General features: G+C 46.3%; 1 protein-coding gene across 3 annotated transcripts; it reads right to left on the bottom strand.

The window, feature by feature from the left end:
• Nucleotides 1-44,383: 44,383 nt before the first annotated feature.
• Nucleotides 44,384-236,573, bottom strand: celf1 (cugbp, Elav-like family member 1). Of its 3 annotated transcripts, XM_080190570.1 has the most exons (15): nt 236,528-236,573; nt 233,592-233,654; nt 178,723-178,907; nt 163,347-163,429; nt 146,129-146,177; nt 145,484-145,618; nt 124,912-124,991; nt 123,698-123,859; nt 121,999-122,074; nt 120,661-120,789; nt 83,567-83,680; nt 81,068-81,253; nt 56,338-56,481; nt 54,072-54,238; nt 44,384-48,349 (listed from the first exon to the last, which is right to left on the bottom strand). In XM_080190570.1, the coding sequence occupies exons 3-14, from the start codon at nt 178,898-178,900 to the stop codon at nt 54,111-54,113; spliced, it is 1,464 nt and encodes a 487-aa protein (XP_080046696.1). In that variant the 5' UTR covers nt 178,901-178,907; nt 233,592-233,654; nt 236,528-236,573; the 3' UTR covers nt 44,384-48,349; nt 54,072-54,110. The 3 variants fall into 3 exon arrangements, with proteins under 3 accessions (XP_080046696.1, XP_080046694.1, XP_080046695.1); XM_080190568.1 differs by lacking the exons at nt 233,592-233,654; nt 236,528-236,573 and adding an exon at nt 204,875-204,945; XM_080190569.1 differs by lacking the exons at nt 233,592-233,654; nt 236,528-236,573 and adding an exon at nt 204,875-204,945 and having other exon boundaries at nt 121,999-122,062.
• Nucleotides 236,574-254,477: the final 17,904 nt, after the last annotated feature.

The raw sequence follows: 254,477 nt of genomic DNA, 5'->3' as shown, positions 1-254,477 counted from the left end.
AATAGGGTGGACAGTTTACTAGTGAACTTTTTCCTTGGATGGTGATGGCTAGCACAAGGGGACATGACTTTAAATTAACGGGTGATAGATATAGGACAGATGTTAGAGGTAGGTTCTTTACTCAGAGAGTAGTAAGGGCGTGGAATGCCCTGCCTGCAACAGTAGTGGACCTGCCAACATTAAGGGCATTTAATTGGTCATTGGATAAGCGTATGGATGATATTGGAATAGTGTAGGTTAGATGGGCTTTAGATTGGTTTCACAGGTCGGTGCAACATTGAGGGCCGAAGGGCCTGTGCTGCGCTGTAATGTTCTATATTATGTGTTCCAATGAGATCCTCTGCTGCCTGGCGGCAACAAGGCACACCAAGGTATATCCAGGTGACGGACAAGGACATGGTAGTGGAAGGTGTGCAGCAGCAGCCCGTACAGGAAACGCCTCAGCACGGTGGAAAAAGGCCATGAGATGGCACATACTGTGAGGTGCCTGACCCCGGTGGGCGGTGGGGAGGGTGTGGGTGTCTAGGTTTTGGGCCATTGTGACATTCCTGCTGAGCAGGGGCACGCTCAGGTGGGATCCCACAGTACGCTTACACCGCCTCAACATTGCGTGTGCACTTGGTGCCGAGCACGACTGTCCTAAGGTCTTGGATGGCTTTGGCCACACGTGAGACGGCCACCCCTGTGCACTCAGCCAACACGTGGGGACTCATCCAACCCATGCCTCCATCATCCAGCATGTTGCCGATAAGACTCATCAGGTACTTCCTTTAAGGTACCAACAAATTAGACAAAATGCATTAACCAAGGGACAAACTAAAAAGGGCAGCTCCCCAAAAGGAAGGGGAACAGCCCGAACCAACAATCAAAGCACAAAGGAAACTTAAAACACCAAATCAAAATGTGATGATTGGAGTTGATAATGCACCCCAGCACCTGCGGTGCCCAGCGGGTACGGAAGGCGTCGACTGCTCCCTCTCTAGGGACACCTGGCCACGAATATAGCCGTGGTAGAGGGGGCAGACAGTCAGGATGGATGACCCTGTCGATCACCCGCTGCCTGGACCTGCTGATGGCTCCAGGCCCAAGAGCAGGTTCATGAGGAGGTCGTCCTCCCGACTCTCCTCTCTCCACACCAGGTGCCTGTAGATTAGGACTGTGGGACTGAAATGCAAACAAAATATTAATAAAAGATATTTGAGGAAATGCAAAAAGATGTGCAATCTTCGACATAAAACGTAGGCATGGTCCACAGACTCCAAAATACCACAAAAAGGGCAAGCTTAGGAGCCTGAGAACCGGAAAAACCAATGGTTGTGCAGAATTGCTGCGTGCAGCAGCCTCCACCCCAGATCCCCAATATAGTTGGGGGAGATCCTTCAGTAGAGGAATCTCCACTGGGGACCTCTGCCGCCTGGTGGAAACAAGGCCCGCTAAGGTGTATCCATGTGGCGGGCGAGGATGCGGTAATGGAAAGTGTACAGCAGTAGTCTGTACAGGAAACGACTCCATGCGGTGGAAAAAGGCATGGAGGGCATTTCCATGAGGCGGTTCATGCTGTGGGGCATCTGACCAGGATGGGAGGGAGTCTGGGTTTTGAGGCAATGTGAAATACTATTGAACAGGGGCATGCTCAGGTAGGATCCCAATGCATGTCTATGCTGCCTTGAGATCGCATGTACACTTGGGGTCAAGCATAACCACCCTAAAGTCTTAAATGGCTTTAGCCATGCGGCAGACGGCCACCCCCATGCGCTCAGCAAGTACATGGGGACTCATCCAGCCCACTGCTTCGCCATGCAGCATGTCTCCGATAAGACACTTCTTTTAAGGCACCTACAAATCAGGCAAAATCAAATTAACTTAGGGACAAATCAAAAGGGACAGCTCCCCAAAAGGAGGAGGAACAGCCCGAACCAAAAATTGAAGCACAAGGCAAACTTAAAACATCAAATTAAAATATGATTATCGGAGTTGATAACGCACCCCAGCCCCTGTGGTGCTGAGCGGACATGGAAGGCATCAACTGCACCCATGGACACCACATGCTCCCTCTCTAGGTACACCTGGCCACGGATATAGCTGTGGAAAGTCAGAATGGACGGCTCCATTGATTGCCCGCTGCCTGGACCTGTTGGTGGCTCGCCTCGCCAGACCCAGGAACAGGTCCACGAGGAGGTCGACCTCCCGACCCACACCTCTCTGCACCAAGTGACCATAGATTAGGAGTGTGGGACTCAAGTGCAAACAAAACATTAATAAAGGGTTTTTCAGGAAACTGAAAAGGATGTGCAATCTAAGACATAGGATGTAGATATGGTCCATGGACTCCACAAGACCACAAAAAAGGCAAGCTTAGGAGCCTGTGAACCAGAAAAACCTATGGTTATATAGTACTACTGCATGCAGTACCCTCCACCGCAGGTCCCCAAGATAGTTGGGGGAGATCCCTCTGTAGAGAGATGTCCAATGGGAACCTCCGCCACTTGGCTTCAACAAGGCCCACCAATGTGTATCCAGGCGACAGGCAAGGATGCAGTAGTGGAAGGGGTGCAGCAGCAGCCCATACAGGAAATACCCCCACACGGTGGAAAAAGGCACGGAGGACATTTCCATGAGGCGGCTCATGCTGTGGGGCATCTGACCCAGGAGCGGTGGTCTAGATTTTGGGCCAATGTGAAATTCCATCCGGGTAGGGGCACGCTCGGGCAGGATCCCACTGCACACCTGCGCCGCCTCAAGACTGCGTGTGCACTTGGGGACGAGCATGACCGTCCTAAGATCTTGCACGACTCTGGCTGCACGCCAGACAGCCACCCCTGTGCGCTTAGCAAGCATGTGGGGGCTCATCCAGCCCGCACCTCTGCCATCTTTACTCTGCCAGATCCCCTGCAGAGGGATCTGGATAGGCTGAGCGAGTGGGCGAGGACCTGGCAGATGGAGTACAATGTTAGCAAGTGTGAGGTTATCCACTTTGGCAGGAATAATAGTAGGAGGGATTACTATTTAAAGGGCGAAAAGCTGCAACATGCTACGGTGCAGAGGGACCTGGGGGTCCTTGTGCATGAGTCGCAAAAACCCAGTCTGCAGGTACAGCAGGTGATCAAGAAGGCGAATGGAATGCTGGCCTTTATAGCGAGGGGGATAGAATATAAAAGCAGGGAGGTCTTGCTGCAACTGTACAGGGCACTGGTGAGGCCGCAGCTGGAGTACTGTGTGCAGTTTTGGTCGCCGCACTTGCGCAAGGATATTTTGGCCTTGGAGGGAGTGCAGAGGAGGTTCACTAGGCTGACACCAGAGATGAGGGGATTGGCCTATGAAGAGAGACTAAATAGACTGGGTCTGTACTTGGAGTTTAGAAGGATGAGGGGGGATCTTATAGAGATGTATAAGATAATGAAAGGGATGGATAGGGAAGAGGTAGCAAGATTCTTCCCACTTAGAAAAGAAAGCAGGACTAGAGGGCACAGCCTCAAGATAAGGGGGGTGCAGTTTAGATCGGAGTTGAGGAGGAACTTCTTCACTCAAAGGGTGGTGAATCTCTGGAATTCTCTGCCCGTTGAAGTGGTGGAGGCTACCTCGCTAAATATATTTAAGTCACAGGTAGATAGGTTTTTGACAGACGAGGGAATTAAGGGTTATGGGGAGAAAGCGGGAAAGTAGAACTGAGCCACTTCAGATCAGCCATCATCTTATTGAATGGCGGGGCAGGCTCGAAGGGCTAGATGGCCTACTCCTGCTCCTATTTCTTATGTTCTTATGTTCATCCAGCACATCCCCGATAAGACTCATCAGGTATCTCTTTTAAGGTACCAACATAATAAATTAACTCAAATTAACTAAGGGACAAATTAAAAGGGACAGCTCCCCAAAAGGAGGGGAAACAGCCCGAACAAAAAATAAAATTGAAAAGAAACTTTAAACATTAAATCATAAAGTGACTGTCGCGGTCGATAATACACTCCAGCCCCTATAGTGTTCAATGGGTGTGGAAGGTGTCAACTGAGCCCTTAGACATCACATGCTCCGTCTCCAGGGACACCTGGCCGTGAATGTAGCCGCGGTAGACTGTCAGGATGGACAATCACATCGATCACCCTCTGTCTGGACCTATGAATGGCACATCTCGCCAGGCCCAGGAGCAGGTTCACGAGGAGGTCATCATCCTGACCCGCCCCTCTCCGCACCAGGTGCCCATAGATCAGGAGTGTGGGACTGAAATACAAACAGAACATCAGTAAAAGGTTTTTGAGAAAAACAAGAAAGGAGTGCAACGTAAGACACAAAATGTAGACATAATATGGAAGGGGTGCAGCAGCAGCCCATAAAGGAAATGCCTCCATGTGCTGCATAAAGACACGAGGGACATTTCCATGAGGCAGCACATGCTGTGGGGCACCTGACCTAGGGTGGGGTGGGGGGGACGTGGCTAGGCTTTGAGCCAATGTGGAATTCCATCCGAGCAGGGGAATCCCGAAGTTGGGCGGGATCTCACCACACGCCTGCACCACCTCGAGACCGCGTGTGTACTCAGGGCTGTGCACGATTGTCGTAAGGTCTTGGATGGCTTTGGCCACACACCAGATGGCCACCCCCGCGCGCTGAGCCAGCACGTGGCAGCTCATCCAGCCTGCTTCTCCACCGTCCAGCACATCCCCGATAAGACTCATCAGGTACTTCATATTCGAGCAAGCAAACCTTATTAGCCTAGCTGAAGTCATCACAACTTTCCACACTCTGTGCACCTGGTTTCTCCTTAATGAGACAGGCTGCTGAGTGCTTTCGCTGCGTGTGCTGCAGTGCAAAGTTTCCAGTGGGGAGAAAAAACCCTACACTTTCAGCCACTCCTTGAAGTCTGGAGGCTTTGGGCCTGGAGGCTCAGGGCCTAGCTCCCAGCTGCAGGTGGGAGGACAGCATACAACAAGGAAAAAAAATCAAAGGACTGAGCTGTTGGACTGGTGCCCCAATTATCAAAGGTTTGAGCCTGCAAAGGAGGGGGGGGTGGTGGGGAGGAAGAATCTTTTTTTCCATCTACAGGGGTACAGGGTGAAGATATCCTGGACTTTTGCTGGACCCTGAGGGCTAAAGACTTAAAGTCCCCCCACCCACTGCTTCTGCCCCTAACACCGGCACCCCCCCTTCCTGACCCAGAGCACTAGACTACCTCAGTGCCCTGTCTCTTGTCCTCCCTCCTGCTCCTCCGTCCCTCTCTCTTCCTCTGAAACCAGGAGAGCACACCAGAGCCCATACCCACCCCACCTCCTTCATTCTCTCTCTGAACCCAACAACACCTGGGCAGAGAACTTCCTCTCCCCACCCCACCCTCCACCATACCCACACCCTCTCCCACTTTTCCCCCTCTCTGTGTCTCCCATAAAAACCAGAGAGGCCCCCCAACCACCCTTCTTGCATCCTCACAGAGAAAAATTACATCTGGACACTCTCAGCGTGAGGGTAGCACGATGAACATCATGGTGACTACGTCAGCATCATGGTGGCAGGTCCTTCCAGGCCCATGTAGGCCTGCCACCTTTCAGCCTAATCATGAAGAAACTTGGGGTCAAGTTTCTTGACTCCACAATAAAGTTGACATCACAATAAAGGTGTGTGTAAGGGCAATGGCTGGGGTTGTCGGCGCCTCAGCCATTGTTGTGGTCTCTAAAATGTACAGCAAGGCTGTATTTTTCCTGAAGGCTGTGCAGGCGGTTCACCTCGCCCTGGAAAAGGGGCTCATGGTGGGTGGGACTTTCCTGGAGATGGAGCCTCTGGAGGCCACAGCCAAGAGGATTATTTTATCCAATGTCCTGTCCTTTATCCCCATTGAACTCCTCCTCCCTCACCTCCATCTACTAGGAGAGATCAGGTCCGGGGTGACCCAATCCTGCTCAGCCTTTGAGAACAGACCTTCAGGTGTATATACTCCTTCCAGCACCAGGTGTTTATCTGCCTGTCCTAGGAGGAGTGCCTGGAAGAGGGTTGTAATGGCCCCTTTGAAGGAATAACATATTGGGTCCTCTGGTCCACAGATGGCATGCGGTGCTTGTAAGGAGGTGGGGTATGCCAGAAAGAACTGCCCTGCCTCCAAAGCTGCTGACCCCACCCCAAGGTGGCTGCAGCAGGCACTGCAGCCCTCCCCCCCCCAGATGAGGTACTGTTGTAGTGGAGAATTTCTTGTTTCCCAAGCTGTGATTGTAAAACTTAAACAAAGTTTGCTTTGCAAAAACAACTAGCTTTTATTGTCACAAAACTGCATGCAGTATTTGGCAGAGTCTTGGAGACAGAGAGCAGTCCCTACAACTGCTGATTCTATACCAAGACCGCACTGCTACAAGAATCAGTTCCTACTCCTGCTCCTATTTCTTATGTTCTTATGTTCTTATACCTTTTTCTTATCAGTGTACATGTTCAATTAGTAATACAAGCAGTAATACATCATCAATTGTATTAGGATCTGGTGACCTCCAAGACCTCTTTGTCTCATCAATAATATCATTATCTTGTCCTTTTGATAGAACAGAAGAAGGCCGATGACTACGTCATTTCTGACTTTATCTCGCCTCACTCATCCAGCCCTAAGTTATGTGGAGTCAGCCTTGACTTGACCTTCTCTGATGTTCGTCATGTCTTAGGTTATTCGGAGTCAGTTTTACAGGGGTCTGGCAATTTGGAATAGCGTGATCAGCTCTCCTTTATTTTATGCCAATTACTTGACCATTTTTTCCCATCATGCCACTGCTTCATTCGTATACTATCACAGTACCATCTGGCCCTCCGCAAGGGGAGGACATGGGGCAGCTGCTGCCACCTTGCTTACCGGCGGGGGGGAAGGGGAGCATCTGCGTGGCCAGAAGGCTATGAAAAAGGAAAAAAGGTGGGAATGGAACCTTGACTCCCACTACCACAGTCACCCCGGCAGCCAGCTCGGAGGTAAAAAGACACCTCTGGCTTCCCTCCCAGTCCATCAACCGGGCCCATTGACACCTCAGTATCCTGTGCTGCACCCAGCACTGCAAGTGTGCAAGTTCCTAGGTTCGGGCGTGGGGAATGCGCAGCATAAGCCAGCACAAGCAACACTTCCTGAGGAGGGGAAGGGAAAGCCCAAGGGGTGAGGTGAGAAGGAGAGGGGCAGAGTGCGACAGGCATCCCCTGCCAGCAGGATGCCCCTCAAGAAAAGGCGCTACACCTCAGAGAAGGGGGACCCAAAGATCATTGGGACTCCCCACACTCCCTCCCCTAGCGTTGAGGTGGTAATGCCCATGCCCCCTCCCCATTTATACCAACCTGTGCCTTCTCCCCACCCATTTTTGTGCCTTGCCCCAGAACAGGGGCAAAAAAAAGATGAAAAATGAAAAGTGTAGCTTGTTCAAGGAACAAATACTGCGTGTCCTTGATAAGTACGTCCCTGTCAGGCAGGGTGGAAATGGCCGAGTGACGGAGCCATGGTTCACAAAGGAGGTTGAATGCCTTGTCAAGAGGAAAAAGGAAGTGTATATAAGGACGAGAAAACAAGGTTCAGTTGGGTTGCTTGAGGGTTACAAAGTAGCTAGGAATGAGTTAAAGAAAGGACTTAGGAGACCTAGGAAGGGGCATGAGAAGTACTTGGCGGGTCGGATCAAGGAAAATCCCAAGGCTTTTTGCTCTTATATGAGAAATAAAAGAATGACCATGGTGAGGTTAGGGCCGGTCAAGGATAGTGGTGGGAACTTGTGCATGAAATCAGAAGAGATAGGTGAGGCGTTGAAGGAATACATTTTTATTCAGTTTTCACTAAGGAGGGGGGCCATGTTTTTGAGGATGAGATTGTGATATAGGCTGATAGGATGAAGGAGGTAGATGTTCTGATGGAAAATGTATTAGCAAATTTGAAAAACCTGAGGGTTGATAAGTCCCCTGGGCCAGATGGGATACATCCTAGGATACTTTGGGAGGCAAGGGATGAGATTGCAGAGCCTTTAGCTTTGATCTTTGGGTCTTCACTGTCCACGGGGATTGTGACAGAGGACTAGAGAGTGGCGAATGTTGTTCCTCTCTTCAAGAAAGGAAATAGGAATGACCCTGGAAATTATAGGCCAGTTAGTCTTTGGTCGTCGGTAAGTTAATAGAAAGGGTCCTGAAAGATAGGATTTATGACCATTTGGAAAGATGCAGCTTAATCTGGGATAGTCAGCACGATTCGTGAGGGGCAAGTCCTGCCTCACAAATTTGATTGAATTCTTTGGGGAGATAACTAAATGTGTAGATGAAGGTAAAGCAGTTGATGTCATATAAGGTGCAGCATGGTAGGTTCATGAAGAAAGTAAGGAGATGTGGGATAGAAGGAAATTTGGCGGATTGGATCAGTAACTGGCTATCTCATAGAAGACAGAGGGAAAAATTTAAGACTGATGGCTAGTTACCAGTGGTGTACCACAGGGGTCCTCTGCTATTTGTGATTTTTATCAATGACTTGGAAGAGGGGGCTGAAGGGTGGGTCAGTAAATTTGTTGATGACACCAAGATTGGTGGAGTAGTGGATGAGGTGAAGGGCTCTTGTAGGCTGCAAAGAGACATTGGTAGGATGCAGAGCTGGGCAGAAAAGTGGCAGATGGAGTTTAACCCTGATAAGTGTGAGGTGATCCATTTTGGTAGGACACACTTGAATGCGGATTACAGGGCAAGGTTCTGAGGAATGTGGAGGAACAGAGAGATCTTGAAGGTTGCCACTCAAGTGGATAGAGCTGTGAAGAAGGCTTATAGTATGTTAGCGTTAATTAACAGGGGGTTATAGAACATAGAACATAGAACATTACAGCGCAGAACAGGCCCTTCGGCCCACGATGTTGCGCCGACCAGTTACAAAACAATGACCCACTAACCTAAACCAATCCCTTCTCGTCCATAAACCTATCCACGGATCTCTTAAACGCCCCCAAACTAGGCGCATTTACAACTGCAGCAGGCAGGGCATTCCAATCCCTCACCGCCCTCTGGGTAAAGAACCTACCCCTGACATCCATCCTATAACTACCACCCCTTAATTTAAAGCCATGCCCCCTCGTGCTAGATTTCTCCATCAGAGGAAAAAGGCTATCACTATCCACCCTATCTAAACCTCTAATCATCTTATATGTTTCAATAAGATCCCCTCTTAGCCGCCTTCTTTCCAGCGAAAACAACCCCAAATCCCTCAGCCTCTCCTCATAGGACCTCCCCTCCATACCAGGCAACATCCTGGTAAACCTCCTCTGCACCCTCTCCAAAGCCTCCACATCCTTCCTATAATGTGGGGACCAGAACTGCACACAGTACTCCAAGTGCGGCCGCACCAGAGTTGTGTACAGTTGCAACATGACGCTGCGACTCCTAAATTCAATCCCCCTACCAATAAACGCCAAGACACCGTATGCCTTCTTAACAACCTTATCTACTTGACTCCCAACTTTCAGGGATCTATGTACACACACACCTAGATCCCTCTGCTCATCCACACTATTCAAAGTCCTCCCGTTAGCCCTATACTCGACACATCTGTTATTCCTACCAAAGTGAATTACCTCACACTTCTCCGCAACTATACCAGATGTTGGTATAGTTATGTCGCAACTATACCAGATGTTGGTGAGACCACATTTGGAATATTGTGTTCAGTTCTGGTCACCTCACTATAAGAACGATGTGGAAGCATTGGAGAGAGTGCAGAGGAGATCTGCCAGGATGCTGTCTGGTTTGGAGGATAGGTCTTATGAGGAAAGGCTGAAGGAGCTGGAACTTTTCTCTTTAGAGATGAGGAGGATGACAGGCGATTTAATAGGGGTTTATAAGATGGCAAGGGGGATAGATAGAGTGGACTATTTCCTCGGGTGGATGTAGTTACTAGGGGGCATAACTTTAAGGTCCATGGTGGGAGATATAGGAGGGATGTCCGAGGTAGATTCTTTTCTCAGAGAATGGTTGGGATATGGAATGCACTGCCTGCTGTGATAGTGGAGTCAGACACTTTAGGAACTTTCAAGCGGTTATTGGATAGGCACATGGAGCCCACCAGAATGATAGGGAGTGGGATAGCTTGATCTTGGGTTTGGACATAGCTCGGCACAACATCGAGGGCTAAAGAGCCTGTACTGTGCTGTACTGTTCTATGTTCTTTGAAATCCCCTAATAAGCTGAAGCTGTCTAGAAGCTGCAGGAATAGAACATAGAACATAGAACATTACAGCACAGAACAGGCCCTTCAGCCCACGATGTTGCGCCGACCAGTTACAAAAACAATGACCCACCAGCCTATACCAATCCCTTTTCGTCCATAAACCTACCCAGAGATCTCTTAAACGCCTCGAAACTAGACGCATTTACAACTGCAGCAGGCAGGGCATTCCATTCCCTCACCACCCGCTGGGTAAAGAACCTGCCCCTGACATCCGTCCTGTAGCTACCCCCCCTTAATTTAAAGCCATGCCCCCTCGTGCTAGCTTTCTCCATCCGAGGAAAAAGGCTATCACTATCCACCCTATCTAAACCTCTAATCATCTTATATGCTTCAATAAGATCCCCTCTTAGCCGCCTTCTTTCCAACGAAAACAACCCTAAATCCCTCAGTCTCTCCTCATAGGACCTCCCCACCATACCAGGCAACATCCTGGTAAACCTCCTCTGCACCCTCTCCAACGCCTCCACATCCTTCTTGTAATGCGGGGACCAGAACTGCACACAGTACTCCAAGTGCGGCTGCACTAGAGTAGTGTACAGTTGCAACATGACACTGCGACTCCTAAATTCAATCCCCCTACCAATAAACGCCAAGACACCGTACGCCTTCTTAACAACCTTATCTACTTGATTCCCAACTTTCAGGGATCTATGTACACATACACCTAGATCCCTCTGTTCATCCACACTATTCAAAGTCCTCCCGTTAGCCCTATACTCGACACATCTGTTGCTCCTACCAAAGTGAATTACCTCACACTTCTCCGCATTAAATTCCATCCGCCACCTCTCGGCCCAGCTCTGCAACCTATCTAAGTCTCCCTGCAGACTATGACACCCTTCCTCACAATCTACCACACCTCCAACTTTGGTGTCATCAGCAAATTTACTAATCCACCCAACTATACCCTCATCCAGATCATTAATAAAAATTACAAACAACAGTGGCCCCAAAACAGATCCCTGAGGCACACCACTCGTAACTGAACTCCATGATGAATATTTACCATCAACCACCACCCTCTGTCTCCTATCTGATAGCCAATTCCTGATCCAACTTCCTAGATTACCCATAATCCCATACATCTGCATTTTCTGCAGAAGCCTACCATGGTGAACCTTATCGAACGCCTTACTAAAATCCATATATACCACGTCAACTGCCTTGCCCCCATCCACCTCTTTGGTCACCTTCTCAAAAAACTCAATAAGGTTAGTAAGGCACGACCTACCCGCTACAAAACCATGCTGACTATTTCTAATCAATTCATTACTCTCCAAATAACTATAAATCCTATCCCTAATAATTTTTTCTAAAACCTTGCCCACAACAGAAGTAAGACTCACCGGTCTATAATTCCCAGGAAAGTCTCTGTTCCCCTTCTTAAACAATGGGACAACATTCGCTATCCTCCAATCCTCCGGGACTACACCAGAGACCAATGACGACCTGAAGATCAGAGCCAGAGGCTCTGCAATCACCTCTCTAGCCTCCCAGAGAATCCTAGGGTAGATCCCATCCGGACCAGGGGACTTATCTATTTTCAGCCCCTCAAGAATTTCCAGCACATCCCCCTTATCAACCGTAATACTGTCTATTTTACACCCCTGCAACCCAATGTCCTCCTCAGCTATATTCATGTCCCCCTGCGTGAACACCGAAGAGAAATATTGGTTCAATACTTCTCCAATCTCCTCCGGTTCCACACACAACTTCCCCCTGCTGTCTGTAACTGGCCCTAATCTTGCCCTGACCAACCTTCTGTTCTTGACATACTTATAGAACGCCTTAGGATTCTCCTTAATCCTATCAGCCAAAGTCTTCTCATGTCCTCTTTTAGCCCTTCTCAACTCACTCTTCAACTCCCTCCTAGCCAATCTAAAGCTTTCTAGTGCACTATCTGAGCCCTCCAATCTCATCCGAACATAAGCCTCCTTTTTTTTTTTAACCATCGACTCAACTCTTTTAGTGCACCACGGTTCCCTAGATCTATCAAATCCTCCATGCCTGACAGGGACATACCTATCAAGGACTCGCAGTAGCTGCTCCTTGAAAAAACTCCACATTTCGGACGTTCCCAGTCCCTGTAATCTCCTAGTCCAATCTATGCTTCCTAATTCACTCCTAATAGCCTCATAATTGCCCTTACCCCAGCTAAAACTACTGACCCGAGGTTCATGCCTATCCCTTCCCATCACTAAGGTGAACGTAACCGAATTGTGGTCACTATCACCAAAATGCACACCAACTTCCAAGTCTAGCACCTGGTCTGGCTCATTTCCCGGCACCAAATCCAATATAGCCTCACCTCTAGTTGGCTTATCTACATACTGAGTCAAAAAACCTTCCTGCACGCTTTGTACAAACACTGACCCCTCTAGCGAGCTAGAACTATAGCAATTACAATCAATATTCGTAAAGTTAAAGTCCCCCATAACAATTACCCTATTACTTTCACTCCTAACCAGGATTGTCTCCGCAATCCTTTCCTCAACCTCTCTAGAACTTTTAGGAGGTCTATAAAAGACTCCCAACAGGGTGACCTCTCCTCTCCTATTTCTAATCTCCGCCCATACTACCTCAACTGACAAGTCCTCATCAAACTTCCTCTCCGACACTGTGATACAGTCCTTGACTAGCAATGCTACCCCACCCTCCCTTCTACCTTCATCTCTACTCCGACTAAAGCATTTGTACCCCGGAACCTGCAACAACCATTCCTGACCCTGCTCTATCCATGTCTCTGAAATGGCCACAACATCAAAGTCCCAGGTACTGATCCACGCTGCAAGTTCATCCACTTTATTGCGAATACTCCTCGCATTAAAGTACACACATTTCAAACCCTGCTCCGCCCCACCCCCACTATGCCGTGCCTTGCATTCCCCAACTATGCCCCCCTCACTTTCACCCCCTTTCCTCACTATCCCTCCCCCCCTCCGAATCAGTTTAAACCTCCCTGCATCGCCTTTGCAAATTTACCCCCCAAGATATTGATTCCCCTCTGGTTCAGGTGTAGACCATCCCTCTTATAGAGGTCCCACCTTCCCCAGAATGAGCCCCAATTGCTCAAGTACCTGAACCCCTCCCTCCTGCACCATCCCCTCAGCCACGAGTTCAAACTTTCCCTCTCTCTATTCCTCTCTAAACTATCCCGTGGCACAGGCAAGAGTCCAGATATAACTACTCTTTCAGACTTTGCCTTTAGTTTCCACCCCAACTCCAGAAATCTTTGCTTAATATCCCCTTCCCTTAATCTCCCTATGCCATGTGTCCCCACATGAACTATAACTTGGGGTTGATCTCCCTCTCCCCTAAGAGTCCTGAATACTCTGTCCGATACATCCTGGACCCCAGCCCCTGGTAGGCAATACACCAGCCCTGAGTCCCTACCCTTACCTCCAACTCTCCTATCCGTCCCCATAACTATGGAGTCCCCAATCACGAGGCCCAATCTCTTACCCCTAACCACCTGAGGCTTGCCAATAGGCTCACCCCCAGAGACCTGCTCCCTTTGGCTATCCCCAGTTGATTTCTCCTCAACTGTAGCCTCCAGGACCGAAAACCTATTTTGGAGGGGAACAGCCCCAGGGGATTGTCCCCCCAACTGCTTCTTTCCCCTCTTCCTGGCAGTGACCCAAGACTTATTTCTAGGAGTGACTAACTCCTTATAACTCCTATCTATGTCCTCCTCCACTTCCCGAATTATGCGGAGCTCCTCTAATTCCACCTCCAGCTCCTTTACACGCTCCTCCAGAAACTGCAATCTATCACACTTCCTACAAGTAAAATCACCTGAAACACTGCCGGAGTCTCTCACTACATACATCCCACAGGAGATGCAGCTTACAGCCTGAACTGCCATCCCTGAATCAATTACCAGCAGAAAAATAAAAATATAAAAAAAACTTCCTACACACTTATAATTAGGTTAGAGGAGGTGGAAGGGTGGGATTCTCTACCAGTGTAGAGAATCGGGTATCCTCTCCGCACTAATTTGTAGGGTTAGGGGCACGAGAAAAAAAACTACAACTACCGGTAAGCGTCTTAGTGACGACTTCCGGTTTCTAACTAGTTTAAAAAAAACTGCCGAAACTCGCGACTTAGTACTAGAAATAAAAAGTTAAACGGTATAAACAGAAAAATTTACCTTGTTTTTGCCTCCTCACACGCCCGAAAATCGCTGCCTCTCGACTCTGCTCCACAGGACTGTGAATGGACACAGTCATTCACGCCACAAAGATGGCTGCTCGTAAACCGGCTCCCAAATATTTGGAGGCAGATTAGGAACACCTGGTATCATTGTTTGTTCCCTGACCAGGGCTCCAACCCAAGAGGTACATCTGCCATGGAATTGTGGGAGGAGGTGCAGAAATGGAGAATGCCAGGAAGCCTAACACCAACCTGATGAAGAAACACCAGTTCTAAAAGCTAGTGGTATTTGCTACAAATAAACCTGTTGGACTTTAACCTGGTGTTGTGAGACTTCTTATTGTGCTCTGTCAGACAGTGCCACAAAAAAAAATGAATGACAAGAATGAGTGAGCATTCCTCTTGGAACCGCACACAAGCTTGGCATGCATCTCCAACTCTGCCTAGACACCTGAAGGCTAGGCAACAAGCGACCCTTCCTCCAGGAACAGAATCAAACTCCTTCCCCTCACCCCTCAACTAGCACCCTTCAGTGGTGACTGCTTTCCCCAAAACTGTCAGCACAATGCGCGGAGGCACGGACATGCATCACGCACCATGCACTGCAATATGTTAATGCATGCTATCCACCTTATGTTCCCACAGGAAAAGAAAATTCACAACACAATGGGAGATGACAGACTGGTGGTGGTGTGCCTGACCTGCAGCAGCTGAGTAGCATGGACGAGTCTGCCATGGAGCTGGCAGTGGGTGATGGGCCACACCGAATGGTCACCGACAACCAGAGCAGCGTACAGCATGCAAGTGAGCAGAAGCACACTCTCAACCCCGGTCCTCCTGTAAATAAGTGAGATGCTGCATGGAATGTTTCGCCTCCCTCCCCCTAATGTGTGTTCCTTTTTCACTCTGGACCTGGAGGAACCTGGCCCTTTGGTGTTATCGCCACCCCCGCTGCTCTGGAGCAAACGGCCCAAGACCCCTGGATTAGGCAGGAGCTTAGGGATACAGACTGGGATAGGCTGTTGGAAGGCAAGACCATGTTAGGCATGTGGGAGTCTTTCAAGGGAAAACTGCAAAGGGTGCAGGAAAGGCATGTGCCAGTTAGGAGAAAGGATGGGAAAGGTAGGATTAGGGAACCGTGGATTACTAGAGATATAGAAGACCTGGTTAGGATGAAACGAGAGGCATATGTCAGGTCTAAGCAGCTGGGAACAGAGAGAGCGTTGGAGGAATACAGAGAGAGTAGGAGGGATCTCAAACAGGGAGTTAGGAGAGCAAAGAGGGGGCATGAGATGGCTTTGGCAGGTAGGGTTAAGGAGAATCCAAAGGCGTTTTACTCCTATCTTAAGAACAAAAGGGTGGCTAGGGGTAAAATCGGTCCTCTCAGGGACAGACGTAGGGAATTGTGCTTAGAAGCAGAGGGAATGGGGGAGATCCTGAATAAATACTTTGCGTCGGTATTCACGAAGGAGAGGGGCTTGATGTCTGGTACGGTCATTGAGGGAGCGGTAGACCAATTGAAAGATCTATCGATTACGAGGGAAGAGGTATTAGGGCTTTTAGATGGCATTAAAACTGATAAATCTCCGGGGCCCGATTGCATTTATCCTAGGCTGCTTAGAGAGGCGAGGGATGAGATTGCTGGGCCTCTGACACAAATCTTTGTCTCTTCTTTGGACACAGGTGAGGTCCCAGAGGACTGGAGGATAGCAAACGTGGTACCGTTGTTTAAAAAGGGTAGGAGGGATAACCCAGGTAACTATAGGCCGGTGAGCTTAACGTCAGTGGTAAGTAAGTTGATGGAGAGGATTCTTAGGGATAGGATGTATGCGCACTTAGAGCGTTGCAATCTGATTAAGGATACGCAGCATGGCTTTGTAAAGGGGAAGTCTTGCCTTACAAATCTGGTAGAATTCTTTGAGGAGGTGACAAAAACGGTCGACGAAGGACGAGCCGTTGATGTCGTCTACATGGATTTCAGTAAGGCGTTTGACAAAGTCCCTCATGGTAGGTTGGTACAGAAGATTAAAGCTCATGGGATATGTGGTCAGGTATCTAGATGGGTAGAGAACTGGCTTGCAAAGAGGAGTCAGAGAGTAGTAGTGGAGGGGTCTTTTTCTAGCTGGAGGTCTGTCACTAGTGGTGTGCCGCAGGGCTCAGTACTGGGACCTCTTCTCTTTGTAGTGTATATAAATGATTTGGAAGAGGGAGTAGGTGGTGTCATCAGCAAATCTGCTGATGACACCAAGATGGCTGGATTGGCGGGCAGTGAGGAGCAGTGTCTGGCAATACAGCGGGATATTGATAGGCTGGTTGATTGGGCAGATACATGGCAAATGGAGTTTAATCCGGATAAATGTGAGGTGATGTATTTTGGCCGGAATAATGTAGGGGGGAGTTATATGGTAAAGGGTAAGCCCGTAAGGAGTATAGAATCACAGCGAGACCTGGGGGTGCAAGTGCACAAGTCTTTGAAGGTGGCAATGCAAGTGGAGAGTGTGATGAAGAAAGCCTATGGTATGTTAACCTTTATAGGAAGGGGTATAGAATATAAGAGCTGGAGTCTAATGTTGCAGTTGTACAGAACGTTGGTTAGGCCGCATTTGGAGTACTGTGTCCAGTTCTGGTCGCCTTACTACCGGAAGGACGTGGAGACTCTGGAGAGAGTGCAGAGGAGGTTTACCAGGATGTTGCCTGGTATGGAAGGACTGGGGTATGAGGAAAGATTGAATAAATTGGGGCTCTTTTCCCTTGAAAGATGCCGACTGAGGGGGGATCTAATAGAGGTATATAAGATTATGAAGGGTATAGATAGAGTAAACAGAGGTAAGCTATTTCCTATGATAGAGACATGTAGGACAAGGGGCCATGGACTTAAGGTGAGGGGGGAGAGGTACAACACAGATATTAGAGGGAGGTTTTTCACACAGAGGGTAGTGGGGGTATGGAATGCTCTGCCAAGTAAGGTGGTGGAGGCAAACACACTAGAGTCATTTCAGAGTAACTTAGACAGGCACATGACTGGGTTGGAGATGGGTGGATATAGGAGATTGTTTTAAATAAGGATCATTAGCACTGGGGCGTCCCTGGTAATGTAAATGGGTATGGTATGATAATAATGTTTTTTCTCTTTTCATTCACAGGTTTTAAGTCGGTCCACCTCGTGTCCAACGAGGGGCATACACGCGATGGGTTGTACTGGGGCTGCTCTTGGTTGTTCGAGATTGGCCTAGTGCTTCATGTCGTTAGTGTGTGCCTAAACTGGACCAGATACTGGGCAAGATGACAGCTCAGTGACTTTCGCTGATTGCTGTGCAGACACATGGATTTGGGCCGGTGTCTGTGGGAGTTTGCGCATTCTCCCCGTGCTTGCGTGGGTTTTCTCCGGGTGCTCCGGTTTCCTCCCATACTGTTAGGCTGTTAGGCTGATTGGCAGGAATAAATTGTCCCTAAATCAGATTCCCTCAATCTGGATGGCCATAAAACATTAGACAGGGGTCGTGGGTGGAGAGGGGGACTGGTGGTGTTGAGATGGCGGCACGGGCTCGTTGGGCCGAAGGGCCTGTTTCCTGGGCTGATTTTGTTCTTTGTTCTTTGACACCTCAGAGGGAAGCACTGAGGAACCCTCCAAGGGCAGCACCACTAAAGCATCACTGGCACGTACCACGTAATCCACCAACACAAAGACGAGCATCACAGTGGGTACCTTGAGTGTTGAGACTTCTGGGTCATGATCTGGTGAGCACACCACAGACACTGATACACATTGCATGGAGGCGGGCACATCCCAGGGATTGGGCACACGGAGGTCTTCCGGAGGGCAGGATTCAGTTGTCCTGAAGCCAATTGCTAGGCCTCTGGGTTTGTTCCTCCCAAGGCTGGTGGAGTTACATCAGGAAACTTGGGGCATTGAGGAAGGGCTGTCAGCAATCATGCTGCGACTGCAAGGCTGTTTAGGGGAGTCAAACAGAGTGCTATTGCAGGAGGTGGTGCCAACACAGCATGAGACCCAGGTCAACACTGCAAGGGTGGCGACCGCAATGGGAAGTATGGCTCAGGGGTCTGCCCTCATGGGTGACAGGGTCCAGGCCACTACAGGCCACGGGCGACAGTGTTTCCGGCATCCAGGAGGTACAGTGTTTGATGACCATGGGTTTTGGGGGCATGTGGGAGACACTGCTGGCCATGGCTGGGACTCTTGCTGACATTCTGGAGATACAGCCCGCCGTGGCTGTGAGCCTTGACAACTTAGCCCAGGCTCAGACGGTTACTGCTGAGGGGCTCCAGAGCCTGGCTTGCTCACAGAATGCTGTAGCAGAGGGGCTTCAGAGCTTGGCAGAGTCCGAGGGCCAGGGCTGAAGAATCACACAATATGGGGCAGATGAATCTGGACCTCCAGGACTGGCAGGGCCAGGTGACGCCGGAGCTTCTGGAGCTCAGTCCAGCTACCCTGGTATCCCATGGAGTGCCCCCGGGGCCTTTAGGCACCCCAAGGGAGGAGGAAGGGCTTGAGCCCATGCCCAGGATCTTCCACCCACAAGATCCCGGACATCCAGAGACCTCCCAATTCTCCCCTTCCTCACACAAGGCATTTCCTAGTTCTTATGTTCTCAAATATTCCCTCTGATTATAACACACTGAAAATCCTCCCTCCGATTAAACACACTGAAAATCCTCCCTCCGATTAAACACCCTGAAAATACTCCCTCCGATTAAACACCCTGAAAATACTCCCTCCGATTAAACACCCTGAAAATACTCCCTCCGATCCCTGAAAATACTCCCTCCGATTAAACTCCCTGAAAATACTCCCTCCGATTAAACACCCTGAAAATACTCCCTCCGATTAAACACCCTGAAAATACTCCCTCCGATTAAACACCCTGAAAATACTCCCTCCGATTAAACACCCTGAAAATACTCCCTCCGATTAAACACCCTGAAAATACTCCCTCTGATTAAACATCCTGAAAATACTCCCTCCGATTAAACACACTGAAAATACTCCCTCCGATTAAACACACTGAAAATACTCCCTCCGATTAAACACACTGAAAATACTCCCTCTGGTTAAACACACTGAAAATACTCCTCTGATTAAACACCCAGAAAACATTCCCCCTGATTAAACACCCAGGACACAGATTTAAGGCGCTGGGGAGTAGGTACAGAGGAGATGTTGGGTTAAGTTTTTCACTCAGAGAGTGGTGGGTGCGTGGAATGAGCTGCCAGCAACAGTGGTGGAGGCGGATTCGATAGGGTCTTAAGAGACTTTTAGATAAGTACATGGAACTTAGTAAGATAGAGGGTTATAGGTAAGCCAAGTAATCTCTAAGGTAGGGACATGTTCAGCACAACTTCATGGGCCAAAGGGCCTGTACTGTGCTGTAGTTTTTCTATGTTTCTAAAATACTCCCCCTGATTAAACACCCAGAAAGTACTCCCCCTGATTAAACACCCTGAAAATACTCCCACTGACTAAAAACTGAAAACACTCTGTTCAATTAATTACCCTGAGAATATTCCCTCTCATAAACCACTGAAAAAATTCCACTGATAAAACATCCTGAAAATACACTCTCTTATTAAACACCCTGAAAATACTCCCCCGATTACACACCCAGAAAAATCTCCCTCTGATTAAACACAGAAAATACTCCCTTTGACTAAGCACCCTGAACATACTGTTTCTGATTAAACACCCTGAAAATACTCCCTCTGATTAAACACACTGAAAATACTCCCTCTGATGAAACGCCCTGAAAATACTCCCTCTGATTAAACACACTGAAAATACTCCCTCTGATGAAACGCCCTGAAAATACTCCCTCTGATTAAACACACTGAAAATACTCCCTCTGATTAAACACACTGAAAATACTCCCTCTGATGAAACGCCCTGAAAATACTGCCTCTGATTAAATGCCCTGAAAATACTGCCTCTGATTAAACGCCCTGAAAATACTGCCTCTGATTAAACACCCTGAAAATACTGCCTCTGACTAAACACCCTGAAAATACTGCCTCTGACTAAACACCCTGAAAATACTGCCTCTGTTTAAATACCCTGAAAGTACACTCTCTCATTAAACAAACCGAAAATACTCCCCCGATTAAACACCCAGAAAATACTCCCCCTGATTACACACCCAGAAAATACTCCCACTGACTAAAAACTGAAAACACTCCATTCAATTAATTACCCTGAGAATTCCCCCTCTGGTAAACCACTGAAAATAATCCCTCTGATAAAACACCCTGAAAATATACCGTCTCATTAAACACCCTGAAAATACTCCGTTAGATTACACATCCAGAAAACGCTCCCTCTGATTTAATACCCTGAAAAATCTCCCTCTGATTAAATACCCTGAATGTACTGCCTCCGATTAAATGCCCTGAAAATACTCCCTCTGATTAAACGCCTTGAAAATGCTCACTCTGATTAAACACACTGAAAATATTGCCTCTGATTAAAAACCCTGTTTAAATGCCCTGTAAATACACCCACACACTGAAAATACTCCCCCGATTAAACACCCAGAAAATACTCCCCCCGATTAAACACCCAGAAAATACTCCCCGATTAAATACCCAGAAAATACTCCCCCCGATTAAACACCCTGAAAATACTCCCCCCGATTAAATACCCTGAAAATACTCCCTCCGATTGAGCACACTGAAAATACTCCCTCTGAGTAAACATTCTGAAAATATTCCCTCTGAGTAAACACACTGAAAATACTCCCTCCGATTAAACATACTGAGAATACTCCCTCCGATTAAACACACTGAAAATACTCCCTCTGAGTAAACATTCTGAAAATATTCCCTCCGATTAAACACACTGAAAATACTCCCTTCAATTGAGCACACTGAAAATACTCCCTCTGAGTAAACATCCTGAAAATACTCCCTCTGAGTAAACATCCTGAAAATACTCCCTCTGAGTAAAATACCCCCACTAACTAAACACTGAAAACACTCTGTTCAATTAATTACCCCAAGAATATTCCCTCTGGTAAAACACTGAAAATAATCCCTCTGATAAAACACCCTCAAAATACTCCCCCTGATTAAACACCCAGAAAATATTCCCTCTGATTTAACATCCTGAAAGATCTCCCTCTGATTAAACACAGAAAATGTTCCCTCTGATTGAAAGCCCTGAAAATACTCTTCCGATTAAATGCCCTGGGGGACATTTTCAGGGTGTTTAAACAGAGGGAGTATTTTCTGGGTGTTTAATCAGGGCAAGTACTTTCTGGGTGTTTAATCAGGTGGAGTATTTTCAGAGCGTTTAATCGGAGGGAGTATTTTCAGGGTGTGTAATTAGGGGGAGTATTTTCTGGATGTGTAATCAGGGGGAGTATTTTATGGGTGTGTAATCGGGGAGTATTTTCTGGGTGCTTAATCAGGGGGAGCATTTTCTGGGTATTTAATCAGTGGGGTATTTTCTGGGTGCTTAATCAGGGGGAGTATTTTCTGGATGTTTAATTGGGGGAGTGTTTTCTGGGCATTTGATCAGAAGGAGTATTTTCTGTGTTTAATCAGAGGGAGATTTTTCAGGATGTTAAATCAGAGGGAACATTTTCTGGGTGTTTAATCAGGGGGAGTATTTTGAGGGTGTTTTATCAGAGGGATTATTTTCCGTGTTTTACCAGACGGCGTATTCTCAGGGTAAGTAATTGAATGGAGTGTCTTCAGTGTTTAGTCAGTGGGAGTATTTTCAGGATGTTTAATCAGAGGGAGTATTTTCAGGGCATTTAATCAGAGGGACTATTTTCAGTTTATTCAGAAGGCATATTTTCAGTGTGTTTAGTCAGAGGGCATATTTTCAGGGCGTTTAAACAGAGGGAGTATTTTCTGAGTGTTTAATTAAGGGGAGTATTTTCAGGGCGTTTAATTGGAAGGAGTATTTTCCTTGAAAATATGCCCTCTGGTTAAACACCCTGAAAATACTCCACCTGATTAAACACCCTGAAAATACTCCACCTGATTAAACACCCTGAAAATGCTCCCCCTGATTAAGCACTCTGAAAATACTCCCCCCAATTAAACACCCAGAAATTACTCCCCCGGATAGAACGCCCTGAAAATACTCACCCTGATTAAACACACTGAAAATACTCTTGCTGGTGAAACACCCTGAAAATATGTCCCCTGCTTAAACACCCTGAAAATACTCCCCCAATTAAACATCCAGAAAATACTCCCTCCAATTAAACACCATGAAAATACTGCCTCCAATTAAACACCATGAAAATACTCCCTCCAATTAAACACCATGAAAATACTCCCTCCAATTAAACACCATGAAAATACTCCCTCCCATTAAACACCATGAAAATACTCCCTGTGATTGAACACCCTGAAAATAGTGCCTCTGATTAAACAACCTGAAAATACTCTATCCGATTAAAACCCTGAAAATACTCCATCTGATTAAAACACACTGAAAACACTCTCTCTGATTAAAAACCTTGAAAATCCATCCCATGAATAAACACTGAAAATATTCACTGCGATTGAACACCCTGATAATACGCCCTCTGAATGAATAACCTGAAAATATTCCCTCTGATTAAACACCCTGAAAATACTCCTGCTGATTAAACACTCTGAAAATATTCCTTCCAATTAAACACCCTGAAAATATGCCCCCTGAATAAACAACCTGAAAACATTCTCTCCAATTAAACATCATGAAAATACTCCCTCTGATTAAAACAGACTGAAAATATTCCCCCTGTCTAAACACCCAGAAATGGGGAACCTGTGGATGAGGCGTATCTGGATTTCCAGAACGCATTTGACAAGGTGCCACACCAAAGACTGCTGCATAAGTTAAAGGTGCACAGTGTTACGGGTAATATATTGGCATGGATAGAAGATTGGTTAACTAACAGAAAGCGAAGAGTGGGGGTAAACGGGTGTTTTTCTGGTTGGCAATCAGTGACTGGTGGTGTGCCTCAGGGATCAGTGTTGGGACTGCAGTTGTTTACAATTTACATAGATGATTTGGAGTTGGGGACCAAGTGTAGTGTGTCCAAATTTGAAGATGACAGTAAGATGGGTGGAAGATCAAAGTGTGCAGAGGATGCTGAAAGTCTGCAAAGGGATATAGATAAGCTAAGTGAGTGGGCGAGGGTCTGGCAGATTGAGTACAACGTTGGTAAATGTGAGGTCATCCATTTTGTTGGGATTAACAGCAAAATGGACTGTTATTTAAATGGTAAAAAATTGTAGCATGCTGCTGTGCAGAGGGACCTGGGTGTACTTGTGCAGGAATCTCAAGGAGTTGGTTTGCAGGTGCAGCAGGTAATTAAGGCGGCAAATGGAACTCTGTCCTTCATTGCTAGAGGGATGGATTTTAAAAACAGTGAGATTATGTTGCAGCTGTATAAGGTGCTGGTGAGGCCACACCTGGAGTACAGTTTTGGTCTCCTTACTTGAGGAAGGATATTCAGGCACTGGAAGGGTGCAGAGGAGATTCATTAGGTTGATTCCGGAGTTGAGAGGATTGGCTTATGAGGAGAGACTGAGTAGACTGGAGCCTTCCTCATTGGAATTCAGAAGAATGAGGGGAGATCATAAAATATGAAGGGAATAGATAAGATAGAAGCAGGGAAGTTGTTCCACAGGCAGGTGAAAACTAGAAGTAGGGGGCATTGCTTCAAAATAAGGGGGAGCAGATTTGGGACTGAGTTGAGGAGGAACTTCTTCACACAAACAGTTGTGAATCTGTGGAATTCCCTGCCCAGTGAAGCAGTTGAGGCTACCTCACTGAATGTTTTTAAGGCAAGGATAGATAAATTTTTGAACAGTAAAGGAATTAAGAGTTATGGTGAGCAGACAGGTAAGTGGAACTGAATCCACAAAGATGGGCATGATCTTATTGAATGGTGCAGCAGGCTGGAGGGTTTGCTCGAGCCTGCTCCTGCTCCTAGTTCTTACATTCTAAAATACTCCATCTGATTAAAACACACTGAAAATACTCCCTCTGATTAAACACGGGCAGCACGGTAGCACAGTGGTTAGCACTGCTGCTTCACAGCTCCAGGGTGATGGGTTTGATTCCTGGCTTGGGTCACTGTTACATGCTCCCTGTTTTTTTGAATTCCCAGTCGTGCTTAGATTTGTCATAAAAACATGGGACTTGGGAGCTGTAGGAGACCCTTCAGCCCATCAAGTCTTCTGTATTATTCAATAAATCCATGGATGATCTGCTTGTGGTCTCAACTCCATTTTCCTGTCTGTCTCCCATAACACTTGATTCCCTTGTCCATGAAAAATCAAACCGGAATAAATTTAATGAACCAGTCTCCAGTGCTTTCTGGAGAAAATAATTAAACAGACTAATAATTCTCAGAGAGAAAAGAAGTCGCCTCATCTCAGTCTTTAAATAGAAGCCTCTTGTTACTAAACACTGTGGTCTCATTACAATTTCTCCCACAAGGGGAAACGTGCTTTCAGCATCTACTCTGTCAGGTCCTCTCAGGATCTGAAATGTTTCAACCTCTGCACCTCTCATTCTTTGAAACTCCAATAAGTATAGGCCCAAACTTTCTTTATAAGGTAAACTTATGCTCATCTCAAAAATGATACATCTCTGAATTGCTTCTAATACAATATCATTTTTCAAATAAGGACACCAAAGCTGTACACAGTATTCTAGATTGATCTCATCAAGACCCTGTACAGCTGCAGTAAAACTTCCCACTTTTACATTGCATTCCCCTTGCAGTAAACACCAACATTCCATGTGCCTCCCATGATGAGCTAGCTGATAGCATGAGTGGAGAGTTATAAGTATCAACGTAGTTCTAAAAATCTGATCTGCAATTAGTTTTTTTTGTATTCATTTATGGGATTTGGGCCTTGCTGGCTATGATTTATTGTCAATCCTTAAGTGCAGGTACATCCACAGTGCTGTTGGGGAGGATTTTGACCTCGCGACAGTGAAAGAATGGCAATATTTTTCTTTGTCAAGATAGTGAGTAACTTGGAGGGGACCTCCAGGTGGCGATGTTCCCAGATGTCTGCTATGTTTGTCCTTCTAGATGGTAGAAGTTGAGTGTTTGGAAGGTTCTGCCTAAAGAACTTTGAGTTCCTGCAGGGCCTCCTGATGGCCAGCCCCATGATGGCCAGTCTTGACCCCGATGGCCACCCTCACCACTAGTCTCCACCCCATTGATGCTGAGTTCCTCCTTGCCTCCCACCTCCGTATCAATCTAGCTCCATCCCCATATGCCCCTCCCACTGAGGCCTCACCCCCTTGGCATTGGCTGGCTGCCAGTGTGCCAGGTTGAGAGTGCCAGGATGCCAGGCCCAAGGGATACTGCCTACTCTGCCCACCACCTCGTGGGCTTCAATAGCCTCCAATCCTGCCAGCGAGGCCATCATGTCTCTGTTGCTGGGGACCATCTGTGACCCCCGCTGATGGGAACCTTCACCAGCGAGATTGAAGAACCAAGTGATCCTGGACAATAGCATCCAGAGCTCACCAAAAGGATTTAAATCAGGAAATTAATATTTACCCCATGGGGGCCTCTTAATGCTTGATGACCAGCCCCATAGGACTGCCCAAACACCCTGACCCTTCTAAGAGAGGGGCTCGTCCTGTATCCCCGGCCCCTAACGCTCACACCCAACTATACACCCCTTCATTGGATTCCATCCCATTCACAGCAGTGAAAGATCGAACACTCACCCCAACTCCTTCCACTATGCCCAACCAGAACCAACCTGAGGCTTGACTCCCCCTCCCCACCCACTCCCCTCTGTCTCCCCACCAACATTAAGGCTTGGGTGACAAGAGGCAAGTAACATTCATTCCACACAAGTGCCAGGCAATGACCATCACCAATGAGAGCGAGAATCTAACTCCTTCCTCATGACATTCAATGGCATTACCATCATTGAATCCCCCATTATCAACATCCTGGATGTTACCATTGATCAGAAACTGAACTGGGTTAGCTGTATAAATATTGTGGCTACAAGAGCAGGACAGAATGGGAATTCTGTGGTAACTCACATCCAGACTCCCCAAAGCCTGTCCACTATCCACAGGCACTAATGTACAAAATGTTCAGGAGGGTAGGTAATGTTAGTGATCTAGAGGAGTATACGACTTGTAGGAAGGAACTTAAGGAGGAAATTAGGAGAGCCAGAAAGGGTCACGAGAAGGCCTTGGCAGGTAAGATTAAGGAAAATCCCAAGGCATTCTACAAGTATGTGAAGAGTAAAAGAATGAGGTGTGAAGGAAGAGGACCTTTCAAACGTAAACAATGGGAAAGTTTGTATACAACCGGTAGAAATAGCAGAGGTACTCAATGAATACTTCAGTATTCGCGGTGGAAAAAGGATCTTGGTGGTTGTAGTGCAGGTTTGCGGTAGACTAAAAAGATTGAGTATGTTGACATTAAGAAAGAGGATGTGTTGGAGCTTTTGAAAAGCATCAAGATAGATAAGTCGCCGGGACCAGATGGGATGTACCCCAGGTTACTGTGGGAGGTGAGGGAAGAGATTGCAGAGCCTCTGGTGATGATCTTTGCGTCATCAATGAAGACAGGAGTGGTTCAGGAGGATTGTGGATGTGGTTCCTATATTCAAGAAAGGGAGGAGATAGCCCAGGAAATTATCGACCACTGAGTCTAACCTCAGTGGTTGGTAAGTTGATAGAGAAGATCCTGAGAGACAGGATTTATGAATATTTAGAGAGATATAGTATGATCAAAAATAGCACGGTTTTGTCAAAGGCAGATCGTGCCTTACGAGCCTGGTTGAGTTTTTTTGAAGATGTGACTAACCACATTGATGAAGAAAGAGTGGTAAGATGTGGTTTATATGGACCTCAGCAAGGCATTCAATAAGATCCCCCATACAAGGCTTATTGAGAAAGTGAGGGGGCATGGGATCCAAGGGGACATTGCTTTGTGGATCCAGAACTGGCTTGCCCACAGAGGCAGAGAGTGGTTGTAGATGGGTCTTTTTCTGCATGGAGGTCGGTCACTAGTGGAGTGCCCCAGGGATTCACCCTTGCTCTTTGTGATTTTTATAAATGATCTGGATGAGGAACTGGAGGGATGGGTTGGTCGTGTGCAGGTGTGGATAGTTTGGAGGGATGTCAGAAGTTGCAACGAAACATAGAAAGGATGCAAGACTGGGCGGAGAAATGGCAGATGGACTTCAACCCAGACAAGTATGTGGTGGTTCATTTTGGCAGGTCAAATGGGATGATGGAATATAATTTTAAGGGTAAGACTCTTAGCAGTGTGGAAGATCAGAAGGATCTTGGGGTCCGGGTTCATAGGACACTCAAATCAGCTTTGCAGGTAGAGGATGTGGTTAAGAAGGCATATGGTGTACTGGTCTTCATCAATTGAGGAACTGAGTTTAGGAATCAGGAGATAAAGCTGCAGCTGTATAAGACCCTGGTCAGACCCTACTTAGAGTACTGAGCTCATTTCTGGGCACCTCATTACAGGAAGGATGTGGAAGCCATAGAAAGGGTGCACAGGAGATTTCCAAGGATGTTGTCTGGATTAGGTGGCATGCCTTATGAGGATAGGTTGAGAGAGCTCGGTCTTTTCTCCTTAGAGAGACAAAGGATGAAAGGTGACCTGATAGAGTATGTAAGGTGTTGAGAGGTATTGATCGAGTGGATTCTCAGAGGCTTTTTCCCCGGGTTGAAATGGCTGCCACAAGAGGACACAGGTTTAGGGTGCTGGGGAGTAGGTACAGAGGAGATGTCAGGGGTAAGTTTTTCACTCAGAGGGTGGTGGGTGCGTGGATTCGGTTGCCAGCGGTAATGGTGGAGGCGGATTTGATAGGGTCTTTTAAGAGACTTTTGGATAAGTACATGGAACTTAATAAGATAGAGGGTTATAGATAAGCCTACTAGGTAGGGAAATGTTCCGCACAACTTGTGGGCCAAAGGGCCTGTTTGTGCTGTAATTTTTCTATGTTCTAAGTCCGGGGTATGATGAAATACTCTCCATTTGCCCGGATGAGTGCATCACCATTGACAGTCAAGAAACTCAACAGTATCCAGGACAAAGCAGCTTGCTTGACAAGCACCATCAACATTCACTCCCTCAACCACTGATACAAAGTGTACACCATCTACAAGGCACATTGCAATTACTTACTAAAAGTCCTTCAGTGTTGTGAAGTTAGTGTTTGTAAAATTATAAAAATTGTGAAACAGTTGTAAAAATGCTAAGAGATATAAAATTGTCTGTTTTTAAAGGTATTTTTTACTTACAATAAAACTAGAAAATGCAGGTGTGCAGTACAGACCAAGCATAGTGAAATACTCTTATCATGAGACTAGGCAGTAAATGCTGCCAAGACGACAGGTTGTTTTTGAATTTCAACCAATCAATTTAAAATGGCAGTTGAATAGCAGCTACCTATAAGATTTGAATTTTGATATTTCAATAATCTGTAAACCAATTCTATTATGGGGTTTTTCGTATGTCAATGGGGGTATAAAACCAATCCCAGCTCTAGAAAACTGCCAGAAAAACCATGTGCTGGCGACTGCCACAGTTCTCAACTGGAGAGACACGGACAGACAACTTTCTGCCAGTGTAACAGCAACATTTGTGTGTTAAGAGAAAGCCTCATTTCATCCCAAGAAGAACAGAATAGAAACACAGAAGGAAGATTTTGGGAAGATGACAAACCTGACTGCATTTTGACTGCAACTATAAAAATTCTATTTTCTTTTTGTTAATAAATGGGAATTGTAATTATCTAAACAGCATTCCATTAGAATACTGTTTTATTTGATTTATTAACAGTTTAGTTCACCTGTTCACTGCTAGTTAGAAGAGTGAAGTGTTACTTCTTTTGTTTAAAGAGAGAGATTCAGGGAGCTATTTTGATTTAACTACTAAAAATTACTGGAGGCAGATCATACCTTTTCTCACATACTCTTTAATAGATTGTGAAAGGGAGGTACTTCTCTCTTCGAATGGTTGAGTGTTAGTTCTCTGAAAGATCACCCTCCCATTCATAACAAAAGCACCTTCCAAATCCACAATTACCATCTAGAAGGACACGAGCAGCAGATAACTGGGAAAACGACCACCTGGTGGTTCCCCGAGTCACTCACTATCCTGACTTGGAAATGTATCATTGTTCCTTCACTGTCGTTGGGTCAAATCCTGAAATTCCCTGCCTAACAGCACTGTGATTGTACCTATGCCACAGGGACTCCAGCAGTTCAAGAAGGCAACTCACCACCATCTTATCAAGGGCAACTAGGGATGGACAATGGATGCTGACCTAGCCAGCGACGCCCATAACCCATGAAAGAATAAAACATAAATGGAAAGATTAGATGAGCATGGAATAAAGGCAGAGTGATTTAAATGAAAGGTTCTAACTTTAATGAGGATCTGGATAAACAGAAAGTCGGTGAATATCTTGCGTGTGTCCATCATAGAATTCTGCAGCAAAGATCCAATAAGGGGATTAGTAATGTATAATGAATCAGAGTTAGTGTCTGAACACTTGTCTAACCGATATCACGATATGTCATGTTTGAAAGGGAGAAACACAAAACAGCTACTAAGGTTGTAGATAAAGCTGACTTTATCAGACAGAGCTAATGTGTAAAATAATAGGCCATTAGTGGGAGACATTCACGAAGAAATAGGATACTGGGTTCATTAATAACCTAAGGAGCAAGATTTCTACTTGTCAAGACAGACAGTCAGGGACATAGAAGATGTTTGGAAGTTTGGAATTTGGTGAGACGGAGACGGACAACCAAAGAGATGAGAGAGAAACAACAGAAATCTAAAAAAAGGGGTGGCACAGTGGTTAGCACTGCTGCCTCAGAGCAACAAGGACTTGGGTTCAATTCTGATCTTGGGCGACTGTCTGTGTGGAGTTTGCACTTTCTCCCCATATCTGTGTGGGTTTCCTCTGGGTGTTCTGGTTTCCTCCCACAGTCCAAACACATGTAGGTTGGTGGTTTGGCCATGCTAAATTGTCCCTTAGTATCCAAAGATGTATTGGTTAAGTGGATTAGCCATTGTAAATGCGCAGGGTTACAGAAATAGGGTGGAGGTAGGGCCTGGGTGAAATGTTCTTTCTGAGTCAGTGCAGGCTCAATGGGCTAAATGGCCTCTTTCTTCACTGTAGAAATTCAGTGGTTTTATGTCCAAATTAATGTGAGAGGTATAAAGAGCAGCTAATTGTGACAGATCATACAGTAATGAGCTTTGATAAATACAAAATAGAAACTTGGAAGACATACTTGGTATCTATTTTACAGTTTATTTTGTAAAAGTGAATTGACTTGCTCCAAATGCTAAGAATTTGAACCAACTTGCTTCTCAAGCTTAAACAAACAACAATAAGTTTTTATAAGGGGGAAAACAGCACCTACCATCTCCGTCTCACCGAATTCCCACATTCCAAGTCAGTTTACTATGCACCGTGTCCACATTCTGCCAGATATCATGATCAGCTAATACAATTAGCTTTTAAAACATTCCTCAATGAGTCCTTGCACCCAAAAGAACCAGTTTATTGTTAAAGCCTCCATGCAAAGGAATGTAATCAGTGGCGATTAATTCTCACCAAGGGTGTGGTCACGCACTGGCTCCAGGACAATAATTTAAAACTAGTGTAAAAGATTATGGAAAATCAGATGTGGCAAAAACAGATTGCACTTAAAATTTGCAAACTTATGCTAAAGTTGTGAATGTGATTCCATTAAATTTATTCTGTGATAAAATTTGCAGTTTGCCGGAATAGGTTATGGTGGGGGAAATGTTTGAGAGTGGAGTGCTGCAAGAGAGAACGAAGCGTTGACAATCTATTGTCTGCACAATCCTTGGGTTTAAAAGCCTTTTTTTCAGACAGTCCCTAACTAAGAATGACCAAAACTCCACTGGGAAAGAGAGGTTGTAACCCTGGATTCCTGGCTGGGACATCGGTATGTGAATTCAGGTCCTGCTCAGTCCAAGACTGCAAAAAATACAAAGGGCCATGAATGAAGCCCAGTCCATCACACAAACCAGCCTCCCATCCATTGACTCAGTTATACTTCCCACTGTCTTGGAAAAGCAGCCAGCATTATCAAGTACCCCACGCACCCTGGACATACTCCTTTCTACCTTCTTCCATTGCGAAAAAGATCCAAAAGTCTGAGGACACGTACCAACCAACTCAAGAACAGCTTCTTCTCTGTTGCGATCAGACTTTTGAACGGACTTACCTTATAGTTAGTTGATCTTTCTCTACACCCTAGCCATGACTGCAACATTACATTCTGCACTCTTTCCTTCTCTACGTTTGATATGCTTTGTCTGTATAGTGCATAAGAAATATTTCTTTTCGCTGTGTACTAATACATGTGACAAAAATAAATCAAATCAACTTAAAAAGGTTACAAGGGAAATAGAAGCTGACTGGGGTAACATAAAGCTGAGGTCATATTTAAGCAAGGGTCAGTACACTCCAGACAGAAAACATGGTGTGATTAAGACAGCTAAGAATGAAAACAGAAAACTAAAGATTAGGTAACAGCAGGTATAGTAAAATTCAGTTATTGTCAGTGCTTCAGTTTTCACATAGCAGGCCTGTCATATATCTAACTGATTGCATGACTGCTTTAAGAGCTGATCACGCGATTTCATGGTGATATCATGAGGATGTTGTACAGGCTGCTGTTTTAGTTTTGATTTCAACTTTGGCCTTTCAACTCTAGGAGCTCTGGCTTTTACAATCTGTTGCTCTTAGGTTGAATCCGGGGGGGTGCAGTGATTCTCCTGAAAGTGCTAAATTGGCAAGAAAACTGGTTTAGGTCATGACTGTTTTTTCAGTGCAACTTCAGACCTGAATCTCCACACTCTCTGCAAGGCAGAGGTCATAATCGTGAATATCATTAAAAACCAAGGAGGCGGAACCTATTTGCACCAGAATCTGACAGCTCTGGAACTCTGCACACGCACAGTGGCCCCCAGTTGTCAGTCTCCCTGTTTGCTAGTCAGCTCAGGACCCTCACACTGCTGCCCCTCTAGACCCCACCCCCTCTACGGCCCGATAGGGGCCCCTACGACAATTCCCGGGTCAGCCCTGACACCCCTCCTGTTCCAGAGTGCCCCAATGTCCAGTCCACCACCTCAGCAGTGGTGATCCCCCTACCCCCTCCCCCAACCACAGCATATCCCCCTTGCTGACTGCCCCGACAGACCAACTCCATTCCTCCCCAGCCCGCCCCAATCGTTGGCCTCGATCTCCATGCAGAGTGGCAGTGGGACCCCCACTAATCACCTCTAGGCCCTGCCCTCTTGGCACTGCCCGATGTCCGATGGGCAGTGCTGAAGTGCTCCCTAGGCATGGGCACTTTGCCCTTGGGCAGTGCCAGGGACCCACCCCCGCCGCCTGACCCCCTGTGGAGGCCATTTTTCCCCTTCACTCTGGCAGGGTCTCTCGCTATTTCCCTGAACATGGGGAGCTACTCTAAACCCCGCTGGACTGAAGTACAAAAAAGCCCCCCCACCCCCACCAAAGGGTTCGGGCGGCAGGAGATGTTATCGGGTCCAAAAAGTTCTGTGCCAGGCCCAATAATATTTAAACTACATTTAAAATATATTTAAAACAGATTAAAATCACTTACCTCTCTTCCCGCCAGTTTCCAGCTCGGTCCTGACTGTGCCTGTTTCCTGTGTCTGGGAGACACACATGCATCGGGAACGCATGCGCGAATCGTGCAAAATGGCCAACACGGGATTCTCCAATCAAATCCGCCAGAAAATTTGCAGGTTATGATGGGAAAATTGCCCCTTAGGTATGCACGTCTTTCCTTTTTGTTAAAACCCGTAATATAGTTAGGACATTACAAAAGGAAAATTGGTGTTGAGTTGGGATTTGCTTCATTGAAAACATCAAGCAATGATCCTAAGTGAAAGGAAAAAATATTGTGGGTCCTTGCACTTAGAATGTTAGAATAACTTTGAATATTAGAAGGAAAATCAACACAGGATTAAAGTGCCAGTGCAGAAAGACCAAGAAAAACTCTGTGGTTTTAAAAAGGAGTGTTTCCCAATCAGTGAAGGGTAAGATTCCAGGCAGCATCTGACATATTTGAAAAGAAGGGATTCTTTGCTGTATAGTTGGGGCCATTTGAAAAAAATACATCAATTCAACAATCTCCAGGATAAAAAGGGGAGTACTGGGAAGATAGGAAAAACTGAGTAGTCTCAAGTTGCTAGTGCTTGCAAGAGAAGTGGTGGGTGAATTAGGATTCATTGGGCTTTGCAATGAAGAAAATTAATCATGAAGTTCCTATGCTGAGCATTTTCAGTACTTTGTACAAGCAAATAAAATTGCAAATGAGTTGCTTGTACTAGCTTTTCTCAGTAGATTGTAAAATCTTCAATTTGCTCTGGAGCCTGGTTCGTACAGAAAAGCCAGAAACCAAAATTTATGATGACTTGACAAAGATCCTTGAAGAATATTACTCTCCAAAGCCATTTGTAATTACAGAATGGTTCAATTTCCATTGAAGGAATCAAATGGAAAGCGAATGCAAAGGGACTAAGGCGTTTGTCCACAGAACTCTGAAGGCAGAAGGGCATGTTAATAGGGTGATAAAAAAGGCATATGGGACACTTGCTTTTATCAATTGAGGCATTATTACGAAAACAGGGAAGCCATGTTGGAGTTGTACAGAACTTTGGCAAGGCCAAAGTGTGCAGTAGTTTGGAGTAGTGTGCAGTTCTGGTTGGCCGTATTATCGGAAGGATGTGATTGCACTGGAGGGAGAGCAGAGAAGATTCACCAGGATGCTGCTTGGGATGAAATATTCAAGTTATGATGAGAAGTTGGATAGGCTTGGAATGTTTTTGTTAGAGTAGAGAAGACTGAGGGGCAACTTGTTTGAGGTGAACAAGATTGAGGGATAGGGACAGAATGGATAAGGAGCAGCTGTTCCCTAAATTGAAGGGTCAGTTACAAGGGGACATAGGTTCAAGGTGAGGGGCAGGAAGTTTAGAGGGGATGTGAGGAAAAACTTTTTTACTCAAAGGGTGTTGATGGTCTGGAATGCATTGCCAGGGAGGGTGGTAGAGCTGAGTTGCTTCACGTCCTTTAAAAAGTACCTGGGTGAGCACTTGGGATTAGGTGGGAGTTCAGGTTATTTCTCACGTGTTTGGCCTCTTCTCCACAGTACGGTTCTGTGATTCATTACTCAGTTTGTGGCAATCTTAAGAAATTTGGCACAGCATTGAGTTTGGTAAGTCTATGAGGATACTTTGAGATTGTCTAGTTTGTGGTCTCCAAAATGAAACTATCCAAAGATTGTTTACTGAACATGACTAAACTTCAAAGACAGCATCAAAAAGTCAGTTTCAATGGAACTAGCTGCTGAAGGGATTGCAAAATTTGGTGCAGGAATGATGATCCACAAGTTGGAAACTTCCTAAAATAAGTCAAAACAATATTTAGCATGTCACAGGTGGGCCAAAATGGGTCAGCAAATGAATGCTGGATGCTCTGGCAATGAATGCTCTGTCAATGCAAGAATTATTGGAAAATATTGGAAAACATTATAAAAATGTGTTGGTCTAGACCCTTATCAGTCAGAACACAGAGTGTAAAAATTGATAAGTCATGTTGCAGCTGTTAGGCCATATTTGGATTATTGTGTACAGTTCTGATCACTACATTATCAGAAGGATGTGGAGGCTTTACAGTGGGTACAGAAAAGGTTTGGCCAAGATATGGCTTGGTTTGGCAGATATTATCTATGAGGCAAGATTGGCAAACTTGGTTTGTTTTCACTTAAACGTTGGATCTGAGGGGCAACCTGATAGAAGTTTACAAAATTATATGAGGCATGGACAGACTGGATAGTTGGAGTCTTCTCAGAATGGAAATGTCAATAATTAGGGGAAATAGTTTTAAGATAAAAGGGGGAAGTTTAAAGGAGATGTGTGAGATAAGTTCTAAGTGCCTTGAATGTGCTGCCAGAGGAGGTGGTAGAAGTAGATACAATGGGAACATTTAAGAGGCGTCTTCACAGATGCATGAATAGGCAGGAAATAGAGGGATACAGACTGCGTAGAGACAAAATTAGTTTAGAAAGGTGTCATTTGTCAGCATAGACTTGGAAAGCCAAAGGGCCTGTTCCGGTGCTGTACTGTTCTTTGTTCTCGACCACTTCCCCTGAGAACATTCGGAGAAGAATCTGGGGACACAGACCAGAACTGTCTCACATCAAACAGGGGTACTTCACATTAACAATAAAGTAGTCATCATGGCCTGAAAGGAGAACTTAGACCTCTTACATATTGAATAAAGGCTCAAACTTTACACTGGAAGAGTTGTTATGGCTAAAATCTATAAGGAGATAATATAATTGTGTATTCCCTGGTTTCAGCAAGACTCTGCTATTAACCATACACTGGAAGGAGATATGTACAACTAGGATGACCTGGTCTAATTTTATTGGATGTTGTGACCCCTTGCTGTCACGCCATTGGCTGAAAGCCAAAGAACATATGTAGAAAGGAAGGGGGATAAAAACAAACATTTATAGAAACAAACTCCTCTTAAGACTCCACCAAACTAACTGTGACCTGGAACAATGCAAGAGGGCGTGAGAGATCCACCTTTGTGCTAAGAGGACCCTGAGTTCATCTGTCACCGTGACCTTAGTGAATTGAATCCGACAGCCCATTCGATTTCACCAGTCTGGATAACATCTATTTTTTAGGCAATTAACCTAGTCGGAGAAAGTTAATTTATTGCCTAAGAGTTGTTTCTTTAAGAACATAAGAAATAGGAGCAGGAGTAGGCCATCTAGCCCTTCGAGCCTGCCCCGCCATTCAATAAGATCATGGCTGATCTGTTGTGGCTCAGTTCCACTTTCCCGCCCTCTCCCCATAACCCTTAATCCCCTCTCTTATCAAGAACCCATCAACCCGCTTCTTAAAAATATTTAGCGAGGCAGCCTCCACCACTTCAACGGGCAGAGAATTCCAGAGATTCACCACCCTTTGAGTGAAGAAGTTCCTCCTCAACTCTGTTCTAAACCGCCTCCCCTTTATCTTGAGGCTGTGCCCCCTAGTCCTACTGTCTTTTTTGAGCGGGAAGAGTCTCTCCACCTCTATCCTATCCGTCCCATTCATCATCTTATACGTCTCAATGAGATCTCCCCTCATTCTTCTAAACTCTAACGAGTACAAGCCTAGTTTATTCAGCCTCTCCTCATAGCTCAATCCCCTCAACTCCGGTATCAGCCTAGTAAACCTCCTCTGCACTCCCTCCAGGGCCAAAATATCCTTGCGCAGGTGCGGCGCCCAAAACTGCACACAGTACTCCAGCTGCGGCCTCACCAATGCCCTATACAGCTGCAGCAAGACCTCCCTACTTTTATATTCAATCCCCCTCGCTATGAAGGCCAGCATCCCATTCGCCTTCCTGACCACCTGCTGCACCTGCAAGGTGGGTTTTTGCGACTCATGCACAAGGACCCCGAGGTCCCTCTGCACCGTCGCCTGCTGCAGTTTTTCGCCACGTAAGTAGTGTTTTTAGCAAAGCTAAGTTTCAACCACAGTCCTTTGTCTTCCTCAAAGTAAAAGCACTTAGAATCATAGAATCCTACAGTGCAGAAAGAGGCCATCGAGTCTGCATCAACCACAATCCCAACCAGGCCCTCCCCCCACATATTTTACCCGCTAATCCCTCAGGACGCTATGGGGCAATTTTTTTTAACATAGCCAATCAACCGTACCCGCACATCTTTGGACTGTGGAAGGAAACCAGAGCACCTGGAGGAAACGCACGCAGACACGAGAATGTGTAAACTCCACATAAACAGTGACCCGAGCCAGGAATTGTACCCAGCTCCCCGGAGCTGTGAAGCAGCAGTGCTAACCACTGTGCTACGGTGCCATCCACATTTACTTGGGTAAACGTTTTTTGAGTGATAAACTTGTCAAAATGTCTATACAGAATATTTCAGGCAACAGTGTCATTCATGTGCACAAATAAAAAATACAAGACCATTATCTCCTTTACACCTTTGGGAGCGGCCTAAAATGCCATGGCAACAACTGCAAGTAGATTTTGCTGGTCTGTTTAATTGTTACATCACGTTCTTAGTCGTAATTGATCCACACTCAGAATGGCTAGAAGTTATGAGATCTTCTACCATGAGAAGCTAATCTCCCTAACATTAAGGGGCAATTTAGCATGAATAATCCACCCAGTTGTTGCCAATTCAGAAGCATTTCTCCAAATCATCTCCAGAAGTACCAAATTCTTTAGTCCCCTGTGTTGTGAATACTATAATGGAAGACTTAGGAAAACTTAAGACTGTGGGTGGTGCAGCGGTTAGCACTGCTGCTTCACAGTGCCAAGAACCTAGGTTCGATTCCTGGCTTGGGTCACTGTTTGTGTGGAGTTTGCATGTTCTCCCCATGTCTGCATGGGTTTACTCTGGGTGCTCCAGTTTCCCCTCTGTCTGAAAGATGTGCTGGTTAGGTGTTTTGACCCGAACAGACACCACCAAAGTGTGGCAACTTGGGGAATTTTACAGTAATTTCATTGCAGAGTTAATGTAAGCTTTACTTGTGGCTAATAAATAAACTTTAACTTTACTCAGATGAAGCTCAGCTGCCTGATAAGTGTGTCTCTGTTGGTCTACCACATGAGAATGACGCAGAAATAGTTCCAAGGAGTGACTACTGAAGTTGCAAATCATACCGCTGGAGTCAAAGACAGCCAAATTCCAGAACGTGCAGAAAGGAATAGACATCCTCTTGATCGACTTTCTCATTGGCTGTGTATAATGATTGATGATGCAAAGTACTTGAGTATTATTAATCCTGTCACAATTTACGGCCACAGAAGAGGGAGGGATGTTACATATTTAATGATTGCACGATTGCTTTAAGAGCATGTCACATGATTTGATGGTGATGTCATTAGGATTTCATATAGGCTGGTGTTTTTGTTTGTTTGTACTCCAGATAAGCAAGAGTTCTAAAATAAATCTGTCGTTAATTTGAATCTACACCTACAAACCACATTTTTGTTGTTAAAACCCACAATTCTAACATAGTTAGGACATTCAAGGCCCTATCACGTACCTGGGTGAAGGTGACTGGTTGAATCAATGCACTCAGCACCATCATGAAGCAAGCAGAGGTTCTATAATATGCCTTTTCTGTGATAACCACATCATGGAAGATGGAATTGATAAAATTCTGTTGGAGGAAAATGAGTTCAACTCAACCAGAGGAAGACAGTGTTGAGAAGCACTTTGGGGTACATGTGCTGCTGTATGTTTGACGGAACTGCCAGTAAGTCTAGGAGATCTATATTTATTGTATCAGATATTTCAAGCATAATTTAGTTTCTATTGAATACAATTTGCTGTTAATTCATCATTACATTTATTTTTGATAGTTAAAGTTATAAAAAGTGAGATCTTTTCCATTTGTTTCTTCCATTGGGATTCTTTTAGTTTACTGGTATTCACAGGGTCCATAACACATCCAGGACAGAGCAACCTGCTTGACTGGCACCACAATCCACAACCTTAATCATCACTCTCTCCACCACTGATGCACAGTGGCAGCTGTGTGTATCAATGTAGCAACTCCCCAGGGCTCCTTCAACAGCACCTTCCAAACCCACAACTTCTACCATCTAGAAGAACAAGGGGTACAGGGGAAAACCATACCTCATATTACTTTGACTTGCTGAAGGCACTGGATACTGCAAAAGTTATGGGTACTGACGGTATTCCATCAACAGTACAGAATCATACTCTGGAACTTGCTGCGCCACTAGCCAAGCTATTTCAGTGCAACTACAACACTGGCATTGATCCATGAGGAAAACTGCCCAACTATGTCCTGTCCACAAGAAAAGGACAAATCAAACCCAGCCAATCACCTTCATTTTAATCTACTCTTGATCATCAGTAAAGTGATGGAAGAGATCATCAACAGCGCTGTCAAGCAGCACTTACTCAGCAATAACCTGCTCAGTTTCAGTCAAAAGTCTGACAACACCAGGTTTTAGTCCAACCTCCAGGGTCATTCAGCCCCCGACCTCACTACAGCCTTGGTTCAAACATGGACAAAATAGCTGAATGTCAGAGATGAGATGTGAATGACAGCCCTTGACATCACGGCAGCATTTGACCGAATATGATGTCAATGAACCCTAGCAAAACTGGGCTCAATGGGATTCAGGGGAATACGCTCCACTGGTTTGAGTCACGCCTAGCACAAAAGAAGATGGTTGTAGTGTTTGGAGGTTAATTATCTCAGCTCCAGGACATTAGTGCAGTTCCTCAGGGTAGTGGCCGAGGTCCACCCATCTTCAGCTACTTCATCAATGTCCTTCCTTTCATCATAAGGTCAAAAGTGGGGATGTTCGTTAAAGACTGCACATTGTTCAGCATCATTCATGTCTCCTCAGGTACCGAAGCAGTCCATATCCAAATGCAGTAAGACCTGGACAATATTGAGGCTTTGGCTGATAAATGACAAGTAACATGTGTGCCACATAAGTGTCTGACAATGACCACCAACAAAGGAGAACCTAACCATCTCCTCTTGATATTCACTGAATCCACCACTATCAAAATCCTGGGACTACCATTAACCTAAAACTGAACTGGACTAGTCATATAAATACCGTGACTACCAGAGCAAGTCAGAGGTTGGAAATCCTGCAGTGAGTAACTCACCGTCTAACTGCCCAAAGTCTGTCTACCAACTAGAAGGCACACGTCAGGAATGTGATGGAATACTCTCCACTTTCCTGGATGAGTGCAGCTCTAACAACACTCAAGATGCTTGACACTCCAGAACAAAGCTTCGCTGCTACCCCTTCCACAAATATTCACTTCTTCCACACTGACAAACGGGGCAGCCGTGGACATCATCCACAAGATGCACTGAAGGAACTCATCAATGTTCCTTAGACCTTTAAAATTCACATCCACTATCATCTGGGACAGGAGCAACAAATACCATCAGGAGTTACACACTATCCTGACTTGGAAATAAATCACTGTTCCTTCACTGTTGCTGGGTCAATTTCCTCCCTAACAGCTTGGTGGGTATATCTACACCATAAGCACTGCAGTAGTTCAAGAAGGCAGCTCACCACCATTTTCTCAAGGACAACTATGCTGGTCTAGCCAGTGATGCCCATATCCCATGAACAAATAAAAAATAAATGTAAAGATTAGACACGCGTGGAATAAAGGCAGACTGGTTTAAATTAGAGGTTTTAAGAGGCCTTGGCTTTGACACCTCCCTCTGTGATCCTGAATTTCCTAAATCACAGACCACAATCGGTAAGGATAGGCAACATGATCGTCGTCAATACCAGTGCCCCACAAGGCTGTGTTCTCAGCCCCCTACTGTACTTATGCACTTATGACTGTGCGGCCAAATGCCCTTCCAATTCAATTTTAAAGTTTGCTGACGACACCACAGTAGTGGGTTGGATCTCAAACAATGATGAGATACTACAGGAATAAGACAGAGAATCTGGTGAACTGATGTGGCAACAATAATCTCTCCCAAAATGTTAACAAAACGAAGGAGATTGTTGTCAACTTCAGGAAGCGTAAAGCCAACACGCCCCTGTCTACATCAATGGGACGAAGTAGAAAGGGTCGAGAGCTTCAAGTTTTTAGGTGTCCAGATCACCAACAACCTGTCCTGGTCCTCCTATGCCAACACAATGGTTAAGAAAGCCCACCAACACCTCTACTTTCTCAGAAGACTAAAGAAATTTGGCATGTCAGCTATGACTTTCACCAACTTTTACAGATGCACTATAAAAAGCCTTCTTTGTAGTTGTATTACAGCTTGGTACAGCTGCTCCTCTGCCCAAGACCACAAGGAACTACAAAAGGTCGTGAATATAGCCCAATCCATTATACAAACCAGCCTCCCATCCATTGACTCTGTCTACACTTCCCGCTGCCTTGGCAAAGCAGCCAGCAGAACTGAGGACCCCACACACCCAGGACATTCTCTCTGCCACCTTTTTCCTTTGGGAAAAAGATACAAAAGTCGGAGGTCATATACCAACTGCCTCAAGAACAGCTTCTTCCCTGCTGCTGTCAGACTTTTGAATGGACTTACCTTGCATTAAGCTGATCTTTCTCTACACCGTAGTTATGACGGTAGCACTACATTCTGCACGCTCTCGTTTCCTTCTCTATGAACGGTATGTTTTTGTCTGTATAGCATGCAAGAAACATTACTTTTCACTGGCGCACTAAAAAAGTTGATTCGCTGGTTAAAAGGAAAAAGGAGGCTTATGTCAGGATGAGACTTGAGAGCTCAGGTAGTGCACTGGAAAGCTTTAGATTGGCTAGGAGGGAGTTAAAGAGTGAGTTAAGAAGGGCTAAAAGAGGACATGAGAAGACTTTGGCTGATAGGATTAAGGAGAATCCTAAGGCGTTCTATAGATATGTTAAGAACAGAAGATTGGTTAGGGCAAGATTAGGGCCAGTTAGAGACAGCAGTGGGAAGTTATGTGTGGAACCGAAAGAGATTGGAGAGGCATTGAACCAATATTTCTCTTCAGTATTCATGCAGGGAGACATAAACGTATCTGTGGAGAACACTGGGTTACAGGGTTGTAAAGTGGATAGTATTGCAGTTGATAACGAGGATGTGCTAGATATTCTTGAGGGTTTGAAAACAGATAAGTCCCCTGGGCCGGACGGGATTTACCCTAGGATTCTCTGGGAGGCAAGAGAGGCGATTGCAGAGCCTCTGGCTCTGATCTTCAGGTCGTCGTTGGTCACAGGTATAGTGCCAGAAGATTGGAGGATAGAGAATGTTGTCCCATTGTTTAAGAAGGGGAACAGAGACTTCCCCAGGAATTATAGACCGGTGAGTCTTACTTCTGTTGTGGGCAAGGTTTTAGAAAAAATTATTAGGGATAGGATTTATAGTTATTTAGAGAGTAATGAATTGATTGGAGATAGTCAGCATGGTTTTGTGGAGGGTAGGTCGTGCCTTACTAACCTTATTGAGTTTTTTGAGAAAGTGACCAAAGAGGTGGATGGGGGTAAGGCAGTTGACGTGGTTTATATGGACTTTAGTAAGGCGTTTGATAAGGTTCACCATGGAAGGCTTCTGCAGAAAATGCAGATGTATGGGATTGAGGGTGATTTAGTTAATTGGATCAGGAATTGGCTAGCAGATAGGAGACAGAGGGTGGTTGTTGATGGTAAGTATTCGTCATGGAGTTCGGTGTGCCTCAGGGATCTGTTTTGGAGCCACTGCTGTTTGTAATTTTTATAAATGATCTGGATGAGGGTATAGTTGGGTGGATTAGTAAATTTGCTGATGACACCAAAGTCGGAGGTGTGGTAGATAGTGAGGAGGGGTGTCATAGTTTACACAGAGACTTGGACGAGTTGCAGATCTGGGCCGAGAGGTGGCGGATGGAGTTTAATGCAGAAAAGTGTGAGGTAATTCACTTTGGCAGGAATAACAGATGTGTAGAGTATAGGGCTAACGGGAGGACTCTGAATAGTGTTGATGAACAGAGGGATCTAGGTGTATGTGTACATAGATCCCTGGAAGTTGGGAATCAAGTAGATAAGGTTGTTAGGAAGGCATACGGTGTCTTGGCGTTTATTGGTAGGGGGATTGAATTTAGGAGCCGCAGCGTCATGTTGCAACTGTACAAAACTCTGGTGCGGCCGCACTTGGAGTATTGTGTGCAGTTCTGGTCCCCACATTATAGGAAGGATGTGGAGGCATTGGAGAGGGTGCAGAGGAGGTTTACCAGGATGTTGCCTGGTATGGAGGGGAGGTCCTATGAGGAGAGACTGAGGGATTTGAGGTTGTTTTCGTTAGAAAGAAGGTGGCTAAGAGGGGACCTTATTGAAACATACAAGATGATTAGAGGTTTAGATAGGGTGGACAGTGATAGCCTTTTTCCTCGGATGGAGAAAGCTAGCACGAGGGGGCATAGCTTTAAATTAAGGGGTGGTAGTTATAGGACGGATGTCAGAGGTAGGTTCTTTACCCAGAGGGTGGTGAGGGATTGGAATGCCCTGCCTGCTGCAGTTGTAGATGCGCCTAGTTTGGGGGTGTTTAAGAGATCCGTGGATAGGTTTATGGATGGAAAGGGATTGGTTTAGGTTAGAGGGTCATTGCTTTTTAATTGGTCGGCGCAACATCGTGGGCCGAAGGGCCTGTTCTGCACTGTAATGTTCTATGTTCTATGTATGCTAATACGTGACAATAATACATCAAATCAAATCAAATCTCATGAAGATATAAGGGGATTAGTAATGTATAATGAGCCAGATTTAGTGTCTGAACATTTGCCTAACCAGAATCACAATATATCATTGTGAAAGGGAGAAACACAAAAAAGCTGCTAAGATTGTAGATAAAGCTGACTCTAATGTAGGAGGCAGTGCTAATGTGTAAAGTACGTAGGAGGCATTCACAAAGAAATATGATACTGGGTGCTTTTGTAACCTAAGGGGCAAGAACACCACCACCTGAAGGTCCCCCTCCAAGCCACTCACCATCCTGACTTGGAAATATACCACTGTTCCTTCACTGTTGTTTGGTCAAAATCCTGAAACTCCATCCCGCACAGCACTGTAGGTGTGCCTACACCAAAGAGACTGCAGTGGTTCAAGAAGGCAGCTCACCGCCACCTTCATAATGACAAATAGGGATGGGTAGTAAGTGCTGGCCTAGCCAGCAACACCCACATCCTGTAAATGAATAAAAAATAAATCACCGTTATTTTATTTCACTGGGCCAAATCTGGAATTCTCTACCTAAAATTACTATGGGATTCATCCAGAGCACGATGATTCAATTATCATGCTCTTAATAACACGAGAGGAGAATATTAAATGCTGGTGACATCTAGATCCCAGAATGAATATAACAATCACAGACACATTCGTGAATGTAAAGTATCTGTATGCACTTCGTGCATGCACACACACACACACACACACATGCAGAAAAGAGGCAGATGGCAGAATCTTCTCAAACTGTTTAATAGTAAATACTAAACAAGGAAGGTACCACACACTCATACAAAATGACTGCAAATCTGTGCGTGCAGTTAAAACAGTTTAGTACCCTTTCAAGACAAAAATAGTAGGAAAAATCTGAAACAAATACCAGCTTTATTCAATCTAGCAACATTTTGCCATTCTTCTACACAAACTGTTGGCTCCAAAACAATTTAAGTGGTTTTTTTGGTTTTTTATTATTAATTCCATAATTTGTCTCAAGGTTACATCACAAAAGAAAATCGCACTAAATAATGACACTCTGCAAAAAAAGAAGCTTTTCCTTTTGTAATAAGAGAGCAAAATGGCATTTTACTTTAGTAGAGAGGTTTGGTCATTGTGGCAAACTTCTAGAAATCAGTAACGTTCACATTTGTTAATCGTTTTATAGTCCTTGTATAAAAGGCAAAGTTTTACAAAATCTATAGTTAAATACAATCAGTTTGTACCAATAAAAAGCCCACAGGATTCTGAATTGTTTGTTAACTCACAAAGCAGCAAGAGTTTGGAAAAAATCAGTCACTCAAGTATTTTGTGTTCATTTGTAATCTTTACATTATCAAAAGACAACAAGATGGCAATTAAACATCTGCTAAGTATTTTCCACAGGATTCTGGTGCAGGCAATACAGTTAGGGCCACTGAATGAGGATTGGCAATGATACTGGAGAGGGAACATAGCCAAAGAGTGTTTAAGGGGTGAGGCAACTACAGTGGTGCTACCACTCTCCTCCACACCTCGCAGCACCCTCATCACCTGTCAATCAGGAATCAAGTTTCCCTGGTGAAGGAGTACAGGCTGTCCAGGTTTGTTGTGTTGGGGGGGGGTTTAATTCTGAGCAATTATTTAATGAAGAGAGAACGGGAGCCATAATGAATGTACTTTGTGGGCACAACTGGAGTGTTATTATCTACTCTGGCTTGAGCTGATGTGAGACTGCCTGTCCTGTACAAGTTAGCAGGGTTAGTGAACTGAGGATTTGAACGGTAATACTGTTCCCCCATTCCAAGCACATTGGTGAGTGTGCCTGGTAGGCTCAAGCTCTACCGTACGGTTGTAAGACCCTGCAGGTGAGCTGGTGTGCATCCGGAATAAATCTCCCAACTAACTGGTTTAAAACAGGGTCAAAATTCAAGGAGAAAGGGCAGGCAAATCAATCATTGCCTCCTACGGAGAAATTAGGAGCTGGGAGATTTAATTTCTTTTTTAAGGGGCCATTTTATTTGAAAAGTATGATTAACAGGAATGGAGGGATTTCAGTTACTAAACTGGCAGATTAGGAGATTCAGGAATATGTATTGTGTTGGGAGAGTCAGATTTGTATGCATCAATAATATATTCAGTGCTTGGCACATCCTTGTCCATTTGTATCCTAATGTCTTAAAGAGGCAAGGCTATGAAGGGCTGCAGGAGATTTTGAAAAAACAGAGCAATCAGTGGGGCACAAGAAGGTCGGGTGGGAAGATATTAAGAGACTGCACCAGAGGTGTGCATATTGGAAGGTTTTAAGAGACAGGACCATTGGGGGGGGGGGGGAGCATGTTAAAGAGACAGAACTATGAGTGTGGAGGGAGGTTTAAGAGACAGGACTGTAGGTGCTTGGGGGGATGGTTAAGAGACAGTGTTGGGTTGGAGGTTTGCGAGTCACTACGGGTTGAAGAGGGTGGGCATTATGGGTTGAGAGGACATTCTGGGCTGAGGGGGAGGGGCATTCCAGAGTTAGGGGCAGCCGTTCCATGTCAAAGGCGGCAGCATTATGGGTTGAAGGGCTGGCGTTCCAGGTTGGAGGAAGCGTGCGTTCTGGGTCCAGGGGGACAGGGGACGTGTTGGAGGGTATTTTGGGTTGAGGATTCATTGTGTAGATTGTGAGGTGATGTTGGAAGTTGATGTTTGAGGTTGCACCAGTCATGAAGACATATCCGAATGGAGATTTTCCAAGAGAGGGAATGGATTGTCCACCCTCAGCAGCCAATGAGTTAGCAGAAATGTACCCAAACCCAACAGACACCAGCACTGTGCTTCTCCAGAATCCCAGCTGTGATTCACTTCATAAAGTATCCAGCTCTCGGAATATCTCCCTCCCATTCATTCCACATAGATTACACCAAACACCAAGTCATTTGACAACTAACCCCGAGGAAAACCAAACATTTCTAGATAGATGTAAACAGAAACACAGAAGCTCACTACACACACTGCATCAACATGTGTGTGTGGGATTGCTGCCAGTCTGTGGCTGGGTGGAAGCAGATGGAGGGGAAATGTTCAACAAGACCCACCTGCTTTGTGCATATTTGCAACACCAGAGTTCAAAAATATACTTTATTTAAACCTCCAACTCATTATTTTTGCACCTTATCAAACAGTAAACTTGAAGTCAGAAAGAGAGAAAAGCAGTACAAAGTGGAAAAGGCTGTAACATGCAAATAACACTTGGCACTAAATCGAGTTAATAAGTCACATCACATTTTGCTGAGAAATACAATACATGCAAGGGTATATTCACACCAAACTCGACAACATTAAACAAAAGACTTCCCATTTTTGTTTTGTTTCTTCAAACACTTACTGCTAAAGACAGAAAACCAAAGTGCCAAAAATAAACCCGATGGGAAATGGCCACCGCCTTGAAAGAAGTTATTCAAACTCATTTTTATTAACGTCACTCCAGTATCAGTGAGGGAGGGGACAGAGAAGGTGGGGAAGGAAGGAGGGGAGAGATAGGGTGGGGAAGGGGAGAGAGAGGGTGAGGAAGGAGGGGGGAGAGAGAGGGTGGGGGAGGGGAGAAGGAGGATGCAGGCCACGGGAAGCGCGGGTGGGTGGAGGGAAGAGGGAGAGCACGGGCGGGCGGAGGGAAGAGGGAGAGAGAGAGACAATGTGGGTGGACGTAGGGGAGAGCAGGCGGGCGGCCGGAGGGGAGAGTGAGAGCACGGGTGGGTGGAGGGAAGAGAGAGAGAGAGCGGGTGGGCAGAAGGGAGATAGAGAGAGAGAGCAGGCAGGCGGAGGGGAGAAAGGGAGCAGGTGGAGAAGAGAGAGAGAGAGCGTGGGTGGGCGGAGGTGGGAGAGAGACGGGCTGCGGGGAGAGCGAGCGCGCGCACGTGGGCCGAGGGGAGAGCGAGCGAGCGCGGGCCGCGGGGAGAGCGAGCGAGCGCAGGCCGCGGGGAGAGTGAGCGAGCGAGCGCGGGCCGCGGGGAGAGCAAGCAAGCTAGCGCGGGCCAAGGGGAGAGTGAACAAATGCACGGACTGGAAGCAAGGGGGATGGACCAGGGGAGAGAGGGGAGATGGACCAGGGGAGAGAGGGGAGATGGGCTGGCGAGGGGCTGGGGAAGAGATGGGGAGGGGAGGGCCAACATAGAGTGGGATATGCAGGTGGGTGATTGGGGAAGGTAATAATTGAACTGAAGAAAGATAAACCTTAGCTCTGGCAACCTGTGGAGGAGATGCACCTCAGCTTCATTTCCCTTGGAACAAAATATGGCAAACACTCCACACTGTTCTAAACATACTGCAACTTTAAAAAAAACGGAAACAAGATCACACACAAATCATTTTCTGCTTTTTTATCAACTGGTTGCTCAAGATATAAAGCCTCTGCTCATACTAGAAAGGGCGCTTCGCAAAAAGGAGTAGAAAGAAGTGTCAAAATGCTGCAATTTAGATAAGAAATTCTAGAAAAATAGACTCTTAAAGAAGATTTAAATGTTTAATGCAGCCTACCCCAGCAGTACTGAGTGGGGTTTAGGTGGGGCAAGGGACAGGGGAAGAGGCGAACAAAAGGTTTCTGAAATATATCAAATTTAATAAGATCAAAACAAGATCAAAGTTCAGTAGAGGTCAAGCATCAGAGAAGCTGAGAGACAACGAGGGGACGATGAACTTGGACGTCACAGCAACATGCTAGGCAGACGATGAACAAACGGGCACGAAGATATCTAGAAAAAAAAAACAAAACCAGAAAGGGAGAAGGACCAAGTTACACAAAGCCATAAAAAAGGAAGAAATAAAATAAAATTAAAATTAAGAACAAAACACAATGATACAGTGCATGGGGTCAATGCATAATTTGAAAAATGGGGACAGAAACAGCACATGCTAAACAGATGCAATACATACACATCACACACACCCACATTACACACACCCACATTACACACACACACACACACACACACACACACACACACACACACACACACACACACACACACACACACACACACACACAACTAGGATGCCAGACAACCCCAAGCCACCCAAAGGGGTAAGGGATTGGAAGATCAGGAATGGGCAGGGGCCCTCACCCTGTGTCCTTTTATTTACACTTTGCTGATTGCAATAAAGGAGATATTTTCTGTCAAAGGGAGGATGTCAGTAAGTGAACAGACAGACACAAACTGGGGACAGACTAGCACAGATACTGAGGATGAGAAAAATTCACTGAAAAGATTTGTACAGGTAAAGCAGCATTGAAAAAAAAATGTTCCCAGCTACAAATCATGTAACGAGAGATGAACAGTGGCCTGGAAGTAAAGTTGAGTCACCGCTTCATAAAGCTCTGGTTATTAACCACTCCAATAACACAGATGCAGGTCAATTTCAGTATATGTGACAGGAGGAAACATTTCAGTGCCTTCTACCATCTCAAAACCACCCTTTCTCAAGTGCAAGTTCCTGTAACATGGGGAACTCAGCTGGCAAATTGCACATTAATTAGTCTCGAGGGACTCTGCTCCTCTGCCAATCGTGCTGGCAAATCTTTTACATCTACCTGAGTGGGCAGACAATGCACCAATGTAACAACATTTGAAAAATGGCAACTCTGACAGTGCAACAATCCCTCAGTACTGACCCTCCGAAAGTGCAGCGTTCCTCAGTTTAGTTCAGTTGGCTGAATGGCTGGTTATTGATGCAGAGCGATGCCAGAAGTGCAGGATCAATTCCTGTACTAGTTGAGGTTATTCATGAAGGTCTGCCTTCTCAGCCCTTGCCTGAGGTGTGGTGATCTTCAGGTTAAATCATCCCCAATCAGCTCTGCCCTTTAAAGGGGAGAGCAGCCTATGGTCATCTAGGACTATGACAACTTCCAGACTCTCTCATTACTGATCCCTCTGGCAGTGCAGCACTTCCTTAGTACTGACCCTCTGGCAGTGCAGCACTCTATCAGTACAGACTCTGACAGTACAACACTCTCTCAGTACAGACTCTGAGACAGTGCAGCATTCCTTTTGTGTGTCCATCTGGATCATCTGCACAGATCTGTGGAGGGGCAGGAAGATGGTTTCTACCTTATGGATATTGGAGTCCTTCACAATGATCAGTTCCACATGCAGAGATCTGGCTCCCCAGTGCAAACTAGGATTCGATTCCACGGCACTTGGGGAGCAATAGTAGTGATTCAGCACATTGAATTTGGGGAATGGAGCAGGGGACAAAGAGGGAGGGAGAGATGGAGAAGCCAGTTTTTGCGTGCACTGAGGGTTCAGTTTGATGGGGAGGTGGGAGATGGGGCCAGGAGAGTGCAGAATCAATCTCTGCTGTTTCTCCAAGGGTTGAATTTAAATATTGATGGCTTGCTTTTGTGTCATGGCTCCCCTGCCCTGAACATGTTGTTCTCCCCACTGGCCACACTCTACAACACCCATCACATGGATAATTCCCGAGTTTGAAACCCACACTCATCATCTGAGTCCTGTTAAGACAACATTAAACAAAAAAATCAAACTTTTCAATGAGAGCATATCTGACACTGGCACTTGACACAGGCAATGGTTTGACTGAATTTTGCCATTTCTTTTTAAATTAAAGTTTCTGCTTCTCTTGAAACAGCTATTTAAAAAACAATAAGTTTCAAGTATTTGGATCAAAGAGCTTCAGCGGGACCCTGTTTCAGTAGTTCCACCTCAAACATTGCATATAACAGCCATGTAAGCCAATTGCCTACAAAACACTGATTTCCCCAGTAAAATATCTCAGATAATAAATAATCTCCAACACTTGGGAGCAGTAAAAAACCTCTATAAAAATAGAAAAGGTAGAACTGTAATTGTACATTCATTCCAATCTCATTTTGTGCATTTTTAAAACAAATTCTCATTCATCCCCTGGGGGATTTTTTCAGTTGAATGTGTGAAAACAAGAAAACATTTTGGCTGTTTAGTTTTAAAAATTCCATTGGTTCCAAAAAAAAATAACTGGAGAGAATAAAATTCCAGAGGAGTTTGATGTGACCCTCCAAACATCTGGAAGTAGATATTCAAGTTGAGTACGGTATATGCACAGCATGGGGTTTCTTTGGAGTTCGAGAGATTAAGTGGGAGCTCAATGGCAGTGCCCAACCCTGTGAGGACTGATGTAGTGTCAGATATAACATAGGAAAGCAGAGAAGGGGATAATGAGGGGAAGGGATGTGGGGGAAGAGATAAGAGAGAGGGGGGGGGAGAGATGAGAGAGGGAGGGAAATGGGGGAGAGGTGTGGGAGAGGGAAAGAGTGAGAAAAAGGCAGAGGCAAGATGAAAGAGGGTGAGGGAGAGGAGAAATGGTTGGAGAGATGGAGAGGTGAAAGGAGGGAGAGAGGGGAGGAGGGGGGAGACGAGGGAGGCGGGAGAGGGGGGAAAAGGCGGGGGGGGGAAAAGGCGGGAGGGGGGAAAAGGCGGGAGGGGGGAAAAGGCGGGAGGGGGGAAAAGGCGGGAGGGGGGAAAAGGCGGGAGGGGGGAAAAGGCGGGAGGGGGGAAAAGGCGGGAGGGGGGAAAAGGCGGGAGGGGGGAAAAGGCGGGAGGGGGGAAAGAAGGCGGGGGGGAGAAGGCGGGGGGGAGAAGGCGGGGGGGAAAGGCGGGAGAGACGGGGGGGCGGGAGAGACGGGGGGGGCGGGAGAGACGGGGGGGGCGGGAGAGACGGGGGGGGGCGGGAGAGACGGGGGGGCGGGAGAGACGGGGGGGGCGGGAGAGACGGGGGGGGCGGGAGAGACGGGGGGGGCGGGAGAGACGGGGGGGGCGGGAGAGACGGGGGGGGCGGGAGAGACGGGGGGGGCGGGAGAGACGGGGGGGGCGGGAGAGACGGGGGGGCGGGAGAGACGGGGGGGGCGGGAGAGACGGGGGGGGCGGGAGAGACGGGGGGGCGGGAGAGACGGGGGGGCGGGAGAGACGGGGGGGCGGGAGAGACGGGGGGGCGGGAGAGACGGGGGGGCGGGAGAGACGGGGGGGCGGGAGAGACGGGGGGGCGGGAGCGACGGGGGGGCGGGAGAGACGGGGGGGGCGGGAGAGACGGGGGGGGGCGGGAGAGACGGGGGGGGCGGGAGAGACGGGGGGGGCGGGAGAGACGGGGGGGCGGGAGAGACGGGGGGGCGGGAGAGACGGGGGGGCGGGAGAGACGGGGGGGCGGGAGAGACGGGGGGGCGGGAGAGACGGGGGGGCGGGAGAGACGGGGGGGCGGCAGGGACGGAGGGGCGGGAGAGACGGGAGGGGCGGGAGAGACGGGAGGGGCGGGAGAGACGGGGGGGGGGCGGGAGAGACGGGGGGGGGGCGGGAGAGACGGGGGGGCGGGAGAGACGGGGGGGCGGAGGGGACGTGGGAGAGACGGGTGGGCGGGAGAGACGGGGGGGCGGGAGAGACGGGGGGGCGGGAGAGACGGGGGGGGCGGGAGAGACGGGGGGGCGGGAGAGACGGGGGGGGGCGGGAGAGACGGGGGGGGCGGGAGAGACGGGGGGGGCGGGAGAGACGGGGGGGGCGGGAGAGACGGGGGGCGGGAGAGACGGGGGGGCGGGAGAGACGGGGGGGCGGGAGAGACGGGGGGGCGGGAGAGACGGGGGGGCGGGAGAGACGGGGGGGCGGGAGAGACGGGGGGGCGGGAGAGACGGGGGGGCGGGAGAGACGGGGGGGCGGGAGAGACGGGGGGGGCGGGAGAGACGGGGGGGCGGGAGAGACGGGGGGGCGGGAGAGACGGGGGGGCGGGAGAGACGGGGGGGCGGCAGGGACGGAGGGGCGGGAGAGACGGGGGGGGCGGGAGAGACGGGAGGGGCGGGAGAGACGGGAGGGGCGGGAGAGACGGGGGGGGCGGGAGAGACGGGGGGGCGGGAGAGACGGGGGGGCGGAGGGGACGTGGGAGAGACGGGTGGGCGGGAGAGACAGGGGGGGCGGGAGAGACGGGGGGGGCGGGAGAGACGGGGGGGGCGGGAGAGACGGGGGGGGCGGGAGAGACGGGGGGGGCGGGAGAGACGGGGGGGGCGGGAGAGACGGGGGGGGCGGGAGAGACGGGGGGGGCGGGAGAGACGGGGGGGGCGGGAGAGACGGGGGGGGCGGGAGAGACGGGGGGGCGGGAGAGACGGGGGGGCGGGAGAGACGGGGGGGCGGGAGAGACGGGGGGGCGGGAGAGACGGGGGGGGCGGCAGAGACGGGGGGGGCGGGAGAGACGGGGGGGCGGGAGAGACGGGGGGGCGGGAGAGACGGGGGGGCGGGAGAGACGGGGGGGGCGGGAGAGACGGGGGAGAGACAGGGGGGCGGGGGGGACGTGGGAGAGACAGGGGGAGCGGGGGGGACGTGTGGGGGAAAACGTGGGGGGGGGGTCGGAGAGGGGAGAAGGTGGGAGGGGGGGAAGGCCGGACAGGGAGGAGGCGATGGGAGAGGGGGGAAGGCGGGGCGGAGGAACGCGGGGAGGGGCGGAGGAAGGCGGGGAGGGGCGGAGGGAGGCGGGGAGGGGCGGAGGGAGGCGGGGAGGGGGTGGAGGCAGGGAGGGGGTGGAGGCGGGGAAGGGGGGGAGGGGGGAAAAGGCGAGAGGGGGGAAGGCGAGAGAAGGGGGGAAGGAGGCGAGAGGGCAAGCTTGGGGGGGGCGGTGGTGACAGGGAGGGGGTGGTGACAGGGAAGGGGTGGTGACAGGGAAGGGGTGGTGACAGGGAAGGGGTGGTGACAGGGAAGGGGTGGGGCAAAGGGGTGAGGGGTAGACGTGTGGTGGGAGAGGGGAGAGAGAGAGAGACGAGAGGTGCAGGAGAGAGAGGAGAGGGCGTTGAGGTGGGGGAGGATGGTGAATGCAGGCGAGAGGGAGGGGAGAAGATGAGAACAAAATGGTGGAGGAAAGCAAAGCAGAAAACAGAACTGAAATTGAGGGAAAGGAAGATGGAGAAGTGTGAGGTGATGGCATTGGCATTATGTTCTGGAACTACAACTGTCTATATTGTCCAGTTCCTTATGGCTACTCCATTCCTTCACCACCTCAGTTAATACTGCAATGGTATAGCATTTTATAGTATGGCAAATATGGCAAGAGACAACTCAAATCGAAAGTCCTTCAGTCCTCAAAGGGCGGCTATGCAGTAAGAACTTTGACAGATGCCTCTGAACGGCAGTGATTCTCTCCATTAACACAATTGGCCGTCTAAACGCACAGCAAACTCCAAATTCTAAGTGATATGGCAGCTAAAATCTCTGAAGAAAAATACCTTTAGACTACCCTTGTACAAAGCATTGGTACGTGTGTGTGTATATAAAACTTCACAACAGGAAATCATACTATTAATTTTGTCAATAAAAACAAGTGAAACACACGCACACACACACACACAGAAAGACTGAGAGTGCTGAAAATGGCCCCATCATGTTGGGGTTACCCAAGGAGTTTGACGACCACGCTCTCTTGTAATTGGTTCCACAGCTGAGTCCAACTTACCAGTGAATATGTTTAACTCAAGTTTATTTTGACTAAAGCTCAGTATGGTTTGCTGTCATTCTTTGATCGCTTGAGTTGTACTTTCAGGCGTTTCATGCCAATCTGAAAGCCATTCATTGCTTGTATGGCAGCCTGTGAGGAGACTGGATTGTCATAGCTTACAAACCCTGCAATCAAAAACACAGCAGCAGAGTCAATAGGAGAGACTCAAACAAACTTGGCATTCAAACAGCCAATCCTAGCCAGAAGTGAGGTTGTTCAAGTGGAGCAAATTCAGACACAGAAGAGAGCTTTTCACATTGCCCATTTAGGAAAGACCTCTCCCTTTCTGAGAAAAACATTCACTTTCTCTACACATGCTGTCTGACTTACAGAACATATTTACTCCCATTAAACTGTGCAAGGGAATAGCACATGTCTGGGTAGAGTCCACGGCCCAAGAAAGGAGTGTGAAATGTGTGAAAAGTTTACAATAATACATCATGAAAAGACTGCATGGACTGTGGAGAGAACAAATGTATGAATAGAATCCATGAAAAAGCAAAGTTTAACAGGGCTGTTGAAAGGAAATCATTGGTTGGGTGGTGTCTGTAGGACACTATAGGACTGTAGAAAGAGGCAAAGTACATGACGAGGAAGAGTGTACAGGAGCTGGTAAGGTGGTGACATTGTCAATACAGAATCTTTGACAGAGCGGAGCCTCCAACAGCTCAGCATATCCCCAGTACTGACCCTCTGACAGTGCAGCACTCCCTCAGTACTACCCCTGAGATGGCAGCATTCCCTCAGCATTGACCCTGGCAGTGCAGCACTCTCGCAGCACTGATCCTTAGACTGTGCAGTGCACCAGCAGTACTGACCATCTGACAGTGCAGCACTCCCTCAGTACTGGGCCTCTGACAGCGCAGCACTCAGTCAGCCAAGTAAATGCCAAGTAAACAGCCAAGTAAATACAATGGCTTCACCTGTAGGTCAGAGTCTAGGAATCTTGCACAGAGTAACTCATGTTTTAATGCCTGTCACCATTTATAAGGCACATCATCAGCACAATGCAGCTGTAATGAGCACCTTGACAAAATGCATAGCAGGAAGTCTTCTGCCAAAGTACGTTTGAAATGTCGGACTTATGAAAAGCTGTAAAGTGTTGTTACGAAATGAAAGGTTGATCCCCTCTCTGAGAACTATCACTCAACCACTCAGAGAAGTACCTCACTCTCTGTTAGTGTGAGAGAAGGGGTAATATCTGCGCTTCATCACTCTCAAAATTTCACCCAGGTTTGTTGGCTTCTGGAATCTTCTGTCTTCTTTGCTGACTTCTTCTGTCTTCACTATTTTCTGTTGGTACCTTTGCAATTGAGATGAGGTTTTCTTTTAAGTCATAGATGTGGCTATGATGCTGGCACAGACAGTTGCTGGCTGTCTTTCTCTCTCAAACTGTGATCTGTGGCAAAGGCTGGCTGGCAGAGGCAATTGGTTCTGTGGAGTTGGGAGCAGTAGCTCTTATACCCCCGATGACATACCAAAATCCCCACAATAGGATTGGTTTACAGGTTATCAAAACAACAAATTCAAATCTGATAGGCTGTTGTCATTCAATGCCTAGTTTAAACTGATTGGGTAAACTTCAAAAACAGCCTGTTGGCTTGGCAGTACTACTGCCTAGCCTCTCGATACAATGTTTCACTCTGTATTTTGCAACTGCATCTCTTTTAACACCCTAAGCATAGCAAAAAATTGCAATTTTAAAGAGATCTTGCAATTTTACAACTCTTAGCATTTTAGAATTTTTTAAATGATTTTACAAACACTAACTTCATAACAGTTATGCTCTTGAAGAGCATGGAAGTTGAGCATAAGCTCCAACAGCCCTTTGGGAGTGTTTCGATAGTTGGAGAGAAGTGCAGGCTCTATACCAAAGCAAAGATAAAGTGAAAAAAGATTACAGTCAGCCTGTACTAATGGGGACGCGCCCCAGATCTGCCTGTTGGAATTCTGCTGCTGGGCACCAATCTGTGGGCAAACAGTTTTTGAAGCATTTCCACTTCTTTGACAACCCAACCATGATAAAATGAGCACTGAATCAGCCAACTGGCTTGAGAGCGGAATGTAGCACTGCAGCCACACACACATCGTTCCCCCTAGGGGCTAGAGTAGGGGGCTGGTCAGGACTTTAACGCTCTCAATCCAAAAGCAAGCTCACAACATTCAACACCGAGACTAAACATTACGACAGGCTGACTGACACCATTACAAGTCACATACCTACCAAAACATTTGCTTAGGTTTGTCTGTTTGTCAATGAAAACCTTGGCAGAAACGACATTTCCGAAAGGCATAAACATCTGGAGCAGGTCCTGATCTCCAAACTCCTGGGGCAAGTGATATATGAACAGATTTCCTCCCTCTGGTCCTAAGGCAGAGAAAGAGAGGGAGACAGCGGGGGAAGGAGCGACCGGGGCAGGGAGAGGGGTGGGGGTGGGGAGCGAGACGGGGAGAGGGGCGGGCAGGGGAGAGGCCGAGGGAGAAGGTGACAGACAGGGAGAGCAGCGGCGGGGGCGGGGCATGCAGAGCGGCGGGGGAGGCAGGGGGAGCGTGGGAGGTGGATGGAGAGCGCGGGAGGCGGATGGGAGAGGATTGGGGAGAATGGGAGTTAGGTTGGAGGATGGGTAGAGCAGAAGGGGGGGAGTGAGATGGGGATGGGGAGAGCAACAAGTGGAAAAAACATTATTTGCTGAAGTTAAGCTGACTGCAGTCACACAGCACAGGATTTATCAGTGAACAACTTGATGAAGAATAGCAAGGTGGGTGTGATTTCCACACTCTCAGATCACACCCTCTATTGTTTATCATAAAAACTGTCACAATAATGCTCAACATTAAATGCTTCATACATTTGCCCTGCCCCAGACCCAGCATGTACCAAACAACCTGGCAGACTCCACTTGGACTGAACTCCAGCTCAAGCCCCACTCATACTGAATCTCACTTGTAATAAATCCTGTTTGTCATTAACCTCTTAGAACATAAGAAATAGGAGCAGGAGTAGGCCATCTAGCCCTTCGAGCCTGCCCCGCCATTCAGTAAGATCATGGCTGATCTGAAGTGGATCAGTTCCACTTTCCCGCTTTCTCCCCACAACCCTTAATTCCCTTGTCTATCAGAAACCTATCTACCTGTGACTTAAATTTATTCAGTGAGGTAGCCTCCACCACTTCAATGGGCAGAGAATTCCAGAGGCTCACCACCCTTTGAGTGAAGAAGTTCCTCCTCAACTCCGATCAAAACTGCACCCCCCCCCTTTATTTTGAGGCTGTGCCCTCTAGTTCTGCTATCCTTTCTAAGTGGGAAGAATCTCTCTACCTCTACCCTTTCTATCCCTTTCATTATCTTATATGTCTCTATAAGATCCCCCCTCATCCTTCTAAACTCCAAGAGTACAGACCCAGTCTATTCAATCTCTCCTCATAAGCTAACCCCCTCATCTCCGGTATCAGCCTAGTGCACTCCCTCCAAGGCCAATATATCCTTCCGCAAATGCGGTGACCAAAACTGCACACAGTACTCCAGCTGCGGTCTCACCAGTACCCTGTACAGTTGCAGCAAGACCTCCCTGCTTTTATACTCTAAACCCTCGCTATAAAGGCCAACATTCCATTCGCCTTCTTGATCGATTCCTGGTCCTCTGTGGCAATAAGAGGTCATCCCTGAATAACATTACACTTGATTTTAAGATTCACAGAGGCAGTCCCGTCTACTTTGAGATTGGCCTGGTGGTTGAAGCCATTTCTCAACAAGTTCCTACAAAGCTGAACACTGATCAGATAATGAAGAAATCATAGAGGGGAAAGGAGGATGGTAGAGATACATGTCTCCGGGCATAAAACAGAAAACTTACAAACTATACCAAAAATAGTAATAGTATCAAGATAGATAAGTCGCCGGGACCGGATGGGATGCACCCCAGGCCACTGCGGGAGGCAAGGGAAGTGACCGCAGAGCCCCGGCGATGACCCTTGCACCGTCGATGGAGACAGGAGCGGCTCCGGAGGACCGCGGACGTGGCTCCCACCCTCAAGAAAGGGAACAGGGACAGCCTGGGAAATCACCGACCAGCGAGTCCGACCCCAGTGGTCGGCAAGCCGATGGACAGGACTCCGAGCGACAGGATCCATGACCATCCAGAGAGGTCCAGAACCATCAGGAATAGTCAGCACGGCTCCGCCAAGGGCAGGCCGCGCCCCACGAGCCTAGCCGAGTTCCCCGAAAATATGACCGAACACATTGACGAAGGAAGAGCGGCGGACGCGGCCCACACGGACCCCAGCAAGGCATTCCACAAGGTCCCCCATGCAAAACCCCTTGAGAAGGTGACAGGACACGGGATCCAAGGAGCCCTGGCCCCGTGGATCCAGAACTGGCCCGCCCGCAGAAGGCAGAGAGCGGCCGCGGATGGGCCCCTCCCCGCACGGACGTCGGCCACCAGCGGAGTGCCCCAGGACCCCCGCCGCTTGCCATCTCCACAAATGACCTGGATGAGGAAGCGGAGGGACGAGCTAGCAAGTTCACCGACGACACGAAGGTCGGTGGTGCTGTGGACAGTCCGGAGGGATGTCACGCTGCAACTTCTGACATCCCTCCGGACTCTCTTACCGAACCCCGCTCGTGATTAATCCCATACCAAATCCTGTTGTGATTAACTCCGTACTGAACCCCGCTCGTGATTAACCCCGTACTGAACCGTGCTCGTGATTAATCCCGTACTGAACTCAGCTCGTGATTAACTCTGTACCAAACCCCGCTTATGATTAACTCCATACCAAAGCCCGCTCATAATTAACCCCGTACCAAACCCTGCTCATAATTAATCCCGCACTGACCCCCACTCGTATCGAACCCACTTGTGATTAACCCATACTGAACCCCGCACACGATAACCCTGTGCAGAATGCCACTCGTGATTACCCCGAACTGAAAGCCACTCATGATTAACCCCGTGCCAAACCCCACTTGTCATTAATCTTAAACCCTGCAAGTGATTAACCCCGTACCAAACCCTGCTTATGATTAACCATGCACCAAATCCCACTCATGATTAATCCTGTAACAAACACTGCTCATGATTAATCCCATACCAAACCCTGCTTGTCATTAACTGTATACCAAGCTTGTCTCATAATTAACCCCACTCGGGATTAACCCTGTACCAAACCCCGCTCGTGATTAACACCGTGCAGAATCCTGTTTGTCATTAACCCTACAGGGAAACACGCTCGTCATTAACCCCGTACTGAATACCACTCATGATTAACTCCATATTGAAAGCCACTTGTGATTAACCCTGTGCCAATCCCCGCTTGTGATTAACCCCACGCCGAACCCCGCTCATCATTAATCCTGAACGGAACGCTGCTCCTCATTAACCCTGTACTGAACCCTGTCCCTCATTAACCCCGTAACGAACCCCACACATGATTAACTCCATAATGAACACTGCTCATCATTAACTCCATAACGAACACTGAACATAGAACATAACAGCGCAGAACAGGCCCTTCGGCCCACGATGTTGTGCCGACCAATTAAAAAGCAATGACCCTCTAACCTAAACCAATCCCTTTCCATCCATAAACCTATCCACGGATCTCTTAAACGCCCCCAAACTAGGCGCATTTACAACTGCAGCAGGCAGGGCATTCCAATCCCTCACCACCCTCTGGGTAAAGAACCTACCTCTGACATCCGTCCTATGACTACCACCCCTTAATTTAAAGCTATGCCCCCTCGTGCTAGCTTTCTCCATCCGAGGAAAAAGGCTATCACTGTCCACCCTATCTAAACCTCTAATCATCTTGTATGTTTCAATAAGGTCCCCTCTTAGCCGCCTTCTTTCTAACGAAAACAACCTCAAATCCCTCAGTCTCTCCTCATAGGACCTCCCCTCCATACCAGGCAACATCCTGGTAAACCTCCTCTGCACCCTCTCCAATGCCTTCACATCCTTCCTATAATGTGGGGACCAGAACTGCACACAATACTCCAAGTGTGGCCACACCAGAGTTTTGTACAGTTGCAACATGACGCTGCGGCTCCTAAATTCAATCCCCCTACCAATAAACACCAAGACACCGTATGCCTTCCTAACAACCTTATCTACTTGATTCCCAACTTTCAGGGATCTATGTACACATACACCTAGATCCCTCTGTTCATCAACACTATTCAGAGTCCTACCGTTAGCCCTATACTCTACACATCTGTTATTCCTGCCAAAGTGAATTACCTCACACTTTTCTGCATTAAACTCCATCCGCAGATGTATGACACCCCTCCTCACTATCTACCACACCTCCGACTTTGGTGTCATCAGCAAATTTACTAATCCACCCAACTATACCCTCATCCAGATCATTTATAAAAATTACAAACAGCAGTGGCTCCAAAACAGATCCCTGAGGCACACCACTTGTAACCGAACTCCATGACGAATACTTACCATCAACCACCACCCTCTGTCTCCTATCTGCTAGCCAATTCCTGATCCAATTAACTAAATCACCCTCAATCCCATACATCTGCATTTTCTGCAGAAGCCTCCCATGGTGAACCTTATCAAACACCTTACTAAAGTCCATATATACCACGTCAACTGCCTTACTCCCATCCACCTCTTTGGTCACTTTCTCAAAAAACTCAATAAGGTTAGTAAGGCACGACCTACCCTCCACAAAACCATGCTGACTATCTCCCATCAATTCATTACTCTCTAAATAACTATAAATCCTATCCCTAATAATTTTTTCTAAAACCTTGCCCACAACAGAAGTAAGACTCACCGGTCTATAATTCCCAGGGAAGTCTCTGTTCCCCTTCTTAAACAATGGGACAACATTCGCTATCCTCCAATCATCTGGCACTATACCTGTGACCAACGACGACCTGAAGATCAGAGCCAGAGGCTCTGCAATCGCCTCTCTTGCCTCCCAGAGAATCCTAGGGTAAATCCCGTCTGGCCCAGGGGACTTATCTATTTTCAAACCCTCAAGAATATCTAGCACATCCTCCTTATCAACTGCAATACTATCCAGTTTACAACCCTGTAACCCAGTGTTCTCCACAGCTACATTTATATCTCCCTGAGTGAATACTGAAGAGAAATATTGGTTCAATGCCTCTCCAATCTCTTTCGGTTCCACACATAACTTCCCACTGCTGTCTCTAACTGGCCCTAATCTTGCCCTAACCAATCTTCTGTTCTTAACATTTCTATAGAACGCCTTAGGATTCTCCTTAATCCTATCAGCCAAAGTCTTCTCATGTCCTCTTTTAGCCCTTCTTAACTCACTCTTTAACTCCCTCCTAGCCAATCTAAAGCTTTCCAGTGCACTACCTGAGCCCTCAAGTCTCATCCTGACAAAAGCCTCCTTTTTCCTTTTAACCTGCGAATCAACTTTTTTAGTGCACCACAGTTCCCTAGCTCGACCAATTCCTCCTTGCCTGACAGGGACATACATATCAAGGACTCGCAGTAGCTGCTCCTTGAAAAAACTCCACATTTCGGACGTTCCCAGACCCTGTAGTCTCCTAGTCCAACCTATGCTTCCTAATTCTCTCCTAATAGCCTCATAATTACCCTTCCCCCAGCTAAAACTACTGACCCGAGGTTCATGCCTATCCCTTTCCATCACTAAGGTGAACGTAACCGAATTGTGGTCACTATCACCAAAATGCACACCAACTTCCTGGTCTGGCTCATTTCCCAGCACCAAATCCAAAATAGCCTCACCTCTAGTTGGCCTATCTACATACTGAGTCAAAAAACCTTCCTGCACGCCTTGTGCAAAAACTGACCCCTCTAATGAGCTAGAGCTATAGCTATTCCAATCAATATTAGTAAAGTTAAAGTCCCCCATAACAATTACCCTATTATTTTCACTCCTATCCAGGATCGTCTCCACAATCCTTTCCTCAACCTCTCTAGAACTTTTAGGAGGTCTATAAAAGACTCCCAACAGGGTGACCTCTCCTCTCCTATTTCTAATCTCAGCCCATACTACCGCAACAGACAAGTCCTCATCAAACTTCCTCTCTGACACTGTGATACAATCCTTGACTAATAATGCTACCCCTCCCCCCCTTCTACCTCCTTCTCTACTCCGACTGAAGCATTTGAACCCTGGAACCTGCAACAACCATTCCTGTCCCTGCTCTATCCATGTCTCTGAAATGGCCACAACATCAAAGTTCCAGGTACTGATCCACGCTGCAAGTTCATCCACTTTATTGCGAATACTCCTCGCATTAAAGTATACGCATTTCAAACCCTGCTCTGCTCCACCCCCATGATGCCGTGCATTGCAGTCCCCATCTATGCCCCCCTCACTTTCATCCCTGCTACTCAGGATCCCACCCCCCTCTCTGAATCAGTTTAAACCCCCCTGCATAGCCTTTGCAAATTTTCCCCCCAAGATATTGGTTCCCCTCTGATTCAGGTGTAGACCATCACTCTTGTAGAGGTCCCACCTTCCCCAGAATGAGCCCCAGTTGCTCAAGAACCTGAACCCCTCCCTCCTGCACCATCCCCTCAGCCACGAATTCAAACTTTCCCTCTCTCTGTTCCGCTCTAAACTATCCCGTGGCGCAGGCAAGAGTCCCGAGATAACCACTCTGTCTGACTTGGCCTTAAGTTTCCACCCCAGCTCCATAAATTTCTGCTTAATATCCCCTTCCCTTAACCTCCCTATGTCATGCGTCCCCACATGAACTATGACTTGGGGCTGATTTCCCTCTCCCTTAAGAGTCCTGAACACCCTCTCTGAAACATCCCGGACCCCAGCCCCTGGGAGGCAACACACCAGCCCTGAGTCCCTACCATTACTTCTGACTCTCCTATCTGTCCCCCTAACTGTGCAGTCCCCAATCACCAGGCCCAATCTTTTACATCCCCTAACCACCTGAGCCTTCACAACAGGCTCACCTCCAGAGACCTGCTCCCTTTGGCTATCTCCAGTTGATTCCTCCTCAACTGTAGCCTCCAGGACAGAAAACCTATTTTGGAGGGGAACAGCCCTAGGGGATTGTCCCCCCAATTGCTTCTTTCCCCTCTTCCTAGCAGTTACCCAAGACTCATTTTTAGGAGTGACTATCTCCTTGTAACTCCGATCAATGTCCGCCTCAGCCTCCCGAATTATCCGGAGTTCCTCCAATTCCAACTCCAGCTCCTTAACACGCTCCTCCAGAAGCTGCAATCGTACACACTTCCTGCAGGTAAAATCAGCAGAAATACTACTGGTGTCCCTCACCACATACATACCGCAGGAGGTGCAGCTTACTGCCTGAACTGCCATCCCTGAAACAATTTCCAGCAGGAAAAAAAAACTTCCCACACACTTATTATTAGGTTAGAGGAGGGGGGAGGGTGGGATTCTCTACCAGTGTAGAGGATCGGGTATCCTCTCTGTGCCAATTTATAGGGTCAGAGACCCGAAAAAAAAACTACAAATACCGGTAAGCGTCCTAGTGACGACTTCCGGTTTCTAACTAATTTAAAAAAAGAAAAAAAACCCACCACTACTCGCAACTTTAACTGGAAATAAGAAGTTAAAAATTTAAACAAGAAAATTTACCTCACTCACCCAAAAATCGCTGCCTCTCGGTGCTGCTCCACAGGAACAATGAGGCCGATACTCGGAGGTAAGTGCTTATAAAGTAAGGAAAAAAAAACTACAAATACCGGTAAGCGTCCCAGTGACGACTTCCGCTTTCTAACTAATTTAAAAAAGGGAATTAAGGGTTATGGGGCAAAAGCGGGAAAGTGGAACTGATCCACATCAGATCAGCCATGATCTTACTGAATGGCGGGGCAGGCTCGAAGGGCTAGATGGCTTACTCCTCCTATTTCTTGAGTTCTTATGAATGGTTTTCGGTATGGGGTTAATCATGAGCGGGGTTCGGTGCGGGGCTAATGATGTGCGGAGTTTGACACTGAGTTAACTGTGTACCAAACTCCTCTCATAATTAGCCCGTACAGAATCCCACTCATCATTAACCCCGTAGCGAACCCTGCTCGTCATTAACCCTGTACCAAACCCTGCTCACGATTAACCCCATACCACACCCCGCATGTGAGTAACCTCGTAACGAACCCTGCCCGTGATAGCTCCATATCGAACCCCACCCATCATTAACTCCGTACTGAACCCACTCGTGATTAACCCCATACTGAACCCTGCTCGTCATTAACCCGTACATAACTCCGCCCATACCAAACCTCGCACATCATTAACCCTGTACTGAACTCCAATCATGATTAACCCTGTACCAAACCCCGCTCGTGATTAGCCTGGTACTGAATCCTGTTCATGATTAACCCTGTACCGAGCCCTGCTCGTGATTATCCCAGTATCAAACCCTGCTCGTCATTAACCCTGGACCAAACCCCACACGTGATTAATCACTTAACAAACCCCGCTCATAGTTAACCCCGTACCAGACAGCGCTCGTGATAAACTCCTGTAACAAACCCCACTTGTCATTAACCCGTACCGCATCCAGTGGTTGATTAACCCACTACCGAAATCAGCTTGTACCAAACCCCACTCGTGATTAACTTCATACCGAACTCTGCACGTCATTAACCCTGTACTGAACCCCACTTGTGATTAACTCAGTGTCAAACTCCGCACATCATTAGCCCCGCACCGAACCCCGCTCATGATTAACCCCATACCGAAAACCATTCATAAGAACTCAAGAAATAGGAGGAGTAGGCCATCTAGTCCTTCGAGCCTGCCCCGCCATTCAATAAGATCATGGCTGATCTGATGTGGACCAGTTCCACTTTCCCGCTTTTGCCCCATAACTCTTAATTCCCTTGTCTATCAGAAATCTATCTACCCATGACTTAAACGTATTCAACGAGGTAGCCTCCAACACTTCAATGGACAGAGAGTCCCAGAGATTCACCACCCTTTGAGTGAAGAAGTTCCTCCTCAACTCCGTTCTAAACTGCCCCCCCTCCTTATTTTGATGCTGTGCCCTCTAGTTCTGGTTTCCTTTCTAAGTGGAAAGAACCACTCTACCTCTACCCTATCTAGCCCCTTCATTATCTTACATGTCTCTATAAGATCCCCCCTCAGCCTTCTAAACTCCGAGTATAGGCCCAGTCTATTTAATCTCTCCTCATAAGCTAACCCCCTCATCTCTGGTATCAGCCTGGTGAACCTTCGCTGTACTCCCTCTAAGGCCAATATATCCTTTCGCAAATAAGGGGACCAAAACTGCACACAGTACTCCAGTTGCGGTCTCACCAGTGCCTTGTACAGTTGCAGCAAGACCTCCCTGCTTCTATATTCTATCCCCCTCGCTATAAAGGCCAACATTCCATTCGCCTTCTTAATCACCTGCTGCATCTGCAGACTGAGTTTTTGCGATTCGTGCACAAGGACCCCCAGGTCCCTCTGCACAGTAGCATGCTGCAACTTTTCACCATTTAAATAATATTCCACTCTACTATTATTTCTACCAAAGTGGATAACCTCACATTTGCTAACATTATACTCCATGTGCCAGGTCCTTGCCCACTCACTCAGCCTGTCCAGATCTCTCTGCAGACTTTCCGTGTCCTCCACGCAATTCGCTTTTCCACTCATCTTCGTGTCATCAGCAAATTTTGTTAACCTACACTCAGCCCCCTCCTCCAGATTGTCTATGTCTTGAGACCCCAGCACCGATCCCTGCGGCACGCCACTAGTCACTAACTGCCAACCAGAAAAGCACCCATTGATTCCAACTCTGCTTCCTGTTAGATAGCCAATCCTCAATCCATGCTAATACTTTACCCCCAACTCCATGTACCCTAACCTTTTGCAGCAACCTTTTCGAACGCTTCTGGAAATCTAAAAACGCCACATCTACCGGTTCCCCTCTGTCTACTGCACTAGTCACATCTTCATAAAAATCCAGTAAATTCGTTAAACACGACTTCCCCTTCATGAATCCGTGCTGCATCTGTTTGATTGAACCGTTCTTTTCTAGGTGTCCTGCTATTTCTTCTTTAATGATGGATTCTAGCATTTCTCCAACTACGGACGTTAAGCTAACCAGCCTGTAGTTACCCACCTTTTGTCTGCTACCTTTTTTAAACAGTGGCGTAACAGTAGCTGTTTTCCAATCTGCCGGCTCTTCCCCAGAGTCCAGTGAATTTTGATAAATAATTACTAACACATCTGCTATTACTTCTGCCATTTCTTTCAGAACCCTGGGATGCATTCCATCCGGTCCCAGGGACTTGTCTACCTTCAGTCCCGTTAGTCTACCAAGCACTACCTCTCTAGTAACAGTGACTGTATTAAGGACCTCATCTCCTACCAACCCTCTATCTTTAATATTTGGTAAGCTATTTGTGTCCTCCTCCGTGAAGACCGACACAAAAAACTTATTTAAAGTCTCAGCCATTTCCTCATTTCCCACCAATAAATCCCCCCTCTCGTCGTCCAAGGGTCCAACATTCACTCTAGCCAGTCTCCTCTTCTTTATATATTTGTAAAAACTTTTACTATCATTTTTTATATTTACAGCTAGTTTAGTTTCATATTTTATCTTTCCCTTCTTCATCACTTTCTTAGTCATTCTTTGTTGTTTTTTAAATCTTTCCCAATCTTCTAATTCCCCACTATTTTTAGCCGCTCTGTATGCATCGGTTTTTAACTTAATACTCTCCTTTAATACTCTCCTCTACTTTCCTTCGATATCCACGGCTGGTTATCCCTTTTCTTACAGTCCTTCTTTATCACTGGAATATATTTCTGCTGAGTACTGAAAAAGATCTCCTTAAAAATCCTGCACTGTTCCTCAACTGTCCTACCAACCAGTCTGCACCCCCAATCTACATTAGCCAATTCCACCGTCATCTTATCGTACTCCCCTCTATTCGAGCAGGGGACACTGGTTTGGGATTAACTCGAAATTAATCCCGTGCCAAACCCCACTCGCAATTAACCATGTACTGAACGCTGCTGGTCATTAACTCCGTACCAAACCCCGCTCACGATTAACCCTATACTGCTCATGATTAGCCCTGTAACAAACCCCACACGTGATTAACCCTGCACCCAACACCACTCATCATTAATCAGTACTGAACCCCGCTTGTCATTAACCCCGGACTAAACCCCACACGTGATTAACCCCGTACTGAACCCCACTCGTGATTAACCCTCTGCCGAACCACATTTGTGATTAACCCTGTGCCTGACAGCGCTCGTGATTAACTCCCATAACAAACCCCACTCGTTATTAACCTGTATGGCAAACAGTGTTTGATTAACCCTATACCAAAATCCGCTCGTACCAAACCCCACTCGTGATTAACCCCATACCGAACACCGTTCGTGGTTAACCTTATACCGAGTCCCACTGTTAATTAACCCCGCACTGAACTCCACTCATACGAACCCTGCACGTAATTAACCCCATACTGAACTCCATTCGGGCTTAACCCCATACTGAATCCTGCTCGTCATTAACCCCATTCCGAACCCACTCTTGATTAACCCTGTGCCAAACCCCTCTCCGCGTTAACCCAGTACTAAACCCCGCATGTGATTAACTCTGCATCATACTGTGCTCGTGATTAATCCCTTCCCAAAACCCCCTGTACTGAAAGCCACTCGTGATTAAACCCATGCTGAACTCTTTTCGTGAATAACACAGTACCGAACCCTGCTTGTGATTAGCCCCGTACCGAACCCTGCTTATGATTACACCCGTACCGAACCCAGTTCATGATTAATCCTATAACGAACACCGCTCGTCAATAACACTGTAACCAAACCCTGCTTGTCATTAACTATGTACCAAACTCCTATTGTAATTAACCCTGTATGGAATCCCACCTCGTCATTAACCCCATACTAAACTCTGTTCGTAATTAACCCTGTACCGGATCCTGCATCGGCATTAACCCCATACCTAACGCTACTCGTGATCAAACCCATACCGAACACTGCTCATGATTAACCCCATGCCGAACAGCGCTCATGGTTAACCTTGTACTGAATTCCACTGTTTATTAAACCCTTACTGAACGCTGCTCGTACTGAACCCTGCACGTCAATAACCCCGTATCGAACCCCGCTCGTGCTTAACCCATACAGAACTCCACTCGTGATTAACACCGTACCAAACCTCACTCATGATTAACCCCATACCTAACCTTGCCCATGATTAACCCTGTTCCGACCCTAGCTCATGGCTAACCCCGTAACGAACACCGCTGGTCATTAACCCTGTACCAAACCCCGCTCGTCACTAACTGTGTACCAAACAGCTCTTGTAATTAACCCCGTACAGAATCCCACTTGTCATTAATCCCACAGCGACCCCACTCGTCATTAACCCCATACTGAAACCTGTTCGTTATTAACCCTGTACCGAACTTCCCTCATACCGAACCTCGCTCATGGTTAACCCCGTACAGAATATTGCTCATCATTAACCCCGTAGTGAAACACACTTGTCATTAACCCCGTACTGAACACCACTCATGACTAACTCTGTACCGAAAGCCACTTGTGACTAACTTTGTGCCGAAAGCTACTCATGATTAATCCCATGCCAAATCCGGCTCGTGATTAACCCTGTACTGAACCCCGCTCGTCATTATTCCTGGACCGAACACTGCTTGTCATTAACTCTGTACCAAACCCCGTTCATGATTATTCCCGTAACAAATGCCATTCCCCTGTACCGAAGGTGCGAAAGTAACAGGGTAGTTGTTATGGGGGACTTTAACTTTACAAATATCGATTGGAAAAGCTATAGTTCAAGCACATTAGAGGGGTCAGTTTTTGTCCAATGTGTGCAGGAAGGTTTCATGACAGTATATAGATAGGCCAACAAGAGGTGAGGCTACATTGGATTTGGTACTGGGTAATGAACCAGACCAGGTGTTAGACTTGAAGATAGGTGAGCACTTTGGTGATAGTGACCACAATTCGGTTACGTTTACCTTAGTGATGGAAAGGGATAGGCATATACCAAAGGGCAGAAGTTATAGCTGGGGGAAGGTAATTATGAGGCTATTAGGCGAGATTTAGGATACATAGGGTGGAGTAGGAAATTGCAGGGGCTGGGAACATCTGAAACGTGGAGCTTATCCAAGGAGTAGCTATTGCAAGTCCTTGATAAATATGTACCTGTCAGGCAGGGAGGAAGTGGTCGAGCGAGGGAACCATGGTGTACTAAGGAAGTTGAATCTCTGGTGAAGAGGAAGAAGGAGGCTTATGTAAAGATGAGACGTGAAGGCTCAGTTAGAGCACTGGAGAGTTATAAATTAGCCAGGAAGGAGCTAAAGAGAGAGTTAAGAAGAGCTAGAAGAGGACATAGAAGACTTTGGTGGATAGGATCAAGGAGAACCCTAAAGCTTTCTACAGGTATGTCAAGAATAAAAGATTGGTTAGAGCAAGATTAGGGCCAGTCAGACACAGCAGTGGGAAGTTGTGAGTGGAGCCTGAAGAGATAGGAGAGGCACTGAATGAGTATTTTTCGTCAGTATTCACACAGGAAAAAGTTAGTGTAGTCAAGGACAATACTGTGATACCAGGTAGTAGACTAGATGGGATTGAGGTACATAAGGAGGAGGTGTTGGCAATTCTTGAGGGTGTGAAAACAGATAAGTCCCTGGGCCGGATAGGATTTACCCTAGGATTCTCTGGGAGGCTAGGGAGGAGATTGCAGAGTCTTTGGCTTTGATCTTCATGTCGTCATTGACTGCAGGTATAGTGCCGGAAGACTGGAGGATAGCAAACGTTGTCCCCTTGTTCAACAAGGGGAGTAGAGACCATCCTGGGAATTATAGACCGGTGAGCCTTACTTCTGTTGTGGGCAAAGTTTTGGAAAATTATAAGGGATAGGATTTATAATCATCTAGAGGGAAATAAATTGATTAGGGATAGTCAACACGGTTTTGTGAAGGGTAGGTCGTGCCTCACAAACCTTATCGAGTTTTTTGAAAAGGTGACCAAAGAGGTGGATAAGGGTAAGGCAGTTGACGTGGTGTATATGGATTTTAGCAAAGTGTTTGATAAGGTTCCCCATGGTAGGCTACTGCAGAAAATGCAGATGCATGGGATTGAGGGTGAATTAGCAGTTTGGATCAGGAATTGGCTAGCTGATAGAAGACAGAGGGTGGTGGTTGATGGGAAATATTCAACCTGGAGTTCAGTTACTAGTGGTGTACCTCAGGGATCTGTTTTGGGGCCACTGCTGTTTGTCATTTTTATAAATGACCTAGATGAGGGTGTAGAAGGATGGATTAGTAAACTTGCTGACGACACCAAAGTTGGAGGAGTTGTAGACAGTGAGGCTGGATGTTACAGTTTGCAGAGGGACATAGATAAGCTGCAGAGCTGGGCCGAGAGGTGGCAGATGGAGTTTAATACAGTAAAGTGTGAGGTGATTCACTTTGGTAAGAATAACAGGAGTACAGAATATAGAGCTAATGGAAGGACTCTTAGTAGTGTTGATGAGCAGAGAGATCTCGGGGTACATGTGCACAGCTCCCTGAAAGTTGGCACCCAGATTGATAAGGTTGTTAAGAAGGTGTATGGTGTGTTAGCTTTTATTGGTAGAGGGATTGAATTTCGGAGCCGTGAGGTCATGTTACAACTGTACAAAACTCTGGTGCGGCCGCACTTGGAGTATTGCGTACAGTTCTGGTTGCCGCATTATAAGAAAGATGTGGAGGCTTTGGAAAGGGTGCAGAGGAGGTTTACCAGGATGTTGCCTGGTATGGTGGGAAGGTCTTATGCGGAAAGGCTGAGGGACTTGAGGTTATTTTCATTGGAGAGAAGAAGGTTACGAGGTGACCTGATTGAGGCATACAAGATGATCAAAGGATTGGATAGGGTGGACAGTGAGAGTCTTTTACCTCAGATGGTGATGGCTAACACAAGGGGACATAGCTTTAAATTAAGGGGTGGTAATTATAGGACGGATGTCAGAGGTAGGTTCTTTTCTCAGTGGATAGTAAGGTCGTGGAATGCCCTGCCTGCAGCAGTAGTGGACTCACCAACTTTAAGGGCGTTCAAATGGTCAGTGGATAGGCATATGGATAACATTGGAATAGTTTAGGTTAGAGGGTCATTAGATTGGTTCCACTGGTCGGCGCAACATCGAGGGCCGAAGGGCCTGTACTGCGCTGTAATGTTCTATGAATCCTGTTTGTACCAAACTCCTTTTATGGGATATTTTACCCCATACCGAATCCCACTTGTCATTAACCCCATAGCGAACCCGCTCATCATCAACCCTGTATAGAATCCTGCTCGTCATTACACCCATTACAATCCCTCACGTCATTAACCCAGTACCGAAACTCGCTTGTCATTAACCCTGTACTGAACTCCCCTAATACCAAACCCTGCTCGCGATTAACCCCGTACCGATGCCCGCATGTGACTAACCCCGTTCCAACCCCGCTTTGTGATTAATCCTGTTCTAAACCCACTTCTGATTATGCCCGTAGCGAACTCTACATCGTCATTAATCCCATACCGAATGCCACCCGTGATTAACCCCAAACCAAACCTTGCATCGTCATTAACCCCATACCGAACACTACTAGTGATTAACACTGTACTGAACGCTGTGGTACGTGGTACCATGGTTAACCTTGTACCAAATCCCACTATTAATTAACCCTGCAAACTCCCCTCATACCGAACCCAGCACGTCATTAACCCCATACCTAACCCTGCTTGTGCTTAACCCCATACCAAACCCCGTTCATGATTAATCCTGTACCAAACCCCGCTCGTGATTAACCCTGTTCCGAACCCCGCTCCTCATTAATCCCATTTGGTTTGGGGTTAATCACGAGTGGCATTCGGTATGGGGTTAATGACGATGTGGGGTTCGCTACGGGCATAATCAAAAGTGGGTTTAGAACAGGATTAATCACAAAGAGGGGTTGGAACGGGGTTAATCACATGTGGGCATCGGTACGGGGTTAATCGCGAGCGGGATTTGGTGTGATGGGAGTTCAGTACAGGGTTAATCCCGTACCAAATCCCACATGTGATTAACCCGTACCGAACCCTGTTTGTGATTAACCTGGATCCAAACCTCCTTGTGATTAACCCTGTACTGGAACCCACTTGTGATTAATCCTGTACCCGACAACACTCGTGATTAACCCTGTATCGAACTCTGCTTGACATTAACCTCATACTGAACCCTGCTCATGATTAACCCCGTACCAAACTCCGCTCATCATTAACCCTGCTTGTGATTAATCCTGTATCCGACAACACTCATGATTAACCCATACCGGAACACTGCTCGTGATTAACCCCATACCGACTCTGCTTGTGATTAACCCTGTATCGGACAATGCTTGTTATTAACTCCATACTGAACCCTGCTTGTGATTAACCCGCTCATCATTAATCCTGTACTGAATGCCCTCACAATTAACCTTGTACCGAACTCCACTCCTCATTAACCCCGTATCAAACCCTGCTCGTCATTAACCCTATACTGAACCCCACTCGTCATTAACAAGGTACCTAACAGCACTCGTCATTAACCAGGTACCAAACCCCGCTCGTCATTAACCCCACATCGAACCCCGCTCGTCATTAACCCCACATCGAACCCCGCTCGTCATTAACCCCACATCGAACCCCGCTCGTCATTAACCCCACATCGAACCCCGCTCGTCATTAACCCCACATCGAACCCCGCTCGTCATTAACCCCACATCGAACCCCGCTCGTCATTAACCCCACATCGAACCCCGCTCGTCATTAACCCCACATCGAACCCCACTCGTCATTAACCCCATATCGAACCCCACTGGTCATTAACCCCATATCGAACCCCACTCGTCATTAACCCTGTACCAAACCCAAACCCCGCTAGTCATTAACCCCATACAGAAATTCGCTTGTCATTAATCCTGTACCGAACCCTTCTTGTGATTAACCCAGTACCAAGCTCTGCTCATGATTAACCCTGTACCGAACTTCGCTCGTGATTAACCCTGTACTGAATCCTGTGCCTCATTAACCCCGTACCGAACTCTGCTCCACATTAACCCTGTAGTGATCTCCGTTTGTGATTAACCCCGTACCTCATTAACCCCATACTAAACCCACTTGTGATTAACCCCGTAGCGAACCCCGCTCAAGATTAATCCCATAACAAATGCCGCTAGTATCAAACCCTGCACGTCATTAAACCTGTACTGAATCTCGCTCGTCATTAACCCTGCACTGAACTACGCTCATCATTAATCAAATACTGAACGCCGCTCATGATTGACCCCGTACTGAACCATGCTTATCATTAATCCTATACCAAACCGCGGTCCTGATTAGCCTGTACCGAACTCCGCACGTCATTAACCCCATCCAAGCCCCGCTAATCATTAGCACCTGTACCAAACCCAGCTCGTGATTAACCTGTACTGAACTCCGCATGTCATTAACCCAGTACCAAACTCTGCACGTCATTAAGCCCATCCAAACCCCACTCCTCATTAACCCCGTACTGAACCTCATTCGTGATTATCCCATACTGAACCCTGCATGTCATTAACCCTTCAGAGAATCCAACTTGTTATTAACCCCACATAGAATCCCACTCGTGATTAACCCCGTAGCGAAGACCGGTCATGATTAATCCCATACAGAATCCCACTCGTTATTAGCCCCAGACTGAACTTCGCTCGTGATTAACCCCGTATCGAACACTGTTCGTGATTTACCCCATGCCGAACTCCGCATCTCATTAACCTTGTACCAAACCCCGCTTGTCATTATAAGAACATAAGAAATAGGAGCAGGAGTAGGCCATCTAGCCCTTCGAGCCTGCCCCGCCATTCAATAAGATCATGGCTGATCTGAAGTGGATCAGTTCCACTTTCCCGCTTTCTCCTCATAACCCTTAATTCCCCTATCAGAAATCGATCCACCCGTGACTTAAATATATTTAGCGAGGTAGTCTCCACCACTTCAACGGGCAGAGAATTCCAGAGATTCACCACCCTTTAAGTGAAGAAGTTCCTCCTCAACTCTGATCTAAACTGCACCCCCCTTATCTTGAGGCTGTGCCCTCTAGTCCTGCCATCCTTTCTAAGCAGGAAGAATCTCTTTACCTCTACCCTATCTATCCCCTTCATTATCTTATACGTCTCCATAAGATCCCCCCTCAGCCTTCTAAACTCCAACGAGTACAGACCCAGTCTATTTAAAACAAAGAACAAAGAACAACACAGCACGGGAAACAGGCCCTTCGGCCCAACGAGCCCGCGCCGCCGTCCCATTGTCTCAGTGACCTATTCATGATTTTAGTCTACGCCTAATGTGCGAGGATCAGGGAGGTCCAATATAGGGACAATTTGTTGCCCAATCAATCAGCCTAAAAGCGCATCTTTGGGATGTGGGAGGAAACCGGAGCACCCGGAGGAAACCCACGCAACCACGGGGAGAACGCGCAAACTCCCACAGACACAGGCCCAAATCCATGTGTCCACACAGCAACAGAGATAGTCTCTGAGCTGTCATGTTGCCCTCGAGATGGTCCAGTTTAAGCACACTAACGACATGAAGCAATAGGCAACTCCCGAAGCAACATCCAAGAGCAGCCCACTACAACCTGCCGCATGCATGCCCCTTGCTGGTCAACAAGGTGGACTTAAAATGCCTGTGGAGACAAAAAATTCATTATTAAACAGGCAAAGACTGTAACATCCCTGAGGCAAAAACGGAATCCCAAGCCTACAATGTTTAGTAAGGCCTGCTATATCCCCCTATATGTAGACCGCTCATGTGGCTGTCTAAGTGACTCTTAAACAACCCTAGCGTGCCTGCTTCCACCACCTTACTCGGCAGTGCATTCCACACCCCCACTACCCTTTGCGTGAAAAACTGCCCTCTAATATTTGTCTTATACCTAGCCCCCCTCACCCTAAGCCCGTGACCCCTCGTTCTATCCATTTCTAATAGCGGAAAAAGCTTACCACCATTTACTCTATCTATCCCCTTCATAATCTTATAAACCTCTATTAGATCCCCCCTCAGCCGACGTCTCTCAAGGGAAAACAGCCCAAGTTCGTTCAATCTTTCCTCGTAAGACAGCCCTTCCATACCAGGCAGCATCCTGGTAAATCTCCTCTGCACTCTCTCCAGGATCTCTACATCCTTCCGGTAGTACAGCGACCAGAACTGGACGCAGTACTCCAAGTGAGGCCTAACCAACGTTCTATACAACTGCAACATCAACGGCTTAATCTCTCTTCATAGGCTAACCCCCTCATCTCCGGTATCAGCCTAGTGAACCTCCTCTGCACTCCCTCCAAGGCCAATATATCCTTCCGCAAGTGTGGCGACCAAAACTGCACACAGTACTCCAGCTGCAGCCTCACCAGTGCCCTGTACAGTTGCAGCAAGACCTCCCTACTTTTATATTCTATCCCCCTCGCTATAAAAGCCAACATTCCATTCGCCTTCTTGATCACCTTCTACAACTGCAGACTGGGTTTTTGCGACTTGTGCACAAGGACCCCCAGGTCCCTCTGCACCGTTGCATGCTGCAGCTTTTCGCCTTTTAAATAATAATCCCTCCTACTATTATTTCTGCCAAAGTGGATAACCTCACACTTGCTAACATTATACTCCATCTGCCAGGTCCTCACCCACTCGCTCAGTCTATCCAGATGTCTCTGCAGATTTTCCACATCCTCCACGCAATTTGCTTTTCCACTCATCTTGGTGTCATCAGCAAATTTTGTTACCCTATACTCAGCCCCCTCCTCCAGATCATCTATATAAATGGTAAACAGTTGAGGCCCCAGCACTGATCCCTGCGGCACTCCACTAGTCACAAACCGCCAACCAGAATAGCACCCATTGATACCAACTCTCTGCTTCCTATTAGACAGCCAATCCACTATCCACACTAACACCTTACCCCCAACTCTGTGCACCCTAACCTTCTGTAGCAACCTTTACTGAGGCACCTTATCAAACACCTTTTGGAAATCTAAAAACACCACATCCACCAGTTCCCCTCTGTCTACCACACCAGTCACATCCTCATAGAAATCCAATAAATTTGTCAAACACGGCTTCTCCTTAACGAATCTCCGAACTAAACCCCGCTCACCATTAACCCTGTACTGAGCTCTGCTTGTCATTAACCCATACCAAACCCTGTTCATCATTAACCCCATACCAAACCCTGCTTGTCATTAACCCATACCAAACCCCGCTCGTCATTAACCCCGTATCAAACCCCACTCATCATTAACCCCATACCAAATGCCGCTCCTCATTAACTCCGTACTGAACCTCGCTCGTGCTTAACCCCAAACTGAACCCGCATGTCATTAACCCTGTAGGCAATCCAACTTGTGATTAACCCCATACAGAATCCCACTTGTGATTAACCCTGTGGCAAACCCTGCTCATCCCAAATCCTGCTCGTCATTAACCATGTACTGAATCTTGGTCGTGATTATCCCTGTACTGAATCACGCTCGTGATTAGGCCCGTACTGAACCCTGCACGTGATTAACTACATACCGAAACCCGCTTGTCTACCCCATGCTGAACTCCGCTCGTGATTAACTCCATACTGAACTCTGCAAGCCATTAACCCCCTACCAAGCCCCGCTCATCATTAACCCCGTTCCAAACCCCGCTCGTCATTAACCCCGTTCCAAACCCTGCTCGTCATTAACCCCGTTCCAAACCCCGCTCGTCATTAACCCCGTTCCAAACCCCGCTCGTCATTAACCCCGTTCCAAACCCCGCTCGTCATTAATCTCATCCCAAACCCCACTCGTCATTAACCCTGTTCCGAACCCAGCTCATCATTAACCCCGTACCAAACCCTACTCGTCATTAACCCCGTACCAAAGCCTGCTCGTGATCAACCCCAAACTGAACTCTGCTCGTGATTAACTTTGTACCGAACCGCACACCTCATTAACCCCACACCGAGCACCACTCGGGATTAACCCCATTCCAAACCCCCTTGTGATTAACCTGGTACCAAATACTGCTCACGATTAACCCCGTCCGAACACCCCATGTCTTTAACCCATATTGAACCCCGCTTGTGATTAACCCCGTACTGAATCCTACACCTCATTGTCCATGGACGGAAACCCGCTAGTGATTAACCCCGTACCGAACTCCACTTGTGATTAACCCCGGATTGAACCCCACTCATGATTAACCCCACACCACATTAACTCCTGTAGCCAAACAGGCCAACTAAAATGGCGTTTTGTAAAGCACTCTGGGATAACTGGGCAAGAAACTAAACCGACAGGCTGCAGTTTAAAGACAGAGACAAACAGGCTACAACCCTGATGAGTGAATACACAGGATATGGGCCATCTCCAGGATGAAAGAGACTTTCTGATCACACTGGGTTGTGTGCCAGACGTAAAGGCACCGTGAATCCTTATTTAGGAGGAAGGTATGTGACCTATGTGCCTACAACACCTACAGGCATGGCCACCGGGGACACACCCAGAGATCGGTGTGGTAGCACCTGATTGGACTCTTATCGATCAGGGTGATCAAGTCCTGATCGATTGATTGGCAATGGCCAAAAAAAGGGCGTGAAGCCAAATGGGGTATAAAGGATGCTGCACAACCAGGAATCGCTCTCTCTCTTTGATCCCACGAACGAGCTACAACAATGGTGAACATCGCCAGCAAGAGGAGAGCCACCACACCCGAGAAGGAAGAAAGAGAGACTACAGCCAGAATGCCAGACCAGAGCAAAGGACCAAACTACACAGACAACTACCAAGACCAGCACACAGATAAAGGCCAGTATCTGTTTGGGTATTTGTCAGTCACACACAATTAAGTCAAGGTCTTGTATTGTACTTGAATTCTAGTATTTTCTGTAAGATAACTTATTGTTGGTCGGGTGGGTGATTATTGATTGTGTGGGTTTAAATAAATATTGTTTGTACTAATAAGACGTCTACTCAAAGTTATTTGTCCACCGTATAAGGGTTAAAACAGGCTGATTTTTACAACACTCCATACTGAACTCCGCTCATGATCAATCCCATACCGAACCCCGCTCTTCATTAACCCTGTACCAAACCCAGCTCATTATTAACCTCATATCAAATCCCGCTCGTCATTAACCTGTACCAAAACTGCTAGTCATTACCTCCATACCGAACGCCGCACATCATTAACCAGTACCAAACGCTGCACATCATTAACCCTGTACCAAACCCCGCTCATCATTAACCCTGTATTGAACCCTGCTCGTCATTAATGCCGTACAAAACCTCACTCATGTTTAATCCCGTACTGAACCCCACATATCGTTAAAGCTGTACCGACCCTGCATGTCATTAACCCCGCACTGAACCTCGCTCATGATTAGCCCCATACCAGACCCCACACATCATTAACCCTACAGAGAATACCACTTGTGATTAACCTCATAGCGAACCCAGCTCGTGATTAATGCAGTACCAAAACTCACTACTGATTAACCCCATATAGAATCCCACTCGTTATTAACCCCGTATTGAACATTGCACCTCATTGAACCCGTACTGAGCCCTGCACCAAACTGCGCTCGTGATTAATCCCTTATGGAACTCCGCACGTCATTACCATTGTACCAAACCCCGCTCGTCATTAACCCCATATCGAACCTCGCTCGTCATTAACCCCGTACCAAACCCATTCATGAATAACCCCGTATTGAATCCCGCTCATCATTAACCCCGTAGCGAACCCCGCGTGTCATTAACCCCATACTGAAGCTCGCTCACGATTAACCCCGTATCGAACCCTATAAGTCATTAGCTCCGTACTGAACCCCGCACGTCATTAACCCCGTACCGAACCCGCACATCATTAACCCTGTACTGAACCTCGCTCATGATTAACTCCATAGTGAACCCCGCATGTCATTAACCTATAGAGAATCCAACTCGTGATTAACCCCAAACAGAATCCCTCTTATGATTAATACCATATTGAATCCCTCTCGTGATTAACCCCACAGCAAACCCAGCTCGTGATTAACTCCACAGCAAACCCGGCTCGTGATTAACTCCACAGCAAACCCGGCTCGTGATTAACTCCACAGCAAACCCGGCTCGTGATTAACTCCACAGCAAACCCGGCTCGTGATTAACCCCATACCGAACCCTGTTCATGATTAACCCCGTACCGAACTCCACATCTCATTAGCCCCGTAACAAATCCCAGTCTTTATTAACTCTGTACCAAACCCCACTTGTCATTAACCTTGTACCAAACGCTGCTTGTCATTACCCCTGTACCAAACTCTGCTCGTCATTAACCCTGAAGAATCTTGCACATCATTAACCCCGTACTGAACCTCGCTTATCATTAACCCCATAGCGAACACCACACATCATTAATGCCCTACCCAACCCCGCATGTCATTAATGCCATACTGAACCCCGCACGTCATCAACCCTGTACTGAAAACCGCTCCTCATTAACTCCATACTGAACCTCGCTCGTGATTAACTCCGTACCGAACCTCGCATGTCATTCACCCTGTAGAGAATTCAACTTGTGATTAACCCCATACAGAATTCCACTCGTGATTAACCCCGCAGTGAACCCCGCTCGTGACAAACCCAGTACCGAAACATGTTCCTGATTAACCCCATACAGAATCCCACTCATTATTAACCCCGTACTGAACACTGCTCGTGATTAACCATGTAATGAACCCTGCTGGTGATTAACCCCGGAGTGACCCCTACTCGTGATTAATCCTGTAGCAAACCCCTGTCGTGACTAACCTTGTACAGGACGCCGCACGTGATTGACCCTGTACCGAACTCCGCTTGTACTGAAATCTGCACATCATTAAACTCGTACCGAACCCTGCTCATGATTAACTCTGTATGGAATCCCGCTTGTGATTCACCCTGTACCGAACCCCGCATGTCCTTAACCCCACCCCGAATCCAGCCTGTCATTAACCCGCGTATTGAACCTTGCTCGTGATTAATCTGTACCGAACTCCACATGTCATTAACCCTATACTGAACCTCGCTCATGATTAACCCCATACCAAACCATGCACGTCATTAACGCCGTACCGAATCCTGCATATCATTAACCCCGTACTGAACCCCACACGTCATTAACCCTATAGGGAATCCAACTCGTGATTAACCCCATACAGAATCTCACTCGTGATTAATGCAGTACCGAAACTCGCTCGTGATTAACCCCACACAGAATCCCACTCGTTATTAATCCTGTACTGAACTCCGCTTTGTGTTCAAACCCGCACCGAACTCCGTTTGTGATTAGCCCTGTATCAAACTCTGCATCACATTAGCCCCGTACCAAACCCCACTCATCATTAACCTCGCACCAAACCCTGCTTGTCAGTAACCTCGTACCAAACTCCGCTAATCATTAACTCTGGTCCAAACCCCGCACATCATTAACCCCGTACTGAACCCCACACATCATTAACGCTGTACCAAACCCCACTTGTCATTAACCTGTACTGAATTCTGCATATCATTAACCCTGTACCAAACCCATTCCGTACATCATTAACCTCGGACTGAACCCTGCACGTCATTAATGCCATACCGAACCTCGCTCGTGTTTAACCCTGTACCGAGCCCCGCATGTTATTAACCCCATACTGAACCCTGCTCGTGATCAACCCTGTACAGAATCCCACTCATTATTAACCCTGTACCGAACTCCGCTCGCAATCAACCCTGTACTGAACCCCGCAAGTGATTAACCCTGAACCGAACCCCACTCTTGATTAACCCGAACCAAATCCCACTTATGATTAACCCTGTACCAAACCCCACTTGTATTGAACCCTGCTCTTGATTAACCCCGTGCTGAACCCTGGTCACACTGATCCCCAGTCCAGAGCTTTATGGTCATTGAGCTGGAGCTCAGAGGGCTGATGCTGTTCATTCTTACCTTCTTTCTGACTTCCTGCTGCACTCAGACTCTGCTGGTTAAGAAGACTCTGGTTATAGAGGGAGGGGAGTGCTGCAGCTGCATATTGCTGAATCCCCGAGTATGCCTGTGTCAGAGCATCCATTGCACTGCCTGTACCATTCGATAGACCCCCACTCCCCAGGCCTCCATTTAAAGCTGCCATACCTGGGGACAGATTTGACCAAAGTCACATTTCATATCAACATTCAGTATTCACTACACAAGCCAATAAGTAAAATGAGCAGACATTACCAAACCTACATCTAGGTGAAAGCCTAAAGTCAACTCAACAGCTCCTATACAACAGCCAACTTTAAGGGAGTTCAAATGGTCAGCGGATAGGCATATGGATAACATTGGAACAGGTTAGGTTAGAGGGTCATTAGATTGGTTCCACTGGTTGGCGCAACATCGAGGGCCGAAGGGCCTGTACTGCGCTGTAATGTTCTATGTTCTATATGCTCAGCAGACTAGAGACAGACTCCACTCCCCAAACCCTCCCCCCCGACTCTCCTGCCCCCCCCCAATTTCCTTAAATCACTTCCACTCCCCTCCCCAACCTCCCTGCACTCCCCTCCCCAACCCTCTTGACTCAAACTATCCCCAACCTGCCTCCTGTCCCCTCCCCAAATTTGCCAGTACCAACCCCCTCGACTCAAACTATCCTCTACTCCCTAACCCCCTCCACTCCCCCCAACCTTCCACACTCCCCTCTCCAATCTGCCCTCCTGTACCCCTAAACATCCCCTCCTGCAACCCCCCTCCCCACTCCCTCAACTCCACCCCCACATCACACCTCCTTCCACTCCCCTCCCCCAATCCCTCTCCATTCCCCTCACTCAACAAACCCTGCTGTTCCTCCTCCCCCACCACCCATTACCCCCTCCTCCTCACCAGCCTGGGGCTGATTTGCACCATCAGCTCTCCAAAATGGAGCCTGCCAGACTGCTCCTTAGCCTAATCCAGCCCGAAGAACCATCACTAATCCCCTCCACTCCCAGTCTGGAGCCTGACTGGCCAGTCCAGAACCCAAACAAGATGTAATATATTCTGTAATAATTCATACTTATTTTTTTCCTCATTTCCTTTGACAGAAAACATTATGAATTTGGTCTGTTCTGCTGCACAAGGACCTCCATTTTGAAGTGTTATGTGATGCTGATTAGGGATAGTCAGCATGGCTTTCTGACTGGAAAATCAGGTCTCACAAATTTGATTGAATTTTTTGAATGGGTAACTAAGAAGGTAGATGAGGGCAGTACAGTTGATGTTATCTACATGGACTTTAGCAAGGCCTTTGACAAGGTACTGCATAGTAAGTTGTTACATAAGGTTAAATCTTGCGGGATCCAAGGTGAGGTAGCTAAATGGATACATAATTGGCTTGACGGCAAGAGGGTTGTTTCTCAAACTGAAGACCTGTGACCAGAGGTGTGCTTCAGGGATCGGTGCTCGGTCCACTGTTATTTGTTATTTATATTAATGATTTTGGATGAGAATATAGGAGGCATGGCTAGTAAGTTTGAAGATGACACCAAGATTGGTGGCTTAGTGGACAGTGAAGAAGGTTATCTGATTGCAACGGGATCTTGATCAATTGGGCCAGTGGGCTGACGATAAATGTGAGGTGATGCAGGGCAGGACTTAAGCAATTAATGGTAGGGTGTTGGGGAGAGATCTAGGGGTACAGGTTCATAGCTCCTTGAAAGTGGAATCACAGGTGGACAGAATGGTGGTGAAGGCATCCAGCACACTTGGTTTCATTGGTCAGAACATTGAATACAAGAATTGGGATGTCTTGTTAAAGTTGTACAAGACATTGGTAAGGCCACACTTGGAAGAGTGTGTACAGTTCTGGTTACCCTATTGTAGAAAGGATATTATTAAACTAGAAAGAATGCAGAAGTGATTTACTAGGATGCTACAGGGACTTGATGGTTTGAGTTATAAGTCGAAGCTGGATAGACTGAGACTTTTTCCTCTGGAACATAGTAGACTGAGGCGTGATCTTATAGACATCTATGAAATAATGAGGGGCATAGATCAGCGAGATAGTCAATATTTTTTCCCAAAGGTAGGGGAATCTAAAACTAAAGGGCATAAGTTTAAGGTAAGGGGGGAGAGATACAAAAGGATCCAGAGGGGCAATTTTTTTCACACAGAGGGTGGAGAATGTTTGGAACAAGCTGCCAGAGATAGTAGTAGAGGTGGGTTCAATTTTGTCTTTTAAAGAGCGTTTAGGCACTTACATGGCTAAGATGGGTATGGAGGGATATGGGCCAAATGCAGGCAATTGGGACTAGCTTTGGGGTTTCAAAACAAAAAGCGGCATGGACAAGTTTGGCCAAAGAGCCTGCTTCCATGCTATAAACCTCTATGACTATGCTGATCAAATGCTAAATACAAATGCATGTTGTTTCTGCTATGATTGCTAACTCAGACCGTTTCTGAACATTATAATAACAGAGCGCCCCTCACCTGCTAAAGAGCTGACGTTGAGGCCGCCTGATGCCCCTGCCAATGTCTGCAGTGCTCCCAGCGATGCCATTGGATTCACTGAGGAGGAGTTTGTTTGGCTGCTGCTTGAAGAACCTGCATTGGAAGAAAGTGATAACCAAGTAGCACACTGACCTGTTTTGAATTATCCCAACACGCTATTCAAATGTGAGTAAAGTAACCTGTAAATATCAATGACCACACACACCAACAACAAACGGAATGTGTGTGGAGCGGGGGGAACAGGATTAGGAAACAGATGTAATTCAGTACTTACATTATACCAGGATCTAACAGTAAGGAAGCTGGGAATGGAAAACAAACACATTGCTGGAGAGTGTAACTACAGCGTGACATACTGCCCTGAGCCAGCTCCATTATAAGTCTCAACATAAGAAAATTTATAATCGGAGAATTTAGCCCAAGTATGACAAGGTGTGCATGCAAATAAGGTTTTAAACGTTATAACAAAATAATCTGTGCAGTGATATTTTATGCACAATTTTCACATAATCTGAACATTACCTAAATGCATAGAGAGAGCTGAAATTCAGGCAATGTGTCGGTGCACATAATGCAGATTACTGGCTGTGGTCAATGTGTAGATACTTGGTGTCCTATCATACCTGGAGGAACTGCAGATTGTGCTCTTTGGTGCTCTTCCACTAAGTGGAACTGGCTCTTTGTCACCGCACCTGTGATAGGTTAATGTCTTCAAGTGACCGCTGGTTACGGTCAATGCTTTGATCCTCCTGGTCTGAGCTGGTTCACACACAGAGGGGGCTTGGCATGTTGTCACTCAATCACACAATCAAAGAATCAATTAGAGAAGGGTATGGTAAGGCACCAGTCACAAGTGTAGGAATCAGCAAGAGAGAAAGGATAAGAGGCGTTAGATCACCAGAGGTTGAGTGCAGACACTATCTCTGCACCCAGTGGGATACATGAACAGGGAAATAGAAGAGCTGATTTGACCCTGTTTGATTAAAGTAGCATTAATGGACAGCAAAGAACAGGATGGGTAATAAATGAACAGGGTAGGACAGAATTAAAAGGGATTTATTTGATGGATAACAAGAATGATGATGGTGATTAAAAAGACATTTAATGGGACTCTAAGAAAAAAATACACATTTTAGATGGTAGCTACAGATGTAGGAACAAAGCTTTTTTAAAGAAGAATAAGATCGGCATTAATGGACAATAACCATTAGCCAACAACATTTGGGACAATTCTGATATAGGAAAAATGCGCTGTTAGCAAGTTACCTCAAAAATTATGCCATTTAAGTCAAAGAACGAGTAACCAAAATAGATTACTGCCTGGAATCAAATAGAAAGGTTTGATTTCTGTTTCAAAGATGTTATGAAGCATACTAAATCGGATTAAGTAACGAGGGAAAACGACAGAAACTGAAAGTTAAATAGCAAATGGGAATTGGGATATTGAATGCAATTCAATTAATTGGAATATTTTGATTTGACACTGAAGTATAATTTAGTGAAAGGGAAGTATAGATGGGCTAGTAAATTGATAGCTTTCTCTTGGTGTTTTTTAAGAGAACAGAATTTGATACTCTGAACCAAGGCATCTGGATCATATGTGGAGAGATGAGCAAAGACTTCAAAATCTTTTGATAAAATTGCCTGAGGGTCAAGAAGGTGTTGGCATGATATTGAAACACTGCATATGTGCGCAGATGAATTACGTACAAAGTAATGCAGGAAACCAGTCCAAATAGATCCATTCAAGGATTTGGAAGTGCTTGCATTAATACATTTAAGAATAGGTATCAGACATGTACACTACCTGACAAACAACATGGCATGAAATGGTAAATGGGACCAAAATGATTGAAACACTGACACATGCTCCATTGAGAAACAAATTTCAAGACAACTGGGACAAAAATTAAGTACCTGTCAAGAAGAGGAGCAAAATGATAATGAAAGAATAAATAATTCAGATGGGAACAATTAATGACCTAGTAGCAAATAAACCGAGTGAGGAATATGCATAAGATGATAAAGATAAATGAAGAACAAAGAACAACAAAGAAAAGTACAGCACAGGTACAGGCCCTTTGGACCTCCAAACCTACGGCGATCATGATGCCCGCCTAAACAAAAGCCATATGCATTTATGGAATCTATATCCTTCTTATTCGTATATTTGTCGCTATTGTACTTGCTCCCATCACCTCCCCAGGCAGTGCGTTCCAGGCATTCACCATCCTCTGTGTAAAAAAACCTTGCCTTTAAACTTCTCTGACGCACCTTAACTCTATGTCCCCTAGTACTTGACTTTTCTACCCCAGAAAAGAGCATCTGACTATTCTGTCTGTCCATGCCACTCAATTTTGTAAACCTCTATCAGGTCACACTATAACCTCTGTCATTCCAGTGAGAACAAACAGAGTTTATGCAACCTTTTCTCATAGCAAATACCCTCCAGATCAGGCAACATCCTGATAAATCTCTTCTGTACCCTCTCCAAAGCATCCACATCCTTCTGGTAGTGTGGCGACCAGAATTGTACACAATATTCTAAATGAGGCCTGACTAAGGATCTGTACAACTGCAGCATGACCTGCAAATCTTTATACTCAATGGCCCGACTGATTGAAGGCAAACATGCTGTATGCTTTCTTGACCACTTTATCCACTCGTGTTGCCACTTTCAATGATTAGTGGACATGTACGCCCAGATCTCTGTCTGTTAATACTCCTAAAGGTTCTATCATTTACTGTAGGATAGAACTGGAGGATATTTTAAGTCCATGCATGATGTTATTTGGAATGATATTCAGAGATATTTAATCAGTAAGGGAATCAGAGGTTATTTGGATAAAGAGAGGCTAAAGAGTTGAGGATTATCGTATCAGATCAGTCATGGTCTCATCAAACACTCGAGCTGACTTGATGGGCCAAATGGCCTACTTCTGCTCCCACACCTTTTTCGAGGGAATTCTAAGGTTAGATCTTCAAAAGAGGAGAGTGAAAACTTGGAATCCTTCATTAGGGACACAGACTCTTAATGAGTCTGGATACTGAAATCTGGGTGGGTGTCTGACAGATCTGTGGGATCTGTCTTGGTCACACCTGCCATGTATTTTGCAGTGTAGTGTGTTTGACCGGTTTGCCTGTTAATTCACACGCACTTCATGTTAATCCTGAAAGTTAGAGTGCAAGATAGATAGATATTGTAAACGTAGAAGAGGGAGGAATAAGAGAAGAACTCCTAATAGCAAAGTGCAGGGAGCAATTTTTTAAATCCCAAGTTGATATGATCCTTAATCGAATTCCTAAATTTTTGTTATGATCTGGTTCGAGACCTTTTGTTTGAAGTAGACAAATGTTTTTGGGATCCCAGGTACTTAGGAAGAGAATAAAGCCACAAGTTTTCACAAGCTTTGAACAAAATAGGCTTTACTATATTATTATATATATTTATTATTTATTATATATTCAAGATAGATAGATATTGTAAATCCAGGATGAGAAAGTGGAGGGATGGGTTGGTAAGTTTGCTGACGACACGAAGGTTGGTGATGTTGTGGATAGTCTGGAGGGATGTCAGAAGTTGCAGTGTGACATAGATAGGATGCAAGGCTGGGCGGAGAAGTGGCAGATGGACTTCAATCCTGATAAATGTGTAGTGGTCCATTTTGGCAGGTCAAATGGGATGAAGGAGTATAATATCAAGGGTAAGACTCTTAGCAGAGTAGAGGATCAGAAGGACCTTGGGGTCTGGGTCCACAGAGCTCTTAAATCGGCCTTGCAGGTAGAGGATGTGGTTAAGAAGGCATATGGTGTACTGGCTTTCATCAATCGAGCGACTGAGTTTAGGGGTCGGAAGATAATGCTGCAGCTTTATAAGACCCTAGTCAGACCCTCTTGGAGTACTGTGCTTAGTTCTGGTTGCCTCATTACAGGAGGGATGTAGAAGCTATTGAAAGGGTGCAGAGGAGATTTACAAGGATGTTGCCTGGATTGGGTGGCATGCCTTATGAGGATAGGTTGAGGGAGCTCGGTCTTTTCTCCTTAGAGAGACGAAGGATGAGAGATGACCTGATTGAAGTGTATAAGATGTTGAGGTATAGATTGGGTGGATTCTCAGAGGCTTTTTCCCAGGGCTGAAATGGTTGCTACGAGAAGACACAGGTTTAAGGTGCTGGGGAGTAGGTACAGAGGAGATATCAGGGGTGAGTTTTTCACTCAGACGATAGTGGGTGAGTGGAATCGGCTGCCGTCAGTGGTGGTGGAGGCAAATTCAATAGGGTCTTTTAAGAGACTTCTGGATGAGTACATGGGACTTAATAGGATTGAGGGCTATAGGTAAGCCTAGTAGGTAGGGATATCATCGGTGCAACTTGTGGGCCGAAGGGCCTGTTTGTGCTGTAGTTTTTCTAATGTTCTATGTTCTAAATCGTTTTACTTTTGTGTAGTAAAGCCCATTTTGTTCAAAGCTTGTGAAAACTTGTGTCTTTATTCTTTTTCTAAGTACCTGGGATCCCAAAAACATTTGTCTATTTCAAACAAAAGGTCTCGAACCAGATCACAACAAAAATTTAGGAGTTCGGTCAAGGATTATATCAACTTGGGATTTAAAAAATTGCTCCCTGCACATTGCTGTTAGGAGTTCTTCTCTTACTCCTCCTTCTTCTAGCAGCTTGTCCTACTTTACATAATGGACCTTCATTTGCCTATTATCTCTATTCCCAAGAGGAAGTCCTATCAGCCACTGATGTTTGGAAGCAACTTGTCTTAGCATGCAATTTTAATTGAATGGTCAAGTACTTCAACACCAGTCAGATTTCTTTAAGCCACTAAAACCTTAGGCACCTATAGGAAACCTATACAGTTGCACCAACAGTCAGCAAAAAGAATCAAGCAACTAACACGCTTCCTTTAAATTGTGCTGGGAGTCCTGCATGCTGTTAACATGTGTTCAGCTGTATGAGGTTAAGGATGAGAAGAGTTTGAGAACGGCAGCATTGGCTTCAAATCAAATTGCACCAATCATTCTGTTCTGCAGGTTGCTGAGGATGAGAGGTATGAACATACAAACGCTTTACAGATATGGTGTCCACTGCACTTCTCATGCACCAAGCTTTGTGGGGCCATTTCTGAACATTAGGAGGACTGACAGCTCCCAAAAATGGATGCAAAACAACTCAATTGTTTTGAACATTCGCTAACCTGTAGCTTAACACCACTTTGATTCATAGATCTGGTCGCATCCATATCTAATAAAAATCTGTCAATCTCGGTCTTGAAAACTTCAATTGACTCAAAATCCATTCCCTCTAAAGGAGAGTTAACCGTTCCATATGTAGCCTCTATTCAAGTTAAATCGCCATATGTAGAAGCTAGGTTTCATTTCTAGTTCTCAAAAACCAGTGACACAATAGTTAAGAAAGTCCACCAAACCCTCTATTGTCTCAGAAGACTAAGGAATTTTGGCATGTCAGCTACAGCTCTCACCAACTTTTACAGATGCACCGTAGAAAGCATTCTTTCTGGCTGTATCACAGCTCCTGCTCTGCCCAAGACCACAAGGAACTACAAAAGGTTGTGAATGTAGTTCAATCTGTCACGCAGACCTGCCTCCTATCCATTGACTCTGTCTACACTTCCCGTTGCCTCAGCAAAGCAGCCAGCATAATTAAGGACCCCACTCATCCCGGACATTCTCTCTTCCATCTTCTTCTGTCAGGAAAAAGATACAAAAGTCTGAGGTTGTGTACCAACCGACTCAAGAACAGCTTCTTTCCTGCTACCATCTGGACTTCTGAATGGACCTACCTTGCATTAAGTTGACCTTTCTCTACACCTTAACTATGACTGTAACATTACATTCTGCACTCTCTTGCTTCCTGCTCGATGAACGGTATGCTTTGTCTGTATAGCATGCAAGAAATACTTTTCATGTATGCTAATACATGTGACAATAATAAATCAAATCAAATCAAATTTGCTCAATTAAATGAAGCCCTTGGCTAGTATACAATCTGACATACATTTATATAGGAGAACCAGAAGGGGTCATGAGAAGGCCTTAGCAGGCAGGATTAAGGAAAACCCCAAGGCATTCTACGAGTATGTGAAGAGCAAGAGGATAAGACGTGAAAGAGTAGGACCTATAAAGTGTGACAGTGGGAAGGTTTGTATAGAACCGGAAGAAATAGCAGAGGTGCTTAATGAATACTTTACTTCAGTATTCACTATGGAAAAGGATCTTGGTGGTTGTAGTGCAGACTTACAGCAGACTGAAAAGCTTCAGTAAGTTAACATTAAGAAAGATGATGTGTTGGAGCTTTTGAAAAGCATCAAGTTAGATAAGTCACCAGGACCAGACTGGATGTACCCCAGGTTACTGTGGGAGATGAGGGAGGAGATTGCCGAGCCTCTGGCGATGATCTTTGCATCATCAATGGAGACGGGAGATGTTCCAGAGGATTGCAGATGTTGTTCCTTCATTCAAGAAAGGGAGTAGAGATAGCCCTGGAAATTATAGACTAGTGAGTCTAACCTCAGTGGTTGGTAAGTTGATGGAGAAGATCCTGAGAGACAGGATTTATGAACATTTGGAGAGGTATAATATGATTAAGAATATTCAGCAAGGCTTTGTCAAAGGCAGATCATGCCTTACGACCCTGATTGAATTTTTTGAAGATGTGACTAAACGTTTTGATGAAAGAAGAGCAGTAGATGTAGTATACATGGACTTCAGCAAGGCATTTGATAAGGTGCCCCATGCAAGGCTTATTGAGAAAGGGAGGGGGCATGGGGTCCAAGGGGACATTGCTTTGTGGATCCAGAACTGGCTTGCCCACAGAAGGCAAAGAGTGGTTATAGATGGGTCATATTCTGCATGGACGTTGGTCACCAGTGGAGTGCCCCAGGGATCTGTTCTGGGACCCTTACTCTTTGTGATTTTTATAAATGACCTGGATGAGGAAGTGGAGGGATGGGTTGGTAAGTTTGCCGATGACACAAAGGTTGGAGGTGTTGTGGATGGTATGGAGGATGTCAGAAGTTCCAGCGAGAAACTGATAGGATGCAACACTGGGTGGAGAAGTGGCAGATGGAATTCAACCCAGATAAGTGTGAAGTGGTTCATTTTGGCAGGTCAAATAGGATGGCAGAATATATTAATGGTAAGACTCTTGGCAACGTGGAAGATCAGAAGGATCTTGGGGTCTGAGTTCATAGGACGCTCAAAGCAGCTGCACAGGTTGAAGCTGTGGTTAAGAAGGGATATGGTGCACTGGCCTTCACTAATTGAGGAATTGAGTTTAGGAGTCGAGAGATAACGTCGCAGCTATATAGGACCCTGGTCAGATCCCACTTGGAGTACTGTGCTCAGTTCTGGTTGCCTCATTACAGGAAGGACGTGGAAGCCATAGAAAGGGTGCAGAGGAGATTTACAAGGATTTGCCTGGATTGGGGAGCGTGCCTTATGAGGATAGGTTGAGTGAGCTTGGCCTTTTCTCCTTGGAGAGACGAAGGATGAGGGGTGACCTGATACAGGTGTATAAGATGTCGAGAGGTATTGGTCGAGTGGATAGTCAGAGGCTTTTTCCCAGGGCTGAAATGGTTGCCACAAGAGGACACAGGTTTAAGGTTTAAGGGATATGTGGTCAGGTATTTAGGTGGGTAGAGAACTGGCTTGCAAAGGGGAGTCAGAGAGTAGTAGTGGAGGGGTCTTTTTCTAGCTGGAGGTCTGTCACTAGTGGTGTGCCGCAAGGCTCAGTACTGGGACCTCTTCTCTTTGTAGTGTATATAAATGATTTGGAAGAGGGAGTAGGTGGTGTCATCAGCAAATCTGCTGATGACACCAAGATGGCTGGATTGGTGGGCAGTGAGCAGCAGTGTCTGGCAATACAGCGGGATATTGATAGGCTGGTTGATTGGGCAGATACATGGCAAATGGAGTTTAATCTGGATAAATGTGAGGTGATGCATTTTGGCCGGAATAATGTAGGGGGGAGTTATATGGTAAAGGGTAAGCCCGTAAAGAGTATAGAATCGCAGCGAGACCTGGGGGTGCAAGTGCACAAGTCTTTGAAGGTGGCAGTGCAAGTGGAGAGTGTGGTGAAGAAAGCCTATGGTATGTTAGCCTTTATAGGAAGGGGTATAGAATATAAGAGCTGGAGTCTAATGTTGCAGTTGTACAGAACGTTGGTTAGGCCGCATTTGGAGGACTGTGTCCAGTTCTGGTCGCCTTACTACTGGAAGGACGTGGAGAGTGCAGAGGAGGTTTACCAGGATGTTGCCTGGTATGGAAGGACTGGGGTATGAGGAAAGATTGAAGAAATTGGGGCTCTTTTCCCTTGAAAGATGCCGACTGAGGGGGGATCTAATAGAGGTATATAAGATTATGAAGGGTATAGATAGAGTAAACTGAGGTAAGCTATTTCCTATGAGAGAGACACGTAGGACAAGGGGCCATTGACTTAAGATGAGGGGGGAGAGGTACAACACAGATATTAGAGGGAGGTTTTTCACACAGAGGGTAGTGGGGGTATGGAATGCTCTGCCAAGTAAGGTGGTGGAGGCAAACACACTAGAGTCATTTAAGAGTAACTTAGACAGGCACATGACTGGGTTGGAGATGGGTGGATATAGGAGATTGTTTTAAATAAGGGTCATTAGCATTGGGGCGTCCCTGGTAATGTAAATGATGGTAATGGTAGGATAATAATATTTTTCTCTTTTCATTCACAGGTTTTAAGTCGGTCCACCTCGTGTCCAACGAGGGGCGTACACGCGATGGGTCGTACTGGGGCTGCTCTTGGTTGTTCGAGATTGGCCCAGTGCTTCATGTCGTTAGTGTGTGTTTAAACTGGACAAGATACTGGGCAAGACGACAGCTCAGTGACTATCACTGATTGCTGTGCAGACACATGGATTTGGGCCGGTGTCTGTAAGAGTTTGCACATTCTCCCCGTGCTTGAATGGGTTTTCTCCGGGTGCTCCGGTTTCCTCCCACACCTCAAAGATGTGCTGTTAGGCTGATTGGCAGGAATAAATTGTCCCTAAATCAGTTTCCCTCAATCTGGATGGCCATAAAACATTAGACAGGGGTCATGGGTGGAGAGGGGGACTGGTGGTGTTGAGATGGCGGCGCGGGCTCGTTGGGCCGAAGGGCCTGTTTCCCGGGCTGATTTTGTTCTTTGCTGAGGAGTGGGCACACAGGAGATGTCAGGGGTAAGTTTTTCACTGAGAGAGTGATGGGTGCGTGAAATGGGCTGCCAGCAACAGTGGTGGAGGCGGATTCGATAGGGTTTTTTAAGAGACTTTTAGATAAGTACATGGAACTTAGTAAGACAGAGGGTTATAGGTAAGCCAAGTAATCTCTAAGTAGGGACATGTTCGGCACAACTTTGTGGGCCGAAGGGACTGTATTGTGCTGTAGTTTCTCTATGTTTCTATTATTACCTTTCGTTCCAACCACTGTGAAGGGATCTTCCTATCCATACTGCAGATAAAGGTTGCTGCATTGGTGACAAGGCAAAGCAAACAGAATCTTTATCTAACCATCAAAGAGAAGCTGATGCAGAACGAATCAGGAGAAATGAAGAAGTTCTCTTTTTACATGAAATTTTCAAAGTGAAAATGGGAGGGAAACAGAAACTTTCATCTGGTCCTCCTGCTAAAGAAAAATTCTTAGGGATAGGATGTATAAGCATTTGGAGCGTTGTGATCTGATTAGGGATATGCAGCATGGCTTTGTTAAGGGGAGGTCTTGCCTTACGAATCTGGTTAGAATTTTTTGAGGAGGTAACAAAAACGGTTGACGAAGGACAAGCCATTGATGTCGTCTATATGGATTTCAGTAAGGCGTTTGACAAAGTCCCTCATGGTAGGTTGGTTGAAAAGGTTAGGGCTCATGGGATACAGGGACAGGTATCTAGATGGATTGAAAATTGTAGATGCGTCTAGTTTGGGGGCGTTTAAGAGATCTCTGGATAGGTTTATGGACGAAAAGGGATTGGTATAGGCTAGTGGGTCATTGTTTTTGTAACTGGTCGGCGCAACATCGTGGGCCGAAGGGCCTGTTCTGCGCTGTAATGTTCTATGTTCTATGTTCTAAAACTGGCTAGGTAACAGGAGACAGAGAGTAGTAGTGGAAGGGTCCTTTTCTAGCTGGAGGTCTGTCACCAGTGGTGTGCCGCAGGGCTCAGTACTGGGGCCTCTTCTATTCGTACTGTATATAAATGACTTGGAAGAGGGCATACGTAGTGTGATCAGCAAATTTGCAGATGACACAAAGATGGCAGGATTGGCAGATAGTGAGGAGTGTCAGGTGACACAGCAGGCTATAGATAGGCTGGTATATTGGGCAGATAAATGGAAGATGGAATTTAATCCTGATAAATGCGAGGTGATGCATTTTGGAAGGAATAATGTAGAGAGGAGTTACATGATAAAGGATGGACTTATTAAGAGCATAGAAATGCAGAGGGACCTGGGAGTGCAAGTGCACAAGTCTCTGAAGGTGGCAACACAGGTGGAGAAGGTTGCGAAGGAAGCTTATGGTATGCTAGCCTTTATAGGAAGGGGTATAGAATACAAGAGCTGGCGTCTAATGCTACAGTTGTACAGAACATTGGTTAGACCGCATTTGGAGCACTGCATCCAGTTCTGGTCACCTTACTACTGGAAGGACGTGGAAACCCTGGAGAGAGTGCAGAGGAGGTTTACTAGGATGCTGCCTGGTATGGAAGGACTGGGTTATGAGGAAAGATTGGGTAAACTGGGGCTCTGTTCCTTAGAAAGACGGAGATTAAGGGGGGATCTGATAGAGGTGTATAAAATAATGAAGGGTATAGATAAACAGTGGCAGGCTTTTTCCTAGATTGAAGGCAAATATCATGAGGGGCCACAGGCTTAAGGTGAGGGGGGAGAGGTATAATTTGGATGCTAGAGAGAGGTTTTTCACACAGAGGATCGTGGGGGTATGGAATGCACTGCTAAGTAAGGTGGTGGAGGCAGGCATGCTGGACTTGTTTAAGGTTTACGTAGATAGACACATGATCGAAATAGGGATGGAGGGTTATAGGAGACTGTTTTAAGTAAGGATCAGAGCCTTGGGACGTTCCTGGAAATCAACTGTTACATGTGTTGATGTTTTTCTCTTTTACTCTGCAGGTGCATCGGTCCACCTTGTTGTCTAACGGTGGGTCGTGCGTGGGCTGCTCTTGGATGTTTCGAGAGTGGCCTAGTACTTCGCATCGTTTGTGTATGCTTAAAACTGGACCAGCAGATGGGCACCACAGCAGCTCAGTGACTATCACTGTTAGCTGTGCAGATACATGGATTTGGGAGTGTCTGTGGGAGTTTGTGCATTCTCCCTGTGGTTGCATGGGTCTCCTCCAGGTGCTCCGGTTTCCTCCCACACCTTGAAGATGTGCTCTTAGGCTAACTGGTGTAACAAACTGTCCCTAAATTATTCTCCCCTTAATCTGGTTTCTAATGGGGGGTACCAAAAGCATAGACATGGGTCAAGGATGGAGGAGGAAAAACACATTGTTAAGATGGCGGCATGGGCTCGTTGGGCCGAGGGGCCTGTTTCCCGTGCTGTGTTGTGTGTTGTTGTTCTTTCTTTGTTTCTACTAGAAAACCTGCAAACTAATGTTGTCCAGAAAAATCACTACACCCTGGCACCAAAATTTTATGAAGTCCTCGTAATTATGTTTGGGAAGTGGAGACCAACACAGTTCAAGTGGCTTCCTGTGCTGGCGGTTTTGAACTTCTTATGTCTGCAGAGAAAACATCTATCTCAAAGCTTAACATATTCCCATTGACACAGGACCACACAAAAAACCCTGCCTGAAATCCCAAAGTCCCGACTGGAACACATTCTACACCTACAAACTCCCCATCAGTCAATGGCAAATCTGCAGACTGAAAACTTCACCAACCTCAACCTAATAACTAACTCAAGTGGTGAAGTCCCAAGTTTCAACCTTCCACAGAAAATCTGGACAATCCTCAACTGCTTGAGGACAGTCCAGGGAGGATGTGCCCACTTGCACCACAAGTGAAACATGACGGCAACTCAAATTGCAACTGTGGCCATCCAAGTCAGACCATTGTCCTTGTACTGAGCCCTGCCCTGAGAGTTCCTTTTCTGGTGGCATCTGACCTATTCACACTGTATCAGCTGAAGCCACTGAATGGACTGCCTGCCTTGATTATACAAAGAAAAAGGTTGCATTAAACTGACCAGTTTATGCAACATTTATTTGCAGGGTTCAGATCTTTTGGTGTCAATCATTTTTAACAATTATGTCAGTGTTCCAAAGGGATTTCAAAATGATAAGTTGGAACCAAACCCTGTTTGTAACTTGATAAAGACAACTGAACAGTTAAGCAAATCCCACGCAGAACCATCAAAGACATGGTATCCTACTGCATTACCAACATACTATTGCAGACCTCAGGATTCTCTCTCACAAATGCCCCATTCCAAATAAAAAACAACTTCATGGTTTTAGTTTCCCTTTACTTGGTTTAACTGGTGCTCAATATTAATTTTTAAGTCAGAACTGTGGCTCAGTGGAAGCACTCTCTCATCTGAAGTCAAAAGTCCCATTCCAAGACTTGAGCAATGAAATCAAGGTTGACACTGCACTGAGGGAGTGCTGCAGTGTCAGAGATGCACCCTTCTGGATGAAACACTGACTCCCCAGTGTACTGGCCTAAATTTATCCCTCAATCAACATCATAAAAACAGATGACCTGTACATTATCGCAGTGCTGTTTGCATGAGCACACACTGGCTGCTGAATTTCATAGCTGACAATAGTTTTTTTCCCCACTACTTTAAAAGTAATTTACTGGCTGTAAAGACCTGCTCCATCTTATCACAGTTTTGGGTGGAAAACAGAATAAAGCGTCTTCCACCGTATTGGTGGTGACATATAATTCTGGTAAAATTGTTCGCCCAAAATGTTTCTCGTGTGCTTCAAATCCACTAACAGTCCACTCGCCTACTTGTCAACAGGATCATGTGCACAAGGCAGATCCACTGGATTCATTTCTCCCAATTCTACAATACACGTGTCGTCACTCCAAGGTCTTGTTCAGACTCCTTTTCATGTCAGTGCTTCAGTATTCTGAGCGTTCCTTTTGGGAGCTGCTAGAGAGTTTTGTCCAGACAACTTCCAGCTGTCAAACAATACTGACAGTGCCAGTCAGGTACACCGCTCTGAGCAAATCCTTCCAGGCACAATCTTTTCCATGTCAGAGAGACAGGAATAGACAGAGAGAGGGAGGCGGAGGGAGAGGGAGGCGGAGGCGGAGGGAGGCGGAGGGAGGGGGAGGCGGAGGGAGGGGGAGGCGGAGAGAGAGACAGCGAGGGAGACAGGTGTCAGGGGACAAGGGACAGAGACACGGGGCGGAGGTGAGGAGAGAGGGGGAGGGGGCGGAGAGAGGGGGAGGGGGCGGAGGGAGGGGGAGGGGAGTGAGTGAGGAGAGGGGGAGTGTGGGGGGGGAGGAGAGAGGGGGAGTGGGGGAGGAGAGGGGGGAGTGGGGGAGGAGAGGGGGAGGGGGGAGGAGAGAGGGGGAGGGGGGAGGAGAGAGGGGGGGGAGGGGTGGTAGAGGGAGGGGGGGAGGAGAGAAGGGGGGGAGGGGTGGTAGAGGGAGGGGGGAGGAGAGAGGGGGAGGCGGTGAGGGGGGAGGGGGTGTGGGGGGGAGGAGAGAGGGGGAGGGGGTGTGGGCGGAGGAGAGAGGGGGAGGGGGTGTGGGCGGAGAGAGGGGGAGGAGGTGTGTGGGGAGGAGAAAGGGGGATGGGGTGTGGGGGCAGGAGAGAGGGGGTGTGGGAGGAGAGGGGGGTTCGTGGGAGGAGGAGGGGGGGTCATGGGAGGAGGAGAGAGGGGGGGTCATGGGAGGAGGAGAGAGGGGGGTCATGGGAGGTGGAGACAGGGGGGTTGTGGGGGGGGTGCGGGAGAAGGGGGGGGTCGGGAGAAGGGGGGGTCGGGTGGGCGGGACAAGGGGGGGCTGGGGGGGGGTGCGGGAGAAGGGGGGGTGCAGGAGAAGGGGGGCGGGAGAAGGGGGGCCAGGGGGAGGCGGTGCAGGAGGGGGAAGGGTGGCGGGAGGGGGTGGCGGGGGAGGGGGGCCGGAGAGGGGGAGGGGGGGCTGGAGAGGGGGAGGGTTGGGTGGGAGAGGGGGGGCAGCAGAGGGGGGCGGGAGAGGTGGTGAGGGGGGCGGAAGAGGTGGTGAGGGGTGGAGACGGTGGCGGGGGGAGAGGGGAGAGTGCACGGGGAGGCGGGGCCTGAGAGACACTCAGTGCGAGGAAGAGAGGGAGAGAGAACAGAGAGAGAAAAAGAGCAAGACAGAGATACAGAGAGAGCCAGACAGGGTTAGGGATAGAGCCAGACAGAGAGAGAGAAATCTGCAGGGAGAGAGGGAGTGACCCTCAGGGGGAGGGGGAGAGAGAGAGAGACCACCAGTGAGAGAGAGACCACCAGCGAGAGAGAGACCCCCAGAGAGAAAGAGACCCTCAGAGAGAGAGAGACCCCCAGAGAGAGAGACAGACCCCCAGAGAGAGAGACAGAGACCCCCAGAGAGATCTCCAGAGAGAGAGAGAGATACACACACACACACACAGAGAGACACACGCACAGAGAGAGAGACACACGCACAGAGAGAGAGACACGCACAGAGAGAGACACACGCACAGAGAAAGAGGCAGAGAGAGAGTGAGAGAAGGGGAGACAGACAGTAAAATACGACATGATCATTTCTGATTGGCGCAAGTGTTTGCTTTCAGAACAGGAACGTCAGGAATTGGAACAGGAGACAGGATCCTGAACCTTCACAAAGCCATCAAAGTAGCTCAACATTGGGATTGTTAAGTTCAGAAAACACTCACAGGGGGAGATGCTCAAGGTCTAAACTATGGCAGATGCTGAGGGGGCAAGCAGCTCACCCGATGACATCATTGAGCCTGAAGTGTGAACGGAAAGTGGCTCAAAGAAGGCAAACCGGGTCATGACAAGGAATTCTGGAGTGAACTGCGTGTTACAAATGCAGGGGTTACATCCAGTGTGAGAAAGAAGGCACAGAGATGACATGAGGCATGAATTGCAGAGCCAATAGTTGCCCATCATACAATTCCTGGAGAAATGACTGACCTTCGCCCCCATCTGGTTGATTCATGACAAAGCTAGATCCCATGGGAGTGACAGCATGGATGAGAGGCTGAGAAGGTAATCTCAAGCAAATGCTGGGTATCATCCCAACCCTTCCCATTTTCCTAGATCAGTAATGCATGAAGAAAATGCTCAATTAAATCTGATCAGGTGATTGCTTAGTAAGCAGCCACTGTGATATGGGTAGTTGACAAAATGACAATTCTCAAGCAGGGAAATGTGTATGAACATATAAATTAGGAGTAGGCCACTTGACCCCTCAAGCCTGTTCCGCCATTCAATAAGGTCATGGCTGATCTGACTGGAACTTAACCCAACATTCCTAATTACCCCAATAACCTTTTAGAACATAGAACATTACAGCGCAGAACAGGCCCTTCGGCCTACGATGTTGCGCCGACCAGTTAAAAAACAATGACCCTCTAACCTAAACCAATCCCTTTTCATCCATAAACCTATCCACGGATCTCTTAAACACCCCCAAACTAGGCGCATTTACAACTGCAGCAGGCAGGGCATTCCAATCCCTCACCACCCTCTGGGTAAAGAACCTACCCCTGACATCCGTCCTATAACTACCACCCCTTAATTTAAAGCCATGCCCCCTTGTGCTAGCTTTCTCCATCAGAGGAAAAAGGCTATCACTATCCACCCTATCCAAACCTCTAATCATCTTATATGTTTCAATAAGATCCCCTCTTAGCCGCCTTCTTTCCAGCGAAAACAACCCCAAATCCCTCAGTCTCTCCTCATAGGACCTCCCCTCCATACCAGGCAACATCCTGGTAAACCTCCTCTGCACCCTCTCCAAAGCCTCCACATCCTTCCTATAATGTGGGGACCAGAACTGCACACAATACTCCAAGTGCGGCCGCACCAGAGTTGTGTACAGTTGCAACATGACGCTGCGACTCCTAAATTCAATCCCCCTACCAATAAACGCCAAGACACCGTATGCCTTCTTAACAACCTCTCTTTTTAACCAAGAATTTCTCTACCTCTGCCTTAAAAACGTTTATGCCTTTTTAGGAAGAGAATTCCAAAGACTCATGATTCCCTTAAAGAAGAAAATTCTCATCTCTGTCTTAAATGAGCAACCTCTTATTTTTAGTCAGTAACCCCAGGTCTACATTCTCCTAGACAAGGGATCTTCCTCTCCACATCCACCCTATCAAAATTGCTCTTATATGTTTCAATTAAGTCAGCTCTTACACTTCTAAACTCCAGTGGATATCAACTTAACTCTCCAAACTTTCCTCATATGACAACATGCCATTCCTGGTGTTTGCCTAATAAACCTTCGCTGAACTGCTTCCAATGCATTTACATCTTTCCTTAAATAGGAGGTAGTGGGGGAAGTGACTAAGACTTCAGTTTCAGACTTTGGAGTGGGCCAATACAATAATGGGTTAATGGTTAAATCTTTGACACCATGATGATATTAATGAATCAAGATGATCAAGAGGCTCCGAGATGCAGAATAACCTGTGTCCTATGTCCAGTTTATCATTGTAGAAATAAAGTCTCATCAGGGTTTGATAAGACAACATGCATGGCAACAGTAAGACCTCACAATGAGATGATGACAGGAAAATGTCCTTGCTGTAGTGGGAATATAGTGAAGGTTTAACAGGCTGGTTTGTGGAATGGCAGCTCTGTCATATGAGGAGAGGCTAAGTCGGTTAGGATTATATTCACTGGAGTTTAGAAGCGTGAGAGGGGATCTTATAGAAATTTATAAAATTCTAACAGGATTAGACAGGATAGATTCAGAAAGAATGTTTCCAATTGTGGAGGAGTCCAGAACTAGGGGTCCTAATTTGAAGATAAGGGGTAAATATATTAGAACTTAGAGGAAATTTCTTTACCCAGAGGATGGTGCATGTGTGGAATTCACTACCACCGAATGTAATTGAGGCCAAAATATTGTCTGATTTCAAGAAGAAATTAGATATAGCTCTTGGGCTAATGAGATCAAGAGATATGGGAGTAAGTGGGGATCAAGATATTGAATTTGATGATCAGCCATGATCAAGATGAATGGCAGAGCAGGCTCCAAGGGCTTCTAGTTTCTTTGTTTCTCCAGACTTGTTCCAGGGATAGCAGTCTTATCAAAAGAGATTGGGGAAAATGGGCCTGCTCTCAAAGAATGGGAGGTTATCTCATTGGAACCGATAAAATACTTGAAGGGATAGATAGGGTAACTGCAGGTAAGCTGTTTCCCTTCACTAGGGAGTGTGGAACCAGGAGACACAATTTCATAATGAGGGGAAACCACTTACGACCGAGATGAAGAGAAGTCTGCTTACACAGAGGGCAGTGAATCTTTGGAATTCTCTAACCCAGAGGGCTATGGAAGTTCAATCATTGAGTTTGTTTTAAGTAGAGATTGATAGATTTCTAAATGTTAATGACATCCACTTTGGTAGGAAGAATGGTAGGAAGGACTATTACTTACGTGGTGAAAAACTGCAGCAGGCGACGGTGCAGAGGAACCTCGGGGTCCTTGTGCATGAGTCGCAAAAACCCAGCCTGCAGGTGCAGCAGGTGGTCAGGAAGGCGAATGGGATGCTGGCCTTCATAGCGAGGGGGATTGAATATAAAAGTAGGGAGGTCTTGCTGCAGCTGTATAGGGCATTGGTGAGGCCGCAGCTGGAGTACTGTGTGCAGTTTTGGGCGCCGCACCTGCGCAAAGATATTTTGGCCTTGGAGGGAGTGCAGAGGAGGTTTACTAGGCTGATACCGGAGTTGAGGGGGTTGAGCTATGAGGAGAGGCTGAATAAACTAGGCTTGTACTCGTTAGAGTTTAGAAGAATGAGGGGAGATCTCATTGAGACGTATAAGATGATGAATGGGATGGATAGGATAGAGGTGGAGAGACTCTTCCCGCTCAAAAAAGACAGTAGGACTAGGGGGCACAGCCTCAAGATAAAGGGGGGGGCGGTTTAGAACGGAGTTGAGGAGGAACTTCTTCACTCAAAGGGTGGTGAATCTCTGGAATTCTCTGCCCGTTGGAGTGGTGGAGGCTGCCTCGCTAAATATTTTTAAGACGCGGGTTGATGGGTTTTTGATAAGAGAGGGGATTAAGGGTTATGGGGAGAGGGTGGGAATGTGGAACTGAGCCACGACAGATCAGCCATGATCTTATTGAATGGCGGGGCAGGCTCGAAGGGCTAGATGGCCTACTCCTGCTCCTATTTCTTATGTTCTTATAAAGGGATATGGGAATAGTGTGGGGAGGGAGGCATGAAGTGAATGATTAGCCATGATTGTATTGCCACTGCATTAGTAAAAGAGTAATTAGTAAAATCATAGTTGATTGTCATAAAAACCGAATTGGTTGACGAGTGTCCCTTCGAGAAGGAAATCAGCCATCCGTATCTGGCCTGGTCTACATGTGACCACAACAAAGTGGCTAACTCTTACAAATGCTTTCTGAAAAGGCCAAGCAAGCCTTTCAGTTGAAAGGCAATTAGGGATGGGCAGTAATCCCTAATTATGACCCAATCTTAGGTAAAAAAACACAGGCTTGATGGACTGAATGGTTTATTCATAAGAACATAAGAAATAGGAGCAGGAGTAGGCCATCTAGCCCTTCGAGCCTGCCCCGCCATTCAGTAAGATCATGGCTGATCTGAAGTGGATCAGTTCCACTTACCCGCTTTCTCCCCATAACCCTTAATTCCCTTGTCTATCAGAAACCTATCTACCCATGACTTAAATTTATTCAGCGAGGTAGCCTCCACCACTTCAATGGGCAGAGAATTCCAGAGACTCACCACCGTTTGAGTGAAGAAGTTCCTCCTCAACTCCGATCTAAACTGCACCCCCCCCCCCTTTATTTTGAGGCTGTGCCCTCTAGTTCTGCTATCCTTTCTAAGTGGGAAGAATCTCTCTACCTCTACCCTATCTACCCCTTTTATTATATGTCTCTATAAGATCCCCCCTCAGCCTTCTAAACTCCAAGAGTACAGACCCAGTCTATTCAATCTCTCCTCATAAGCTAACCCCCTCATCTCCGGTATCAGCCTAGTGAACCTTCTCTGCACTCCCTCCAAGGCCAATATATCCTTCCGCAAATGCGGTGACCAAAACTGCACACAGTACTCCAGCTGCGGTCTCACCAGTACCCTGTACAGTTGCAGCAAGACCTCCCTGCTTTTATACTCTAAACCCTCGCTATAAAGGCCAACATTCCACTCGCCTTCTTGATCAATTCCTGGTCCTCTGTGGCAATAAGAGGTCATCCCTGAATAACATTACACTTGATTTTAAGATTCACAGAGGCAGTCCCGTCTACTTTGAGATTGGCCTGGTGGTTGAAGCCATTTCTCAACAAGTTTCTACAAAGCTGAACATTGATCAGATAATGAAGAAATCATAGAGGGGAAAGGAGGATGGTAGAGATACATGTCTCCAGGTATAAAACAGAAAACTTACAAACTATACCAAAAATAGTAATAGTAACAAGATAGATAAGTCACCGGGACCGGATGGGATGTACCCCAGGTTACTGTGGGAGGTGAGGGAAGTGATTGCAGAGCCCCAGCGATGATTTTTGCATCGTTGATGGAGACAGGAGCGGTTCCGGAGGATTGAAGGATTGCGGATGTGGTTCCTATTTTCAAGAAAGGGAACAGGGATAGCCTGGGAAATTAACGACCAGTGAGTCTGACCTCAACTTTACTACAGGAAGGATGTGGAAGCTATTGAGAGGGTACAGAGGAGATTGGGAGGCATGCCTTATGAAGATAGGTTGAGGGAGCTAGATCTATTCTCCCTGGAGAGACGAAGGTTGAGAGGCAACCTGATAGAGGTTTATAAAATGTTGAGAGGAATAGATAGGGTGGATTCTCGGAGGCTTTTTCCCAAAGCTGAAATGGTCGCTACGAGAGGACACAGCTTTAAGGTGCTGGGAAGCAAGTACAGAGGAGATGTTAGGGGTAAGTTTTTCAATCAGAGGGTGGTGAGTGAGTGGAATCGGCCGCCGTTGGTGGTGGTAGATGGCAAACTCGTTGGGATCTTTTAAAAGACTTCTGGATGTGTACGTGGGATTTAACGGGATTGGGAGTTACAGATAGTTCTATGGCCTGGTAGGTATGGATATGATCAGCGCAACTTGTGGGTCGAAGGGCCTGTTTGTGCTGCAGTGTTCTATGTTCTATAAACCAAAGTCAGTGAGGAACTTGAAGTAATCACCAGTAGAAAAAGATAAAAGAAACAAGTGGGACTGAAAGCTAACAAATATCCTACAGAACATTCTCTGGTTAGGAAATGGACTCAGTTATTCAGTGCCTTAAGTCTGTTTTACCACTCAATGAGATCTTGACTGATCTGCAACCTAAGTCACCACCTACCCACATCCCTTAATAGGCAAGAACTTCCGAGGAGTAGCAATCATAGTCGGATTACCACGATATTAATGTATGGCTAATGTCTGATCCTATTTATTATTTAAGTGCTGAAGAACATCATTTGGGTTTGCACTTCAGCAAGATGCTTGGCTCCTAGCCAAGCTGTTCCAGTACAGTTGTAACACTGGCATCTACCCGACAATGTAAAAATTACCCTGGTATGTTCTGTCCACAAGAACCAGTACAAATCTAACACAGCCAATTATCACCCCAATATTCTACTCTTGATCATCAGCGAGTGATGGAACATGTTGTCAACAGTGCTATCAAGTGGCACTTACTCAGCAATAACCTGCCCATGAATGCTCAGTTTGGGTTCCACCAGGATCACTCAACTCCTGGCCTCATTACAACTCAAACATGGACGAAAGGGCAGAACTGAAGTCAAAGTGACTGTCCTTGATATCAAGGCTGAGTATGGCTTCAAGGAGCCCTAGCAAAACTGAAGTCAATGGAAATCGGGGAAAACCTCTGCTGGTTGGAGTCATATCTGGCACAAAGGAAGCTGGTTGTGCTGGTCAGAGGTCAATCATAGAATCCCCAAAGTGCAGAAGGAGACCATTCTGCCTGTCAAGTCTACACCGACAACAATCTCACTCAGGCTCTATCTCTGTAACCCCATTTATCTACCCTGCTAATCCCCCTGACACTAAGGGTCAATTTAGCATGGTCAATCCACCTAACCTGCACATCTTTGGACTGTGGGAGGAAGCCGGAGCAAACATCAGGCTTGGGTTGACAGGTGGCAAGTAACATTCACGCCAAAAAAGACCACCCTAACAAGAGAGGATCCAACATTCTCCCCTTGACAGACAATAGCATTACCATCGCTGAATACCTCAGCATTGATATCCTAGGGTTACTATTGACCAGAATCTGAACTGGAGTAGTCATATAAATATCATGGCTACCATGGCAGGTTGGAGACTGGTAATTCTGTAGTAAGTAATTCATGTCCAGCTTCCCCAAAGCCTGTCCACCATCTAGAAGGCACAGGTTAGGAGTGCAATGGAATACTGCCCTTTTGCTTGAATAAGTGCAGCTTCAAGACTCAAGGAACTCAACACCAGCCAGGACAAAGCAGCCCCACTTGATTAACACCCAATCCACCACCTTAAACATTCACTGGCAGCAGTGTGTGTCACCTACAAGATGTACTACATCTTCACAAAAGACACAAATCAAATGCCAGAAATAGTGGGAAAATGCAAGATTTAATGAGATGGAAGAACTGAGGGAGATCAGTATTAGTAGAGAAATGGTGCTGGGAAAATTGATGGGATTAATGGTGGATAAATCCCCAGGGCCTGATAATCTACACCCCAGAGTACTTAAGGAAGTAGCTCCAGAAATAGTATGGAGATGCTGGCATTGGACTGGGGTAGGCACAGTAAGAACTCTCACAACACCATGTTAAAGTCCAACAGGTTTATTAGGTAGCACAAGCTTTCAGAGCGCCGCGCCTTCATCAGGTGAGTGAAGAGTTGGGTTCACAAACAGGGCATCTTTGGACACAAACTCAATTACAAGATAATGGTTGGAATGCAAGTCTTAACAGGTAATCAAATCTTTACAGGTGCAGACAATGTGAGTGGAGAGAGAGTTGAGCACAGGTTAAAGTGGTGTGAATTGTCTCAAGCCAGGATAGTTAGTGAGATTTTGCAAGCCCAGGCAAGTTGTGGGGGGTTACACAAGGTGTGACATGAACCCAAGATCCTGCGTATAGAACTTGGCAATCAATTTCTGCTCGGTGATTGTGCATTGTCATGTGTCTTGAATGCCACTCTGGAGAACGCTTACCCGAAGATCAGAGGCTGAATGCCCTTGACTGCTAAAGTGATCCCAACAGGAAGGGAACACTCCTGCTCGGTGATTGTCGAGTGGTGTCCATTCATCCATTGTCGTAGAGTCTGCACTCTTCCACTCACATTGTCTGCATCTGTGAAGACTTGATCACCTATTAAGATTCACACTTCAACCATTATCTTGTAATTGAGTTTGTGTCTGTATAAGCCCTATTTATGAACCCAACGCTTCACTCACCTGATAAAGCACTCCAAAAACTCGTGCTAACAAATAAACCTGTTGGGACTTTAACCTGGTGTTACGAGACTTCTTACTGCTCTTACTTCAAAAGTAGTGAATGCATTGGTTGTCATCTTCCACGGATTCTACAGACTCTGGAATAGTCCCTGCAGATTGAAGGGTAGCGAATGTCACTCCAATATTCAAAAAGGGAGATAGAGAGAAAACAGGGAATAAGAGACCAGTAAGCTTAACATCAGTAGTGAGGAAAATTCTCAAATCTATTATCAAGAACTTTATAGCAGAGCATTTAGAAAGCAGTGGCAGGATCAGATAGAGTCAGCATGGATTTACGAAGGGGAAATCACATTTGACAACTCTGTTGGAATTCTTTGAAGATGTAACTTGTAGAGTTGACAAGGGGAACTAGTCAATGTGGAATACTTGGACTCTCAGAAAGCATTTGACAAAGTCCCGCACAAAAGATTATCGTGCAAGATTAAAACATATGGGATTGTGGGAATTTTATTGAGATGGATAGAAAACTGGTTGGCAGAGATGAAACAAAAGAGTAGGAGTTAATGGGTGCTTTTCAAATTGGCAGGAATCGATGCTGAGACCCCAGCTATTCACAATATATATTAATGATTTGGATGAGGGAACAGAAGTAACATCTCAAAGTTTGCAGATGATACCAAGTTGGGTGGGAGGATGAACTGTGGCAAGGATGCAGAGATCCTTCAGAATGATCTGGACAGGTTCAGTGCGTGGGCTAATCAATGGCAGATGCAGTATAATTTGGATAAGTGTGAGGTTGTTCAATTTAGAAGCAAAAACAAGAAGGCAGATTACTACCTGAATGGCTGTAAATTGGAAGAGGGGAAAGTGCAGTGGGACATGGGTGGCCTTGTGCACCAGTCACTGAAGGTAAGCAGGCAGGTGCAGCAGGCAGTAAAGAAGGCAAATAGCATGTTGGCCTTCATTGCGAGAGGTTTCGAATATAGCAGCAGGGATGTGTTGTTACAACTATATAGGGCTTTGGTGAGGCCACACTTGGAGTATTGTAGCAGTTTTGGTCTCCTTTTCTGAGGAAGGATGTTCTTGCTTTCAACAGCAAAATTTTACCTGGCTGATTCCAGGAATGGCTGGATTGATGGATGAAGAGAGACTGACTAGGTTAGGATTGTTTTCGCTAGAGTTCGGACTAATGAGGGGGGGATCTCACAGAGACTTATAAAATTCTAACAGGATTAGACAGAGTAGGTGCAGGGAGGATATTCCCAATGGTGGGGGAGTCCAGAACCAGGGGTCGCTGTCTGAGGATTCGGGGTAGATCATTTAGGACAAGGTGAGGAAACATTTCTTCACTCGAAGAGTGGGGAGCCTGTGAAATTCATTACCACAGGAAGTAGTTGACGCCAAAATACTGAATGTAATCAAGAGGCAGCTGGATATAGCACTCCGGGCGAATGGGATCAAAGGTTATGGGGAACAAAACAGGATTAGGCTGTTGAGTTGGATGATCAGCCATGATTATAATGATGGCAGAGCAGGTTCGAAGAGCCAAATGGCCTCCTCATGTTATCCCGTTGGGATATCATTGGCCAATAATAGTACAATCACAAGGAAACTTGCTAACAAGTTCTTTCAGCTTCTTTCTTGGAGCCTTCAGATGAAGAACGACCTGTCTGCCACTAATTTGATCTTGACTCAGATTAAGGTTACTGGAAGTTTACATGAAGCATAGTAGCAAACTCAATAGTGAAGAGTGATGATGTAAGGACATAATCTCCCAAAACGTCATTTGGTCCTGGGTAGAATCATAGAATCCTACAGTGCAGAAGGAAACCATTCGGCCCATCGAGTCTGCATCGACCACAATCCCACCTAGGCCCTATCCCCATAACCCCACGCATTTACCCTACTAATTCTCGTAACATTAGAGTCAATTTAGCATGGCTAATCAACCTAACTCGCACATCTTTGCGAGAAAACTGTAGAAGGAAGCCGGAGCACATGGAGGAAACCCACACAGACACGGGGAGAATGTGCAAACTCCATACAGACAGTCACCCAAGCTGGGAATCGAATCCAGGTCCTTGGCCTTGTGAGGCAGCAATACTAACAACTGCGCCATCGTGCCGCCCTTAGGCGATGGGATTCTCCCCATTCCGATCCCCTGAGCTACCATGGAAATGTCTGGACCTTGAGGCATGAAGAAGACTTCCATGAGAGTTTCTCTGCTAACAAAACCAAATGCCTTTGTTAAGTCAACAAAGGCACTACAGAGCTCTACAATTCTGCTCTACAGTTTTATTGCTGAAAAAAAAAGTTTGTCTAAGCTTTTTGTCTTGCATTCATCAGGATAATTGCAAGAATACTAATGCATATAATACTAAGGCCTTGATCAATGCCAGACACAAAGCTTCAACTAGATGTCGTTTTTCAGCAGTATGCTATGACCAAATGACTATCTCTACATTTCTCTTGGAATTCTCTTACAAGAAAAACTGTCACACACTGACTGTCTAATAGGATTTATTGCAATAATATTTTGAGTAAAGCAAATGAGCATCACTTGCCATGATTGTTCCAGCAACTTAAATACAGATACTATGATTTTCCTTGCCTTTGTGGGGGTCAACAATTGAATTATTTTAGAATTTCTGAAAGCTTTCCTGAGTGCCACATTGATTGAAAGAGCTTGTCAGGGCATTTGACTAAACAGTCACAACCAATTGTGTACATCTTTAGCTGAAACAACATCTTCCCATCTGAAGCAAGCAAGTGGTCATTTCAGAGACTGTATGCTCCTTTGCAAGGATTTCAATGATGGTATCATCATAAAGGTGAATTATAGACATCTATAAAATAATGAGGGGCGTAGATCAGCCAAATAGTTAATATCTTTTCCCAAAGGTAGGGGATTCAAAAACTAGAGAGTATAGGTTTAAGGTGAGAGGGGAGGGATACAAAAGTGTCCACAGGAGCAATTTTTTCACACACAGAGGGTGGTAAGTGTCCAGAACAAGCTGCCAGAATTAGTAGAGGCGGGTACAATTTTGTCTTTCATAAGAACATAAGAACATAAGAAATAGGAGCAGGAGTAGGCCATCTAGCCCTTCGAGCCTGCCCCGCCATTCAATAAGATCATGGCTGATCTGTTGTGGCTCAGTTCCACTTTCCCGCCTTCTCCCCATAACCCTTAATCCCCTCTCTTATCAAGAACCCATCAACCCGCTTCTTAAAACTATTTAGCGAGGCAGCCTCCACCACTTCAACGGGCAGAGAATTCCAGAGATTCACCACCCTTTGAGTGAAGAAGTTCCTCCTCAACTCTGTTCTAAACCGCCTCCCCTTTACCTTGAGGCTGTGCCCCCTAGTCCTACTGTCTTTTTTGAGCGGGAAGAGTCTCTCCACCTCTATCCTATCCATCCCATTCATCATCTCATACGTCTCAATGAGATCTCCCCTCATTCTTCTAAACTCTAACGAGTACAAGCCCAGTTTATTCAGCCTCTCCTCATAGCTCAATCCCCTCAACTCCGGTATCAGCCTAGTAAACCTCCTCTGCACTCCCTCCAGGGCCAAAATATCCTTGCGCAGGTGCGGCGCCCAAAACTGCACACAGTACTCCAGCTGCGGCCTCACCAATGCCCTATACAGCTGCAGCAAGACCTCCCTACTTTTATATTCAATCCCCCTCGCTATGAAGGCCAGCATCCCATTCGCCTTCCTGACCACCTGCTGCACCTGCAAGGTGGGTTTTTGCGACTCATGCACAAGGACCCCGAGGTCCCTCTGCACCGTCGCCTGCTGCAGTTTTTCGCCACGTAAGTAATAGTCCTTCCTACCATTCTTCCTACCAAAGTGGACCACCTCACACTTGCCAACATTAAATTCCATTTGCCATTTCCTGGCCCATTCGCCCAGCCTATCTAGATCCTTCTGCAGACTCTCCACACCCTCCGCACAATTTGCCTTTCCCCCAATCTTGGTGTCATCAGCAAATTTCGACACCCTGCACTCGGTTCCCTCCTCCAGATCATCTATATAAATGGTAAATAGCTGAGGCCCCAGCACCGACCCCTGGGGCACCCCACTAGTCACCAACCGCCAATCCGAATAGCACCCATTGACCCCCACTCTCTCCCTCCTATTTGACAACCAATCCTCTATCCACGCTAACACCCTACCCCCAACTCCATGTCCCCTGACCTTCTGCAATAACCTCTTGTGAGGTACCTTGTCAAACGCCTTCTGAAAATCCAGAAAGACCACATCCACCGGCTCTCCTCTATCCACTGCCCTAGACACATCCTCATAGAACTCCAGTAAATTTGTCAGACACGACTTCCCTTTAATGAAACCGTGTTGCGTCCGCCCTATCAAGCAATTCCCTTCAAGATGCCTCGCAATTTCCTCCTTAATGACGGATTCTAACATTTTACCTACCACAGACGTTAAACTAACCGGCCTATAATTCCCCGCCTTTTGCCTGGCACCCTTCTTAAACAACGGCGTAACATTAGCCGTTTTCCAATCTTCCGGCACTTCCCCGGAATCCAGCGACGTCTGGAAAATAACCACCAAGGCATCCACTATAACCTCCGCCATTTCTTTCAGAACCCTCGGATGCATTCCATCCGGTCCTGGGGACTTGTCCACAATCAGCCCCTCCAGTCTGTCGAGCACCACCTCTCTAGTAACAGTAATGTCATTAAGACCCTCTTTCAAAAAACGTTTAGATAGTTACATGGGTAAGATGGATATAGAGGGATATGGGCCAAATGCAGGCAATTAGGACTAGCTTAGGGGTTTAAAAAAAGGGCAACATGGACAAATTGGGCTAAAGGGCCTGTTTCCAAGCTGTAAACCGCTATGACTCTAAGTTATGTTTTGAAATATGTCTTTAGCTCAATGTAAAACAGAGAATTCCACCTCAGCTCAGAGACCTGTCCATATGATCAGATTGTTATGGGGAGAGGAACACAAACACAAAAACATTTGGGTGGGGTAGCAGTTTGAACAACTTTTCACAATATTTCACAGAAAAAAGGCAGCTGCTGTTTGAGATGTAGAGAAACAAAGGAGTTGCAGCTGTGGGGAAGCAGGCAGACAATTTTTTGTGTTAACAAGCAAAGAGAATGCTTTAAAGATTTTGGTTTCTGCTAAAAAAAAGTGAATAGAACAGACAGGGGTTCCTGAAGATTTGAGGAATGGAGAGGCACTGACATGCACCTTGCTGGTTATTGTACTATCTGGGAAAAATTAGGCTGCGTGTAAGAAAGGACACTAGAAGTTTCAACCTGGCATGCTGGGAGAAGTGAGTCTCCTGGAATTGACTACGGGATTGTTCCTGTAATCTTGCATATATGCCATCAGTGTATGTGGTACATGGCACACATTGAAAATGTCTCATAAAATATATTTCAGTTGTATTGGTTAATGCAGAAGTATCTTTTCTTTAGTTTGATGTATTAGATGCCTGTTAATTATTGGTTGAGCTACGTTGTTTATTATAATAAAATCTTTAAAAGTGGAATCTTGTCCCTGGGTTCTGTCAGTTGCTGGAAAAGTCTTCTTTCTACGGGGATTGTTACACATTGGGGACTCTTGCTGGATTGTACCCAGAAGCTGTAGAACTGGTACATCAAAATTTTTCACACTTTAAATAATACTTCACATTTTCTTTTTACTATGTATATTGAAAGACTAACACAAATGTTCTTAACTCTGAGGTGTTTTTGGAAAGTGAAGACTTGTCTTGCAATAGATAACAAAGATTAATTGAAGGCTATGGTAGAAAAGTTCAGGGTTGATGTGAAAGTAGGAGCACTTAAATCTTGATGAAAAGCGTGTTCCTGAAAGCACTCAAGTTGAATTTCAATTGCAAATTAAACAACAGAATAAAATTTTGAATTTTAGGAAGAAAAGGAATCAAGAAAATTTGAATTGGACAGACTAAAGCTTCAATTATGTGAGCAGGAGGAGGTATAACTTGAGAAGTTGATTCAAAATTAACTCCCGGTTTGGATTTGGCAAAGAATATTCGTTAGTGTCTAAATACAGCAAGAAAGAATTGAAACGTATTTTGCACCATTTGAAAAAATTGCCATAAAAAGTGGCTGCAAAAATTGGAATATACTTTACGACAGAAGTTTGGAGGTGCGTGTTCATCTGTTTATAACAGTCTGGTGATGACGATAAAGTAAAAACTGCTGCTCTGCCTGCAACTAGTCCAAGAGGCTGACAATTAAAAAGTTAGAAATTTAGGAAAGAGACAAGTGTGACAAAACTATGCCTTTAAGAAATATACTTGAGCCATGATCTGTTCCAACAGTTTCTCCACTTGCAGCTGTTGTCTCTACAGCATCCCGTATTATTGCTGCAACAGCATAATTGTTTCTAAACACTAGAATATTGATTTTCAACTGAACTAATGCTGTTCTGCTCTTTTCCCCTGAGATTTTGCCAAGTCGGGCTTGATTGAGATGATTGGCAGTTGTGGTTATGTGACATGGAAGCTGGGCTTACACAGAATATTCAAGTTTGGATGCTGCTTTTGGAGTTGAGAGAGAGCAGTACCTCTCTTTTCCCCTCTCTGAAGTTGGAAGCTGGAAGCTGCCAGAGATTAATTTTACATCTTTCAGGTTTTGCTGTTTTGAGGGTGTCTTTTGCTGAAACTGCTGCCTGGATCTCTGTCCAGAAGTGTTATAAAGTTGAAAATACAGCATCACAAGAGCATATTTGCTTTCATGCCAACTAATTCTTGAGAATGGTGTGTGTCTATGGGATGGCATGGTAGCAATGTGGTTAGCACTGCTGCCTCACAGCACCAGGGACCCGGCTTGGGTTACTGTCTGTGTGGAGTTTGCACATTCTCCCCATGCCTGTGTGGGTTTTCTCCACGTCCTCCGGTTTCCTGCCATAGTCCAAAAATGTGCGGGTCAGGTGGATTGGCCATGCTGAATTGCCACTTCATGTCAGGGGGACTAGCAGGGTGCTACGGGATAGAGGCTGGGTGGGATTGTAGTTGGTGCAGACTTGATAGTCCAAATGGCCTCCTTGTGCACTGTGGGGATTCTATGGTTACTTTAAATTGGAACAACTGAGATAGCAAGCTGTTAAGGATTGTACTTGGCCATGTCTAAGTATTTTAATTAGTTAAAGTTACGCCAATTCTTTTTGTTATATTCTAACCGTGCCCTTAAATGAATTTGTCTTGATAAAAGCTTCCTAATGGTTAGAACATAGAACATAGAACATAGAACATTACAGCGCAGAACAGGCCCTTCGGCCCACGATGTTGCGCCGACCAGTTAAAAAACAATGACCCACTAACCTAAACCAATCCCTTTTCGTCCATAAACCTATCCACAGATCTCTTAAACGCCCCCAAACTAGGCGCATCTACAACCTCAGCAGGCACGGCATTCCAATCCCTCACCACCCTCTGGGTAAAGGACCTACCCCTGACATCTGTCCTATAACTACCCCCCCTTAATTTAAAGCCATGCCCCCTCGTGCTAGCTTTCTCCATCCGAGGAAAAAGGCTATCACTGTCCACCCTATCTAAACCTCTAATCATCTTATATGTTTCAATAAGATCCCCTCTTAGCCGCCTTCTTTCCAGCGAAAACAACCCCAAATCCCTCAGTCTCTCCTCATAGGACCTCCCCTCCATACCAGGCAACATCCTGGTAAACCTCCTCTGCACCCTCTCCAAAGCCTCCACATCCTTCCTGTAATGTGGGGACCAGAACTGCACACAATACTCCAAGTGCGGCCGCACCAGAGTTGTGTACAGTTGCAACATGACGCTGCGACTCCTAAATTCAATCCCCCTACCAATGAACGCCAAGACACCGTATGCCTTCTTAACAACCCTATCCACTTGATTCCCAACTTTCAGGGATCTATGTACACATACACCTAGATCCCTCTGTTCATCCACACTATTCAAAGTCCTCCCATTAGCCCTATACTCTACACATCTGTTATTCCTACCAAAGTGAATTACCTCACACTTCTCCGCACCTGAATCAAACCTGGACTGAAACACCTAATGCTCACCCTCATGCCAAAATCAAAAATTATGGTCTAAGCTAACTGCACAATATACCTTGGAGCTCTTGGGCTGCGCCTTAACGAATTAGGGGCTCATTTGGAACATAAGAATTAGGAGTGAGATTTGGCAATTCAGCCCTTCAAACCAGCTCCACAATCTTATATGATCATGGCTTATCTCTATCTCATCCTAACTCGATTTCCCTGCCTTTTCGCCATAGCCCTTTATCCCAGTTTTGATCAAATATTTATCTATATCTTTCTTGAATCCATTGATTGATTCTGCATCCACTGCATTCTGGGACAGTGAGTTCCATAGATCCACAGACCTTCTGTGAGAAATTGCTGCTCCTTATCTCTGTCTTGAACTTCCCCCCCTTACTCTATAGCTATGACCTCTTGTCCTAGATTGTTCTAGCAGAGAGAACATTTGGTTAACATTTACTTTATCAATTGCGTTGAGTATTTGATATACCTCAATCAAATCCTCTCTCATTCTTCTGTGCTCCAGTGAGTACAAGTGTAAGCTACTCAACTGCTCCTCATATGACAGTCCTTTCAAAACCTGGAATCAACCTAGTGAATCTCTTTTGAACCACCTCATCCTTCCTCAAAGAAGGTGACTAAAGCTGAACACAATACTCCAAGTGTTGTCTCACCAATACATTATACAATTAGTAATAACACTTCTTTACTTTTATACTCTAGATCCTTTGCAATAAATGCCAAGATCCATTTGCCTTCTTATAACATTCTGCACCTGCGTACCCACTTTCCGAAACTCATGCACAAGGACACCCGGATCCCTCTGCATAAATGCCTTTTGAATCTGTTACCCATTTAAATAGTAATTTGCCCTTTTATTTTTCTGGCCAAAATGGATAACCTCACATTTATTCACATTGAACTCCATCCGCCAGATTCTGGCCTGTCAATATCCATTTACAAACTTTTAGTCTCCACATCACAGCCTGCTTTCCCACCTATTTTCATGTCATCAGCAAATTTTGCTATGTTAGTCTCTGTCCCTGCTTGTAAATATGGATTGTAAATAGCTGTGATCCGTGAAATGAACTCTGCGGGATCCCATTTGTTACAGATTGTCAACTGGAGAAGGACCCATTTATCCCAATCCTCTGCTTTCTATCAGTCAGCCAATCTCCAATCCAAGCCACTACTCTACCCCCAATCCCTTGGGATCGAACCTTCTGGATCGGTCTCTTATGTGGCACCTTATCAAATGCTTCAGATGGATCATATCCACAGGATCCCCGTTATCTACCTTGCTGGTTACATCCTCAAAGAACTCTAGCAGGTTTGTCAAAAAGATTCGCGCTTCACAAAACTGTGCTGACACTGGTGAATTAAGATTTGCTTTTCCAGATGCTCAATCACCTCCCCCTTAATGATTGACTCCAGCAACTTTCCCACCACAGAGGCCAACCTGATTGATCTATTGTTTCTCACTTCTTGTCTCTCTCCTTTCTTGAATAAGGGTGTCACATTAGCATGTTTCCAGTCCACCGGTACTTTCTGGAATCCAGGGAATTTTGGAATATCATAACTAATGCAGCCACTAACTCTGCTGTTAACTCCTTTAACACCCTAGGGTGTAGGCCATCAGGTCCCAGGAACTTATCGACTTTTAAATATTTCAGTTTACTGAGTATCGTATCCCTGGTTATAGTAATTTCACCAAGTTCCAATGTATTAACTGCAATTTTTGGACAATTTTTCTACTGTGCAATTGCAATTTTTCTACTGTGAAGACAAAGTATTGCATTAGTGTTTCTGCCATCTGAGTTTCCCCTTATTACCCCAACATTTCCATCCTCTAAAGAGCAAACATCTACTTTCACTGTTCTTTACATAATTATAGAAACTTCTGGTGTCAATGTTTATGTTTTCACCTAGGATTAAAATTTAAAAGTGCATATGAACTAATGTCAGAAGCCTACAGACAATGGTTTAGAAATCTAAGAAAGGAAGCTGGTAAAACGTCCATAGAATTTAAAAGAATCAAACAAAGTATTTTTGACAGGCAGATAAGGGCCTTGAAAATGAACCAAATGTATGATGCTCTTAGGGAAACTGTTATTTGGAGGAGTTTAAGAATTCAGTTCCCAAAGTAGTGAGAACTCAGGGTAGAGCAGAGGGTTAAAGCAGAAATGGCAGATGATTATGAATTAGTTCATAAATCAAATTTTGCTTTCCGCCATCAATTTCAGCCTGTGAGGGATAGAAACTGAGGAGAAGAGGAATCCTTAGATGATAGAACATAGAACATAGAAAAACTACAGCACAAACAGGCCCTTCAGCCCACAAGGGCCGATATGCGCTGAACATATCCCTACCTATAGGCCTACCTATGACCCTCAATCCCATTTAGTCCCATGTACTCATTCAGAAGTCTCTTAAAAGACCCCAATGAGTTCGCCTCCACCGCCACCGACGGCAGCCGATTCCACTCACCCACCACCCTCTGAGTGAAAAACTTACCCCTGACATCTCTTCTGTACCTACTCCCCAGCACCTTAAACTGTGTCCTCTTGTAGTGACCGTTTCAGCCCTGGGAAATAGCCTCTGAGAATCCACCCGATCTATACCTCTTAACATCTTATAAACCTCTATCAGGTCAGCTCTCATCCTTCATCTCTCCAGGGAGAAAAGACCGAGTTCCCTCAACCTATCCTCATAAGGCATGCCACCCAATCCAGGCAACATCCTTGTAAATCTCCTCTGCGTTCTTTCAATAGCTTCCACGTCTTTCTTGCGGCCAGAACTGTGCACTGTACTCCAAGTGGGGTCTGACAAGGGTCTTATAAAGCTGCAGCATTATCTCCTGACTCCTGAACTCAATCCCTTGATTGATGAAGGCCAGTACACCATACGCCTTCTTGACCACATCCTCCACCTGAGAGGCCAATTTAAGAGTCCTGTGGACCCAGGCCCCAAGATCCTTCTGATCCTTTACGCTGCTAAGAGTCTTACCCTTGATACTATACTCCTTCATCCCATTTGACCTGCCAAAATGGACCACTACACATTTATCCGAGTTGAAGTCTACCTGCCAATTCTCCGCCCAGTCTTGCATCCTATCTATGTCACTCTGCAACCTCTGACATCTGTCCAGACTATCCACAACACCACCAACCTTTGCGTCGTCGGCAAACTTACCAACCCATCTCTCCGCTTCCTCATCCAGGTCATTTATGAAAATTACAAACAGCAAGGGTCCCAGAACAGATCCCTGGGGCACTCCACTGGTGACCGACCTCCATGCAGAAAAAGACCCATCCACAACCTCTCTCTGCCTTCTGCGGGCAAGACAGTTCTGGATCCACAAAGCAACAGCCCCTTGGATCCCATGTCCTCTCATTTTCTCAAGAAGTCTTGCATGGGGACCTTATCGAACGTCTTGCTGATGTCCATATAAACCACATCCACCGCTCTTCCTTTGTCAATGTGTTTAGTCACATTCTAAAGAACTCAACCAGGCTTGTAAGGCACGGCCTGCCCTTGACAAAGCCGTGCTAACTACTTTTGATCATACTAAACTTCTCTAAACGTTCATAAATCCTGTCCCTCGTGATCCTCTCCATCAACTTACCAACCACTGAGGTTAGACTCACTGGTCGGTAATTTCCTAGGCTATCCGTTCCCTTTCTTGAATATAGGAACCACATCCGCAATCCTCCAATCCTCCAGAACCTCTCCCGTTTCCATCGATGACGCAAAGATCATCGCCAGAGGCTCTGCAATTTCTTCCCTCGCCTTCCACAGTAACCTGGAGTACATCCCATCCGGTCCCAGCGACTTATCTATCTTGATGCTATTCAAAATTTCCAACACATCCTCTTTCTTAACATCCACATACTCAATCTTTTCAGTCCGCCGTTATGATAAAAATACTGTTATGATAAAAATAAAGGAAATCCTGTGGGAACTAGTAAGGATTGTTTATCTCAGTTTACAAAGGAAACCCATAAAGGTGGGAAAAGAAATAAAAGGGCTCAGATGTTTTCACTGTAGTAACAATAATAGAGGTAAAATGTCATTTCTGAATGTAAAGCTTTATCCTCCTGATCATGCCTAGTTCTCTGAGACCATTAGCAGAAGTACTTTAACATCGTAACAACAAAATTGAGCTGGGGCTTGAAATCAAAGTAGAATTAAGGACTGTAGGAGAATTTTGGAGAGAAATAATGAAGCAGCTGAACAGCAGCAGCATCTCGAGAGAGAAAAAACAAAGGAATGTTCAATGATGGAAGGCAAGGACTGAAATGGACTGTACTACTGTTATGTTTACATGTTTAACTTTTACAAAATGCATATAAATTGTAGAGTACTAACAGCATGAAACTAGAAAGTTTTGAAAAATGAAGTCATTGCGTATTGATGGTTCATTTTTTTCTTAAGGGAGGGAAGTGTGACAACATTGCTCCTTTAAGGAATATAAGTAGATAAGGAATCAAGTAGATAAGGTTGTTAAGAAGGCATACGGTGTCTTGGCGTTTATTGGTAGGGGGATTGAATTTAGGAGTCGCAGCGTCATGTTGCAACTGTACACAACTCTGGTGCGGCCGCACTTGGAGTACTGTGTGCAGTTCTGGTCCCCACATTACAGGAAGGACGTGGAGGCTTTGGAGAGGGTGCAGAGGAGGTTTACCAGGATGTTGCCTGGTATGGAGGGGAGGTCCTATGAGGAGAGACTGAGGGATTTGGGGTTGTTTTCGCTGGAAAGAAGGAGGCTAAGAGGGGATCTTATTGAAACATATAAGATGATTAGAGGTTTAGATAGGGTGGATAGTGATAGCCTTTTTCCTCGGATGGAGAAAGCTAGCACGAGGGGGCATGGCTTTAAATTAAGGGGGGGTAGTTATAGGACAGATGTCAGGGGTAGGTTCTTTACCCAGAGGGTGGTGAGGGATTGGAATGCCCTGCCTGCTGCGGTTGTAAATGCGCCTAGTTTGGGGGCGTTTAAGAGATCTGTGGATAGGTTTATGGACGAAAAGGGATTGGTTTAGATTAGTGGGTCAGTGTTTTTTTTTAAAAAAACTGGTCGGCGCAACATCGTGGGCCGAAGGGCCTGTTCTGCGCTGTAATGTTCTATGTTCTATATTTGAGCCATCTTCTTATGCAGGGAATGTTGGTTTTAATCTGAACTAATACTGTTCTGCTGTTTTCCCCTGGGATTTTGCAAAGTGGGGCTTGATGGGGATGATTAGCAACTATGGTCATGTGTTGGGGAAGCTGGGCTTACACAGAATATTCAAGCTTAGATGCTGCTTTTTGAGTTGAGAGGGAGCAGCATCTCTCTTTTCCCCTCTCTGAAGTTGGAGACTGGAAGTTGCCAGAGACTAAGTTTGCAACTATCAGGTTTTGCTGTTTTGAGGACATATTATTCTTTGAAAATTGCTATCTGGATCTCTGTCCAGAAATGTGAAAAAGCTGAAAACAAAAGCATGCTTGTTTTTGTGCTAATTCTGAAGACGGGTGTATGTCACTGGGGTATTGCTTTAAATTGGAACAACAACAGCTAGTTAAGGATTGTACTTTACCATGTCTAAATATTTTAATTGGTAGAAGTTATACTAGTTCTTTTTGTTATATTCTGTCTTCTTAAATAGTTTTAGTTAAGTTTTTTTAGTTTATTTATTACTGTCACAAGTAGGCTTACATTAAAACTGCATTGAAGTTACTGTGAAAATCTCTTAGTTGCCACACTCTGGCACCAGTTTGGGTACACTGAGGAAGAATTTAGCATGGCTAATCCATCGAACCAGCACGCCTTTTGGACTGTGGGAAGAAACCAGAGCAGAGGAAACCCACACAGACACGGGGATAATGTAGAGACTCTGCACAGACAGTGACCCAAGCCAAGAATCAAATCCAGGTCCCTTCGTTAAATTTGTTTTGATAAAAGCTTCCTTGTTAATTACTTGAATCATACGTGGAGTGAAACAGCTTACGCTCATCCTAATGTCAAAATCAAATGCAAAAGTTGACGAAGGTGCCCCGGGAAGATACAGGTGCCTCTCAGAGTAGTGAGAGTCTGGAAGAGAAGTTTAATTCAAGAGGACCAAAATTCTATCTTCACCATAAAAGAGGACATGTGAAGGATATAAGGGCCCTTGAAAAGCATGCATAGTAGCTTGACCAGAATGGTTACAAAGATGGGGCATTTTAGCTACAGGAGTTGGAGAAGCTGGGGTTGTTCTCCTTGGAGCATGGGAGATCAAGGGTCGATTTTATGAAGTGGAAATGATTATGATAAGTTTAGAAAAGACAAATAAAAACAGTTCCCATGAGCTGACAACATAAGGACTAGAATAACCATTCATTAACGGATTAATGCACCCAGGCACTGTGACTCTGATCACTGAGTTGATGTTCTTACCTGAACAGGTTAGTGCACTCAGAGGGCTGCTGCCCGTGGTCAATGCATTGGTGCCAGGCGCTGTGTTTTGAGCTGCGCTTGCAGCTGCAGCCAGAGCAGCGAGATTCTGTAACTGCATGGCATTGAGACCTGAAAGGGAAGGCGATGCTGTATTCAGGCACCATAAAGACCATTTGTATTTGGCTCATGCATGCCACTGTAGGGTCCCATGTGAAACAAATGCTGAACTTTAGGGGGAAACACCTTAGTCTTTCTATCCTCATTCTTCCCAATTTAAACCACAACCCCTGGCCAGCTGTGGAAAAGCTGCAGATATCCCACCAGATATGCTTCTTGGATTTGTCTGGTCAGCCTGTATTTGGTAGAATTGTCTGGCTGGCTTGCATTTGATAGGGTGGCCCACATTTAGAATGTCTGGTTTGACTAGACAGTCAGATTGAATTGCGCTTGACTTGACAATTAATTTAACCTGTGCTTGTCTGCATTTTGGACAGCTGGTTGGCCTGTGTTTGCATTGTCTGGTTGGCCTGTGTGCATTTGACTCCATTCCTGTCAAAAGTAGGACTGTCGTAGAGGCTTGCCTTTGACTGCACAAATAGTTTGGCCTGTGCTTGATAGGATTGTCAAATCAGCCTGCATTTGGTAGAACTGTCATGCTGGCCGGCATTCGGAATGCCTGGTCCGCCTGCATTCAGAATGTCTGGTTGGCAGGCATTTGACCTAACTGTCAGATTGGTCCTGCGCTTGGACTGTCTGGCTGACCTGTGTTTGGTCTGACAACACCAGGTTTTAGTCCAACCAATTTATTTGATAGTAAACTCACAAGCTTTCGAGGGGACTGCCTCTTCGTCAGGTGAATGAACTCTCCATTCACCTGACGAAGAGGCAGTCCCCTCGAAAGCTTGTGAGTTTACTATCAAATAAATTGGTTGGACTAAAACCTGGTGTTGTCAGACTTTTTACTGTGTTTACCCCAGTCCAACGCCAGCACATCCACATCATGACCTGTGTTTTACAGGATTGTCTGATTGGCCTGTGTTTGGTAGAACTGTCTGGTTAGCCTGCTTTTGACTGGACCGTCATGTTGGCTTTTGTTTTGACTGGACCATTGGATTGGCCTACGTTTGACTGGACTGTTAGATCAGATTGCATTTGACAGGACCGTCATGACAGCCTGTGTTTGGCAAGACCATGATGTTGGCCTGCATTTGACAGGACTGTCATGTCAGCCTGCATTTGAGAGGAATGTCTAGTTGGTCTGTGTTTTAACTGAGAGGTCTAGTTGAGTTGGGGCTGCTTGCACTAGTGGCTGAGAATGGACAAGTTAGAGGTACTCACCAGCCATGGGGTGCAGGTTGCTCAGTGCATTGAGGTTCCCAGAGGACGCTGTCTGCTGTAGGAGCTGCAAATAAAGCTAGACATTACACCAAAACAAAAACAGAGTGTGTCAGCAGTGCCTGGAATATCAGGGAATGAGAGAGAGAAAGACAGTAACGCACTGGAGAAAGGACAGTGACAGACAAGGCTTAATTCAACCACCTCAGACACTTCATTGGCACAGTTGAAGTTTGAAGACTGATTTCCTTGGCAGTTTACAAAATGTGAAATGGTTGCAAGGGTCAGTATGAAAATACTGTACAGAAAGCTAGCATGGCACAATTCTCAAACACACCTTCTCTAACTGTTAGTTAAGCCTCTGTTCATTAACTAAATCTTATATTAGACAAAAAAAAAGTAAAAACCTGTAACATTTGTGTGTGCACATCTATACAAAGTCAACGAAGGAGTGAGTGAGGAAATCTGGGAAAAAGATATAGTGAGCAAGCAAATGGAAAAACATCAAGGAAAGTGAGAGAGAAAAGAGAGAAAACAAGGAGGAGAAAAATAATGAGAGAATGGAGAGAGCAAAAGCACAAGAACAAGAGTTGTCTTAATTCATTCAAGGAATGTGGTCATCATTGGCAACATAAGCAATTATTGTCCATCCCCCTAACTGGGTGATCTGCGAGGAGGCCGTCTCTGTGCACTTCATTGTATTGCTGTGGGTCTGGACTCGCATGTAACCCTAACTGGATAAGGAGATGGCAGAATTCCTTCTAACTGACCTCTCTGAGCAGGGGCAGTGACTCACTGAGCAGGGGCAGCAGGTGCAAAGCGAAGAGCTGGCACATAAATGCTCTTAGCATTGGGGCTGGAGAGGAGCAGTGAGTGTCCTCAGAGCTGAAAGGGTGCAGTGAGCGTCCTCGGAGCTGGATAAGCGTGGACGAGTGTCTTCGGAGCTGGAGGAGAATGGACAAGTGTCCTCAGAGCCTGAGGGAAGCACCCAAAGAGCTCATGGAGAGTAGGTGAGTTTGTGCGGCTTTGTCACAGTGTGGGCAAGGCAAACAGCAACAGGGAACACACAGGAACAGACACTGGAAACATTCCCATGTCAACACATAGCACAGTGGTTAGCACTGCTGCCTCACAGTTCCAGGAACCCAGGCTTGATTCTAGCCTTAGGTGACTGTGTGGAATTTGCAAATTTTTACGTTTATTTATTAGTGTCACAAGTAGGCCTACATTAACACAGAAATGAAGTTACTGTGCCTGTTCGGGTACACTGTGTGAGAATTTTGCATGGTCAATGCACCTAACCAGCATGTCTTTCGGACTGTGGGAGGAAACTGGAACACGTTGAAGAAACCCATGCAAACAAGCATGCAGACTCTACGCAGTGACTCAAGCCAGAAATCAAACCTGGGTCCCTAGAACTTCTCCCTGTGTCTATGTGGATTTCCTCCAGGTGCTCTGGTTTCTCCCAGTCCAAAGATATGCGGCTTAGGTAGATTGGCCATGTTAAATTGTCCCTTGGTGTCCAAAGTGTGTAGGTTAAGGGGAATAAGGGGGTAAATATGTGGGGACCAGGGATAAGGCTTGGATTTGGTGTTGACTTGATGGGCCAAATGGCCTCCTTCTGCACTGTCCCAGAAGTATCCTCCTGAATTTGAAAATGATTAAAGGCCCATTAGTAATCTGTGATCTCCCCAATACTCACTGCTAAATATTGGGGTCCAAGTGTGTTCAGCCCAGCTAGGTTGCCCCACATGGTGGCTGCATTTAGCTGCTGCATCTGCTGTTGGAGTTGCTGAGCAATTCGTTTCTGTTCCTTATCCTTCTGTGTGTCAGCAAACTTCACCACAATTGGGGAAGAGCAGCCCTGTCCAGGAGAAAACAAACAGACTATCATGGCACTGACTGGTATTGGGCAAGTTGAGGGAGGGTGGGGTCAGAGAGGGAAAAACAGAAAGGTTGGAGTTCAGAGTGTGGGTATGGGGCAATCAGAGTTCAGAGTGCAAGTGGAAGGATCGGAATTCGACAGATTGTAGGGATGGGCGCTGGAGTTCAGAATGTAGGTGAGGGGGGTCGGAATTCTGACAGATTGTGGGTGGAGGGTCAGAGAGAGAACATGGGAGGTCCCACTGCAGGACTGGCTGAGGCCAAAGCAATTGTCAGGTGGGCTGAGGGAACTGTAGCCCACATCATGTGACAAGCTAACACTGTAACCATGGTAAAGATCAAGAAAGGCAGTTTACTCACTTCAAGAGCCCAGACAACTCATGGACAGGGACAATCAACCCCACAAGTGAGTATTTCCTGATTGGGATGACAAATATGAGGCGAGACAATCTGGTCGAATTTTAATGAAGGTGCAAGGCCAAAGAGGCCTGGGGATAAAAGTACACAAACGTTTTCTAGGGGCAAGGCAAGCTGAGAACACTGTTAATAAAGATTATTGAATATTTGGCTTTATTGATAGGTACAAAGAATACAAAAGCAAAGAATTATATTCCATCTTTCTACAACTCGAGTTAAACCTGGTGTTTTGTGCTCAATTCTGGACAAAGCCTTGGTGGAGAAGGTGCGGAAGAAATTGACTGGAATGATCCTAAGGACTTCAATCATGTGGAGAAGCTGGAACTGTTCTCCGTCCAACTGAGAAAATTCCAGAGGGGTGTCAAATCATTTTCAATCAAGTAAATGAGGAAGGTGAGGTATTATTTTTAGAAAGCAAGAGTTGCAGTGACATGGACTGCACTGCCTCAAAGGTTCAGTAGTAATTTTCACAAGATATCTGATAAGTAATTGAAGGGAAAAACACACTACAGCAATGAAGAGCAAACAGTGTTATGGGCTACCATATTTAAATTGCTGGCACAGACATGAATGACCTCATGAGTTGTATCACTAGTATTCTCAGGCAGGACTTACTTCCATTGTCTGTGACTGGTGCATGCTCTTGATTGCATTCTGTGCCATTGATCGCGTTGCAAACGTTATAAATGCACAACCTGTGGAGAGGACAATAAGTTAGCAGGGAAGACAATGCAACAACAGACATACACCCATCTATCCTATCAAGCCCCCTATGTCTCAATAAGGTCGCCTCTCGTTCTTCTAAACTACAACGAATACAGGTCCCACCTACTGAACCTCCCCTCATAACGAAATGCCCCCATACCCGGAATCAACCTAGCGAACCTTCGCTGGACTGCCTCCAATGCCAGTATATTTTTCCTTGTCTGCAGGTGCAGCAGGTGATCAAGAAGGCGAATGGCATGTTGGCCTTTATAGGGAAGGGGATAGAACATAAAAGTGGGGAGGTCTTGCTGCAACTGTACAGGGTACTGGTGAGGCTGCAGCTGGAGTACTGTGTGCAGTTTTGGTCGCCGCACTTGCGGAAGGATATACTGGCCTTGGAGGGAGTGCAGAGGAGGTTCACTAGGCTGATACCGGAGATGAGGGGGTTCAACTATGAAGAGAGACTAAATAGACTGGGTCTGTACTCATTGGAGTTTAGAAGTCTTATAGAGACATATAAGATAATGAAGGGGATGGATAGGGTGGAGGTAGAGAGATTCTTCCCACTTAGAAAGGATAGCAGGACTAGAGGACACAGCCTCAAGATACGGGGGGGGGGGGGCGGGCGCAGTTTAGATCAGAGTTGAGGAGGAACTTCTTCACTCAAAGGGTGGTGAATCTCTGGAATTCTCTGCCCATTGAAGTGGTGGAGGCTACCTCACTAAATATATTTAAGTCACGGGTAGATAGGTTTTTGACAGACAAGGGAATTAAGGGTTATGGGGAGAAAGCGGGAAAGCGGAACTGATCCACTTCAGATCAGCCATGATCTTACTGAATGGCGTGGCAGGCTCAAGGGGCTAGATGGCCTACTCCTGCTCCTATTTCTTATGATTCTTATGCTCTTAACTAAAACTGTGAATCGTCTTCCAGATGTGGTCTAACTAGTGGCTTGTATAGTTTTAGGAAGACTTACTTATTTTTATACTCCATTCCCTGTGAAATAAAGGCCAACATTCCATTTGCCTTCCCTATTATCTACTGAATCCACGTGCTAGCTTTTTGTGATTTATGCACTAGGATCCCCAAACCCCTCTATGCTGCAGTTTTCTGCAATTTTTCTCCATTTAAATAATATTCAGCTCCTTTATTCTTCCTACCAAATTGCATAACTTCACATTTTCAGACAGTATATTCCATCTGTTAAGCTTTTGTCCACTCACCTAACCTGTCTATCTGCATACTTTTTGTGTCATCTTCACCACTCGCATTCCCACCTATTTTTGCATCATCCAAAAACTTGGCAATAGTACATTCATTTCCCTCATAGAATCCCTACAGTACAGAAGGTGGTCATTCAGCCCATCGAGTCTGTACTGACAACAATCCCATCCAGGCCCTATTCCTGTAACCTCCATGCATGTACCCTACTAATCCTCCTGACACTAGGGTTAATTTAGCATGGCCAATTAGTCTAGCCCGCACATTTTTAAAATGGGGAGGAAACTGGAACACCCAGATGAAACCCATGCAGACACGCGAAGAAAGTATAAACCCTGCACAGGCTGGATTTGAACCTGGGACCCTGCCGCTGTGACGCAGCACTGCTAACCACTCTCGTCCAAGTCATTAATATATATTGTAAATAATTGTGGTTCCAGCACTGATCCCTGTGACATGCCATTAGTTATAGGTTGCCACCCTGAAAATGCCCCTCTTATCCCAACTGTCTTCTATCGGTTAGCCAATCTTCCATCCACGCTAATATAAACTATATAATATATAATTATAATATAAACTACTCCCAACACCATGGGCTCTTATCTTATTAAGTGGCCTTTTGTGTCTTATTTTATTCAATGCTTTTTGGAAATACAAGTTTACGCTTACTGGTTCCCCTTTATCAATCCTGCTCGTTACTACCTCAAAAGAATTCTAATAAATTTACAGACCTAGTTCCTCCTTCATGAAACCACGCTGACTTTGCCTGATTATATTATGCATTTCTAAATGCTCTGCTATTACACCCTTTTTAATCAACTCTCACATTTTATCAATGACAGATATCAAACTAACTGGCCTACAGTTACCTGTTTCTTGTTTCCCTCCCCAGATGAAGCATGAACACTCTGCCCTTGTCTTCTACATTGAGAGTGGTTAGCAAAGCATACTGGAATTTAGGTTTTACATAGGCATTGAACACAAAAGCAAGGAAGTTACAAAGCTCTTGTTAGTCCCCAATGTGAATATTATATCTAGTTTGAGGCAATGCAGAGGAAAATTTACCAAAATGGCTCCGGGGAGGATTTTAACCACACAATTTGGTTGGAGAAACTGCAATTGTTCTTCTTGGAGCAAAGGAGATTGAGGGAACATTTGATGGAAGGGAACAAGACAGGATTGGATAAGATAGATGAGGCAAACTCTTCCCATTAGCTGATGGTACAAGGACGAGGGAGGAATAATTTTTTTTCTGCAGCGAGTGGTTATAACCTGGGATACACTATCTAGGAGAGTGGGGGAAGCAGAAACTATCAATAATTCCCCAAGAAAATTGGATGGACCATTAAAAGAAATATAATGCAGGGATCGAGTGGAGAGTAAAGCTCTCAGGAAAGCCAGCACGGATTCAATAGGCTGAAGAGTTTTCTGTACCAGGAATGACTATAATTCAATCAGCCATTTGATTATTTTCTCTACTTCTTCATGACATTGTGTGTACCTGGACCTCCCACTGTTCCTCACTTTTTGCCATTTAGAAACCCCCTGTTCTATCCTTCTTGCAGCCTCTCCGAGCTTTCTCACCTATCAACAGAAATTAATTTGCCACAGTTTTGTCCATTCACATAATCTATTAATATCTCTCTGTATCTTTATACTTCAATGAGCATGCAAAACCTCTTGAAGTGCACAGGCACGCGCACACACCCTTGCAGACTTGTACACACATGCATTCAAACAGGTACAACATTAGATCCCCATGTGCACACGCACTCTCAGATACAAATGCATCCACACCCCCAGCGAAACATGAGACCACAGGCATGTGCTTGCCTTCACACATACACATATGCGTATCCTCACAGACGTACACGGGCGACCTCAAAGACACGCAAGCTCAATGTCACAGACAAAAAAGCTTGTGCACTTATAAAGACACATACATATTTTCAGTGGCATTACTGAGAAACCAGTGCATGTCCTCAAAGACAAATGAGCATACGTCCACACTCTCACAGACAAGCACACAATCAAACGTGCACATGCCCTCATTGACAAACACTTGTGTGCCGCCATTGCCCAGACACACACAACCCTCACAGGCAATCACAAAGATGCATTTATACAGACGCTTGTACTCCGTCACACACAATGCATGCATCAATCACAAGCTCTCTTAAAATATCCAGGCCAGAAACTTCCAGGTGTTTTGAAGTTAGCCTAGAGCCTAAGTTCTACATTTGATTTTGGCATTGGTGTTCCACTCCAAGTATGATTCAAGTGACCCACCAAACAAAGTTTAGTTAAGAATACAGTGAAAATATAACAAGAACAATCAGCATAACTTTTATCTATTACACTATTTAAGCATTACACAGTATATTCCTTAGTAACTAGCTATGTTGTTCCAAGTTAAACAATATCCTACAGACTTACGCTGTTTTTCAGACTTAGCACAAAAACCAAGTATGCTCACGTGCTGATAGATCTTCAGCTTTTTAACACCTATGAATTGGTCCTTTGAACACTGGATCAAATCTCTGAGGCTTTCCAGTTTCAGAAAGCCTGTGTGTGTGTGTGTGTGTGTGTGTGTGTGTGTGTGTGTGTGTGTGTGTGTTTGGGGGGGGGCGGTAGAGGAGGAGGAGGAGGAGAGAGAGAGAGACTGCCTTCTTCCGCCAGCTCCTGCCAGCAACTGAGAAACAAAACTAAAAATTGGACTTTTCTGTGATGAACAGCTAACCCGAGGTGCACGATGTGACCTGTCAATCAATCTCCACCCAGCGAGCCCAGGAGACAGATTAAAACCATAGACATTGGATTAGTCCAGATTAAAGATAAACATGATGTTAATTATACTGCCTCAGCAGTAATAAAGTACAATGGATACAGACAACAGAGTGCTGGCAAATTGCCAAAAACTGCAGAAATATCCTGCAGAGAAACATGATTCAAATACATTGCTTAAAGGCAAAGTCACATCACACAAACCCCTTAAGAAAAAAATGAACCATTAATATTCAACGATGGCTTCACTTTTCAAAAACGTTTTGTTTCACAATACTAGTACTCTACAATATCTATGCATTTTATAAAATCAAAACATGCAAACGTAACAGTAGTCTCGTCCATTTCAGTCCTCGTCTTCCACCACCAATCCTCCTTTCTTTTCTTGACGCTCTGCTTCCTCTTTAAAACTCTTCTTCAGTCCTTAATGCTGTTTTTATTCAAAGTTTGAACTCAGTTTTGTTGTTATGATGATAATGGTAATGTCCTCAAAGAGCTAGGCAGGATCAGGAGGATAAAACGTTACGTGTGTGTAACCAGGGACATTCAGAAAGGTTATTTTATCCGTCCCCTTTCTCATCAATTGGCCTTATTTCCTCTGTCAGACAGTTCAATACCTTTGTTTGCTCTGAATTTTCACCATCATGTACTGTGCACTCTGGCAAAGGCGCACTGAATGTTGTCTCTCTTGCTGCCAGAACCCATTGCAACTATGGTTCCAGAGTTCACTGTGGCAGCTACGCTGCTGTGAAAACCACCATAATTCACTCAAACACCAAACGTGACGAGTACGTTTTCACTGGGTATCCGTCTATGCAAATTGTACGGATTCATTATTCCAGCAGTTCATTTCTAATGATAATGCAGTTCTAGCGAACAGTCTCATTTTACTCACAAAGACATAAAATGCTGGAGAAACTCAGTGGGTCTGACAGCATCTTTGAAGAGAGAATGGAGCCAACATTTCAAGTCAGGATGAGCCTTTGTCAGAGTTGAAGACAAAGAAAACGAGACTAGATTTATACTTTGAAGGTGGGCGGACTTGGGGCCATAATTGGACAAAGGAAATGCAATGGTGATGATGATGGCTAAGGTGCTAAGAGCATCCACTGAGAGACTGGAATCGGAATGTGTGAATGACACAATAGAGGTAGAGGTTGTCAGCAGACAACCTGAGGAATGTGGCAGTAGGCCGCACTGGAGGTTTGAGGTGGGGTGGGGAGGGGGTGTGGGTTGGGGAGGGGGATGTGGAGGTGGTTAGAAGACAAGGTGGAGAGGTAGATTTCAGAAGTGGGAAGATAAAAACAAGAATAAAAAGTAATAAAAATGGACAAATAACATGAAAAAATGAAATGTAATGAAATAAATGGAATTGGAACCAAGGTGAAAGTTCATATTTGAAGCTGTTGAACTCAATGTGCAATGCGGAAAGTTGTAAAGCACCCAGTTAGAAGATGAGGTACTGTTCCTCCAGTTTTTGTTGGGCTTTACTTGAACATTGCAAAAGGCCAAGGATAAACATGCAGACAGGACAGCAGGATAGTTTGTTGAAATGACAAGCGACAGGATGGTCTGGATCCAGCTTGCAGACAGACCGAAAGTATTCTGCAAAGCAGTCACCCAGTCTGCGTCTGGTCTCTCTGATGTAGAGTGAACAGCATTGGAGCAGTCAATGAAATTGACCAGATTAACGGAGGTGCACGACCCTGAAAAGCGTGTGGGGGCTCTGGGATGGTGAGCAGGGGGAAAGTGAAGGAGCAGATGTTGCCCCTTGTATGATTGCATGGGAAGGTGCCTTGGTGTTGGGTGAGATGTTGGGTGTGATGGAGGAGTGGAGCAGGCTGACCTGGAGATAACGGTCCCTGAGGGATGCTGACAGGGAGACTGAGGGGAAAATGTGTTGAGTGGTGGCATCATGGTGGAGTTGGCAAATGGCAAAGGATGATCCTTTGAATGTAGACACAGATGGGATGAAAAGTGAAGACGTGGTTCATTTTTTAATTTCACGTTGTCCTTTTATTCTCTCTGCAGAAGCACAGTATTTTTGCTCCTGAATCTCCTGTATGAGATCACCCACAGCTTCATCTACCTTTTCCTTCACAGACATGATGAGCTGTTTTTGATAATCCTGCAATTTATGTTCAGGTAATTTCAACAACTCAGGAACAAGTTCCAAAACAATCAAGTTGTCTTGTATCTGTCTCCACACCTGTTCACTTTCCTTATTCACATTATTGTTCAGTAACTGGCTTTCCTTCTCCATCTTCACCAGTTTTACATGTTTGATTGAGACTTTCAACAGCTGCATATCAGACCAAGTGAACATCAACTTCTCTTTCTGAACCTGTGCCAACTTGAGAGGATTACGTCTACAGGAATATTGCTCAGTTGGAACAACATTTTCTACAACTATCTCATTCACAATTATTTTAGTACTTCCCACATTATTTCCACATATTTCTCCATGTGATTTTACCAACTCTTTGCGATCACCTCACCAGCTTTATTCAATCTTTCTCTAAAATTTGAGACACAGTCCAACAATGTAGTACACTGAATCGCCAATTTCTCCTTAACCAATGTAGGTGATCCTCCTACCTCATGTCCAAACATCAACTCAAATGGGCTGAATTTAGTTGATTCATTAGGTGCAGCCTTAATTTCAAAAAGTACAAATGGAATTCCTTTATCCCAATCCTCCTAATAATCTTGACAATAACCCTCAGCATGGTCTTTAAAGTTTGATGCCACTGCTCTAACGCTCTCTGCAAGTCTGGATGGTATACAGTTGATTTAAATTATTTTATTCCTATGCTATCCATAACCTCTGTGAATAACTTTGCTGTAAAATTTAATCCATCATCTGTATTTCTGTGTGTGGTCCATATCTAGTAAAAAAAAAAGTAACTCCCCCACAGTCCTTTTAGTTGTAATATTGCATAATGAAATGGTGTTTAGAAATCTAGTAGACACATCATTATGGTTAAGAGATATTGATTCCCACTTTTTGTTCTAGGGAGGGGTCCTATGCAATCAATTAAGACCACTGTAAAAGGTTCCTCAAGTAATGGAATAGGTATTAACAGGCTGATTTTATCACTGCTTGAGGTTTCCTTATTACATGACACGTGTGACATGACCATCAAAATTCAATCAGATCTTTATGCAATCCAGTCCAATAAAAAACGCTTTTGTATTTTAGTGTGAATTTTCCTGACTCCCAAATGACCTCCTAGTGGTGCCTCATTTGCTACCTCCATTTCTAAAACTCATTGGTAACAAAGACCACATGGTGAACTTCTGTCCATTTACCATCTGCCCGAATATGTAAAGGTCTCCATTATCTCATAAAGACATAATTTTTAAGGTAATAAGTTTCTGCTTTCCATTCCTGGGTATGCTTTCTGATATAACTGTTTTATCTCTATATCTTTCTGTTGTAATTCTGCCAACTTTCCTAAACTAAAAATATCCACTTCATCCTCCACCTGTTCTTGGTCTTTTTCAACTATCTGATCAGAAATGGTTTCTGATGATTGAACTTTTTAAAAAAGTTTTTATTTATTAGTGTCACAAGTAGGCTTATGTTAACACTACAATGGAGTTATTGAGAAAATCCCCTAGTTTCCATCCTCCGGCACTTGTTTGGGTACACTGAGGGAGAATTCAGCATGGCCAATGCACCTAATAGCACATCTTTCGGACAGTGGGAGGAAATTGAGCACCTGGAGGAAACCCATGCAGACATGGCGAGAACATGCGGACACTACACAGACAGTGATCCAAGTCGGGAATTGAACCCAGGTCCTTGGGGCTGTGAGGCAGCAGTGCTAACCATTGCGTCACTGTACTTCAACTTCTTTATCTTCACTCTTTGATTTCTCCTCGTCTCTTAACCTGTGGCTTTGTGTCCTTGTTATCACAATCGGGGAAAATCCCAAGATATGCATCCTTCAACAATTCAGATTTTTCACTGCCTTTTCAACCACAGTAAGCATCACTTCTACCTGTGATCCAGCTATAACATTACCCAAGATAAACTGTATCCCTAGACGAAATAATTTCTTTATTACTTATACTACCACTTCACTACTTTTTAACTGGACCTGATATAATGAAGTACTACTGTTCTCATCCTGAATTCCACGTATTACCACCTTTTCTGTCAATACTCCTTTCAAACTACATAACTTATCTCTTACCATCAAAGATTGACTTGCCCCCGTACTTCATAAAATTTAAACTTCTTTACCTACTCCTCGATGTACACGTGAGTAAATTTTACCCACACAAGTAAATTATCTAAAGAGATCTGACACTTTTTTTTAAATCAACCCCTGAACATCCTTTTGCAACTTTTTAGCTTCATCCGGGCTTTCCTTTACCACTTTAACAAACCCCACTAGCTTATCCTGTTTTACCACGTCTTCTTCCAAGAACTTTTCTTAAATCGCTTTCAATGCTACTTTACGTGACACACTTTATTGCAGTAAAAACATCTGAGGCTTTTAGTTATTTTCCACCCTCACGTGTTTCCTTTGTAAACTGAGACATACTGTCTTTATCATTTCCCACGAGGTCTGCGTTACCTTTATTATCTTAAATTTTCTCTTTTTTCCAGTTTCTTACAGGCTGGAATTGATGTTGGGAATCAAACTTTGATTTATGAAATAATTCATAATCATCTGCCATTTCTGCTGCTAATCTCAGTTTTAACCCTCTGCTCTTCCACATGAGTTCTCACTACTTCAAGAAGTGAATTTTTAAACTCCTCCAAGATAACCATTCCTCTAAAAGCATCGCACGTCTGACTTATTTTCAAAGCCCTTATCCATCTATCAAAATTACTTTGTTTGATCCTTTCAAATTTTATGTATGTTTGACCAGGTTGCTACCTAAAATTTCTAAATTTTAAATTTCTAAAGCCCCCAGCTGTTAAGAAATAGCCACATGATCTGTGGCTATTTCATTTGTTTAGATACTTTCTCAAATTAAATGCAAAAAGCTTCTACCTCCTTCTCATCAAACTTTGGCAATGCTTGGGCATATTTAAATAGCTCCCCACCAGATATTTGACAACAATGCTTTTGCTCTTCATCAACTGCCGACATCACTATTCTCAACTTTACCCTTTACCTCTGCCATTTTAAATTGGCAGTCACTTTTTATGGCCAGTTTCCAAAGTTCAAATTCTTTCTTACAGAGTCATAGAGGTTTACAGCAACTTGTCCACGCGCCCCTTTTTTTAAACTCCTAAGCTAGTCCCAATTGCCGTCGTTAGGCCCATATCCCTCTTCCCATCTTACCCTTGTACTATCTAAATGTTTTTTAAAGCACAAAATTGTACCCGCCTCTACTACCACCTCTGGCAACTTGTTCCAGCCACTCACCACCCTCTGTGTGAAAAAACTGCCCCCCGGATTCTTTTAAACCTCTCCCCTCCCACTTTAAACCTATGCCGTCTAGTACTAGTATTACCTACCGTTGGGAAAATATATTGACTATCTAATTGATCTATGCCCCTCATTATTTCCTTTTCCATTCCCTTACTCTATTTCTCTCCTCCCTCTCTTTTTGTTCTGTCAGGGCTATTCTTTCCCTTCCTTTTCCCTTATCTGTAATTCAAACAGTTTCATTTCTTTTTCTTGTGCAATTGAAACTGTTTCAATTCTTGTTCATGTTCAAGCTGTTTCATTTGCATCTGAATTCTACATATTTCCAATGATTTTAACTGTGTTTCTGTCAATTTTAAATAATGAGCTATTGCCGCAATTGTCTCCGCCTTCCTCGCCCCTTCAGGTAATATTAACTGCAGCGTTTTTGCCAATTCCAAAAGCTTTGTTTCAGTCACCTTTCGTAAACCACCCTGCGTGATTTCTTCCACACCCAGGAACCTTTTAGCCTCTGAAAGAACCATTATTCCACAAGGCAGTCCCTATTTAAATCGAATGCAACACCTGAAAAGAAAACACAAATATACTCACCACTCACTGTCTTTGAGTCCAATAATCCTAAACCAAACAAGTAATCCCGCAAAAGAGCCCCCAGCGGTTAAGACCCAGGACAAAAACTCCAAGGTGTTTTGTGAAGTTAGTCTAAATGTTAAGCTTTATGTCTGATTTTAGCCCAGGTGAGCATAAGGTGTTTCGCTCCAACATGATTCAAGTACCTACTAGGAAGCTTTTATCAAAGTTTATTTAACACAGTTAAAATATAACAAAAACAATTAGCATAACTTTTACCAATTACAAGGTTTTACCATGAGAAAGCATAATCCTCAACAGCCTACTATCTCTGTTGTTCCAAGTTAAATACCATCCAACAGACATACACCCTTCTTCAGACTTAGCACAAAAAGCAAGTATGCTCACGTGATGCTGGATCTTCAGCTTTTTAACACCTGCTGTGAATTGGTCCTTTGAATGTTGGATCAAATCTCTGAGGCTCCCCAGTCTTGGAACTTTCAGAAAGTCTCTGAAGAGAGAGAGACAGAGAGACACTGCCTTCTTCCACCAGCTCCTGCCAGCAACTGAGAAACAAACCTAAAAACTAGACTTTTCTGTGAAAAAAAAATTGTCCCTAGCTACATAATAGGACCTGTCCATCAAGCTCCACTCAGCAATTCCAGGGGACACATTAAAACCACAGAACACTGCATTAGACCAGATTAAAAATAAACACGATGTCAATTATACTTCCTCAGAAACAATAAAGGACACTGGCTACAAATAACATGGTGTTGACAAATTGCCAAGGACTGTAAAAACACCCTGCAAAAAAAATGATTAAAATACAATTTTTAAAGGCACAGTATTGTCATGGCGTATACATGCTGCTCCTAGGAACACACACAAAACCCACAGGCATGCATGCTCACACACTTTCACATGTATATGCACACACACACACACACACACACACACACACATACACACACACACAAAAACACAACCCCCTTTCACCTTCAGAAACGCACACAAACACATGCCCTCAGAGGCTGATGCGCACAGATATCGTCAGTGGCACATGCATACACGTACCCACAGAGGCAAATGTGCACACATGCCTTCAGAGGCAAACATGCACATCACTCTCATAGATGTGCACACAACCTCACAGACACACACACGCAACCCAACATGTCCAATCCCTCAAACATACACACCCCAACAGACAGACATGCGCACATCCAACCTCAAACAGAAATGTGCATGCACCCTCACAGGTACACGGGTAGGTGCCCTCAAAGACAGGGACACAGATGCCCTCATGCAGGGACAATTGTGCATCTACACAGGAATGACAGCCAGACATACACCCAGACACACACACACACACAAGTACCGGGGTGGTGGGGGGGGGGGGGGGGGGGACCTTGCACACAGACGGGGACGCCCCTCGCACACAGACGGGGGACGCCCCTCGCACACAGACGGGGACACCCCTCTCACTAGGTCTCTGCTCAGGTTTTGTAATATCTTGATCAATTGGGTCCGTAGGCTGATGAATGGCAGATGGCATTTAATTTAGATAAATGCAAAGTGATGCATTTTGGTGGACTGAACCGGGGCAGGACTCAGTTAATGGTAACACACTGGGGAGAATTATAGAACAAAAGTGGAGTCACAGGTGGACAGTGGTGAAGAAGGCATTCAACATGCTTAGTTTCATTGATCAAAACATTGAATACAGGAATTGCAATGTCTTGTTGAAGTTGTACAAGACACTGGTAAGTCACACTTGGAATACTGTGCACAGTTCTGGTCACTCTATTATAGAAAAGATATTGTTAAACTAGAAGAGTGCAGAAAACATTTACTAGGATGCTGCTGGGACTAGGTGGTTTGAGTTATATGGAGGGGCTGTATAGACTGGGACTTTTTTCTTTGGAGCATTGGAGGCTGAGGGGTGATCTTATAGAGGTCTATAAAATAATGAGGGGCATAGATTAAGTAGATTGTCAACATCTTTTCCCAAAGGTACGGGATTCTAGAACTAGAGGGCACAGGGGAGAAATACAAATGGGGCCAGAGGGGCACTTTTTTCACACAGAGGGTGGAGAGTACCTGGAACAAGCTGCCAGAGGTAGTAGAATCAAAGAAACCTATAGTGCAGAAAGAGGCCCTTTGGCCCATCAAGTCTGCACCGAACACAATCCCACCCAATCCCTACCCCCATATCCCTACATATTATACCCACTAATCCCTCTAACCTGTGCATCCCAGGACACTAAGGGGCAATTTCTTAGCGTGGCCAATCAACTTAATCCGCACATCTTTGGACTGTGGGAGGAAACCGGAGTACCCGGAGGAAACCCACGCAGACACGAGGAGAGTGCGCAAACTCCATTCGGACAGTGACCCGAGCCGGGAATCGAACCCGGGACCCTGGAGCTGTGAAGCAGCAGTGCTAACCACTGTGCTACCGTGCCACCCATAAAGTAGTAGAGATAGGTACAATTTTGTCTTTTAAAAAGCATTTAGACAGTTAACATGGGTGAAAGGGGTATAGAGGGATGTGGGCCAAATGTGGGCAATTGGGACTAGCTTTTCTATCCTAGAAAAAGGATAGCATGGACAAGTTAGGCCAAAGGGCTTGTTTCCATGCTGTAAACCTCTATGTCTCTATGACTCTAATAAAATTATTTTATCTACCATTTTTTGATTTCATCTCAAAACCCCTCATATGTCAAGAGAGAAGGAGATAGTGTGCTCACAGAGAAGCATTGTCCTGCCAACATTTATGCCTCACCCATCATTAAAACAGATTATCCTGCCTTTATCACATGTCGACTTGGCCATATAAATTAACATCTCAGGATCAGCAACCTCCCATCACCCCAACTGCAGAACCAGCTAAAGAACTACCTACTTCCAATGCGCCTAAAAACTTTCTTCCAACATTCCAGCAGCTCTGTAATGTCGCTTCCACACACCTTGAATCAATCCCAAATCCCTGCAGTTTTGCAATATCACTTCCTCGCATCTCGACACAATCCCTGCAGCTCTGTAACATCGCTTCTTCACATTCAACTATATCCTCAACCTTGCAACTCGGTAATATACCTTGAACTCAACCTCAACTCCATAACACATCCCTAAACCTCTGCAATATCACTTTCTCACATCTCAACTCAATCAAACCCCATGGAGCTCTGTAATATTACTTCCACTCGCATTATCTCAATCCAACATCTCTGCAGCTCTGTAAAATTGCTTCCTCATAGCTTAACTCATCCCTGCATCTCTGTAACATTACTGCCGCTCATCTTGAATCAATCCCACATCCCTGAAACTCTGTAATATAATTTCCTCACACCGCAACTCAAACCCATATCCCTGCAGCTCTGCACTATCACTTCTACTCACCTTGACTCAATCCCACATCCCTGCAAGCTTTGTAATATTGCTTCCACTCACTTCAACTCAGTCCAACATCCCTGCAGCTCTGTAATATTGCTTCCACTCACTTCAACTCAGTCCAACATCCCTGCAGCTCTGTAATATTACTCCTACTGACCACGACTCGATCTGCAAAATCATTTTATCACATCTCAACTTAATCAAACTCAGTGCAGCTCTGTAATATGGCTCCCATTCACACCAAATCAATTGCACCTCCAGCACCTTTGTAATATCACTTCTTCACTCCTCAATTCAAGCCCACATCACTGCAGCACTGAAAAATCTGTTGTGAAGTTAGTGTTTATAAAATTATTAAAAAATTGTAAAAATGTTAAGAGTTGTACATAGCATTGTCTGTTCAAAAAAAGATTGTTTTGATATGCTTGGAGAGTTAAAAGAGGTACAGATGCATAGTCTGAATCAATATATCAGGGGCAGAAACTAGGTTGCCTTGGTAACAGGCTTTAGACATTTGAATCAGAACATTTTTTTGAAGTTTAACGAACCAATTTGAAACAGGCATTTGATTAGCAGCAGCTTATCAGATTTGAATTTTGGTGTTTTGATAACCTGTAAACCAATCTTATTGTGCAAATTTCTGGAATGTCATCAGCAGTATAAAACCAGCTCTCAGTTTCAGAAAACTGACAGAAGACCACCTGCCGAGTAACAGCGTAGATCATAGCTAGAGAGAGAAAGACACAGACAGTCACCGTTCTCTGCCAGTGTAATAGTGACATTGATGTCTTAATAGAAAGCTTCATCTCAATCGTAAAGGTACCAAAAGAAATAGCGACTGCAGAAGAAATCAGCAAAGAAGGAGGAAGGTCCCAGAAGACAACAAACCTGATTGCAATTTGTGTGTGACTAAAAGTTCTATTCTTTTTGTTAATAAGTGGGAATTGTAATTATCTAAACACCATTCCATTAGAATAGTGTTTATTTAGTTTGTTAATAATTTAGTTAACCTGTTTAGAAGTAACAGGATTGTTGTGGTGAGAGATTTTAACTTCCCTGATATTGACTGGGGCTCACTTAAGTGCTAGGGGAAAAAATGGGGCAGAGTTTGTAAGGACCATTTAGGGGGCTTCTTGAAGCAGTATGTATAGTCCAACTAGGCAAGGGGCCATACTGGACCAGGTATTGGGGAATGTTCCCGGCCAGGTGGTCGAGGTTCCAATGGGTGAGCAGTTTGGGAACAGTGTCCACAATTCAGTAAACTTTAAGATACTGATGGACAAAGACAAGTCCTCAAGTTAAGGTGGTAAATTGGGGGAAGGCTAATTACAACAATATTAGGCAAGAACTGAAGAATGTAAATTGGGGGCAGATGTTTGAGAACAAATCAACATCTGGCATGTGGGAGGCATTTGTGTAAGTTGATAGGAATTTAGAAGCAGCACATTCCTATAAGGATGAAGGATAAGTATGGCAAGTTTTGGGAACCTTTGAGAACAAGAGATGTTGTGAGCCTAGTCAAAGAGAAAAAGAAAGCATTTGTCAAGGCCAAGAGGATGGGAACACACAAAGTAAGCGTGGAACACAAAGGAAGTAGAAAGAAACTTAAGCAAGGAGTAAGGATGGCTAAAAAGGTCACAAAAAAAGCGTTGGCCAGCAGGATTAAGAAAAATCCCAAGGCTTCTTATACATATAAAGTGCAACAGGGTAGCCAGGGAGAGGGTCGGCCCACTCAAGGGGAGGGAATCTACGCGTGGAGCCAGAGGAAATGGGCGAGGTATTAAAGTCTCAGGGTGTAAGAGTCAACTGCTAGGGGGCATAAGTTTGAAGTACAAGGGGCAAGGTTTGAAGGAGATGTATGAGGCAGATTTTTTACACACAGGGTGGTGGGTGCCTGGAACTCGCTGCCGGGGGAGATAGTGGAAGCAGATACAAAAAACAAAGAACAACTCAACACAGGAACAGGCCCTTCGACCCTCCAAGTCTGCACCAATCATGTGTTCCTAACTAGGCCATCCATTTGTATCCCTCTATTCCCAGTCTGTACATGTGGCTATCTAAATAAGTCTTAAATGATCCTAGCGTGTCTGCCTCAACCACCTTACTTGGTAGGGCATTCCAGGCCCCCACCACCCTCTGTGTAAAATACGTTCCCCGCATATCCATATTAAACTTTGCCCCCCTTACCTTGAACTTGTGACCCCTCGTGTTTGTCATTTCTGACCTGGGAAAAAGCTTCCAACTGTTCATCCTATCTATGCCCTTCATAATTTTATAAACTTCTATTAGGTCGCCCCTCAACCTCTATCTTTCCAGGGAGAACAACCCTAGTTTACTCAATCTCACCTCATAGCTAATACCCTCTATACCAGTCAACATCCTGGTAAACCTTTTCTGCACTCTCTCCAAAGCCACCACGTCCTTCTGGTAGTGTGGTGACCAGAATTGGACGCATTATTCCAGACGTGGCCTAACCAACGTTCTATATAACTGCGACATCATATGTCAACTTTTATACTCTATGCCCCGTCCAATAAAGGCAAGCATGTCATATGCCTTCTTTACCACCTTTTCCACCTGTACTGCCACCTTTAAGAAGCTGTGGACTTGCACATCCAGATCCCTGTGTCTCTATACTCCTGATGGTTCTACCATTTATTGTTTAGCTCCCCCTTGCATTAGATCTACCAGAATGCATTGCTTTGCATTTATCTGGATTAAATTCCATCCACCATTTCTCCGCCCAATTTTCCAGCCTATCTGTATCCTGCTGTATTCCCTGACCGTGTTCATCACTATCCGCAACTCCAGCAATCTTTGTGTCATCCGCAAACTTACTATTCAAAACAGCTACATCTTCTTCCAAATCATCAATATATATCACAAACAGCAGGGGTCTCAGTACAGAGCCCACTAATCTCAGACCCTATTTACACCTGTCCAGAATTTCCTTACATATCCGTTCCTCAACTTTCCGTGGGCTGTTGGGAGGCCTGTAGTATACCCCCAGCATTGTGACTGCGCCCTTCCTGTTTCTGAGCCCTACCCACAGTGTCTCATTACATGATCCTTCCAAATTGTCCACTCTCTGTACCGCTGTAATATGCTCCCTAACCAACACTGCTACTCCCCCACGTCTTCTAGCCTGTTTTGCCCATTATGCTCCTTGCATTGAAGCAGAAGCAGTCCAGATCTCCAGGCCCACTGAGTTCATCCTCCCCTAGATTACTCTTCCTCTCAGGTAGCCTTGTGTTGGCCCCATGCTCGTCCCCAGTCTCTATACTTGCTGACCTATTGTTCTGATCCCCACCCTCCCGCCACATTTGTTTAAACCCACCTGAATCACACTAGCAAACCTCCCAGCTAGGATATTGCAGCCCTCCAGTTCAGGTGTAACCTGTCCTTCTTGTACAGGTGCCATCCTCCCTGGAAGACTTCTCAGTGATCCACGAATCTGTAACCCTCCCTCCTGCACCAGTTCTTTAGCCATGTGTTCAGCTGCACAATCTCCCTGTTCTTGGCCTCACTAGCACATGGCATGGAGAGTAATCCAGAAATTGCTATCTTAGAGGTCCTGCTTTTTAGCCTTCTACCTAACTCCCTAAATTGCTCTTGCAGGACCTCCCTGCTCTTTCTGCCTACATCATTTGTACCAATGTGGACAATGTCTGTTTGATTACCCTCCCTTTTGAGAATGCTTTCAGAGACATCTAGGACCCTGACACCAGGGAGGCAGTCTACCATCCTGGAGTCTCATTTGCGCCCACAGAACTGCCTGTCTGTGCCTCTAACTATTGAGTCCCCCACTACTATTGCTCTCCTATTGTCCCCCTTTCCCTTCTGAGCCACAGAGCCTGCAATCTTTTTCCTCGGATGGAGAAAGCTAGCACGAAGGGGCATGGCTTTAAATTAAGGGGGGGTAGTTATAGGACGGATGTCAGGGGTAGGTTCTTTACCCAGAGGGTGGTGAGGGATTGGAATGCCCTGCCTGCTGCGGTTGTAAATGCGCCTAGTTTGGGGGTGTTTAAGAGATCCGTGGATAGGTTTATGGACGAAAAGGGATTGGTTTAGGTTAGTGGGTCATTGTTTTTTAACTGGTCGGCGCAACATCGTGGGCCGAAGGACCTGTTCTGCGCTGTAATGTTCTATGTTCTATTGACCCCTGAACTGACTGCTTCCTCCCCTCTCCTGACTGTCATGCAGCTAGCTTCGTTTTTAGGTGTTACCACTTCCCGATAACTGCTACTTATCACCCCCTCTGCCTCCCAAATGATCCCAAGTCCATCCAGTTCCAACTCCCTAAGGTGGTCTGTGAGGAGATGGAGCTGGGCACACCTGGGTGAAGTCGGCAGCGTCACTAATGATGACCCTTACCTCCCACATCCTGCAAGAGGAGCACTGACCTGCTCTAACTGCCTTCCTCTCCACCCAAACGCCCAACTGTCAGCGCTCTGTGTTCCTGCTCTTTAAACTGTCAGTGCTCTGTGTTCCTGCTCTTTAAACTGTCGCTGCTCTGTGTTCCCATGCTTTAAACCGTCACTGCTCTGTGTTCCTGATCTTTAAACTGTCGCTGCTCTGTGTTCCCATTCTTTAAACTGTCACTGCTCTGTGTTCCTGATCTTTAAACTGTCACTGCTCTGTGTTGCCGCTCTGTGTTCCTGCTCTTTAAACTGTCACCGCTCTGTGTTCTCGTTCGTTAAATTGTCACTGCTGCATTCCTAATCTTTAAACTGTCGCTGCTGTGTTCCTGATCTTTAAGCTGTCGCTGCTCTGTGTTCCCGCACTTTAAACTGCTGGCACTCTATCAAATGGCAGACTGCCACGTGCAGTGCCTGACTTGCGTGTGTCTGAAGTCTTGGAGCTTGACTTCCCTACGTCATCCTACAAATGGTCTTGGAGATTTAGCCTAGCAGGGGAGTGTAGCTATGTCATATACCCCAGACTGACGAAGCAGTTCTCTTCTAGGGGGTCATCCTCTATACGATAGTGACTTTTAAGAGGCGTCTGGACAAATACATGAATAGGATGTGAATACAGGGGTATAGTCCCCAGAAGGGTAGTGGGTTTTAGCTCAGTCGGACAGCTTGGTCGACGCAGGCTTGGAGGGCCGAAGTGCCTGTTCCTGTATGTAATTTTCCTTGTTCTTTGTTTTCTGTTAGAAGAATAATGTGTCACTTATTGCTTTAGAGTTATTTTGATTTGACCACTAAAAGCTTTTGAAGGGCACATAATCCTCTTTCTCACAAACACTTCAACAGATTATGAAGGAAGGTATTTCTCATTGAGTGGTTGAGTGTTAGTTGTCAGAGAAAAGATCAACCTCCCCTTCATAATATATCACTTTCACTCATTCCCACATCTCTGCAGCTCTATAATATCACTTCCACTCACATTGACTCAATCCCTCATCTCTGCAGATCACTTAGACTCACCTTAATCCCACATCACTGCAGCTCTCTAATATCGCTTCCATTTCACCCCGACTCAATTCCTTAGTCCTGCTGATCTGTAACATCATATCCACTCACCTTAAGTCAATCGCACATTGCAGCAGCTCTGTAATACCACTTCCAATCACTTCAACTCAATCTCACAACCCTGCAGTTCTGTAATATAGTTTCCTCGCACTTTGACTTAATCAAACTCTGTGCAGCTCAGTAATACTGCTTCAACTCACCTCAACTCAATCACCTACCCCTAAAGATATGTATTGTCACATCCAATCAACTCAAATCAATCCCACATCCCTGCAGCTCTTAATATCATTTCCTCACACCATGACTCACTCACACATCCCTGCACCTCTGTAATACTGCTGCCACTCAATCCCACATCCAGCAATTCTATATTATTGCTCCCACTCACTTCGACTCAATCAGACAACTCTGCAGTTCTGTAATTTCACATCCACTCACATTGACACAATCCCATATCCTTGCAGCTCTGTATCATCACTTTCTCACATCTCGACTCAAACTCCTTGCAGCTCTGTAATATCACTCCCATTCATTTTGACTCAATCCCTCATCCCTGCAACTCTGCAATATCACTTCCACTCACCTTAATCCCATATCCCTGCAGTTCCCTAATATCACTCCCACTCACCCTGACTGAATTCCACAATTCCTGCAGTCCTGCAATTTCACTTTCTCGCTCCTCAACTCAATCAAACTCCGTGCAGCTATGTAGTATCATGTTTACTCTTCTTAATTCAATCATACACCCCTGCAACTCTGTAATATCATTTCCCCACACCGTGGCTCAGAGTCATAGAGGTTTGCAGCGTGGAAACAGGCCTTTCGGCCCAACTTGTCCACGTCATCCTTTTTTGTTAACTCCTAAGCTAGTCCCCAATTGCCCGCATTTGGCCCATATCTCTCTAAACCCATCTTACCCACGTAACTGTCTAAACGCTTACCTTTACTGAAATTTGAACCCACCTTTACTACTACCTCTGGCAGCTTGTTCCAAACACTCACCACCCTCTTGTGAAAAAACTGCCCCTCTGGACCCTTTCGTATCTCTCCCCTCTCACCTTAAATCTATACTCTCTAGTTTTAGATTCCCCTACCTTTGGGAAAAGATATTGACTATCTAGCCCATCTATGCTCCTCATTATTTTATAGACCTCTATAAGATCACCCCTCAGTCTCCTGCGCTCCAGACAAAAAAGTCCCTGTCTATCCAGCCTCTGCTTATAACTCAGATCATCAAGTCCCGGTAGCATCCTAATAAATGTTTTCTGCACTCTTTCTAGTTTAATAATATCCTTTCTATAATAGGGTTCATTCCAAGTCCGTGCAGCTCTGTAACATCACTACCACTCACCTCAACTCAATCGCACATTCCTGCAATTCTGTAATATTGCTTCTCAATTTCTCATCCTTGCAGATCTGTAATATCACTTCCAGTCACCTTAATTCAATCGCAAATCACCGCAGCTCTGCAGTGTCACTTCCACCAACCTCAACACAATCCCACATCCCTGCAGCTCTGTAATACCATTTCCTCACACTTTGGCTCATTCCCACATCCCTGCAACTCTGTAATATCACTTCCACTCACCTCAACTCAATCTCACATACCTGCAGCTCTGTAATATCACTTCCACTCACCTCGACTCAATCCGTCCGGACCCCGTAATATTCGACATTCTTCTATCTGTCCAAATGGTGAAAACATGACACGGACATCGTTCTCATTGCATTTTTTGGAAATCATCCCCACAAACAGCTTTCTGTCCTCCACAGCTGCAATTGAACAAGGACATCATTTTAGTCTCACCCTGTAATGGAGGAGGCATGCACATTGACACCTTACTCCCCTCAATGCCACAAATCAGGGTTGCTTTCCCTGGAAAATAGAATGCAAGGGGGATTTATTTAAGATATTGAGATGGACAGAATTGGTCAGTGGAGAGAAACAACTCTCACCATGCAAGCTTCGGGAACAGAGTTTAAAATTTCGAACCAGAACATTCACAAGTGAAATTAGGACATGCTGGTGTACACAAAAGGTTGACATAAGTCTTGAATTGTCTTCTGCAAATATTTGCTATCCAAGTGTTAACCAACACTGAACAAAGACAAATACATGAAGTTAGATCACAGATCAGACACAATCTCACTGACTGACTGAACAGATATGAGGGCTGAAATAGCAGAGATGATCATTTCCCCATCTTGCCTACAAGGTGCACTCCGCCTCTCCTGCAGCAAGATGTTGATACCCTACTTTCTAATGAACATGGACTGACTCACCATTGTTCTTCTCACTATCAGCTGGTTTCATCTGTATAGGATGGTGCATCTAGAGAAAGAGAAGAGGCAAAGGATCGATCACTGTGATAGCAGGAAGTTGCTTCTAACCATCTATCCTGGCTCAGTAGCAGCACAATGTATATGTGTGTCCTGGACTCCCATGTTCAAAAGTCAAACCAGATGCTCCGATGCAATACTCGGCAAGTACTGCCTTTTGAGGTCCCATCCACTTACTCAACATGGATGTAAAAGATCAAGGCACTATTTCAAAGAAGAACAAAGAAATGAGTCCTGGTTTTCTTGCCAATGTTTGGCCTGCAATCTACAGTACAAAAACAGATTATTTGGTCATTATCACAGTGCTGTTTGTGGGAGCTTGCAGAGCTTGGTTGCTGGGTTTCCTACTACCCTTCAGCAGATGCCACAAAGATTGGCTGGGTGCTTAACAGTAAGATGGAGTGTGTTGGGCTACAAGAAGATATAGATGGAATGGTCAAATGGGCAGATGAAATTTATAGAACATAGAATATAGAACATTACAGCGCAGTACAGGCCCTTCAGCCCTCGATGTTGCGCCGACCTGTGAAATGAGTCTAAAGCCCATCTAACCTACACAATTCTAATATCATCCATATGCTTATCCAATGGCCCTTTAAATGCCTTCAATGTTGATGAGTCCACTACTATTGCAGGAAGGGCATTCCACGCCCTTACTACTCTGAGTAAAGAAGCTACCCCTAACATCTGTCCACCCCTCAGTTTAAAGCTATGCCCCCTCGTACTAGCTATCACCATCCGGGGAAAAAGGTTCACACTGTCCACCCTATCTAATCCTCTGATCATCTTGTATGCCTCTATTAAGTCATCTCTTAACCTTCTTCTCTCTAACGAAAACAGCCTCAAGTCACTCAGCCTTTCCTCATAAGATCTTCCCACCATACCAGGCAACATCCTGGTAAATCTCCTCTGCACCCTTTCCAATGCTTCCACATCCTTCCTATAATGCAGCAACCAGAATTGTATGCAATAGTCAAAGTGCGGCCGCACCAGAGTTTTATACAGCTGCAACATGACATCATGGCTCGGAAACTCAATCCCTCTACCAATAAAAGCTAACATACTGTACGCCTTCTTAACAACTCTATCAACCTAGGTGTCAACTTTCAGGGATCTGTGCACATGGACAACGAGATCTCTCTGCTTATCTACACTACCAAGTATCTTACTATTAACCCAGTACTCCGTATTCCTGTTACTCCTTCCAAAGTGAATCACCTCACGCTTTTCCACATTAAACTCCCTTTGCCACCTCTCAGCCCAGCTCTGCAGCTTATCTATGCCCCTCTGTAACCTGCAACAGCCTTCCACACTGTCCACAACTCCACCGGCTTTAGTGTCATCCACAAGTTTACGAACCCATCCTTTTATGTCCTCATCCAGGTCATTTATAAAAATGACAAACAGCAGTGGCCCCAAAACTGATCCTTGCGGTACACAACTAGTAACTGAACTCCAGGACGAACATTTCCCATCAACCACCACCCTCTGTCTTCTTTCAGCTAACCAATTTCTGATCCAAACCTCAAAATCACCCTCAATCCCATGCCTCCGTATTTTCTGCAATAGCCTACCGTGCGGAACCTTCTCAAATGCTTTACTGAAATCCATACACACCGCATCAACTGCTTTACCCTCATCCATCTCTTTGGTCATCTTCTCAAAGAACTCAATAAGGTTTGTGAGGCATGACCTACCCTTCACAAAATTGTATTGACTATCCCTAATCAAATTCTAGATGATTATAAATCCTATCTCTTATCATTCTTTCCAAAACTTTGCTCACAACAGAAGGAAGGCTCAATGGTCTACAATTACCAGGGTTGTCTCTACTCCCCTTCTTGAACAAGGGGACAACATTTGCTATCCCCCAGTCTTCCAGCACTATTCCTGTAGACAATGACAACATAAAGATCAAAGCCAAAGGTTCTCCTCTCTAGCTTCCCAGAGAATCCTAGGATAAATCCCATCCGGCACTAGAGACTTATCTATTTTCATACTTTCCAGAATTGCTAACACCTCCTCCTTATGAACCTCAAGTCCATCTAGTCTAATAGCCTGTACCTCATATTCTCTTCGACAACATTGTCTTTTTCCTGTGTGAATACTGACGAAAAATATTCATTTAGCGCCTCTCCTATCTCTTCGGACTCCACACACAACTTGTCATTCTTTTATTCCTGACATACCTATAGAATTTAACCCTGAAAAGTGTGAGGTGATACACTTTGGAAAGAGTAATTTGACAAGGAAGTACTCAATGAATGCTGTACACTAGGAAGTTCTGTGGAACTTGGCGTGTTTGTCCACAGATCTCTGAAGGCAGAAGGGCATGTTAATAGGGTGATGAAAAAGGCATATGGGACACTTGGCCAGCATGGTAGCACAGTGACTGTTGTTTCACAGTGCCAGGGACCCAGGTTCGATTCCTAGCTCTGTGCGGAGTTTGCAAGCTCTCCCCGTGTCTGTGTGGGTTTACTCCAGCTGCTCCGGTTTCCTCCCACATTCTGAAAGATGTGCTGGCTTGGTGCATTGACCCAAACAGGTGTCAGACTGTGGCGACTAGGGGAATTTCACAATAACTTCATTGCGGTGTTAATGTAAGCATTACGTATGACTAATAAATAGACATCACTTTACTTTGCCTTTATCAATCGAAGCATAGATTACAAAAGCATGGAAATCATGTTGGAGTTGCACAGAACTTCGGTGAGGCCATAGCCGGAGGACAGTTCTGGTTGCCAAATTATCGGAAGGATGCAATTGCACTGGAACAGGTGCAGAGGAGATTCACCAGGATGCTGCCTGGGATAGAACATTTAAGTTATGAAGAATGGTTGCATAAGCTTTGGTTGTTTTTGTTGGAGCAGAGAAGACTGAGAGGCGACCTGATCAGGATGTACAAGATTATGAGGGACATGGACGAAGTGGATAAGGAGCAGTTGTTCCCCCTAGTTGCGGGAACAGTCAGGAGGAGGCATAGGTTCGAGGTGAGGGGCAGGAGGTTTAGGGAGGATGTGAAGAAAAACTTTTTTACCCAGAAAGTGGTGACGGTGTGGAATGCGCTACCTGGCTGGCGGTAGAGGTGAGTATCTGGATAAGCACTTGGCACGTCCTAACATTCAGGGCTTTGAGCCAAGTGCTGGCAGATGGAATTAGTGGGAGTTCAGGTGTGTCTAATATGTCAGTGCAGACTCAATGGGCTGAAGGGCTCCTTCTGTGCTGTATGAATCTATAAATAACAGCTTCACTGGCTGCAAAACAGTTGGAGATGCCTGGTGGCTATGAAAAACACTACATAAATTCTGTCCCCCAAGAGTTTGGCAAGCAGGAACTGTCCACACTCTCGGACACCCAGCAGATAAACAGAATGTATTTTGCACAAACATTACAGCCAGCACTAAGCCAGCTCCAGCACATTAAATAGTTCAACAGCAAGGTTTTCAGTCCTTAAAGATCAGTGTAAAGCACCAACAGGACAAAGCAACAGTGGAGTGGGAAAACAAAGATGAATGAAATGGAAACTTGGTTATAAAGCAAACAGATGCGGATTGGAGGGGGGGGGGCTCCGATTATCCCCCATTTACCTCATCAGCAGAGAGGCTAGGCCCTGAGGTTAGGAAGACCTGGCTGGAAGAGATTGGACCCTGAGGTTAAGAAGGTTTGGCTGGCAGAAGCTCGGCCCTGAGGTTCGGCTGGCCTGTCTGGCTGAAGCTGGGCCCTGAGGTTAGGAGGTCTGTCTGGGACAGACTGGGCCCTGAGGTTAGGGAGGCCTGGCTGTGAGCCTGGGCCCTGAACTTCAATCAACATCTGGCATGTGGGAGGCTTTCAAGTGTAAACTGATAGGGATCCAGGACCGGCACATTCCTGTAAGGGTGAAGGATAAGTCTGGCAAGTTTTGAGAACCTTGGATAACGAGAGATATTGTGAGCCTAGTCAAAGAGAAAAGGGAAGCACTTGTCAAAGCTAGGAAGCTGGGAACACACAAACCAAGTGTGGAACACAAGTAGAAAGAAACTTAAGCAAGGAGTAGAAGGGCTAAAAGGGGTCATGAAAATGCATTGGCCAGCAGGATTAAGGAAAATCCCAAGGCTTTTTACATATATAAAGAGCAAGAGAGTAGCCAGGGAGAGGGTTGGACCACTCAAGGACAAGGGAGGGAATCTATGCATGGAACCAGACGAAATGGGTGAGATATTAAATGAGCATTTTGCGTCAGTATTCACCAAAGAAAAGGGTGAGGTGGATGATGAGTCCGGGAAAGGATGTGTAGATAATTTGAGTCATGTTGAGATCAAAAAGGAGGTGGTATTGGGGTTCTTGAGAAACATTAAGGTAGGCAAGTTCCCAGGCCTGATGCGATATACCCTAGAGTACTCAGACAGGCAAGGGAGGAAATTGCTGGGGCCTTGAGAGAAATCTGTGTATCCTCGCTGGCTACAGGGGAGGTCCCAGAGAATTGGAGAATAGCCAATGTTGTTCCTTTGTTTAAGAAGGGTACCAGGAATAACCCAGGTAATTACAGGCCAGTGAGCCTTACATCAGTGGTAGGGAAATTATTGGAGAGGATTCTTCGAGACAGGATTTATTACACTTGGAAATAAGTGGATGTATTAGTGAGAGACAGCATGGTTTTGTAAAGGGGAGGTCGTGTCTCACAAACTTGGTTGAGTTTTTCGAGGAAGTGACAAAAATGATTGATGAGGGTAGGGCCGTGGATGCTGTCTACATGGTTTTCAGTAAGGCCTTTGACAAGGTCCCTCATGGCAGACTGGTGCAGAAGGTGAAGTCACATGGGATCAGAGGTGAGCTGGCAAGGTGGATACAAAACTGGCTCAGTCAAAGAAGATAGAGGGTAGCTGTAGAAGGCTGTGTTTCTGAATGGAGGGCTGTGACAAGTGGTGTCTCTCAGGAATCAATGCTGGGACCTTTGCTGTTTGTAATATATATATACGATTTGGAGGAAAATGTAATTGGATTGATTAGCAAGTTGGCGGATGACACAACGGTTGGTGGATTTGCGGATAGTGATGAGGACTGTTAGAGACTACAGCAAGATATAGATCAGTTGGAGACATGGGCAGAGAGATGGCAGATGGAATTTAATCCAGACAAATGTGAGGTAATGCATTTTGGAAGGTCTAATACAGATAGGAAATATACAGTAAATGGCAGAACCCCTAAGCATATTGACAGACAAAGGGATCTGGGTGTGTAGCTACATGGGTCATTGAAAGTGGCAATGTAAGTGGAGAAAGCAGTCAAGAAGGCATACGCCATGCTTGTCTTCATTGGCCAGGAGATATTGAGTTTAAAAACTGGCAAGTCATATTGCAGCTTTATAGAACATTAGTTAGGCCGCACTTGGAATACTGTGCTCAATTCTGGTCACCACATTACCAGAAGGGTGTGGAGGCTTTGGAGAGGATACAGAAAAGATTTACCAGGATGTTGCCTGGTATGGAGGGCCTTAGCTATGAGGAAGGGTTGGAGAAACTTGGTTTGTTCTCACTTAAGCAATGGAGGTTGAGGGGAGACCTGATAGAAATCTACAAGATTATGAGAGGCACGGAAGAGTGGATAGTCAGAGGCTTTTTCCCAGGGAGGAAGAGTCAATTACTAGGGGGCATAGGTTTAAGTGTGAGGGGCAAGGTTTAAAGGAGATGTACGAGGCAGATTTTTTGCACAGAGAGTACTGGGTGCCTGGAAAGATAGTGGAAGCGTATGCAGTAGTGACTTTTAAGGGGTGCCTTGACAAGTACATGAATAGGATGGGAATAGAGTGATATGGTCCTGGAAGGATAGCAGGTTTTAGTCAAGTCGGGCAGCATTATTGGTGCAGGCTTGAAGGGCCAAAGGACCTGTTCCTAAGCTGTAATTTTCTTTGTCCTTAGGGAGGCCTGGCTGGCAGAAGCTGGGTCTTGAGGTTATGGAGGACTGGCTAGCAGAGGCTGGGCCCTGAGGCTATGGAGGCCTGGCTGGCAGAGGCTGGGCCCTGAGGTGAGGGAGGTCCAGCAGGGAGAGCTTTGGGAAGTCAGGAAATGAGTTACACAGAATTTCTGGTTCCAATCTACTCTTGTAGCCACAGCATTTATGTGGCTAGTCCAATTAAATTTCTTGCCAACTGTCGTCCCCAGGATGTTGATAGTATGAGATTCAGAATTAGTAATATGACTAGACGTAGGGGAGATAATATCAGAGGATACAGCAGGATATAGATCAGTTGGAGACTTGGGCAGAGAGGTGGCAGATGGAGTTTAATCCAGATAAATGCGAGGTAATGCATTTTGGAAGGTCTGATATAGATAGAAAATATATAGTAAATGGCAGAACCCTCAAGCGTATTGATCGGCAAAGGGATCTGGGTGTACAGGTACACAGGTCACTGAAAGTGGCAATGCAGGTGGAGAAAGTAGTCAAGAAGGCATACGGCATGCTTGCCTTCATTGGCCAGGGCCCTGAGTTTAAAAATTGCCAAGTTATGTTGCAGCTTTATAGAACTTTACTTAGGTTCCATTACTTGGAATGTAGTGTTCAATTCTGGTCGCCACACTACCAGAAAGGTTTGGAGAGGGTACAGAAAAGATTGACCAGAATGTTGCCTGGTATGGAGGGCATTAGCTATGAGAAAAGCTACGTGGGCGGCATGGTAGCACAGTGGTTAGCACTGCTGCTTCACAGCTCCAGGGACCTGGGGTCAATTCCTGGCTCGGATCACTGACTGTGTGGAGTTTGCACATTCTCCTCATGTCTGCGTGGGTTTCTTCCGGGTGCTCCAGCTTCCTCCCACAGTCCAAAGAAGTGCGGGTTAGGTTGATTGGCCATGCTAAAATTACCCCTTAATGTCCTGACATGTGTAGGTTAGAGGAATTAGAGGGTAAAATATGTAGGATATGGGGGTAGGGCCTGGGTGGGATTGTGGTCAGTGCACACTCGATGGGCCTTCCTGCACCGTTTCTATGATTTCTATGAAAGGTTGGAGAAACTTGGTTTCTTTCCACTGGAATGACGGAGGTTGAGGGGCGATTGATACAAGTGTACAAGATTATGAGGGGCATGGACAGAGTGGATAGTCAGAAGCTTTTTCCCAGGATGGAAGAGTCAATTACTCGCAGACATAGGTTTAAGGTGCGAGGGGCAAGGTTTAAAGGAGATGTATAAGGCAGATTTTTTTGTATTCCAATGTACTCCAAATGTGGCCTAACCAACGTTCTATATAGCTGCAACATCATACGCCAACTTTTATACTCAATGCCCTGTCCCAAAAAGGCAAGAATGCCATATGCCTTCTTCACTACCTTCTCCACCTGTGTTGCCACCTTTAAGGATCTGTGGACCTGCACACCAGGTCCCTCTGTGTGTCTATACTCCTGATGGTTCTACCATTTATTGTATAGCTCCCCACTACATTAGTTCTACCAAAATGCATTTATCTGGATTAAATGCCATCTGCCTTAGTTCACCTTAGTGAACCTTAGTGATGGGAAGAGATAGGCATGAACCTCGGGTCAGCAATTTTAGCTGGGGTAAGGGCGATTATGAGGCTATCAGGAGTGAATTAGGACGCATGGATTGGATTAGGGGATTACAGGGACTGGGAACGTCTGAAATGTGGAGTTTTTTCAAGGAGCAGCTACTGCGAGTCCTTGATAGGTATGTCCCTGTCAGGCATGGTGGATTTGGTAGATCTAGGGAACCGTGGTGCACTAAAAGAGTTGAGTCGATGGTTAAAAAGAAAAAGGAGGCTTATGTTCGGATGAGATTGGAGGGCTCAGATAGTGCACTAGAAAGCTTTAGATTGGCTAGGAGGGAGTTGAAGAGTGAGTTGAGAAGGGCTAAAAGAGGACATGAGAAGACTTTGGCTGATAGGATTAAGGAGAATCCTAAGGCGTTCTATAAGTATGTCAAGAACAGAAGGTTGGTCAGGGCAAGATTAGGGCCAGTTACAGACAGCAGGGGGAAGTTGTGTGTGGAACCGGAGGAGATTGGAGAAGTATTGAACCAATATTTCTCTTCGGTGTTCACGCAGGGGGACATGAATATAGCTGAGGAGGACATTGGGTTGCAGGGGTGTAAAATAGACAGTATTACGGTTGATAAAGAGGATGTGCTGGAAATTCTTGAGGGGCTGAAAATAGATAAGTCCCCTGGTCCGGATGGGATCTACCCTAGGATTCTCTGGGAGGCTAGAGAGGTGATTGCAGAGCCTCTGGCTCAGATCTTCAGGTCGTCATTGGTCTCTGGTGTAGTCCCGGAGGATTGGAGGATAGCGAATGTTGTCCCATTGTTTAAGAAGGGGAACAGAGACTTTGCCGGGAATTATAGACCGGTGAGTCTTACTTCTGTTGTGGGCAAGGTTTTAGAAAAAATTATTAGGGATAGGATTTATAGTTATTTGGAGTGTAATGAATTGATTAGAAATAGTCAGCATGGTTTTGTAGCAGGTAGGTCGTGCCTTACTAACCTTATTGAGTTTTTTGAGAAGGTGACCAAAGAGGTGGATGGGGGTAAGGCAGTTGACGTGGTATACATGGATTTTAGTAAGGCGTTCGATAAGGTTCACCATGGTAGGCTTCTGCAGAAAATGCAGATGTATGGGATTGTGGGTAATCTAGGAAGTTGGATCAGGAATTGGCTATCAGATAGGAGACAGAGGGTGGTGGTGGATGGTAAATATTCATCATGGAGTGCAGTTACGAGTGGTGTGCCTCAGGGATCTGTTTTGGGGCCACTGTTGTTTGTAATTTTTATTAATGATCTGGATGAGGGTATAGTTGGGTGGATTAGTAAATTTGCTGATGACACCAAAGTTGGAGGTGTGGTAGATTGTGAGGAAGGGTGTCATAGTCTGCAGGGAGACTTAGATAGGTTGCAGAGCTGGGCCGAGAGGTGGCGGATGGAATTTAATGCGGAGAAGTGTGAGGTAATTCACTTTGGTAGGAGCAACAGATGTGTCGAGTATAGGGCTAATGGGAGGACTTTGAATAGTGTGGATGAACAGAGGGATCTAGGTGTGTGTGTACATAGATCCCTGAAAGTTGGGAATCAAGTAGATAAGGTTGTCAAGAAGGCGTACGGTGTCTTGGCGTTTATTGGTAGGGGGATTGAATTTAGGAGTCGCAGTGTAATGTTGCAACTGTACACTACTCTAGTGCGGCCGCACTTGGAGTACTGTGTGCAGTTCTGGTCCCCGCATTACAAGAAGGATGTGGAGGCGTTGGAGAGGGTGCAGAGGAGGTTTACTAGGATGTTGCCTGGTATGGTGGGGAGGTCCTATGAGGAGAGACTGAGGGATCTAGGGTTGTTTTCGTTGGAAAGAAGGCGGCTAAGAGGGGATCTTATTGAAACATATAAGATGATTAGAGGTTTAGATAGGGTGGATAGTGATAGCCTTTTTCCTCGGATGGAGAAAGCTAGCACGAGGGGGCATGGCTTTAAATTAAGGGGGGGTAGCTACAGGACGGATGTCAGGGGTAGGTTCTTTACCCAGCGGGTGGTGAGGGATTGGAATGCCCTGCCTGCTGCAGTTGTAAATGCGTCTAGTTTGGGGGCGTTTAAGAGATCTCTGGATAGGTTTATGGACGATAAGGGATTGGTATAGGCTAGTGGGTCATTGTTTTTGTAACTGGTCGGCGCAACATCGTGGGCCGAAGGGCCTGTTCTGCGCTGTAATGTTCTATGTTCTATGCCATTTCTCTACCCAATTTTCCAGCCTATCTATATCCTGCTGTATTCTCTGACAATGTTCATCGTTATCCGCATGTCCAGCCATCTTTGTATCGTCCGCAAACTTACTGATCACACCAGTTACACCTTCTTTCAAATCATTTATATATATCACAAACAGCAGAGGTCCCAGTACAGAGCCCTGCAGAACACCACTAGTCACAGACCTCCAGCCGGAAAATGACCCTTCCACTGCTACCCTCTGTCTTCTATGGCCAAGCCAGTTCTCCACCCATCTAGCTAGCTCTCCTTTTATCCTGTGAGATTTAACCTTTTGCACCAACCTGCCATGAGGGACTTTGTCAAACGCTTTACTAAAATCCATATAGACGACATCCACGGCCCTTCCCTCATCAATCGTTTTTGTCACCTCCTCAAAAAAACTCAACCAAATTTGTGAGGCATGACCTCCCTCTTACAAAACCATGCTGTCTAACGCTAATGAGATTATTCCATTCTAAATGTGCATACATCCTATCTCTAAGAATCCTCTCCAACAATTTCCCCACCACGGACGTCAAGCTCACCGGCCTATAATTACGCGGGTTATCCTTGCTACCTTTCTTAAATAACGGGACCACATTTGCTATCCTCCAATCCTCAGGGACCTCACCTGTGTCCAGTGAAGAGACAAAGATTTCTGTTAGAGGCCCAGCAATTTCATCTCTTGTCTCCCTGAGCAGTCTAGGATAAATGGCCTGGGAATTTGTCTGTCTTAATGTTCTCTAGAAAACTTAACACTTCCTCCCTTGTAATTGAGATTTTCTCTAAGGGGTCAACAATCCCTCTGAGACACTCCCAGTCAACATGTCCCTCTCCTTTGTGAATACTGATTCAAAGTATTCATTTAGGATCTCAACTACTTCCTTGGGCTCTAAGCATAATTCCCCTCCTTTGTCCGAGAGGTCCGATTTTTTCCCTGACAACTTCTTCCTAATGTATGAATAAAATGCCTTAGGATTCTCCTTAATCCTGTCTGCCAATGGAGATTGAGGGGTAATTGGCTGGGTTAGGTTTTTCCTGCTCCTTATGGACAGTCATGATGTGGAGATGCCGGCATTGGACTGGGGTAAAACAGAAAGAAATCCCACAACACCAGCGTAAAGTCCAAACAGGCTTATTTGTAGCAAAAGCTGCAAGCTTTCGGGACAGCCTGTCCCTTCATCAGGTGGTTGGGAGTTATGGACAGGACATACCTGGGCAATTTTTCCACATTGTCAGGTAGATGGCACTGTTGTAACTTAGCTAGGGACACTTACTGCTAGTTCTGGAGCATAAGTTTTCTGCACTACTACCAGGATATTCTTAGGGCCTTTGATGTACCCAGTGCCTTTAGCCATTTCCTTACTGAACTAATCAAATTGGCTGTAGACTGACATCTATGAGGGTGACCTCAGAACGAGGCCCACATGGATGCACTCAGTATATCTGCCTGAAGATGGTTGTAATTTTTTGCATTGTCAAGCTAGATTCCCCCATCAGTGAAGGTGAGGATATTCGTGGGGCCTCCTTCACCAATTAGTTGCTTAGTTGAGCAGCATAATTCACAACTAGATGCAGCAGGAATGCAGAGCTTTGATCTGATCTGTTGATTAAGGGGTCACTTTGCTTGTCTATAGCATGCTGCATCCACTATTTAGTATATATACAAGTCCTGTATTGTAGCTTCACCAGATTGCTACATTATTTTTAGACATGCAAATCTTATACTACTCATCGAACCCCAGGGTTAGTTCTGTCTGCTAGACTCCAATTTATGTATGCAAACTTCCTCTCAAATTGCAGAAATTAGCCTTCCTCCAGGTAAGTATTTTTACTTTTGTTTGTTTCTTGCCCTTCTCCATAACTAATTAAACTTTTTGATACTATGATCACTATTCCCAAGAAGCTCTCCTATGAGACATTCTCCAGTTGACTCACTTCATTCCCAGGATTACATCTAGCAATAGTTCCTTTCTCACTCAGCGTACAAATTGGGACCAAGTTATTCATCTCCTCAAGCTGCTTTGCCATTTGATAAGGTCATGGCCTTCAAAATTGTGGCCTCTATTTTTCTGCTTACTATATGGTCTTTGACCGCCTTGTCACATCAAGAATCTAACTCAGCCTCAAATATATTCAATGACTCTGCCTCCATCACTCTCAGGGGAAAATAGTTCCACAGACTAACAATCCTCATTGCCTCATTCAATATTGGAGCAGTTAGTTTCCCATTATCACTTCTCTGTAGTTCATGACCTCAGTAATTGCTCTGCAGATCTGCTCTGCTACTCCCTTCTCTATTTGGTAGCCTACAATATATATCAAATATTTCAATAGCTCCTCTACTGTTTAACTATTATTTAAATTCAACGGCATTCACGAAAAAGCAGCTTGACTGACCATTTACCACTTTAAACATTCACTCGCTCTGTGTGGTAGCAATGCATACCATTGATCCATAGAATCAAATAATCCCTATAGTGCAAAAAGAGGCATCCAGCCCATTCAGTCTGCACTGACTCTCCAAAAGAGCATCCCACCCAGGCCCTCCCCTCTGCCTGAGTCCTGTAATCCTGTGCATTTAGCATGGCCACACCACCTAATTTGCACATTTGTGGGAAGTAACTGTTTCTATGATTTGTATAAGGGCGGCACGGTAGCACAGTGGCTAACACTGCTGCTTCACAGCTCCAAGGACCTGTGTTCAATTCCCAGCTTGGGTCACTGTCTGTGTGGAGTTTGCACATTGTTCTTGTGTCTGTATGGGTTTCCTCCGGGTGCTCCGGTTTCCTCACACAGTCCGAAGATGTGCAGGTTAGGTTGATTGACCATGCTAAAATTGCCCCTTAGTGTCCTGAGATGGGTAGGTTAGAGGGGTTAATAGGTAAATATGTAGGGATGTGGGGGTAGGGCCTGGGCGGGATTGTGGTTGGTGCAGACTCCATGGGCCGAATGGCCTCCTTCTGTACTGTCGTGTTTCTATGATTTCTAACTGGATACCCGGAGAGAATGTAAAAACTCCACACAGACACCCAAGTTCAGAATCAAACCCGGGTCCCTTGTGCTGAGACCACCGTGCATTGCAGCAACCAGCAAGGTTCCTGTGATACATTTTGAAACCTATGACCTTGACCACCTCAAGCAGCAGACGCATAAGGACACCATCACTTTCAAGTTCTCCCAGCTTGGAAATATATTACCTTTCCTTCAGTGTTAATTTCCTGAAACTCCTTCCCTGCTATGCAGGTGCCCTGAAAACACATGGACTGCTGCTGTTCAATGTGATTTACTCGCCACCTTCTCAAGGACAATGGTGGATGGACAATAAACAAATTGGCCTTGTCAAAGAAACCCACATTCCTTGGATGAACATTAAAAAAACTCCATCAGACAAATTCTATGTTTACATTTCAGTCGATGCCTGATTCTGATGCAAGGTCTAAGATCTGAAACATTAACTCTGCTTCTCTCTGCACATGTTGCCTGATCTGTTGAGTGCTTCCAACATGTTGTCCCTTTATTTGCTTAGATTTCTTGCATCATGGTATTTTTCTCAAACAGTTATTCCCCTTCAAATTCACCTCCCTCCCCGCCAATATGAGTCTGGTCTCACATCACCATCATTGGGTAATGAGCCGGGTCAGGTGGTTGAGGTTGCAGTAGGCGAACATGTGGCTAACAGTGACCATAAGTCTGTCTACTTTAGGATAAAAATGGAAAAGGATGAGTGCTGTCCGAAGGAGAGGGTGCTGAACTGGGGGAAGGCAAGCTACAGCCGGATTAGGAAGGAGCTGATGGACACTGATTGGGAGAGGTTGTTAGCAGGTAAGTCCACGGTTGGCAAGTGGAAGGCTTTCAAGGGAAAACTGAAAAGGTTGCAGGAAAGACATGTGCCGGTAAAGAGGAAGGATGGGAAAGGCAGGATTAGAGGGCCGTGAATTACAGGGGATATTGAGGACTTGGTCAGGAAGAAGAGAGAGGCATATGTTAGGTCTAAGCAACTGGGAACAGAGAGATCACTGGAGGAATATAGAAAGAGCAGGAGGGAGCTCAAAAGGGGAGTTAGAAGGGTGAAATGGGGGCATGAAATTGCTTTGGCTGATAGGATTAAGGAAAATCCAAAGGCATTTTCCTCTTACATTAGGAACAAAAGGGTGGTTAGTGGGAAAAATTGGTCCTCTTAGGGACAAAGGAGGGGAACTGTGCACAGAGTCTGAGGGAATGGGGGAGATCCTGAATGAATACTTTGCATCGGTATTCACGAAAGAGAGGGGCTTGGTGTCTTGTAATGTCTTGGAGGGAGCTGTAGACCAGTTGAAGGAAATATCCATTACGAGGGAGGAAGTGTTAGGGTTTTTAGGCAGCATAAAAACTGAGAAAGCTCCGGGGATCGATGGCATTTATCCCAGGCTGCTAAGGGAGGTGAGAGATGAAACTGCTGGGCCTCTGACGCAAATCTTTGTTTCTTCTTTGGACACAGGTGAGGTCCCAGAGGACTGGAGGATAGCTAATGTGGTACCGCTGTTTAAAAAGGGCAGTAGGGATAATCCTGGTAATTACAGGCTGGTGAGTTTGACGTCAGTGGTAGGAAAGTTGTTGGAAAAAATTCTTAGGGATAGGATGTATAAGCATTTGGAGCGTTGCGATCTGATTAGGGATACGCAGCATGGCTTTGCTCAGGGGAGGTCTTGCCTTACAAATCTGGTAGAATTTTTTGAGGAGGTGACAAAAACGGTTGACGATGGACGAGCCGTTGATGTCGTCTATATGGATTTCAGTAAGGCGTTTGACAAAGTCCCTCACAGTAGGCTGGTAGAAAGGGTTAAGGCTCATGGGATACAGGGACAGGTATCTAGATGGTTTGAAAACTGGCTAGGTAACAGGAGACAGAGAGTAGTAGTGGAAGGGTCCTTTTCTAGCTGGAGGTCTGTCACCAGTGGTGTGCCGCAGGGCTCAGTACTGGGACCGCTTCTATTCGTAATATATATAAATGACTTGGAAGAGGGCGTACGTGGTGTGATCAGCAAATTTGCAGATGACACAAAGATGGCAGGATTGGCAGATAGTGAGGAAGAGTGTCAGGTGACACAGCAGGATATAGATAGGCTGGTATATTGGGCAGATAAATGGCAGATGGAATTTAATCCTGATAAATGCGAGGAGACGCATTTTGGAAGGAATAATGTAGAGAGGAGTTACATGATAAAGGATAGACCTATTAAGAGTATAGAAATGCAGAGGGACCTGGGAGTGCAAGTGCACAAGTCTCTGAAGGCAACTCAGGTGGAGAAGGTTGCAAAGAAAGCTTACGGTATGCTAGCCTTTATAGGAAGGGGTATAGAGTATAAGAGCTGGTCTCTAACGCTACAGTTGTACAGAACGTTGTTTAGACCGCATTTGGAGTACTGCATCCAGTTCTGGTCACCTTACTATCGGAAGGACGTGGAGACCCTGGAGAGAGTGCAGAGGAGGTTTACCAGGATGCTGCCTGGTATGGAAGGACTGGGTTATGAGGAAAGATTGGGTAAACTGGAGCTCTTTTCCTTAGAAAGACGGAGATTGAGGGGGGATCTGATAGAGGTGTATAAAACAATGAAGGGTATAGATAAACAGTGGCAGGCTTTTTCCTAGATTGGAGACAAATACCACGAGGGGCCACGAGCTTAGGGTGAGGGGGGAGAAGTATAATTTGGATGCTAGAGGGACGTTTTTCACACAGAGGGTCGTGGGGGTATGGAATGCACTGCTAAGTAAGGTGGTGGAGGCAGGCACGCTGGACTTGTTTAAGGTTTACTTAGATAGATACATGAGCGAAACAGGGATGGAGGGTTATAGGAGATGGTTTTAAATAAGGGTCAGAGCCTCGGGATGTTCCTGGGAATCTAATGCTACATGTGTTGATGTTTTGTCTCTTTTACTCTGCAGGTGCGTTGGTCCACCTTGTTGTCTAACAAGGGGCATGCACACGGTGGGTCGTGCGTGGGCTGCTCTTGGATGTTTCGAGAGTGGCCTAGTACTTCGCGTCATTTGTGTATGCTTAAAACCGGACCAGCAGATGGGCACCACAACGGCTCAGTGACTATCACTGCTAGCTGTGCAGATACATGGATTTGGGCCAGTGTCTGTGGGAGTTTGCGCATTCTCCCTGTGGTTGCGTGGGTTTCCTCTGGGTGCTCTGGTTTCCTCCCACATCCCAAAGATGTGCTCTTAGGCTGATTGGTGTAACAAATTGTCCCTAAATTATTCTCCCCTGAATCTGGTTTCCAATGGGGGTACCATAAGCATAGACACGGGTCAAGGGAGGTGTAGGAAAAATACATTGTTAAGATGGCAGCGCGGGCTCGTTGGGCCGAAGGGCCTGTTTCCCTTGCTGTGTTGTTCTTTGTTCATATTCCCATGTGACAATTGGTGCCTGCAGCTAATCAGCCTTATTAACAAACATTCTCCAAATCTAACTTCAAACCCCTCTACGATCTGACCTTTTTTCATTCTTTCATGGGATGTGTCATCAGTGGCCGGGCGAGCATTTATTACCCATCCCAAAATACCTGTGAGGGGGCATTTAAGAGTCAACCACATTGCTGTGGGCCTGGAGTCAAATGGGCAAAGGCTGCAGGTTTCCTTTTTTGAGGGACATTACTAAATCAGATCAGTTTCATGGTCATCATTAGACTTTAATTCCAGATTGTTATTAAATTCAAATTTTACCATCTGCCATGGTGGGATTTAAACCCGTGTCCCCAGAGCATTACCTAGGTCTCTGGAATACCAGTCCGTTGACAATACCACTAGGCCACAGCCTCCCCTATTCCCAAGTGCAACTGTATTTTTCAGTCCTCCAAGCACCTTGTGTCTCGAGATATATGGGCCTCTCTTCATCTTTACATTCTCTGATATCTCCCAGTTATTTATGGCCTCATACAACCACTGGCTCCTGAACAACTGTCTGCGAAATCTGATGCAGGCATCTGACTGACAGGCTGTGTCATATAGAACAAAGAAAATTACATACAGGAATAGGCCCTTCGGCCCTCCAAGCCTGCACCGACAATGATGTCAGTGTGAACTAAAACCCCCTACACTTCTGGAGACCATATCCCTCTATTCCCACCCTATTCATGTATTTGTCCAGACACCGCTTAAAAGTCACTATCGTATCTGCTTCCACTGCCACTACATATTTGCTGAATGGACTGTCTAGTAAATCTGAGAGATCAACCTTTGCTGTATTTGCTATGTAATTTATGGTTTATATTGACCACAATTTGCCACTTTTTTTCATTGGCACCATTCAGCAAATTTGGTTCTTTCAGTTTGATGATCTCCTCAGGAATAACAAATTTCCGTTTAACTGCACAAATGGAATGATGTCAGTTTAGTCTAAAACCTATCAGCACAGATTAAGTCCCAATCCCTGACCTGCTGATGTTTTAATTACCACGGACATACTCACCCCAGGCAGAATCTTCATATTGTGAAGAGCGTTTTGTGCTTCCAGCGCTGCTTTACGGGTATAAAATGTTACAAAGCAACAACCTAGAAAGAAAGGCAAAGAGTAAAGAGCAGAGATGCTACTTCACTAGTCAAATCCTAGCACCTCATGGCCCTTCCCATTTGCTCTAGCGTTGATTGATTCTTAACAATGTTATGACTGGGATGGAAGGAGTGCACACTCTGCCTCAAGTTCCACTACTTCACAGGCCGGAACATAGACTTCAATGATTTCTCCAGCTGGCTGTGCAGCAAAATCCGTGCTTTACCTGTAATTCCCAGAATAATCACTCAATGCCCAGGTTTCTTCAATAAACAACATTATTAGTTTATTATAAAACTAGATATGTCAAGTAACATGCAGTATGAAATATGAAAGTAGAAAAAACTCTTCAAACTATAAAAAAAAATAAAATGAAGAACTCTGCGCAGAAAGTTAGACGTCAATGCAAGGGAAAAGAATAGATGCTGGGAGTTATGCAGGCTCTGTGGTAGTCTCTCAGTACGCGTGGAATACCTGACGACTCCTGCACAACATTTCAGGCAGATTTTGCAGAAATCCTGCAGTCAATTCATTTCAGAATACAAAGTGACATCAGAGCAACCTCCATTCACTCTCTGTATTGGGACTGAGTCTGAAGCTCCAAGAGCCATTGTCTTGTTTCAGGATTTGCAAATTGCCGCTAGTGAAATTGGATAGGGCTAGGGTTGTTTTCCTTGGAACAGAGCGGCACAGTGGTTAGCAGTGCTGCCTCACAGCACCTAGCACTGCTGGGGTGGCAGGAGTTGCAGCGTTTGAGGGCCCGGGTTAGGCAATTGGAGCTGAGGCTGGAAGATTTATGTTTAGTCAGGGAGAATGCGGCGATAATGAATAGGAACCGAACCACGGTCACAAGAAGATCCCAGAGCCGGGGGGGGGGGGGGGGGGGGGAGGAGGAGGAGGAGGAGGAGGAGGAGAAGAAGAAGAAGAAGAAGAAGAAGAAGAGAGAGAGAGAGAGAGAGAGAGAGGAGAGGAGAGGAGAGGAGAGAGATGGATGGATGGGCGGGTTACAGTTAGGAAGGGGAAAAAGAAGAGGAGTAATGGTCCAAAGGCTACCCCAGAGGTAATCTCCCAAGATATCAGGGGTAAGGCGACAACTGGGGTAGAAAGGGCAAGAGAGGAAGACCAGAATGCCTCAGAGGGAAGGAAGGGGGCTGGATGTGAGACAGTAGCGGGGGGGGAGGGTTAAAGGAAATGATAGGCGGTTCTGTGGGCAAAAGCGGGACTCCAGGATGGTAGTCTGCCTCCCTGGAGCAGGGGTACAGGATGTGTCGGAGAGGGTAGAGGGAATCTTGAAGGGCCAAGGGACCCAGGCGGGTGTAATTATACACATAGGAGAGAAGGACGTAGGAAGGAAGAGTAGGGGGGATATACGTAGGCAGTTCAGGGAGTTGGGGGCCAGGCTGAAGTGCAGGGCCTCCAGGGTGGCGTTCTCTGGGCTGCTGCCAGTGCCCAGTAATAGCAGGGACAAAAATAATGAGATCCTACAGTTGAATGCGTGGCTGAGGGATTGCTGCAGGATAGAGGGTTTTAGTTTTGTAGACCACTGGGAAGTCTTTGTGAGGGAAGGGCACTTGTACAAGTGGGATGGGGAACATTTAAATGGGAAGGGTTACATATTTTAACTGGGAGGTTAGCTGGAGTATTTCGGCAGGGTTTAAACAATATGGAGGGGGGGTGGGGAGGAGACAGATAGCTCAGTAGGCACTGGGAGTGGGAGTGAGTTGGTTGACAGGCTACATCTAGAGGAGAGGAAAATCCCCCAGGAGAAGGAGGATCCGAGTGGGCCTGAGGGTCTTCAGTGCATCTGTTTTAATGCGAGGAGTGTGACGGGTAAGACAGATGAACTTAAAGCCTTAATGTTCGCAAAGAATGCAAATGTGGTGGCAGTGAAAGAGACGTGGTTAAAGGAAGGGCAGGACTGGCAGCTAAATATTCCTGGGTATAAGTGTTTCAGGCATGACAGGGGAGGGTCGAAAAGGGGGGGGAGTGGCACTCTTAGTTAGGGAGCACATCACAGCGGTGCAGAGGGAGGTTAACATAGAGGGGTTGGGAATTGAGTCTCTGTGGGTGGAGTTGAGGAATAGGAAGGGAGCCATTACTATGCTAGGGGTGTACTACAGGCCGCCCGACAGCCCACGGGCAGTGTAAGAGGGTATATGTAGAGACATTTTGGATAAATGTAGGAAGAACAGGGTTGTTATAGTGGGAGATTTTAATCTCCTTGGGGTGGATTGGAAGGTGCCTAGAGCTGGGGGTTCGGACGGGGAGGAATTCATGAGATGTGTATTGGAAGGGTCCTTGGAGCAGTATGTAGATAGCCCGACTAGAGAAGGGGCTATACTGGATTTAGTTCTGGGCAATGAGCCGGGTCAGGTGGTTGAGGTTGCAGTAGGTGAACATGTGGCTAATAGTGACCACAACTCTGTCTACTTTAGGATACGAATGGGAAAAGATGAGTGCTGTCCTAAGGGGAGGGTCTTAAATTGGGGGAGGGCTAGATACAGCCAGATTAGGCAGGAGCTTAGGGATGCAGACTGGGATAGGCTGTTGGAGGGCAAGTGCACGTTAGGCATGTGGGAGTCTTTCAAGGGAAAACTGAAATGGGTGCAGGAAAGGCATGTGCCGGTTAGGAGTAAGGATGGGAAAGGTAGGATTAGAGAGTCGTGGATTACTAGAGATATAGAGGACCTGGTCAGGAAGAAACGAGAGGCGTATGTCAGGTCTAAGCAACTGGGAACGGAGAGAGCAGTGGAGGAGTACAGAGAGAGGAGGGATCTCAAAAGGGGAGTTAGGAGGGCAAAAAGGGGGCATGAAATGGCTTTGGCAGGTAGGATTAAGGAAAATCCAAAGGTGTTTTACTCCTATGTTAGGAGCAAAAGGGTGGCTAGGGGAAAAGTCGGTCCCCACAGGGACAGACGAGGGGAATTGTGCTTAGAGTCCGAGGGAATGGGGGAGATCCTGAATGAATACTTTGCGTCGGTATTCACGAAGGAGAGGGGCTTGATGTCTGGTACGGTCATCGAGGGAGCTGTAGACCAATTGAAGGAAGCATCGATTACGAGGGAAGAAGTGTTAGGGCTTTTAGGTAGCATTAAAACTGATAAATCTCTGGGGCCACATGGCATTTATCCTAGGCTGCTTAGGGAGGCGAGAGATGAGATTGCTGGGCCTCTGACGCAAATCTTTGTCTCTTCTTTGGACACAGGTGAGGTCCCAGAGGACTGGAGGATAGCGAACGTGTTACCATTGTTTAAAAAGGGTAGGAGGGATAACCCAGGTAACTATAGGCCGTTGAGTTTGACGTCAGTGGTAGGCAAGTTGATGGAGAGGATTCTTAGGGATAGGATGTATGAGCATTTAGAATGTTGCGATCTGATTAAGGATACGCAGCATGGCTTTGTAAAGGGGAAGTCTTGCCTTACGAATACGGTAGAATTTTTTGAGGAGGTGACAAAACGATCGACGAAGGACGAGCCATTGATGTCGTCTATATGGATTTCAGTAAGGTGTTTGACAAAGTCCCTCATGGTAGGTTGGTTGAAAAGATTAAGGCTCATGGGATACAAGGCCAGGTATCTAGATGGGTTGAGAACTGGCTTGCAAAGAGGAGACAGAGAGTAGTAGTGGAGGGGTCCTTTTCTAGCTGGAGGTCTGTCACTAGTGGTGTGCCGCAGGACTCAGTACTGGGACCTCTTCTCTTTGTAGTATATATAAATGACTTGGAAGAGGGAGTAAGTGGTGTGATCAGCAAATTTGCTGATGACACTAAGATGGCTGGATTGGCGGGCAGTGAGGAGCAGTGTCTGGCAATACAACGGGATATTGATAGGCTGGTATATTGGGCAGATATATGGCAAATGGAGTTTAATCCGGATAAATGTGAGGTGATGCATTTTGGCCGGAATAATGTAAGGGGGAGTTATACGATAAAGGGTAAGCCCATAAGGAGTACAGAATCGCAGCGAGACCTGGGGGTGCAAGTGCACAAGTCTTTGAAGGTGGCAGTACAAGTAGAGAAGGTTGTGAAGAAAGCCTATGGTATGTTAGCTTTTATAGGAAGGGTATGGAATATAAGAGCTGGAGTCTAATGTTGCAGTTGTATAGAGCGTTAGTTCGGCCGCATTTAGAGTACTGCGTCCAGTTCTGGTCGCCTTACTACCGGAAGGACGTGGAAACTCTGGAGAGAGTGCAGAGGAGGTTTACCAGGATGTTGCCTGGTACGGAAGGACTGGGTTATGAGGAAAGATTGAACAAACTGGAGCTGTTTTCCCTTGAAAGACGACGACTGAGGGGGGATCTAATAGAGGTATATAAGATTATGAAGGGTATAGATAAACAGACGTAAGCTATTTCCTATGTTAGAGACACACAGTACGAGGGGCTACGGGCTTAAGGTGAGTGGGGAGAGGTATAACACGGATATTAGAGGGAGGTTTTTCACACAGAGGGTAGTGGGGGTATGGAATGCTCTGCCAAGTAAGGTGGTGGAGGCAGGCACGCTGGAGTTGTTTAAGAGTAACTTCGACAGGCACATGAGTGGGTTGGAGATGGGAGGATATAGGAGATTGTTTTAAATAAGGTTCATTAGCATTGGGACGTCCCTGGTAATATAAAAGGATATGGTATGATAATAACGTTTTTTCTCTTTTCATTCACAGGTTTTAAGTCGGTCCGCCTTGTTGTCCAACGAGGGGCATACACACGAAGGGTCGTACTTGGGCTGCTCTTGAATGTTCAAGAGTGGCCTAGTGCTTCATGTCGTTAGGGTGTGCTTAAACTAGATCAGATGCTGGGCAACACGACAGCTCAGTGACGATCACTGTTTGCTGTGCAGACACATGGATTTGGGCCAGTGTCTGTGGGAGTTTGCGTATTCTCCCTGTGCTTGCGTGGGTTTTCTCCGGGTGCTCCAGTTTCCTCCCACATCCCAAAGATGTGCTATTAGGCTGATTGGAAGTAATAAAATTGTCCCTAAATTAGTTTCCCTCAATGTGGATTGCTATAAAAACAATAGGTAAGGGTCATGGGTGGAGGGGGGGAATGGTAGTATTAAAATGGCGACACGGGCTCGTTGGGCCGAAGGGCCTGTTTACCGGGCTGTTTTTGTTCTTTGCCTCACAGCGCCAGGGATCTGGGTTCAATTCCTGGCTTGGGTCACTGTCAATGTGGAGTTTGCACGTTCTCCCCGTGTCTGTGTGGGTTTCTTCCCACACTCTGAAAGACGTGCTGGTTAGCTGCATTGATCTGAACACATGCCAGAGTGTGTTGACTAGGGGAATTTCACAGTAACTTCATTGCAGTGTTAATGTAAGTCTTACTTATGATTAACAAATAAACTAAGTGGAGGCTAAGCTGGCCCATATGAAGTGTATAACATTGTGAGAGGTTGAGACAGGGCAGGTAGGAGAGTTGTTTCTCCGAGCTGAGGCGTCAATTATTGGGAACAAAGATTTAAGATGATTAGTAGGATTACAGGAGACATAAGGAGAAACATTTTCACACAGAGGATGGTGGGTGTCTGGAATTCACTGCATGAATTAGTGATTGAGGCTGAAACGCCTAACTCATTTGAAAGATACCTTGATCTGCATTTGAAGAGCTGTAATTTTCGAGGCTACAGACCAGGAGTTGGAAAATGAGATTAAAATAAATGGCTTTTCTTTTTCCCTTTGTTTTGGCCAGAACAGACATGATGGGATGAATGGTCTCTTTCTGAACTCTCATTTTTCTTTACCCAAGTAGTTGATCCTTCTCGTTTTCTCTGCAAAGCAAATCCAGCTGAACAGCTTTCAAATACCATTTTCTGGGCATGCTTATTCAAAGTCATAGACCAGCACTGAACCCTTTTGTCAACAGTCCAGCTTCTTTAAAACTACTTAATTACCTTTTTTGTGAAATTCTACCTTTTCAGGAATAGCAACAACCAGAGCATTTGTATTAATCCTTTAAGGGACAGTGTCTTTTAGAAACATGAAGTCTACCAGTATATTCCTAATCCTTGAAATGAACCATTTTCTGTGATTAAAGCATCTGTGACAGCTACTCCTTATCACTTCCAAGCGTTGCTGAGACTGAAGAACAGCCCAAACTATGAAAAGTAGCAATGTTCCAATCACTGTTAGTCCTGCCCACATTGACATGAGACTGTTCCAACCTGTCTCTCAGACTGGGTGCTAACCTTCCAACATCCTTGCCCAAAACCCACCAGAAGGATGCGGCTGCTTAACTTCTTTACCACTGTTTCTGCAACGTGGTGTAATATAGAAACTAAAAGCGGGAGTAGTCCAGTCGGCCCTCAATCCTGCTCCGCCATTCATTTTGATCACGGCTGATTCTCGAATTCAATATCTTGATCCCTCTTCTCACCCCTATCTGTTGATCCCTTTAGTTCCAAAAGCTTTATCTAGTTTCTGCTTGCAATCACACAATGTTTTGGCCTCAACTACATTCTGTGGTAGTGCATTCCAACACTCAACACTCTCTGAGTGAAGAAATTTCTCCCCACCTCAGTTAGAACCACAGAAAATTACAGCTCAGAAACAGGCCTTCTCGTCTGTGCCGAACCATTTTTTGCCTAGTCCCACTGACCTGCACTTGAACCATATCCCTCCACACCCCTCTCATCCATGAACCCATCCAAGTTTTTCTTAAATGTTAAAAGTGGCCCCACATTTACCACTTTATCCGGCAGCTCATTCCACACTCCCACCACTCTCTGTGTGAAGAATCCCCCCCCTAATATTTCCTTTAAACTTTTCTCCTTTCACCCTTAACCCATGCGCTCTGGTTTTTTTCTCCTCTAGCCTCAGTGGAAAAAGCCTGCTTGCATTCTCTCTATCTATACCCATCCAAATCCTCTATCAAATCTCCCCTCATTCTTCTATGCTCCAGGGAATAAAGTCCTAACCTATTCAATCTCTCTCTGTAACTCAGCTTCTCAAGTCCTGGCAACATCCTTGTGAACCTTCTCAGCACTCTTTCAACCTTATTTACATCCTTCCTGTAACTAGGTGACCAAAACTGTACACAATACTCTAAATTCGGACTCACCAATGCCTTATACAACCTTACCATAACACTCCAACTGTTATACTCGATACTCCGATTTATATAGGCCAATGTACCAAAAGCACTCTTCACGACCCTATCCACCTGTGACATCACTTTTAGGGAATTCTGCACCTGTATTCCCAGATCCCTCTGTTGAACTGCACTCTTCAGCGTCCTACCATTTACCTGTACGTTCTACTTTGGTTTGTCCTTCCAAGGTGCAATATCTCACACTTGTTTGCGTTAAATTCCATTTGCCATTTTTTTAGTTGGTCCAAATTCCTCTGCATGCTTTGAAAAACTTCCTTACTGTCCACTACACCTCCGATTTTTGAATCATCAGCAAACTTGCTGATCCAATTTACCACATTATCATCCAGATCATTGATATAGATGACAAACAACAATAGACCCAACACTGATCCCTGCTGCACACCACTAGTCACAGGCCTCCACTCAGAGAAGCAATCCTCCACAACCACTCTCTGGCTTCTTCCATTGAGCCAGTGACTAATCCAATTTGCTACCTCCCCATGTATACCTAGCGACTGAACCTTCCTAATTAACCTCCTTATCAAAGGTCCCTCATGGGAGGACCATATCAAAGTTCTAAAAGGTTTACCCCTTATCCTCAAACTATTATCCCGAGTTATGGCCTTCCCCACCATTGGGAACATTCTTTCTGAATCCACCCTGTCTAACCCTGTTAGAATTTTATAAGTTTCTGTGAGACTCCTTCCCTTTTTTCTAAACTCCAATGAATATGATCCTAACCGATTCCTCATACGAGAAACATATTCCTGCCATCCCAGGAATCAGCCTAGTAAATCCTTCTCAGAAGGAACATCTTTTCTCTGATAAGGACACCAAAACTGTGGCCTTACCAACACCCTATAAATTTGCAACAAAACATCCCTATTCTCAAATCCTCTCACTGATGAAGGCCAACATACCATTTGCTTACTTTACTGCCTGATGTACCTGTGCACTTACGTTCAGCAACTGATGCACAAGGACACCAAGGTAAAGTTAATTTATTAGTCACAAGTAAGGCTTACATTAACACTGCAATTAAGTTACTGTGAAAATCCCTTAGTAGCCACACTCTGGCGCCTGTTCTGGGTCAATGCACCTAACCGTTGAGTATACTCATTGAGTATCCACCTCTCTCAATTTACACCCATTCGGGTAATAATCTGACTTCCTATTATTGCTACCAAAGTGGATAACCACACAGTTGCCCACACACTTAGCCTGTTCAAAACACCCTGAAGCATCTCTCCATCCTCCTCACAGCTCACCCTCTCATCCAACTTTGTATCATTTGCAAATTTGGAGATATTATTCAGTTGCCTCTGCCAAGTCATTAATATATAATGTGAACAGTTGGGGTCCGAGCATAGATCCCCACGGAACCCCACTAGTCACTGACTGCTAATCAGAAAAAGACCCATTTATGCCAACTCTTTGCTTCTGATCTGCTAACCAGCTTTCTATCCATCTCAAGACATCTGCAATCCTACTTCATATAGTAATCCTACTTCATATAATAGTCCATGAGATGATGTGAGACCATGTCGAAAGCCTTCTGAAAGTTTAAAAAAAACCCCACATCTACTGGTTCTCCTTGGTCAATTCTATTCGTTACATCCTCAAAAATTCCAATAGATTCATCAAGCATGAAAAGGCCCTTTTGTAAATCCATGCTGACTCTCCCTGATTATACCACTACCTTCCAAATGCTGAGTTATGAAATCCTGGATAATGGCGCCTAGGACCTTTCCCAGTACTGATGTTAGGCTCACTGGTTTATTGTTCCCTCTTTTCTCTCTACCTCCCTTTTTGAAAAGCAGGCTTACATTAGCTTCCCTCAAATCTGTAGGAACTATTCCAGAGTCCAAAGAATTTTGGAAAATAACCACCAATTGATTTACTATTTCCAGGGCCACTTCCTTGAGTACTCTGGGATGAAGATTGTGAGGACCTGGAGATTTATCCATCTTTAATCCCATCAATTTCCCCTAGACCATTTCTCTACTAATGCTAATTTCCTTCAGCTCCTCACTAAAACTTGTTTCTCTCAGAACTTCTGGCACATTATTCATGACTTCCTTTGTGAAGATTGAAGCAACATACAAATTTAATTCCTTGGCAGTTTCTTAATTCCCTGTTATGAATGTTCCCATTTCTGTCTGAAGGGGCTTACATTTATTTTTCTCAATCTTTTTCTCTTTACATACCTATAGAAATTTGCAGTCAGTCTTTATTTTCTCCACTAGATTACTTTCATACTCTTCTTAATCAATCCCTTGATCCTCCTTTGCTGAATTTTAAATTGCTCCCAATCCTTAGGCCTTTTGCTTTTTCTTGCTAATTTTGTATGCTTCTTGTAATACTATCTCTAATTTCTCTTGTAAGCCATGGTTTGGCCACAATTCCTTTACCACTCTTGTACCAAACAGAAACAAACAGCTTCTGGAGTTCATCTATTTGTTCTTTAAATGCCTGCCAGCTGTCTTTCAGTAATGTTTCCAGTTCATCATGGCCAATTCATGCCTCACATAATCACTGTTACCTTTATTGAGATTCAGGACTCTGGTCTCATACTACAACACTATCCCATCTTGACAAAGAATTCTATGGTTACTCGTCCCCAAGGGTTCTCTCACAACTAGACTGCTAACAATCAAACCAACAATCCTTTCTCATTGCACAACACCCAGTGCAAGATGGCCTGTTCTCTTGCTGGTTCCTCAACATATTGCTCCAGAAAACCATCCCATATGCGCTCCAGAAATTTCTCCTCTATTGTACTCTAACTAATTTAGTTGGAGTACGGCACGGTAGCACAGTAGTTAGCATTGCTGCTTCACATCTCCAGGGACTTGGGTTCGATTCCCAGCTTGGGACACTGTATGTGTGGAATTTGCACATTCTCCTTGCGTCTGCGTGGGTTTCCTCCGGGTGCTTTGGTTTCCTCCCACAGTCCAAAGATGTGCGGGTTAGGTTGATTGGCCATGCTAAAATTGCCCCTTAGTGTCCTGCAATGCTTAGGTTAGAGGGATTAGTGGGTAAAATATGTGGGGATATAGGGGTAGGGCCTGGGTGGGATTATGGTCAGTGCAGACTTGACGGGCCAAATGGCCTCTTTCTGTACTGTAGGGATTCTATGATTTAATTTGACTCTCCCAATCTATATCCAGATTAAATTTACCCATAATTACAATGTTCCTTTAACACATGCATCTCTGATGTCCTATCTAATGCTTTTCCCAACATTACCACTAGTTTGATGGTCTGTATACCAGCCCCACCAATGTTTCCTGCCCCTTGTTCCTTAACTCGACCCATACAGATTCCATATTATCTATGCTAACATCCTTCCTTAATATTGTATCCATATCATTGTGGGAAGATTTTGCATCCACTGAGTGACACACTGATTTTTAAACCCAAGTTACAAATGTGCAGTCGCCCACCAGCTGCAGACACAAGCCGCAGACACAAACTGCTGACATAAATTGCAGAGATGGGTGTGGCCAATCAGAAGGATGCAATTCAGTGTTGCTGAGCCAATGCAGGGCGGGGCAAAGAAGGGGTGTTACCAAAAAAAATGTATATAAAGCTTGACCTTTTAGAGCTCTGTCTCTCTCACCTTTTGGAATGTAGCTATCTTTTATGAAGCAATAAAACTTGATTCAAACTTGCCACCAGACTTGGTCTCTTATTGGAAATATGAGAACCAACAGTCATCTTTGATCAACAATGCAACTCCACCACTTTTTCCTTTCTGTCTGTTCTTTCTAAACACTGAATAGCACTCAATGTTTAGTTCCCATCCTTAGTCACCTTGCAGCCATGTCTCCATAATGCCAAATATAACATAACCCTTTACAACTAATTTGTCCAGTTCAAATGCTCTGAGCAATTAGGTACAAAACCCGAAGGTGAGCACTTTTAACATTTCTTTTCCCTTTCCTACTATCTTTTACCCTGTCCTTATCTGATTCTGGTCCTTGATTTCTCTGCCTAACAGTGTCCTTATTCTCCTTACTGTCTTTTCCTCTTGTTTTTAATTCCCCCTGCTCTGAATCCTTGCAAAAGTTCCCATCCCCTTGCCTTACAGGACAGAGTAGTGAAGAAGGCATTTGGCATGCTTGGTCTCATTGGTCAGAACATTGAACACAGAAATTGGAATGTCTTGTTGAAGTTGTACAAGACATTAGTAAGGCCACACTTGGAATACTGTGTGCAATTCTGGTCACCCTATTATAGAAAGGATATTATTAAGATGGAAAGAGTGCAGAAAAGATATACTAGGATGCCACTGGGACTTGATGGATTGAGTTATAAGGAGAGGCTGGATAGACTGGGACTTTTTTCTGTGGAGCCTAGGAGGTTGAGGGGTGATCTTATAGAGGTTTATAAAATAACGAGCGACATAGATCAGCTAGATAGTCAATATCTTTTCCCAAAGGTAGGGGAGTCTAAAACTAGAGGGTGTAGGTTTAAGGTGAGAGGGGAGAGATACAAAAGTGTCCAGATGGGCAATTTATGCACACAGAGGGTGGTGAGTGTCTGGAACAAGCTGCCAGAGGTAGTAGTAGAGGCAGGTACAATTTTGTCTTTTAAAAAGCATTTAGATAGTTGCATGGGTACAATGGGTATAGAGGGATATGGGCCAAATGCGGGCAATTGGGATTAGGTTAGGGATTTTAAAAAAAAGACAGCATGGACAAGTTGGGCCAAAGGACCTGTTTCTATGCTGTGAACCTCTATGATTCTATGACTCTATATTAGTTTAAACCCTCCCCAGTCACTCTAGCAAGTACCTTCCCCAAGGACATCAGTCCCGATCCAGCCCAGGTGTAATCCTGGCAGTTAGTATCGGTCCCACCTCCCCCTGAACCGGTCCCAATGCCATAGGAATTCGAAATCCTCCCCCTCACACCATCTTTTCAACTATGTCTTCACCTTATGTATACTGCTGTTTCTACTCTGACTAGCACACGGCACAGGCAGTAATCCTGAGATCAGTACCTTTGAGGTCCTACTTTTCAGTATGTTTCCTAGCTCCCTATATTCTGATTTTAGGATCTTTTCTCTTTATTTACCTATGCCGTTTGTACTACTGACTGTTCACCCTCTCCCTTCTGAACTTCCTGCAGCTGCTTTGAGATTTCCTTCACCCTAGTACTAGGGAGGCAACATGCCACCTGGAGTCTCATTTGCAGCCACTGAAACGCATATTCTATTCCCCTTACAATTGAATCCCCTGTAATTATTGTATTCCCACACTTTTTACTCCATCCCTCTGCAACAGAACCAACCATGGTGCAGCAGATTTGGCTGTTGCTGTTTTCTCTGAAAGGTCATTCCCCTCAACAGTATCCAAAATGGTGTATCTGTTTTGCAGGGGAATAGCCATTCCTGCACTGCCTGCCTAGCTCTCTTGCTCTACCTGGTGTCACCCATTCCCTTCCTGCCTGTGGAGTTTGAGCCTGCAGTGTGACCGCCTCTCTGTATGTGGTATCCACGATACTCTCCATCTCACGGATACTCCATAATGTCCCAACTGCTGCACCAGCTCCGAAACACGAGCTTTCAGGAGCTGCAGTTGGAGACGCTTTCTGCACACAAGCTGGCCCTGGGTACTGGAAATGTTCCCGGCCTCCCACATGGAGACGAAAAACAAACCACTGCTTGGAGTTTTCCTGTTATGTCTTACTCCTTTAAATTAAAATTTTGAACGATGTTTTCTTTCAGATTATATCCAATTCTCTCAGGCCCTTTTTTCCTGTTCTTTGTTACTACTAAATATAATCTTTACAAACCATTAATCACAGAAATTACCTCAGACATTACAAGTGATAAAATGATTAAATACTTACCTGATCTTTCAACTTACCAATCAGCTCTTCCCCGTATCCTCTACTACTGCAACAGGGCAAGACCACACCTTGCTTTTCCTCCTCACAGTGCCTTATTCTTTGGTTACAGGAGGCGAGCATGGGTGGCACGGTAGCACAGTGGTGAGCACTGCTGCTTTACAGCTCCAGAGACCTGGGTTCGATTCCCGGCTTGGGTCACTGTCTGTGTGGAGTTTGCACATTCTCCTCGTGTCTGCATGGGTTTCCTCCGGGTGCTCTGGTTTCCTCCCCACAGTCCAAAGACTTGCGGGTTAGGTTGACTGGCCAAGCTAAGATTGCCCCTCAGTGTCCTGAGATGCGTAGGTTAGAGGGATTAGCAGGTAAATGTGTAGAGATACGGAGGTAGGGCCTGGGTGGGATTGTGGTCGGTGCAGATTCCATGGGCCAGATGGCTTCTTTCTGCACTGTGGGGATTTTATGATTCTATGAGAGGAACACTAATGTAGTGCCTCGGGTTAACTGCTCCTTGACACCAGTTCTTCTGCCATCCACTGTAGTCGAGGTGACTGTGCCAACTTCTCTCAGAATGTTCCTCAATGAAGTTTCTCTGCTGCTTCTGCTGGATATTCTTCCTCCTGTTTATCTTTGGACGGGTTATTCTGTTAGCCACTGTACATTCGAGGTGACTGTGACAACTTCTTCCTGAATGCTCCTCTATGAAATCTGTCCGTCGCCTCTGTTGGATCAAACACTATCCCACCCAGATCCCCTCCGTTCTATCCCCGTAATCCCACACATTAAAATGGCCAATCCACCTAACCTGCACATCTCTGCTGTTGCAGTAACTGTAGTTCCCCTACCATCTGCACCTTGGGATCATTCCTTGGAATAGATCCAGAACACAAAACAATTCCAGCAATATCGAGTCAGCGCTCAAAGTCCATGGTTGCCCCTGATCCTGCTCTCAAATCTGACCAATTTATTGGCATTCTTTGAGGATGTAACAAGCAGGATGAATAAAGGAGAACCAGTAGATGTAGTATATTTCCAAAAGGTATTTAGCAAGATGCCACATGAAAGGCCACACAAATTCCTTGTACTTGAATCACAAAAAAATCAGCATGCAGGTCCAGCAAGTCATTAGGAAGGTAAATGGAATGTTGGCCTTTATTGTAAGGGAGGTGGAGTATTATAGTAAATATTTGCTACAGCTATACATGGCATTGGTGAGGCCACATCAAAAGTACTGCATACAGCTTTGATCACCTGACTTAAGGAGTGGATTGGAAACGGTTGTGTATGTGATGTCTGTCACTTCAAGCCAGTTCAGCCAAAATGAGATAACTGACTTGAGGGACCAGTGGAATCTGAGAGCAAGTGATCACCCTAGAGGACGAACTCCTTTCTCAGGTAGAATGATCTAGAAGCCATACTGAAGTATGTAAAGACTGGAGCTCTGCAGCTGAGCTGCCTTGAGCTACAGACCTCCTGTACCGTGTTTTGTTTAGAGGTAAATACCTCTTGTTCCTAACAAAATCTGAAGTTGCTTGATCAAGCCATAACAGAAACAATGCATTGGAGGCAGTTCAGAGAAGGTTGACTATGCTGACTCGTGGGATGGAGGAGTCTGGGTTTGTCTTACGAAGAAAGGTTGAGCAATTTGGTTCAAATTTATAGGAGTTTAGAAGAGTTATATGGGATCTTATTGATATATAGAGATTCTGAGGAGGCTTGACATTGTTGACACTTCTCTTGTAAGTGAAACAGAGGCATGGTATCAAAGTAAGGAATTTCCCATTGAAAATGGAGATGAGGAAGGATCTCTTCTTAGAGAGTCATCAGTGTTTGGAATTCTCTATCACAGAGAGCAGTGGAGGCTGAGTTAATGAATACATTCAAAGCTGAGTTAGACAGATTCTGGATTAGCAAGGCAGTCAAACCTAACAGGGTTTAGGGCAGAAAGTGGAATTGAGGCCACAATCAGATCAGCTATGATTTTATTGAACAGGCTCGAGGGGCCAAATGGGCTTCATTTGCTCCAATTTCTTATTTTATGTTGAGTGTGAATGACTGGTGAGATTTGGAGATCTGTGTTTCTAAGAATGCCCTAGACATCCAGAGCAAAGGGAAACAAAGAATGTTTCTGGATCCTGAGACCAGAGGTTATATGCTCTGGGCTCCCAGACACCCAAACCAAGGGATCCCAGGGCCTGGATACCAAACCATGAGGCAGAATGAACTCAACCACTGAAACTTCATTAAACACACTTTCCAAAAGTTGAGCTATATCTTGTAATTATTGAAAAGCCCGCAATAAAATTGGTGTTGGCAGACATTGACGGAAGACAAGATACATCAGATTTTGGTATGCTCACCTTTACTTTGAGGAGGATTCTGACTCCTGTCTCGAAGTACATTGATTTCGTACACAGCACCATACTGCTCAAAGAGCTCCTTCAGTTCCTTCTCTGACCAGGACCGTGGAATCTGACCTACAAACATCTTGATGGAGTCGATGTCGGGCTGGTCGGGGTGATCCAGAGACCCGTTCATCTTTGATCTACACAAAGGAGAAATAGCGAGGAGATTAGAAAATATAGACTGACACAGGGGTGGAGGAAGCATTAGGGAGAGGGGACAGTGGATGTGAAGATGCAGCTGCAACACTGCAGACTGTGGTGCACTTTCAGCAAAATTTTCTCTCTAAAGGAAGGAACTCCTGGATCCAGGGAATTACCACTAATGTTTCTTGATGTAATTCTTGAGCCCATTTTGCGTCAGTTTATTTCAGCAAATTGCACACTTAGTAAATCTCTGCTCGTATCCAATGAGATGTACTTTTTAGTCAATTTGCATAACCAAGCTGGAAATAACCCTTACCAAGAAAGTACTGGTCCCCTGCTTCAGTGACAGAAGCTGAATAGGCTTTTACAACTGTTGCCTATAGACAGCAATTATGTACAATTTGTATAGAACTGTAAAAAGTTTTAATTCTCCACTGTTTGCAATTCAAAGACATGTAGATTTGCAATGGTTTATTTGAGATTTTTATGAGTAAAGTATATTTTTGGAAAAAAAGGTGGTTCGGGAAAGGCCACACCACAAGGCCTTTTAACGGAGGCAGACTGAGGGCCCGGGAACTGCAGAACACCCTTGACCTGCATAACTGTGTACCAATCTGAGAAATAACAGCACACAGTAATTTTTGAGGCATGTATATAGAACATAGAACATTACAGCGCAGTACAGGCCCTTCGGCCCTCAATGTTGCGCTGACCAGTGGAACCAATCTAATGACCCTCTAACCTAAACTATTCCAGTGTTATCCATATGCCTATCCACTGACCATTTGAATGCCCTTAAAGTTGGCGAGTCCACAACTGCTGCAGGCAGGGCATTCCACGCCCTTACTACCCACTGAGTAAAGAACCTACCTCTGACATCCGTCCTACAACTACCACCCCTTAATTTAAAGCTATATCCCCTCGTGTTAGCCATCACCACCCGAGGAAAAAGGCTCTCACCGTCCACCCTATCCAATCCTCTGATCATCTTGTATGCCTCAATTAGGTCACCTCGTAACCTTCTTCTCTCTAATGAAAATAACCTCAAGTCCCTCAGCCTTTCCTCATAAGACCTTCCCACCATACCAGGCAACATCCTGGTAAACCTCCTCTGCACCCTTTCCAATGCCTCCACATTTTTCTTATAATGCGGCAACCAGAACTGTACGCAATACTCGAAGTGCAGCCGCACCAGAGTTTCATACAGTTGTAACATGACGTCACGGCTCCGAAATTCAATCCCTCTACCAATAATTTGGTTTTGTGAAGGGTAGTCATGCCTCACAAAGCTTATCGAGTTTTTTGAAATGGTGACCAAAGAGGTGGATAAGGGTAAGGCAGTTGACGTGGTGTATATGGATTTTAGCAAAGCGTTTGATAACGTTCCCCATGGTAGGCTACTGCAGAAAATGCAGATGCATGGGATTGACTATCTCTAATCAATTTATTTCTCTCAAGATGATTATAAATCCTATCCCTTACAATTCTTTCCAAAACTTTGCCCTCAACAAAAGTGAGGCTCACCGGTCTATAATTCCCAGGATGGTCTCTACTCCCCTTGTTGAACAAGGGGACAACATTTGCTATCCTCCAGTCTTCCGGCACTATACCTGCAGTCAATGACAACATGAAGATCAAAGCCAAAGACTCTGCAATCTCCTCCCTAGCCTCCCAGAGAATCCTAGGGTAAATCCCATCTGGCCCAAGGGACTTATCTATTTTCATACTCTCAAGAATTACTAACACCTCCTCCTTATGTACCTCAATCCTGTCTAGTCTACAACCCTGTATCGCAGTATTCTCCTCGACTACACTGACTTTCTCCTGTGTGAATACTGACGAAAAATACTCATTCAGTGCCTCTCCTATCTCTTCAGGTTTCACGCACAACTTTCCACCGCTGTCTCTGACTGGCCCTAATCTTGCCCTAACCAATCTTTTATTCTTGACATACCTGTAGAAAGCTTTAGGGTTCTCCTTGATCCTATCCACAAAAGTCTTCTCATGTCCTCTTCTAGCTCTTCTTAACTCTCTCTTCAGCTCCTTCCTGGCTAATTTATAACTCTCCGTGCCCTAACTGAGCCTTCACGTCTCATCTTTACATAAGCCTCTTTCTTCCTCTTCACCAGAGATTCAACTTCTTTAGTACACCACGGTTCCCTCGCTTGACCACTTCCTCCCTGCCTGACAGGTACATATTTATCAAGGACTTGCAGTAGCTGCTCCTTGAATAAGCTCCACATTTCAGATGTTCCCAGCCCCTGCAATTTCCTACTCCACCCTATGTATCCTAAATCTCGTCTAATAGCCTCATAATTACTTTTTCCCCAGCTATAACTTCTGCCCTTTGGTATATGTCTATCCCTTTCCATCACTAAGGTAAACGTAACCGAATTGTGGTCACTATCACCAAAGTGCTCACCTACCTCCAAGTCTAACACCTGGTCTGGTTCATTACCCAGTACCAAATCCAATGTAGCCTCACCTCTTGTGGGCCTATCTACATACTGTGTCATGAAAGCTTCCTGCGCACATTGGACAAAAACTGACCCCTCTAACGTGCTTGAACTGTCGCTTTTCCAATCGATATTTGTAAAGTTAAAGTCCCCCAGAACTACTACCCTGTTACTTTCGCACCTATCCAGGATCACCTTTGCAATCCTTTCCTCTACATCTCTGGAACTTTTTGGAGGCCTATAAAAAACTCCCAACAGGGTGACCTCTCCTTTCCTGTTTCTAATCTCAGTCTACTTCAATAGACAGGTCCACATCAAACGTCCTTTCTGCCACCGTAATACCGTCCTTGACTAACAATGCCACGCCTCCCCCTCTTCTACCACCTTCTCTGCTCTGACTGAAACATCTGAACCCCGGAACCTGCAACAACCATTCCTGTTGTTGGCCACAACATCGAAGCCCCAGCCACGAATCCAGGCTGTAAGTTCGTCCACCTTATTGCGTATGCTCGCATTAAAGTATACACACTTCAAACCACCCTCCCTCCTGCCAATACACTGCTGTGACCTAGAAACCTTATCCATGACCTCCCTATCCTCATCCTTATAGTTTTAAGGTTTCAAATGTTATGACTGTAATTTGTATAGAACTGTAAAAAGTTTTAATTCTGCACTTCAAAGACATGTAGATTTGCAATGGTTTATTTGAGATTTTTATGAATAAAGTATATTTTTGGAAAAAAAATCTTGTCGAACTTGGTCCATTGCTAAAGTGGCCTTTTGGCTAAGATCAAGTGTAGTATTGACATGCTGTGCTTGGTTGAAGTCATTAGGTTACATTTCAGCTTCATCTGAAGCAATTTTTTCAAGTGGCATCTTGGCCTTTTGGCTCAGGTGCAAATTAGATCAAGCCTTGAAAGAGGAGCTACACCTACTCCAATCAGCTTGGATCATGTAGCTCAAACCCAAGACAGGAGGTGAGAGCCCTGTCTTGTCAGCTTGGATCGGGAATGTCCCAACTTGTTGGGACTCTGAATTGGCTTTAATTTGACTTGATTGGATTGAAATAAAGTAAACAAAAAAAAATCTTGTCCCTAGCAACCTTGGAGATGGCTTGATTAAATATGTTTCCACAAAGGAAATGGACGATGATCCAAATCAAGACTGAATGCCAAAGAACATCCATAGAAGGACATGGCAAAAAGGGAGTTTGTGTCAGATTCCGAAAGCAGAGGTGAAATTAAGAAACAAGATAAGGAAAGCAAAAGAGAGGGCATGATGAAATATTGGCAAGTGTAATCAGGGAAAATCCAAATTTACCTTATGTGAGAAACGCAGCTCATAGTCAAACAATTTAGTCGAGTCAAGTTCCGAAGGAGCAAGATATTTTATTTAATGTTCTTGCAAGACCGGGTGTCCAAAAAATAGGCACACCTTACATCGAGTTTAAGCAAGTGTTTTATACTATTCTTACAAGCATACTAATCAATTACACAATACGTTGTTCTCTCCTAATTGGTGGTCCCTATCCCATTTACTTGTTGTCATTCCCCTATTGGCTCAAGGTGCCCCAAGTTCCCATCCCCTCTACTCCCCTTCTAACCATGTCTCCTGTTATCACAAGAGTGCATGTTTGTAGTGTTGATTTAATGCCTTTACTTGATTAGTCCTTATGGGTACCCATCCAACTTATCTGAAACTGTTTACATGTCCAGTTCAGACCAGCTGTAATCAATCCTTTGCCAACTTAATCACTGCTGTCCTGACTATCTCAGTGACCTTTTTCCCCTTTTATGCTCAGTTGTAGAAACAACACATCTTGCATACCATTTTGTTTTTACAACCTGGACCTTATACATTCCTACAGGATGTGGTGTATGCTTCACTGCACACCACACATCTGGTGTTATTCCTACATCACAGGCAGTCTCTTTATTGTCCCTAACTATTGCTCTGTTAGCAGCAGCGAATTTTATGTCCTGTGTTTGTGACTAAAATCATAGTTGTTTCCATAATGTGGGTTATCAATGTGCCTGACTATATCCAGTCTACCTAACTTTAGGCAATTTTTCTATGGTGTACAGATATATGTGTTAACAGCATCTTTACAGGTTGTTCACATCTTATAAATCTCTAAAGGGGAACAGATGAGCCAAGGGCAGGGCAATACAGTGCAAGGCTTAAAAGGGACGTGGGCCTGATTTTGAATGATTACTTTGTAGGTAGCTCCATGAAAGAAAGGGACAATGTGTGCATTGTTGTTGGTGTGACGGATGAACTATGGAATTGAAAAAACAGTTGAGATGCAAAACATGAAAGGAAAGGGAGACATTATAGTGTTTAACATCTTCAAAGTCGATAAATTAGCAAACACAGATAAAATGTAGGCTCTATGTCTCCTGTCAAAGGACTGCTAATATTTGTTTAAAAGGGGGGATTGGATAGACTGAGTAATTACAGACCAGACAACCTAACCTAAGGGGGAGGGGGAGGGGGAGGCATGATTCAATAACTCTTCCAGGTAATTATCTAACTCCTTTTTGAATACTTTACTTCACTCTGCCTGCACTACACTCTCAGCACTGAGCCCGTCCCCGCCGCACTCAGCACTGACCCCGTCCCCGCCGCACTCGCAGCACTGACCCCGTCCCCGCCGCACTCACAGCACTGACCCCGTCCCCGCCGTACTCTCAGCACTGACCCCGTCCCCGCCGCACTCTCAGCACTGAGCCCGTCCCCGCCGCACTCAGCACTGACCCCGTCCCCGCCGCACTCGCAGCACTGACCCCGTCCCCGCCGCACTCACAGCACTGACCCCGTCCCCGCCGCACTCTCAGCACTGACCCCGTCCCCGCCGCACTCTCAGCACTGACCCCGTCCCCTCCGCACTCAGCACTGACCCTGTCCCCGCCGCACTCTCAGCACTGACCCCGTCCCCGCCGCACTCTCAGCACTGACCCTGTCTCCACCGCACTCAGCACTGACCCTGTCTCCACCGCACTCAGCACTGACCCTGTCCCCGCCGCACTCTCAGCACTGACCCTGTCTCCACCGTATTCTCAGCACTGACCCTGACTCCACCGCACTCTCAGCACTGACCCTGTCACCAATAGTTTTAACCTAGTCAAACACACCGCACTCTGAAACCAAGTGACAGATGCCATCCAATACAGCTTCTGTGGATTTTGCATCAAAACTCCCAGATGGTTGTTATCGTTATGAAGTTCTGTAGACTGCTAGATCCCTTTAAAAGGTGGAGCTTTTTCTGTGCTAGTTAAAAAAAGCGCAAGTCCTTATGAAGAGCCCAAAATGAAACTGTATCGAAACGCCAAGTGGCAGTGTTACCAAGGCAACAGACTTTTGAATTTTTTGAATTCAGCCAATCAATTTGAATAGGGCACTTAAATACCAAGGGCTTATTAAATTTAAATCTGATTCTTTTTTCAACCTAGGACCAATCCTATTGCAACAGATACTGATATGGCATCACAGGTATAAAAAGGACTGGGGAGGACAGAGGGACAGAGAGGGAGAGCCACAGCTCATAGCTCAAAGCCTCATCTGGATATCAAAGGTATCAAAGAAGAAAGAAGAATCAACAGAGAATGTCCAGACTATTCCAGAAGACACAAAACTTGACTGTAAATTTAGAGAGTGACTGAAATTCTATTTTTTTGTTAATGAGTGGGAATTGTATTTGCTGGAACAGCATTCCATTAGAATATATTTTATTTGCTTTGTTAATAGTTTAGTTAACTTGTTGTTAGCTAAATAAATAAATTGTTTCTTGTTGATTTTAGAGAGAGTATCAAGGAGTTATTTTGATTTAACCACTAGAAGTTGCTGAAGAACAGATCATTCCATTTCCTACTAACTTTTTACAGATTATAGGGTGAGGTACACCTCTTTGACTGGTTACGTATTAGTTCTTAGAGGGGAATCCACTTCTGTTTTATAACAGATTGGGGGCTCGGGTCCAGGATTTTAACAATCCTAGATCTTTAAATAAGTGGAATAAGCAAGAAGTGGAAAATCTGTTTAATTTTGGTGGCTTGTTGTCAGGTAAATCAAAAGTGGGGAAATGGCTCTGAGCATTGCTAAAGAGGTTCTGGGGGTTGAAGATGCTTCCTAAATTTGCCAAAAGAGTTAAGAAAAACAGAAAAAGATGACACTTGTAGCATTAGCAAACAGGCTAAAAGTGAGTTTAACCAAGTATAGTAAGAAAGCAGAAATTGCAACTGAGTTAGCCAGGCGTTCAGGTATATCAGAAAACAGTCAAGTGCAGTGGAGTTCGAAAAACATATTTTCAAATGAGACAACAGGAGTCAAAAAGTGAACTTAAAAGGCTGGAGTTAGAAAAAGAGAGGGAAGGGAGAGGAAGGACCCAGCAGAAGGTAAGAAAGGGAAAGATTGTTTGAGTTGGAAAAGTTGGAACTTAAGGCAAAAAGACTTCAAATGACAGAAGTCAAAGTACAAGATAGAAGTGATGGTGAGCAAACTTATCATAGCCAACCGTCTGATAGAAATGTATACAAATATGTCCAAACATTACCAAAATTTGATGAAAAATATGCAGGAGCCTTTTTCATCTCCTTTGAGAAATTGGTTACACAGATGAACTGGCCAAAGGAGGTGCGGGCAATGTTAATTCAGACTAAGTTGGTAGGCAGGGCTACTGAGATGTTTGCAGTACTGTCAGAGGGAGTGTCAGGAAAGAATGAAGAAATAAAGAAGGCTGTTTTGAGTGCTTGCGAGTTGGCATTAGAAACATATAGACAACGGTTCAGAAATGTAAGGAAGGAATCAGGTCAGACATATATTGAGTTTGAAAGAATTACACAGAACAATTTCGATAGGTGGGTGAGAGCATTAAAGGTAGAAAAGACAGATTAGGCTATTAGAGATATTCTGCTGGAGGAGTGTAAAAACTCACTTCCAGAAGTGATAAAAACTCATGTCGAGGAATAGAAAGTTGAAACGGCAAGAAGGGCTGTAAAGATGGCAGATAAATACACATTAGTGCATAAATTGAAAGCTAGCTTCCGCCGGCAATTTCATTCCATGAGGAATAGAAATAGGGAAAGAGGGAGATCCTTTACTGAAAACCAAAAAGTAGATCACACTGGGAACAGTTTATCACCTGTGAATAATGAAACCCAAAAGGGTGGAAAAGAGGTGAAAGACCGCTGGTGTTTTCGCTGTAAAAAGCTGGGAGTCACAATGCTGGTAGTTTAAGAAAGGCACTGGCAAAAAGGATATGATAAAAGAGGCTCAAATCAGAGGATTAGTTAAAGCAAATTTGCTTTAAAAGGAAGGAAATTCCAAGAGAAATTGAGGAGTTGTAGAGTGCACAGCCTAGGCAGGGGCTAGATAGTAAGACAGCCATGATATGGAGATGCTGGTGTTGGACTGGGGTAAGCACACTAAGAAGTCTCACAACACCAGGTTAAAGTCCAACAGGTTTATTTGGCAGCACCAGCTCACCTGAGGAAGGAGCTTGAGACTCTGAAAGCTAGGGCTGCCAAATAAATGCTTGTTCGCTGGAGCGGGCGGAGTGAAGGAGCACTGAGTAAGGTAAGAAACCTTAAAAACATTTTCGCGGGCTTAATAACGTTTTCACATTTAAAACTACAAAGGAAGTGGGTCACGGGGATTTGTGGGAAGGGATTTTTTTTTAAACCGCGCTAGGTTTAAAAGGAGGCCTGCTGTAGACAGCGGGCAGCATTGGAGTGGGCAGCGGAGTGAGAGGGAAGCTGAGTGAGCTGTAAGGGCTTAGGATCAAAGGGCTTGGGAGAAAAAGGCCAGGTAAGTTTGACTTGTAAACTGTGTTTAGAAATTACTAAGAGGCAATTATGGAGGGACATGTGATGTGCTGTTTCTGTATGATGTGGGAGCTGGTGGACCCCAAGGTCCTCCCCAGTGACCATGTCTGCAGTAAGTGCTGGTTGCTGGAGGAGCTCCAGCTCAAAGTAGATGAGCTGGCCTCTGAGCTTCAGAGACTGAGGCTCATCAGGGGGAGGGAGGGTGCCATAGATAATGGGGTGCAAAAGACATCCACACCCCCTAGACTGGCTCACTCTAAGGGTCAGGAACAAGAGGGGGCTGCTGGGGGGAGGAAGGAGGGTGGGGACAGGAGGAACGAGGGTGGGGCCCAAATGCCTCAGCCTCTCAATCTGCATAACAGGTTTGAAGTTCTTGCTTCCAGTGTGGACAAGAACGAGGGCTGTGAGGTTGATGAGCAAATGGGGACATGGATATAGCTGAGGAGGTCACTGGATTGCAGGGGAGTAGAATTGACAGTGTTGCAGTTGATAAGGAGGATGTGCTAGATATTCTGGAGGGTCTGAAAATAGATAAGTCCCCTGGTCCGGATGGGATTTACCCCAGGATTCTCTGGGAGGCAAGAGAAGTGATTGCAGAGCCTCTGGCTCTGATCTTCAGGTCGTCGTTGGCCTCTGGTATAGTACCGGAAGATTGGAGGTTAGCGAATGTTGTCCCATTGTTTAAGAAGGGGAACAGAGACTTCCCCGGGAATTATAGACCGGTGAGTCTCACTTCTGTTGTGGGCAAGGTTTTAGAAAAAATTATTCGGGATAGGATTTATAGTTATTTGGAGAGTAAAGAATTGATTGGAGATAGTCAGCATGGTTTTGTGGCGGGTAGGTCGTGCCTTACTAACCTTATTGAGTTTTTTGAGAAAGTGACCAAAGAGGTGGATGGGGGTAAGGCAGTGGACGTGGTGTATATGGATTTTAGTAAGGCATTTGATAAGGTTCACCATGGTAGGCTTCTGCAGAAAATGCAGATGTATGGGATTGGGGGTGATCTAGGGAATTGGATCAGGAATTGGCTAGCGGATAGGAGACAGAGGGTGGTGGTTGATGGTAAATATTCATCATGGAGTTCGGTTTCGAGTGGTGTGCCTCAGGGATCTGTTTTGGGGCCACTGCTGTTTGTAATTTTTATTAATGATCTGGATGAGGGTATAGTTGGGTGGATTAGTAAGTTTGCTGATGACACCAAAGTCGGAGGTGTGGTAGATAGTGATGAAGGGTGTCATAGGTTGCAGGAAGACTTAGACAGGTTGCAGAGCTGGGCCGAGAGGTGGCGGATGGAGTTTAATGCGGAGAAGTGTGAGGTAATTCACTTTGGTAGGAATAACAGATGTGTCGAGTATAGGGCTAACGGGAGGACTTTGAATAGTGTGGATGAGCAGAGGGATCTAGGTGTATGTGTACATAGATCCCTGAAAGTTGGGAGTCAAGTAGATAAGGTTGTTAAGAAGGCATACGGTGTCTTGGCGTTTATTGGTAGGGGGATTGAATTTAGGAGTCGCAGCGTCATGTTGCAACTGTACACAACTCTGGTGCGGCCGCACTTGGAGTACTGTGTGCAGTTCTGGTCCCCACATTACAGGAAGGATGTGGAGGCTTTGGAGAGGGTGCAGAGGAGGTTTACCAGGATGTTGCCCGGTATGGAGGGGAGGTCCTATGAGGAGAGACTGAGGGATTTGGGGTTGTTTTCGCTGGAAAGAAGGCGGCTAAGAGGGGATCTTATTGAAACATATAAGATGATTAGAGGTTTAGATAGGGTGGATAGTAATAGCCTTTTTCCTCTGATGGAGAAATCTAGCACGAGGGGGCATGGCTTTAAATTAAGGGGTGGTAGTTATAGGACGGATGTCAGGGGTAGGTTCTTTACCCAGAGGGTGGTGAGGGATTGGAATGCCCTGCCTGCTGCAGTTGTAAATGCGCCTAGTTTGTGGGCGTTTAAGAGATCCGTGGATAGGTTTATGGACGAGAAGGGATTGGTTTAGGTTAGTGGGTCATTGTTTTGTAACTGGTCGGCGCAACATCGTGGGCCGAAGGGCCTGTTCTGCGCTGTAATGTTCTATGTTCTATGTTCTATGTTCAAACTGCCCACGGTACAGTGATGCAGACACAGGACATAGACAAAGGTAAAAAGGAATGTAGTGGTAATTGGGGATAGTGTGGTTAAGGGTATTGACACTGTCTTTTGTCACAATGATAAAGAACACAGAAGGGTGTGTTGTCTGCCTGGTGCTCGGGTCCAGGATGTCGCATCTGGGCTGCAGAGGAACCTGGAGTGGGAGGGTGAGAATCCGGTCGTTGTGGTACATGTGGGTGCCAACGACATACGCAAAATGCGAACTGAGGATCTGGAGAGGGAGTATGAAAAGCTGGGAATGGAATTAAAAAGCAGAACCGACAAGGTGGTTATCTCTGGATTACTACCTGAACCGCGTGCAGATGGGCATAGGGTAGATAGGATTAAAGAGATGAACGGGTGGCTCAGGGATTGGTGTGGGAGGAATGGTTTTGAATTTATGGGGCATTGGCACCAGTATTGGGGCAGGTGGGACCTGTTCAAGTGGGATGGTGTTGGTCTGAACCGCGCTGGGACCAGAGTCCCGGCGAATCGTATAACTAGGACTATAGATAGGGCTTTAAACTAATTGGGGGGGGGGAGGGTGCGAGGGTAGGTGGAATTACACTGTCTAAAGTAAAGGAGAGGGTACAGGTACGGGAAGAGGTCAAGGATGTCCCAATAATAAAGGGAGTAGCGGGCATGAGTAAGGTTGGTAGCGTTCCTTCAAATAGGGTCCAAGTGAAGGCTGGGATGAAGACACTTCATCTGAATGCACGAAGCATTCGGAACAAAGTGAATGAGCTGGTGGCGCAGATCAGCACAAACGGATACGATTTTGTGGCCATTACAGGGACGTGGTTGCAAGGTGACAGGGACTGGGAGCTGAATGTCCAGGGGTATCAAGTGTTTAGGAATGATAGACGGGAGGAAAAAGGGGGGGCAGGTAGCTCTGCTGTTTAAGGATAGTATCAGGGTGGTAGTAAGGGAAGATGTAGGCGCCAAAGAGCAGAACGTGGAATCGTTGTGGGTGGAGATTAGGAACAGCGAGGGGAGGAAGACGCTGGTGGGTGTGGTCTATAGGCCCCCAAATAATGACCTGGAGGTGGGGCGGGCTATAAACGCGCAAATAAATGATGCGTGCAGGAATGGAACGGCAATAATTACATATTGATTGGTCGACCCATGTTGGATGCGGTGGGCTTGAGGAAGAATTCTTGGAATGCTGCTGGGATAGTTTCCTTGAACAGTGTGTGCTGGAGCCGACGAGGGAGCGAGCTATCTTAGATCTGGTGTTATGTAATGAGGCAAGTAGATTTAGGGACCTTGTGAGGGATCCGCTTGGGAAGAGTGATCATTGTATGGTAGAGTTTTTGATGCAGATGGAGGATGAGAAAGTAGGTTCCCGGACCTGTGTCCTTTGTCTGCACAGAGGGGAGTACGATAGGATGAGAGAGGAATTGGCGAATGTGGATTGGGGACGTAGATTAGGAGGTAAGTCTGCTGAGGAACAGTGGAGGATCTTTAAGGAGATCTTTCTTGGTGCTCAACGGAAATTTATTCCGACGGTAAAGAAGGATCGTAGGAGAAGAGATAATCAGCCGTGGATAACAAAGGAGATAGAGTATTAAATTAAAAGCTGATGTGTTTAGAGTGGCTAAAAGTAGTGGGCGAGAAGAGGATTGGGAGAGGTTTAAAAATCAACAAGGAATGACGAAGAAGTTGATAAAGAAAGGAAGGATAGACTATGAATCTAGGCTAGCACTAAATAGAAAAAAAGGATACTAAGAGTTTTTATAAATATATAAAGAAGAGGAGGCTGGCTAGGATGAATGTTGGACCCTTAGAGGATGAGAGGGGGGATTTAGTGGTGGGGGATGCGGAAATGGCTGAGGCCTTGAATAACTTTTTTGCTTCAGTCTTCACGGAGGAGGACGCGAATAGTTTGCTGGGTGTTAACGATGGAAAGATGGTAGGAGTTGAGGGCCTGAATGAGATCATTGTTACTAGAGATGTAGTGCTCGACAGACAAGTGGGACTGATGGTGGACAAGTCCCCAGGACCGGATGGAATGCATCCCAAGGTTCTGAAGGAAATGGCGGAGGTGAAAGTGGATGCCTTACTGATTATTTTCCAAACCTCGCTGGATTCCAGGGAAGTGCTGGAAGATTGGAAAACGGCTAATGTTACACCACTGTTTAAAAAGGGTAGCAGGCAAAAGGCAGGGAATTATAGGCCAGTTAGTTTAACGTCTGTTGTAGGAAAAATGCTTGAATCCGTCATCAAAGAGGAAATAGCGAGGCATCTTGAGAAGAATTGTTTGACAGAGCAGACGCAGCACAGATTTGTTAAGGGGAAGTCGTGTCTGACGAACTTATTGGAATTCTATGAGGATGTGTCTAGTGCGGTGGATGGAGGGGAACCGGTGGATGTGGTGTTTCTCGATTTTCAGAAGGCGTTTGATAAGGTACCGCACAAAAGGTTGTTACAGACGGTTGGGGGCATGGAGTTGGGGGTAAGGTGTTAGCGTGGATAGGGGATTGGCAGTCAAATAGGAGGCAGAGAGTGGGTGTCAATGTGTGCTATTCGGATTGGCGGTTGGTGACTAGTGGAGTGCCCCAGGGATCGGTGCTGGGACCTCAGCTATTTAAGAACATAAGAAATAGGAAATAGGAGCAGGAGTAGGCCATCTAGCCCTTCGAGCCTGCCCCGCCATTCAATAAGATCATGGCTGATCTGTCGTGGCTCAGTTCCACATTCCCGCCCTCTCCCCATAACCCTTAATCCCCTCTCTTATCAAAAACCCATCAACCCGCGTCTTAAAAATATTTAGCGAGGCAGCCTCCACCGCTTCAACGGGCAGAGAATTCCAGAGATTCACCACCCTTTGAGTGAAGAAGTTCCTCCTCAACTCCGTTCTAAACCGCCCCCCCTTTATCTTGAGGCTTTATCTTAAATTTACCATTTATATAGATGATCTGGAGGAGGGAGCCGAGTGTAAGGTGTCGAAATTTGCTGATGACACAAAGATAAGTGGAACAGCAAATTGTGCGGAGGGTGTAGAAAGTCTGCGGAGGGATCTGGATAGGCTGAGTGAGTGGGCGAGGACCTGGCAGATGGAGTACAATGTTGGCAAGTGTGAGGTTATCCACTTTGGCAGGAATAATAGTAGGAAGGACTACTACTTACAGGGCGAAAAGCTGCAGCATGCTACGGTGCAGAGGGACCTAGGGGTCCTTGTGCATGAGTCGCAAAAACCCAGCCTACAGGTGCAGCAGGTGGTCAGGAAGGCAAATGGGGTGCTGGCCTTCATAGTGAGGGGGATTGAATATAAAAGTAGGGAGGTCTTGCTGCAACTGTACAGGGCACTGGTGAGGCCGCAGCTGGAGTACTGTGTGCAGTTTTGGTCGTTGCACTTGCGCAAGGATATTTTGGCCTTGGAGGGAGTGCAGAGGAGGTTCACTAGGCTGATACCGGAGTTGAGGGGGTTGAACTATAAAGAGAGGCTGAATAGACTGGGCTTGTACTCGTTAGAGTTTAGAAGGATGAGGGGGGATCTTATTGAGATGTATAAGATGATGAAAGGGATGGATAGGGTAGAGGTGGAGAGGTTCGTCCCGCTCAGAAAGGACAGCAGGACTAGAGGGCACAGCCTCAAGATAAGGGGGGGCAGTTTAGAACAGAGTTGAGGAGGAACTTGTTCACTCAAAGGGTGGTGAATCTCTGGAATTCTCTGCCCGTTGAAGTGGTGGAGGCTACCTCGCTAAATATATTTAAGACGCGGGTAGATAGGTTTTTGGTAGGCAAGGAGGTTAAGGGTTATGGGGAGAAAGCGGGAAAATGGAACTGAGCCACTTCAGATCAGCCATGATCTTATTGAATGGTGGGGCAGGCTCGAAGGGCTAGATGGCCTACTCCTGCTCCTATTTCTTATGTTCTTATGTTCTTAAACCTGTTGGACTTTAACCTGATGTTGTGAGACTTCTTACGGTAGTAAGATAGCATCTGATCTTTTCAAAGACTTCACCTATGCAAGTAAAGTTTATTCAGGTAGAACAAGGAGAGTAGGTAAAGTTGTTAAAATATTGAGAGAAACAGGAGGTAGTATGTCTCTAATAGTAAGAGATGAAAATATTTGCACTCCTTCTGAAATGTTGCCCGAGAGAGTTGTAATCTGTGGAATAAATGGAGAGAGGAGTAGTGTTCCCCTGTGTAAAATGAGGCTGGAAAGTCCAATCAAGACTGGGGAAGTGATAGTGGAAGTAATGGAAAACTTGGCTATTCCAGGAATACAGTTTATCCTTAGAAATGACGTGGCTGGGCCACAGATGTAGTAGAAAAACATTGTAGTAGAAAAACCAGAAGAAAACCAGGGAACTGAGGAGTTAAAAGAAAAATCCTGAAATTGAGGTCCAGTTAGCTGACACTCTGTTTGATAAGATGGTAAAGGAAAAACCTAAGCAGGTAGAGGATCAGACAGAGGTGTTTAGTTTTGAAAAATTAATAGAGTTACAACAAAAAGATGAGACCATAAAGGATTTAAATCATAAAGACTATTCAGAAAAGGAATTAGGGGATATTCCAGAATGCTATTATCTTAAGGATAAAATATTAAGGTGGAAATGTAGACCTTGGCAGATTTGTGCAAATAAGAAATGGACAGATGTTCACCAAATTGTGTTGCCGATAGAATACAGACAGCAAGTAAAGCAGGCAGCACACAAATTACCTATAGCAGATCATTTAGGACTGAGGAACACCCTGGCTAAGATACAGAAGATTTTAATTGGCCTGGATTACATAAAGATGTGACTGAATTTTGCTGTACCTGTCGCACGTGTCAGACGGTAGGAAAAGCACAGGCAGTGATAAAACCAGTGCCTTGATGCCAATTCCTGCATTCAAAAAACTTTTACATGGGTTATAACTGATTATGTAGGTCTCCTCCCTAAAACTATAAGTGGAAACCAGTATATGCTAACTGTAACGGATGTGTCTACCCGGTTTCCTGAGGCAAATCCATTAAGGAATATCATGGCAAAAAAGGTTGTGGAGGAATTGCTCGCTTTCTTTACCCTTTATGGATTACTCAAGGAGATTCAGTCAGACCAAGGGTCCAATTTTACTGCCAAATTATTTAAGGTGGTCATGGATAGTTTAGGCATCAGACACTTTACATTGAGTGTGTACCATCCTGAATCCCAGGGCGAAATGGAAAGGTGGCATCAGACCCTAAAGACCATGTTGAGCGCTTATTGCCAGGATTGCTCAAATGATTGGGGTAAAGGTATCCCATTTATATTATTTGTTATATAGAGATCTCCAAATGAACCGACTCAGTTTACTCCATTTGAATTGATATTTGGAAAAGTAAGGGGACCTCTAAAATTCATTAAGGAAAAATTGGTGGGTCCGAAGTCAGAGATCTCACAGCTGGCTTATGTATCTGAGTTGAGAGGAAGATTAAACAGAGTTGGTGAATTGGCTAGACAACATTTGAAGGTGACATAGCACCTAACGAGGCAAGAAGCAGATAAGAAATCTAAAATTCATACATGTGCCTGTGGTGATGAAGTACTGGTGTCATTACCAGTGACAGAAGAAGCGTTCGAAGTAAGGTTTAGTGGTTCCTATCAGATTGAGAAGAAGTTGAGTCAGATGAATTATCTGATAAAGGTGCTAGATATGAAAAAAATATGTCAGGTCTGTCACGTGAACATGCTAAAACAGTACTATGACAGGGAAAGGGAACCGGAGAAACAGGTATCAATTACTGCCACTCAGAGTGAAGGGTCAAATCCAGATGATGTGAATTTTGATGTGCCTCAGAATAAACTGAATAATGAAGAAGTCCTTAAGGAGTGGAATAGGGTAATGAGTTTTGTGTCTCAGGTACAGAGAACTGAATTGAAAGACTTGTTACAGTGCTTTGAGGATCTACGTGGAAATGGAATGGGGAGGACTAATGATGTAGTACATGAAATTGACATAGGGACTATTGTTCCGATAAAACAATACCCCCATCGGCTTAATCCTCTCAAAACAGTGCAGATTCAGAAGGAAGTGGAAGCAATGCTACAAGACAACACCACAGTGCCAAGTCAAAACGAGCGCCATTCGCTGATTGTGTTGGTCCCCAAACCTGATGGCACTGAATGATTCTGCGTAATCGGAAGGTCAATGCTGTGACTAAATCTGACTCATACTTAATTCAAGGCTGGAGGATTGTGTGGAAAAAGTTGGACAAGCCATTTACATCACAAAGTTAAATTTGCTTTGCAGTTACTGTAATGTAATGTTCTATGTTCTATGTTACTGGCAAGTACCTTTGGCAGAGTGAGCAGAAGTAGTTCCTGCTTTTGAAAGCCCAAATTTATTAAAGTAATGCCCTTTGGGATGAAAATTGCACCAGCTACTTTTCAAAGGCTTTGAATAGGGTTATTGTAGGATTGAATAACTGTGCTGTCTACAGATATGGCTTAGTGATCTTTAGTCATTCATGGAAAGATCTCATGGAGCATTTAGCAGAACTCTCCAAGAGACTATGGAAGGCAAAGTTGGTCATAAACTTGGCGAAAACAGAATTTGCGAAGGCAGAAGTGACATTCTTTGGGCACATCATCAGACACGGACAAATGACAACAAAAACATGAAGACGATGGCCACTGAGGAATTCCCAAGACCATCCTCAAAGATGGAAGTGCTACGATTTTTAGGATTCTACAGGAAATTTATACCAAATTTGAGTAGAATAGTGGCACCATTAACAATTTTGTTAAAAAAAAGGACATGAAATTTCAGTGGACAGGACAATGCCAGAAGGCATTTGAGAATTTAAAAGCAGTGTTAAACACTGCACCTGCTGTAGCCACGCCAAATTTTTTGAAAGCCTTTAAAGTCGCCATCGACACCTGCGATGTAGCTGTTGGAATTGTGTTGTTTCGTTTTTATTTATCCAATTCAATCACATCAAATCCAATTCAGAGTCTCAACAAGTGAGACATTCCCAATCCAAGCTTACAAGACAGCACTCTCACCTCCTGTCTTGGGCTTGATCTACATGATCCAAGCTGATTGGAGTAGGCATTGCACCTCCTCCAAGACTTGATCAGGATAATTGTGGAATTGAAAAGCCAATCGGTTATTTTTCAAAATAACTCAATATCTACCAGAAAAAAAATTCAACAATTGGAAAAGAGTTTGATAATGGCCTTACAAGATTTTAATGTTTACACTGCAAACAATGCATCAGAGACAATTGTGTATACCGATCACAATCCTTTGACATTTTTGGAAAGATTTAAGGACAAGAACACCCCATATTACTTCATTGGAGTCTCATGTTACAAGCATTTAATTTGCAGATTGTACATGTTGCAGGTTATGAAAATGTTATCGCAGATGCTTTATGGTGAGTTTAAAAAAGAAAAAAAATTGAAGCCATCTTTTTATGACGATGGTTCATTTTTTTCTTAAGGAAGGAGATGTTGCAAAGTTGAGTAGTCATTGTAAATGACTGTATAGGGCATTGGTGAGGCCGCAGCTGGAGTGCTGTGTGCAGTTTTGGTCGCCGTACTTACGCAAGGATATTTTGGCCTTGGAGGGAGTGCAGAGGAGGTTTACTAGGCTGATACCGGAGTTGAGGGGGTTGAGCTACGAGGAGAGGCTGAATAAACTAGGCTTGTACTCGTTAGAGTTTAGAAGAATGAGGGGAGATCTCATTGAGACATATAAGATGATGAATGGGATGGATAGGATAGAGGTGGAGAGACTCTTCCCGTTCAGAAAGGACAGTAGGACTAGGGGGCACAGCCTCAAGATAAAGGGGGGGCGGTTTAGAACGGAGTTGAGGAGGAACTTCTTCACTCAAAGGGTGGTGAATCTCTGGAATTCTCTGCCCGTTGAGGTGGTGGAGGCTGCCTCGCTAAATATTTTTAAGACACGGGTTGATGGGTTTTTGATAAGCGAGGAGATTAAGGGTTATGGGGAGAGGGCGGGAATGTGGAACAGAGCCACGACAGATCAGCCATGATCTTATTGAATGGCGGGGCAGGCTTGAAGGGCTAGATGGCCTACTCCTGCTCCTATTTCTTATGTTCTTATGTTCTAAATCGGTGTTTGTAAAATAGTAAAATGCTAGGGACAAAGCATTGCATGGTCCCTTTAAAAGGGAGTGCTTTTTCTGTGCTTAAAAAATGCAAATACATACAGAGCACCAAAATGAAACATTTGTATCAAAAGGCCAAGTAACAGTATTACTAAGGCAATAGGTTTTCAGGCTTTCGAATATTTTTGAATTCAGACAATCAGCCCTATTATGCGGGGGTTTTGATATCTCATCACAGATGTAAAAGAAATGGGGGGGGGGCAGTCAGACAGAAAGGGAGAGCAACTGCCATCTGCCACAGCTCATAACTCTTAGCTCAAAGCCACTTCATACACTTTTTTTTACAGATTATAAGGCAAGGTACTGCTCTTTGAGTGGTTCGGTATTAGTTCTCAGAGGGGGACAATCACCTCTGCTTTATAATAGTTACACTGTGAGCCAACTCTCACTAGAGCATTAGTTTCCACACGATGGCCTCTAATCACTACTCTCGAAGAATACATTTTGAAATCTTATCCCACAAACTCAAAGAAGAAGGAAGAATCAACAGGGAAGGCCCAGAATATTCCTCAAAACACAAAACCTGGTTGTAATTTAGTGAGTAACTGAGACTTTTTATTAATGAGTGGGAATTTGTTGGAATCACTTTCCATTAGAATCGTATTTTATTTGGTCTGTTAACAGTTAAGTTAATTTGTTCACTGTTAGTTAGATAAATAAATTGTTACTTGTTGATTTTAGAGTGAGTGTCAGGGAGTTACCTTATTTTAACCACTAGAAGTTGTTGTACCAACTTCACACACATTTTTATCATACCACTTCACACACATTTTTATAGATTATAGAGTGAGGTACTCCTCTTTGAGTGATTCAGTGATGGTTCTCAGACGGGGGAACCATCTCCATTTTATAAGTTATGCTGTCAGCCAACTCCTCTCACTAACTCCTTTTAAACTAGTTTCCACTCACCACTCTCAAAGAACACATTTTGAAATCTTGTCCCACATTTGGTTTTCTCTCAGATGTCGCCACCAAGGATCTATCTAAAGGACTTCAATCTCACCTTTGCCAAAGTGGGCAATTTAAAATTTGCCAAAATTCTGCCCACACACATCCGATTTCCCTTTGTAGCATCCTTATGTTCTCCACAAATTACTTTCCTATCATTGATTCATCTGCAAAGTTAGCAACCATGACTTTGGCAAATCATTCATATAAATTCTAAAAGATGACGCACCAGCACAGATCCCACTGGCACACCACACATCACATCCTGTCAAATAGAAAATTACTCATTTCTGTCAACTACTTCCTGTTAGCCAGCCAATTTACTATCCATACCAATGTTAACCCCAACACCATGAGGTTTTAGTTTAGCCAGACAAAGGATGAGTTTTTTTTTAAATATCCTTTGTGCAAGCTTTCATCTTCTCAGAGAGTGCGCGTGAAGGTCAGAGCAAAATAGAGGGGGACATGAAGGTACGAGGGTCAGGTCGCGGAAGCACATGTGTGAGAGAGAGGGCGCGCGCGAGACAGGGAAAGAGAGAGCGCGCGAGGCAGGGAGAGAGAGAGAGCGCGCGCGAGGCAGGGAGAGAGAGAGAGAGCGCGCGAGGTAGGGAGAGAGAGAGAGAGAGAGAGAGAGCGAGCGCAATGCAGAGAGAGAGAGAGAGCGAGCGCGATGCAGAGAGAGAGCGAGCGCGATGCAGAGAGAGAGCGAGCGCGATGCAGAGAGAGAGCGAGCGCGATGCAGAGAGAGAGCGAGCGCGATGCAGAGAGAGAGCGAGCGCGATGCAGAGAGAGAGCGAGCGCGATGCAGAGAGAGAGCGAGCGCGATGCAGAGAGAGAGCGAGCGCGATGCAGAGAGAGAGCGAGCGCGATGCAGAGAGAGAGCGAGCGCGATGCAGAGAGAGAGCGAGCGCGATGCAGAGAGAGAGCGAGCGCGATGCAGAGAGAGAGCGAGCGCGATGCAGAGAGAGAGCGAGCGCGATGCAGAGAGAGAGCGAGCGCGATGCAGAGAGAGAGCGAGCGCGATGCAGAGAGAGAGCGAGCGCGATGCAGAGAGAGAGAGAGCGAGCGCGATGCACAGAGAAAGCGAGCGCGATGCAGAGAGAGAGAGCGAGCGCGATGCAGAGAGAGAGAGCGAGCGCGATGCAGAGAGAGAGAGCGAGCGCGATGCAGAGAGAGAGAGCGAGCGCGATGCAGAGAGAGAGAGCGAGCGCGATGCAGAGAGAGAGAGCGAGCGCGATGCAGAGAGAGAGCGAGCGCGATGCAGAGAGAGCGAGCGCGATGCAGAGAGAGAGCGAGCGCGATGCAGAGAGAGAGCGAGCGCGATGCAGAGAGAGAGCGAGCGCGATGCAGAGAGAGAGCGAGCGCGATGCAGAGAGAGAGCGAGCGCGATGCAGAGAGAGAGCGAGCGCGATGCAGAGAGAGAGAGCGAGCGCGATGCAGAGAGAGAGCGAGCGCGATGCAGAGAGAGAGCGAGCGCGATGCAGAGAGAGAGCGAGCGCGATGCAGAGAGAGAGCGAGCGCGATGCAGAGAGAGAGCGAGCGCGATGCAGAGAGAGAGCGAGCGCGATGCAGAGAGAGAGCGAGCGCGATGCAGAGAGAGAGCGAGCGCGATGCAGAGAGAGAGCGAGCGCGATGCAGAGAGAGAGCGAGCGCGATGCAGAGAGAGAGCGAGCGCGATGCAGAGAGAGAGCGAGCGCGATGCAGAGAGAGAGCGAGCGAGAGCGAGCGCGGTGCAGAGGGAGGGACAGCGCGAGAGCGAGCGCGGTGCAGAGGGAGAGAGAGCGAGAGCGAGCACGGTGCAGAGGGAGAGAGCGAGCGCGGTGCAGAGAGAGGGCGAGCACGGTGCAGAGAGAGAGAGAGCGAGGGCGAGCACGGTGCAGAGGGAGAGAGAGCGAGAGCGGTGCAGAGAGAGCGAGCGAGCGCGGTGCAGAGAGAGAGCGAGAGCGAGCGCGGCGCAGAGGCAGAGAGAGAGAGAGCGAGAGCGGCGCAGAGAGAGAGAGCGAGAGCGAGCGCGGCGCAGAGAGAGAGAGCGAGAGCGAGCGCGGCGCAGAGAGAGAGAGCGAGAGCGAGCGCGGCGCAGAGAGAGAGAGCGAGAGCGAGCGCGGCGCAGAGAGAGAGAGCGAGAGCGAGCGCGGCGCAGAGAGAGAGAGCGAGAGCGAGCGCGGCGCAGAGAGAGAGAGCGAGAGCGAGCGCGGCGCAGAGAGAGAGAGCGAGAGCGAGCGCGGCGCAGAGAGAGAGAGCGAGAGCGAGCGCGGCGCAGAGAGAGAGCGAGAGCGAGAGCGAGCGCGGCGCAGAGAGAGAGAGCGAGAGCGAGCGCGGCGCAGAGAGAGAGAGCGAGAGCGAGCGCGGCGCAGAGAGAGGGGGAGAGCGAGAGCGAGCGCGGCGCAGAGAGAGAGAGCGCGAGCGCGGCGCAGAGAGAGAGAGCGAGAGCGAGCGCGGCGCAGAGAGAGAGAGCGAGAGCGAGCGCGGCGCAGAGAGAGAGAGCGAGAGCGAGCGCGGCGCAGAGAGAGAGAGCGAGCGCGGCGCAGAGAGAGAGAGCGAGCGTGGCGCAGAGAGAGAGAGCGAGCGCGGCGCAGAGAGAGAGAGCGAGCGCGGCGCAGAGAGAGAGAGCGAGCGCGGCGCAGAGAGAGAGAGCGAGCGCGGCGCAGAGAGAGAGAGCGAGCGCGGCGCAGAGAGAGAGAGCGAGAGCGAGCGCGGTGCAGAGAGAGAAAGCGAGAGCGAGCGCGCTGCAGAGAGAGAGAGCGAGAGCGAGCGCGGTGCAGAGAGAGAGAGCGAGAGCGAGCGCGGTGCAGAGAGAGAGAGCGAGAGCGAGCGCGGTGCAGAGAGAGAGAGTGAGAGCGAGCGCGGTGCAGAGAGAGAGAGCGAGAGCGAGCGCGGTGCAGAGAGAGAGAGCGAGGGCGAGCGCGGCGCAGAGAGAGAGAGCGAGGGCGAGCGCGGCGCAGAGAGAGAGAGCGAGGGCGAGCGCGGCGCAGAGAGAGAGCGAGAGCGAGCGCGGCGCAGAGGAGAGCAGCGAGCGCGGCGCAGGGAGAGAGAGAGCGAGGGCGAGGGCGAGCGCGGCGCAGAGAGAGAGAGCGAGGGCGAGCGCGGCGCAGAGGGAGGGCGAGCGGGCGAGCGCGGCGCAGAGGGAGGGCGAGCGGGCGAGCGCGGCGCAGAGGGAGGGCGAGCGGGCGAGGCGGCGCAGAGGGAGGGCGAGCGGGCGAGCGCGGCGCAGAGGGAGGGCGAGCGGGCGAGCGCGGCGCAGAGGGGAGGGCGAGCGGGCGAGCGCGGCGCAGAGGGAGGGCGAGCGGGCGAGCGCGGCGCAGAGGGAGGGCGAGCGGGCGAGCGCGGCGCAGAGGGAGGGCGAGCGGGCGAGCGCGGCGCAGAGGGAGGGCGAGCGGGCGAGCGCGGCGCAGAGGGAGGGCGAGCGGGCGAGCGCGGCGCAGAGGGAGGGCGAGCGGGCGAGCGCGGCGCAGAGGGAGGGCGAGCGGGCGAGCGCGGCGCAGAGGGAGGGCGAGCGGGCGAGCGCGGCGCAGAGGGAGGGCGAGCGGGCGAGCGCGGCGCAGAGGGAGGGCGAGCGGGCGAGCGCGGCGCAGAGGGAGGGCGAGCGGGCGAGCGCGGCGCAGAGGGAGGGCGAGCGGGCGAGCGCGGCGCAGAGGGAGGGCGAGCGGGCGAGCGCGGCGCAGAGGGAGGGCGAGCGGGCGAGCGCGGCGCAGAGGGAGGGCGAGCGGGCGAGCGCGGCGCAGAGGGAGGGCGAGCGGGCGAGCGCGGCGCAGAGGGAGGGCGAGCGGGCGAGCGCGCTGCAGAGGGAGGGCGAGCGCGGCGCAGAGGGAGGGCGAGCGGGCGAGCGCGGCGCAGAGGGAGGGCGAGCGGGCGAGCGCGGCGCAGAGGGAGGGCGAGCGGGCGAGCGCGGCGCAGAGGGGAGGGCGAGCGGGCGAGCGCGGCGCAGAGGGAGGGCGAGCGGGCGAGCGCGGCGCAGAGGGAGGGCGAGCGGGGCGAGCGCGGCGCAGAGGGAGGGCGAGCGGGCGAGCGCGGCGCAGAGGGAGGGCGAGCGGGCGAGCGCGGCGCAGAGGGAGGGCGAGCGGGCGAGCGCGGCGCAGAGGGAGGGCGAGCGGGCGAGCGCGGCGCAGAGGAGGGCGAGCGGGCGAGCGCGGCGCAGAGGGAGGGCGAGCGGGCGAGCGCGGCGCAGAGGGAGGGCGAGCGGGCGAGCGCGGCGCAGAGGGAGGGCGAGCGGGCGAGCGCGGCGCAGAGGGAGGGCGAGCGCGGCGCAGAGGGGAGGGGCGAGCGGGCGAGCGCGGCGCAGAGGGAGGGCGAGCGCGGCGCAGAGGGAGGGCGAGCGCGTCGCAGAGGGAGGGCGAGCGCGGCGCAGAGGGAGGGCGAGCGCGGCGCAGAGGGAGGGCGAGCGCGGCGCAGAGGGAGGGCGAGCGGCGGCGAGGGAGGGCGAGCGCGGCGCAGAGGGAGGGCGAGCGCGGCGCAGAGGGAGGGCGAGCGCGGCGCAGAGGGGGGCGAGCGCGGCGCAGAGGGAGGGCGAGCGCGGCGCAGAGGGAGGGCGAGCGGGCGAGCGCGGCGCAGAGGGAGGGCGAGCGGGCGAGCGCGGCGCAGAGGGAGGGCGAGCGCGGCGCAGAGGGAGGGCGAGCGGGCGAGCGCGGCGCAGAGGGAGGGCGAGCGAGCGCGGTGCAGAGGGAGGCGAGCGAGCGAGCGCGATGCAGAGAGACAGACAGAGCGAGCGCGATGCAGAGAGACAGACAAAGCGAGCGCGATGCAGAGAGAGAGAGCGCGCACGAGGCAGAGAGAGAGCGCGCGAGGCAGAGAGCGCGTGTGCCAGGCAGAGAGAGAGAGCGCGCCAGGCAGAGAGAGAGCGCGCCAGGCAGAGAGACAAAAGCGAGTGAGCGTGCAAAGCAGAGAGAGAGGGAGAGAGAGTGAGCGCGCGAGGCAGAGAAAGCGAGCAAGCGCGATGCAGAGAGAGAGAGCGAGCGCGATGCAGAGAGAGAGAGCGAGCGCGATGCAGAGAGAGAGAGCGAGCGCGATGCAGAGAGAGAGAGAGCGAGCGCGATGCAGAGAGTGAGAGCGAGCGCGATGCAGAGAGAGAGAGCGAGCGCGATGCAGAGAGAGGGCGAGCGCGATGCAGAGAGAGAGCGAGCGCGATGCAGAGAGAGGACGAGCGCGATACAGAGAGAGAGCGAGCGCGATGCAGAGAGAGAGCGAGCGCGATGCAGAGAGAGAGCGAGCGTGATGCAGAGAGAGAGAGCGAGCGCGACGCAGAGAGACAGACAGAGCGAGCGCGACGCAGAGAGACATAGAGAGCGAGCGCGATGCAGAGAGCGAGCGCGATGCAGAGAGCGCGCGCGAGGCAGAGAGCGCGCGCGAGGCAGAGAGCGCGCGCGAGGCAGAGAGCGCGCGCGAGGCAGAGAGCGCGCGCGAGGCAGAGAGCGCGCGCGAGGCAGAGAGCGCGCGCGAGGCAGAGAGCGCGCGCGAGGCAGAGAGCGCGCGCGAGGCAGAGAGCGCGCGCGAGGCAGAGAGCGCGCGCGAGGCAGAGAGCGCGCGCGAGGCAGACAGCGCGCGCGAGGCAGACAGCGCGCGCGAGGCAGACAGCGCGCGCGAGGCAGACAGCGCGCGCGAGGCAGACAGCGCGCGCCAGGCAAAGAGAGAGCGCGCCAGGCAAAGAGAGAGCGCGCCAGGCAAAGAGAGAGCGCGCCAGGCAAAGAGAGAGCGCGCCAGGCAAAGAGAGAGCGTGCCAGGCAAAGAGAGAGCGCGCCAGGCAAAGAGAGAGCGCGCCAGGCAAAGAGAGAGCGCGCCAGGCAAAGAGAGAGCGCGCCAGGCAGAGAGACAAGAGCGAGCGAGCGAAGCAGAGAGAGAGAGAGAGGGTAGGGGACAGCGCCGGGGTAGGGGACAGCGCCGGGGCAGGGGATGGGGACCGGGCCCGAGGGCGAGTGTAACAACAAGGGCCAGACTGAGAGCCAAACTGAGGGCGTGCACGAGGGACAGACCAAGAGCGAGTGAGGAAGACAACACCAAGACCAGAGAGCAATCAAGAGAGCACAAGGGTTAGACAGCATTTGAGAAAGAGAGGATTGAAGTGCAATTGAGAAAGCACAAAGACTATTGAGTGAGATACAGCATGTGAGATCCAGCGAGCAAGAAAAAGCGCACAAGGGTGAGCGAGGGAGAAAGAGCTCATGAGGCACATGGGCCAGCAAGCAAGACAAAGCACAAGGGTCAACAAGTGAGAGATTGTGCACGAGGGCCAGAGAGACTAGAGAGCAAGTGAGACAGCACGAGGATCATAGAATGAGAGTGCAGAAGGATCAGAGAGCAAGCAAGCGAAAGAAACATTCAGAGAGCGAGCTTGAGAATACATAGAACAGAGGTTCCAACAGCGTGTGAGTGCAGTAGCGTGTGAGAGGGTCACAGAGCAAGACAGTGAACAAGCAAGGACCAGAAGCTGGTGAAGCACGTGCTAGGGAGAAGCAGGCTGCAACCCTTGACAGTGAGAGGCAGCCACTACATACTGGCTATGCTTCCTACTCACACAGGATTAGAACTCAGCGTGCAGTGATCCACCATCATCTCCGGCAGGAAGTCCAATTTGAAGGAAGACATTCTCAAGGGAAAGGCTGAGGGTGAGAGCAGCGACAGATTTCACCCCTTATAAGGCCTCACAAGTTTTCAAAATGGGAACAATATTTTTTTTAAATCTTCTGTGCAGACTGATGGAGACAGGTGCAGCAGACTAAGACACAAACAGCTCCCACTCAAGTCTCTGTGTACTTGAGACCTCACCCCCCAAACAGCAGCTGCACTGCTCAACAGGAGATGGAGAATGGGGGGCGGAAAACACTAGAATCTGGGAGATGTAAAGGACTGTTTGAGCTGAACAAATACACGCTGTATCAGGGTGAAACAGCAGCTGGATTAAATGGGAGGCAAACCAGCAAATACAGTCTCACCCTGATATACAATAGAAAATGCTGAACCATCAGGGTCTTTGTAAAATGTACAACCATAGCAGGATGAAGTGCAGTGTCAGACAGATCCACTGTCAGATTAATCACGATATGGTCGCTTGATGTTTGAAAATAAAAGCTTGCTGGTCACTTTAATCCACCATTAATGTCAGTCAGTCTGACATCAGCACTGTGCAGAGTTGTTTTGCATTAAGCTGGGTTGTTGGGGGTGGGTGGGTGGCGGCGGCGGTGGTGTTAGGGATCACTTGTGAACGGAGTCAGGTATGCCGATAGAGGTCTAATGTTGTTGCACATCGCAGATGCCTGCAGCAAAAAAGGTGGTCCTTCACAGAAGAACGGGAAAGAAGTGTCCTAGTTAGGAATTCGAGACACTTTACAGTTTTATAAATCTTTGGTTAGACCTCAGCTGAGTAGTGTTCATATCCGGACACCACCCCTCAGCAACGATATGCTCACCTTGGGTGAGACAGAGCACAGATTTGACACGATGCTAAGGAATCTGTGGCTCAGTCAACAGCACTCTGAGGCAGAAGCTTGTGGTCAAATCCTTGAACACAAAAACTTAGACTGATGCCCCAATGCAGTACCAAGAGTGTGCTGCACTGTCAAAGGTGCTTTCTACAACTGGATGCTTCAGTCTTGCTATGAACTAGAACATTAGTCTAATATTGATTCACCACTGCAGGCCAAACAAAAGAAAAATTCTGCAGACAAACTTCAGAAAGATGCAAAACCAACAGCAACATACAAATAATAAGGAAATTTCAGTAATTCCAACATAAACCGGGGAATAAAATTAACAGCAGGAAGGAAGGCAAAACTGAGATATCCAAAACATGGACAGAAGAACCTTTCTTTCTTGATCAGAGGAAGGGGTAGTCATCAATCTAGTTCTGCAGCAGGAAGAGGAACAAGTGGAACTTCTGACAGTGACATGAGCATTTGGGAAACAGTGAGCACAATATTTGGAACAATTACAGAAAAGGGCAAGGGATAAAGGTGAAGTTACTTAACTGAAGAATGGGTAAAGTCAGTGATTTGAAAAGGGATTTGGCCCCGGTGGACTGGAATCAAAAACTGGTCAGTAACGAAACAATGAGGAACCTTAAGACATAGTTGAGATATAGACACGTACTTACAAGTAAAAGCATCCAAAGCTAAATCAAATTTTGAGATCAAAATGGGACAAAAAAATTAGGTTTATGTCAGGGTCATTGTAGAGAAGACAACAAAACAGAACATAGATCTTTGCAAAAAGGAATGCAAGTGTAGGATTAGTAAGGAACATAAAACAGCTACAAATATTTTTAAAACACTGATAATAAAACGTTAGTCAAAGAAATATTGGGGCTGCTCAGGAACTGAAAGGAGACTTGGCACGGTTGAACTACAAAATTCATACTTTGCATCAGTCTTCCCTAAAGCAAATGCTGCTGCCAATGTCATGAGAAAGGAGGGGGTAATAATTGGAATGCTACATAAAAAAGGGGTACTCGAAAATTTGGCAGCACTCAATGGAGAAAGTGACTCAATCTATACTGGATGCTGAAAATTTGGCAGCACTCAATGGAGAAAGTGACTCGACCTAGACTGGATGTGTCCTAGGTTCCTGCGGAAAGGCGGCAATAGCTGAGGCTCTAGCCACAGTCTTTTAATCCTCCTCACCACTGCATTGATAACTTGCAAATTAAATACCTTTAGAAAAGGGGAAAGGGGTTAACCCAGTAACTACCAACCAGGCAGCTTTACTTGAAGCAGTAATCCACACAACTGCCATTTGGAAAAACGTGGATTAACGCAAATAGGGCACTCAGTAGAATGCATACCTCTGCATTACTTTGTTAACTTCAGGTGATTACAATTACATAGCTCCTCCTTGAGGCTGGTCCCTGCCTGGTTGATGCTTTGTAGCTAGAAAGTTTAAAAAAACGATTTATTTTTCAAAGACCTTCCGTCTCTTTGAGGAGGTTTCAGACCAATCCACCTCCAACAATCTGCTCTGAAAACTCTGCTCACATTTTGACAGATGTGATAAATTCTAGCTGAGACAACCCATAACATTCTAAAACAATCAACATTCAAAATTAAACTTCACAACGCTGTTTAAAAAAAAAGACGATTTCCAATGTGAATGGATCCTGTAAAATAATTCCAGGATGCAAATCTATGTCTTCAGTGAAAACACATCTGTTCTTCTGTGGACCATACCAATTTGTGCATTTAGTTTGAGCTGTCCAGCAATTTTTCTGATTTTTTGTTTACAATAGACAGATTCACATGGATAAAATATTACCTCCACCCATCTTTAGTGGCAGAGGTAATAAATGAAAGTCAATATGGGTTTGTTCAAGGTAAATTGTATCATCAAGGTAAATTGTACTTCGTATCATCTGCAAATTTAGAGACAATACATTTAGTTCCCTCTTCAAATCATTAATATATAATGACCATTGTTGGGGTCCTAGGGCAAAACCCAATCAGAAAAAGACCCATTTATGCCAACTCTTCGCTTCCTATCTGCTAACCAGCTTTCTATCCATCTCAAGAAATAATCACAGGCATTCTCTCCGCACTGGAATAACACACAATCCCAGAGACACCCCCTCTCACTGTAATACCCCAGTCATTCACACACTCCCGCACTGTAACACAGACATAGTCAGAGACACTCCCCGCTCACTTAATAACGCATAAACACCGCCCTCACTGTAATAACCTACAGTCACAAACACAGCCCTGCACTATAATAACCCACACTTGTCAGACACTGTCCCTCACTGTATTAACTCTCAGACACTCCAACCTCATTTTTAATAACCCTTGTTCATATTCACTCCCCCTCACTGTATTAATGCAGTCTCACACACTGCCGACTGTAATAACCAACAGTCAGACAACCCCCTTGAGTACAATAACTCAGTCATGACAGAACCCTTCACCGTAATGTCACAGACACAGCCCCCTCAGTATAGACTTCTAGGAACAGATATTCCTCTGTCACTTCAAAAACCCAATCACAGGCACACCCCCTCACTGTAATAACCCATAGTCAGAGACACTCCCCGCTCATTGCAATAATCCACAGTCACAAACACCCCTGCTCACTGTCATAACCCACAGTCACTGATACACCCTCTCACTGCAGTAACAGACACAACCCTTCACTGTAATAACCCAGTCACAGACACTCCCGGACTGTACTAACAGGCACACAAACTTGCCACTGACAGTAATAACACATACTGACCTAAACTCTACCTGCATTTTTGTAATCTAGTCACACTCAGCCTCACTGTAAAAACACACAGCTCTCAGTTACAGGCAGACCCCCGCCTCACTGCAATAACCCGCAGTGACAGACAGTTCACTCACAATGTCACAACCCATACTCCACCCACAATGTAATAACACAGACACTTCCCTTTCACTGCAATAGCCCACAGCTCAAAGAACAAAGAAAATTACAGCACAGGAACAGGTCCTTTGGCCCTCCAAGCCTGTACCGACCATGTTGCCCAAGTTAACTTAAATCCTCTATCTTTCCGGGGACCATATCCCTCTATTCCCATCCTGTTCATGTATTTGTCAAGATGCCCCTTAAAAGTCACTACCATATCCACTTCCCCCAACTCCCCTGGTAGCGAGTTCCAGGCACTCACCATCACCTGTGTAAAAAATCTGCCTTGTATATCTCCTTTAAACCTTGCCCCTCGCACCTTAAACCTGTGCCCCTTAGTAATTGACTCTTCCACCCTGGGAAAAATCTTCTGACTATCCACTCTGTCCATGCATCTCAATCTTGTAGACTTCTATCAGGTCTTCCCTCAACCTCTGTCGTTCCAGTGAGAACAAACCAAATTTCTCCAACCTCTCCTCATAGCTACTGCCCTTCACATCAGGCAGCATTCTGGCAAATCTTTTCTGTACCCTCCACATCCTTCTGATAGTGTGGTGACCAGAATTGAACACTATATTCCAAGTGTGGCCTAACTAAAGTTCTATAAAGCTGCAACGTTGCCAATCTTTAAACTCAAAATCCCGGCCGATGAAGGCAAGCAGGCCGTCTACCTTCTTGACTTAAAGCATGCCTTCTCCACCTGCATTGCCACTTTCAGCGACCTGTGTTCCTGTACACCCAGATCCCTTTGCCTACCAATACTCTTAAGGGTTCTGCCATTTACTGTATATTTCCTATCTGTATTAGACCTTCCAAAATGCATGACTTCACATTTGTCCAGATTAAACTCCATCTGCCATCCATCCACCCAAGTCTCCAACTGATCTATATTCTGATGGTCCTCATCACTATCCGCAAATCCACCAACCTTTGTGTCGTCCGCACATTCCCAGCTCCCAGACACTCCTCCTGCAATGCAACCACCCACAATCCCAAAGACTCCCCTTCACTGCAATACCCCAGTCACTGGCACACTCCTGCACTGTAACAAGACAATAAGAAGTTTCACAACACCAGGTTAAAGTCCGACAAGTTTATTTGGGAGCAAAAGCCTAGCTTTCAGAGCACTCGCTCCTCCTTCGTCAGGTGAGTGGGAGTTCTGTTCACAAATAGGGCATATAAAGACACAAATTCAATTTACAAAATAATGGTTGGAATGCGAGTCTTTATAGGTAATCAAGTCTCAAAGGTACAGACAATGAGAGTGGAGGGAGCGTTAAGCGCAGGTTAAAAAGATGTGTATTGGCTCCAGCCAGGACAGTTAGTGAGATTTTGCAAGCCCAGGAAAGTCGTGGGGATTACAGATAGAGTGACATGAACTCAAGATCCCAGTTGAGACCGTCGTCATGTGTGCAGAACTTAGCTATCAGTCTCTGCTCAGCGACTCTGCGTTGTCTTGTGTCGTGAAGGCTGCCTTGGAGAATGCTTACCCAAACATCAGAGGCCGAACGCCTGTGACCACTGAAGTGTTCCCCAACAAGAAGAGAACTCTTGCCTGGTGATTGTCGAGCGGTGTTCATTCATCCATTGTCGTAGCGTCTGCATGGACTCCCCAATGTACCATGCCTCAGGGCATCCTTTCCTGCAGCGTATCAGACAACATTGGCCGAGTTGCAAGTGTATGCACCGTGTACCTGTTGTTCTTATGTGAGATGATGGCATCCGTGTCGGTGATCTGGCATGTCTTGCAGAGGTTGATGTGGCAGGGTTATGTGGTTACGACTGTTCTCCTGAAGGCTTGGTAGTTTGCTGCAGAAGGTTTCTTCCTTTGGACTCATTGTGAACAATCACTGAAAAAATAAATGAACAAGTTCCATCCCGCCATCAGACTCACTATGGACTACTCTCTGGAATCAGTTGCATTCTTGGACACATGCATCTCCATCAAGGACAGTCACCACAGTGACTTCACTGGACAACACGCCCATGAATAACTTCCTAATGGTCTATTTCCAGAGCTTCCACCCTAACCACATTAAAGAAACCATCCCCTACAGACAAGCCCTCCGTATACACAGGATCTGCTCAGATGAGGAGGATCACAACAGACGCTGAAAGGTGCTCTCATAAGAACAGGAAATGGCGATCGACAGTTCTGACATGCCACAGCGAAAAACTGTACCGACCTCCTCAGAAGACAAACACGGGACACAGCGGACAGAGTACCCTTTGTCGTCCAGTACTTCCCCAGAGCGGAGAAGCTACGACATGTTCTCCAGAGCTTTCAACATGTCATTGATGAAGACGAACATCTCACTAAAGCCATCCCCACACCCCTACTTCTTGCCTTCAAACAACTGCACAACGTCAGGACAGGAAGAGAACACTCTTGCCTGGTGATTGTCGAGCAGTATTCATTCATCCGTTATAACATCGGGTGGAGTTGGGGGCAGTTGGGGTGGGATTTGGTGTCTGTGACAGGGGTTATTACAGAAAGGGGTGCATCTTTGAATGTGGATTAGAACATAGAACACTACAGCACAACAGGCCCTTCGGCCCACAAGTTGCGCCGATCATATCCCTACCTACCAGGCCTATCTATAACCCTCAATTTCATTAGATCCCATGTAATCATCCAGAAGTCTCTTAAAAGACCCCAACGAGTTCACCTCCACCAACGGCAGCCGATTCCACTCACTCACCACCCTCTGAGTGAAAAACTTACCCGTGACAACTCTTCTGTACCTACTCCCCAGCACCTTAAACCTGTGTCCTCTCGTAGCGACCATTTCAGCCCTGGGAAATAGCCTCCGAGAATCCACCTTATCTATATCTCTCAACATCTTATAAACCTCTATCAGGTCGCCTCTCAACCTTCATCTCTCCAGGGAGAAAAGACCTAGCTCCCTCAACCTATCCTCATAAGGCATGCCACCCAATCCAGGCAACATCTTTGTAAATCTCCTCTATACCCTTTCAATAGCTTCCACATCCTTCTTGTAGTGAGGATTATTACAGTGTGGGCTGAATGTCTGTGACTGTGGGTCAATACAGTGGCGGGAACTGTGGGTCATTACAGTGATGGAGTGTTTGTGACTCTGGGTTATTACAGTGGCGAGAGCCTGTCTGTCCTGTGGGTTATTACAGTAATGGGGGAGTGTTTGTGATTCTGGCTTATTACAGTGTAGGTGAGTGTCTGTGACGGGGTTATTGCAGTGAGGGGGAGTGTCTGTGACTTGATTATGAAACTGAGTTAATGTCTTGTGACTGCGGGTTATTACAGTAATGGGGAGAGTCAGACCATGTTATTACAGTGATTGGGAATTTTTGAGACTCATTACAGTTAGGGGTGTGTCTGTGAGTGTGGGTTACTACATTGAGGGATTTGTGGTTGTTATTACAGTGAAGGGGATGTCAGTGAGTGTGGATTATTCCATTGAGGAGGGTGTGTCTGTGACTGGGTTATTACAGTCAGGGTGTGTGTCAGTGACTGGGTTCATATCATAGAATCATAGAAACCCTACAGTACAGAAAGAGGCCATTCAGCCCATCGAGTCTGCACCAACCACAAACCCACCCAGGCCTTACCCCCACATCCCCACATATTTTATCCACTAATCCCTCCAACCTACGCTTCTCAGGACACTAAGGAGCAATTTTTTAGCATGGCCAATCAACCTAACCTGCACATCTTTGGACTGTGGGAGGAAACCGGAGCACCCAGGAGGAAACCCACACAGACACAAGGAGAATGTGAACCTCCACACAGTGACCCAAGCCGGGAATCGAATCCAGGTCCTTGGAGCTGTGAAGTAGCAGTGCTAACCACACCACCATTATTACAGTGAGTTATTACAGCGAGGGAGGAGTGTCTGGGGCAGTGGGTTATTACAGTGAGGGGGACTGTCTGTGACTGTGGGTCATTTCAGTGAGGTGGGTGTGTCTGTGCCTGTGGGTTATTACAGTGAGAGGGAAGTGTCTGTGACTGTGGGTTGTTACAGTGAAGGAGGGTGTCTCTGACCGTGGGAGATTACAGTTAGGGAGGAGTGTGTGCACCTAGGTTATTACACTGAGGCAGTGTGTCAGTGACTGGGGCGGTTATTAATATTAAGGGTGGAGTGTTTTTGATTGTGGGTTATTGCAGTGAGTGGTAGTGCCTGTGGGGGTTATTACAGTGACCGGACAGAATGGATATTACAGCAATGGGGATTGTCTGTGACTATGTGTTATTACAGTAATGAGGGGTGTCTGACTGTGGTTTATCACAATGACAGAGTGTGTAAGTTTTTTCAGTGAGGGGGAGTGTCTGTGATTAGATTATTAAAACAAGGGACAAGTTTCTGTTAGCATGGGTTGTTACAATGAGGGGTGTGTCTGTGACTGTTGGTTGCAACAGTGAAGAGGGAGTATCTGTGAGTGGGTTATTACAACAAGGGGGAAGTCTGAGACTGTGGGTTATTACAGTGAGTGGGGAATGTCTATGATTGTGTTATATTACAGCGAGTGGGCAGTGTCTGTGACTCTGTGATATTGCAGTGAAGGGGAGAGTCTGTGACTGTGGGTTATCACAGTATGAAGTCTCATAACACCAGGTTAAAGTCAAACCTGGTGTTGTGAGATTTCTTTTTCTCTTTACCCCAGTCCAATGTCGGCATCTCTACATCATGACTGTAGGTTATTACAGTGAGGGTGTGTATCTATAACTATAGCCTAATATAGTGAGGGGTGTGTCTGTGATTGTGGGTTATTGCAGTCAGGGGGTGTGTCAGTGACTTGGTTATTACAGTGAGGACAGGCTGTCTGTGACTGCATTATTACAGTGAGGGGGGAGTCTCTGACTGGAATATTGAAGTGAGGAGGGAGTGTCTGTGACTACAGGTTATTACAGTAATGGGGAGTGTCTGAGTGTGTCGTTGTTGTAGTGACTGGGGAGTTTGTGTGAATATTATTATAGTTGGGGAGTGTTTGTGACTGTGGGCTATGACAGCGAATGGCTGTATCTGTTATTACAGCAGACTAGGTTATTAAGGAGGGGGGGGCGGTTGTCGTCTGTGGGTTATTACAGCAAGACTGCAGGTGACTCCAGTGACGGAGGCACGTATGTAACCCTTGATTATTAGTGTGGATGAAGTGTCTGTTACTCTGGGTTATTGCAGTGAGGTGGGAATGTCAGTGACAATGGGTCATTACAGTGAGCAGGAAGTGTTTCTGACTGTGCGTTATTACAGTGAGGTTGAGGTGTGTGTCTGTCTGTCTTGTTACAATGTGGAGACGCCGGCGTTGGACTTGGGTAAACACAGTAAGGAGTCTCACAATACCAGGTTAAAGTCCAACAGGTTATTTGGTAGCAAAAGCCACTAGCTTTCGGAGTGCTCACTGCTCCTTCGTCATGTGAGTGGGAGTTCTGTTCATAAACAGGGCATATAAAGACACAAACTCAATTTACAAAATAATGGTTGGAGTGCGAGTCTTTATAGGTAATCAAGTCTCCAAGGTACAGACAATATGAGTGGAAAGAGCGTTAAGCACAGGTTAAAAACATGTGCATTGTCTCCAGCCAGGACTGTTAGTGAGATTTTGCAAGCCCAGGCAAGTCATGGGAGTTACAGATAGTGTGACATGAACCCAAGATCCGGGTTGAGGCTGCCCTCACGTGTGCAGAACTTGGCTATCAGTCTCTGCTCAGCGATTCTGCATTGTTGTGCGTCGTGAAGGCTGCCTTGGAGATCAGAGGCTGAGTGCCCATGAATGCTGAAGTGTTCCCCGAAAGGAAGAGAACACTCTTGCCTGGTGATTGTCAAGCAGTGTTTATTCATCCATTGTCATAGCGTCTGCATGGAATCCCTAATGTACCATGCCTCAGGACATCCTTTCCTGCAGCGTATCAGGTAGGCAACGTTGGCCAAGTTGCAAGCGTATGTACCATGTACCTGGTGGATAGTGTTCTCATGTGAGATGCTGGCATCCATGTCAATGATCCAGCACATCTTGCAAAGGTTGCTATGTCAGGGTTGCGTGGTGTCGTGGTCACGGTTCTCCTGAAGGCTGGGTAGTTTGCTGCAGACAATGGTTTGTTTGAGATTGTGCAGTTGTTTGAAGGCAAGAAGTAGGGGTGTGGGGATGGCCTTGCCAAGATGTTCGCTTTCATCAATGACATGTTGAAGACTCTGGAGAACATGTCGTAGCTTCTCCGCTCTGGGGAATTACTGGACGACAAAGGGTACTCTGTCCGCCGTGTCCCGTGTTTGTCTTCTGAGGAGGTCAGTGCAGTTTTTCGCTGTGGCGCGTCAGAACTGTCAATCGCCATTTCCTGTTCTTATGAGAGCACCTTTCAGCGTCTGTTGTAATCTTCCTCATCTGAGCAGATCCTGTGTATACAGAGGGCTTGTCTGTAGGGGATGGTTTCTTTAATGTGTTTAGGGTGGAAGCTGTAGAAATGGACCATTGGGCAGTTATTCATGGGCATGCAGTACAGTGAAGTGCTGAGGTGACCATCCTTCATGGAGATGAGTGTGTCCAAGGATGCAACCGATTCCAGAGAATAGCCCATAGTGAGTCTGATGGCAGGATAGAACTTGTTGATATCATCATTTATTGTTTCAGTGATTGTTCACCATCAGTCCAAAGAAAACTACCTACTGCAGCAAACTACCTAGCATTCAGGAGAACAGTCGTAACCACAACACCACATAACCCTGCCACAGCAATCTCTGCAAGACATGCCAGATCATCTCACATAAGAACACCAAGTACATGGTACATACTTGGCCAATGTTGTCTGTCTGATACGCTGCAGGAAAGGATGCCCCGAGGCATGGTACATTGGGGAGACCATGCAGATGTTATGACAATGGATGAATGAACACCGCTTGACAATCACCAGACAAGAGTTCTCTTCTTGTTGGGGAACACTAACAGTCACGGGCATTCGGATTCTGATCTTCGAGTAAGCGTTCTCTAAGACAGCCTTCACGACACAAGACAACGCACAGTCGTTGAGCAGAGACTGATAGCTAAGTTCCACACACAAGGACGGCCTCAGCCGGAATCTTGGGTTCACGTCACACTATCTGTAACCCCCATGACTTGCCTCTACTTGCAAAATCTCACTAACTGTCCTGGCTGGAGACAATACACAATTCTTTAACCTGTGCTTAACCCTCTCTCCACTCACATTGTCTGTACCTTTAAGACTTAATTACCTATAAATACTCACATTCCACCATTATTTTGTAAACTGAATTTGTGTCTTTATATGCCCTGTTTGTGGACAGAACTTACACTCAACTGATGAAGGGGCAGCACTCTGAAAGTCCCCCGCAATTTCATTGACTACTCCAGTTGACTGACCTTTAAAAGCCTCCCACGTGCCAGACATGAATTTGCCCTTAAATAGCCACTCCGAATCCACATGCACCAGTTCTTGCCTAATCTGAATGCATATGGCCCTCGCCTAATTAAGCACCCTTACTGCATTATGAAGGGTTCCACTGTGGCCTCAACTGGAGTAGTCTATGAAATTGCTCTCAATCCAAAACCCTGGCTCTAAAGGAGTGCCATTCAATATAGGAGAAGTTAAAATCACCCACCACAACCCTGCCTTTTTCCACATTTTTCTAATATCTGACTACACACATCTGCTCCTCTGTCTACTGTGGGCTGTTGGCAAGTCCATAGTACACTCCCAGTATTGTAATTTCACCCTTCCTATTCTTGAGTTCCATCCATAATGCCGCTGTGTCCTCCCTTAACTCAGCTGCGATGTGCTCCCTAATCAATTTCCCCAGCCCTTTTGTTTCCCCTTCTATCCCATCTAAAATGACGATATCCATCCAAAACAATAATAGCTGTCTTTCCTTTAACCACGTCTCCATAATGACAATATCATAATTCCATGCAGTAATCCAGACTCTCGGTTCATCCATTTTACCCTTTATACTTCTTGCATTGAAGCTAATGCACTCTAGATCTCCAGTCCCACCAAGCCCCGTGGCCTCCCTCTGCCTGCTCTTACTCTGCGCTATGTTTATCTCAGTCTCATTTTCTACTTACTGGGCTGCTGCTCCAGTTCCCATCCCCCGATACACTAGTTTAAACCCTCCCGAACAGCACTAGCAAACCTCCCGCCAAGGATATTGGTGCCCTTCCAGTTCAGGTGCAACCTGTCTTTCTTGTATAGATTCCACCTTCCCCAGAAGACATCCCAGTAATCCATATATCTAAAGTCTTCCGTCCTACATCATCTCTTTAGCCACGTTTAGCCATGTTTCCCTCTGCTCCGAGCCTCACTTGCACATAAGGACATAAGATCTAGGAGCAAGAGTAGGCCATCTGGCCCCTTGACCCTGCTCCGCCATTCAATAAGATCATGGCTGATCTTTTTGTGGACTCAGCTCCATTTACCCACCCACTCACCATAACCCTTAATTCTTTTACTGTTCAAAAAGTTATATATCCTTGCCTTAAAAACATTCAATGAGATAGCATCAACTGCTTCACTGGGCAGGGAATTCCACAGATTCACAACCCTTCCTCCTCAACACAGTCCGAAATCTGCTTGCCCTTATTTTGAGGCAATGCCCCCTAGTTCTAGTTTCACCTGCCATTGGAAACAACTTCCCTGCTTCTATCTTATCTATTCCCTTCATAATATGTTTCTAAAAGATCTCCCCTCATTCTTCTGAATTCCAATTAGTATAGCCCCAGTCTACTCAGTCTCTCCTCATAAGTCAACCCTCTCAACTCTGGAATCAACCTAGTGAATCTCTCTGCATCCCATCCAGTGCCAGTTTATCCTTTCTCAAGTAAGGAGACCAAAACTGTACACAGTACTCCAGGTGTGGCCTCACCAGTACCTTATACAGCTGCAACACAATCTCACTGTTTTTAAACTCCATCCCTCTAGCAATGAAGGACAAAATTTAATTTGTCTTCTTAATTACCTGCTGCACCTGCAAACCAACTCCTTGAGATTCCTATATAGGGCCACCTAGGTCCCTCTGCACGGCAGCATGCTGCAATTTTTTACCATTTAAATAGTAGTCCATTTTGCTATTATTCCTACCAAAATGGATGACCTCACGTTTACCCACACGTACTCCATTCTGCCAGACCCTCACCCGCTCACTTAGACTATCTATATCCCTTTGCAGGCTTTCAGCATCCTCTGCACACTTTGCTCTGCCACCCATCTTGGTGTCATCTGCAAATTTTGACACACTAAACTTGGTCCCCAACTATGTAAATTGTAAACAACCGTGGTCCCAACACTGATCCTTGAGGCACACCACTAGCCACTGATTGCCAACCAGAAAAACACCCATTTACCCCCACTCTTTGTTTTCTGTTTGTTAACATGTACGGCAAGTAATCCTGAGATTACTACCCTAGAGGATCTGCTTTTTAGCTCCCTACCAAATTCCCTGAATTGCCTTTGTAAGACCTCTTCCCTCTTCCTGACTATGTCATTTGTGCCAAAGTGGACAATGACATCTGTCTGTTTACCTCCCCATTTTAGGATGCCCTGTACCCATACAGAGACATTCAACACCCTGGCACCAGGGAGGCAACACACTATCCTAGAGTTTCATTAGCACCTATAAATGCACCTCTTACTTTAATAACCCACATTCATGATCACACATCTCTCACTGTAATAAGCCACAGTCACTGACACACTCAACTCACTGTCATAATCCATAGTCACAGACACTCCTCCTTACTGTAACAACCCAGTCGTACAAACTTGTCGCTCACAGTAATAAACCACACTAAGAGAAACACTGTAATAACCCATAATCCCAGATATTCCCCATGTCACTGTCATAACAGAGATACTCCCACCTCACTGTAATAAGTCAGACATTCCGTCCTCACTGTAATAACCAGTCTCTCGCTCTCCCCTCACTGTTATAACCCACTGTCACTGACACACCCATCACTGTAATAACACAGATACTAGCCCCTCACTGTAATAACCTAGTCACAAACACTCTTCCCTCACTAGAATACCCCAGTCATTGACACACCCCCTCACTATAATAAACACAGTCAGATACTAATCCCCTGCCCCCACTGTAATAAATGAGACACTCTCCCTCACTGTAATAAGTCAGACACTCCACCTCACTAATAACACACAGGCATTCCCCTTCTCTGTAACATCCCAGCTCTTACACTCCCCACCTCACTGACACAATCACTCACTGTTATTACACAGTCAGACATTCCCCCCTCACTGCAATCACAGTCAGACAACCCCATCACTGTGATAATCCACAGACACACTGGCCCTTCGCTGTCATAACCCACAATCACAGATTCCCCAATACTGTAATAATGCACAGTCAGACGCTCCAACCTCACTGTTAATAACCCAGTCACATACAATCACAGACACTTCCCCTTCATTGTAACATATCGAGGGATATGGGCCAAAGTGGGCAATTGGGATTAGTTTAGGGGTGTAAAAAAAAAGGCGGCATGAACAAGTTGGGCCAAAGGGCCTGTTTCCATGCTGTAAACCTTTATGATTGTAATAACAGTCACACAAACTCGCCACTCACTGTAATAACCTAAACTAACGGAACTCCACCGTCACTTTATTAACTTAGTCACAGACACTCTCATAATAACTCACAGTGAGATGCTCCCCATTTTTGCAATAACCCACAGCCATATGACACTTCCTCCTCACTTTCATAACCTAGTCACAGATGCTGCCCCTGCCCCCCTCATTGCAATAACCCACAGTCACAGATACTTTGCCCACACTGTAATAACCCAGAGTCACAGATCTGATAGAGGTCTACAAGATTATGAGTGACATGGACAGATGCTCTTTCCTAGGGCAGAAAAGTCAAGTACTCGGGACATAGGTTTACTGTGCACGGGGAAAAGTTTAGAGGAGATGAACGAGGCAAGTGTTTTGCACAGAGGGTGGTGAATGTTTGGAATGCGCTGCCTGGGGAAGTACTGGGAGCAGGTACGATTGCGGCATTTAAGGGGCAACTAGATGAATACATGAATAGGATAGGAATGGAAGAATACGGACTCCAAGAGTGCATACGATTTTAGTTTAGGCAGCCATCTTGATCGGCAAAGGCTTGGAAGGCCAAAGGACCTGTTCCTGTGTTGTACTTTTCTTTGTTCTTGTTCTTCTAATAACCCACAGTTACAGACACACTTCCCTCACTGTCATAGCCCACAGTCAGGCACTCCCCATTGCTGTTGCAATAATGCACAGTCAAGTACTCAAACCTCACTGTTAGTAGCCCAATCACAAACAGTCTCCCTCACTGTAACAACGCAGTCACAGACACTCCCCTCTCACTGTAATAACCCACGGTCACAGAAACTGTCCCCTCACTGTATAATAATCCACGTTCAAAGATGTACCCCCTTATTGTAATAACCCAGTCACACAATCTCACCCTCAATGTAATAACCCATGGTAACAGAAAATAGCCCCTCACTTTAGTAACGTAGTATTACGAAAGGAAGGTTCATCGCCTCTCTGAGAGCTAACACCCAACTACTCAAAGCGAAGTACCTCCCTTCATAATCTGTTAAAGTATTTGTGAGAAGGGGGAATTATCTGTGCTTCAACAGCTTTTAGTGGTCTAATCAAAATAACTACCTGACAGTCTCTATAAATCAACAAAACATTTTATTCTTCTAACTAACAGTAAACAGGTTGGCTAAACTATTAACAAACTGAATAAAACACTATTCTAATGGAACGTTGTTTAGATAAATAAAAATTCCACTTATTAACAAAAAGAAAAAAATTTTAGTCACATTCAAAATCAGGTTTATTGTCTTCCAGAATGTTCTTTCTTCTTTTCTGATTTATTGTGCCTTCACTATCTCATTTTGGTACCTTTACGATTGAGATGAGGTCGCTGCTGTTCAAGTGCTTAGTTTAAACTGGTTGGTTAAAATTCAAATTACTATATTAACCTGCAGTCAGAGACACTGCCCCTTACTGTAATAACGCACAATCAGGGACAGTCCAACCTCCCTGTTAATAACCCACAGTCACAGTCATTGTCCTTCACTGGAATAACCCAAAGTCAGAGACACTTCCCCTCATGCTAATAACCCAGTCAGAGATAATCTCCCTCACTGTAATAAGGCATAATCCCAAAGAGCTCCTCCTCACTGTAATAACAGACAGATACTTTGCCCTCATTGTAATAACCCACAGTCACAAATCCTCTCCCCACTAACAGAAATTCCCAATTCACTTTAGTAATGTTGTCAGACACTCCACCTTCACTGTAATAACCCACAGTTACAGACACTCCCCCATCACCACCCCATTATAAGCCATAATAAGCCAGACACTTCCCACTCACTGTAATAACCCACTGTCACTGACTATCTCATGGTAATAAGGGAGGATTGTCAGTGACAGATATTCTCCTCTCACTGTAATAACCCAGTCACAGATCCCCTCCCCACACCATAACTATCACCACTAAGAGAAACACCCCCCTCAGTTAAGTGACCTAGTCTCACACATCCCCCTCACTGTAATAACCCACAGTCACAGATCCTCCCCCTCACTATAATAATGTACAATCACAGACACTATCCCTCACTGAAACAAATCACGGTCAGAAGCTCCTCATTACTGTAATAACCCATAGTCACTGACACTCCCCATTACCGTAATAATCTGCAGCCACACTCTCTCCTCCCTGCAATAACCCATACTCACAGACACTGTCCCTCACTGTAATAACGCACAGAGACACTCCAATCTCTGATACCAACCCCCACCAATTATGGCAAGGTTTGCAAAACATTAACAGTTTACAAGATGAAGGCATGTAAAGTTGCCGGCTCCAACAGACCACTCTTTGATGAGCTCTATGCATTTACGCCCTGTTTTGAGCAAAAGGTCAGTGAGAGCATGCCCTCCACCCTGGAAGCTTTGAACCTGTATGTGGGTCACCACTGCAGATGTCAGAGCAGCTTTCTTCAAGCTCAATCCACGGAAAGCAACTGGCCCGGATGGGGCACCCGGATGTGCACTCAGATCCTGTGCAGATCAGCTGGCGGGGGAATTCCCAGACATCTTCAACCTCTCTTTACAACAATCTAAGGTCCCTATTTGCTTCAAGAAGACAACCATCATCCCGGTGCCTAAGAAAAATCAAGCAGCGTGCCTTAATGACTATCGGCTGGTGACTCTGACATCCATCATTATGAAGTGCTTCAAAAGGTTAATAAGACCAATCAATTCCAGCCTCCTGGACTATCTGGATCCACTACAGTTTGCCTACTGCTGCAACAGGTCCACAGCTGACACCATTTCCCTGGCGCTGCACTCAACCCTGGAACACCTAGATAACAAGGACACTTATATTAGACTTCTATTTATTGACTACAGCTCAGCCTTCAACACTATCATTCCCACGAAACTCATTATCAAGCTCCATGGCCTGGTCCTCGGCTCCTCCCAGTGTGACTGGGTCCTGAACTTCCTAGCTCACAGATCACAATCAGTAAGGATAGTCAACAACACCTCCTCCAGGATCACCCTCAACACCGGCGCCCCACAAGACTGTATTCTCGACCCCGAACTATACTCCTTATACATGTATGACTGTGTGGCCAAATTCCCCTCCAATTCGATTTCCAAGTTTGCTGACAGCACTACCATAGTGGGTTGGATCTCAAACAATGACAACACAGCAATAATAATCTCTCCCTCAATCTCAACAAAATGAAGGAGATTATCATTGATTTCAGGAAGTGTAAAGGAGAACATGCCCCTGTCTACATTAATGGGGACAAAGTAGAAAGGTTTGAGAGCTTCAAGTTTTTAGGTGTCCAGATCACCAACAACCTGCTCTGGTCCCCCCATGCCAACACTATAGTTAAGAAAGCCCACTAACCCCTCTACTTTCTCAGAAGACTAAGGAAATTTGGCGTGTCAGCTGCAACTCTCACCAACTTTTACAAATGCGCCATAAAAAGCCTTCTTTCTGGTAGTATCACAGCTTGGTCTGCCCAAGACCACAAGGAACTACAAAAGGTCATGAATGTAACGTCCCATCCACTGACTCTGTCTGCACTTACTGCTGCCTCAGCAAAGTAGCCAGCATAATTAAGAACCCCTACGCACCCTAGACATTCTTTCTTCCACCTTCTTTCTTCCACCTTCTTTCTTCATGAGAAAGATACAAAAGTCTGAGGTCACGTACCAACCGACTCAAGAGTAGCTTCTTCCCTGCTACTGTCAGACTTTTGAATGGACTTACTTTGCATTAAGTTCATCTTTCTCTTACAGCTATGACAGTAACACTACATTGTGCACTCTCTCACTTCCATCTCTATGAACGATATGTGTTATCTGTATAGTGCGCAAGAAACAATACTTTTCACTTTATGTTAATAGGTGTGACAATAATAAATCAAATCAGATCAAATCCGTGTTAATAACCCACAGTCACCCTCACTCTCCTTCACTGGAATAATCCAAAGTCACAGATGCTCCCCCCTCACAGTAATAACCCAGTCATAGATAGAACATAGAACATTACAGCGCAGAACAGGCCCTTCGGCCCACGATGTTGCGCCGACCAGTTAAAAAACAATGACCCACTAACCTAAACCAATCCCTTTTCATCCATAAACCTATCCACGGATCTCTTAAACGCCCCCAAACTAGGCGCATTTACAACCGCAGCAGGCAGGGCATTCCAATCCCTCACCATCCTCTGGGTAAAGAACCTACCCCTGACATCCGTCCTATAACTACCCCCCCTTAATTTAAAGCCATGCCCCCTCATGCTAGCTTTCTCCATCCGAGGAAAAAGGCTATCACTGTCCACCCTATCTAAACCTCTAATCATCTTATATGTTTCAATAAGATCCCCTCTTAGCCGCCTTCTTTCCAGCGAAAACAACCCCAAATCCCTCAGTCTCTCCTCATAGGACCTCCCCTCCATACCAGGCAACATCCTGGTAAACCTCCTCTGCACCCTCTCCAAAGCCTCCACATCCTTCCTATAATGTGGGGACCAGAATTGCACACAGTACTCCAAGTGCGGCCGCACCAGAGTTGTGTACAGTTGCAACATGACGCTGCGACTCCTAAATTCAATCCCCCTACCAATAAACGCCAAGACACCGTATGCCTTCTTAACAACCCTATCTACTTGATTCCCAACTTTCAGGGATCTATGTACACATACACCTAGATCCCTCTGTTCATCCACACTATTCAAAGTCCTCCCGTTAGCCCTATACTCAACACATCTGTTATTCCTACCAAAGTGAATTACCTCACACTTCTCCGCATTAAACTCCATCCGCCACCTCTCGGCCCAGCTCTGCAACCTGTCCAAGTCTTCCTGCAGACTATGACACCCTTCATCACTATCTACCACACCTCCAACTTTGGTGTCATCAGCAAATTTACTAATCCACCCAACTATACCCTCATCCAGATCATTAATAAAAATTACAAACAGCAGTGGCCCCAAAACAGATCCCTGAGGCACACCACTCGTAACCGAACTCCATGACGAATATTTACCATCAACCACCACCCTCTGTCTCCTATCTGCTAGCCAATTCCTGATCCAATTTCCTAGATTACCCTCAATCCCATACATCTGCATTTTCTGCAGAAGCCTACCATGGTGAACCTTATCAAACGCCTTACTAAAATCCATATATACCACGTCAACTGCCTTACCCCCATCCACCTCTTTGGTCACTTTTTCAAAAAACTCAATAAGGTTAGTAAGGCACGACCTACCCGCTACAAAACCATGCTGACTATCTCCAATCAATTCATTACTCTCCAAATAACTATAAATCCTATCCCTAATAATTTTTTCTAAAACCTTGCCCACAACAGAAGTGAGACTCACCGGTCTATAATTCCCGGGGAAGTCTCTGTTCCCCTTCTTAAACAATGGGACAACATTCGCTAACCTCCAATCTTCCGGTACTATACCAGAGGCCAACGACGACCTGAAGATCAGAGCCAGAGGCTCTGCAATCACTTCTCTTGTCTCCCAGAGAATCCTAGGGTAAATCCCATCCGGACCAGGGGACTTATCTATTTTCAATCCCTCAAGAATATCCAGCACATCCTCCTTATCAACTGTAATACTGTCTATTCTACTCCCCTGCAACCCAGTGTCCTCCTCAGCTATATTCTTGTCCCCCTGCGTGAACACCGAAGAGAAATATTGGTTCAATGCCTCTCCAATCTCTTCCGGTTCCACACATAACTTCCCTCTGCTGTCTATAACTGGCCCTAATCTTGCCCTAACCAACCTTCTGTTCTTGACATACCTATAGAACGCCTTAGGATTCTCCTTAATCCTATCAGCCAAAGTCTTCTCACGTCCTCTTTTAGCCCTTCTTAACTCACTCTTCAACTCCCTCCTAGCCAATCTAAAGTTTTCTAGTGTACTACCCGAGCCCTCAAGTCTCATCTGAACATAAGCCTCCTTTTTCTTTCTAACCAATGAATCAACTTTTTCAGTGCACCACGGTTCCCTAGCCCTACCAATTCCTCCTTGCCTGACAGGGACATACCTATCACGGACTCGCAGTAGCTGCTCCTTGAAAAAACTCCACATTTCGGACGTTCCCAGTCCCTGTAATCTCCTAGTCCAACCTATGCTTCCTAATTCTTTCCTAATGGCCTCATAATTACCCTTCCCCCAGCTAAAACTACTGGCCCGAGGTTCATGCCTATCCCTTTCCATCACTAAGGTGAACGTAACCGAATTGTGGTCACTATCACCAAAATGCACACCAACTTCCAAGTCTAGCACCTGGTCTGGCTCATTTCCCAGCACCAAATCCAATATAGCCTCAACTCTAGTTGGCTTATCTACATACTGACTCAAAAAACCCTCCTGCACGCTTTGTACAAAAACTGACCCCTCTAACGAGCTAGAGCTATAGCAATTCCAATCAATATTAGTAAATCTCCCTCACTGTAATAAACCATAATCAGACAGTTCCCCCTCACTGTAATAACCCAATATCAATGACATACCTCCTCACTGTACTAAGAGACAGACATTTACTCTCACTGTAATAACCTACAGTCAGAGATCCTCTCCACATCTGGACAAGGCTACTAAAGTGAGTTGGGAGTTTCTGATGGAAACTCCCAACTCACTTTAGTAGCCTTGCCCAGACACTTCTTCACTATAATGACCCACAGTCACAGACACTTCCCCCCCCCCACCAACCCCTGTAATAAGCCATAATCCCAGACAATTCCCCCTCACTGTAATATCCCACTGTCACTGACAATCCCCTCACGATAATAACACAGACACTCTCTCCTCACTATAACAACTCAATCAAAGATCCTCTCCCCACTCAAAAAACACTCCCCTCAATTTAGTAACCTAGTCAGACTGCCCCCTCACTGTGATAACCCACAGTCACAGACCCTCCTCCCACACTGTCATAACACACAGTCCCCTCGCTGTAATAACCCACAGTTATAGACCCTCCTCCTCAACTGTAATAAAACAATCAAGCCACTTGACCCTCAGAGTCAACACACTCCCCCTTCACTATAATAAGTCACAGACACTTCCCCTTAATGTAAGTAGTCCTCATCATCACCATAGAGTGGGCTCTATTAAGTTTCCTTTCAGAGAGAATCATTAGGCACTATCTAACTGCCAGCAATATAGCATCGCTGGAGCAACTTCCCATGCAATTCATCACCACAGTGGGCTAAAGTATCACTGATTGAACAGAGCTCTACATCATGCACTAAGCAAATGTCAATTCCAGACATCATCACAGAGATCACAGCATCCACTGTATCCCAGTACAGACATGTTAGTTTCACCCTCGGATGCAACAGGGCAACATTCTGGGCAAGGTAGCTCATCGGGGTCATTGCTTAGGGCCACCCCCTTGTCACATGACTGTTCGCTCATTTCCAGGAGCACTGTCTTCACCAAATACATTTGGTGCAGGCAGAGAACAGAACCAAAGATCCACTGTCTTCACCAAATATACTCAGTGCGGGCAGAGAATAGAATCAAAGATCTGCTGTCTTCACCAAATACACTCAGTGCAGGTAGAGAACAGAACGAAAGATCCATGATCAGGATATATCTGCAAGTACACCAACATGGAACACAATGACTTAGAATCCCTAGAGTGCATTAAGAGGCTATTCAGCCCATCGAGTTTGCACCGACTCTCCGAAAGAGCATCCTATCCAGGCCCACCCTTGTACTATCCCCGCAACCCGACACATCTAATCTTCCAAACCTACTCAGCTGTAGACACTAATGGGCAATTTAGCATGGCTAATCCATCTAACCCGCATTCCTTTCGACTTTAGGAGAAAACTGGAGCACCCAGAGAAAACCCACGCAGACACGGGAATGTACAAACACCACACAGACACGGGAAGAATGGTCAAACCGCGCACAGGCATGGAGAGAACATACATACAGACAGTCACTCAATACCAGAACTGAACCCGGGTCCCTGGCGTAGTGAGGCAGCATTGCTAATCACTATGCCACTTAACAAGGCAAGATTAATGGCCTGCCTCCTCTGAATCAACAACACCTATTTCTGGTTTAGTAAATAGTTGACACACTGTAGAGTGATGGATATTGTGACCAGAAGAAAATATATTTGACCCACTAACAAACAGGTTCAAATATTTTCAGCGAAACGGTCTACAACCAGGTCCTTCCTACTAATCATATCCCTTTAAACTCCAGTCAGACTCAAGCATCAATGCTGATCACACAGTAATAACATTTATAGGTTCATTTTCAATCAATTATTGGCTGCTAAAATTGCAACTGGGACTGTCTAGAACTGGGGGTCATAGTTTGAGTAAGGGACCTTTTAGGACTAAGGTGAGGAAAAATGTCTTCTCCCAGGAAATCTATGGCATTCACTACCTCAGAAAGTAGTTGAGGCCAAAACAATGTGTGATTGCAAAAGATTAGATATAGCTCTTGGGGCTAAAGGGATCGAGGGATATGGATGGAGAGGGAATCAGGATATTGAATTTGATGATCTGCCATGATCACAATGAATGGTGGAGTAGGCTCGACAGGCCGAATGCCCTACTCCTGCTTCTAAGAACATAAGAACATAACATAAGGAATAGGAGCAGGAGTAGGCCATCTAGCCTACTAATTTATGTGTTTCTAACTGGGTAAGGAAGGAGGAATGGTGAGGCGGAACACGCAGTATCATATGAACAGAAGGCACGAGCAGTTCACCCACCAAATGTAAAATCTTAGAATACAACCTTCAGAAAGTTTGGTCAGGTTCAACAACTTCCTTCACCAGATTCTACCTGCACCTTACAGTCTCCATGATGCTGGCAACAGTTCTCACCGACAGCTCTATTATTGGGTACATTGAGGCCGCATGCATGGTGAGCATCCCGTGAGCTGTAATACTGGAAACCTGGAGTCATAAAGGCATACAGCACCAAAAAGCTCCTTCAGCCCATCGCGTCTGTGCAGGTCAAAGACAAACCACTTAACTATTCTAATCTCACTTACCAGTACTTGGACTATAGGCTTGTATGCCTTGGCATCACAAGCGTACATCTAAATTCTTATTTGTTATGAAAGTTTCTGCCTCCACCACCCTTTCAGACAATGGGTCCCACGACACTCTGGGTGAAAAAGATTTTCCTCACATCCCCTCTAAATCTCCTGCCCCTTATCTAAATCTATGCTCCCTGGTTATTGATCTCTCCAACAAGGGGAAAGATTTCTGCCTGTCTACTCTGTGCCCCTCATAATCTTATACATATAAATCCTGTTCTCCCTAGTCTCTTCTGTTCCAAGGAAACAACCCCAGTCTATCCAATCTCTCTTCATAACAAACTCTCCAGCTCATACAACACACTGGTAAATTTCCTCTGCACCCTTTCCAGCGCTATTACATCCCTCCTAATATGTGGATTCCAGAACAGCGCACAGTACTCCATTGTGGCCTAACCGATGTTCCAGCATTATAATCTCCCTGGTTTTAAACTCTATGCCTCAGCTGGTCATCTGGCAGCCCATCTATATCCTCCTGTAATCTGAGGCAATCCTCCTCACCATTTAGCACACTGCCAATTTTCATATTATCCACAAACTTAGTGATCACCTTCCCACATTCAACTCTAAATCATTTATGTAAACCCCCGGCAGCAACAGCCCCAACACTGATCCCTGCAGGACACAGTCTTCCAGTCAGAAAAACACCACTCTGCTTCCTGCCACTCAGCCAATATAGAATCCAATTTGCTAAATTTCCTTGGATTCCATGGGCTCTTACATTGAAACACAGAAAACAGCAGCAGGAGAAGGCTGCCATTCAGCCTTTTGAGCCTGCTCTCCTATTCATGATGATCACGACTGATCATCCAACTCAAAAAAGGTGGCACCGAAGTGAAGCGACTTCTTGCAAGCTATCCACAGCATACTCACCAATCGCAACTTTACTGGTGATCCTCCGGACACCGAAGACACCCAACCTGGAAGTGACCTGAATCGACCGGCCACAGGAGCTCAACGGCAGGCGCAGCAGCTGTGGAACCAGGGCCTTCCTCTCACAGGCCTCCACAATCCAAAGCATTGCGACTTCTTGAAGGCCTCAAGCATTTCCTCTACTTCCACCTCTTACACTCGTGCCCCCAATTCTCAGTTTAAAAATAACTAATAATGCCCTTATTGCTGGTCTAGAGATCCTTCAACCTCCGAAGGAAGTAAAACCCAGACTTGACACTGACCAGCTCAAAATGTAGATCTGGCCATCGGCTCATTCACAACCACGAAACTTAAGAGACCACATCCACTTACCAAGCTCTAAAGTCGAATCACAGCCCAACAGCGACCTGGAATATGTTGGTGCTCAGATGTGGGGATGCCTCCCCAGACCTACAGTTCATGACGCTGAAATGCCGATACAGAAGTCTGAGGTCACGTACTAACCGACTCAAGAACAGCTTCTTTCCTGTTGCCAGACCTTTGAATATTAAGCTGGTGTTTCTCTACTCTCTAGCTATGACTGTAATACTACATTGTGCACTCTCTTCTTTTCTTCTCGGGGCGGCTCAGTAACACAGTGGTTAGCACTGCTGCTTCACAGCTCCAGGGTCCTGGGTTCGATTCCCGGCTCAGGTCACTGTCTGTGTGGAGTTTGCACATTCTCCTCGTGTCTGCGTGGGTTTCCTCCGGGTACTCTGGTTTCCTCCCACAGTCCAAAGATGTGCAGGTTAGGTTGATTGGCCATGCTAAGAAATTGCTTCTTAGTGTCTAGGGATGCGTAGGTTAGAGGGATTAGTGGGTATAATATGTAGGAATATGGGGGTAGGGCCTGGGTGGGATTGTGTTTGGTGCAGACTCAATGGGCCGAAGGGCCTCTTTCTGCACTGTAGGGTTCTATGATGATTCTATGAATAGCAAGCTTTGTCTTAATAGCACACAAGAAACATTACCTTCAATGTATACCAACACATGACAATATTAACGCAAATCAAAATGCTGTCACCACTACTTGCCACGGGAGTTCATCTCTGCTATTCTGACAACAATTTACATACCACACCATGTGGATGTGAACTCTGCGCTTGATGAAATATGCACCATTACAAATAGCCTTGGGATGAAATATCCCAAGGCCTTGCTCATCGTGGCCAGTGACTTCAACCAGGCCAAGATCAAGAGTGCCCTACCAAGATCCAATCAACATGTCTCCTATCCCACTAGAGGCCCAAACAGCCTTGACCATTGCTTAACAAACATCAAACATGCCTACCGCTCTATTGTCTGTCCACAGTTTGGCAAATCAGACCACAAGGCTGTGCTCCTGCTCCTGGCTTACAAGTAGGAACTGAAACGGGAGAATTTGATAAAGAAAGTTGTGCAATGTTGGTCTGAGGCAATGGATGATCTCCGACAGAACTGCTTCAAGTTGGTGGACTGGTCAATACTCAGGAATTCAGCAACTTAAATGATACACCACAACTGTAACAGACTTCATTAGCAAGTGTGTAAGGACTAGGTACCCAAGAAGCTAACCAAAGTGTTTCCTAACCAGAAACGATGGATGAACAGGGACATCTACTATCGATTGAAGTCCAGGTCTGAGGTGTTCAAGTCTGGTGACTCTGACCTGTATAAGATACCCAGATACGATCTATGGAGAACTATCAAAGATGCCACGAGACAATACTGGCCAAAGCTAGAGTTCCAGGCTAGCAACTCAAGCACCAATCGATCCTAGCAAGGCCCACATGATAAAACAGGCTATAAGGTAAAGACAAGTAGAATTGCCAACAACACATCCCTTCCTGTTTTGAGCAAAGGGCCAGCGAGAGGTCATCATCCACCCCAACAGCCTCGGTCAAACTGGTATCCAATGTCACCATTGCAAATGCCGAATAGGCCTTCTTGAAAATTAATCCACGAGAGGTGACTGCCCCGACAGGGTCCCTGGTCGAGCACCCAAGTCCTGCACGGACTAGCTGGCAGGGGATATCTTTAACATCTCCTTACTCCGATCTGAAGTTCCTATCTGCTTCAAAAAGATGACCATCATCCCTGTACCAAAGAAAAGCCAGGCAGCGTGCCTCAATGACTACCACCCAGTGGCTTTACATCCATCATGATGAATCGTTTCAAAAGCTTAGTCAGGAACACATCAAAGAACAAAGAAAATAACAGCATAGGAACAGCCCTTCAGCCCTCCAAGCCTGCACTGACCACGCTGACTGACTGAACTAAAACCCCCTATCCTTCTGGGGACCATATCCCTCTATTCCCATCCTATTTAGTATTTGTCAAGATGCCCCATAGAAGTCACAATCGTATCCGCTTCCACTACCTCGCCTGGCAACGAGTTCCAGGCACCCACTACTCTCTGCGTAAAAAATCTGCCTCATACATCTCAAAGAACAAAGAAAATTACAGCACAGGAACAAGCCCTTCGGCACTCCAAGCCTGTATCGACCATGCTGCCCAATTGAACTAAAATTCCCTACCGTTCCGGGGACCATAGACGTCTATTCCCTCCTATTCATGTATTTGTCAAGATGCCCCTTCGAAGTCACTACCATATCCACTTCCACTACCTCCCCCAGCAACAAGTTCCAGGCACCCATCACCATCTCTGTAAAAAATCTCCCTTTAAACTTTGCCCCTCGCACCTTAAACCTGTGCCCCCTAGTAACTGACTCTTCCACCCTGGCAAAATGCTTCTGACTATTTACTCTATCCGTGCCTCTCATAATCTTATAGACTATCAGGTCACCCCTCAGCCTCTGTCGTTCCAGCGGGAACAAACCAAGTTTCTCCAACCTCTCCTCTCATAGCTAATGCTCTCCACACCAGGCAACATCCTGGCAAATATTTTCTGTACCCTCTCTAAAGCCTCCACATCCTCCTGAATTGAACACTATATTCCAAGCGCAGCCTAACTAAGGTTCTATAAAACTGCAACATGACTGGCCAATTTTTAAACGCAATGCCCCAGCCGATGAGGGCAAACATGCCATATGCATTCTTGATCCCTTTCCCTATCAATACTCTTAAGGATTCTGCCATTTATTGTCCATTTCCTATCTGTAATAGACATTCCAAAATGCATTACCTCACATTTGTCCAGATTAAATTCCATCTGCCATCTATCTGCCCAAGTCTCCAACTGATCGATATCCTGCTGTATCCTCTCATGGTCCTCATCATTATCCGCAAATACACCAACCTTTGTGTCATCCGCAAACATTTTGCTCCAAATCATTTAAATATATTACAAACAGCAAAGGTCCCAGCACTGATCCATGAGGATCCACTCAGAAACGCACCCTTCCATTGCTACCCTCTGTCTTCTTTGACTGAGCCAGTTTTGTATCCACCTTGCCAGCTCACCTCTGAGTCCATGCGACTTCACCTTCTGCAACAGTTTGCCATGAGGGACCTTGTCCAAGGTCTTACTGAAGTCCATGTAGACAACAGCCACTGTCCTACTCTCAGCTTCGTAGCAGCCGGGGGGGGGGGCAAGCGCAGATAGGCTGGTTGGGGGGGGCTTGGGAGGGAGACAGGATTGGGGGCAGGGGGAGACAGGGTTGGGGGCAGAGGAAGCGCGGGCAGGCTGGCGGGAGCGATATAGTCATGGCCATATCTTATTCCCCTTTGTTTGAGATGTAGCGCATGTCCATTTCATTCTTCCACCGCCCATTAGGTTCAGACCCAAAGAACATCAGTCGGTTACTCTGACATTTCTCACTCGCACTCTGCCATTCTTAACAAATGGTACTTGGATTGGAAACTTCTGTCTCATAAAAAAGTTTTCACATTCTGGCAATCATTCTCTGTCACCCTGACAGCCAGCTGGTGAGGCGGGAGGACAAGAGAGGTCTATCAGCTTTAGATCTGACAGTGTGAAACCCAATATCAGTATTTCTTTACATCTGCACAAATATTAATTGAATGAATGCCCACCATTTGTATATCTTGAATCTGTAGAATTAAAAACAACCATAGGTCGCTATCAACCTTTAGCTTGGAGTTTCCCCCTCAAATGACAAATGAAAGATTTCACAAGCCCAAGAGGTGAAACAACAACACAAGATGGAGTTGCTTTATTCAGGATCAGAAAGCAGCACTTAGTGAGGTCAAAGCAGTACGGACATTGGTTAAGCTCCCCTGCTTTCAGCCTGGAATACAAAGCTGCAATTGAAAAGTTAAAGAAGTATCCCCAGTGCAAAATGCTTGCTTCATTTAAACTGAAATTAAAGTTCAAATCTGCTTAATAAAAATTCACTCTGGACAGCAGTCAACAAGTAAGCTGATATCAGCCTCCTCCACCAGCCATGAGAACATATTTTAAGAAACGCTTACCTTGAAGTTCTCCTTGAGTCACTCTCTCTGTTGCCTTCTTCTGCTGACTCGCTGTCCTCTATACTGAAAAGAAAACAAGAAATTAAATTCACTTTATAATCTACAAAATGCTGGTGACAAACAGCAATACCAAATCTGGCTGCAGTGTAACGCATGTGTTACTCTGCTGCCCCTCACACTATCCGGTTGTAAAAACAAATGACACGTCTTGCAGCAATGTCATTACTTCACAGAGTTTCTGTTTATAGTTCAGCCATGACAGATATCTTGTAAAAAGTCAAAAGCTTGCAGATTCAACTCCGAATCGAGGGACTTGCGTACATAATATAGCTCTGAGGAATCTGGGGGAGGCTCAATACTAAGCAAGCGCCGGGCTGCCATGGGGCCAGCGCCGAGGGAGCGCCGGGGCACCACGGGGCCAGCGCCGAAGGTGGGGCTCCCCGTTCCCCATTCCCGCCACCACTCTCCATCCCTCCCCTGCTCTCCATTCGCCCCAACTCTCCACCCCTCCTGCACCCGCTCCCCATCCCCATCCTTCTCGCTCCACACCCCCACACTCCCCTTTCCCCCATCCCCATTCATCCCCATTCCCCATTCCATCCATCACCCCATCCATCCTCATTCAACACCCCTCATCTCCCACCCCCATTCCCACATCCCCATCCCCGCCACCCCCATATTCCCCATTCCCCCCACCCCTATATTCCTGGTTCCCGCATCCCCCCATCCCCATATTCTCTCAACCCCCCATTCCTCCATCCCTATATTCACTCCATCCCCATATGTCCCCCCATTCCCCACCACTCCCCTCCCCACCCCATCACCCCTCTCTCCGAATTCCCCTGCTCCCCATCCCACCTGCCCCTCACCCCCCCATCTCTCCCTGTCCCTCACCCTCCACCCCCCCACCTCTCCCCACCCCACCCCTCACCCCCATTCCCCCTCTCCCCACCCCTCATCCTCATCCCCATACCCCCACCTCCCCTCTCCCCACCCCTCAACCCCCATTCCCCCCACGTCCCTTCTCCCCTCATTCCCCCCACGTCCACTCTCCCCCAATTCCCGCCACCTCCCCTCTCCCCGCCCCTCACCCCACATTCCCCCCCGTCTCCCCGCCCCTCACCCCCCACTTCCCCCGTCTCCCCGCCCCTCACCCCCCACCTCCCCCCCGTCTCCCTGCCCCTCACCCCCCACCTCCCCCCGTCTCCCCGCCCCTCACCCCCCACCTCCCCTCTCCCCGCCCCTCACCCCCCACCTCCCCTCTCCCCGCCCCTCACCCCCCCACCTCCCCTCTCCCCGCCCCTCACCCCCCCACCTCCCCTCCCCTCATCCCCGACCTCCCTTCTCCCCGCCCCTCAATCCCCATTCCCCCACCTCCCCTCTCCCCGCCCATCACCCCCCCATTCCCCCACCTCCCCTCTCCCTGCCCCTCTCCCCCCCCATTCCCCCACCTCCCCTCTCCCCGCCCCTCTCCCCCCCATTCCCCCACCTCCCCTCTCCCCGCCCCTCTCCCCCACCTCCCCTCTCCCCCTCATTCTCCCACCTCCCCTCTCCCTGCCACCCATCCCCCCACTTCCCCTCTCCCCGCCCCCCACACCCCCTCACACCCCGACCTCTCCCGCACCCCCAACCACCCACCCACCCACCCCCATCCCTCCCCTCCCCCCCACCACCCACCCCCATCTCTCCCCTCCCCTCCCCCCCACCACCCACCCCCATCCCTCCCCTCCCCCCCACCACCCGCCCCCATCCCTCCCCTCCCCTCCACCACCCGCCCCCATCCCTCCCCTCCCCCCCACCACCCACCCCCATCCCTCCCCTCCCCCCCACCACCCACCCCCATCCCTCCCCTCCACCACCCACCCCCATCTCTCCCCTCCCCCCTCGCCCCCATCTCTCCCCGCCCCCCCCAACTCCCCCTGCCCCCCAACTCCCCCTGCCCCCCAACTCTCCCCCGCCTCTCCAACTCTCCCCGCCCCCCCCGCCCCCCCAACTCTCCCCGCCTCCCCGCCCCCCAACTCTCCCCGTCCCCCCGCCCCCCCGCCCCCCAACTCTCCCCGCCCCCCAACTCTCCCCGCCCCCCCGCCCCCCAACTCTCCCCGCCCCCCCCGCCCCCCAACTCTCCCCGCCCCCCCCCGCCCCCCAACTCTCCCCGCCCCCCCTGCCCCCAACTCTCCCCGCCCCCCCTGCCCCCAACTCTCCCCGCCCCCAACTCTCCCCGCCCCCCCGCCCCCAACTCTCCCCGCCCCCCCCGCCCCCCAACTCTCCCCGCCCCCCAGCCCCCCAACTCTCCCCGCCCCCCCAACTCTCCCCGCCCCCCCCAACTCTCCCCGCCCCCCCCGCCCCCCAACTCTCCCCGCCCCCCCCAACTCTCCCCGCCCCCCCGCCCCCCAACTCTCCCCGCCCCCCCCGCCCCCCAACTCTCCCCGCCCCCCAACTCTCCCCGCCCCCCCCGCCCCCCAACTCTCCCCGCCCCCCCCGCCCCCAACTCTCCCCGCCCCCCCCGTCCCCCAACTCTCCCCGCCCCCCCCGCCCCCCAACTCCCCCCGCCCCCCCCGCCCCCCAACTCCCCCCGCCCCCCCCGCCCCCCAACTCTCCCCGCCCCCCCCGCCCCCCAACTCTCCCCGCCCCCCCCGTCCCCCAACTCTCCCCGCCCCCCAACTCTCCCCGCCCCCCCCGCCCCCCAACTCTCCCGCCCCCCCCGCCCCCCAACTCCCCCCACCCCCCAACTCTCCCCGCCCCCCATCTCTACCCCCCACGCTCCCCGCCCCCCATCTCTCCCCTCCGCGCTCCCCGCCCCCAACTCTCCCCCCCCGCGCTCCCCGCCCCCCCCGGCTCACCTCACCCCGCCCCCATCTCCCCTCCCCCTCCCCCCCCCCCCCCTCCCCCCTCCCCCCTCCCGCCTCCCCCCTCCCGCAGGCGCCCCGATTTCTTACCCTCTCTCTGACAAGAAAATGCGTTGAAAATGGCTGAACTTCCGCTCCCAACAAGCAACAGGCAATTCAGACCCAAACTGTGGGCGGAAGTCCACCCCTGGACACTCAACATGGCGTAGCAAGTCTCCCGTCGGACCCTCAATATGGTGGTGCGGCATGAAAGGGTCTTTTGCAGTAGGTTCGGAATGAGTGTGGTCGATTATCACGTTAATTTAAAGAAATTTCAATGGATGCTTATAAGACTTGAGGGTTTTTTTTAAAACTCATTTTTGGGACAGGAGCGTCGGTGTTGGCCAGCATTTATTGTCCATCCCTTGTTGCCCTTGAGGGCAGTTGAGAGTCAACTTCATTGCTGTGGCTCAGAAGTTACATATAGGACAGACCAAGAGGGAAGGGGGTAGGCAAATGTCCTTTCCTAAAAGACAATGAATCAGATGAGTTTTTCTAGCAACTGACAGTGATTTCAGGACATCAGTATTTTCTTAATTCCAGGCATTTTTTTACTGAGTTCAAATTCCACCAGCTGCTATGGTGGGATTCAAACCCAGGACCCCAGAATAGTATGACAGGTTCACCACCTCCCCCCAATTTGACTATTCTAATCCTTACTTGTTTTTGAGACAGGGAATTTTCAAAAGAAGCACTTTGGAGCTATGTGTACATTAGGATCAGTTGGTTGTGAACTCTTTGAGCTCAGTCACTTCTGGGCTGAATGAACTGCTTACAAAGGTATAATTGTTCATTCAAAATGTGAAAGTATGTCTGCAACCAGCAGTCACAACAGGTCTGGCAGCACTGTTAACAAGTTCACTATGATTATGCTTCTTCAGAACTTAATTAAAAGCTGGTTAAATACTGTGAAGAAAAATGACTTTCTCTTTTAAAGCATTACAATTTAAAACTACATGTTATGTTTTAGAACATAAAGTTAAATGTTGAACACTTCTCAGCTTTTTTTTTACAGACTTGATCTTACTGACTCCTCAGAGTCATGGCTATAACCACCTCTGAGTTTTATAATCAGGGATTCATCCCAGACTCATCTGCTCAAGGGCTTTGCTGTGTTTTTAAACTGTAATTAAACTGTAGAAGTACAAATCGACATGGCTTGAGGCCTTGTGGTGCTTCTCGCCTGTCAAGTGAGGATGTGACTACAAAATACTGCATTGAGTATAATTAAGCAGAATATCATGTTGGCTCAATTGATGAATATACATTGGATTAACTCAGTTGGCTGGACAGCTGGTTTGTGATACCAACAGCTTGGGTTCAATTTTGATTTGATTTATTATCGCATCTATTAGTATATAGTGAAAAGTACTTTTTTTTGCATGCTATACAAACAAAGCATACCATTCATAGAGAAGGAAAGGAGAGAGTGCAGAATGTAGTGTTACAGTCACATCTAGGGCCTACTTCTGCTCCCATGTGTTATGGATCTAGTCATGATGTGGAGATGCCAGTGTTGGACTGGGGTAAATACAGTAAGAGGTCTCATAACACCAGGCTAAAGTCCAATAAGTTTATTTTGTAGCAAAAGCCACTTATGGATCCAGTCACAGAGAGCCGAGCCGTGGCGTTTGGAGATGAGTTTCATAGGAGTTTCTGTACTGGCTAAGATTATTCATGAAGGCCTGTCTTCTCAACCTTGCCTGTCACCTGAGGCGTGGTGATCCTCAGGTTAAATCACTACCAGTCAGTGCCTATGGTCATCTGGACTATGGCGACTTTGGCAATAAAGAACTCAAGCTGATCCCGGCTGAACAAACAGCTAGTCACCATTTTGATTTGATTATTACTACATTTGGTATATAGTTGTAATCGGGGAAAGGGGGGGGTTCCTCTTGAGGCTTTGTATAGCTACTAAAGCTAATTCAAAGACTCAAAATGCACTGTACTGATTGAAGATGTGACTTTATTTAACCAAATGATTGAATGGGAGAATATGAGGAAGCCCTGCACTCAAGGTATAGAATGCGAGCAGCCGTCTATCAGTCCAAAGAACAATGTCCCTGTGAAGGCAATCATAAATTCCCAAAATCAGATTGCCCTTCTTTCCAGTGGGCATTATCCAGTAAACATTAATGCAAATCAGTCAATCGTCATTCTGTCATTAACTCCAGACAATAATACAAATCATGACCTAACAAGATTTCATTTATTATATTATGGACGCTACCTCACTTCTGTCGTCCAGCAATATGGGACACTGGACAGTGAAATGATTCCCACCGAATTTAACCCACGTGACTCTTGTCCGACCCTGAGAAATTCTTCATCTCTGCTTGCCACCTGAATTATCTCTCAGAGTTTTATGACCTTATTCATAAGGGTAGCATTCATAGCCATCTTGTTCCTGACCACTGCTGACAGCATTACTGCTTTCAATGGAACTATTGTTCCTTCTCTCTGAGTCATAGAGGTTTACAGCATGGAAACAGGCTCTTTGGCCCAACTTGTTCATGCCACCCCTTTTTGTTTATAAACCCCTAACTGCTTGAAGAGCAGAAGGATCTTGGGGTCCGGGTCCACGGGACTCTTAAATCGGCCTCGCAGGTGGAGGATGTGGTCAAGAAGGCGTTTGGTGTACTGGCCTTCATTAATCGAGGGATTGAGTTTAGGAGTCGGGAGGTAATGCTGCAACTTTATAAGACCCTTGTCAGGCCTCATTTGGAGTACTGTGCGCAGTTCTGGTCGCCTCACTATAGGAAAGACGTAGAAGCTATTGAAAGGGTACAGAGGAGATTTACAAGGATGTTGCCTGGACTGGGAGGCATGCCTTATGAAGTTAGGTTGAGGGAGCTGGGTCTCTTTTCCCTGGAGAGACGAAGGTTGAGAGGTGACCTGATAGAGGTTTATAAAACGTTGAGAGTAATAGATAGGGTGGATTCTCAGAGGCTATTTCCCCGGGTTGAAATGGTCGCTACGAGAGGACGCAGATTTAATGTGTGGGGAGGAAAGTACAGAAGTGATGTTAGGGGTAAGTTTTTCACTCAGGGTGGTGAGTGAATGGAATCGGCTGCCGTCAGTGGTGGTGGAGGCGAACTCGCTGGGGTCTTTTAAAAGACTTCTGGATGAGTATATGAGGTTTTATGGGATTGGGGGTTATAGATAGGTCTATAGATTGGTAGGTGTTGATGTGATCGGCGCAACTCGTGGGCCGAAGGGCCTGTTTGTGCTGTAGTGTTCTATGTTCTATGTTCTAAGCTAGTCCCAGTTGCCCGTGTTTGGCCCATATCCCTCTATACCCATCTTATCCATATAACTGTCCAAATGCTTTTTAAAAGACAGTAATAGAGACAGGGACAAATCTATCTCTAACAACTCATTCCAGACACTCACCACCCTGTGTGTGAAAAAATTGCCCTCCTGGACCTTTTTTTTTATTTCTCCCCTGTCATCTTAAACCTATGCCCTCTAGTTTTAGACTGCCTTATATTGACTGTAAATATATTGACTGTAGAATCATAGAAACCCTACAGTGCAGAAGGAGGCCATTTGGCCCATCGAGTCTGCATTGACCACAATCCCACCCAGGCCCTACCCCCATATCCCAACATATTTACCTGCTAATCCCTCCTAACCTACGCATCTCACGACCTAAAGGGCAATTTTTAGCATAGCCAATCAACCTAACCTGCACATCTTTGGACTGTGGGAGGAAACCAAAGCACCTGGAGGAAACCCACGCATACACGAGAAGAATGTGCAAACTCCACAGACAGTGACCTAAGGCAGGAATCGAACCCAGGTCCCTGGAGCTGTGAAGCAGCAGTGCTAGCCAGTGTGCTACCATGCTGCCTTATCTAGCTGATCTATGCCCCTCATTATCTTAAAAGCCTCTAAGATCACCCCTCAACCTCCTACGCTCCAAAAAAAAAGTCCCAGTCAATCCAGCCTCTCCTTACACCTCTATCCATCAAATCCTAGTAGCATCCTAATAAATCTTTTCTGCACTCTTTATAGTTTAATAATATCCTTTCTGTAATAGAGTGAGCAATACTATAGACTATTCCAAGTGTGACCTTACCAATGTCTTGTACAACTTCAAGATGTCCTGACTCCTGTATTCAATGTTCTGACCAATGAAACCAAGCATGTCAAATGCATTCTTCACCTGTCGACCTGTGACTCCACTTTCAAGGAGCTATGAACTCGCACTCCTAGATCTCTTTATTCTGTAACTCTCCCCAGTGCCCGACCATTAACTGAGTAAGTCCTGCCCTGGTTCAATTGACCAAAATGCATCACCTCGCATGTATCTAAATTAAACTCCATCTGCCATTCATCAGCCCACTGACCTAATCGATAAAAATCCTGTTGCAATCCTAGATAACCTTCTCCACTGTCCACGATGCTATCAATCTTGGTGTCAGTTGCAAACTTATTAACCATGCCTCCTATATTCTCATCCAAATCATTAATGTAAATGACATATATAACAGTGAACCCAGCACTGATCCCTGAGGCATACCACTGATCACATGCCTCCAGTTTGAAAAACAACCCTCTGTTTTCTGTCATCAAGCCAATTTTGTATCAATTTGGTACCTCACCCTGGATCCCAGGACATTTAACCTTTTGCATCAACCTATCATGTGGTACCTTGTCAAAGGCCTTGCTAAAGTCCCTGTATTTTGTCACTGACTGAAGTTTCACAAAATGTAACCAAAAGCAAAACACTTCCATCTTGTAAATTCAAAACATTTTTTTTAATGAGAATGTCGTAATTATGGGGGATTTCAATCTGCATATTGATTGGTCGACCCACGTTGGACGCGGTGGGCTCGAGGAGGAGTTCTTGGAATGCTGGCGGGATAGTTTCCTTGAACAGTGTGTGTTGGAGCCGACGAGGGAGCGAGCTATCTTGGATCTGGTGTTATGTAATGAGGCGGGTAGAATCAGGGACCTTGCAGTGAAGGATCCTCTTGGGGAGAGTGATCATTGTATGGTGGAGTTTCTGGTGCAGATGGAGGAGGACAAAGTGGGTTCCCAGTACGCGTCCTTTGTTTGAACAGAGGGGAGTACGGTAGGATGAGAGAGGAATTGGCGAATGTGGACTGGGGGAGCGCGTTGGAAGGTAGGTCTGCTGAGGAGCAGTGGAGGATTTTTAAGGAGATCTTTCTTCGTGCTCAGCAGAAATTTATTCCGATGGTCAAAAAGGACCGTAGGAGGAGAGGTAATAAGCCGTGGATAGCAAAGGAGGTGAAGGAATGTGTTAAATTAAAAGCGGAGGCGTTTAGAGTAGCTAAGAGTAGTGGGCGAGAAGAGGATTGGGAGAGGTTTAAATGTCAACAAAGATTGACAAAGAAATTGATAAAGAAGGGTAGGAGAAACTATGAAGCTGGGCTAGCGCTTAATATAAAAAAGGATAGCAAGAGTTTTTATAAGTATATAAAAAGGAAGAGGCTGGCTAGGGTGAACGTTGGACCCTTAGAGGATGAGAAGGGGGACTTAGTGATAGGGGATGGGGAAATGGCTGAGGTCTTGAATAACTTTTGTTTCGGTCTTCACGGAGGAGGACGTGAATAGTTTGCCGGGTGTTAGAGATGGAAAGGTGGTAGGACTGGAGGGTCTCAATGACATTACTGTTACTAGAGAGGCGGTGCTCGACAGACTGGAGGGGCTGATTGTGGACAAGTCCCCAGGACCGGATGGAATGCATCCAAGGGTTCTGAAAGAAATGGCGGAGGTGATAGTGGATGCCTTGGTGGTTATTTTCCAGACGTCGCTGGATTCCGGGGAAGTGCCAGAAGATTGGAAAACGGCTAATGTTACGCCGTTGTTTAAGAAGGGTGCCAGGCAAAAGGTGGGGAATTATAGGCCGGTTAGTTTAACGTCTGTTGTAGGTAAAATGTTAGAATCCGTCATCAAGGAGGAAATAGCAAGGCATCTTGAGGGGAATTGCTTGATAGAGCAGACGCAGCACGGTTTCGTTAAGGGGAAGTCGTGTCTGACAAATTTACTGGAGTTCTATGAGGATGTGTCTAGGGCGGTGGATAGAGGAGAGCCAGTGGATGTGGTCTTTCTTGATTTTCAGAAGGCGTTTGACAAGGTACCTCACGAGGTTATTGCAGAAGGTCAGGGGACATGGAGTTGGGGGTAGGGTGTTAGCGTGGATAGAGGATTGGTTGTCAAATAGGAGGCAGAGAGTGGGGGTCAATGGGTGCTATTCGGATTGGCGGTTGGTGACTAGTGGAGTGCCTCAGGGGTCGGTGCTGGGGCCTCAGCTATTTACCATTTATATAGATGATCTGGAGGAGGGAACCGAGTGTATGGTGTCGAAATTTGCTGATGACACCAAGATTCGTGGAACGGCAAATTGCGCGGAGGGTGTGGAGAGTCTGCAGAAGGATCTAGATAGGCTGGGCGAATGGACCAGGAACTGGCAAACGGAATTTAATGTTGGCAAGTGCGAGGTGGTCCACTTTGGTAGGAATAATGGTAGGAAGGATTATTACTTACGTGGAGAAAAACTGCAGCAGGCGACGGTGCAGAGGGACCTCGGGGTCCTTGTGCATGAGTCGCAAAAACCCAGCTTGCAGGTGCAGCAGGTGGTCAGGAAGGCAAATGGGATGCTGGCCTTCATAGCGAGGGGGATTGAATATAAAAGTAGGGAGGTCTTGCTGCAGCTGTATAGGGAATTGGTGAGGCCACAGCTGGAGTACTGTGTGCAGTTTTGGGCGCCGTACTTACGCAAGGATATTTTGGCCTTGGAGGGAGTGCATAGGAGGTTTACTAGGCTGATGCCGGAGTTGAGGGGGTTGAGCTATGAGGAGAGGCTGGATAGACTAGGCTTGTACTCGTTAGAGTTTAGAAGAATGAGGGGAGATCTCATTGAGACATATAAGATGATGAACGGGATGTATAGGATAGAGGTGGAGAGGCTCTTCCCGCTCAGAAAGGACAGTAGGACTAGGGGGCACAGCCTCAAGATAAAGGGGGGGGCGGTTTAGAACGGAGTTGAGGAAGAACTTCTTCACTCAAAGGGTGGTGAATCTCTGGAATTCTCTGCCCGTTGAGGTGGTGGAGGCTGCCTCGCTAAATATTTTTAAGACGTGGGTTGATGGGTTTTTGATAAGAGAGGGGATTAAGGGTTATGGGAAGAGGTAGGAATGTGGAACTGAGCCACGACAGATCAGCCATGATCTTATTGAATGGCGGGGCAGGCTCGAAGGGCCAGATGGCCTACTCCTGCTCCTATTTCTTATGTTCTTATGTCCAAGATCATTCATTCTAAAGTTAGTGTCGTGAAGTGTTCCTGAATCTATGGTTAAGTGTTTATTAGCATAATTTGCTCCCCCACATCAACAGTGAAAAGTATTGTTTCTTGCGCACAATACAAAGCATACCATTCATAGAGAAGAAAAGGAGAGACTGCAGAATGTAATGTTAGTCACAGTTAGGGTGTAGAGAAATGCAAGATAAGTCCTTTGAGAAGTCTGGCAGCAGGGAAGAAGCTGCTTTTGAGACAGTTGGTACGTGTCCTCAGACTTCTGTATATTTTCCCTGACGGAAGAAGATGGAAATGAGGCTGTCCGGTGTGTATAGGGTCCTTGATTATGCTGGCTGCTTTTCCAAGGCAGTAGGAAGTGTAGATAATGTCAGTGGGTGCAAGGCTAGTTTGACTGATGGACTGGGCTTCATTCACAACCGTTTGTAGTTTCTTGCGGTCTTGGTTAGAGCAGGAGCCATACCAAGCTGTGATATAACAAGAAAGAATGCTTTCTGTGGTGCATCTGTAAAAGCTGGTGAGAGTCATAGTGGACATACCAAATTTCCTTAGTCTTCTGAGAAAGTAGAGGTGTTGGTGGGCTTTCTTAACTATAGTGTCGGCATGGAGGGACGAGGATAGGTTGTTGGTGATCTGGATACCTAAAAACCTGAACCCCTCAATCATGTCTACTTCTTCCCCAGAGGCATGTCCTCCACTATGCTTCCTGAAGTTGATGAATATCTCCTTCGTTTTGTTGCCATTGAGGAAGAGATTATTGTTGTTGCATCAGTACACCAGATTCACTATCTCATTCCTGTACTGTCTCGCATTGTTTGAGATCTGACCCACTACAGTGATTTCAAGTTTGACACCAGCAACTTGAAAATTTCTCAACTCCATGAAGCCTGTTTAATTTTAAATGCCTCTGATCATCATCTGTCAAGTTATTAAAGCATAGAAAGGACATCATGCTGCAGTGTCATTTGCTTCAGGAATTTTCGGTTTGTCTCTGAACAGAAACTCGGCTGGACTGTGGATTAGACAAACCCAGGGTCTGGAGAAAACACATCATAGCCTTCTTTACAAATTATGCAAAAGCACCTCTGCTTGGGGTCAGACAGAGAATTTCTCTCTCTCTCTCTCCCCTGTCCATAACACAAACTACAAACGAATTGTTAAACCTAAACTTGCTGACCGTTAGCCTGTTGGTTAACTTCATATTCCTTGATCTGAAGAAGGTGTTTAACAAGGTGGATCACAAATATTTATTCAGGATTAAATTTCAGGATTTGCTTTGTTGCTCTGGTTCCATTTCTGTATACCACCACACAGTGTTCCTTTGCTTTGGGAGAAGAGTGCATCAGGACCATCCTGTGTCAGGTCAGTTATAATCCACTTGCGCAGAACCTTTGCTGCACCTTGTGCAAAGAAGTTGTCGGGACTGGCTCCTTTTGGCTTACATCGATGACATGCTCCTTATGTTCACAGGCACAGATAACCTGTGGAGGGCGAAAGTATTTCTATCCACGGCATCTGCTGCCAGGATCAACTGGGGAAAGTGGTCCGCACTTCTGGTCAGTCAATGGACTCCCTGCTGGAAAAGTTCCCTCCAGCCTTTCACCTTCCATCTTCTTTAGCTAGGAGCCTATCTTATTCCTTCTGCAAGACCCTGACTGGCAAACTGGCAGGATTTGGGAGCAGAAGAATCCACTTACCTAGGACGTTAACAGGACTGCTGCCAATGCTGTCCGACAGCCTGAGGTTGAGTGCTGGTCATAAACCAACTGATGGCTATCATTTTGTGGTACCTGCTGGTCACTTTGATTTCTCTCCCCGCCCCCCGCCACTCCCTGCCAGCATTTGTTGCTAAGATACAGAAGAAACTCATCGAGATCTTTTGGGACAAACAGATGCACTGGGTCAGTGCTGAGTTACTAAGTCTTGCTTAGGGAGGGCAGCTGGATTCTGATGTGCATTCATACCCAAGTAGTGACATCCTGACGTACTTTTTAAGTTTCTTTCTACTTCCCTTGTACTTCACACTAACTTTGTGTTCCCAGCCTTTTTCTTTTTGACTAGGCTCACGATATCTGTCGTTATCCAAGGTTCCCGAAACTTGCCATATTTATCCTTCATTTGTACAGGAATGTGCTGGTCCTGAATTACTATCAACCAACACTTAAAAGCCTCCCGTGTGCCAGATGTTGATCTGCATTCAAACATCTGCCCCCAATCTACATTCTTCAGTTCTTGCCTAATACTGTTGTAATTAGATTTCTTTAGAGGGGAGATTGACTGTTGAAGGGTGAGCTGTGTGGAGCATTCCATTTTGAAGGTCCTCCCATTCAGACAGACTTTCTCAAAAGACACATGATTAGAATTCTGAGGAAAAAATACAAAGAACAAAGAACAAAAACAGCCCGGGAAACAGGCCCTTCGGCCCAACGAGCCCGCGCCACCATTTTAACACTACCAGTCCCCCCCCTCCACCCATGACCCTTATCTATTGTTTTATGGCAATCCACATTGAGGGAAACTAATTTAGGGACAATTTATTACTTCCAATCAGCCTAATAGCACATCTTTGGGGTGTGGGAGGAAACCGGAGCACCCGGAGAAAACCCACGCAAGCACGGGGAGAATGCGCAAACTCCCACAGACACTGGCCCAAATCCATGTGTCTGCACAGCAAACAGTCACTGAGCTGTCGTCTTGCCCAGCGTCTGGTCCAGTTTAAGCACACACTAACTACATGAAGCACTAGGCCAATCTCGAACAATCAAGAGCAGCCCAAGTACGACCCATCGTGTGTATGCCCCTCATTGGACAACAAGGCGGACCGACTTAAAACCTGTGAATGAAAAGAGAAAAAACACTATTATCATACCATATCCATTTACCTTACCAGGGACGCCCCAATGCTAATGAACCTTATTTAAAACAATCTCCTATATCCATCCATCTCCAACCCACTCATGTGCCTGTCTAAGTTACTCTTAAACAACTCTAGCGTGCTTGCCTCCACCACCTTACTTGGCAGAGCATTCCATACCCCCACTACCCTCTGTGTGAAATACCGCCCTCTAATATCTGTTATACCTCTCCCCCCTCACCTTAAGCCTGTAGCCCCTCGTACTGTGTGTCTCTAACATAGAGTAAACAGAGGTAAACTATTTCCTATCTATACCCTTCATAATCTTATATACCTCTATTAGATCCCCCCTCAGTCGCCGTCGTTCAAGGGAAAACAGCCCCAATTTGCTCAATCGTTCCTCATAACCCAGTCCTTCCATACCAGGCAACATCCTGGTAAACCTCCTCTGCACTCTCTCCAGAGTCTCCACGTCCTTCCAGTAGTAAGGCGACCAGAACTGGACGCAGTACTCTAAATGCGGCCTAACCAACGTTCTATACAACTGCAACATTAGACTCGCTTATATTCTATACCCCTTCCTATAAAGGCTAACATACCATAGGCTTTCTTCACAACCTTCTCCACTTGTACTGCCACCTTCAAAGACTTGTGCACTTGCACCCCCAGGTCTCGTTGCGATTCTATACTCCTTATGGGCTTACCCTTTATCATATAACTCTCCCCTACATTATTCTGGCCAAAATACATCACCTCACATTTATTCGGATTAAACTCCATTTGCCATATATCTGCCCAATATACCAGCCTATCAATATCCCGTTGTATTGCCAGACACTGCCTCACTGCCTGCCAATCCAGCCATCTTGGTGTCACCAGCAAATTTGCTGATCACACCACTTACTCCCTCTTCCAAGTCATTTATATACACTACAAAGAGAAGAGGTCCCAGTACTGAGTCCTGTGGCACACCACTAGTGACAGACCTCCAGCTAGAAAAGGACCCCTCCACTACTACTCTCTCTCTCCTCTTTGCAAGCCAGTTCTCAACTCATCTAGATACCTGGCCTTGTATCCCATGAGCCTTAATCTTTGCAACCAACCTACCATGAGGGACTTTGTCAAACGCCTTACTGAAATCCATATAGACGACGTCATCGACTTGTCCTTCGTCGACCGTTTTTGTCACCTCCTCAAAAAATTCTACCAGATTCATAAGGCAAGACTTCCCCTTTACAAAGCTATGCTGTGTATCCTTAATCAGATAGCAACGCTCCAAGTGCTCATACATCCTATCCCTAAGAATCCTCTCCATCAACTTGCCTACCACTGACGTCAAACTCACCGGCCTATAGTTACCCGGGTTATCCCTCCTACCCTTTTTAAACAACGGTACCACGTTCGCTATCCTCCAGTCCTCTGGGACCTCACCTGTGTCCAAAGAAGAGACAAAGATTTGCGTCAGAGGCCCAGCAATCTCATCTCTCGCCTCCCTAAGCAGCCTAGGATAAATGCCATCGGGCCCCGGAGATTTATCAGTTTTAATGCTACCTAAAAGCCCTAACACTTCTTCCCTCGTAATCGATAGTTCCTTCAATTGGTCTACAGCTCCCTCGAAGACTGTACCAGACATCAAGCCCCTCTCCTTCGTGAATACCGACGCAAAGTATTCATTCAGGATCTCCCCAATTCATAAGAACGTAAGAACATAAGAAATAGGAGCAGGAGTAGGCCATCTAGCCCTTCAAGCCTGCCCCACCATTCAATAAGATCATGGCTGATCTGTCATGGCTCAGTTCCACTTTCCCGCCCTCTCCCCATAATCCTTAATCCCCTCTCTTATCAAAAACCCATCAACCCGCGTCTTAAAAATATTTAGCGAGGCAGCCTCCACCACTTCAACGGGCAGAGAATTCCAGAGATTCACCACCCTTTGAGTGAAGAAGTTCCTCCTCAACTCTGTTCTAAACTGCCCCCCCTTTATCTTGAGGCTGTGCCCCCTAGTCCTACTGTCTTTTTTCCCTCAGACTCTAAGCACAATTCCCCTTGTCTGTCCCTGAGAGGACCAATTTTACTCCTAGCCACCCTTTTGCCCCTAACATAGGAGTAAAACGCCTTTGGATTTTCCTTAATCCTACCTGCCAAAGCCATTTCATGCCCCCTTTTTGCCCTCCTAACTCCCCTTTTGAGATCCCTCCTACTCTCTCTGTACTCCAACGCTCTCTCCGTTCCCAGTTGTTTAGACCTGACATACGCCTCTCGTTTCTTCCCAACCAGGTCTTCTATATCTCTAGTAATCCACGGCTCCCTAATCCTACCTTTCCCATCCTTTCTCCTAACCGGCATATGCCTTTCCTGTAGCCATTTCACTTTTCCCTTGAAAGACTCCCACATGCCTAACGTGGACTTGTCCTCCAACAGCCTATCCCAGTCTGCATCCCTAAGCTCCTGCCTAATCCGGCTGTATCTAGCCTTCCCCCAATTTAGCACCCTCCCCTTAGGACAGCACTCATCTTTTTCCATTCGTATCCTAAAGTAGACAGAGTTGTGGTCACTATTAGCCACATGTTCACCAACCGCAACCTCAACCACCTGACCCAGCTCATTTCCCAGAACTAAATCCAGTATAGCCCCCTCTCTAGTTGGGCTATCTACATACTAGTAACTGACTCTTCCACCCTTGGAAAAAGTTTCTGACTATCCACTCTGTCCATGCCTCTTGTTGACTTCTATCAGGTCACCTCTCAACCTCTGTCATTCCGCTGAAAACAAACAAAATTTCTCCAACCTCTCCTCATAGCTGATGCCCTCCTTACCAGGCAACATCCTGGTAAATCTTTTCTATACGGTCTCCAAAGCCTCTACATCTTTCTGGTAGTGTGGTGACCAAAATTGAACACTATATTCCAAGCTGCAACATGACTTGCCAATTTTTAAACTCAATGCTCCGGCCGATGAAGGCAAGCATGCCATATGCCTTCTTGACTGCCTTCTTGACTACCTTCTCCACCTGCATTGCCACCTTCAGTGACCTGTGCACCTGTTCTTAGGGAACTTAGGGAAGGACCTGGACCCATCTGAGCAGATGTTTTCTCTGGCAAAAAAAATTCTACTCTTGGCCTTCAATTGAATTTTCTACATCAGTCTGTCTATTTGACTCTGACAGTGATCTGACTGATTTCAGGCAGTTTTTGTTAGAGTAACTATTGGTAATCTAATTGGATGAGATCCCGATATCAGCAAAGGTTGATTTTAGGCAGGAAATGTGGCCTTGAGCTTGTTGATGGCAGTGGTGGCTTTTCACGCTATATGGTGTGGCACTTAGTTTTTTAAGGTACAGGTTCTATGCCATATTGCTAATAACCTGCCAGCAAGGTTATTAACCCAGCATGGGAGGCAGTGCCAGCGATGGTCAGTATCAACACCCTGCCATTCAGTGCAGGAAGAGGATAAATAATCATCTCCTCCATTCTGCCAGGTTGTCACTCCTCTTATCACTCTCAACTCTCACAATCATACAGCCATCGTGGATCCACAGGCATCTCACTAAATGCAAGCTCAAGGGACACCATCAGTCACTCTCCCACATATCTTCACCTCTCCTGTGGGTGGTGTCCACATTGCTTGCTTCTCCCACTCACAGTCTACGCATGCCAGGGATCCTTCTCATCTGCCCTGGCACACATCCTGCTTACACACCATCTGTCTTCATGTAGGAGAAGCTGGCACATAACAAGAGGGAGAGATCCCTTACAGGTGGAGGCATGCCAGAACAGAAACAAAACTATGTTAACTCTTCACTAATCCAGTTTTCCAGCACTTGGCCTATAACCAAATGTTTTGACAATTCAAGTGCTCATCCAAGGTTGAGCGTTCCTGCCTCTACTATCCTCCCAGACTCCCAACACCCTCTAGGTTGAAAAAAAATCCTTAATTCCCCTCTGAATCTCCTTTAAAATCATGACCCCCCACCCCTGTCATTGACTGTTCAACTAAGGGGTACAGCTGTTTTAGAGTTTAAAGTTAATTTATTAGTGCCACAAATAGGCTTATGTTAACATTGCAATTGATTTAATCATCAAAATCATTGAAACTGTACAGTACTGAAAGAGGTCATTTGGCCCATCGGGTCTGCACCGACCACAATCCTATCCAGGCCCTACCCCCATATCGCTACATATTTACCCGCTAATCCACGCATCTCAGGATACTAATGGACAATTTTAGCATAGCCAATCAACCGCACATCTTTGGACTGTGGGAGGAAACCGGAGCACCCAGAGGAAACCCACGCAGACACGAGGAGAATATGCAAACTCCACTCAGACAAGCTGGGAATTGAACCCAGGTCCCTGGAGCTGTGAAGCAGCAGTGCTAACCACTGTGCTACTGTGAAATTCCCATAATTGTCACACTCTGGTGCCTGTTCAGGTACAGTGAGGGAGGCTTTAACATGGCCAATGCGCCTAACAAGCACATCTTACGGACTGGAAACTGGATCACCTGACACTGGTAGGAGGCTCAGATTCCACACAGTGACCCAAGCCAGGAATTGAATCTGGGACCCTGGCACTGGAGGCAACAGTGCTAACTACTGTGCCACAGTGCTGCCCTCAGTGGCACAGTGACTGCTTCCTATTTATCTTGTCCATAGTTGCTTCCTATTCACCCTGTCCATGCCCCTTATAATCTTACGCACCTCAATCAGGTTCTCCCTCAGCCTTCCCTGCTCTAAGTAGAACAAGATGTGGAGATGCAGGCATTGAACTGGGACAAATTCAGTAAGAAGTCTCACAATACCAGGTTAAAGTCCAACATGTTTATTTGGTAGCAAACGCCACTAGCTTTCGGAGCACTGCTCCTTTGTCAGGTGAGTGGAAGATCTGTTCACAAACAGGCCAAAGACACAAACTCAATTTACAGAATAATGATTGGAATGTGAGTCTTTACAGCTAATCAAGTCTTAAAGGTACAGACAATGAGCGGAGAGAATGTTAACCACAGGTTAAAGAGATGTGTATTGCCTCCAGACAAGACAGTTAGTGAGATTTTGCAAGCCCAGGCAAGTCGTGGGGGTTACAGATAATGTGACATGAACCCAAGATCCTGGTTGAGGCCGTCCTCAACCCAAGCCTATCCAGCCTCTCTTCATAGTTCAAAATACACCATCCCAGGCAACATCCCGGTGAATCTCCTCTGCACCCTCTCTTACACAATCACATCCTTCCTCTAGTGTGGTGACCAGAGCTGCATACAGTACTCCAGCTGTGGCCTAACCAATGCTGTGTACAGCTCCAACATAACCTCCTTGCTCTTATACTCTGTCACAAGTGATAAAAACAAGTGTTTCACATGCCTTCTTAACCACCTGTTAACCTGTCCTGCCACACTCAAGTGTCTGTGGACAAGCACCCCCAGATCCGTCTGTTCCTCTGAGTTTCCTCATAGAACTTACAGCGCAGAACAGGCCCTTCGGCCCACGATGTTGTGCCGACCAGTTAAAAAAACAATGATCCTCTAACCTAAACCAATCCCTTTTCATCCATAAACCTATCCACGGATCTCAAACGCCCCCAAACTAGGCACATTTACAACTGCAGCAGGTAGGGCATTCCAATCCCTCACCACCCTCTGGGTAAAGAACTTACCCCTGACATCATGTCCTGCCATTCATTAAATACTCCCTCATCTTGTTACTACTTCTAAAGTAGTAACAAGATCACCTCACACTCTTCAGGGTTAAACAATATTTGTCACTGATGTGCCCATCTGACTAACTGATCTATATCTTCCTGTAACATAAGACCTCCTCCACGATTTACTCCACTGACAATCTTGGTGTCATCCCCCATATTCTCATTGATATATATATATATATATACAGTTTGGGAAGGAGTGCAATCCTCTTCAATGGATTCTGCCCCACCCCCACCCCCACCCCCACAACACCAGTCTTCTCCTACCACCTGGGCCACTCCTTCGGCCTCTTGCCTGCTCTTGATCTTTTCGTTGAGAACTGTCAGCATGACATCAGCCATCTGAACTTCTCTGCCCCTCTCACCCATTTTCACTACGAACTTGCTGCACTCCATTCTCTTTGGTCCAACCCTGACCTTGTGACCAAACCTGCTGACAATGATGGCACTGTTGTTGTCTGATGTACTGACCTCTACATCACAGAAGCTGAGTGGCATTTCTCAGTCACTTCTTCCTACCTCTTCCTGGCCCATGACCCCACCCAAAGAACAAAGAAAGTTACAGCACAGAAACAGACCTTTCAGCTCTCCAAACCTGCACCAACCATGCTACCTGACTTAACTAAAACCCCTACACTTCTGAGGACTATATCCCTCTATTCCCATACTATTAATATACTTGTCAAGACACCCCTTAAAAGTCACTACCATACCTGCTTCCACTACCACGGCAATGAGTTCCAGGCAACCACCACTCCATGTAAAAAATCTGCCCCATACATCTCTTTCAAAACTTGCCCCCTGCACCTTAAATCTATGCCCCCTAGTAATTGATTCTTCCACCCTGGGAAAAAGCTTCTGAGTATCCACTCTGTCAAATGCCTCTCAATCTTGTAGATTTCTATCAGGTCACCCCTCAACCTCTGTTGCTCCAGTGAGAACAAACCAAGTTTCTCCAACCTCTCCTCAGAGCTAATGCCCTCCATATCAGGCAACATCCTGGTAAATCTTTTCTGTACCCTCCCCAAAGCCTCCACGTCCTTCTGGTAGTGTGGCGACCAGAATTGAACACTATTCCAAGTGCAGCCTTGCTAAGATTCTGTGAAGTGTCAACATGACTTGCCAATTTTTAAACTCAATGCCCTGGCCAATGAAGGCAAGCTTGCCGTATGCCTCCTTGACTACCTTCTTGACCTGCATTGCCACTTTCAGTGACTTGTGTACCTGTACACCCAAATCCCTTTGCCTATCAATACTCTTAAGGGTTCTGCCCTTTACTGTATATTTCCTATTTGTATTAGACCTTCCAAAATGCATTACCTCACATTTGTCCAGATTAAACTCCATCTGCCATCTCTCCACCCAAGTCTCCAACTGATCCTGCTGTGTTCTCTGGTCCTCCTTGCTATCTACAAATCCACCAACATTTGTGTTGTAAGCAAACTTATTAATCAATCCAGTTACATTTTCCTCCAGATCATTTATATATATATTACAAACAGCAAAGGTACTGATCCGGGAGGAACACTACTTGTCACAGCCCTCCATTCAAAAATGCACCCTTCCACTGCTACCCTCTGTCTTCTTTGACTAAGCCAGTTTTGTATTCACCTTGCCAGCTCACCTCTGATCCCATGCGACTTCACCTTCTGCACCAGTCTGCCATGAGGGACCTTGTCAAAGGCCTTACTGAAGTCCATGTAGGTAACATCCACTGCCCTACCCTCATCAATCATCTTCAACACTTCCTCGAAAAACTCAATCATGTTCGTGAGACATGACTTCCCCTCCACAAAACCATGTTGCCTCTCACTAATACGTCCACTTATTTCCAAGCAGGAATAGATCCTGTCTCGAAGAATCCTGTCCAATAATTTCCCTACCACTGATGTAAGGCTCACTGGCCTTTAATTACTTGGATTATTTTTGCTATGCTTTCTAAACAGAGGAACAACATTGGCTATTCTCAAATCCTCTGGGACCTCCCCTGTAGCCAGTGAGGATACAAAGATTTTTCTCAAGGGCCAGAATTTCCTCTCTTGCCTCTCTCGATATTCTGGGGTATATCCCATCAGACCCTGAAGAGTTGTCTAACTTGATGTTTCTCAAGAACCCCAATACTGCCTCCTTTTTGATCTCAACGTGACTCAAACTATCCCTTTCCCA

Source organism: Carcharhinus amblyrhynchos, chromosome 6, assembly GCF_965287045.1.
Source record: "Carcharhinus amblyrhynchos chromosome 6, sCarAmb.v2.hapA, whole genome shotgun sequence".
Classification (NCBI taxonomy): domain Eukaryota; kingdom Metazoa; phylum Chordata; class Chondrichthyes; order Carcharhiniformes; family Carcharhinidae; genus Carcharhinus; species Carcharhinus amblyrhynchos.
Note: the sequence above shows the minus strand (reverse complement) of the source record. Positions and strands in the feature narration are given on the sequence as shown.

Bases quoted from the DNA above. Each gene is read 5' to 3' on its own strand.
- celf1 (XM_080190568.1), bottom strand. From the start codon at position 204,945: ATGTCTTCCTTCAAATTGGACTTCCTGCCGGAGATGATGGTGGATCAC. The intron at 178,908-204,874 runs GTGAGTAGGAAG...TCCTTTGTGTAG, and splicing joins ACGCTGAGTTCTAATCCTGT to ATCAAAGATGAACGGGTCTC. The intron at 56,482-81,067 runs GTAAGAATGAAC...TCTCTGCCTTAG, and splicing joins AGCAGGAAGTCAGAAAGAAG to GACCAGAGGGAGGAAATCTG.